This window comes from Cucurbita pepo, chromosome 4, assembly GCF_057944985.1.
Source record: "Cucurbita pepo subsp. pepo isolate OVF chromosome 4, ASM5794498v1, whole genome shotgun sequence".
Taxonomy (NCBI): domain Eukaryota; kingdom Viridiplantae; phylum Streptophyta; class Magnoliopsida; order Cucurbitales; family Cucurbitaceae; genus Cucurbita; species Cucurbita pepo.
In genome coordinates, this window is record NC_141801.1 from 6,848,943 (window position 1) to 7,113,000 (window position 264,058).

Sequence of the window (264,058 nt, forward strand, 5' to 3'; positions counted from 1 at the left end):
GCAATGTAAAGATTTAGCTAGCTATACATGTTTGTTCTCTCATTCCAATTTTAAATTTAGAATAAATTTAAATGTGATAAAACAAATTTTTCTTTCTCCAGGGATGCAATATTCTCTGATGAAATAAATTGTAGCATCTGCAAAAGCTATTTGAGTTTTTGATCTCGCCCTTTTTATTTAGGTGATGAAGATTTAGTTCTTCTCATTATAACTTTTATTATTATGAATCCATGATATTCGGTCACCATCACCAACATATTTCTTTTGCCTTGTAGACTATTTTGGACACCCTGGAAAATCCTTTTTGATAGAAATAAGATTCCATACTTTAGTATGGATTGAACCGTTGGAATTTTGAATGTCAGATTTGGAACGTAACTGCAGTTTTGCTTTCACAATCTGTTTTCTTTTTCTCTTCACTGAAGAGTTCAAAGGTTGAGACCACTGAAGGAGCTATGGTCTGATGGAGAGTATATTGGCTCGCAAGTGTAGGATTATCAGTCAGTGTGTCCAATAGATTTTGATGAAAAAGAGAAATGAAGGGAGTTTTTGATTTTCAAAACACCTATCCAAGTTCCAATAGAATAATGTCATTATGGAGGGTGATTACGCTAAGACACCTATCCAAGTTCCTCCCACGAATTTGGTCTTATCAACATAAAGCACACCTAGTTTGCATGCTGAGGACGTTGATTTAAACGATGGCCTCCCAAAGGTATCTGTTCATGAACCAATGGCATGTAATCAGTCAATTGACTTTATTGCCCAACTAGAGACTTTCAATGCAAAGAATAATGTCATATTGGAGAGGAATTATGCCAAGACGCATATTCTAGCTCATCCCGTGAATTTGGTCTCATCAGTATCCCTAAATATCAAAGAAATTAAAGAGAAGTTCACTGAAATTAATTCCAATTTGTATACAAGAAAATGTTCTTCGGCCCCTTTGTCTTCCCAATTTCCAGTAACTTTTAACATTAATTCAGATGCGTTGGAAGAGTCTTGATCAACAATTTTGATACCAATTGATAATTAGGTGACGATTCATTATAATGGTTCAAAGGTTTACTCCCAAACATTAGTCTCCACGTAATATGCTATTGGACCTAATGATGTTTTTTTTTTTTTTTTTTTGACAAAATTCTTAATTCTTCAAAAGTAAGAGCCTTATCTAGTATTGTTCACATTACCCTAGACTCTGATGATGAATTCATGGTGAGCTTAAATAGTGTAGAGATTGAACAACAACGACATTCCCAAGTTTTAGATGATTTTATCTGAAGAGCTTTCGTCATTAAATCTTGATTCTCTGTTTCAAACTCTAAATAAGAAAGTCTTAACTACCAAGGAAGATTTGGATATGATACTGAATGACTTATTGGTTAATTCGCCACATCTCCTTCCATCTTTGAAACATTTCATCTATAATTGAAGCTAATTGTCAACATTTTTGTGAAACCTACCGTTGCTATCCGAGGGGGTTGGCCAAAAGTGTTAATAGCAGATTGATTGCCTTGTTCGACAATGAAATCAATTCTTGGAATACTGGAGATTTGGGAGATTATCTTAGCTTGAAGAAATTTTTGCAACACTATTACCTTGTGTTTGACCTCCATACTAAGACTTACATGAGGATAGGTAGTAAGGGAAATACTTCTAATGTTAATTAATTAGCAGTTAGTTGTACGACCTTTTGTGATTGTTGCCTTTATAATCATCTTGCTTTGTACTTTTGAGGTTAGGTGTTATTTTGTTAAACTGAAAATATCAAGGAGCGGTCATTTGAAAGGGTTTTTTTTGGACAATATTATTCTTCATTCTATGTCTTGGTGTAATTGTTCAGACATTTTTCATTCTTATAGTTATGCAACACATTTGTCCAATTGGAGAAGTTTATTGTAACTCCTTTACATTGATGCTCTCTTCCCTCGTTTGTAGTTTCATACATCGACAAAGTTTCTTATAAAACAAAAGGCAAGCTAGGAAACTTCAAACTACTGGAGATACACTATTCCTACCAAGTATCTAGGACACTCTTTTCCACTCTTCCCCTTTTCTGCTACATGCTAAAAATCTTGTTTGACATTTTCCAATTATCTGCACCCAAGGGCTATATGACCTTTTACCCATGACAATCGATTCATGACTCCCTTCATTGCTTCTAGTCTTACCAAGTACCTAGGAGACCCCCTCTTTCCCCATTGCCCTCATTCCATGTTTAGATCAGGGGATGCAATGGGGCTTGGAGGCTGCTAGGGTTGGGGCGTTGAGGGTAGGCCGGGTTCCTGACCTAGTAAAATGCATGCTTTTTTGTGGTAGGATCTATGAATTAAGGTGGAATTGATTTTGTAAGTTTTGCACACTAAATGAGTGTGTACCTGGATTTTTTTCCTTTTTACCTGGGTCCTTCGGTGCTTTAATTCTTACATTCGTTTTTAATTAATAAGAGGGGCTTGTTCTCAAAGTTTGTATATTTCAGGTTTATGCTGTGGCATCAGAAGACATGGATTCACTAACATTTGGATCTCCTAGATTTCTTCGTCATTTAATGGATCCCAGCTCAAGGAAGATCCCAGTTATGGAATTTGAAGTTGCAAAGGTGATTTGTCTCCCATCTTAATTTGGCTATTTACTTATCTATAGGAAATCAAGTTATAAATTATAGCTCGTATATATTTATAGCTGTATTTTCTCTTTTCCTTATAGGTTTAGATTGATTGCATTTTTTTTGCTTATCTAATTGGGCGTCTCTTTGTATGAATCTGATTCTTCTCTACTCTATGAAATATAAAAAATATTATTGTTCATACATAGCTTCATGGTATCAGAGTTGTGAAACCATTCAATTTGGAAAGGACATCACCCTAAAAAGGTGAGGTTCTTCCTTTAGAAAATAGCGCATAAACCCATTAGCACAAGTGAAAATCTTCAAAATAGAATGCCCTACATGACCCTATTTCCAAATTGGTGTCCATTATGCAAGAAAGGAAATGAATCACAAAGCCACTTATTTATGCAATGCACATACACTCAGAATTTGTAGACAACGATTCTCAAATCTCACATTTCCTAGGGAGAGAAATAATCTTTTGGACATGACCTTAACGTACCACTCCTTCAAGAATCCAAAGCCCTACTATGGAAAAACTTCATGACTTTTTTTTGGAACCTGTGGAAAAAATTAAATAAAAGAATATTCATGGAAAAGACATCGACTTATATAAAACTCTTCGTCAATGTTGTTTACCAAGCTATATCTTGGTGTAAACGGTCTAATATTTTTACTTCCTATATTTATACCTCCCTCGTAAGAGAATTACATGTCACTTTTATAAGAGAGAGACTAACTAAATCTAAATCAATAGATAATCTAAATAAGTCCCTAGATACTAGGTAATCTAAATTTAAATAAATTCAACTAGATAAATTAGGGAGGTCAAGTACTTTCTTGATTGGTTCTCCTATTGACCGTAAGTCGACATCAGAGATTGTTCCACAGTCACTTGGATAGTAAGGAACAGTTAGTTGTAGCTTGAAGTAGTACTGAAGTTGAGTTTCGATCACTAGTTCATGGGATTTGTGAAGGAATTTAGTTAAAAGGCCTTCTCATTGAACTAAAGGTCAAAGTAGAAGACATCACAGAATTACCGTGAACCAATCAATCATAGTTATTGCAATGAATACAATACACCATGACGGAATAAAGAAGGTCGAGATAGATTGACACTTCGTCAGTGAGAAATTGAGACAAACACTATTACACTGAGATATGTACCTTCCCAATAAGTTGCAGATTTATTAACTAACGCTTTACAACGAATTCATCTTGATGGTTTAATTTCCAAGCTTGGCGTGACAAGCATGTACTATCCAACTTGAGGGGAGTGAAGAAAATCAAGCTGTGAGTCAGGGCTTTATGTTTGGGATTGTTTCCGTGTATATGTTTATAGTTGTATTTTTCTTTTCCTTATAGGTTTAGATTAGTAGCAATGTTTGCTTATTTGATTCTCTTTGTATAAATCTGGTTTTTCTCCACTCAATCAAGTATATAAATATTATCCTTCATACGTAGCTTCAGTGATCATTTACCAATAATTTGTTTCATTTCAGATTTTGGAGGAGCTGAACCTTACCATGGATCAATTTGTCGATTTGTGCATTCTTTCTGGATGTGATTATTGTGACAGTATCCGAGGTATTTGGATTCTATATAGTATATATGTTTTATTGCCTCCTACTGATGTTGATGCTCAAGTTTTATTGTGCTGTTCCAATTTTATATGTTCTGAACGTAGAGCCCTTATGCATTTACTCCACAGGTATAGGGGGACAGACTGCTTTAAAGCTTATCCGTCAACATGGGTCTATAGAAAGTATACTAGAGAACATCAATAAAGAAAGGTGACCTTTTTCTAGGATTGAAATATATATCATAAAGTGCAATTTTATCTTGAATATGCTCAAACTTGTTCACATAATTTGATGAATGCATGGGTATACTTAATTTGTTGGATATGGTCTGGTTATTATGAATCTTGAGATGATGTCCTAGCCAATTTGAATCTTGTTGAATGAGAAGCCTTCAATGTATCTGTATTGCATTGAATCCTAGCCAGGGACTGTTTTAGATAATCTTATAGTGTAGAATTCTTCAATCTTGTCAGATACCGTTAAGCATATGTAGTGCAATCATTGGGAGAATTTATTACCTTTCATGATTCTGTTTTCTAAATTATTCTATTCCTGTTTAAGGCATTGTTATCTTTAAAGTAAGTAGATAGTCTTATCTTTCTCTTATATTTATCTCAGTTAAAGTATCTTTCAAATTGCTTTGATAAAAGTGTAGTGACCGGAAAGCTGTAAACTTGAGTTGTGCAACTTCAAAATATTTCTTATTAAACAAAGTCTATCTAGATGAGAAGGAAAGAATAACGGTACAACCCATGGCAGATCCAAAGCTTTAAGTCGGGAGCTATATCGAAATAAAGTTAATTACAAGTTTTGTCCTTAGATTTTGAGTTGTGTCAAGGATTAAATTTATAATTTATTGTAGAAATAATTCTGACCACATTGATATACTGATATATTGCTATCAGTTGGTAGATTTTGATAATAAATTAACTAAATTATAAAATTTGTCCTAAACTTTCATGATTGTGATTAAAAGTCCCTAGCTTTAAAAGTTTATAACAAGCCACTAAACTTCCGGTTGCTAAATTTTCAAATTTGTATGTAATGCGTCAAATTACAGAAGAGCAACAAAATACTGAATGCTTCTTGTTTCCCTTATGATTATTATTATTATTATTATGTTGTAAACAGGTACCAAATTCCAGAGGGTTGGCCATTTCAAGAGGCCCGACAGCTTTTTAAAGAACCACTAGTGTGTACTGACGAAGAGCAACTTGACATTAAGTGGACTACTCCAGATGAAGAAGTAATTTATTTTCTGGTTTAAAAGTCATCTCCTGACTGTTTTCTTTCTTCATTTTATATATGTACACGCACACACACGAACATATTTTGATACTAAAGTTTTAATCCTCCCGCATGCACATGCTTGTTATGATATTAAAGTTGTATTCTCATATCTATTACAGGGCTTAATCTCATTTTTGGTGAATGAGAATGGGTTCAATAGCGATAGAGTAACAAAGGTTTATCATCCTGATAATCTCAAGTTTTATATCATACAGATTTTTTTTTTTTTTTTTTTTTTTTTTTTTTTTTTTTTTTTTTTAATGAAAGTCATTTAAATTAAATCTTCAAGAAAGTTTACGTCTCATACATCATTTTTTGTTCTTTCTCCAGGCAGTAGAAAAAATTAAAGCAGCCAAGAACAAGTCATCACAGGGCCGGTAAGTGTTAACTATATACTTTCATTTATTTCTTAAAAATAAAATTTCTTCATCTCTTTGGCCGATCGTGCTGTTCATTCCTCCTTTTCAGGATGGAGTCATTTTTCAAGCCAGTAACCAATCCTTCAGTATCCACTAAGAGAAAGGTATATTGTTAGCTATCTACTGATATCTGATGTTAGGATTGATGAAATTTAACTTCCATTTTATCATTCTAATAAACCTATTAAACTTCGAATTTTAAGACCAACAATATTTTAATGGCATTATGACAGTTACATCTAACCCCTCTGCAAATTTTCCTTAATCTTGAATTTGTTGATTTTTCATTTTTTGGAAACTGAAATTCAATTATGTTGATCTTCAACATCAACATTGATTTAAGCTTCATGGTTCATTGGTATTGACTATATTTTCGTCCGACCGTGCATGATCTGTCCAAAAGTACTTCTCTGCCTCTTTCTGTCTAATTTACTTCAGACTCTCCATTTCTTTCTTTTATCTCAAATTACCTACAAAATCCATTAAACGAGAAAAATAATTCAAGTTCTTAAAGAACTGGTGGGATATGGAGACCTAATTGTCTCTACCTTTCTATACCGAATGACAGGTAACCAAATGTGTACTTAAGTCTCCTAAACCAGGAATCCAGCATAAATACTCTCCACAAGCTTTTTATCCGTCAAGGACAAAGGTCATTGGCAGCCTAGGGACGCCAATATTAGACCATTCTTCCAAGTACTCAGGGTCAAGGCCATTAGTCATGGCTGTTTGCTTCGGCACATGAAGCTGAAAACGCTGGTGAAACTAGTTGCTTTGGTTTTTAGTGATGTACTTGAAATCCTCATCATCAATTTCCTTGAACCTTATTGTTCATCTTCAAATATATACATATGGAAACTATAATTAAGGAGCTGATTAATTAAAACCCACCCTGTAGCTCTATTACATTAAAAAAGTTGGTGTGTTGTGTAGAAGCAGTTTATGACGCATGATTCTGGGGTTTTCTTGGGGAAAAAAAGCGATTGCTAGAAATAAGACATTACACATCATAGGCAACACACTAATCAATCATTTTGCCGACTTTGATTTTTAGTTTTAGTTGTGGTGGAGTATTTATGATTAATGGTCGTTGCTTTTATTAATGTACATTTGCTCTTTACATTTTCATTTGCATTGTGGCACCACATTTTCTGCAACTATGACCCATTAATTAAAGTTGGGATTCTTGACTTCAGCAATCTTTACCTTTTATTTTATTTTATGTAATCATTTTTATTTTTACGATCAATATTATCTCTGTTTCACTTTGTATTTGTAATCCAACAGGAGACATCAGAAAAGCCCACCAAACAAGCAATAACTAAGAAATCGAAGTCCAGTGGTGGTAAAAGAAAGTAGGAAGAGTTGGTTCCATCGCCACTGTCAAATTTGTGCAACGAACTTGCTGATTTTAAGTAATTTATAAGCTTTAGGTGGCTGCAAATTTAGGAGATAGTTGCATTATATATGACATTAATGGTTTTGAATGATTGGTCTTGGTGCAATTTTAGGAGGTATATTTTCGAGTACTTGCGGACATGCCTTGTGAAACTGCAATCTATCAGTTTTAAGTTGCAGGCCCTCTCAAGAATGATGTTTTTGTTTCTCTGCTCTGCAGCATGTATATTTCTTAACTAAATGGATAGTGAAGTAAGATCTTATAGGTTTGCTTTTCCAATTCTTAGAACTCCTGGATTGATTGGAGAGGATAGTTGAGTTGCCAAATTTGAAAATTGAATTCATGAATCTCTCTTTGTCCAATTTGCATGGTTTTGCATGGAAGGAAGCTTGTTGATACATATATCTGAATCATATTTGTTGCATTTTATCAACTTGATCATGAATGTTGATCATGTACTCCCAGAATTCTCTGCTAGAAGTGTTACTGCATTGCAAATATCTGTGGTAGGAAATGAGGAGCTCATGAGTGTTAGTTTGGAGCATTAAAGAAAAGAGTAGCTACGAGGTGTGTAGCTATAACTTTTGTTAGGGATGGGAACAAAATTTAGCAGCTACGCACATAATCTTGTAATCCTAAAATACATAATCTTGTAATCTTACACATAATCTTGTAATTCTAAAATACATAATCTTGTAATCTTACACATAATCTTGTAATCCTAAAATACATAATCTTGTAATCTTACCCATAATCTTGTAATCCTAAAATACATAATCTTGTAATCTTAAAATATTGGACGCCAACAAGAGGACTACATTAACATCGATTCTCCGTAATGGTATGATAGATATTGTTCACATGACTTTGCTATGAATTCCTCAAAAGGCCTCATGCCAATGGAAGACAAAATTTGGTGAAAGACATAATTTGGTGAAGAATTTCTTCCACCATTGAATCATCTCGTAGGGGATGTGGTCTAATTGCAAGGGATGTTAGAGGAGGTTCTTGAATTTATATTTCAAAACTTTAAAGATATTATATCAATTGGATTGGGATTGAACCAAAGCACAAGTGGACATATGACCTAATGCTCGTTAATAGAAGAGGTAATAAATGAATGAACGAGTGAATCCTCACTTATCTATGAGTTCAATATTGACACAAGAGGTAACTTGATCAAGGACGGACATCGCAAATTTGTAACTCATTCAGCTATTCATTATTCAAAACACATTGTGATACCCCAAAGAGATAAAGAATGCTCCAAACATACAGACAGACCTTTCATTGGTATAAGGTCTTTTGGGAAAATCAGTACCTGTGCTATGGTTTCTTGCCTCTTCAACTGATGTAAATGAGTTTCAAAGCACGAGGGAATGAGAAAAAAGAGCAGGATGGAAGGAACCAATGAAAAGCTAGGGTAGAGCCTTGGAGCCAGCCCCAAGCGAGTATCAACACTCAAGGCTCGAGGAGCGGCACACAAAAGGGAAAAGTGGAGACTTGAAGAGCACACAAAAGGAAAAAGTGGACAATATCATGCTATTAATTAATAGACTTCAATATACTTTTAATTACTATATTTTGATAAAGGAAACACAGACCCCCACACCATTACATAAAACATTATGCAAATTGAATAATGAATAGCTGAGAAGCTAAGATCAATAAAACGATCAATAAAACAACTTCGTTGTCGCTGTTACTAATAACGCTTCCCTTTTATTTCTTCATGCGCTCTTCTCATCCTTCTTCGCTGCTTTCTCTTCACTCTTCTTCACTTCTTCCACCGCCGCCGCCGCCCCCTTCGGTGGCTGCTCCTCCGCCTTCGTAACGCTCGAAACTTCAGCTTCCTTCTGTAGAAGGCAATGCATATTAGAAAATAAATAGAAATGACTTTGAATATGAATTAGGATTATACCTCAACGAGCAAGGAATCGAGAGACCGAGGCTTGTCGGAGTCGAGAGACCGAGGCTTGTTGGAGTCGAGAGACCGAGGCTTGGCGGAGTCGAGAGACGTAGGCTTGGCGGAGTCGAGAGACGTAGGCTTGGCGGAGTCGAGAGACGTAGGCTTGGCGGAGTCGAGAGAAGTAGGCTTGGCGGAGTCGAGAGAAGTAGGCTTCGCGGAGTCGAGAGATGGAGGCTTGGCTTCCTCAACGACAACTTTCTCGGTGTCGTCCTTCTTCTTTTCATCAATTACATCATCGACCCTCTTCTCGTCTTCCACGACCTTAACTTCCTCGGTGTTCTTCACCATGTCGTCGACAGGCTCGGGTGCAGGGATGACGGCCGTATCGACCTTGGCCTTAGGCTTGGTGGCACAGGCACCCATGGTAGGAAGAACAACCGAGGAAGAAAAAGATGACAAGAAATGAAGATCTTTCCCTCTTGTGAGGAGAGAAAGATCAAAATAGAAAATAAATGAGAGATTAAGGTTGTAATTAGTGTGGTGGGCAAAGGTTTAGAAGCTAATCAAAGCTTTAAATACTCATAACACCCATTATGTTTGATGATTAACAGCATTTTTAGGAGATGCCACCTCCTAATAAATTGGCATAGTTGATCCATTCTTCTATTCATTTTCACCAATAAATTCAATTATTAATTTTTAATTAGATTTTTGAGAGACGTGTGGTTGAGTAAATCTCGGGTTAGTTAAGTTGGTGACCCGAACAACACAACCCATTTAAGTTGGGTTGGGTTGGATTCTAGACTATTTTTTAAAATTATATTTATCTGTAATACATGTTATATTACTAACTAAAATTTCATAAAACTCAAATATGAAATATTCACGATATTCTCCTTGTTGATTAACGATTATTACAATATCGGGTAACCCCGTCATATATTTAATCCCGCCCAGATATGTTTGCAAGTGAGATAATTGTCTCTTCAACATAGCGCACCCCTTTTCAGAAGACGGTTGAGTCCCCCTGTCTTTTGTTCCGTTCTCAAGTCCCTAAACTTATGAAGTCTCGTTTCGGTAGTAGACCAATTTGTTAACATCCTCCGAGCCATTTTTTGTTGCAGCCTGGGCTACTGAATCCGCTGAAGTTATAATGCATTACTATCATCTATTATAAAAGTCAAATATTCTTAATAGTCATAATAATCTTCGAAATAGAATTGAGATTGGGTTTAGTTGAAACCCTAATTTTGAGTTGGTTGAGTTGAGGTGACTCATTAACCAACTTGAATTTTCGGTTTTTCAAAAAATTTAACTTAACCCAAATCGAAAAAAGTCTAGCTCAACCTAATCTTTATTTTTTATGTTGGATAGTCTGAATTCGAACAAAATACATTGACGCGATTGGGTTCCCTAGTACAATGATTTCGAAATAATTATATATATATAAATTAAGAAAATAATTATATAAAAAAAAAATTGGAGATTTTTTGTAACCGTAGTACAATGATTTCGACCGGTTCATGCAAATCTTCCAAAGAGGAAAGAATCTCAAAACCCAGTCCAAATTATCGAACATGATGATGGAAGCGTTGAAATAAAATTCAGCGAAGAACCTTCGTCAGAGTCAAAAGTAAAAGAATTCCTGAGTTCTAGACCAAGTACTTCAGGAATATCAAGATCAATGTATGACCCTTAAAGGTAAAAGAGGTCAGTTATGATCAAAAAAGGGCGTCAATCCACTATGAAGATGGCTCAAGGTCTCCAACCCATACGGATATGGATACTCAATCCGTCTACGAAAGCCAGCTAAATGTCATTACAGCTGATTTCCAGATAGACAAAGAATTTTTGAAAGCAGATTTTATGTCAACTACCAACTCTTCAAAAAGAAATGCCTTCTTCCAAACCTACAAAGAGGCTGAGCGAAATGAATGAAGAGCTCAGTGGTATTCTCATATGGAAGCCATCAAAGAAAATATACCATTCTTCGAATGGTTTGAAAAAAATATTCTGCAGGTATGCACCTTGACCCAGAGGAGTTGGAAGACTACCAAAAGAGGCGAGGTATATTCGAAACATCCTCCGTTAGAAGAAGTCGAATTCGACAACTACTACGGAGAAAAGGTCAAAGCTAGCCCTTTCAAACATATTCCGGAAGGACTAGAAAAGGGTAATCCGACCCTAAAGGATATCAAGAATATCCAGCATCAAAACAATTATTCAAATAAGATTTTATCCACGATCGCTACTCAACTTGAAAGTATTTACAAAAAGGACAGGGAAGCAGCTCTGTACTCAGCAAGAACAGGCAAGCAGCTCTGTACCAAAGGTTGATGAGTCAATACCAATACTCAGACCGGCAAATCTCGAAATATTTACAAAAAGGATTTCAAAAGAAGAGGCTGCAATGGCCAAGATAGAGGAAAAGTTAGACAGGATATTAAATCCCGCCATGACGCCTCAAGATTCATCTGTCAATGTCGTTAACAATGACGACGAGAACCAAGAATTCGAAGACGAGATTGCAAACGAGAGAGAAGAACCTTTCTACAATCGAATTGAAAGGATCTCTAGAAGAAGTCAAAATAATGCCAGTAATCAGAAAAACTGGTATCCTCAACCGTCTTTTCCGGATATCCAGTTCGAAGAAAAGACACTACAAACTCAAGCTCATTACGATGGTTTAGCAATCTATGAATGGAATATCGATGGATTGTCTGACTATCTGATAATGAATGTTCTCAATGAAATGATGATGGCCGCAGGTGCGTATAAATTACAAGGCCATAAATCCGACCATCAGATAGCTCAAGTTTTGGTAACCGGATTTACCGGGCAACTCAAGGATTGGTGGGACAAATATCTCGACGAAACAACCCGCCAACAGATATTAAACCACTATGTCATTAGACCAACTACTCAAATTATCAAAGAAGAAGGTCCATCAACTAGGACCGAGGTACAACATGAAAGGGTAGAGGATGCTGTCAACACCCTCATATATACCCTCATAGAATTCTTCGTCGGCGACCCTCTAAAATACCAGGAGAGATCCGCCGAGATACTCATGAATCTGAAATGCCCTACCCTAGGTGATTTCAGGTGGTACAAAGACATGTACTTCAGCAAAGTTCTTATTAGAACAGATAGTTCTTTGGAATTCTGGAAAGAGAATTTCGTCAATGGACTACCAAAACACTTCTCAAGGAGGATCAAAGATGGTCTTAAGAAAAAGTACAATGGAACAATTCCATGGCAAACTTTGTCATACGGATCCATAGCATCCTTCATCATAGAAGAAGGACTCAGACTTTGTAATGAGTCAAAGATTCAAAACAAGCTCAATTCTTCGATATCAAACAGAAAAGAGCTTGGTAGATTTTGCGATCAATATGGATGCAAGGGAATAGAAGCTCCCTCAACCTCTAGACGAAAGAAGGTTAAGACGCATCCAAAACCTTATCATTCATACAGGCCTAGAGAAACATATCGGAGTAAACCCGTGCAGTCTCAGAAGCCAACATACTCAAAAAGGAAGTATATTCCTACAAAAACCCATAGAGGAAAGAAAAAGCAAACTTGCTTCAAATGTCGTGAAGAAGGACACTATGCTAACAAGTGTCCAATCAGAGGAAAGATCAATGAGTTGGATATAGATCAAGAGCTGAAAAATCAGCTATTACGACTGACCCTAACCGACTCAGAGCAATCAAGCGAGGGAGAAATCCTCGAACTCCAAGAAGAATCTGATTCATATTCTAGCACAGAATACGAATCAGAACAAGAAGGAAAAAGGACGTGCGAAGGATGCATAAATGTCCTTACCAAGGATCAAGAAATTCTACTCGAAGTAGTAGAAAAAGTTCAAGACCCAGAAATTCAACAGAAGATTGCTCAACGACTTAGGGATGCCATGACAATTTCTAAGCCAACTGAAAGGGAAGAAAGAAATCCCTACAGACTCCAAACTGTTCTCCAAAGATTTGAAAAACCGAGGGAACTCACTACTCAAGATTTACAAAGAGAGATTAATAATCTCAAACAAGAGGTACAGGCGCTAAGATCTGAAACCAGGTCAGAATCTTATACGCTTCGTCAAGAAATTCTCAATCTTCAGGAAAGGCTGCCAGCACAAAAGGAAACGGCGCAACCGAACTTGGATGAAGAAGATTTTCAAAGTTCCTTCGTTGGAGCCATCACCACTTCTCAATTTCAAAAATGGTACGCTCTCGTTACCTTAAAAATTTATGATTTCAAAATCACACTAAAGGCTCTCATAGATACTGGAGCCGATCAAAATTGCATTCAAGAAGGCCTAATACCTACAAAGTATTTTGAAAAAATTACTGAGGGCCTTAGAGGTGCTAACAACAACAAACTCAAAATTAATTACAAACTATCAAAAGTTCATGTTTGCAATGATGGAATTTGCTTCGTAAATTCCTTCCTTCTAGTAAAAGACTTAGGACAAGAACTAATCGTAGGTACTCCTTTCATTACTCAATTATATCCTTTTAGAATAACTGAAAAAGAGTTAGAATCAAAAGCCTTAGGGAAGAAGATAAAATTTAACTTTCTTTCCCCCATAAGCATTAGCAAAATAAATAACCTTCAAAAGAATACAATTATTCAATCAATAAATGTATTAAATTATAAAGAAAAACAAATTTCTTTTTTGAAAGAAGAAATTTCATTCAAAAGAATAGAAGAACAAATTCAAAACAAAACTGTCCAGTTTAAAATCAAAACTTTACAAACTCAATTAGAAAAAGAAGTTTGTTCAAATATCCCAAATGCCTTTTGGAATAGGAAACAACATATAGTTGATCTTCCTTATATCAAAGCTTTCGAGGAGAAAAATATTCCTACGAAAGCCCGACCTATTCAAATGAATAAAGAATTACTAACATTCTGCAAAGTAGAAATTAATGATCTTTTGCAGAAAGGCCTTATTAGACCATCAAAGAGCCCCTGGTCATGTGCGGCTTTTTACGTCAACAACCAGGCAGAAAAGGAACGTGGAGTCCCGCGACTGGTAATTAACTACAAACCCTTAAATAAGGTTTTGGAATGGATTAGATATACAATTCCAAATAAATTAGATTTATTGCAAAGAATTTCAAATGCAAAAATATTTTCAAAATTTGACATGAAATCAGGATTTTAGCAAATCCAGATTTCAGAAAAAGACAAGTACAAAACGGCTTTTAATGTCCCTTTTGGACAATACGAATGGAACGTTATGCCATTTGGGCTAAAAAATGCTCCATCCGAATTTCAAAAGATTATGAATGATATTTTCAATCCTTTTCAAGACTTTTCAATTGTTTATATTGACGATGTTCTAATTTTTTCTCAAAACATCGATCAACACTTTAAGCATCTTCAAACATTTTTGACGACAGTCAAAAGAAACGGTTTAGTTGTGTCTAAACCCAAAATTAAACTTTTTCAAACAAAAATCCGTTTTCTCGGATTTGAAATTCATTTGGGTCTAATAAAACCCATTCAAAGGTCCATTGAGTTTGCCTCAAACTTTACAGATCAAATTACAGATAAGACCCAACTACAAAGATTTTTGGGATGTCTCAATTATGTGTCTGATTTCCTTCAAAATATCAGACCCATCTGCAAGCTTGAGAGACTCAAAAAGAATCCATAGCCCTGGACTGAAGAACATACAAAAACAGTCCAAAAAAATTAAATCCCTGGTCAAGTCAATTCCGTGTTTATCGCTGATAAACCCAAGGGCTAGTTTAATAGTGGAGACCGACGCATCTGATATTGGATATGGAGGAATCCTAAAACAGTCCCTTGACAAGAAAGAATCCATTGTCCGTTTCCATTCGGGAATATGGAATTCTACTCAAAAAAATTATTCAACAGTAAAGAAAGAAATACTTTCAATAGTAGTTTGTGTACAAAAATTTCAAAGTGATTTGATTAACAAAAGTTTTGTTATCAAAACCGACTCAAGGGCATCTAAATTTGTTTTAGAAAAAGATGTCAAGAATCTTGTGTCTAAACAAATTTTTGCTAGATGGCAAGCCATTTTATCTTGCTTCGACTTTCAGATTTTGCCTATGAAAGGGATCGAAAACCCCTTGGCAGATTACCTCTCAAGAGAGTTCTTACTCTCAAAGAAAAATTCTCCCTAACCCATCACCATCTCCCAGCAATGACCGGAAAGAAAGTGATAGAAAAAGGGAAGAAGCCCAATGCTTCTTCAAGCACACCTACTCCAATGACATCCGATAGCTATGCAATGGATTATGGCTTCACATTGGTGACCAGATCTAAAGCAAAGCTTTCTAAAAAACAGACGGAGGTTACCACTCCGACGAGGCCTTCAGCCTCTTCAACACGGCCATCTGCCGTTACTCCATCGAGACCCACTGTCTCTTCCACTTCAAAGGGACCTTCTGTCCCCTCGACCTACTCGGACGCGGTTGTTCCCGTTCGTTTTTCTCCCGTTCCTGAAATCAAAACCTATTTTCAAAAATCTGTGTCTATATCAGAAGCTCTGGTAGAACCAGAATACGACGACCCGAAAATCGGCGAAGTCGTTAAAAAAGCCTATCCATCGAGATTCTTTTATATCTCAGAAGATCTTCATAAAACCAGAAGGTTTTATGAATTCATTCTAGTCGGCACAAAGTCCGTCGAAATTACTCATATTCCGAGTTGCGATGATCCTTCGAAAATCGCGTATTCAAAATTAAAAATTTTTAAAGTCATGAATCCGACGTATTGGAATCAAGACCCATACACGGAAAAGACATTCTCAAAACCTTTTGTTCCTCATTCTTACTCATACAGAGACAATTAGATGGCATGGTTCAATGTCATTTGGTATCAAAATTACGAGCATTCATGGTTCATTCAATTCTGCCAGAATGCTCATAAAATTCATTACCCATTTTGGTTCATCAAATGGTGGAAAATCTTTGGATCAGCCAAAGATATATTTCCAGTTCCAATCCAAGAATCGTTCCACTATTTTGTTCAAAACATATTCAAAATCTCATTTCCATTGACCATGCGCTTTTGCGTATATTTTCAAATTCATTGGATTTTAACTTGGAATTTTCAAATTAAAGAGACCGAACACCAAATAAAACAGGTCTTCAAAATTATCAAAATCAAATGGTGGGATAAATATACTTATACTCACGCAGACATCAAAGCGGTAAAGGTCTGGCTATCTGAGAATGGCCACCTTCAGGATTTATCCAAGAAGAAGACCTCTGAATTCCTTAATTCAAAGTCGAGGCTACTCGCCGCATTACAGACAACTTCGGAAGCTGATTTTCAAAAGCTTCTTCAAGAAGCCACATCAGTCGGTTCAACGTCTTCTCCTTCTATTATAGAGGAAGAAGATGAAGACACGATCTATGATCTCAATGATCCATTTTTGGATTCACAACCACCTTTGTAGATATCATCATCTCAATGACTGAATAGTCGTTAAACTAATTAAAAAAAAAAAAAAAATTAAATCCGTGAATGGAATATGTTCCCTGACATATTCCATTCAATTTTCCTTCTTTTGGCACCTTGTCTATTTTGATTTTTCTTATTATTATTGTACTCTTTCTTTTTTCATGTAAATACATCTACGTACATCTATGTAAAAAGATGTATTAAAAGTTATTAATTAAGCTAGGATGATAGAGCTCATGTAAATCGTAAGGGCTCAAGTCATTAAGCATTTGTAAATGGTATCAGAGCAAGAACACTTGTTGATAGAGCTCATGTCATTAAGTATGAGTATAAATATATTACGTTTGAATAATAGGTATATAAATGAATCGAGATAAGATAAGGAATTACTACAAGGGGAATAAGATTCGGATTACCTTGTTGATCGAATATCTCAAGGCAAGAACACTTGTCCGAGATTCGAATCACTCCACAAGCAAGATCGATCATGTCTAGCTTGAATGATTCTTGTTGATCAAATATCTCAACGCAAGAACACTTGTTTGAGATTCGAATCATTGCATAAGCAAGATTGATCATGTCGAGCTTGAAGTATTCTACATACAACCTAAACTATATAGAATTGTAAAGAAACTTAGTCTAAAGAAGAGCACAAATGCTTCTTTTACTATATTTTCCCAGTCTACCTACAATATAACATACATGGTTTTATATAACCTAAAAATGAAACTAAAGGCGTTCCAATATCTGTAACATTCATACTTAAATGGCCATAATTAACCATTATGTAATTGTAACCTAAAGTAAATAAAAAGTCTTAAAATACATTAATGAAATACAATAACTCTAAATTACTCTAAATTGTAATCCATTCAAAGTTTATAACATGAAACTTCTTTCTTTTTTAATGTGGCATGAATTAAAATATCTTTTGATAATTTCAACAATATTTTTTTCACGTCTTCATTGAAGTATATTGTATGATTGAAGTTTCTTGGTTCAATCACGAGATTATATTGAAATAAAAGTAATCTTAAACATATGATAGTAAAAAATTACTTAAAAGAATGGATATTTATTCCATGTTGAATTGTATGGATAATCTTTACTTTTAGAAGCACTTTAAGACTAATAGATAACGTGACTATATTGCACGGAGATGCACGAGACTCTGAGGTCATCAAGTGTCCAATTTAAATTTGAAATATAACGACCCTAAATTTCCACATACTCAGAGTCGCTACTAACGTCTCATGCTTATCTATAATGCGGAAATATAACTCTTACATGAACATAATTGATAACGTAAACTTCAAAAAAAACGTTTAAAACAACTTCTTCTCTGGAAAATAGAGCCGTGGTCTTACGTGTTTAAATATGAAATACTGAAATTTAGAGAAAACAAAAAAAAATACAAAATAATTTAACACAATAAATGCAAAACAACCTATTCTAACTTAAGACTAGAAATTTAAATATGAATCTACCCTATGCACGTGCCTCAGTCTCTGCTCGCGATGCCGCCGTCCTCCATACAAGTGCGTCTTGCCTTTACCTGAAAAATGATGTGGCACACGGCCTGAGTATTTCAAAGAATACTCGGTAAGTGGCCCCACTATAGGGGCCATGCAAATGCAAACACATGCAATCATGATTTAGGAACCTATCTCTAATCATCTTAGGGGTGGCCTCCAGTCTCGGACAAATTGGATGTGTAGTACTTCCCTACACACGACTCACACGTGCGAGTGTGAATCCCCAGGGCACTCACACATCCCCTGGATCCTCTGGTCAAGCTAATCTGTTGCGACGTCCGGAGGTCAGCGGAACCCCATAGTGTCATGCACCTCATGAACACCCTCATCTGTGTGCTTTCGCACCTGTGCGCATACGCGCTCATCATACGGTGCGCGTCCGCACTCATCACCTCTAGGGGAAGTAGCCCTATGTTGAGTTATGGAGTCTGCTCCCTGTATTTATAGCTTGGTCAATGGCTATATCCGGTAAAGCTATATATGGTACATAGCTATATATAGTAGATGGTTAAATCTGGTAAAGCTATATTTAGTAGACTGAACCATATATATATCCCGTCCAGTAAAGCTCTTAAAAGTACTTTTCTATTCTCTGTACTCTCTTGTTGTACATGCCTGAAGTCATCAATAAAAAATCCTTTTAGCCAGAGTTCTCCTTGCAACTTCTCTCTATCCTTCTCTTTGTGTTCATCTAGATCGAGCGTGTGCGTTGTTGTGCGATCCTAACAACTGGTATCGATCCTAACAACTGGTATCAGAGCAAGGCAAAATTCACCACGATCTGTGAAGATGGAAAGTTCAAAGATTGGAATTGAGAAGTTCGATGGATCCGATTTCGGTTTCTGGAAGATGCAGATTGAAGATTATCTGTACCAGAAAGATCTTCACGAACCTCTGTTGGGGGTGAAGCCGGATACCATGACCACGGAACAGTGGAAGCTCAAGGATCGACAAGCCTTAGGGATGATCCGGTTGACGCTATCCAGAAACGTGGCGTTTAACATCATCAAGGAGAAGACAACGTCAGATCTGATGAAGGCGCTGTCAAATATGTATGAAAAACCGTCGGCTATGAACAAGGTGTATTTGATGCGTAGATTGTTCAATCTACAGATGTCTGAAGGTGGACGTGTTGCGGATCATATAAATGAATTCAATATGATCATAAGTCAACTGGGTTCGGTGGAAATTAATTTCGAAGATGAAATTAAAGCGTTGATTTTGATGTCATCCTTACCCGAGTCATGGGATACTGTTGTTGCCGCAATCAGCAGTTCCCGAGGATCTGATAAACTGAAGTTTGATGAAATTCGAGATGTAGTTCTCAGCGAAAGTATTCGCAAACGGGAAACTGGAGATTCATCAGGCAATGCTCTCAGTGTTGATCGAAGGGGAAGAAGCAAATCAAAGAGCTCAAACAAACATGGGCGTTCAAAATCAAAGAACCGGGGAAAATCTCCAAATAAACCCAACGTAACGTGTTGGAGCTGTGGGGGAAAAGGACACTTTCGGACAGATTGTACAAAGCTAAAGAAGAAGCAGAATCATAAATCTGAAGATGATGATGATTCTATATACACAACAGAAGATGCTGAGGACGTTTTAATCCTTAATGTGGATAGCCCAGCTGAATCCTGGATTTTGGATTCAGGTGCATCGTTCCATTCGTCTCCAAGTAAGGAATTGTTTCGAAATTTCAAATCAGGAAATTTCGGGAAGGTGTATCTTGCCGACAATAAAACCTTGGAGATTGAAGGAAAGGGAGATGTCTCCATACAAACTCCAGCAGGAAATCAATGGACATTACAAGATGTCAGATACATTCCTGGTCTTAAGAAGAACCTGATCTCTATTGGTCAGTTGGATAGCACAGGCTATGCAGCAGAGTTTGGAAAGAGTTCCTGGAAGATTGTGAAGGGCGCCATGGTTGTTGCGCGTGGCACAAAATCTGGAACCTTATACACTACTGCAGAGTGTATAAACATGACTGCTGCTGCTGAGAGTGCTTCCAATTCAAGTCTATGGCACAATAGACTTGGACATATGAGCGTCAAAGGAATGAAGATGCTCACTGCGAAAGGAGCTTTAGAAGGCTTAAAATCTGTTGATATGGGTCTTTGTGAGAGCTGCGTTATGGGCAAACAGAAACGAGTTAGTTTCACAAAGGCTGCCAGAGAACCGAAGAAAGTGCGGCTGGAAATGGTCCATACAGACGTCTGGGGACCATCTCCAGTTTCATCACTTGGTGGATCAAGGTACTACGTCACCTTCATCGATGACTTCAGCAGGAAGGTATGGGTTTACTTTCTGAAACACAAGTCAGATGTGTTTACCACCTTCAAGAAGTGGAAAGCTGAAGTTGAAAATCAGACCGGCTTGAAGATCAAATGCCTGAGGTCTGACAATGGAGGAGAGTACAACAAATCAGAGTTTATAACATTTTGTGCAGCTGAGGGAATTAGATTAATAAGAACAATTCCCGGTAAGGCAAGACAAAATGGTATTGCAGAAAGGATGAACAGAACCTTGAATGAGCGAGCAAGAAGCATGAGGATTCATTCTGGATTGCCAAAGGCATTCTGGGCTGATGCTGTGAACACAGCAGCATATTTGATTAATAGAGGGTCGTCAGTACCCTTGAAGTTCAAATTGCCCGAAGAAGTATGGACAGGAAAAGAACTCAAGTACTCTCACTTGAGAACCTTTGGCTGTACTGCATATGTTCATGTTGATCCAGAGAAGAGAGATAAGCTTGATGCTAAGGCTGTGAAATGCTACTTCATAGGCTATGGCTCTGACATGTTCGGGTATAGGTTTTGGGATGAGAAAAATATGAAGATCCTAAGACACTGTGATGTGACCTTTGATGAAAATGTCATGTACAAGGACAGAGAGAAGATAAACTCTGAGACTACGAAGCAAGTGGGAGTTGAATTTGAGTGGCAAGAAAATTCACACAGTGATGGTACAACAGAAGCTCAAGAAACTCCTGATCCTATTGCTGAAGAACCAGACGTGGCTGATCCTATTGCTGAAGAACCAGACGTGGAGCAAGTTGCACCTGAACAGGTGTTGAGAAGATCATCCAGAACTACCAGAGCACCAGACAGATATTCAACCTCATTACACTATCTGTTGCTGACTGACGAAGGAGAACCAGAGTCCTTTGATGAGGCCCTACAAGTGGAAGATTCAACTAAATGGGAGCAAGCCATGGATGATGAGATGAGCTCACTTGAAAGGAATAATACGTGGGTGCTGACTGAGTTGCCTACAGGAAAGAGAGCTCTGTTGAACAAATGGGTGTTCAAAATCAAGGTTGAACCAGATGGCAGAAGGAGGTTTAAGGCTCGATTAGTAGTTAAAGGATATTCACAAAGAAAAGGCATTGATTATGCTGAGATCTTTTCTCCAGTTGTGAAATTAACTACTATCCGAATTCTACTGAGTATTGTTGCATCGGAGAATTTGCACCTTGAGCAAATGGATGTAAAAACGGCATTTTTACATGGAGATCTAGATGAGGAGATCTATATGCAACAACCCGAAGGATTTGCAGCTCCAAGCAAGGAGCACATGGTGTGTAAGCTCAATAAGAGCTTGTATGGACTGAAACAAGCACCGAGACAATGGTACAAGAAGTTTGACTCCTTCATGAGCAAGAGTGGTTTCCATAGAAGTGAAAAGGATCAGTGTTGCTACCTCAAGAAATACACTGATTCTTATGTGTTTCTATTCCTGTATGTGGATGATATACTAATTGCTGGATCAAGTATGAGGGAGATAAACCACCTGAAGGCTAGCTTGTCTTCAGTATTTGAGATGAAAGATTTAGGTGCAGCGAAGCAGATCCTTGGGATGAGGATTTCTCGAGATAGATCTGCTGGCACATTAAATCTATCCCAAGAGCAGTACATTGAGAAGGTGTTGTCCAAATTCAAGATGAATAACGCTAAACCCAGGACTACCCCCTTGGCAAATCATATTAAATTGTCAAAGGGGCAATCTCCCAAGACAGTTGAGGAACGTGAGCACATGGCATCAGTTCCGTACGCTTCTGCAGTTGGGAGTTTGATGTATGCTATGGTCTGCACTAGACCTGACATAACACATGCAGTGGGAGTTGTTAGCAAGTACATGGCAAATCCAGGGAAGGAACATTGGGAAGCTGTGAAGTGGCTTCTGAGATATCTGAGAGGTACATCCAATACTACACTTTGTTATGGCAATGGCAAAGTAGTTCTGCAAGGTTTTGTGGATGCTGATCTGAGTGGAGATGTAGACTCCAGCAAGAGCACATCTGGGTATATCTACACTATAGATGAAACAACAGTGAGTTGGATGTCTAAGCTTCAGAAATGCGTTGCTCTTTCATCTACTGAAGCTGAGTACGTGGCCATAGCTGAAGCTGGAAGGAGATGATATGGATGACAGACTATCTAGAAGAATTAGGCCGGAAGTAGTGCAAGAAGATCCTTTATACAGATAGTCAGAGTGTCATACAGTTGGTGAAAAACCCAGTCTATCATTCAAAAACAAAACACATTAGAAGACGGTACCATTTCACTCGCAGGTTAGTGGAAGAAGGCGATATGTGTTTGGAGAAGATAGAGGGTGCAAAGAATCCAGCAGACATGTTGACAAAATGTGTTGATGTTGGAAAATTAAAGCTATGCAAAGCCCTAATTGGTATGGTGTAGGATCAGTCTCCAAGTGGGAGAATTGTTGAGTTATGGAGTCTGCTCCCTGTATTTATAGCTTGGTCAATGGCTATATCCGGTAAAGCTATATATGGTACATAGCTATATATAGTAGATGGTTAAATCTGGTAAAGCTATATTTAGTAGACTGAACCATATATATATCCCGTCCAGTAAAGCTCTTAAAAGTACTTTTCTATTCTCTGTACTCTCTTGTTGTACATGCCTGAAGTCATCAATAAAAAATCCTTTTAGCCAGAGTTCTCCTTGCAACTTCTCTCTATCCTTCTCTTTGTGTTCATCTAGATCGAGCGTGTGCGTTGTTGTGCGATCCTAACAACTGGTATCGATCCTAACACCCTATGCTTGTGAACATACAATATGCATGAGGTCCCTCTAAATCCATCAAAATGTCTCTTCTGACACAATCCTCTAGTCTCATCTCTTTGTTACTCTAGGTAACACATACTCGTGGATATTTATATTACTATCATTTTCACGCTCTTAGGGTTGTGTCCTATGTCGATCTAAAGACATGATGCAATATGACACTCATCATCATATAGCATGCTCAATATGAAAAACATCATTATATTAAGGTAAACGTCACGCAATCATCATACTCATCATATTGTCACAAAGTGCATCAAACATATCAAGTACGACATTCATCAAAATATATATATACTGAGCACATCATCAAGTATCGTAACCCACACATCATCATAAGTCATACATCATCATAACTCATATACTGCATCATATGACATAGTTCATACATCATCGTAACTCATACAAATTTTAGCCTATCCTATAGTAAGGCCACTTACCTGATTAGCTTATACAGGTGTCACCAATTTATCCTTAACGAAAGTTTGATTTTTCCCTTTGTATCCAAGCCAACCTATAAGAATCCATGACATCAATTTCATGTTCAATTCTCTGACTCTTACAATGGTTCATGTGCTAAACTTCATGCGAGCATTAAAGACTTTACATGGATAAAGTCTTGGAACGTTATAATATACATCTAAATATATATACATATTCTATTTACATTAAGATTTCTCTTACAATGGTTCATGTGTTAAACTTCATGCGAGCATTAAAGACTTTGCATGGATAAAGTCTTGGAACGTTATAATATACATCTAAATATATATACATATTCTATTTACATTAAGATTTCTCTTACAATGGTTCATGTGCTAAATTTCATGCGAGCATTAAAGACTTTGCATGGATAAAGTCTTGGAACGTTATAATATACATCTAATATATACATATTCTATTTACATTAAGATTTCATTTTCTATTTTTATCTCGAGTGGCTACTTTCTTGTCTTCTAATATTCTTTCTGTATTCTACTCTTTCTCTCAATTTTTGTTCAAAGACATATTCTTGACCAATTTTTAATCGATTCTTACATAATCATATTATTTCAATTTCGATCTATTCTTACTCTCAACTTCCCTTTTATTTTTTCTCTCCTTCTCTCTATATTTCCTCCTCTCCTTCTTTTTTCTCTCTTATTTTTTTTTTTTTTTTCTTATTTCCTCTTCTTCTTTTTTTCTCTTTGTATTTTTTTTTGTTGGTATTCTAATTAATTCTTCCTTCCAAATCTTTCCTCTGTATCTTCTTTTTTTTTTTTCTTCCTTTAATTTTGTTAACCTTTAAAATTCACAAATATCACAGATAAATTTTCTTTCTTTCCTTTCTTCTTTCCATCTTTCCTTTCTTATACAGATTCTTCTCTTTTTCTCTTTTCCTCTCTGTTCTGTATTTACTTCCTATCTTTCCCTTTTTTTTTATCTATTCTGTATTTTTTTATTCTGTTGACAAATATTTGCCTCATCTATTCGGGTTATTTTCTATAACCTAACATCATAACCAAAAATCTAAATAACTGGACAAGCTAACAAAAGAAATAATTAGAAGGAAATCTGATTCTTACTGTTTCTTATAAGATAAATGAAAATGAGATCTGAAATATGATCACCGTAATAACAAACTAAGATCTCTCCCTCCAAAAATTAAATCTCCAACTCTCCTTGTAAACCTGGTTGTTAGTATTTTTTTTCTTTTTTTGGTTGTAGAACCACTGAATGCATCCTGTATGTTGTATTTGTGAGTTGGTTGAGGAGAGATAGTCGATGCATCCTGTATTTTGGATTGAGATTTTGACTGATGAGGTAGTTGAGGAGAGATAGTTTGGGAAAGGAAGAGTGGTGAGTGGAGAGTAGTTGAGGGAAAATTATTATTTTAATTATTTTAATTATTTACTTATTATTATTATTATTATTTATTTATTTATTTATTATTTTTTTTTTTTATTTTTTTTTTTTTTCGGGTCGTTACATGAAATCTTGGACATAATACCTCAGAAATCTTCCAAGTATAACATAACCATTTTAACTTAAAGTTAGTATATCCAAGAATTGAATAATTTAAATTCTTGCCATTTAAATTTTTTGTCCGACTGAATTGGTCCTAATCACTCTTCGGGACGGAATAGAGGAGGGGAGGAGATTCTCGAACGAGGAAAAGGACTCAATGACACCGAAAGAATTGAATGAGGAGCTGTATGAGGTGAAAATCTCATGTACGGTTCTGTCGAGTGGTAGTAAGGGTGACTTATCCGTTAACTTTTGCACTATCACCCCAAAAAAACCAAAATCTGCCTTACGTAAAGTCGATACAAGTATGATGAAAAAATCTTTTTGACCAACCTGAAGTGTTGGGTTGGTTGGGTTGATGACACAAGCAACTCGAATAGAGTTTACAACTCAACTCAACCCCTCTATTTTCTAATTGAGTTGGGTTAGGTTGTTGAGTTGTTGAGTTTTTTTTTTCTTAATTATTTAAAAATTCATATTTATCTACCATCTATGTTATATTAATAACTAAAATTTCAATTATTAACGATGTATTACTAATATTTGATACGAACGTTGAAAATTCTTAACACATTTTTAAGAGTAGGATAGGGTTAGGTTATGTTGTAACCCCATTTTAAAGGTGGTGGGGTGGACCCGATAAAAAATATGTCAACTCACAAACGGAACCGAATTTTTTATTTTACAAAAATTTAACCCAATCCAAATCAAAAAGAAATCTAATCCAACTTAACCTTTATTGATAATTCCGGTTGGATGAATTATGGATTCATATAAATACCCCTAATCAAGTTCCGAGATTGAAAGAAGATATTGGACCTATTAATTGAAAAGTTAGCCTTTGATTGGGGTAGAATTAGAACTTCGTGTCACCTTTACCAAGAAACAAATTGGCAGACAACACATTTTCTAGCGAACACAAATGGTGAGCTGTGTTACACCTCACTTAGAAAATGTAGGTTATGACTCTCATACGCAAGATAGACAAGAGGCGATCTTCAAGTGGCGCTCATTCGACTATGTGAGAGTCAAGATGGAGAAGTTTCATGATGCTACAGAAGAGGACGGTGCATCATCCAACATACCAAGAGTGTGCATTCAAGATAAGTTGAGGTGTACACAAGATTCGAGAGAATGAGGTGACACGAGTGTCGAAGACAAGCTTGAAGAGAGCGAGCTGGGTAGGGACCCCTATAACCTCAAAAGTAGGAGTTTCGATATGAATTTCGACATATGACTTTGGAATTAAGTCCATCACATGAAAGTTGAACGCTCACCAAATTTGATGTTAATCGTATACTCGACGTACTATGCACGGGGCCGTATGTACGCTCATCAAAATGACTTATACTCGAGAATGATTGAAAATGTCTCAAAATGCTATAGGGAGGCATGATGTCAACTTTCCACTACCTTTGGGCCCTATGGCCTAAACGAGCTACCATGTGGCACATGCGTGTGTCACACTAAGGGAAAGCGTTCCGAGATGAGTGACATGGGTGTCCTGGTATTGCACCCCAGCCCATGTGTCAGAGATTGGATTATGCACTCGCTATTGGGTACGGAGTCCATAAATGACATGGCTTGGGCACAGGAGGGTCAATGCTTTGATAAAATCCGGATGGATGGATGTTCGAGATATTCTGATGTTATGCGATAAATGGGCCTATTCTCGATAACATGATCGAGTGAGTTGTGATGGCCGACGGCACCCTGTGACGTGGGATGACATCAAGATATATGAGCCATGTTAATATAGAACCAAGATAATGTTGGATACGACGTTGTACATGGGATACCTTGGCCCGACTAAAGGCAAGGTTGAGTTGAATGACTTGCCTAGTGTAGAGGCAAGTTGGTTGTCTCGCAGATGATTGAATATGCATGTGTAGGTGGCATGTACGGGTGAACAAGCTTGGATTCTACACTAGTGATGTTCGGTTGGTGAAGACAAATCTCACATAAGGTCTGACGAAACCACAAAACCATGCAAAAAATGAATATAGGACTTGAGTTCCCCTTAAGGTTAGTCGTGAACATGTCAAGATCACGACGGCACATGGTTGAAAAAATACGACTTTGACATTATGCAGGATAATCCAATTCTAGGAGCACTAGGATCTAGATTTCTAATTGTCTCTCATAATCTTAGATGCTCGGTCTAGTAGAAACGTACCAACCTAGGTCATCATAAAATTGTTCTAGCTTAAGCATCCTAATTTTAACTTGGTACTCTCATGCATGCTTCTCATGGAGATAATCCTCTAAGTATGGAATTTATATTCTCAACATTCATGTAAGTTCAACACCACATGAAGCACATATCACAATTGTATTAGCCCAAAAAGAAAAAAATCCTAAATAAACAATTAATTAATTAATTATAAATAATTATAAAAAAAAAATTACGTTAAAAAATAATAATAAAACAACTCTCTCCCACTCATCTCCACTAACCTCTCATCCTTTCCCCTTATTATCTCTCATCAACCCATCCCTTAAAAAGCCATATAAAAAAGAAACAGAAAAACAACTAAACCATGGTTAGAGTTACTTTGGGGAGGAAATGAGAATGACTTTTACCCAATTTGAGATTCACTTATAGACGAAGAGGAGATTTACATGGAGATAGATCTGATCTATATATTAAATCCTCATCTTCTTTTATCATATTTCTTCTTTTTAGAAATTACAGCCAACTAGAGTTAGATCTTCATTAAATCATTACAAAGGTTTGGTTTTGAAGAATGAAACAGAGTAATTATAAGGAAAGAGAGTAAATATAGATAAAGAAAAGAAATATGATATCGTATCTTTATTAAATCATTACAATGTTTTAGCTTTGAGAAAGGAAACAGAGTAATTATAAGGAAAGAGAAATTACAGCCAATTAGAGTTAGATCTTCATTAAATCATTACAAAGTTTTACAGCCAATTAGAGTTAGATCTTCATTAAATCATTACAAAGTTTTAGTTTTGAGAAATGAAACAGAGTAATTATAAGGAAAGAGAGTAAGTTTTAGTTTTGAGAGATGAAACAGAGTAATTATAAGGAAAGAGAGTAAATATAGATAAAGAAAAGAAATATGATATTGTATCTTCGTTAAATCATTACAATGTTTGAAGGTGGAAAAGGTTTCCACACCCTTATAAATGGTGTTTTGTGTTAAATAAAAGTCATGCCTTATTTAGTTAGGTTTGTAAAGCATCTGAATTCAGGCGAAGAGCGTGATTCTAGGAGCCATTGTTTTGTCAATTTGGGCGAAGTCTTAGTCCACTTCTTCTATAATTGGTTTTTCTATTTTTGTAATTAGATTTGTTATTTAAACCGTTCAACTGAAGTAAAATAAAACATCGAGTCTTCAGCAATATCAGCGAATCTCTCACTCTCTCTCCTTTTACTTCCGCTAATTTTTCCTTCGAAGAAACCTTCGGCCAATTTTTCGTCGACACTGTCTTCCGAATTGCCAGAGTCAATAAGTGGTATCAGAGCCTCGTTGAAGCGATCGGTAGTATACCATCACAGAAGAGCCAACCTATCAACAATCAAGTTGAATAGCTCAAGTGGTTAGAGTGTCGACCTAACAACACACAGGTCTTAAGTTCGAGTAGAAGAAAATGCAAAGGGCGAAAATAAGCACATCCGTGGGGTCCATCCCGAGCAGGCTCGCTCACTCCTCCACGCCGCCGTCAAGTGCTGGCATCTCCATCACCACCACGAATAGGCCGATGCCGTGATGACGGGCGTTGAGTTGTCGTTGAGCGAGTGATCAGGGGGAGGCAACGACCGCCGTCGTTCAGTACCTATGTTGACTGACAAGGTCTAACTACAATGATTGGGCCTTGTTGATGCGCGGCCCGTCACAATCTGCAATATGATTGTGACCCGAGTAAGTCATCGAGGACGATGACTAAGTTAAGTGGGGGAGAATGTCACAACCTTACTATGAAGAGAGTAGGTTGTGACCCTCACGCCATGACAAGCAAAGGGGTGTCCCTCAAGAGACGCCTATCCGGTCATATGTGGGCCAACGTAGAAGAATGCCATGATGCGATCGAGGAGGACGATGCATCATCCAACACACCACCACGCAAAGTGGGTAGTGGGGCATAACAGAGACATCAGCATAGACATGAAGGACAAGATAGGCTTGTCGAAGGGCCGGGTAGGGCCCCGGGCCTTAACCTCAAAAGTCGACAGCATAGACATGAAGGACAAGATAGGCTTGTCGAAGGGCCGGGTAGGACCCCGGGCCTTAACCTCAAAAGTCGAGGTTAAGGAAGGAATTTGGTCATGCGGTTCGGGAGAAGAGAATGCCATGATGCGATCGAGGAGGACGATGCATCATCCAACAACACACCACCACGCAAAGTGGGTATTGAAGACATGTTGAGACACAAGCATAACAGAGACATCAGCATAGACATGAAGGACAAGATAGGCTTGTCGAAGGGCCGGGTAGGGCCCCGGGCCTTAACCTCAAAAGTCGAGGTTTCGGAAGGAATTTGGTCATGCGGTTCGGGATTTAAGTCCGTCCATATGAAATATGATAGCTCGCCAAGTTTGGTGTCAATCGGACAATGCACGACACCGTATGACACCTCACGAAAATCATGTCTACTCCTGGTAGAACTCTTCTTAACCATGGTGTTAGCTCTCCACCACCCCTGGGCCCTGTGGCACATACGTGTGTCACAGTGTGGGCGAGCGTGCCGAGACGAGTGTCTCGGGCGACTTCCTTTGAAATAGGTTTTTGAAGGACAGTACCGGACGGCACGGGAGGGCCTATGCCTCGATAGAACCCGGATGGATGGATGTTCGGGAAGCCCCGATGAGATGAATGACACGCGGGCCCATTCTCGATGGCACGACCGAACGAGTTATGATGGACGACGACATCCCGAGACTCGGGATGGCGTCAAGACATATGGACCCCGTCGATGGGGATCGAGATGGAAAGATGAGATGCGACGTTGTATTGAGAGACCTTGGCCCGAGTAGAGGCAAGGTCGAGCTGAATGAGTTGGCCTAGCGTAGAGGCAAGTCGGATGTGTCGCAGACGATTGAACATACACGCGCAGGCGGCGTGTGTGGTTGAACAAACTTGGATTCCGCACAAGCGATGTTCGATTGGCGAAGACAAACCTCGCCTAAGGTCCGACGAAGCCACAAAGCCGGGGCAAAAAATATATATGGGGCTTAATTCCCCTTAAGGCTGGTCGTGAGCGTGTATCGGTCACGACGCCGCACGGTCAAGAATGTAGGACCGCGACAACACCGGCGAGAGCAACGGGTCCCCCTCCAGCCGCAAAGGCGGTAAGAAGCCATGGTTGTCCCACGGGCGCACGCGCGGGAAAGATGGGAATCAAAAGAAGGAGTCGACCAATGGCAGGCCGATCCAATGCTCGAACTGTGGGAAGAGAGGACACCTGAGCAGAAATTGCTGGAGCAAGCTCAGGAATAAGGAGAAGGCCGAAAAGGCCCATGTGGCTCAATTCGAGGAGGACGAGCCAGCTCTCTTCATGGTAACTGCATGCGTCCCCAATTTCGATTCCAAATCCGACGACGATGTTGAACCCAAGAAAGAGCTCCAGTTGGGCGTAGCAAAGATGGCACCAGCTGGGGAGCCAATTCAACTGGAGGAGGAGCGAGTGTTCGCTCAGATCGGCGAGAGGGACGAGCAACACGAGCACCGGCAATGGATCCTTGACACAGGGGCAACAAATCATATGACCGGGGCTAGATCTACGTTCTCCGAGCTCGACTCGGGGATTCGTGGGACGGTGAAATTCGGCGATGGCTCCGTCGTCGAGATCGAAGGGCGCGGCACCATCCTGTTCGTCAGTAAGGGAGGCGAGCATCGCAAGCTGACCGACGTCTACTTCATCCTGAGGCTCAAGGCTAACCTTGTGAGCCTGGGTCAACTCGATGAGACAGGTTGCTTCATTTCCATCGAGCGCGGACTACTCAAAATCTGCGATAATCAACGACGACTGCTCACGCAGGCAAGGCGCACGACAAACCGTCTTTACATCCTGGAGTTAGAGATAGACCAACCCGTCAGCCTCTCGGCCAAGACCGAAGAGGTATCTTGGAGGTGGCACGCAAGGTACGGACACTTAAACTTTCCTGCCCTAGAAAAGCTACAGAAGAAGAAGTTGGTGCACGGCTTGCCAGAAATCAAAGGCGTGAACAAGCTGTGCGACGGGTGCCTCATCGGCAAACAGAGGCGCACACCCTTTCCGTCTCGAACAGCCTACCGAGCCAATGAGCCGTTGGAGCTTATACACGGCGATATCTACGGGCCCATCAAGCCGGCGACCCCAGGCGGTAAGAGTCTCTTCCTCCTGTTAGTCGATGACAAAAGCCGCTTCATGTGGCTGACTCTGCTGCAAGCGAAAAGTGAGGCGGCAGAGGCGGTTAAGCGCATTAAAGCGCGAGCGGAGGCCGAATGTGAGAAGAAGATGCGAGTGCTGCGTACAGACCGAGGCGGAGAATTCACCTCGGCAAGTTTCAGTAAGTACTGCGACGAGATCGGCATACAACGGCACCTAACGGCGCCCTACTCCCCCCAACAGAACGGAGTGGTAGAGCGCCGAAATCAGACCATTGTCGGGACAGCGAGGTCATTGTTGGTGACGGCCGGGATGCCTGGGAGATTCTGGAGAGAGGCAGTAATGACGGCTGTCTATCTCCTCAATCGGTCACCAACCCGAAGCCTCGACGGGAAGACGCCATATGAGGTCTGGTACAACAAAAAACCAACAGTACATCATTTTCGCGTGTTCGGCTCCGTCGCATACATGAAGGTAACACGTCCCCATCTCGCCAAGCTCGATCCCAGGGGGCTGAAGGTCATCTTCATCGGCTACGAACCCGGGAGCAAGGCGTACAAACTCTATGATCCTGTAGGGGGGCGAGCTCACGTGTCTCGCGACGTCGTCTTCGACGAAAGCACCTTCTGGCAGTGGAATGACGTGATCGAGGCAGACCGTAATCCAAATCAACTCACGGTGGAGTACCTCGTCACCGAGCCTGAAGAAGGAGGAGCCCAGCATCAGGAGACGTCACCGCCGCCAGCAGGTGCACCACCTGAACCAGTGGAATTCGCAACACCACGGACTGCGGATTCGACGCTGGATGCCGATCACGATACTAATCTGGAGGCTAGTTACCGGAGCATGGATGACCTAGTGGGAGGAGGTGAACCACCTGGACTAGCAGAGCGCGAGCTCGAAGAAGTGGCCGAACTACATGCCGTCAGTGCAGATGAACCAAACACCTTCACCGAAGCAGAAAAGAACCCGTGCTGGCGGAAGGCAATGCAGGAGGAGATGACATCCATCACTGAGAACCAGACGTGGAGTCTGGAGGATATGCCGCTGGGACACCGAGCCATAGGGCTCAAATGGGTCTTCAAACTGAAGGACCGCCCCAAATCCACCTTCCTTTGGGGCCAGCGTCCTTAGGCACACCGCCTCGTGTCTACCCCCCTTTGGGGAACAGCGAGAAGGCTGGCACATCTGGTGTCTGGCTCTGATACCATTTGTAACGCCCCAGATCCACCACTAGTAGATATTGTCCTCTTTGGACTTTCCTTTTCGGGCTTCCCCTCAAGGCTTTAAAGCGCGTCTACTAGGGGAAGGTTTCCACACCCTTATAAATGGTGGTTTGTTCTCCTCCCCAACCAATGTGGGACATCACAATCAGCACCGTAGGAAGACAGATTGAAAGATAGGTCTCATCATCTCATTGCATGTGATTGTTGCATAACCCCGATAAGGGGTCACTTACTGAGTATTCTAGAAATACTCAAGCCTCGTGCTACTATATTTTTCAGATAAAGGCAAGGCACCCATGTGAGATCGACAGCAGCATCGCACATCCCGGGACCGTGGCACATGCATAGAATAGTTGTTTTCCATTTCGTAGTATAGGTTGAATTTCGTTTGCATTCAAAGCATAGGTTAGTTTAGGTTGAATTCCCGTTTGCATCATTAGTATAGGTTAGAATAGATTGAATTGTAATCGCATAATAAATCATAGGGTAGTATAAGACAGTTGTTTCAGTGTTGTTCTTTTCCCTTTCTTTCCCTTGTATTCGTTCTTCACGAGGTAATAAAAGGCCAATGTAAGTCGCATTTATGATAAGAGCCCATTTAATTTAAATTCCGCATTTCAAGATATGTATTGACCTTAGACTAAATAGGTAAAATTTAGGATCCTTACAATTGGTACTAGAAATTTAGGTTACAGATCTTGTAGACTAGCCTACGCTGTTGGCTTGGCATGTTCCATGGTCCCACCGTCGATGCTCTGTCTCCGTCAGGTATGACTTGCATAAGATAAGAAAATAAAATGTTGATTGAGTATGTTGCTATTGCTTGGTCATTATAAAATATAACTCATAATTGAATTTTTTGTATCATAATTGACTGCATTATTGTTAGCTTAATTCTATATTTATTATAATGTAGAATATGTTGTTATGTTTTACCTTGCATGGGATGTGAATGTAAATTGTTTTATTGATAATGTTTTGATTTACTGAGGTTGTTATTTGGAATGAGTAGCTATAGTTTTAGTGATCTACTAAATGTTAGTGTATGCATGAAAATGATTTTACTAAGGAATGTCATATGCTTCAGTTAGACGTCTCAAACATAGATAAATTACTTAGTGTGATATGAAAAGGAATGCACCAACATATACTGACGTGTAAGTAATTTAAAATGAAATGAAAATGACCCAGGAAGCTTGATAAATAACAATATCTTATAGTATGTTATAGATATTAAGGGTGGTAGTGTTTGAAAGAAAATTTTATAACTTTGAAGTATGTAAAGATGAAATTAAAGTATCAGTAAGAAAAAAAATTGAGTAAAGACCATAAAAGTTTAAAACGTGTATAGTTAAATTGTACCCATTATTAGTTTTGGGGTGGACGATTTTAGCCTGTGCAGTAAACACAAAAGGAAAGGAGAAACCAATAGATACGGTACCCATAGTAAACGAATTCACAGATGTCTTCCCAGAGAACCTCCCGGGAATCCCTCCATCGCGAGCGGTAGACTTTGGAATAGAACTGGTACCAGGAACGGGACCCATCTTTAAAGCCCCATACCGCATGGCCCCAGCACAACTAATAGAACTTAAATCACAACTACAAGACCTATTATATAAATGCTTCATTCGACCTAGCGTATCCCCTTGGAGTGCGCCAATGCTGTTTGTCAAAAAGAAAGATGGCCCTATGCGTCTATGCATTGACTATAAAGAATTAAACAAGAGGACGGTAAAGAACAAATACCCATTACCCCGCATCGAGGACCTATTTGACCTACTTCGAGAGGCAACAGTATTTTCCAAAATAGACCTTCGATCAGGATACCATCAAATTAAGATTAAAAATGACGATATACCGAAAACAGCCTTTCAAACCAGATATGGCCACTATGAGTTTGTGGTAATGTCCTTTGGCCTCCCCAACGCCCCAGCGGTGTTCATGGAATTAATGAACCGAGTATTTAAGGAGTGCTTAGACTCGTTTGTGATCATGTTCATAGACGACATCCTGATATAATCGAAAACGGACCTAGAACACCAAGAGCACCTCCGCAAAGTCCTCACTATCTTAAAGGAGAATAAGTTGTATGTCAAATTCTCCAAGTGCGAATTTTGGCTACGACAGGTTTCATTCTTGGGACACGTAGTGTCTAAGGACGAAATTTTAGTAGATCCCACCAAGAAAGAAGTCGTCACGAAATGGAAACGCCCAACTACGGTCACCGAGATACGAAGTTTCTTGGGATTGGCGGGTTACTATCGAAGGTTTGTCCAAGACTTTGCTAGAATAGCCTCGCCTCTCACTCAATTGACAAAAAAAGACGTACCTTTTGTATGGAACGATACTTGTGAGGCCAGCTTTGAAGAACTAAAACAAAGACTAGTGTCCACCCTGTTGGGTTTTCTGTCCTAAAACTCATAGTTTGTAAACAAAAACATATTCTATTTTCAATAAAGTTATTATTGTTGTTTATTTAGTAAAGATTGTTATTGAATAAAGTGAACTTTACGATCATTAATCTAAATCCAATAAACTAAGAACACTCTGGCTATAGTATGATTACTTGAACTATATGTAGAGACATAAGAGTGGATCAAGTTCAAATATATAGTCAAAATGATCTATAGTACAAGGATAAGGCTGAGTACCTTATCCTGGGGACACTATGGATGCGGCCCACTTTTGTATATGATATAAACAATGTGATCACTAAATTGTACATGTGGAGACATGTGAGGGGGGGCGTCCTATGCAATGAGTATTGCATAAGATCGGACCATGAAGAAAACCACTCTCACTTTATAATATCGTTTACTGTTGAGATTGATTTTCTTTTCATTCGATAACCTAGGTAACTCGATTTTAATCATGAGCTAACTATTAACTCCTATTTATTCGGAATTATCCTTAGATTTGCATGGGTGATATTGGCTCTAGTTCGCCGACTCAATAGGCCTCCCATTTCAGGGGTAAGACTGGGTGAATGGCTGGGGACGTGGGGTGCAAGATGGAAGTCACTCCTACCCACTTTTAGGGATAGAAGAGAGGTAGTTCCCTTAAGCACTAACTCCAGGTCTTGAACAATGGGCCCCACCCTCTCATTGGCCTGAGAGGGATTCGGTTTACTGGTTGGACCACAAACCAATTGTTCATTAGAGGATCAGTGAGACATAAGGAACAAGAAGTAACTACAGGGGTAAAACGGTAAATTGACCCAGCTCTAGTTACGAACAACCTGTGAAGGATCGACTTACTAATCATGGTTATATCAAATGGACAGAAATATATCTATAATGAGGGGAGTGCAACTACTAGGCTATAGTGGCGTGTCCTAGTAGTTAACGAATATTGGTTAACAAGGTTAATGAGTTTAACCGGTTAATCTTGGATCGTTGGAGCCCATGATCTAGGTCCATTAGGTCCCTCTGCTAGCTCATATCGGACTAAACCATAGAATAGTGTGACGAGTGAGTTCGAAGTGTTCGAATTCAAATTAGGGAATATGCGCTACATATATACGATATATTTAACCACATTTTTGTTTTATTTACTAATTAAACAAAAAGAGAGAATCTAAGATATTTAAATAAGTTATCTGTGGGAATTAATTGGGATTGGCATTTGAATTAATATTAAATATTAATTAAATAGTTTAATTAATCATTTAATGTTGCTTTAATTTGAAATTAATTATTCAAATTAATTGTTGAATTAAAATGAAGAAAGTCAGAATGTTGACTTCATTTAATAGAAAAATCTATGTCAGTGGAATTTTGAGGTGTCAAAATATGGTTTAACCAAACTTGCATGCTTGACAAATAAACCCCACGAGTTTGAGTGGAATTTTGAGTGTCAAATTTGGTTAACTCAAACATGCATGCTTGCCACATAATCTCAAACATTTGAGTGGAATTTTGAGTGTCAAAATTTGGTGATCTCAAATTTGCATGAACATGCAAACATGACTCTTTAAATAGAGTGATCATGGTACATGGAAAGTCTTCTTCTTCTTGGTGAAAAACCTCTCACAAACACTCTCTTCATATATACAAAATCCCTCCCAAGTTTAGTCACTCACCAGATTGGATAATCCCGTTCTAAGGCCAGAGGATAGTGGAGAAGACACTAGTGGTGGTTCGAAACCGATTCGTGAGGAAAAAGGAGTTTGAACTACAAAAAGTTAGTATTCAAACTCATTAAGTTTTAATACTTATGAACATGCTAGTTATTTACTATAATTGATGTTCTAAAAGTGCCTAAGATCCAAATTGCTTCCGCATGTGTTATATTAACACCATCACGCCCTAGTACTCACGGTTCCAGAAAGCTCTGCGGGATACGTGATTTACAGTGATGCATCCAAAAAGCGGTTGGGTTGTGTACTGATGCAACATGGCAAGGTTGTTGCGTATGCGTCACGCCAATTAAAGGATTATGAGAAAAACTATCCTACACATGATTTGGAGTTGGCGGCGGTGGTGTTCGCGTTAAAAATTTGGCGACACTACTTGTATGGCGAAAAGACCCAAATTTACACGGACCATAAAAGCCTAAAATACTTTTTCACACAAAAAGAATTGAACATGAAACAATGTAGATAGCTAGAGCTGGTAAAAGATTACGACATAGATATCCAGTACCACCCTGGAAAAGCAAACATAGTCACTGACGCACTAAGTCGAACAACAGCACACTCGTTGGCCCTCATCACAAAGGAGCCACGAGTGCGAGCTGATTTCGAACGAGCTGACATAGCGGTAGTAACCAAGGAGGTTGTAGCCCAAATAGCCCGACTGACAGTGCGTCTCACGCTCAGACAGAGGATCATAGACTCACAACGTGAGGATCCAAGTCTAAACAAAATCCTAAAGCAGTTGAAACTAGGCCCAGTGGACGGTTTTTCCAAGTCAACAGATGATGGACTATTATGTCAAGGATATTTATGTGTCCCACCGGTTAAGAAAATAAAGAACGAAATCTTAACTGAAGCACACAACTCACCCTTCTCGATACATCCAGGTGGTACAAAGATGTATCAAGACCTGAAACAACACTTCTCGCGGCGAAGTATGAAAAAGGATATCACGAAATACGTGAGTAAATGCCTGGTATGAAAACAGATAAAAGCCCCTAGGCAGAAAATCGCCGGACTACTACAACCCTAAGTATACCGGAATGGAAATGGGAAAATATTGCAATGGATTTCATAGTAGGCCTACCCAAGACGCTAAAGAGTTATACGGTAATTTGGGTAATTGTCGGTCGTTTGACAAAGTCGGCACACTTCCTACCGGGTAAGGCAACATATACAGTAGACAACTAGGCTCAACTGTATGTGAAAGAAATTGTGAGGTTGCATGGAGTCCCGGTATCTATAGTGTCGGATCGAGACCCGCATTTTACGTTGGCCTTTTGGCGCAGACTTCAAAAAGCGTTGGGTGCCCGCCTTGACTTTAGCACTGTCTTCCACCCATAAATTGATGGTCAAACGGAACGATTAAACCAAATCTTGGAAGACATGCTTCGGGCATGTGTTATGGATTTCACACAGAGTTGGGACACTAAACTACAATTAATGGAATTCTCGTACAACAACCGTTTCCAAGCAACCATCGGGATGGCACCATTTGAAGCGTTATATGGAAAATAGTGTAGATCACCATTGTGCTGGGACGAAGTAGGAGAACGAGAACTGGTAAGACCCGAGCTGATTTGCATCACCAACAAGGCGGTACAGAAAATTAGAGCAAGGATGCGCACCGCACAAAGTAGGCAAAAGAGCTACACCGACGTTAGGCATAGGAACTTAGAGTTCGAAGAGGGAGACTTAGTGTTCCTAAAAGTAGCTCCTATGAAAGGCATTGTAAGATTCAGATGTAAGGAGAAGTTAAGCCCCTGCTTTATCGAATCGTTCGAAATTCTAGAAAGAAATAGGTTCAGTAGTATACAAACTAGCCTTACCACCTTCACTCTTGAGCGTACACGATGTATTTCATGTATCCATGTTAAGGAAATATATTACAGACCCTACGCACGTGATAGACTACAAACCCCTCCAGATCGAGGAAAACTTAAGTTATTAGGAGAAACCGATTAAAATCCTAGCCCGAGAAGTGAAAGCCTTACGTAATAGAAATATAGGTTTCATCAAGGTATTGTGGCGAAACCACCAAATCAAAGAAGCGACGTGGGAACGGGAGGAAATAAAAGAAAAATATCCCGAATTGATCCAGGAGTTTGAGACTTTCGAGGACGAAAATTCTTTTTAGGGGTAGATAATGTAACGAATCAAATAAAAAAAATGGTCGTCGGCAGGACCAAAAACTCCGACAAACGACGGAGTTTTCGTTCGCACACGACCCACAAAGAGCGCCTGACGTCGGGGTCACCACAAAAACCAAACTCGACCTTCAGTCACCTCCAAGATACCTGCAGAGAAGAAAAATAGTGAGGAAAGGAGGAAGACAGTGAGAACATGTGATGTCCCACATTGGTTGGGGAGGAGAACAAATCACCCTTTATAAGGGTGTGGAAACCTTCCCCTAGCAGACGCGTTTTAAAGCCTTGAGGGGAAGCCCGAAAGGGAAAGCCCAAAGAGGACAATATCTGCTAGCGGTGGATCTGGGTCGTTACAAATGGTATCAAAGCCAGTCACCGAACGATGTGCCGGCCTTCTCGCTGTTCCTCGAAGGGGGGTAGACACGAGGCGGTGTGCCAGTAAAGACGCTGGGCCCTAAAGGGGGGTGGATTTGGGGGCAGTCCCACATCGATTGGCTAAAGGAACGAGTGCCAGCGAGGACGCTGGGCCCAGAAGGGGGGTGGATTGTGATGTCCCACATTGGTTGGGGAGGAGAACAAATCACCCTTTATAAGGGTGTGGAAACCTTCCCCTAGCAAACGCGTTTTAAAGCCTTGAGGGGAAGCCCGAAAGGGAAAGCCCAAAGAGGACAATATCTGCTAGCGGTGGATCTGGGTCGTTACAGAACATCTGACGAAGCTTCGACAAAGCCAAACCCTACGAAATCGACGTCGAAACCTCCAATTTTACGCAACGAAGATCTGGGTCGTTACAGAACATCTGACGAAGCTTCGACAAAGCCAAACCCTACGAAATCGACGTCGACCCTACGAAATTGACGTCGAAACTTCCGATTTTACGCAACGAAAATAATCCCAGAGACTTTTACACACCAAGGGTAGATTTAGACGATTCCTACACGTTGTACACCGTCAAGTAAGGGAAACAAAACGTCGGATTTCCGAACCCTCTCAAATCTGAGAGTGTGAGGCCTTTACGAACCAAACAAACACCATAAACGGGATTAAGGGGAGGAGGAGACACGGAAACGGAGGAAAAGGAAGAAAAAAGGACGTCAGAACGACGTTATCGAGGAGAGAGAGAGGTCGCCAAAAAATTTCGTGTCACCGGGCGAAGAAGACGAAGTTCGACCCGAGGGACGGACTCCCGCGACCCGAACCGAGTCCAACCCACTCCAGTCCAAACCTCAGCCAACGACACCCCCGCTGCCCAGTCGCCTCAGCCCAAACCAGAAAGCCCAATTACGGCCTAACCCATTAGTCGAGACCCGAGACCAAAAACCCAGCCGACCCTAGACCCGCAAGCCCAATCCAATACCCGACGCTCATAGCCCAGCCCACCTGCAAACGTTTCCTCTCAGTCCAGGCCCGATCCATCACTCGCGGTCAACCCAGACCCGCGACTGCAACCGAAAACCCGCGCGCTCAACCCGACAACTCACGCCTCGACCCGAGACCGTTACGCGTCGCCCTCTAGCTGTGTTTTAAAATAAAGGTTATGTTTTATGAATTTAAATGAAGTCTTCTGCATTCAATGTTTATGGTACGTATACAGTAGTGACCTTAAATTAAGTGGAAAATTTCGGGTCGTTACACTTGAAATAACTCTATCTATAGAACACTAATTATAGAAAATAAGATATTTAATAAAAATATAATTATAGATATATAAAATTTCAAGACTTTTAGCAATGGACCCATGTAAATTAGATAAATAATTTTGTAGAAGTTCGAACTTGAAACTGATGTTATGGGCTCACATAGGCTGACTTGGATTTCAATGGGCGGAGTCGAACTTTCATTAAGGATAACTTTGTGACATCAGCCTAAGCTAATCAGGTAAGTGGTCTAGTATCGAGCGAAAGAACATATGGATTAAGTCAACCCTACTCCACTAGTCAAACAAAATAGGTAGCAGAAGGGAAGAAGCACTACATACACCTAGGAATCACCAACACGAAAACTTTGTGAGCAATTATCCCCATCCCTTTTCCTTATCGGGATCATAACTTATAAAAATGGTTGGGACAAGATCTATCTCGTTTGTATTTTGTTTGGATACCTAACCATCGAAGACTGTTGAAGTTACTAATTTCTGGAAATTGAGAGACGTTGAGGACAAAGAAGTCTTACTATCAGCATAGTTATATTTGATGTTGACACGTGCCATGTGGTTCTACACGTATCATATATATTGATATGTTTGAATTGTTTGTGGATCGATATGCATATGATATGTTATGTATATGTTATAATATGTGAATTATATGATAATAATAACAGTACGATATGCTCAATGATATATTTGATATAGGATATGAGAAAGATGCACAAAACGAAATGTAACGATAGGAGTAAGATACATTCATGAAGCGTTAAGGTTAGGTTACATACTGAAGTGTTATGGATATGAGAGATTGATAAAAGAATACGGTTAGGTTATGGGTAGAAAGGGATAGGTGTGTGATAGATTGATAGAACGATAGCGTTAGAATACGTTCCTGTGATGATATGACTAAGGTACGTTCATGTAACGACATGACTGTGATAAGTAGAAGAACGTTAAGGCTATGATAAGTTAGGGAACGACATGACCACGAAGTGTTTACGATATGATATGATTAAGATAAGACATGCAAATGACGGATATATATATATATGTTGTCATATGATATGAGTTATGTTATGGTACGAGATATGTGATAAATTGACATGTTTATGATATGATATATTGTGATGCAATATGTTATAGTATGATATGTATATGATAAAATGTTATGTTAAAAGCATGGGCCGTTATGTTATGTCTCCTAAATTGTGTGTATACAACATGATATGAATGACACGAAATCACGAAAAATGACATAAAATATAACCTCGTTAGTATTATGTATGATATGAGAACTGAAGAATGAGAAACGATATGATATGAATGATGAACGATATGTGATTTGATATGAAAACCGATATGATAGGTACAAAACGCTAGCGAGGTTGTATTAAATAATAATGAAAATGGAAAGATGTTGGGACCTCATGCATTATGTGTGCTCATGCATTGAGGGATACCCCTATTCCATCACAAGATACGGACGCGTACATTTATTAGGCAGGCGAAGTATCGTTATGTTTTACATAATGTTGTCGTGACAGTTACTAATTCTAATGGCGTCTGGCAAAAGTTGAGCTACCAGAGAAGGCTCGCCCTACAAGAAAAGGGGCCCAGCGGGGTGCGAACTGTCTGGTGAGCCCATACTCGCACGTATGGGCTGTGTGTAGATGGTACACATCCAAGCTTCCCATTAGAATAGTGTCGTAGAAAAATGGACTGATGTGATAGGTTCCGTCATTGTATCTAACCCCCAATAGTGGGTCACTTACGAGTATTTTTTAAAATACTCAAGCTACGTGCTACCTCTATTTTAGGTTAAGGCAAGGCATTCCTGTACAGCTCACGACGGCATCGCAACTCAAGACCATGTCACATGCATAGAGTAGTCGTATTATTTTCTTAGACTTATGCTAGAATAGGATATTTTTTATTTAAACGTTTATTTATTTTATTTAGTCTTTTATTGTGTCATTTTTAAAAGTGTCTTCAAACACGCAAGTCCATGGTAGTGTGTTAGGCTGAAGTGTTATGTTTTATGAAGTCGTATTATTTTCAGGTTATGTTTAAATAAAGTATTTCCGTATTCAATGTTTGATATGGATACAGTAGCGACCTTAAATTAAGTAGAAAATTTTGGGTCATTACACCAATATCTCATCCTTCATTCCACCATTAGAAAGCATTAAAATCGACCTACATCTCAAATTCTCATCTTAGGGGCAATTTCATAATTTTCCATAACATACATTGCATTTCTATCCAAATTGCCATCCAAAGTTCTAATCATACATATTCTAATCACCTATGGTAAGATATGCTCGTATGCTAATACGTTCTACCGATGCATACAAATATTTTTTTGAAGAAAATTGGAATGGCTATTTATATGAATGGTGCATGCCTTCATGAGCTAGATTTTCCACTTGGTAGGTCCTAATTCAAGTCATAATAAGGTTAGTATTGAAATCTAGCAGGAAAACTGTCAAATGGAATCAAAACAAGCCCGATAGTAATCTCACGCTCACTCATATGCTTCCACATGCATACGGAGGGGTACTACCACTCGTATTATGACACGTAGCGATCACCAATTGGCTCCTTCAACTTAAACGGTGTGCGCTCGAGTTTGAAAGTGTGCAATTTTCCTTTGAACTTTCTAGTGTTGACACGATGCTCCTCCTCTGCCCGACACACGTCCCCATTAGATGTTGACACATTTCTCAATCGTTGCAAGACGCGTTCCTCTAGTCATTGAGCGACATGTATCACTTACATTTCATCTTCAACCAAGGATTTTCCAAATTCATTGGATTTTCATAAATCAAGAACAAGAACTTGAATCTCTTACTTTAGATCTTGTTGGACGGAAGAGTCCAAATGGAATATTCTCAGTCACTAACCCCTAATTAGTCCATTACAAGATGCCTAATAATGCCATGGTCAAATGACTAAAATACCCCTCTAAGGTTGACTTTGACTATTTTTTAATCTTGATTAGCAAGGTTTCCTCCGAGAGAATCATTGACTGTCTTTGTAATTGTGTGACATTTGTTCTCTTTGGATTTGATATTTAGAATACTTTTATTTAGCGGTATCAAAAGGACTCGATAACCTGAAAAAATCAATCAACTCAACACCTACCCCGTACAATTTGAGTTGTGTTGAGTTCAAATAATTGAAAACTTGGGTTGGTTCATGGATTTCCCTAAATCTAAATTGGGTTGAATCGAATCCGCCCAAATTTATTATTAATTTTAAAATATATATTTTTACTTATCGATATATACATTTATTTATTTTATTTTTATTTAATGTCATAATTTCTTTTACTACTTATTTTTCTTAAAAATAATTTTCAACTTCAAAGTTACAAATTTCAATTAAAGGTTTGAAAATAAGTAAATAAATATTTTAAAATCTAACATTTTATTTTTATTAAAAATAAAAATTTAAATAAATCATCCGAATAACTGCGATGTCCCACATTGATTGGGAGGAAAACAAAACACTATTTATAAGGGCGTGGAAACGTTTCCGGAGCGTTTAAAGCCTTGAGGGAAAGCCGGCCCGAGTAGAGAATATCTGGTGGGTGTAGGTGCCCATTTATGATTGGGTTAAAACTTATTCGTTTAAAATATTTGTTAAAAAGGAATTAGAATAAAATTTATGAAAGTTTATTTATTTAGTTATAATATTATTGTAATAAAGTTATGTGTGTTTTACACACGTGTGTACATATCATCTCTTTATTCGTAGAAATCAACGGATGAGAAAAGCACTAAATATTTTCAATCCTTTTGAATTTTCCACATAAACCATACGTACTCCCAGAGACTAAGGTTTGAAAACCGAACCGAAATGTCATCGTCCTCTTCCACTTCTAGGCCCCTCCCGAACGCCACTCTCTCAACCTCCACCCACCGCCACCACCCGCCCTACAGCCCCCGATCCTCCTCCTTCTCCTCCGCCTCCTTCAAGGGCTGCTGCTGCTGCCTCTTCCTCCTCCTCTCCTTCCTCGCCCTCCTCGTCCTCGCCGTCGTCCTCGTCGTCGTCCTCGCCCTCAAGCCCAAGAAGCCGCAGTTTGATCTCCAGCAGGTCGGCGTCCAGTACATGGGCATTACCACTCCCAACACTCCCACTACTCCTATGGCTTCCCTTTCCCTCAACATTCGAATGGTTTTCACTGCTGTTAACCCTAACAAGGTCGGGATCAAGTATAGCGAGTCCCGTTTCACTGTTATGTACCGAGGAATCCCCCTCGGTCGAGCCTCTGTTCCTGGATTTGTTCAAGAACCGCATAGCCAGCGCCAGGTCGATACCACTGTCGCCGTCGATCGCGTCAATCTCCTCCAAGCCGACGCTGCTGATTTGATCCGTGACGCCTCCTTGAACGACCGTGTTGAGCTCAGAATACTCGGCGATGTCGCCGCTAAGATCCGCCTCTTATCCTTCAATTCCCCCGGCGTTCAGGTACTATACTATACCATACTATACTTACCTTTTTCTTTCTAGGAGATTCAGATTTAGGGACATGGATGTAATTACCTGATTTCTGGTATACCCTTCTGGTCTTCCGCATTTTAATGCTCTGCCACGCCCTGCCATTCCCTGCCATTCCCTGCCATCTGCCCCCTCTGTTCCTCTTGAATTTATTTCTCTTGTGTTATAAATTGGGTGAGTTTGAACCAGAAATGCTGTCAATGTTTTTCGGACTTTTTAATGTTTCTTTTCCTTAATTCTGAAGAACACCTTGTGCATAAGTAGAAAAAGCTTTGAATTCATAATAATTTTGATACACATGAACACAGAAAAGGGTAGAAAACTGGTCTGCTTTGGTTTTGGAAATCAAACAATAAGAGTAGTAGAAGAAGAGATTGAAGAACAAAGAATTTGGCAAGAACTCTTTTATGTTCTTGACTGGATTAGAAAGGATCTGAACTGATCCCCCCATTTTGTAGCTTTAATTGTTTGTTCATAATTGTTTTCATGTCATATTTTAGTCAAGAAATTGAGCTGTGGAGTCTAAAAAGAAAGAGGGAAAGCGACAAGAGAAAGTAGCATCGTTTTCCTTCATATTTGCTTTACTTTCACGCCCATTTTGTAATCTTCCCAATAGCTTTGGCCATAGCTTTTGCTGCAACTCCTTAACGTTAGTAGATCAGCAAACCATAGCTTTATCCAATGATAGAACCAATTAGATACTCTGATACATTCGTCAATCCGAACAAAGCTAAGTACCGATTAGATCTCGGATGAATTCGAGAGGACTTTCGGTGGTAGCGGTGTTTTTAAGTGAAACAGAGGTTCAAACCATACCTTTGAAGTTATACCCACGAGTGCTATTTCGAGTCAGGGTTTGTCTCCGTTATGTTGTTGCTAGCAAATACCACTATGTTTTGTTTCGATACTCTCCGTACACTTTCTTTTCTGATCCTTCGATAAAAAGATTCATACCCGGGTGGACAATTGGATCTCGTCTCTCTAGACGAGAAGTAATGGTGACAGCTAATATTGATATCAAAAGGTTGCATTATTTAGGAGATGAAAGGAACCTTTGGATCATTCCTTGCCCCATGTGACTTTTGGATGCATCTCTTCCCATTTCCTATTCTTTTGTTTATAATATTATTCTTTCACTTTCAATTATTTTTACAATGCTTTCCTTTTCTTCTCCTTCTGGGATTGTTCAGGTTTCAGTGGATTGTGCAATTGTGATCAGTCCAAGGAAGCAGTCTCTTACGTACAAGCAATGTGGTTTTGATGGCTTAAGTGTCTGACTCTGGTCGGTTCGTGTTTCAATTGTTTCATTTTGGTCCCTATACGATTTACCAATTCAGTTCCCATCCACAACCACGAGTCAAAATAGAAACGGTTGTGGAATAAGGGACTGGATTGAAATTATGAAGATTTTTTGGAAGGACAAAATTAACGGGAGGATAGCTACTCGGGGAACGATTTGTAGAGAGAGCGATTACTCGAGAGAGAGATTTAGCCGAAGAAAATGTAATATTATGAACATTTTTTTACGAGAATATTACGAGAGGCGGTACTCGAGCTTTGAGATGGCAACTTGAAATATAAAATTGATGGGATTTTGGGACTTTATAACTTTTTAAAAGATTTACTTTAAAAAGAATAAAACAAGATTTTGGGATTTTTTTTTTTTTTTTTTTTTTTGGTAATGTTGTTTTCTTCAACATTAAGGAAGTTTTTTTATTGGGTTATTTGAGTAATTATTTATCAACACACCAATGTTTACCGGAAAAAAGATTAATTAATTGATTTGATCTACTTGAAACATTCTAACCTAGGTCAATATAATATCATGCAAGACATGAGAATCATTATCGTCATCATAGTGTACGTGTCTGTACTCATCATCATAAAATGGAAAAGTAACCTGATGAGAGTGAATCTACAATATGCATGATGTCCCTATAATTTTCATTTTAAATTATTCATGTGACACAATTTCACACATCTTTCATGTGTTACTCTAGATAACATGCATGCATAAGCCTTCATACATTTATCATTTATAAGGATGGTATATCAGAAAGCTCTTCATCATAATACAACATGACATCTCATACATGTACATCATTGTAATATGAGACATCATCATATATCTTATGTCATCATGTCATAATACATTATCATCTTAGTGAATTATAGCATTATAGTACATCGTATCATAACATCATCATAATACATCATAATGCCATATCAACTCACATCATCATAACACCTCATAATGTTACATGGAAACATATCATCATAATACCACATGAACATACATGACACTGCAAGGGCCACTGGATACGTGTCATTATACATAAGATAAGTCTTCCAACCAAGTCGACCGTAAGGCCACTTATTTAATTGATCTAAGTCGGAGTTACTAATTCTTCTTAGTACTATTACTATGTTGTATTTACTAATTCTTTTTTGTATGTCCACATCCCAACATAACGAACACGAAAGCCTTATCTGTGTTCTCGAATGGTTAACATATGCTTTTGCATATGCGTTAAGAACGAGAAGCTCTGATATCAAGTTAAGTATGACAAATAGGAGTGGAATTGAAAGTCCAATTTTCATTAATGTTTACAACCTTTAAATAGAATACAAACTAAATACTAAAAGTAACCAAATTCGGAAAATAGGATAAAATATATTCCACCTCAAAGTTGCTTAGAAGATTCTCTCTCCCTCAACTGTCTCTCTTGTTCTTAAACCTCTAGGCGAGGGAGAAGACACTTTCCCCGTGCCCACGTGCGTCTGAAAGCGATGTTCTCCGGCCTTATACAATGATTGTTTGACCTCGATTTCTTCATGAAAGTCTTAGGTTCCTAGAGGTTATTCAATCTCTAAAGTATTCGATAAAATCGACGTATTAGTCCATTTTTATAGTTTACATTAAACACCAAAGCTTAACACATTCTTTACAAAAGTGACACACACTAAGCTTTTATTTACTTAAAAACTCACTCTAAATACCATAAAATATGGTAGTAAACGCTTAGTTCATGTATTAAATAAGTGTTTCCAAAAGCCCATAAAACCCACAAACTTAACCAAAAAGGGCTCAAACTAAAGTCTAATCAAATACAAGGACCACCTTGTATTCCCCCAAATATTAAACTAATTTTGGGCTATTTAATAATAATAATAATAATAATAATAATAATAAAGGACGACGATAAATATGGGTCAATTCATAAACAAAATCTACACGCTCAATTTGGACTTTTAAGGGTCGAAAGCTAAACTACAAGTCCCATCTTAGGAATGGAGGCTTAATGTTACGAGTAATTTTGACCAATGGATCAAATTTAAAGGGATAGAAGTTGGCAGTCTAAAATAAAGGATAATGGCCAAAAGGCTTAACCATTCGCATCGCCCTAGACCAAGCCGAGCTGAGTCGAGCTAGCATATACTTTGCATGCCTATACTCAGAGTTTTGGGAGGAGTCGAAATTCAACTTTGGAAGCCTTGATCGTGTGTGAACGGAGGGAGACAGAAGATCGGAGTTTCGTCTAGATCTACGAAGTTCAAGGACGGTGATTGTCGGAAGAGTCGTGGAGGGAGACGGAAGAAAAAGAAAAAGAAAGAGGGGGAAAAGAAGAGAGAAAGAAGGAACAGTTGCGGTCGGTCGCAGAGGTAAGAAGGAAAAAAAAAAAAGAGAAGAGAGAGAGAGAGAAGGGAGGAATCGGGGAAGAAGAAGCTGCCCTCTTCTTCCCCCGCGCAGCCCGGCCCGGCATGGGCGCGAGGCCCGGCACGGACGCGCGGCCCATCAAGGGCTTGCGCTCAGTACGGGCCAGCCTGCGACAGCCGGCCCAGTGCGGTCTTATTGAGCCGAGCCCTCTTCGAATAATTATCCATTTTGACTCCGATTTTGGCACCGCTTTCACCCGTATTCCTGTTTTTCTAACGTAGATATTATTCGAGGAGTTTGACGAACTTTGGAACTCCTGTCGAACAAAAAAAAGAGAACATCACGCTGCCCAGGTAAGTGGCACCTCGAAACTTTGGATTTAGCTACGCTCTTAGTATGCATGAAATTATGGTACAAGAAGTATGTTTAGAAGTTGAACATAGAATGAGTGAGATGATACATGTTGAAAGTGATTATGCATGTTCGCTGAAACTTTACCGAAATGAGTATGTAACCACCATATGAACTGAGATTCATGACTAGCTTTCCATGATTAGATGATTAAGTTATGCCTCTGTCACGCATGTTACAGTATTAGCGGTTAAGCGGGGACGTTTAAGGGTTCGCCAACTAACCTCTAACAGTAAACCTGACTCGATTGTCAGGGGTCCGCGTAACCATAGAACTGGCTATTTGATTGTTGACGGTACCTTGTGGGGACTTATAGGAAGTTTGCCAGTTAGTTTCCTTTAAGTGAACCTGTCACGAGAGACAGGGGTCCACGTTGGTACATTAGAGTTGGTCGAGGATTACTGTTCATGTATATGACATTAGCGGTTAAGCGGGGATGTTTAGGGGTTCGCCAACTAACCTCTAATCGTGAACTTGACTCGATTGTCAAGGGTCCGCGTAACTATAAAACTGACCATTTTATTGTTGATGGTACCTTGTGGGGACTTATGGGAAGTTTGCCAGTTAATTTCCTATTAGTGAACTTGTCACGAGTGACAGGGGTCCACGGTGGTACATTTGAGAGTTGGTCGTTTCCTAAAATGCATGAACCTTGAATATCGAGGTCGCTCCTCGAGGTCATTGAGACTTGATGATGAAGAAGAGGTACTAGTAGAGACATTTAGCCTAGTGACCTAGAGAACTTATGAGAAATTCCGAGGGCTGGAGGGCCAGATAGAACCATGAATCAAGAGAAAACTAGAACGAGAAGAACCTAAGGGAGGTAGCCCAGGGGCACCCACACGGGGGTTAAACCCCCATAGAAAATAAATGACAAATACATAAGCAAGATCAATAAGACTTAAAAACCCAATATGAACCTTCAGCAGGCTGCTTATTGGGTATATAGTATATACTCATCCTTGCTACTTTGTTTTCTTTCAGACGAGGCCTAATGGAACGATCGGGGCAGAGGTGCACACGAGCTGGGGGGTATGGAGTTTTGGGGCTAGTGTCATGTGTCTCATTGATATGTTTTCTTACCGAACTCTTTTCGTTTCATTGGTATAGTTAGGTTTTATGAATTTCCTGTGTTATGTCCCTTTGTGTGTACGTAGTGTGGAGTGTCGGTATTGTGGAGAGTTGTCAGATGTTGATGTGGATGAACTGAATTTCCTTATGTGTATGCATGTTCGAAAGTTTTAAATTTTACGCACTTTTCGTCATTTCCTAGTAAGAAAGGTAACGACTTATTTCTCGAGTTCCTCGAAAAAAAAGCGGGTTGTTACATGGGAAGAGTCGAAATTCAACTTTACCTTAACCATATTTAAAAGAGGAAGAACTCTGGATGAACTCTTCGTGTACATAGACTATGAAAATGTCATTGAAGGAACTCAAAGTTCGTTATCTAAACCTAAATTTGTTATACTTTTAACTCTTTGATAGCATCAGAAGTGCGGCAAGCACCAAACCGATATGTAGCTTTACATTAAAATACATATTTCACTATTGAATCACGTCCCGTTCTATGTATGTTTCTTTGAAATTTGACATCGGTTAAAGAGAGAGGAACAAAACATTACTTATGAAGGTGTGGAAACGTTTTCTTAGTAGAGACGTTTTAAAAGAGTAAGGCTGACGACGACACGTAACGAATCAAAACAGACAATATTTGCTAGCAGCTAGCTTGGATCGTGGTTACCGTTTCCTCTATTATTATTAAAAAAAAAAAAAAAAAAAAAAAAAAAAAAAACTATTTAAGAATATAGATGGAGTAAGTTAGGTGGTTTTGGTTCGAAAGCTGAAAAAGGATGAAAGATAAAATTAAGGATTGCGTGTCATCTAAACAGCCATCGAAGCAACCTCACCACGACCGTCCGATCAAATCCGATCAGATCTGCCGTGCGATGAGAATCCGATCCAAGTCTCCGCCTTTTCAATGCAAGAAAACGGGCTTCTCGCGACGGCGTAGCCAAGCCACATCATAACTTCACCTCCCACTCGCTTCTCAAGCGCGTGTGTTCACGTTCCTTCCTTCTCTCCTCCTAATGGTCACGCAATCTTCTTCCATACGATGAATGTACGAACAAAACTGAAAGAGAAAGTGGCGTGCAAATGACAAACGATTCGCCGTCTCTCTCTCTCCGCTGTTAGGTAATGGAATGGCTAATCTATCTCTCTTCTGCCTGTAACTCCCTCGATTTCATCGCCTCCCTCTCCCGTTTTCTCCTCTAAAACCCTTACTCTCTTCTCACTTCCGTTTTTAAATCTTTGATTCGTGTTCTACTGTGTTTCCCTGAATTTTGGACGGATTTACATACAGTTCTTCACCCTCTGCGTTTTTCGGTATCGTTTTCACTCTGGGGTTTTTATCGTTTCCGTTTTGGTTCTGTTCGTCTTGTAATAATCGCGGTTTAAATGCTAGATGTTTCATGTTTCTTCTAATTCTTGTCAATTTTTCTTGTGAGGATCTCCGTTGATTTGGATTTTCCCTTTTTTAAGAGGCCATTGTCTGCTCTTGAACTTATATTTCTCTGAATTATTGTTTTTTTCTCACATGGATTAAAGTCAAGCCCATGTGCGTGTTCGGTTTTTTTTTTTTTAATCAATTCCATCCTGTTTGTTCTGCTAAGCACGTTCTTGTTGTTAGCTCTCTGCTATTTACACGCATCCTTTAAATGATTTTGTGTTTTTATTTGTGCTAATGCGATTTCAGGTGCAGTTTGATCTCTCCCTTCTGACTTCTCTTGGATCTAGATTTCCTTGAACTTTGAAGCTGGTGAGTATCGGCTTTCTAATGTAGATGTGTTTTGGAGTTTGTTGGAATTTATCCCAGAATTTTGTTGATCTAGTAGATTTTTGATTCTTACTTTTGATCTATCTGTTTGCCTTTCCTTGTATGTTTTGACGTTTGGAAAACTGAATATGATTCTAGGATCTCTTAAAGATGCTGACCTTCTATCATAGATAATGGTTTTGTTCATTTGTTGTTGATCTTTCCTGCAATTTCTTTGTTGAATAGACGTTAGTTTCTACTGTTAAACGCTAGGCAGAGGATATTCGATCTGAATTCCCTTCCGATTTTCCGTTAATAATAGTTGGTTTTGTGCAAATTACTTGGCTAATTAGCTTCATAGTTTGATTTTGGTTGAGAAACCTGTTTTCCAAAACCGATTGGTGTATATGTTTTCATTTAGAAAAGGTGTAATGTTTAAAATTGTTGTGAACATTGAAATTACCTGTTGGATTCGTGATTTGGAAAGAAAGAATAACTTCATTTGTTCTGAAAATAATAAAGCACATATGAGGTTAAAGTAAGGAAAATGATAGAAAGAAAATTTTATAGGACAACTGTCCAACCATATTTTTTTACTGAATTCTTGTCCTTCAAAACTTTAAATTATTCTGGTAATAGTTCTTAAACAAACCTTAACTTTTCTTGGATTAAATTACAAACTTAGTCTATTTAATACCTAAACTTTAAAAATGTTCAATTATGATCCTATGTGTTAGAAATGTGGTTCTATGCACGATAATGTGACGCTTATTGAACCAATGGAAGAAGGTAAACAACATGACAAAATAAGGTGTGATCTTGTGTAGAATGCATCCAATATTTCTATTCATAAAGAGAGTATTTATTAATGGTTCTCTTTTATGATTTAAGACTGATCTATGCCCCAGTTATTGGAAATTGCTTTACAGAGATATAATCCTAGAATGAATTTTTTTTAAGTGGGCTTAATCATATTTCTTTATGTAGATTTGAAAGCATGATTGTCTCCTTCATGGGACTGCATGAGATTAAATTAAGTCAAATGATATTTGATGACGTGCGTTTGTATAAAAGCTATTTTGCTCAGATCCTGGACATGATATAATGTTTCAATTGATCATTATTATTTTAAAATTTTAGCTATATCTGGGACACATTTAGAACACAGAGAAAATGAAGATACTAAAGTAAAGGAAAAGAAAAAAGAAAAAGAAGAAAAAAACATATAAATCTTCTAAGCTTTGGGGCTAAACAAATAAAGACACAAAATTAGATCAAATGAAGTAGAAAAAGAGATCGAAAATAAACAATTTTTTTACTCAATAGGACCAAGTGGATGATCTGAGAAGTTATGGGAAGTGGGGAATGAGACTAAACTGTCTGTCTGTTTCTAAGGATTTGTTATGTAGTTTGTAGAATATGTTACTTTATTTTCTTCTCGTTTGATGTTTAATGTTTATCATTGAATATTACAATTGGAAGATAAGATCTCTGAATTTTCAATTTTTGATTTGGCGTCATGGAATTCTTTGATCACTGAAGGCACAATTGGCCTTAAAATTCTTTGTCACCAGCCTCCACATTTTCCTGAATTGGGAATTATCCTCGTTTCATCAATGAAATTACTCTCCTTCCCCTCTCCTACTACTGCTTCGATACTCTCCTAATGTCTTACTGCCAATCCCACCGGATATTAGTGCACCCTGGCCCCTAATTTGATTGGACCAACACACCCATGTTTCTATTTTGCTGTCGTTTCAACTTCTCTTTTTCCACAACTTGCGTATCATGTTTCAGTTTATTCCCTAAAAGAACCTGCAACAATTGTTTGAGAATTATTCTTTTAAGCCTTACATTTTGCATCCGTAGGAAGAAGGTTTGCTTTGAATTTTTTTAGTTGATTCGTTTTTTATGGATAAGTTCTTTTTTTTTTTTTTTTTTTTTGAAAACTCTCCTTGAATACTCCCCAGTTGTTATCTCTTGGATGGACAATCTCCACTTCAACGAGTATAAAAACTGACAGAAATCCAATCAATCATGCATGTTCATGGTTCTTATTGCGTCTTGAATGAAACCCGTGTAATTTTCATCCATCCCTTCCATAAAGGTTGTTTTTAACCACATCACGATCAATAATAGTAACTCTTGCTCTTTAATTTTTGTTATCAACATTTTTAAAGTCCTCCATTGATCAATAAAATTACCAATTGGCTGAATTGCTTACTTAGATGCATATTAGCACATAATAATAATTACATTAATAAACTTCTGTGTTTTAAGAATATGACATTTATGTAATTCTTTAGTCCTTTTATGAGGCACAGAGACTTGAAGTTTTAGTGTGTTTTCATGGAGGCATGAGCCTTTTATAATCCAAGGAAGTTAAAATATTTGAGGCTAAAATTTAGCCTAGCTGTGAGGGGAGCCTCAAGGTCTAAGCCACGAAAGTCTTTCATAACATTGTAAAAATCTAGTCAAAATTTCCCCGTCTAACACATTTTGATTGCCCAACTTCTTCACGAAGTTGCCCAACATTATTTAACAATAGTGGATCACAGGTTGTATATCCTCCTCAATTCTATCACCATCATCAGTCGCCCAATAAGAAAGATTCTTGCTTTGAGAGGCCTTAGACAAGGCGATCCCTTTTCAACCTTCCTTTTTATTATTGGCATGGATTGTTTTAGTAGAATGATGATAGAAGAAAGTTCCATAAATTTGAATAACAACTTTGAGATTGAGAGAGCTTCCCTATGGATACATCACCTTCTTTCTGCCGATGACACCATTTTTTTCTCATCCATGAATCTGTGTTGGTATTCAACAACCTTTTTGGCCTTGTCGACTATTTTGAACAGGCATCCTAGTTGATCACCAGAAATCAGAGACTATCAGGGTTAATACAGAATATAAGGAGGTTGAAATGATAGCTGAGAAATTCGTTTGTAGGCAAGGATACTGGCCTAACATCTATCTAGGGCTTCCATTTTACGGTAAACCTTGAACTTCTTTTTGGTCCCCTGTTGAAAAAGTTGAAAGAAGGAGATCCAGTTATGGAACCACACATGCTTATCCAATGAGGGCAGCCTCACTCTTTTGCAAGCAACACTTCCAAATCTTCCCACATACTTTTTGTCCTCTTCAAGATTCCATCAAAGGTTCTGTGGAATATTGCAAGATTATGTAAAATTTCCTTTGGAAGGGTAGCTCCCCCCAGTCTGAATCACACTTCGTAAGATGGGAATAAGTCACTGGGTCTACCTTTCATGGAGGCTTTGGATTGCAACGATTGGAAGAAAATAATATAGCTTTTTGGCCAAATGATAGCTATCCAGCATGGATTAGGGGACCATGAAGATCCATCATGAAATAATTAAATATCATTAAAGAGAGAGTGAAGCAGAAAGTTGGAAACGGAGCAATGGTTGGTTGAACGGTTTAACATCTTTATTCTGTCATTACAAAAACACATAATACAGGACTTGTGGAGCTTTCAACATGGAGGATGGAATTTGAATTTGAGGGGAAAATCTCACAGATGATGAAATAGAGGAATGTGTGACAATAATGGATTTATCGTATGAGGTGAAATAACTTCTAGAGATCAATGGTCATGGAAATTAAATCAAAAGGCTTTTTCTCCACAAAATCTTCACTGCTTGATTTAGATAACAACTTGACAGCGCCATTGTTTCCCTGCAGAAGCAATATGGATGGATTATAGCCAAAGAAAATTAGAATTGTCTTTTGGAGCTTAGCCATATTTCCATGAATACATTTGATAGATTGCAGCGCCGTTTTCCACACATAGTTTTATCCCCGCAATGCTGCATTATCTGTAAAACAACCCCTGAATCACAGAATCATTTGGCCACCACCTGTTATTTTGCTGGAAAAAGAGTCCAACCCTTCTTATTAAAACCCTAAATGATACTGATATAAGAAAGAACACTAAAAGATCATTGAAGAATAAGGAGATAAAGCACTAGTTTAGAAAGATGGAAGCCCCTTGCCATACATCCACTTCTTTTACCTGCCGTTGTAGCTATAGTTGAGAGAGAGAGAGATTAGTTGCATCCTTATGTGAGAGTGAAAGCAATATTGTCCTTGCTCTTGAAGAACTATTGTTATTTGTATGTGGGAGAGGGCTGATTTTATTTGTTAATTGCATGTGAGAGAGGACTGAATTTATTTTGGGTCGATAGCTCCATTGCCACATACTGAAGGAAAGCTGAGGTGGAAGTAAACCACCAAAGCAAGGTTCTTTTTCTTTTATCCATATCTTGGTAGTCTCTTTACCTCAATAATAATTATAAGATAGAATTTCCTTCTCGCCAAACAATATGACCATGTGCAAGTAATAATATTAGAATAAGGAAGTTAGATATTGCATAGTATGTCAAACTATGCACACACATGCATCTATATATTCAATTTTCTGTTACCCTTATTCTCTCTTTGCAGTTTTTGTTAGCACCATTTTAAAGCTATTAATAAGAACTTTGATTGGATGACACTTGCAAAGACTGATTTTATTATGCACGTTGAAATCATTATTCACATATTTGTAAGGAAGGACAGCTTCCAAACAAGGCCCACATGTCCAACCGAGGGAAGGACAATAAGTGGTGAATTTTGGACAACGACAGTGTATTTTGTTTTCTAGGATGTTAGAAAACCCCAAATAGCTCTCTCTCTTCGATCTGGTGTATTCTTTGCAAAAGGCAAGGAGAAGATGTTGCCCATTTCTTTCTGCTACACCCTTACCTCTTTTGTCTCGTCTTGGAGTAGTAACCCATTCAGGAGATAGCAAAAATGTGGATCAAGGCTATAATTTTCTAGCTCTTGTTTGAGAATTTTGGATGGAAAGAAATGGAAGAATTTTCCGAGCATCAAACTACTTACCTTCACTACTGATGCAGGATCATGCTATTATCTTATTAGAGAGGGAGCATTGGGGAAACTCTCCCATTAATGAACGACCAAAGGGCCATAAAGAACAACTCTTTATGTTGAGTGCTTGCTTCTTTAATATAGTCTATGAAAGCTCAGAGTTAGCCACTAAGCAGGTGTTGTTTACTAATCCCTGAGGAGCGGTGCTAAATTATGTATTTACTACTCGGTGTCAGCTTGTTTACATTTCTATCTTTGTGTTCCTTTGTCCTTTTGTTTCTTTTGTTTTAGGTGGTTGTGTGCTGAAAACTCATTGGCTGTGTTCAAGATGTGTGGTTTACACTGTTTGTGAACTTGAATTCCTTAACGAAATTTATTGTTATTTGTTCATCAATTGAAGCTCTTGAGGTCATTATATGAATGAGGACTTGGTACATCGTTGTAGGAGCATACATAATTTGCAGTGTGATGTTCATTATGTATTTCTTACAATCCACTTGGTTTTGCTGATGTTCATATTACCTGCAAATGTTTGGCTATATATCACAGATTGAAACTCGAATGGCAAAAGGGAGAAGGGGACGTCGCAGGATGGCTTCCCGACAATTCAGGTCAAACCCATATCCACTCCCTTATAAGCGGGATTTCACAGAGGATTTGTGCCCAAAGAATTGTGTCAGCGCTCTGGATAAGAAGTATTGGGAAGATGCAACATGCTCTGTATGCATGGAATACCCACACAATGCTGTTCTTTTACTCTGTTCATCTCATGATAAGGGTTGTCGTCCCTATATGTGTGGCACAAGCCTTCGTTATTCCAACTGCCTTGACCAGTACAAAAAGGCTTACACCAAAGTTATTTCGTCCAACAGTGCACAACCAGTACACACCTCAATCGATTATTCAGCTCTTGTAGAGGATGCAAGTTTTCTTGGTGAAAGTCATGAAGTGACTGAGCTTGCATGCCCCCTCTGTCGCGGACAGGTGAAAGGATGGACCGTGGTTGAGCCTGCCAGAGAATATCTGAATGCAAAAAAGAGGACCTGCATGCAGGACAGCTGCACGTTTTTAGGAAACTACAAGGAACTGAGGAAGCATGTGAGACAGGAGCACCCATCCACAAGGCCCCGCGAGGTGGATCCCGTGCTTGAACAAAAATGGAGAAGACTGGAACGGGAATGCGAAAGGAACGACGTGATGAGCACAATCAGGTCGACAATGCCTGGAGCTGTGGTCTTTGGGGATTATGTGATAGAAGGAAATAGCTTTGGGTTTGATTCTGAGGAAGAGGAAGCGGGGTTGAATGCGAATGCGGCTGAGAGGGATGGGGGCTTTGAAGTGGGCTTTGATAGTAATCTGGTGAATGTGTTTCTTCTGCTACATGCCTTTGGTCCGTCAAGTAGCGACCTCAATAGACGGCTAAGACAGCAGCAGCAGCAGCAGCAGCAGCCAGAGAGGAGTTTCCCTCCCAGACCAAATGAAGGCGGTACAGGTATTATTCCCAACACCACTCCGCTCAATAGTTTCGATTCCATTCATCTAGACAGTGACAATGGCGGAAGTGGTGACAATGAGAACGGGGGCAGCATGTCATTGGTTAGCCGCCTCCGCCGCCACGGAAGGGTGCTGTTGGGACGGTCAGGTAGGAGACGTAGGCATAGAGAGAGTAGTAGTAGATGAATGAATGATGAAAATGGACAGAGAGAAAGGAGGGGTAGGAATAGGAAACATCTCTCAGGTACATAGCATAAGAAAAAGAAGTAGAAATCTTGATAATAAAGGAATACGAGTTTGTGGAATTTTGAGCAAAATTTATGATGACATTTATTTGCGCCCCCGTCCGTCCATCTGATAGGGGAGATGAAAAGCTTTGGCAGGTTAAGAAGCCTGTGATGTAATTTATTGTGAATTTGTATAATTTCCTGATTGCCTTATCCTCCTCTTGATGATATGCTTGGATTTGCTTGAAATTTAGTTGTAACCATCTGAAATTAATGGATCTTCTGGACATTGCTTCCTTGCAACCAAGTCATTAGACTAATGACACACCCATTTGTTCACATATTATAACTTCTCTGATGACTCTTTCACTGCCTTTACTCTCTATTTATTCATAATTTATGTATATGATGATATATATTCTGTATTAGATTTATCATTATCAAACTACTTTGTAAAATATGATTTTATTAATCTGTATCCCTTTAATACGTAAGGGTAAATAACACGACAATTCATTAGATTTATCGAACTTTGTTGTCTATGTAATTTAGTGTGATCCTAATGAACTTATCTACTTTTTCTCACAAGTATAAGACCTTTACTACATGATATTTCAAATTGATTTTAATTAATATGCTCTTTTATGACTTTCCTAAAATGGAATTTAAAACTGAATAATATTGACATATTTTTTCTGGTCAAAACTTAAATTTTTTTTTTTTTTTTTTTTTTTTTTTTTTTTTTTTTTTTTTTTTTTTTTGTTTCATGGCATCCACAATAGAAAGGCATATTTAGTAAATGATCTCACTTTTTCATGGTTGGAAAGATGCATTTACACCACCAACATGACTAACATATGTCATTGTTATTTGGGTTCGACTGGGTCCACTAGCGCGGACTTGTCAATATACCTCGAGGTTGATCATGGGATAGTGCATTCTCATGCCAAAGAACTAACAGAAAGGAAAGGAAATGAACACAAATATCGTTCATACCTAACATACTAGAGAAGTAATCAGTGATCATAAGACATACAACAAATTATAGTTTAACGAGATAATGCACGCAATACTTCCATGATTACCGTACATATTCAGAGTGTTTTATTCATACAGAAACGGTATGCATTAGAAACGACCCATAATGAGGCAAATGATTAATGGTGTAGAAATTCAACATTCATAGTTTTAAGAAAAAAGTATAGAGATGCTTGGGGCGTATTCTAATATGATACCGTCGATAAAGCAAATGATATACATATTTATATAATATATGGACGGTTTAACTGGAACTTGTAATTTGGATTTGAGGCAAAATAATTTGCGTCGGACCACCACTTCCTCTGGTTTCAACAACCTGAATTTTGGCAGTGTCTTGCTTACTTGCCCTCTTGCTGACGATGGGTAGCAGCGATGGAGGCGGAGGAGATCAGCTGAAGCAAATGGCGGGGCTGAACAAAGCCCTAAAAGAGGGGGAAAGGATTCTGGCGCCGACAAGGCGACCCGATGGTACTCTTCGAAAACCCATTCGGATTAGGGCTGGCTATGTTCCGCAGGAAGAAGTCGCCGTTTATCAGTCCAAAGGGTCTTTGGTATGAACAGCAGCCTTCCCTTTTCCCTTTCTTCTTTTCTATTCAGCTATAGTCTGCTTGCACCTTTATTATGTCGCTGTTGCTCGCTTAACTCGCTTGTGAAACTCATACTAGGATAACCAAATCATCCTTTTAGCTGCTGCCGTTTATGTGTTTGCGTTAATGTGATATGTCAAGGCTGCTCTCTAAATCACTATATTTTCCTTCTCTGTGATGTATAAGACGAAGCACTGTGAAATACTGTAGCCCGTGACTTCAAGCGATCATTTCATCCGGTGGAGCACACAATAGAAAGAAGAGAAAAAGTATGTAAATGATGGAATAGTATTGTGAAAGTAATGAGATAATGGAAGTTAAAGAAATATGTTTCTTTAAAATGTGTCAGATTGGATTGGATTGAAGATTTGAATGTATGATCTCTTACAAACTTTAGGTTGACTTATTAGAATATTAGTTCTCAAGGAAGTTTCACTGTATTTTTTTAGTTTTAGAGTTTTATGTTACAATGTAGCTAGTGGCCATGATAGCCATTGTGGTATTGATGGGTAGATAGTTACAACCTTTCAATTGACCATAGGTTACTCTAGAGTTTATTTTCGAGGCTATAAATAGTCATTTATGTTTTTGCTTTACAATTAAGATTTTGGAGATTTTGGATACTAGAAGGATAGTTGCATCTTATGCTTCATAAACCATGAGCTTGTTCCCTTGCGTTTTATGTGTTTAGATTTGCATGATAGAGTCATTTAAGTAGTCTTGATCAAGCTTTCTTGTGAATTGATTCGAATCTTGAGTTTAGAAACAAGTTTTTTTTACTCTTGATATTGATCATCAAGGTAAACGGCTTCTATCTTCTTCATTGAGGTGAAATCATCTTGATTTGGGAGTTTTAGCCTCAGTGATTTAGGGGTTTGCATATCCCTAAGAGCTCTTAGACTAAGGGTTTCATATCATTTCTTGGGACTCCATAAAGAAAACTAATGCTAATAACTTGGAATTTTCCTTCACAAAGTATGAGATACCGTGATCTGTTTGTGATCTAGGTACCAACAAATCCCCTAGTTGGGACAGCTACACTATGGAATCTTAAAAAATCGTGGAACGTCCTCAAACCCGACATGTTAAGGCTGTTCCAAGATTTTTCTTTTTTTAAAGAATGGTATCATCAATGGAAACCTTAACGAGACTTACATTTGCATTATACCCAAAAAGGTGGAAGCCATGTTAGTGGGAGATTTTAGGCCTATTAGCACACCATCTCCTTTCATTCATGTTATCAGAGCATCCATACAGAAAATAGAAGAAAAATCTTTGGGAAACCTCGTCAAAGCTTTTGGATAGTATCACTTCACTTACTATATCTTGTCGTAAATTGTTACCTCTTTTTAGTTCTTACTCTTTTGACTCTCTTATGACCAATTGGAGAAGTCTTTGGCAGCCTTTTTGGCTTGGGATTTCTTTCCTCTCTTTTGTAATTTCATACATCAAGGAAATTGTTTCTTATACCCAAAAAAACAAAAACAAAAACAAAAAACCAAACCAACATCTTCGTGCGTGGAAAATCTTCTTTAAAATGATAAAGATTAGCTAATACAATTCTTACCATAGCTCGCATGAGTAAGGAATCAAAGGAGAAGTTATTTTATGTTCTTGAAAATTATAATTTGAGTGAAAAGCAGTCACTGAGTTCTATTGTTTTTCTGGTTGAAGTTTGATTCCTTTAGTTTACAGCACCCTAATAGTCATCTTTCTGTCATTCATGGGGATTATTTTCTCTGTGGGATACAGTGGAAAAAGATGGCATCCCATGACGGGCCTCCTGGTTATGATCCACCATCAGATGTAAAATCAAAGAGCAAGTCTGCCAAGCGGAATGAGAGAAAGAAAGACAAGCGAGTACAGGTTTGTTTTCCCCTCAATTGAGAATGTTACGTTATGTTTCTGATGGCATCTTAAATATTGTGAGACAAAATATTTGAAAAGCATAATGGGAGTTCATTTTTGGTTTATTTTCCGTGTGGTATGTTCAACTGATATAATGCCTGTCATCAAAACAAATTTATTTGTGATCCCTGACTGGCGATGAAAATATCTAAAATTTATACGTCCCGAGGGCAGAAAACGATTTTCATCTCTACTTTCTGTTCTTTTCCCCCATCCAATGAAGTATGAGGACATGGTATTTTCTTCATTGTCATTTTTCTGCAGGCAGCTCATGAAAATGACAAAATTTTGGAACAAGTTGATGCTGGAGAGATCATTGAAGCAAAGGAATCATATGTCGATAATGTGTCGGAACCTGTCCAGTCATTAAGTACCCAGATGAATGAACTTGCTGTTTCTACGAATCAAAAAAGTGAAAACCCTTCTTCTGAGCCAATGGATGATCAGCGGCTTCCTTCCAATGACATCGACAAGAGAATTAGAGCAATAAAAAAAAAGGTGAATACAAATTTGCGTTGGTAGAATATTACAAATCATATTTGATTCTAAGTCTTTCATGAAATTTGTCAATCCCATTGCATAAAAATTCTATTTTATCTATACATTCTAAAATAGTTTACATCATACGATACAAATTCAAGAACTAAAGGGAAACAATTAGATACTTGTTGTATCATACTCTTTGAACAACTTTCTTCCTGTGGGTACTCCTTGCTGGTATGGCATATTGGCCGGTGTAGATCTACCTGATCTAGTTAGTTAAGTTATGAATTAAAAAAAAAATATGAGTAATAGAATGATTATTGTTTTTAAGGCCCAATTAGTTGTTTGTAAACTACACTAGTTAAGAATCTCATGTGCTGTCATCGTTAATTACCTTGATTCTGATTTCTTCACCTTACTTTTGGAGGCTAAAATGTTGGAGAAGATTAATATTTTTGCTTGGTTGGTTACCTTGGGGAGGATAAACGTTGTAAGGAGATCCATTGTGTTCTTTCCTCTTAGTTATGGACAGCTTCAGTAGACTCCTCACAAAGGCTGAATTGTGAGGCAAAACCAAAGGCTTTCATGGGGGCAAGGGCGAGGTTAGTATTAGCCACCGACAATTTAGGCCTCCCCCTCAACAGTTTAGGCTTCTGCGCCCAGGTTCAAGGCCTTGTTACCGAAGTTGGTAGCCCAAAGAATTGAAGAGTGGGAAGCAATATAGTCTGTTATAAGTGATTACGTTTCCAAAATCCAGAATGGTTGAGGAGTTTTAGAATTCTACTCTCTTCTACTCTAGACCCTCGTACCCTTTCTCGTCTCTCCCGAGCTGTATTAGCTCTAATATTACAGAGAAAACAGTATAGTAAGTATATAACAGCCTAGCTAGTTACAGCCTCATACTAGGGGTAGTTGTTGTAGATGCTGCTGGTGGTGTTTGTGGTTTGTTTTCCACACTCTTATAAAAAATGTTTCGTTCTCCTCCTCAACCGATATGGGATCTTACAATTCACCCCTCTTTGGGGCCCAGCGTCTTCGCTAGCACTCGTTCCCTTCTCCAATCAATGTGGGACCCCTCAATCCCACCCCCTTCGAGGCCCAGTGTCCTTCCTAGCACATTGTCTGGTATTTGGCTCTGATACTATTTGTAACGGCCCAAGTCCACTGCTAATAGATATTGTTTTCTTTGGGTTTTTCCTTTCGAGCTTCTCCTCAAAGTTTTTAAAATGCGTCTACTAGGGAGAGATTTCCGCACCCTTATAAATAATGTTTTATTCTCCTCCCCAACCGATGTGGGATCTCAAAGTATTCTTGATGCAAATGCTATTTGTTCAAGAAATTCTTTTGTTCTTACAGTATTACTTGCACACGGTGCCATAACTTATATTTTCTGTTTGCGAACATCTTTTGATGAATTATTGGTTGCTTTGTGGACAGCTGAAGATCTGCGTTTTTCTCTATCTTTGATCGTTTTCCTTGTTTTGTTCTATTGTTTCGGTTTGCAGATTCGAATTGCAGAAGCTCAGTTGCAGAAAACGCCACAGCAAGATATGAAGCCCGAGCAGTTGAACAAGTTATCCAAACTCGAAGAGTGGCATACCGAACTAACGCTTCTAGAAGAACAAAGGCTAAAACTAAACAAGTCGACGTGAATGACTGCAATGCAGCATTATTGTTCACTTTACTTATGCTTGACGAAGAAAGAGACCTGGAATTGCTGCAACTTGAAAATCTGGTCGCCTGTAAAACTCATTTTTCTTAATGTGTTTGTGTAATATCATTTCAACTAGTTCTAGGAACCCGCTTGAACTGTAGATAGTGTTGAAAACATTGATTTTCTTTCGCCCGAACATGATTTAAAGTGATTTTGAATCAAAAACATCATGTTTGATCAATGAATTATTAGAATATCGAAATCACTGTAGGCATTTTTGCACTTCCAAACTCGAGTTTTGTAACAACATCATAGGTAGAAAACTTGAACTTGGAAAGGTTCAATCTGGTTTGGTAACAATTTGGAGTGATGCCCCTGAGGGTAGTCTGTTCTTCTGAAGGTGCAGCATCATAAGATCACCCACCTCAAAGGTCCTCTCCCTTCTATGTTTGTACTTAGCATTGGACCTCTCCAAATGGTGACTTACGTGGCTCGTAGAGCTACGAGTAAGTCTCGTTTCAAATATTTTCAATAGCTTCTAAAAATGAGTTAAAATATTCTCATTTCCCTCCAACCACCCATGTAATCGTACAAAAGCAAAAAGAGGAACTTTTTTATCAAGGTGTAAATCGTCCACAACAATCTATTGCCATAGATCTGCAATATCTTTTATAAGTGCAACCTCAAAACTTCAACCAATGGAAAGAATAATAGATCTAATAAGGCTGTAGTCAAATTGGCGTCGATGTGAAAATGTAGAGATGAAAGACTCGACACTAAATAGGTGCTGAAGACTAAATTTTCACTTCTTAATCTCGTTGACTCGACAAAATTTGGACTGAGTGGAAATTTTAACGAAATTCTAACCTTTAAAACTATAGACATTATCATTAATTTTGTAATTTATCTATTTGAAAAAAAACTGCTTCCAATAAAATTTAAAAAATAGTAATAATAATAATATTAAAAATTTTAAAAAAAAATTAAAAAAAAATAAATAAATAAAAAAAGAGCGCTAAAATCGTCGAACCAGTTTATAACGCAAAAGAGAAGCGCGCCAAGTTCGTGAAGCCATCAGTCGGTTCAATGCACTTCCTTTTCGGCAGCCGCCATGACTGCAACTACAATCATGAACCCTAATCTCTCCCCTCACTCCTCATCTTCATTTCCCGATTTCTCGGTTCAATGCTCTTCCAGATTTCGCTTTCCTCCTTCCAAATGCCCCTCCGACTCGAATCCTCAAAACCCCACGCCGGAGGATTTTACCCAAAAGAGTACCACTCTCATGGCGCAAAACTCTCCGATTTCGACTCTTGAGGTTCTCCAAACCTCTGAATCGAATCATCAGAAGACAGCCGTAGGGCACGAGATTCCGATTTTGTGTATTGAGGATCTTCAGGATAACCCGAAGCGTGGGACTTCCACATTAACCGTAGAGGATGTACAACAAGTTTCACCCAAAACCCCAACTTCTGAAAGGGAAAGGGTTTTAGCGCATGAGCCTCCTATATTGACTCTAGAGGATCTTCAAAATGCAAAATCAGACCATCAACCGGCGATAAAGCCTCCATTGGCTCGAAGGGTTTTACGGTTTTACCGGCAGTTTGGGTTTGATGAACAAATAGTGCAAAAAACCCCACCTTCTGTCCGAAATTCCATGCCAGTTCAACGAGATGAACGTGTAGTTTCGCGTCATTTCCAGGAATCAAAATCAACCCAGCAAGGAGAACGAATTGTATCACGCTACTTTCAACACTCGGAGATAGAACAAGCAGCCCATAATGAGGATGAGGATGAGGATGTCAATGTCACAGATCAACCAATTAAAAGATCAAGGGTCGGAGAATACAGAAAAAGGAGGAGGAAAGACGTAGCTTCTAGCTCCGATAATTCAAAAGCATATCAACGTTCAATCAGAAAATCCTCACGTTCTGTTAAAAAATCGGGAAAGGATAAACGAGTGCGGATTGTTTCGCGCTATTTCCAAAATTCAGAAAAGAACCCTGAAGTGGAGATTGAAGTTTCACCTTCATTACAAAATTCAAAAACAAAACAACAAGGAGAGCGCATAGTCTCACGTTTCTTTCAAAAATCAGAAGAACAAGAAGTAGTGAACAATCAACAAGAGGTTATACAGCTTCCAAGTCAGTGTGCAAAATCTGTTAAAAGAATCCGCAAACCAGCCAAGGAAAGAAAAGTGAGGGATAAAGTTTCTGCTAGGCCTAGAACCACTCTTTCGGCTGACGAGTTGTTTCTGGAAGCTTATAGAAGAAAATCGTCAGATGATACATGGAAGCCTCCTCCCTCTGGAATTCGCCTTCTCCAACAGGATCATGCTTACGACCCTTGGAGGGTTCTTGTCATATGTATGCTCCTTAACCGGACGACTGGGCAGCAGGTATTTACTTGATCTTGAATGCAATTTCCAATTTCATACTGTACTATATCTTCCCCATGGCACATAAACTTGATTTGCTTTCATTACAGTTTTGCCACTCCACGACTTTGCCGCAGGACTGGGTTTTCATAAATGAACTTCAACAATATCCTTGAATCAAGTAAACAAGAAAAGTGGATAAATATCATCTCATTCAACCTTGTCAATTACCATATTCTTCACCATGCCCTTCGAAGATATTCTGTTAGGTATCTAGAGTATTCTTTACGTATTGAATCATACTATAGTATTCTCCAATACTCACTTCCTTTCCCAAATCAGCACTTACCATCAGCTGCCTTACTAACTCACATTCCTTGTGCCCCACGGTAATACGATATCCACAATACCAAGTTGTAGATCCACCCCTTACTTTGTTAAGTGAATACACCCTGAGAATTGGTGTCTATTAGTTTACAAAGCATTGTTTTGGGGTATTTGGAAAGATAGGAACCAAATTAATTGAAGTGGATGATAGGCTGAAACTATTTAGGCATCAAAGAGCTACTTTGTGGTGCCATTTCTAGTGAATTTTGGTATCATTCTTCGAGTATGATTTACTGAACTTTCGTTCTCTAATTTTCTTGTGAACTCTTAAAAGGATTTCTTTATGTATAACTGTTCAAATATCAACGAAAATCTGTCTTCTGTTTGAAGGAAAATCTAAAAATTTGTCGTCCCGTTTCTTTGAGAGATAGAAAGTATTAGATGAATGATACACATGCTCATGTATATATGAAGTTCTTATACCTAACCTCTGGTTCTTAGTTGTGCCAGTCTATTGGAGTGATCATTTAGTTGGTCGTGCACGTATTTATGAATGGTTGGGGAAATAAACTCCATGATACTATATGTGCACGTATTTATGAATGGTTGGGGAAATAAACTCCATGATACTATATATTATCGCAACCAAAACCTTCTATCATTTTGTGTTTCTGTGTCAACTTGTTACTCATAATTGACTCTCTGTTTTCTGATTATGCACCCTTAGTCCTGTAGGTTTCATTTTTGCTGAAAATTTTCAGTTTGATTCAGTCTGCGACTTCATTTTGAAAATTGCAGGCAAAAGATGTGATACCTAAACTCTTCACGTTGTGTCCCGATCCAAAGTCTGCTTTGGAGGTATCACAAGAGCAGATAGAAGATATTATTCGACCTCTTGGTTTACAAAGAAAAAGATCACTTACAATTCAGCGTTTATCTGAGATGTATTTAAAAGAAAGTTGGAGTCATGTCACTCAGCTTCCTGGTGTTGGCAAGTAATTTAAGACTATCCTTTTAAACTCTTTGGTTTATAGTTCTATCTCTTCCATGCTTATTGAGCTTGGGACGTGTATTAAAATGAATTTGATTTGAGACAGGTATGGAGCTGATGCACATGCAATATTTTGCACTGGATATTGGACCGAAGTATTACCTAAAGATCACATGCTTAATTATTACTGGGAGTTCCTCCACAGCATAAAACACCTGCTCTGATCTTATCTGAGACGACTGTAGATGGTTCGGCACGAGAGAAGCTGTAAATTTCCCGGTCTACTTAACATATATTCTTTGGTACGTTACTCTTTTGACATAATTTTGTTTTGTTTTGTTAATGTTCATGTTGTTGTTGGGAGTCTGTGAGACACTTATATCAACACATACTAGAAAGGGCAGAAATGGAAGCTCTTCTCCAGTAGCTAATTAGGCTGTAGTTGTGGGGGCTGAATGAAGTAGCGTGAGGGTCATGGTATGTTTTGAAAGGTCTGGGTAGCTTTACTAGATGACTTGAGACTGTTTGTAGGGTAATTATGTTACTCTATGGGCTGTGCCTTCCCTTTTGAAGAACTAGTGCCAGCGAAGACGCTGAATTCCGATGGATTCCGACCTATCTTGCTTAATGTAAATATAAATATATTTTTAAAGAGAAATTTTCTGAATTTCACTTTCAAGTTCCAAACTTTCTAAAGTACAATATGTATTCTAGTGAGTTTTATGACATAAAGTTTGGATGAGTTTTATGAAATTCCAATGGGTTTAATGTCCAGCATTCATTTGTTTTTGGACTAATTTATAAAAAAAGTGATTCAACTCCAATTTCTAATAAATATGATTGAATTAACCCCAATTAATAATTTATATTGAAAAATGAAAATAATGCATTCAATTTTTTTTTTATAAGAACAATAATCGAGAAAAATGCACCGTGGGGAACCCGATCTCTACCAATTCTCTGAAGGGAATCTTTGCTCCACTCCATGGACATTTCTATATATTGGGTTTGTATATCTATAAGAGTTATTAGATCTAACTAGGTAGCGTTTTCATATCACTAAATTGAGAAAGACCTCGTATGGACTAAAACAATCATCAAGAGCATGGTTCGGAAGATACACAAAGGTAATGAAAGACTACGGGTATAAGCAAATCAAGATCACAATCTTTATCAAATACTTAGAATTGAGGGGAGTTTAAGTGCTTCTAGTGTTTATCAAATACTTAGAATTGAGGGGAGTTTAAGTGCTTCTAGTGTATGTAAATGACATCATAATCATTAGAGATAAGAAAAAGATTGAACTCCGACGAAAATTGATAAAAGAATGAGATCACAAAACCTAGAAGGCTAAAGTACTTTCTCGGTACTGTAGTAGTGTACTTAGATATTATTGATGAAAATAGAAAAAAACATATGTAAATCATGCACGAACGCTAATGGATGCACATCACAATTTGGCAATTTGGGAGAGTCATAATAATAACATGCAATGAACAGAAAAGTGTTCTTGAGGCTAGTGAGTAGACTCATATATCTAGCTCACACTCCTAGACGTAACAAACTCACAAGTGTAAGTAGTTAATACATGCATGATTTGTGGAAGCCTATTATCATATAAAGTGTTACGCGAAAGGAACTTCATATTATTTTTTCAAATGGGACAATTCTCTTGCATTGGAAGCTTACATCGATGTTGACTATACTACATCGATATTGGATAGAAAATCTACTCGGAATATTTGCGGAACCCTCGCAGCTTCAAGTTAAGGAATGTTTGTGTAATCCCTAGCTTTAGTTAAGAGATAGTTTGTGTAATCAGAGAAGTAGTTGTCAATATTTAAAATGAAGAGTGAAAAGTAATACGAAAGAGTTCAATAATCTCTTCCACGCTTAGGAAAATTTGAAATAAAAAAAGAAAAATAATGTAATTAATCGAGTTAATTGATTCTAATACCAAATGTTCCTTTCATAAACATTTTATAATGACGTTAATAAGCATGAAAAGAGGCCATTGAGAAGAGAATTCATATATTTTTTTATGAATTTGTGCAAAAACGTTAAAAATAACTCGATGGAATCGCATAGTTGAACGAGAATTATAGGAACATATTGAATGAGAATCCTAGGAACGATTAATGAAAAAATTATCTCCCTCTACTCTTGGCACTAATGTTGAAAGTCGATCGATAACACTAACGTCGGAAGGTTTCTAAAGGCAAGTGTCACACCTAAAGAAGAGTATCGATGCTTGGAAGAGAAATTTGATCAGCATGCTCATGCTACCGTGTGAAGTCTTCAAGAACCCTAATTTTATTTTATTTTATATTATCATGCTGCACGCAGTTGGATCCTAACTGAACGAGTATGATGTAAAGACTGAATACATCTAAAAAGTAGATATTCACGAGACCAATAGGATTTTACAGAATTAATGTAAAGTAAAAAAATTTCTTATCGACAATTGAGAATCGAGAATCTTTGGATCGACGATTGCTCTCGGTATGTCGCTTGAAGTGCAAATTGATTGAGGGAAACCACTCTGACAGAGAATAGACAAAAAAAAAAAAAAAAAAAAAAAAAAAAACTCCAAATTTAATATATAAATATTTTATTTATTTTATTATTATTGTGTCACTGTACGCTTTACACCAGCTCTCGCAGTTGGACTGCGATGCCCTTTCTCCTCATTTGGCGGGAGATTATCATTTTCCACTCGCTCGATCCACGGTGGGCTGCCATAACATAGGGTACCCATTTTTTCTTCCTCTTCTTCTTCTTTCCATCAATATATCGCTCTCAGTTCTTCTTTCACTTTGTACAAATCCAATTTTCCTCTAGGTAAATTTACAGTCAATCTGTTCAATTCGTGGCCTGTTTTTTGTTCAATTATGCTTGATTTGTTTGGGAATCTGATTTTAATTTGTCTTTCATTTCGCTTTTGGTTGTTTTGATGAGATTAATCGCAGTTTTGAGGATCTTGCGTTGGTAGTGTGTGTTGGGTTGCTGTTGGAATCATCTTTTAACTGCAATGGAGCGTGCTGCTGCTCCTACGACTGCTTCTGGACTGCCAACTCGCCGCTCGGTGATGATTGTTCTCAGTCCTCGTGGAGATTTTTTTTTTTTTTTTCCTTTTTTGGGTTGAACGGTGATGTATTTATTTGGGGTAATTTATGGTTTTCGAGTCAACAGAAAAGGACGAGAGCTCAGACTGTAGCCGCCGAAGCTCAACCTACCACTGGAGATCGTGGTGGTGCCGACAACGACAGGACCAGCGATGCTAGCGACCAGGCTAACCGAGAGAGCTCACCTGATAACTTTGAAGAGGCTCAACCTCCTAAAACTAAGCGGAGCCGTTTGGAAAGCACTTCGAGTGCGGCGGATGAAGTCTCCGATCAGAGTCTGATTGGTAACTAATTTTATATTCATTTACCAGCATGATGAATGTTCATTTTCTGAATTGGGTTCAATAGCGTTTCTTTTAATTTTGATAATTGAAAGATCAACTGGGGTCGTGGTTGAATGTTTCTAGGTTTTAGTCATTATGATGATATTTCTCGATGAATTACTGTCATTTTCATCCTTTTGCAACTGCGCTCACATTTTCAATAAAACTCTTCCTGTTGAATGCCTGAAATATATGGTCATCAATATTCGAAATGCGACTATTCCCCAGTGCTCGCTCATTGAGTGCAATACTTGCTATACTATTCTCAGACAATGAGATGTAAATCTTGTTAAGCTCTATCATATCCTATCATTTTCTGCAGAAGTTATAAAAGGAAATGGTAAACTTATTCCTCAAGTTGTTAAGCTTTGGGTGGAGAGGTATGAAAAAGATCCAAAGGCTTCAATGGTTGAGCTCCTGGCAATGCTATTTGAGGTAATTGAAAGGTTTTCTTCCTCAGGTCTGATTTGAGAGTGCATTTAGAATGTAACCTTTTCTTTCTAAGTTTTCTTTTTAAACCTCGAACAATTTAAGTAGCTGGGAAGCTGGTCTAGATTGCCTGTACTGATCGTTATTTTAGTGGTTCATTTACAATGAGACAATTCTTTTAGAAGCTGTATGTAACGAGAGGAAAATTATTGATTATCGAAATCTACAAACTTACAGGCATGTGGAACTAAATACCATATCAAGGGTGACTTCCTAGAAGAGACAGATGTTGATGACGTTGTTGTTGCTCTTGTCAATCTCGCCAAAAGAGTATCCGAAATCTGCCTTTTAATCTTTTCACATATTTTATATTAAACCCTCTCTTACGTTCTCCATTTGTTGTCACCTTTTAATCTTCTACTTTCAATTCTTATTTGAGTTCTCTGAATTTTTTCTCAAATTTGCCTTTGGTATCATAGGGTGAAGTTGAAGATTATCAAAGCTCTAAAAGGAAGGAGTTCAAAAACTTCAAAGACAATCTTGAGTCATTTTGGGACCATTTGGTCCATGAGTGTCAACATGGCCCTTTATTTGATCAGGTGTTATTTGATAAATGCGTGGACTACATAATTGCATTATCATGGTTAGTAAACAATTGCAAAGTCTGAATATATGATTTATTATTTTTTGTAAAAATAAATCTATATTTCCCTTGAATATATATTTTTAATTGTTTTTAATATGGAGCAGCACTCCTCCAAGGGTTTATCGTCAAGTAGCTTCGTTGATGGGTCTCCAACTTGTTACTTCTTTCATAAGTGTTGCTAAAATGCTTGGTGCTCAACGTGAAACTACTCGTAGACAATTAGATGCTGAAAAGAAGAAACGAGCTGAGGGACCTCGTGTGGAGTCTTTAAATAAAAGGTTTTCTATGACTCATGAAAACATTACAGTGTTGGAGGAAATGATGCGCAAGATTTTTACTGGGTACAATCTTTTTCTTAAAATTTCAAAGTGGGCCGATATAGTGCTTCTAATTATTACCTTCTGTTAGCAACCTTGGATACTTTTTCTTTGCTCCCTAAGTTTGATTAGTTCATTCTTTTGAAGGTTATTTGTGCATCGTTATCGAGATATTGATCCAAACATTAGAATGTCGTGCATACAGTCTTTAGGAGTATGGATTTTGTCCTACCCATCACTATTTTTGCAGGACTTATACTTAAAATATCTTGGATGGACATTGAATGACAAAGTAAGTTACTTGTTTTGGAATTTTTACCTTATCTTTACCATTCCTATTCACTAACTGTCGCTATCTATGTGGAAACATCTTCAATATTTTCTTTTATTTTGTTGGTGCAGAATGCAGGAGTCAGAAAAGTTTCCGTTCTTGCTTTACAGAATCTTTATGAGGTTGACGACAATGTGCCAACACTCAGTCTATTCACAGAAAGGTTTTCTAATCGGATGATTGAATTGGCAGATGACATCGATGTTTCTGTGGCTGTGTGTGCCATAGGGCTTGTAAAACAACTACTAAGGTAACATATTAGAATTTATTCCAAAAGCTTGTTTATTTTACACATCTATTTATTTATTTATTTTCTGTGTTTCAGACATCAACTTTTAGCTGATGACGATTTAGGTCCCCTTTATGATTTGCTGATTGATGATCCACCAGAGATTAGGCATGCCATAGGAGCATTGGTGTATGATCACTTGATTGCTCAGAAGTTCAATAGCTCAAAATCTTCTTGGAGAGGTTCTGCTCTATTTTAAAAATGCATCTCGTTCTTGCTGCTATTGTTTGTGCTGTGAAAGTAACTATGATGCTAATTATTGTCTCAGGTGATGGCAATAATTCTTCTGAGGTTCATCTTGGCAGAATGTTGCAAATCCTGAGAGAGTTCTCAACGGATCCAATATTAAGTATCTATGTTGTCGATGATGTTTGGGAATATATGAAGGCCATGAAGGTGTGTTATAATCGTCTATGCATGAAGATTTTAAAAGTGTAATGCCTGGAGTGGAAAAAGAGTACAGTTGGGTTTAGTTTTTGGGATTCTTCTTAATGGCAGTTTTTGGGATTTTTGATAATTAAACAGACCATGTAGGTTTATAAAAAGTTAAACTGAAGTTCAATTTATTATGCCAGCAGACGAAGCAAGCTATTCAGCTTGCTTTTGATTAGTTATAAAATATCTGTTCATATGCGTTACTCATGCTGTGGATATGTATTCAATACATATGTTTATAAGAAATAAATTTAGTAGAAAGGAAAAGTGGTTGGTGCGTACTATCAATTTCATCCTTTGGATCTGGATGATGCTTAAGCTAATGGTAAAGAATACCAGTAGTTTCTCATGTGTATATATACAATTTTCATGCAGGACTGGAAGTGCATTATTTCCATGCTCCTAGATGAAAATCCTTTAATTGAGCTTACTGATGAGGATGCCACAAACTTGGTTCGTCTCCTTTCTGCATCTATCAAAAAGGCAGTTGGGGAGAGGATTGTTCCTGCCACAGATAATAGAAAGCAGTACTTCAATAAAGCTCAAAAAGTGTGTAATATGCAATGATTTACCTTCCTTTAATGTTTAGACTACAGTTAACGTAACTCTGCCCTTATTTTGGTTCTTAAAATGCACAACATTCCCAGTTTACTGTTGGATGAATACTTGAGCAAAATAACTCTTTAAAAACTTGGAGCAAAATTTAATTTCTAGTTTACTTAATTATGTTCCTTGTTTTATGCTACATTTATCACGTTTGATATGTACCAATGCATTAAACTAAGCATGCTAAGATTTCAGCTCTTTAACAGCAGCCCCATTTTTTATATTGTCCTGGTGTCGATGCCGGTTATAATGTGATGTGATGTTACACAATTTTTTTTTATGACATCTGACATCTTTTGTCATTTACAAATCTTTTTCTGGTCTTTTTCTTGCTAATTTTGTCCAGAGTTTAGTCTAAATCATTATTCTTTTGGTTATCAGGAAATATTTGAAAGCAACAAACGGGACATAACTATTGCCATGATGAAGAATTATCCACTACTTCTACGCAAGTTCATGGCTGATAAAGCAAAAGTGCCATCTTTAGTTGAAATTATTGTGCACATGAATCTTGAACTTTATTCCCTGAAGAGGCAAGAGCAGGTGCTGTATAGTTCTTGCTGCAGCGTGATATTCAAGTTTTTTCAGCTTAGTTCTAATGCATAATTATTTGTGGCGCCTTTTCTTTTTTCCCCTCAGAATTATAAAAATGTTCTTCAACTAATGAAAGAAGCATTTTTCAAACATGGTGAGAAGGAAGCATTAAGATCTTGCATGAAGGCAATTAACTTATGTTGCACTGAGAGTCGAGGGGAGTTACAAGACTTCTCCCGTAATAAATTAAAGGAACTTGAGGATGAACTTCTTGCAAAATTGAAACATGCTATGAGAGAGTTAGAGGTATATAGAGTCAATTTTGTTCCTTTAGTCCCTCCCCTTCCTCCCCCGTGATAATATTTTATCAAAATTCTTAATGTCTGCAGGATGGCGATGATGAGTACTCTCTTCTTGTAAATTTGAAAAGGCTGTATGAGTTTCAGTTGTCCAGACCTATTCCTATGGAAAGCTTATATGGTGATATTATGATGGTTCTCCAGAAATTTAGAAGCATGGATGATGAGGTAGGGGTGGTTAATTTAATTATTTAAAAGACCTTTTTTTTTTGTTTGACATATCTCAAAAGACCTTATGATTTCCTTTTTTCTCCATGCAGGTTGTATGTTTTCTTCTTCTCAACCTCTACTTATATTTAGCATGGTCTCTACATTCTGTCATAAATAGTGAGGCAGTGTCTACAGAATCTTTATCATCCTTATTGAATAAACGGAATTCATTGCTTGAGCATCTGGGTCAATATCTGAATGATCCTACCGACGTTGTTAAGAGTGGTAATCAGCTGGCCTGTCGAGTACGTATACTTTTGCCCCATATCTACCAAGTTCAATAAGCATATTGAAACTCTCAGTGGTCTCTTGAAATTTCGTACTGATTTAACAACATTGAATATGTGTAGGTTTGTACTATTCTTGCGGAGATTTGGTTTTTATTTAGGAAGGAAAATTATTCTTCCACAAAACTGGAAAGATTAGGATATTGTCCTGATGCATCTGTTGTTCAAAAATTCTGGAGGTTATGTGAGCGGCAACTAAGTATTTCAGGTATTAATTTATTTGCTTTGGGAGTATTTTTTTTGGCTGGAAGAGGGAAACCAAATTGCACATTCACCGAATCACTGCAGTAATGGTTGAAGTAAACTGTGGAAATGACTTGTAATAAAAGAACATATAATATATTTATAATTTATCCTTGACAATTTTAAATTTAGTAATCAAGGAACATAGGAACGCCATTAAGTGAAATGAAACGGATACCGAGTGGTATACATTTTTTAATAACTATATGCATGTGTTTCTGGCTTTCTATCTATCTATGTACATATTCATTGTTCTTGTACCAAATCCAAAACATCGATGGGCTAAAAGAAACAAGAAAAATTGGGGAACTGTTAAACCTTATTTGCATTGTGCACCATGATAAAGGGCTGAGGCCATTCTTCCCTTGGGGAACAAAGGAACTTACATGGATGGCCTTGGAGCCAGAAAAAAACTGAGCTTCATTGTCTAAGTTTTGGATGGAGCACCATGGTAAAAAACAAGAAGAGGATCACTCACTCTAGCCTAGTATTCATACAAATCTCCAAAGAATGCAGAGCTCAGGTATGAACTATCATGAATCGAGAGGAAAAGATGAACGACTTCTCTTATTAATTAAGAATTGAATATTCCTCTCATATATATACTCGAGCTATTGAAAAATCAACAGAAAGACTAACTAATATAATAGCTGTAATTAAATACAGATAACCGTTGTAACAGAATTACATGAAAGAGTTGTAACTAATATTGTGGTCAACTAATATAATAGCTGTAATTAAATATCAGTTGTAATATTGTGGTCAACTGATATTACTGATACCCCCCTCAAAATGGATTGTGTAGATTGAAAATACCTTACCTTGGTCGGGAAGGGCTGCAGGGCTGAAGAAGATAACCTTTTTGTGAACATAGCAGCCAGTTGAGAAGAGGGACCGAACATATCAAACTGTTCGGCTGAAAGTCTTTAATAGTTGTAACAAACTCCTTTTTTGGATTAGGCAAATAAAGTTCTCCTTGAGGGCTGGAGTCAAGTGACCATTATTGAGATGAAATTCTTTGAATAACCTCAGAAACTCTGACTTCCTTTAAAAAGGACCAAAATTTAGGTAAAATTTTAAGGTAAAACTGTCTGGCCCTTTTACCAATACTTTAGTAAATGGTGCAATAAAAGCCAAGTCATGCGCACCAGAAACTACCTGCCAATAGATGTTGGTAAGGATGCGTGAAATTCAACTTTACAATGAAGAAAATAAGGTTGGGTTCTCGTTTTCATTTTCTGTAGAAGATAATAAAGACGCTCCTTCTGATGTACATATTTTCGAGATCAGTAGTTGTCTCCTCCTTTCTGCCAAATACCTGTGAAAAAATTTGGTATTTTCATCTCCTTTTATCCACTTCAACTTACATCTCCGAATCATATTTTTTTTTTCCCCTTTCAAATACAGTTCAAAAGGATATCTTTTGGAAGTAGCACGAATTACTATGTCTTGATCTGAAAGAGACCCTTCTTATTCTTTAAACATATTATTTTGATTTAGGGGGAAACTGTGGATCTATATTCTTGGGAAGGGTTGACTAGCTCAAGGTGAAAGTAGACAAATAGCAAAACCTGCCCATCTGTTATTTTTCCCTTCGTAAAGCCCCTAGTCGTGTTACTCGGTAGATGGAAAGTTATGAGGAATTTTTCTGGGTCAATGAGGACTTTCAGCATTGTTGGCACCTTGTATAATAAGGGTAGGTTTTCCTCCCTTTCTGTTATGGAGGACTGGGGATTGAATCTTTTCAACGAAGGAACAATGTCTTACGATTAAAATGTTCGTGGAGATTTACTCAAGAAGGATCTTCATGGAGTAGAGTTATTTCTAGCATCTGTGGGACAGACCCCATGACTGGCTCCCTTCAAATGAAAAAGGTAAATTGAAGGGGAAGACCTTGGATTCATATTGTGAAGCATAGTTCTTTCTTCCTTAGGTTTATGGCTTTCTAGGTTAAGCAAGGTTAGGGGATGAGGTTTTGGAAAGACACTTGGGTTGGGTCGAGACTTGAAACCTTTAGCTCAAGATTTCTCAGAACTCTTCAAAATCTCTATGATGCAAGTATCTTTGGTAGCTGATCGCTGGAATGATGATCAAAGGGACTGGGATTTGGGCCTAAGGAGACGTCTGTTTGACAGAGAAATGAAGCTGGCTGGGTTTGGTGAACAGAATTCATGCTGTTAAGGATTTTTCCCCACGGACCGCTTGGAAGATTTGATGCTGTTAAGGTGGGAGAAGAGCTGGACAATGTTTGCTGAACCTTGGAGCCCTCTGGTAAATTTTCCTCTAAATCTGCTTTTTTAAAGATTATGGAAACACAGACCAAGCTAGAACCTCCTCGGTTGATCTAATTTGGAGCTACAATATCCCTTATACGGTGAAGATCTTCCTGTGGACCCTTGCTTACAGAGGCCGAAACACCCATGAAAAAGTAACAAATGAAATGTGATCATTGATCAATGGTCTATCTTCCCGTCAGTTTGCTGCCTATGCTATAGAGAAGAAGAGTCTTTAGATCACCTCTTTCTACATTGTCACTTTGCCACAATGGGTTCTTTTTTTTTTTTTTAAACACCCCGATTACCCAAATACTAGCAAAAAGGCTTGGAGTTACATCCTCAAATAATTTAATGTTGCTTTAGATCACCTCTTTCTACATTGATGTATGAAATTTACCAACAAATAAAAAAATAAAAAAAACTCATAAAGGCAAACAAAAACCAAACGAGTTAAAGAAGACTTCTCCAATTGGTCACAGGACAGAAAAGATTATAAGAACTATAAAGGATGTGCATTTACACCAAGACATTGCAAGGAAAATAATTTGTTCAAAGAAGCTAACAAACGAAGTTTCCCTATCTTTGAAGAGACGCCACAAACAAGTCCGAATAAGATGCATCTAAAAAACTTTCTTTTCATCGAAAAAAAGATGCCCAGTTAGAGTGTAGGTAAGAAGGCTTTTAATCTCCCTAGGTAGAGCCTGTCTCTTTTTTTGAACTAAAGAAGCTATCTAAAGAAGTTTCCTTTATCTTTGAACTAAAAGATTTATGTGCATTTCCAACAAATTCATTCTCTTTTTTTTTTTCCTCTTCCTTTTCTCGTCATTTGTCAATCATTGAAGTGTTGGATTGGCTATTGAATTTGAGTCATTTAGGTAGGTGAACAGCCCAATCCAAAAAAGATTACTGGTACATAAAATGCCCCTATCCTTATCCTACCCAACAACTGTACAACCCTACTTTGCATGACCCACCTACCGAGGATCTAGTTCAGTTCTCATTGAACTCTGTTATTGGGTTAGATTCTTCCAGAACCATGATGATTCGAGGTTTGATCAGCCAACGTTACCACACACAACTTTTGGACTAAAAGATATGTGTGGAAGTTAAGAAAGATTAGAGTATGCAACATGAGAAATTAGGTTCTCTAATCTTATTCAATACTTTTATACAATCGTGCTTCATATATCTTGGATCATGGGAGTTGTGAAAAAAAAAATTATGGGAGTAGTGACAAAAATCCATCTTCAATCTAGCCTTCGAGTGTCAAAATTAGTTCTTGAGATAATCAACTCCATCTCTCTGATGCCTTTATGATGTTTCTTCTACAAACTAAAATCAGTTCTTGAAGTAATTAACCGCATCTCTCTGTTGCCTTAATGATGTTTCTTCTACAAGGTCAAAGTTAGATTGAACAAATATGGGAATTTGTTGCAAGTTCTCTGAGGGAAGTACTCTTCCTGAAGGATGAGATCTTCAAATCAAAGAAAATATGAGTTTAACCATTTCAAACTCTAGTGAAAGTTCCATATGGAAATTCAATAATGTGTTCATTTAAGCCTATTGACATTTCACATTTACACTGGCTGACTTATCTCTTGCTGGTACTTCTCCTGAGGTGGTCAGTGTACAATCAACCATTCCAAAGTGATGACTTGACAACTCGAGCCTCCCCTGGATAGGGAAAACTTAACAGCCTCAATGTTCTGTGTAAAACTAGTAGAAAGTTATCAAATAATCCAAAAAGGGTGGGCAGGGCTTTTGCAGGGGCCTCCCCCCCCTCTCCTGATCAAGATATATGGGATGGAGCTTTACTCTATGTTATTCCATTTGCCAGAGTCATATATATTTGGACATTTGTGGAAATTACTTTTAAGAGACAAGAATAAATAGATGATGAGATCAATTTATACTTCTAAACTTTGGTGGTTGTATCAATCACAACTCCAAACTAATGATTGTATCAATTTAAACCCTAAAGTGAAATATGCCTTCCATGGTGATTTATAACTATTTTCACTTGATTCCATTTAAAATCAACTAAAATCACTTCAATGAAATTTTTTCTTCTCCCAAAATCCTCTACCGAAGTCTTTTAGTTCAAAGATAAGGAAAATTATCATATATTTATTCCTCAATAGGTAGAGAAAAATAGAGGAAACATGAAGATGAATAACTACTCATATGAATGAAATGTCACTATTATCTATTTCATATTAGCATTTCTCTCTAATATTACATTAATTCTTACATTTAAAGAAGTATTCTACACGTGTGAAAAATTGTGTATTAATGGTGTTTGAAAACAAATTCTAACGTATGGTGTAAATTGATCCGTTTATGAAATTTAATGGTTTATATGGATACCTTTATTAGTTTGAGATTTTAAGTGATACAACTCAAAAGTTTCGAGTATAGATCGATTTTTCCCCAATAAGCTTGGTTGCTCGCTTTTCATCATTCTTATTGTTTCCATGTTTAACACATCTTTTATATTTGTCCGTATAGATGAGAGTGAAGATGAGGATACAAGTAAAGAATATGTGGAGGAGACAAATAAAGATGCAATCATGATTGCTGCTGCAAAGTTGGTTGCTAGTGATACAGTTTCTACGGTAAAACTTATTTTGAATTGGAAATCATTTTGGTGTATTTAAAGTTTCTATCATTCTTAGTCCTTTGGTTCAGTGCGGTAAAAGCTCTTTGTTGGAATATGTTGCTTGAGAGGAATTATTGAACCTTTAAAGGAAAGAGTTAAGACCTAATCAAAGCTCTAGACACTCTTTTCCTTGAGTAGTTCGTATATTGTTTTTCTTCTTTGGCTCATGATGGTGTTCTCCTGAATATGAATAGCATAATGCTGTTATATTTCTCAGGTCAAAACTCATTGCATCCAATTGTTAGTGCAGGAGTTTCTTGGTCCGCAAATTATTTCTCATTTTCTGATACATGGGACAAGTGTGGTGGACATTGTAAAGCATTTCATTACCATTTTGAAAAAGAAGGATGCCAATATCCCAGTTATCTTTCTGGAAGCCATGAAAAGAGTAAGGATCATCGCTTGTATACGGTTTACTTCTCTATACCGGGGACTTCTTTGTTCTCTCTCTCTCTCTCATCGTATGTATATATGCACACATATATATTTACATGCATGCATGCATGTCTTTACGTGTGGTTTGAATATGATTAGAAGGCATTTCCTGGTAAACAATCTGAACCCAGCATATTTTGTTTTGGGCTATGCAAACTTATAATATTTGCAAGAAGTTTGATGTCATCACATACAAGAGCATTATGGTGGACCTGCAATATGATTTACATATATGAAGAGAGTAAAGTCGAATTAGACGTAGACTAACCTGAGCGTGGAATGGTAATTAGGAGAAATATGGAAGAGAGGAAGTTGTAACAAAATGCATAGTGGGATATGTGGAAGTTAGTTTAGAGATCTCGTATGTAGGAGACCAGAGGGGTTGACTATCTGACTTGTGAGTAGAGTTAAGCTTAGGCTTGGAAGGGTTTCCAATCTCCTAAATACTTGTGCGGTAGCCTCCTATTTATTATTTGCCACTGTTATTTTATATATCAGTGAAAGATTCCAATGCATTTCTGTGTAAACCAAGGGTACACCAAATGATGAGACACCATGTGAAGAAACCCTTTTACTTTTGCACATCTATGGTGGGATTTTTTTTTTAGTTTTTAAATTTGCGAGTTTGTGAAGAATCATGCCACATGATTTCACTTTCTTTTCTTTTCGGGGTTGTGTTAGGCGTATCATCGACATATAGTAGAACTCTCGGGGAGTAGTGTTGAGCCTTCAACAAGCAAATCCTTTCAAGAATGTAAGGAGTTGGCTGCTCGGCTTTCTGGAACATATGTAGGCTCAGCTAGGAACAAGCATAGATCAGATATTTTAAAGATTGTTAAGGATGGAATTGAGCATGCCTTCTCTGATGCGCCAAAGAATTTATCTTTCCTGGAATGTGCCGTTCTACATTTTGTATCCAAACTACCTACACCTGATATACTGGAAATGTAAGTTTTTTTTTTCTTTTTTAAATTAGGTTGATTTAAAACTAATTATGGCTTGAAATGGCCCAATTTAATTCGTAACCATTTTTCAAATAGTATCAAGGATGTCCAGAATCGAACAGAAAATATTAATACAGATGAAGACCCAAGTGGCTGGCGCCCATATCATATGTTTGTTGACCACTTGCGTGAAAAGAATGCAAAACGTGATGGTTTGCAAGGTAACTTGTTTCTCTCAATTTAGTCTTTAGTGGCACACCCGATCTCTCTTGCTTGAATATGCATGATCTTTAATTAGATTTAGATGTGTCTCTCGACCATATTGTGGATTTTTTTGGCTCCTGAATTTACTTATTTAAGTCTGGATTTGTTTTCTGCTAAATATAGCTAATAATGCCCTGTTTGATTTCTGTTTTTGGTTCTTGGTTTTTCTGGTTCTTGGTTTCTCTGTTTTTTATTTTATAGCTAATGCCAAGTGTAGGGACTTATCTTAAAAAGTTCTAGAGTTCTTTTCCGTGTTCCATGCCCAAATTCATTCTTCTTGGGCAAAAGACTAATAGAGGTAAAATATTTTTTAGAAAATTTAACGATAAACTTATTGTAGAGCTTAAGTTTATGATTTGAGAGTACAAGGATTATACTTGACTATTTGAAAGTACAAGAGACTAAATGGAATAAAATTCGAAGTATAGTGAACAAAATTCCATCTTCTTTTAGCAACACTTTTCCAAATCTCGATCGGATCTCTCATGACATGAGATGCCTGTTCCACCTCCATATTATGGGACAACTCCGCCAACTTCTGGAATTTGAGATTTTGGAGGAAGTTCAGAGAAGATGAATAAACAGACAACTTCAGTCTGGTTCTGCCAGTTTTTCTGGGGCATTCCTATTTTTATTGAATAAATGGCGCGTAAGGGTCTATGCTGCATTGATTCCAATGGCTTCTTTACAGTCCTTAGCTGTCGCTATATCTTTTTTCAAATGTAAAATTAATTTTTATGTTTAGCTTATATTTGGTTTAGTTTTCAAAATTGTGCTTGTTTGTTGTGCAATTGTAGAGGAGAAAGAAGGAAATTCTACCAGACGCAGGGGTCGACCACGTAAAAAACATACCATACAGGGAAAAAGACTTTTTGATGAACAAAGTACAAGTGAAGAAGAGGAATCAATTAGTGCATCTGACCAAGAAGATGTTCATGATGAAGAGAAGCGAGATGAGGAAGATGATGAAGAAGCGCCCCTCATCCATTCAATTAGGTCATCCTCCAAATTAAGGTCCCTGAGAATTTCAAGAGATGAAAGAAACAGGACTGCAACGGGAAAAGCTACAGGTAACATGTCTGCTTCCCGAATTTTAGTTAACGGGTTCATTTGTTGTATTGGAAATTCATAGTTACATAAATTATAGTTTTCAAGCAACTCTATAGTTTTAAGAATTGAGCCTTAACTCAGCACCTAGAGGCATTTGATGTGGGATCCTCGGGGTTGATTTTATTATATTATTAAAAAATCTACACCTCTCTGCATACAAATTTTTATTTTCACGGCACCTGACACAAATATTGGAAGTATCATTGTAGCATGAATCCATGCAACAACATTCTTGCCGTGAACATTCTTTTATGGTAGAAAGGATCGAACAAGCTGTTTCTGATAAAGGATATTTGCTTTTTCTCGCATAAAATTTGTAGTCAAGCGAAACCATCAAAGGTTCATGTGGTGCTTGGTTTAAGTTGTACGCAACCGTTTTTGCTTCTTGTGATGATTGAACAGTGTCATTTGAAGATGAATAATTCATTTCTGGTCTATCCTTTTCCTGGAGAAAATATGATTAACACTACAACTGATAGCTATCATAAGTACTAGCTGCATGTAGTAGATCTTATCATAATTACTAGCTGCATGAATTATATCTGTACCAGGTTAATGCCCCTTGTTGATCTGTATGATTATACATGTGATTTAATCTTTTTTTTTTTTTTTTCCTGCAGGGCCATCTACATGACTTGAACTGATAGTCTGACTGTGTACAAATATCCCCACATTAAGATATGTAGCCGTTGTGTTTATTATTTATATACATAACGAAATTATGTTGATGTATTCTTAATTAGAAGATTGTTCGGCTAAGAATGCTATGCAAGGAGTTGTAGCCATGGTGAAAATAGTTGATATTCCTGTTAGCCTTAGACATTTCTATGATAGCAGTAGACCCCCCCCCCCCCCCCCCCCCCCCCCCCCCTTCTGTTGCCTCAATTATAACCATAGGCCTTGTATGACTATCTCGTCTTTGCTTTCTTTGACTTGCTCTGGATATTGTGCTATTTTTTAGTTCATAACAATGTAGCTTTCGAGAAGGTTCATTATCGAAAATTTACAGATGTCACAAAATAACATATAGCTAAAAGGCCCTCTGTTCCACAAACGAAGTTGTAAGGTGACATCTGCTGGCTTCTTTCACATTCTGAAATTTTATTTTAACTATGTTTATTAATGTGTATCACTGCTGCTATGAATCTGTGACTGTAGATTTTCCTATGGTTGCATAGTGGACGCTCAGGTTAAAACTGTTGATTGCAGATGACCATCAATCCTCAAGTAAAATGGTATTCCGATGATGGTTCTGAAGGGTGGAGACTGCTACAATGGAAAGTTGGATGTATTCTAAAATTGGTCTTACAGGAGTTAGGGTCATTCGCCCACGCTTCGTCCACAAACTAAATGTCACATATACTACTATTTGTAAACGTAGTATCGTGCACTTCCTTTCCAGTCTTCAGCCCAAGTATAGAGTGCTCTATCCCAAGGAGATGCTATAGATGATAGAGAAACAGGTTGCAAAGAGCTCAAATAAAGCATATTCCTTTGCTCAAATAAACATTCTCAATGATGAATGGGTAGCTACATGGTTGACAATATAAATCATCTTGCAGTATTGATAAAAGATTCATATGTGGTTCAACCACAAGATTCTAGAACAATTATTGAAAATATATGGAGAGGTTCATCCAGATCTTTCTTACGGAGGAGGACGGGTGCGTCATCCAACACATTTAAGGATGTGTGAAAGGCAGGTGAAGAAGGGTTGGCTTGTTTGGATCATTTTAGACCATTGTAGAAGCGTTTTTTACCAAATTGAGTCAAGTAAAGGATAGTATAGCTACTTTTCGGCCAATTAAGATTACTTGGGATTGTTTAAGATTTAATTAGATAATCAAGGTATTTTAGCTCTATAAATAAGCTCTAAGCTCATTATTTTGAATGGATAAAATACCTTAAGTGGAGTTGGATCATGTTTAAGCTAATCTTAGACACAATTAGCTGAAAATAACTTAGGAGTACCAAAGTTGAGTCTATATGGTAAGTGAATTTACTATTGGAATGCATATGGCTAATAAGATGAAAGTTTATGCTGTATGAATGATATGCATCTATGCCTTATTTACGTGTTATTATTGTTGATATGATTGTATATGCATTATGCGACGCATGTGCTTCTACATATGATCGTTCATGACTCATGTGGCCATGTATATGACTTACGAGGCACCATGAATGAAAATGTATTATAAATATTGATTGAAATGATATGGATAGGTGCCGTAAAATATGTATTTCATGATTTTATAGAAGTATTATATGCATCATTATACAGTAACATAAATTTATATGTGGAAACTTATGCATGTGGCATGTACATAGAATATGGATTACTTCCCCAAGCATGATTGTATATACGCATACTTATATATGGTTTCAAGTTCTATTTCTTTTTGTGGTTCAGTTACGTGAGAGTATACAAGCCAATATGCAAGTCTAGGATTTACGAAAAATTGGTATTCCTCTAGTGGGTCTATGTGCACGTGCATAGACTAAGCATAGAAAAGTACCACGCATCTAAATCCACTCAAGAATGAAATTAGTTCTCTGAGGCTATAGACATGATTTAAGTCTTATTTAGCATGAAACTATAGTTTCATTTACTTGCATTTTCCGACTCTAACAATGAGATTACTTATTGAGTTTGTTTTTAAATACTCATCCTATTATTAACCATTTTTCAAGTGAAAGGTAAGGGGTGTACAAATGACGGTGTGTGTTGAAGAGGACATAGAACGTAGATAGTTTTTCTTCATTTTGATTATGTTTTCATTGAAATGATAGTATAATATTACTTCAGTTATAATTCCATTTCGAGGTTTTTAAACTGTGTTTTCAACTACATTTTTTTCTCTATGATCGAAATATTTATGGTTATTTAAGTCCATAGCAACTCTAAAGTTCTCTAGAACCGAAAAGAAACATAGGGTAGATTTGTCAATAAGTTGAGGGTTTCAACGAATAATCAATTCCTACGAAAGCAAATGAACTTAGAATTGTTAGGTCATTGTCTACTCCAAAAATGGTAAGTTCTCAAAAAAGATAAGTTCAAGAACTTTCGATTATCTATATCGATAATATTTTGTATTTTTTTTATTGAATATAGAATCATTTCCCATTTATAAAATTTTATCGAAATAATAGAACGTAATGGTTCAGTTATTTCTACTCTAAAAATTTAAACTATTTTCCCGCATGTCAGTCATCGTCTCACTCCATTTGTCGCTTGATACTGCACACCGCTCAGAATTACACACTTTCTCTTCTACTCTCTGTCACACGCTGAACCAATCAAACAGAGTAACATGTCTAAAAATTCCTTTTAAAAATTTTCTTGTGAGTACTGCTGTATCTGTATATATATTTTGACCATTTTGAATCATATTAGGTTCAATGTCTATAATTTATGCATACATGTCATTTTGAATCATATTAGGTTCAATGTCTATAATTTATGCATACATGTGGGCTAATTTGAACGACGCATTGAAGACAAACATAAGTTTTTTTAAGAACAACCGAACACGAACTTGGGTTGTAAAACAACTTCGAGTAACTGGGTTACAAACGTGTTGAGTTGAGTTAGGTTATAAAGGAATTTCGAGTAACTGAGTTATCAATCCAATCCATCCGAGATTTACAACTCAACCAACCAATTAGGAGAGACGGAGAAGAAAATAAAAAAAAAAATAATAAAAAAAAAAAAAAAAAAAGAGGGAAAACGACAAATTTCCATTTTCTCAAGTGCAGTTTGCAAACACGCCATAGGACGGTGGTTGTGGCTGCTACTTATTGCTGTTCCGTGGACGAAATAATTATGAGGGAAAAGAGAGGAGACCAGACGAACCCAACCAAAATTCTCTGCACATCTTCTTCTACAATCAACCATCCATTTGCTTCCGCACTATGAGCACCGTTGTTCCTCCATATTCGTTATGGCGCTCCGGCGACGCCATTTCAAGGTTCAGCGTCTCTCCTCGTGGAAGTTCACTTGTTAATCCCAAGTTTCTTCGCTCAAAGCACCCTCGTGCGGCTCTTGTTGAGGCCAGACCTAGGGCTGTGCCTGCGGTTAACGGCGATACCTCCCTGCCGACTCAACTGGTTTTGGCTGTCGATCGGACTGATGATTTGCAGGCGGAGGCCAGGGCGATGGCGCGTGCTGCTAACGCTCCTATCTACAATCCGGAGCTTCTTGCCAATACGTACGGTTCTCGCCCAATTGAGGTTTTCTTCGCCCAAATTGCTCTACCTCTACCTCTACCTCTACCTCTGCCTCTACCTCCTTTAGAGTTTAATCGAATGTCTTGAACAAATTTTCCAGATATTGCGGAGGTCTCTGCAAATTTTGGTTGCGCTTAGTTCTTTTGGCATCAGATTGTGGTTGGACAAAAACAGTGGCCAACTTGATCAAAATAAAAGACGGCGAGCTGCTGAGCTGCGACGAATTTTTACTCGATTAGGTCCTACTTTCGTGAAATTAGGCCAGGGATTGTCCACCAGGCCAGACATCTGCCCTCCCGAGTACCTTGAGGAGCTTTCTGAACTCCAAGTGTGTGATCCCCATTTCTTTTCTCCTTCCATTTCACCATCGCAATTTCCTACTTAATTGATCAAACATCTTTTTTCTTCTAGGCTGAGAACTCGGACGAATTATTTTAGGTAGCTTTATCTCATTACTCATGTCTATAGATCTTTTTCTAATCTCCAAACAAGGAACATAATATTGTTCAATTTTGTTGTAACTTACAATTTTTCTTGTCAAGAATCATACATGTCCTTACCTTGACTTTTGATCATTTTATCTCAGAACTCTATTCTGGGAAAAGTGCTCAATCGTAATTCTAGGAACTTGGCCTAAGATATTAGTTTGAACTTGGTATCCGTCACCTCTCCCAATTTTTGCTTTTGACATCCTAAATAAATTTATCTCCCAAATTCAGTGATCCTGATGAAAACTTCCAAAAGCACAATTGAGGTTACTTAAGTGGTTCAAGCCCGTTCTTGACAAGGCATTAAACTCACTGGATGTTTTTATGTATTCTTCAACTATATATGGAGCTTAGATGGTTATGTCATCTTTAACTGCTACTGCCTCTGAACAGGATGGTCTACCAACCTTCCCAGATGCAGAAGCATTTTTGTGCATTGAGAAGGAGCTGGGACTATCCCTTGATTCCATTTTCTCGTCAATATCCCCATCTCCCATTGCAGCTGCCAGCTTGGGTCAAGTTTACAAAGCCAGACTCAAGCAATCTGGTAAAGTGGTTGCCGTAAAGGTTCAGCGCCCGAACATTGAAGAAGCTATAGGACTAGATTTCTACCTGATAAGGAGCTTAGGCTTTCTCATTAATAAATATGTCGACTTCATCTCAAGTGATGTCGTTGCTCTTATAGATGAATTTGCTCGCAGAGTTTATCAAGAGCTTAACTATGTACAGGTTAGGTTTTCTTATGATACATATTTTTAATTCTGATAGTCTATCATAAGTGTGTTGATATCTTTTGAGGTTCTTAACTTTGATTTTATGGGTCCATGCAGGAAGGACAAAATGCTAGGAGGTTTAAGAAATTATATGCTGACAAGGAAGATGTCCTTGTCCCAGATATATTTTGGGATTATACAAGTAGTAAGGTTTTGACGATGGAGTGGGTTGATGGTGTGAAATTAAATGAGCAGGAAGCCATTGAGAGACAGGGGCTGAAAGTTTTGGATTTGGTGAATACAGGCATACAGTGCAGCCTCAGACAGCTACTCGAATATGGATACTTTCATGCAGATCCCCATCCCGGTAATCTGTTGGCGACACCGGAGGGAAAACTTGCCTTTCTTGATTTCGGAATGATGAGTGAGACTCCAGAAGAAGCAAGATGCGCAATTATTGGGCACGTTGTTCACATGGTTAATCGAGATTATGAAGCTATGGCTCGTGATTATTATGCTTTAGACTTCTTGTCACCTGAGACTGATGTTTCTCCAATTGTGCCAGTTCTTAGGAATTTCTTTGACGACACTCTTAATGCAACTGTGAGTGAACTTAACTTCAAAACAATAGTAGATGGTTTGGGTGCAGTATTTTATCAATATCCATTCAATGGTGAGTTAGTCCACCTCCTCCATATTTCAATTTTCTGAAATCTAGTAGCTTAATTAGGCAAAGTCATTAGAGTTTTTATTAATTAAAGTGCTATTGTTCATCATACATTTCTCTTTTACAATTATCAGATGTATAATAGTTAGAAACGCACAAAATCGACTTGATCATGTAGTTTTTATTTCTTATTGTTGTCTTTTTGCTATTAAAAAAAATCTATATCTAACTATGGGTAGTTCATTCTTTATTTTCAATTCGAAGCTGTAGATTGTCTGCATGTTTTCCTGATAGAAACGCTATCCTATTACTAAACTTGATTGTTTGCTTTCTTAATTATCATCCAGTGCCAGCATACTACGCGTTAATTTTGAGATCGCTCACAGTATTGGAAGGGTTAGCACTGTATGCTGATCCAAATTTCAAAGTTCTGGCTGCTTCATATCCATATTTTGCTAAAAGGCTTCTGACAGATCCAAATCCTTATCTGAGAGATGCTCTTATCGAGTTGCTTTTCAAGGATGGGAAGTTTAGGCATGTACCACTTCACAATCCATACAAGACTCGATGCCTTCTTCATTAAACTGTTGATTATGTATTTATCCTATTGATTGCTCACTTGAAACATTTTTTGTCTTGTCGTCTGCTCATTACAGATGGAGTAGACTTGAAAACCTGTTGCTTCAGGGAAGAAAAGACAGAGACTTCTCTGTAAAAGAAGCTCTACAGCCTGTTCTGAAGCTCTTATTGGGTCCGGATGGCGAGGGACTCCGAGCCTTAGCTGTTAAGGAAGCTATTCGTGTGACTGAAGCTTTTGTTTTGGGGACAGTAAACGATACGTACAATTCTATGCCTGATTTTATGAGACTTATAATATTTAGGGATAGCGCTTCTCGAACTCTCGGGATGAGCAATGAAGAACAAGAAAGCATGATAGAGCTTCGAGATCAGGTACTGAGGATATGGAGACTACTTCAATCTTCTGAGAATTTTGATCCTGCCCTTTTGCAACCCATAGTGCAGGTACGGATTAGCATGTTTTTCTTTTAGTGCTTTTACTGAAACTAGGCTCGCATTATGTCGTAGATAGATGAGAATGTCATGTGAGATGAAGTTCAATTAAACCATAAGAAACTTCCCTAAATTTGCTATATATGTTGCACAAACAGGTCCTACAACAGCCCGAGGCTCGCAGCCTTGGAGGCCGCATTTTCAGCGGGATTACGCAGCGTCTTGCTGCACGGTTGCTGCAGCAAGTACTTCGAGCTTCAACAACAGTATCTGCTTCAACTGGGTAACCATTATTGATGGAGTTGTAAGTTTTTCATCAGCTGGTTCATGTGGCTTTATTAATTTCTTCGATATTCTATAATATAAGTGCTAATATACTCGCCATGTTGTTACATCGATAGTGATATACCAAAAAGAAATCAATAATACCATTCATTTTGTCTAATGTATTGAAATCGTTCCATCCAGTGAAATTGGGGGAAGTTTTGGGTGAAAATTTTGAGTGATTATGCAGTAAAAATGTGCATTTGACAGGAGATTATTAGTTTATGGAGCAAGCTCGTGTGGCTCGAAGGAGATGGGATTTATGCACGTGCGTATTATATGAGGACTATCCACGAAACGTCAAAGAATTAATCTTGATAGTCAAGCCTTTAGATGAAAAAACTCGTTCTCAATCCAAAGTTGAAATACTCCACGAGTTTGATGACCAATCGAACTTAAATATTTCTAAATTTGGAGTAAAGAGAGGAACTCCCTCGTTTTTCATTTTATCGTAATGTCCCCGTCGAATAGTAGACGAGTCAAAGAATGAAATCTATCGATAATAGGAAGAGGGAATACAATCTAAGCCCTTTTAGAACCTTAACAATTGTAACATTTTCTTAACAGATACATGAGCATCCTTCCTTATAGGTTCTTTCCATTCTTGGATTGCCTTTATCTTAGAAAAGTTTACCGGTGTTATGGGTAAATTTTGACAATAGAACTAAACTCAAAGGGCAGAGAACTACTAGGGGCAATTCGGGATAAAGTTGAGCGAGCTAAAAGCCTAAAAGCCACCTCGAGCCTAGCTGAGTCGAGTGAGTCAAGACAAGACATGTCGAGCACATATAGCCAAGAACCTCACACACCCACAGACTAATGAATCTCGAAAAACGGTTGGTTCAACCATTTCCTAAACCAATTTGGAAGAAGGGAAATGAAATCTAAGTCAACGCTCATATAAATGAACTCATTCTCTAAACCTAAACCTAAACCCGGCTACATTTTGATCTCTTTGACTTATGCAATGGAGTATGTACGACAAACACTACATCAATGTGAAGTTTTCTTTGTTCAGCGTTTAAACTTGGAAGCAAGCTACAACTACCTTGAATCAATATATGATTGAAAAGAAAGTGGTGGACGTTCAAAATTCATGGTCGATTGCGTCCCAGGTTGGTTGGTCTTGTTATTGTCGATTTAGGGTGATCAGTGACACAATCGCACTTTTGAAGGCAGCGGACTAGCGATTGTGCGGCACTCACTTTCCAACAACAAGTGAGCTAAGCCAATTTGTTCTTGCGTCGCCTACGGCCAAGCGACCTATGATCGAGCCTCTAGCCTCGGTTTTAAAAGAAGGTTTTAGAAAACGAGGGCAGAGAGAGATTTTAGAAAGAGACGTTATATAAGCAAGCAAGAGAGAGATAACAACAGCTTCGCATATATACTCTTGGGTAGGGAGAAGTTGACAACTAGTCATATCCCCCATAGTACATTATGAGGCATTTCATGTCTGGTAGGCCTAGACATATATTTTTTAGGCGTCATACGCCCTAGAACTCAAAAGTAAAAGCACTAGAATGAAAAGACATGACAAGGGTTTGGCTTGTCATGGGCATGCGGCTATGGGCAACATGCCCTGGACGAGCATGACCGTGACAATCAGGATCCTCTAATGAATGAATTCTCATTGATGGAATATTATTAACTAATGCCTTTTCTTTCTATTACTTTTTTTCCCCTTATTCTAAAACACAACAATAGACTTACAACTCTCGTAAAGGAAAAAGCTTCTATGTGATATCGAATGCTAACCAAAACTAAGCTCGATCGAGGCAACCCCTTTACTAGCTCTTAATATAAATTTACTATTGAATCACGTGCAAATCAAGTGCGTTCGCTTTGCCAAAATTTGTGCATCAACGTGGCGTTGTCGGTGGGGATGAAGAGTGTTCTACCAATAAACTTGTACATCAACATTGGGGATGAATAAGAAGATAATGGATTTGAATGGTGACATGGATGGAGACAATTCCAACCAAGAATGCCAGCCATGAAGGACGAGGGTTGATACTTCTCAAACAGTGGCGAAGACTTGTCCGAGTAGTTCCATGGGTTGATTTCATAATTTGAATAATAGAGTCCTACCCTCTCAACCCTCTCATTTGCTCGAGAGAGATTTAATATTATAATGAGATTATAAATAAATTGTTCATTAGAAAATTAGCTGTACTTAAAATCTAAGATATATAATTACGGGATAAAATGAACTTTTGACCCAACTGTTACTCCAAACAATTAAGAAAAAATCAACCTGGATTAATTATATCTATAGATACAAATTATTCTATAAGCACATAAGACTGCCACTCTAAATCTATTATGAAATCACAGAGTTAATTAATTTGTATCATTGAAATCTATACCGGGTAAGTTCATAAAGACCCCTAACATTAAAATAATCAATTTAACTGAACGAAAATTTAAATACATTTAATATATTAAATGAGAAAAATATCTATTCATTATATTTGATCCACTATTAGATATAGTGTATTAAATAAACCAATATATATTAAATTTTTAGAAGATTTTAAGATGCGGGAAGGTCTATAACAATACTCATAAACTTTCAAAATTTCAATAATTCCTTCAAACTTTCAAAAAAGTTTAAATATTTAAATGATATTTTTGAGATTTTTATTTAGAAAATTTAGAAATATTTATTTTAGACGATAAAGTTTAAGGATATTTTTTATTTGTTAATTTACCCATTCAAATATGTTAAATATATATATTATTTGATTTTCGTGTGAATTGAATTTTGGGGTCGGACCAAAAGGAAAATCATTCAAAAGTTTCACTAATACCTTTAAATCTTTTTAAAAAGTTCAAAAATATCAGTCGTCAATATATAAACGAAACGTTTGTATCACGTTTCAAAAATACCCAAAATTTTTTCAAAGTAACCGTGATACTCTTAAATTTTTTTAAAAATTACCATATTTAAAAATGATCTATAAGATGTAGATAGATAGTTTCTGTCCATATATTGATGATAAGAACTTACAAGTTAAGGGTGTTAATGTTATTTTAAAAAGAATATATATATATATATATTTTATTTTTAAAAAAAATTAAAAAAATACTAATGATAAATATAAAAATATTTTTAAAATAAAATATTAACCAGTTTATTAATTTATTAACTTTCACGATAATACTGTGCTTTATTGATCCAATTATACATGACTATAATAATGTGCTTGTTCTTCCCTTCGGCATGTCTGGTGCTTGATTTCGGACGTATCCCCGTACCTCCCGGTTCATCTTTTCTCTCCAATCTCTCTATGCATCTCTAATCTTGATTCTACTCTTATAATTATCGTTTTTTTTCTTCCGTTTCTTCTCACGATTGAGCCTGTGAGGTCGGATTGAGGGACGAGTTGCAGTTCGAAGGGGACAAGGGCAGAAGATTTCAAGAACGCGGATTCTGAAGGTGAGGAGTTATTACGCTGGGGGGATCTGCTTGGATGCTAGGGTTATGGGTCGGGGGCTTTGAAGTGGGGGAGGGGTTCACAGGGAGAGACAGGGATACTCGTATGATCTTCCCTGACTTCCCATTGCCGTTAATTGTGTTCTACAGCTTCAATTTGTGCATGATATAGTTTTTTATTTTTTATTTTTTTAATTTTGTAAAGGACTTTGGTTCTTCAGTGGCGGAGATTTGTATCCAAGAAACTGGAATTCTTCATCGTGTTGGTGAGTTAGGATTTCGGTTTGTAACTTGCAGTGGTAGAGGTTGGTGCATCGGAAAGAATTGGAAAAGATAGAAATGAGCTACAATGAGTAGGTTGTCGTTCAGGCCTCGTCCGCTTGACATTCATAAGAAGCTTCCTATTGTCAAGTCTGTGAAAGAATTGGAAGATGACGAAACCCCTACCTCTACCCGCAATTCCCAACTGCTTCGTCTTGCGACCGAAGTAGATAATGAGGTACTGGCACTGTATTTATCTTAGTGCTTCTCGTCATCCCATGTTTGTCTGGATCAATCTAAATTCTTTCCCCTTAATTTAGGTACATCAAGTGCCTTGCAAGAAATTGGCTCCTGATATACCCACGCCTGAATTTGTTGTGGTTGATACATATGAGATAGACTACTCCCGCACTTTTAGTCAGCCAACTTCTTACTTACGTGGCAGAGGAGGTTGGTGATAAACACAGTTCTGTTGATATTTATAGACTTAAGATTTTCTACCATTATCAATGCCTGCGTGTAAATATAATATGTGAGCATTCTCTCTTGATTTGCAGCTCGGACAGAGCTTGGAGAGTTTGTTGAGTATGACTTGGACAATGAAGACGAGGACTGGCTTCAGGACTTTAACAGAGAAAGAAAGATACTTACTCCTGAAAGGTAGGTTTTCAACTTGTACCAACGCCCGTCCCCTTCCCCTCTTCCCCCATTCCATGTAGGAAAAGATAGTATATTTTCTGAATTCTGATATCACTTAAAAGAGTTGACGTCATCATACGAAGACAGTAGGAGTTTCTTAGTTGTTATTACTGGAGGAAAGCGTTATTTAACATCATGTAGTTTCCACTCTTCATTATCATTTTGCTTGCTAATATTTTAAGTTATATTTGGACCCTCTCTTGCATGTGCACATTTCCTTCCTTTTGTTTGGTAAATTTCCTTTGTTCAACTTTCATTTCTGGTCATGCAGTCTTTTTGTTGTTTGAGATACAGATTCTAGAAACTTGTTTAATCGACTTTCCTTTGCTCAACCTACTGGTTGTTCTTTATGTCTATTGGCCAATGAGGATCATAAGCATTTGTTCTTCTATTGTCCTTATTTGATGGATATTTTGCACTTTCAGTTTGGATCTTCAACTTACTTTGGGTTTTTTACTATGATTCTAAAGACAACATGGACGAGTTGGTCTATGGACCTTCATTGCTATCTCAAGACAATTGATTGATTTGGGTTGTTAAAGCTGATGTAGGTTAGCTGCTAGTTATGGTATAGTTACTTAAGACTAGCTGTTCGAGGCTGAGTGTACAGTTCAAGCCCACTGCTAGCAGATATTGTTCTCTTTGGGCTTCCTCTCAAGGTTTTAAAATGCATCCACTAGGGCGAGGTTTCCAAACTCTTATAAGGAATGTCTTGTCCCTCTCTCCAACCGACGTGGGATCTCACAATCCACCCCCTGGGGGAACAACGTCCTCACTGGCACACCGTTTGGTGTCTGGCTCTGATACCATTTGTGACAGCCTAAACCCACCGCTAGTAGATAGTCCTTTTTAGGTTTCCCCTTCTGAGCTTCCCTTCAAGGTTTTAAAACACATCCGCTAGGGAGAGATTTCCACACCCTTATACGGAATGCTTCGTTCCCTTCTCCAACCAATGTGGAGTCTCACACTAAGTAACCATTTTGTATGAACTAGCCGTTAAAGGTTAAGTTCGTTGATAGGTGGCTTGTTATAAACTAGCCATTGGAAGATGGATAGGCTGGTTAGGTTAGCTAGGAAAAGCTCATAAATTCTAATTCTCACTTGTGTTCAAGCACAACTTGATCAATAAATTCTTCTCATTTGGTTATACGTTAAAAGTGGTATGAGAACACAGATTTTAGAATCTAATGGTTGGAAAGGGAGCGAATCCTTCCTAGAGGGTGTGATATGGATCCTCAATCAATCCACCTAAAGTTTGTTATCCTCATACTACAATCTAACGCTTGTTGTCGGAAGGATCCTTAAGAACAAGTTTTGATGTAATTCATAGAACTTTGGGAACAATTCTAAATAGTTGGAACTTTTATCCTTATACCTAATCTACAAAACCAAGAAGTTCTTGAAGTAAGAAATGGAGTTAACAACTAGGGAGAGCAAACCCTAGAGTAATAAATCAATAAAGACAAGGATCTCACTCCCTTGAACATGCAAGAAACATAGCAAATCAAGCACAACCTTTAAGAAACTAAGATCGGTGAAAGAGGGTTCAATATTTAGATTACATTATCAAAGAAGAATATTTTGTTTGCTTATTTCAAGGGTAGTGAAGAATTGAAAGAGTGTCCAAATCAAGAACAAGAGAATATAGCCATTGACTTTGAGATGGAAATTGATCTTCCCACATTTAATGGAAATATGGTTATAGAGGCATTTCTTGATTGGATCAAGAACGTAAATTTTTTATTCATCGACTTAAATAGACCAAAAGAGAAAAAAATCTAGCTCTTTGCATCAAAGCTGAGAGCAGGAGCTTCGACTTAAACTTTAAGTTAATTGAAGAAGAGCCAGAAAAAGACCTGCACACAATTGGTCAATAATGCTTTAGTTAATGAAGGATCTATTCTTGCCTGCTCATTGTGAACTATTGGTATCATCAATACGGATGATGCTATCAAGGAAATTGTTGGGTTGTAGACACGTGGTGGAGTTCCATCATTTTAGTGTCTCATTCTAATGTTTTTGATAATGAGAATTACCAAATCACAAGATTTGTGGAAGACCTACACGAGAACAGTTACGATCAATTGGATACATGTTAGGATATACGCACAAGAGGTGGTTAATGAAGGGTCACATTATGGCTCTCTCGACCAAAGTCTTTACCCAACCTTTTCCATATGGATTCTTACCAGAAAAGCCCTTCGACCATGCTTGGTCTGGTCCTTAAAGGGTAAGTTTACTTCTTCTAAGGCATTATGCAAGCTATCTTGAAGATTGAAGACAAAACTTTCTAGTGTGACTTTGATGGATAGGCTAGGGGAAGGATTGTTCGTATTTCTAGAGGCTCACTTTTAAAAAAAATTGTTTCTGCATTTCTATAGTCCTAGTAGTGGTGGTCTGGGTTATCGACACATTGGAAGACCTGTTACTTTTTCCTCGAACACAAAAAGTTTTTTCGATAGTCCTTCTATCAAGACGACCTTGTTTGGCTTCAAAAGATAATGAACAAGAATGAATGTTTCGTAGAAGTAACGAAGGTTTCGAACGAAGGTGGCAAAAGCAGTGGTAACACCTTCAAGTAAAGATTTTAAGGATAGGACTTCAAAGAACTTCTCTAGGATTTTATAAAAAGGAAGAGTCCAACCCCTCACTTGATCAATCACTAGAAGGTTATCCTCTCTGTAGATGCAGTAAAGAAGACTTCAGGTTCCTCATGGTGAAGTTGCATCTCCAAGTACAAGAAAAGAAGACACAGGAGGAAGTTAGAAAAATATGTTGGAAAGAGTTAGAGGGGTTAAAGAAGAGACTTCCAAGGGAGAATTCTAGAGGCTTTTGAGAACTAACTTCAATAAACATTTATAATCAATCCTTTCCTAGCCAGTCTTCTTGCTTTAAATGTGGGTTGGATCACCTTGGCGTTGTCCCATCATATGGTGGTTGAGTGATTTTCAGAAACATTTCACTTCATTTATGGGGCTTGGAGTTATTTAGAGATATTGGCAACTGTTTTGGAGGCTTTATTGAATATGATGAATGATTTGCTTGTTTGAGGGAGCTTGTAAAAGAGCAATTGAAGTTAGAGACAACTATGGTGGATTTATTCTAGTAGAGATCAATTTGATTGATGGTAGGACAGATTTTACAACACAACTCTATTCTTTTCAAGATTGTAATTTGTTGGTATGAAAAGTGGTTAAAATCCATGGTAGCTTCTCGTTTGAAGTAGCAACACAGTTTTACAATGGGCTGGGGAAGGGAACGGTATAAGTCCAGTAGCCCAGTGGACAAATGGAGGGTTCAAGATGGGTTGGTTTGTCCATCAATTATAATACATAAAGGTGCAGCTGGGTGTCAAACAACTAATTTGGGCCTGTAGAGTTCCATTCCTTTTTTTTTTTTTTTTTTTTTTTTTTGATAGTGTACTTGTAGGATAAGCTGAGGTGACAGAAAAGTCTGAGAAAGAGAAGGTCCCCAAATTGAGGAATGTTAGTATCTCCGTTATTGAATTGATCATAGGTGGTTTTTCAATTTCTTTTAGCATAAGTTGTAACGGAATTTTTAGTTGTTGGTTCTTTTTTGCTTCCTCTAGAGACATATTGAAGTTGATGGCAAGACCATAGAGGCCAAGAGGAAAGATAGACTGAGAGGTCAAGGAATCTTTCATTGCTCTGTAATTATGAAAAACAAGAAGTTGATTACTCGTAATTGAAAGCTAGTTCCTAATTTTTATCCTCTCATGGAATGTGAGAGGCCTTGGTTCCGTGGCCAAAAGCAGCTTAACAAAAAGATGTGATGCTCAAGTTCAATCTTGATTTCATCATTCTCATGAAACTAAGTTGAAGTCTATTAATAGGAGGTTGATTTTGAAGCTTTAGAAATGCGACCGCTTTTCAATATTAGTATTTGTTATCCTTTGGAACGATCATCCATGCTGTGTCTCTAAAGTGGTACTGGGCTTGTTTTCTATCTCACGTGATTTGTAGGTGTACTGAGTTAAAGGATTTCAGAAATTGACTGAGTGAATTAAAGGATTCCTTTTATTTCTTTCCAGAACCCAGAAGAGAAAAGTGAAAAGGCATTTGATATTTTGGTCAATGCAATGACGTGCAAAGGACCTTGCCATGGGGATGTGTTGAAAAATGAAATTGTTACTTTTTACTTTGTCTGTGTTACTGATATTGGAGATCTTGAACGAGGGTTCTAAGATCATAATAGAAAAATAATGTGCTTCCCGAGGAGAAATTTTTTGCAGAGTGATTATTTATCCTAACTTCGGTGTTCATCAGAATTAAAAGCTGCTGTTGGCGAAAGAGAATGACAAAAAAATCCAACTTAAAGTCAGTAATGGTCAGAACTTATAGTTTTCAAGTGTTGAGTAAAAATAGTTTTGTAAGATCAATTGATCAAGAATCTGCCTTTTGTTGTTATTGTTTATGGTAGAGACAGTTTATATAATTCCTCCTTAACCTCAGTTCTTCTATAGCTACATGAGAAACTATTATAAATTCTAGAACATGCTTCCTCTTGATTGACCATTTCCATCTTTCATTATGTGAGTCATCTCCTTGGTTTGCCTCATGGCATCCTTATTTCTTTTCCAAGGTGTATGGTTGCCATGCTGTGTGCCAATGATAGTTGACTGAACAATTTGAAAGATTGAGAAAGGTGCTAATGTGATTTTAGTTTCTCTTTGAGAAGGTGCTAATTAGGTGTACTTGTCAATACAGATTTGAGAGTTTCCTCTTTAAATTGGAGGTATTGGATCACAAGGCTCGAGAAAGAGCTGGTATAATAACAACTACTCTTGGTTCACCCATTCCTGTACTTCTACAACGTGACAATGCTATTGAGGTGATATATTTTTATCATATTTGGGCATTTTGTACTAACTTTTGATTTAATTTTGCATATTTTAACACTGAATTATTGCTGTTACTTTTCTGTGGATCGATCCAATATTCATCACAATGCAAGTCTCTTCCATTTGATTTATTTTAATGCTATGCTATACATCTTATATGTGTGACTTTAATTTGGCACAGACAATGAAGTTATGTTTGGGAGTAATTTTCTTGTATATTATTGATTGAGAAAATAAGATTAGTTATATGTTTGAGTATTAGCCTCTTTTCATTACATCAATTAAAAGTCCCGTTTCTTGGTTTAAAAAAAAGAGGATCTCAATCATAGATAAAAAAAATCAGTAATTAGCATAAGTCTAAAAAGGAAAGTATGACTATGAATATACAAAGAAATAAATAATATTCCTCGTTGATAGATTGATTTCCCCCTACTGATCTTGACACTCTATTCACTTCTTCCAACCAATTTTTCAGGATCAGTCGTACATATAGGAATGTAGTAATACTAGAGTATTCAACAATCTAAAGCTTTTGAGATATCTGGAATTTCTCCCAATTTCTGTGCGATCTTCCAATTGACTGCCCTTTCCTGTTGATCATTCATCTTCCAATAGTTAGCTTTGGTTCTTACAATAGGTTATAGGCTAGCTAACTAATAACTTCCCTTCTCAACTATTATACCTCATTTCCCTTTGTTAGAATGTGTGAACCCAGACTTTTTCCAAAAAATATCTCAGATATCACATTTCTTGTCGTTCTAAGACCATTTCTGTATTGTGTATATATTTCAAAAATACTATCTCCTGAGATTCCTTTTTTATCTGCTTCAACTAGAAGATCCTCGGCTCCTGTGACTTTATACCTTCCAAGTACCCTGGATGCATATACTAAAAACATCAGCCAGAACACAGAATATTTCTAACGCAGCAATGAATGACTTTGTTGATCAATTTTTGATAGATATTTCACGTCTTCTGGAAATTTATTGTTTCATTTATTTTATTAATAACAGTTTGTTTCGTTTATTTCAATGGCAGGCTCTACAAGCTCAAGCAATCAGATATTCAATTATTGAATCTGTTTACGATTATTGGAAGGAAAAGGTGTGAATAAACCCCCTAGTTTTTTACAAGTTTGAATGTTACTTAGGATGTCTCACTTTTGTTAATTTATTTTAAAAATTGGAGGAATACAAAAAGGAGGATGGGACATCCTCAAGAACGCCAAGGATGCATATATAAAAGCACTCCAATTGGCATCAATGTTTAACAAAGAGGAATTACAAAAAGATGTACAAAGAGCTCCATTTTGAAGTTTGACCAACCACCCTTTCCCAAAATAATATTTATTCATCCAACTATCTTGAAAAGTTATTTATTTCATTCAAGTCAAAGTTTCCAAAGAAGGCGTTAATCTATTATTCTAAAGATAAAATGATGCCTCTTTGGGTGGGATTGGTATGCATAGAGCTTGTGGGAGAATGTTGTGTGATGAAAGGAAGGGTGGAGATTGGTTAGTTTTTATCACCGATTAATCAAAAAACTTAAGTTGTTTGGCGTTGGTAAATTTAATCTTATGTCAATACTTTTATATTCCTTCTCACTTGTGGGCTTGGAAATTTGTAGAGGGCCCAACAAGTGGAAATCAATGTTAGTTGGGGAGATAATAACATTACAGAGATTTAAACACAAACCTCATGCTCTGGAACAATTTTAAATCACCAATTAACCCAAAACCTTAAGCTTGGGGAATCATGCTGGGGGATGTAGATGGTTTTGGCTAAATGAGCAATTGAGGGCCAAATAGTGAAAGGGAGATAATTTTCTTGAGGAGCTGAGAAGCATATATGACACTGCTATGGGGTGACGAAAGTGGTGCATTATTGGGGGACCTAATGTGGCAAGAAAAACATGTGAAAAACTTTAAGTTGAAGCATTAAAATATGCAGAATTTCAACAAGTTAGTAGATGTTTTACTATTTATTTATTTATATTTATTTTTGCTTTGAAAACATAGAAAAACGTGAAAGGGTACAAATCCTTAAGGGAGTGAAAAGAAAAACAAACAACCAAACTAGTAAAGTAAAGATCTGCCAAAATAAAAGTAAAGCATCTAAGAGTGGCAATAAAAGATACAGCAACTTTTAAAGTTAGTAAATGAAATTAAAGTATTTGATATCCCTTTAATTACTGGCTGATGCAAATTGCTGAATCCAGGGAAGAACTTGGTACGATCTTTATTTGATATGTTCTTGCATCTCCGGAAGTGTTGATTTTTTAATGAAAGGCTTATTGTAGCAACTTTTAAAAGAACGTCAACTAGTGATTTTTCTATTTCCTATACATCTCTCTTTTGTGTTGGTTATGTTACAAAAATATCATTCGTGAGTTGAAATGAGAAATTATTTTTAAATAGTAGGTTGTAGTGAACACACTCTTGGGATCTATCATATTTTAAACTTTCTTCCCCCTTTTTAAAAATTATTTATTGCATTTTCAATTCTTCGTTTTAGATTGTTAGCCAATTACTTGTTTTGATTTTTTGTTATCTTAGTTTATTTATTTATTTTTGTTTTGTTCTTGTAGAATGTTAAATGAGGGAATTATCTTGATTTTATCGATTTTGTAAGAAACTAAACTTTCCACCCCTAAGAGAGCTACAAGAGGGCTCTCATATTGTAGTGCTATTGTAGTGCAACAGTCTAGTTTGTTGGATACTGAAGATTAGATGTAATTTAAAAAGAAAATGATTAGATGTGTCTTCTGAGAATGGTTTGCTTATGTTTGTTACAGTATTCTTATCTAAAAAAAGTTCGTGTTTTGCCTTTTGGGTTCTTGCAAGTATACCAAATTCTTCTAAGATCTGTACTATTAATTTTTTTTTCTATTTTTCAAATTAATGGAATGCATATTGATACTTGTTTTTTTTTTCTCTCTCTTAACAGCGTGAACGATGGCAAAAGCCTGTTTTGCGGCGTTTGCAGGTTCATCATTGTTCCATTTTTTTCATGTTATATGTTATTAATTGCTTTATTGTCCATACACATTCTCTAGGATCCGTCTTTTTCAGGGTTTAGGAATGTAGGAACTACTCAAGGGCTTATAGCACGTTGCACATGTACCCTTTATCTAGTAATTCATACTCTTGATCGTGCATAATTTTATATTCATTAGGTTTATCCTATTAAATGGTAAGTTAGGTTGAGTGGCATCTGGGGCGAGATTTGTATGATATATGTTTCCCGAGGGTGGCAATTGGTCTATTCCTTATTCTAATAGATATTTGTCTCTCTTTCTTTTAAAAAGAAAGGGGTAGAGTGAGATCCCAATAGTGCACACGTATGCTAGAGGGGCAAAGATGGAAATTCACAGTCCGTTTAATTATTTGTCTTTTGTGTGTTTGTATTAATAGCTTTTGTGTAGGGAGTACAGGGGGTTATGTATTAATGTAAATTTTGAGCCTAAGTGGTGGAGCCAAAAATCCTTACGGCGGTATTTTATTAATCTTAATGAAAGTTGTAGAATAGGGTAAGCCTTAGCCTTTATATATAGGCTTAGCTTCTGGGATAATGGGCTGTAAGTACAGGGATGGTTGAACAAATTAACAAAGAAAAAACAACAAATAAATAGAATAGACATACCAAGCTACGTTACAAAGAGAGCCCTAATAAACAAAGCAATCTACATAAATTCCCCCTTTCAAGAAGGATAACTCGTCCTTGAGTTTAAAGATGAATCTTATCAGGAGGAAAAATAGGTGGAGAGATAATCCGGAAACTCAATCATATGAGAATTGCCGCAAATTTTCTTCCTTTGCAACTTGCTGTAAGTTCCTCTTGGAAATCTTTCATTTTCAAGATGCACAAGGACTAAATTACCAATAACAAATTCCTTAGGCCTCCTTTTCTTGTTTGCAAGTTGGACTTATTTAGTAACAGCTTCTATGAGGTGTTATATGACTTCTTTATGTATTCTTTGTACCTGTCACAACGTCATCGTGATGTGGAGCGACCGACGTCCTTCCCTAGGGGGCTTTTTCGAGAGGAGAGGTTTGGATTCACCACCAATCATCGGGTTTTGGGGTGTAGTTGATCTCCCATTTGAAGGAAAAGGTTGGTCTAGGAAACCAAAAATTAGGTTTGGGGGTTAATTGAGTGTAAGGAAGCTGTCAGCATCCCTTCAACATCTGTTTTAGAAGAATAGTTGCCATATTTTATTTTAAAACCATCCTTTTACTTTTTATCCAAAGAAAATGTTTTTTATTTTTCATTTTGAGTGTCCCAAATTTACTAATCCACACGTTAATTGTAAAATCTTGATTAGTAATTATGAGTGGCTCAAAGCCATTAGGAAAAAAAAGTTGGAATTTGTTTTGGGAAAATTTTCTTGTTTTTCTAGGATACATCAATATGGGTCCAACATTTACTAAATGCACATTCAACCCTTATTAAGTATACTTAATAAAATATATATGACAGAAACAATAAATTTTGAGAGTGAAATACATCAAACTTATTTTAGCATGCATAAACTTGTTGTCTTTAGATTTCCTTATATAAAAAAAAATATACTGTTACAAATATATATTTAATGAATGTCATTGCCATGTCTGTGTCCGTGTCCTAGATATTTAAAAGATGATGTGTCACGGCATTCATGTCGTATTGTATTGTCTTGTATTTGTTAACAACTCTTAGCATAAACCAGTTGTTTCATTAACAAACTTCCCCAACCACTTAATTAGAAAAGTTTCATTATTTATTTATTTACTTTCCTTTCTTTTAAACTATCCAAGTCGAAACCCCAACATTCCATAGACATGACCTTCTCCCATCCTACTAGGTGTGCTATTTTCTTTTCTTCCTTTCTAAAAGAAGTTTCTGTTCAACCTGCAATTTTCAACCTTACCTTTGTAGGCATTAGAAACAGAGACAAATATCAAATTGGCAGATTAAGTAAAACCACTTTACCCAAGTCAATCTCCCACCTTTTGAAAGATAATACTCCAACAACTTAGTATACTTCCTATCTTATCCACAATTGGCTCCCAAAACTTCAATCTTTTCTATGATTCCCACCCAATGGCAGAACTAAATAACTCATGGAAACTTCTCCACCTTGCGGCCAAAATTTTCCAGCCGTCTCAACCATTCTGTCATCTAAATATTATCTGTACAAAGAAGATTTTCCCAATTTAATTCTAAACCCAATAAAATCTCGAAAATTTTAGAACTAACCCTTGAACTTTCGAACATTTCCTCTATATCCTAACAAAAAAATAATGCATCATCGTGGCTGTAAAACCTAAACATCTTTTTCAACCTCAAAACCTTTGAAATCAACATTTTCAAGCCCTTTGTTCAGCAAACAACTTTTCACTTCTCCTATTAATAGAAAGAGAAAGGTGACAGTAGATCTGTATATCTTAACTGGTGATTGTAAATCAATCGAGTTTATAGATAAAAACTTGGATGATACCAAGTAGATCAGGAGCTAGTAGGAGTAGAATATTGTTTATTAGTCTGGTAGTTGGACATTTTTAAGGTTGTAGAGCCTGGTAGTTCTTACAATAGGCTTTATTAAAGCCAAATTGAAGTCCGATTGAAAGTCCAAAAGAAAGGTTCAATAAAGGCTAATGGATTCCATGATACCAAACTTGAAGGCAAGTTGGTTAGATTCGAGAGCTTAGGCACTAGGGAACAATAATAGCAGTACCACAACACCAGATGAACTAAAAATGAATCATATAAAACATTTTACACACATCTCAATGCAAAGAGCTATGTCCAGCCACACAAGTGCAACAGAATGCAACATTGTCTTTTTAAGTGTCAATTTATATATCTTGTCTTTTTTTTTTTTTTTTTCTCGTTCAAAAAAAAGAAAAAAGAAATTCACCATTGGTTATCAAGCTCTTTATTGAACTTCAACTTTATTCCGTAGTCCTAGATCTAAGAACATTCTTGCAGAAAAAGTTTCAGTGGCCTTTCATGATTTTCATCTCTGGGTTCTTTAGAGTAGAGAATATGATATTGTCATGCCATGCTTTTGTGTTCAAGTATTCGTCAATTGTGATTTTTGTGTGATGCACTCTACTCATAATATATTCACAAGGTAATTTACTTGCTCCCGTTTATTATGCAGCCACCTCCACCTGTCAATGACACAAACCCGTACAATGTTTTTAGGCCTAGGGAGAAAGCTCACAGACTTCATACAAGAAGGGTACGAAGATTTTTGCTTCCATTCTCCCATTCTCAATTACTGAAGGATGTTTGTAGTTGAAGTTTTCCACTATGCACTTTATATTCTTATATTATCCTTCTCATTCGTGATATTTTAAATAGATGCAACGGAGGGAAAACAATGTGCAATCTTTTGAAAAGCTTCGCCAGGTCATTACTACTGTCATCAATTTGAATTTTATTTTACTTCCATGTGTTAACTGTTGGTTTTCATGCTGTCTCTTTCCTTTATTTGCTGCCGTTGGTATGTTGTTATTCTTATTTTTATAACCAAGTACATTCTCTCGTGTACTTTAGCCTATTATTCTATGCCTATGTCCTTTCATTGTTTGATTGTTTATAAGACATTTTTTTTTTTATTAATTACTCTATAGGTAAGTCCATGGTTGCATACATTATAGGACTATTTTAGTTTCACTTCTACATTCAGCCCAAGCTGCCGTTGGAAATGACTTTGTGTGTGTGCTCGCACTGCATGCATCTGTTAAATGAGTATTTTTGTATATTTATAAAGTGCTTACAATCCTAACCTAGAAGCTAAAAAGCAATTGTAGAAGGAATAAGGAAAGCAAAAATCTGATCTGCACGATAAGTATTTTTGAATTATTATATGTCCAATAGCCAAATTTTGGATCAAAATAATTGGGTGAGCTTCGTTAGTAAGTTGGTAATGTTTACTTCCAGTAATTCCTCCTTAAAGTTGGGACATCGATATAGGTAGTTGCATATCTATAGGGCTATTGTGAAAAGAGCTAATGCTCAAAGATACAATTTCCATAAGTGGTAAATGAAAGCAGTAAAAACAGAAACTATCAATTAGACTAAATTACGAAAGATGCATAAAGGCACTCCAATTGAGACAAATATCTTGTAATGAAAATCCAGCAAAATATTTTGGAAGAAAATACAAGAGGAAGTCTATTCAAAATTTTCAAGCAAGAGAGTTGCTCGCTAGAAGATTCTTTGATCTGTTTCCATATACAATTATGATAGAATAGCTTTAGGGTAACAGTTAAATCACTTTTGTCATGTTCAAAATTACTTTGAAACATGTCTTTAACCATTCAAAACGAACTTTACTTTTGAGTTTACACTTTTAAATGCAATTTTCATGCCATAAAAATTGTTTTGAATAATTAAAAGCATGCTTTGGAGTACAAAAAAAAGCAAGGTAACCATTTCAAAACCACTTCTAAACATAGCCTTAACCGCATTATCTCATATGAGATTGGCCTTAGGATCAAAAGAGAGAACCAATAAGTAATTGCAGAACATTGTCCTCAAGAATGTTTGAGAAAACCCACTAGATATTGGATAAAGAGAGCAACTTGAGCCAACTAGATCAAGAGTAGGGGGAGTAAAAAATGATATGGTTGGCCATCATTGATCATAATCAATATTACTTCTCTGGGGCATATAGACTTCCATAGAGCTGCAAAAGTTCCTTTTCCATGGGGATCGAAGAAGCCAAATGATGAGGTAACGATTTTAAGAGAAAATACTAAAGGAGTCAAGTGACCATCTGCGAGAGTCTTCATTAGAATCAATCTTTACAAAAGAAAGGCTGCCCAAAAGCGATCGTAAATCAATAATTTCTGCTTTCTTTATTAATCTTCGAATCGTAAGGTTCCAAGGAAGAATTGATTTATCCCAATAGCTGAAACCAAGCCATTTGGAGAACAAGAAATCGCGAACTACCAAGGACATGGTTGCAAAACATGGATTAAATTTAATTTAATGCACGCGTGCGCATACTAGAGAACGTCTTTTTATTGATGATGCAAAAGTTACCGGTGTTGTTCTTCAAGAAAGATAACATGCTAATGACATCCTCATAAAACTACTCTCTTGATAGATTTGTGCTACTTGTAAGGGGTTTTGCAATCACCTTTAATGAAATCCTTTTTCTTCAAAAAAAAAAAATTGTAAAAGAAGACTGAAGACTGAAGTAAATTATAACAAGGCCTCCCATCTACGGAGGATTATATTCTTGGAATAGTTGCAAGAGAGTTTAAACAGAGCACACGAAGTAGAAACATGAAATTTGGCAGTATCCACGGTTTTGTGCAAAAGTTGAAAATTTTCATTGAAAATTCTTTGATTTCTTTCAAACCAAAGTTCCTAAAGAAGAGGTTTAATGGTATTGACCACAATTGATTTACTTAAGATTTTGTTACATTGTGCTTAGTCAATTAATTTATAGCTTGTTAATCAGTTGAGGCATGCTTTGATAGCTTGGTGGATAATATATCCTTTTTGGCTGTTTTAGTGTAAAAATTCTTCCCATTTTCCCCATAGCTACAGTTTATCCTCTCTTTTGGCCAATTGGAGGTCTTTTTTATAACCTCCTTCGGCTCAGGGTTTCTTCCACCTCTTTTGTGTATATTTCCTCTCATCATCGAAATACTAGAATGTTTCACATAAAAAAATTAAAATAAAGAAGTCTTTAGTTTTGGCGGGCTGTTGGTTAGTTTGCTTTGTTAGTTGAATGGTTAGTTACCAGAATATGCCAGAATATTGTTTTTTGTCTTTATAATCGCTAGCTTTTGGAATACTCAAGACAGACTTTGAAGAATCTTGGACGAATGAAAACTAGGCTGCCTCATTGTTGAATATGTTCTCGCTTGTCTACTTGTAATAATAATAAAAAGAAGATAATTAAATTGAAGGCAGAGGCAATAGTTTAGTACAAGGAGTGTATGTAATATACTGTAACATAGGAATGTAGTACTGTGGAAAGAAATCATGTTGATTTACTAATTTATGTGAATGAAAACAATTTATTTCAGATTTGAATGTTCATCACAAAATTATTGGATGATTATTGTTCTTACTCGAGTCACTGACGTTCTTATGGTTTGATAGATTGAATAGGCTGTGAGCTCAAAATTGTATTTGTTTTGCTGTTTCTTTTGAATATTATTCGATCTCGTTAATGATCTCAGATGTCCTCTTCTTTTAATATAGATTGCATTGTCTAAATTTTATCATTTTATGTTTGGGATTGTAAAATTTCAGGTTAGGCGCAACCTGGAACAAGCTAAAACCTTACTGGAGGCTTTAATTAAGGTTATTATACGTGCGTTTGCATTTGTCTTGAAGTAGTTATATGACATTGAAACACTGGATTAGCTCAAGACGTGATCTTTTTACAGAGAGAAGAGAAAAAAAGAGATCTGATGGAAAGTGAAGTCAGCCTTCAGAGGGTTCACTTGAAGTATAAGGTGCGTGTGTATTATGTGTTTTATTTTTATATAGTTCTCATATACCCGGGATAATTGGTTTGATCTTACTCTAGTGATCTCTATCTACTTAATTTTTTCTTACAATATTGGTGCATGGTTTCTCATCGGATCTCAGCATGAAACTGAACTTCTGGAAGAGAGCTTAGCACTTCCTAGGTTCTTACCCTTCTCTTGTAAGTTTGGTTCAAGCGAGGATGAATTTGTGGAGTTGGACGATATCGCAACCAGTCGCCCCCCACGAATACGAATTTCTGGATCTTTTAGGGAGACAAACATGATTGTGCTCCCAACTGAAAGCATGAAGCAAGAGAATAGGCAACAACTGCCACATGGATGGCTTCACAAAATGGTACCTTAGTCGTTTATAACCTTACTTAGCATCCTTTTGTTACAATAGCAGCAGATACTACAAGTGTCCTAGCGATCCTGCCGAGCAGTTTAACATATTGAGAACTGACTTGCATTTAAACTCATAGTTTTTCTTGTTAGAACACTAATCGTGTATTCTCGACTGTTCAACGGGATTGTCGATTTGTGCAGGATCCTCTGGAGCCAGTGTTGTTGTTTGCAAAACCTCTGGTTGCAGAGAAGTTGGCTGCCGCTGCTATAGTACCACCATCAGCAGAATCTCCGACAAGGAACAGTGTGTCAATGGGATCGCATAAACTTCGAGGCAGGATCGGGCGAGGTGGCAGGATAATATTTGACAGATGGAATCCATTGATGCAGACTGGTATTGACTGTAGTAGTAACTCATATTATTCACCACCAAAGCAATCACATTTAGCATATAATTGATTGATTGAGTGAGGATCAGCATGATCTCTGTATAACAGCTCCTAGATTCTTTTGCTGCATAAACAAAGGAGTTAGGTTAGCATCAAAACAAACCTTCCTTTTTCCGACTTAAGAATTCATGCAAAAGCAAGCAAGCTTTGTCTGCAATTTGCATGCATCATCTAAAATTGCTGCCCAATTTCTTATTCATATGTTTGTAAGTACTGTGTTCAAATATCTCAACTTTTTCTTTCATTTAGTTTGTCAACTATGTTGTGGTTAGACATTAGATTGCTCGGCTTGTATAAGTTTTATCGACGTTCCCCAAGTGTACGTGAAATTTAAGATGTTCTTAAAAGAATGTATGAAGATTTAAATTCTGTATTTACCATTAGAAGGACAATGAGTGTTGAGGCCATGGGTTGAAACTAGGGGGAAGATGAAGCAACTTTAAATAGTTTAATTGTGCGATTATAAAAACGAGTTACTAAGGAATTTCTTTTGCTGTTTTGTAATGGGACACAGCTTTCTTAATAATGTAGTGTTTGTGAGGCTAATGGATGAAATTGATGTAGATAGGATGTGATTGTTCGGGTCAATGTGGTTGATCAGGTCTCGAAAGAAAATAAATAAATGGAAATACATACATTTTTTACTATGCCTTCGAGGAGCCTCAACTCCTCTTTCTTTTGGATGAAAGTCCCACATCGGCTAATTTAAAGAATGATCACGAGTTTATAATCAAAGAATTCTATCGACATTGATACGAAGTTTTTTTTTTAGAGAAATCCAAATGAAAGTTAAGTTAGTTGAAAGTGGACAATATCGTTACGGTAAGAGGGGATGAGGGGATGAGGGGATGGGGGAGAGTTACATGATTTGCCATGCCTCTTTTTAGTTCAAAACTTGTTAAGAACTCGCAGGACAAGAGCATTTGCAGCGCACTCCGCCGAACAGCATCCATCTGCCGCATCCCCACTTACAGAGAGGGAGGTTAACGCGCAATTCGCTAAGGCTATGGCGAACAGAATAACTCGAGCCCTTCTTGTTGCCTGCACCACCATCGCCTCATCTCCTTCATCCTTCTCCCCCAACCCATCGTTTCTAAATCATCATTTTCGTTGCAGACCACCGACCATTTTCTATATCAACGCCTACAACAACAGATTGTTCGCCTACTCCTCATCTTCAGAAGCTAACAAGATCAACACCAAAGTCAATTTCTCAATCTCACACTCCGATGAAGACGAAGAAAACGATTTTCGGGTTGGGTCCGTAGAAGAAGTGGGCAAAACCAAAAATCTCCCACCGCCGTATGATCCCTTCAGCAAGAAGCCGGTTGTGGAAGAGGCGGTAGACCCAAAGAATTTGCAGGAAATCTTCCATAAGATGAGGACAGATGGCTTTTTAAACAATGCCGTCAAGATGTTCGACGAAATGTCTAAGGATGGTCTAACCCACGAGGCTCTGCAGCTCTTCTCTGAAATTAAGGACAAAGGTCACATGCCTGATGTTGTCGCCCACACAGCCGTCATAGAAGCCTATGTGAATGCGGGTCAGAGCAAGGAAGCTCACAAGGTGTACCTGCGAATGCTTGCCTCTGGAGTGACCCCAAATGCCTATACTTACACTGTTCTAATCAAAGGGCTTGCTGCGGATCCCAAGTTCGTGGGGGATGCGAAGAAGTTCTTGCTGGAAATGATGGGCAGAGGATTGCGACCCAATGCTGGGACCTACACTGCCGTCTTTGAGGCTCTTGTGAGGGATGCCAAAGTGGATGAAGCAAGAGGGTTGTTGGTGCAAATGGAGGCTAAGGGGTTTGTGCCTAATGAGAAGGATGTGAAGGAGATTCTCCATACCAAAAGGGGAAGGGGACCCTTGTTTAGGACCCTCATCAACATTCTCTTCAACAAGTAGTCGCACAAATTCCTTTACTTTGATCTTCACGATAACTAGAGATATCTATGCAATCTATAATGGTATTTATTACTCATCTTTATACCTTTCTTGTTTATTTTTGTGATTGCCTTTTCATAACTTGCAACTTATAGTTCTGTTGGACTGTTTCTTTGATGATTGTTGTCGTTGTTATTGGATTGACAATTAACAAGACAATCTTCACCCTTAGTTTACTCAGTACGGGAAGAACCATTCAAATTTGCTTAGATCTTCGGTATTGTAGATAATTTGTGCTGCTTAAGGGGTACATGATCGGAGTTGGGTTGAGGGATTTTTTTGGACCAACCCTGAAATTTTTAGGTTGGGTTTGGGTTGTGAAACAACTGAGCGTCGAGTAGAGAGAGAGTCGACGACGTCAGACGAGAGACACAAAGACAAGGTTGAACTGAGAAATGGGAATTGAGAAGAGAGTCCAATGGAGAAATAAAGAGGTGAGCGACCAACGACACACAGAGACGAGACGAGAGTGAGATGAAAATTGAGAAGTTGAACGACGACATACAGAGAGCTGAGAGGAGTCAAATGACAAACGAAGAAGACGAACACTGTGATGTGAGTGTGTGAGACCAGAAGTGCGAAGGCCAAGACTTCATTTCATTCACTTAGAGACGAAGTCTCGAACTCACGGTCAAAGAGTAAAGAGACCCTTTGGAGGAAGACGCAGATGAAGACTCATGGGCTTAGGCAAGGTTTTTGGGTTGGATCAAGTTGACCCAATAATTTAAATTTCAAACCCTACCGGGTTCCAAAAAATGAACCCGACCCAAATACCAAATCCTTTTAAATCCAACCCAACCCGACCCTTATTATTAATAAGGTTAGATGTTAAATATGCTCAACAAATTAGAAAATAAAGTTATAACGAGGGAATGCTATGCTGTTTTCATTTCTTCATTCTGTCTCTGGAACATATACATTCTACATGGGGGCGAAAAGGGGGGGATTCATATAATTCAATTCATACACAAAACAATCAACTTCTAAATGCATCACTGCGCAAAACTTAATAGGACAACAGACTGAGAATTGTTGGTGATGTTGTAACGCAGCATGAGAGTGAGCATCATTCCTGCAACTCTTTCAAGGAGAGCATATTGTAGTCGCCACTGAATATTAAGATAAATGCAACCTATAGCCTACCTGACACCAAAAACCTACTTACTTATAAGTCGCCACAAGAAACTAAAAGCTGAATCAAAAGTATATTTGATTGATGGCCGTGCTCCTCTCAATTGTTGGGGCATTCTGATGCCCTGTGCCCCATCCTTCCGCAGTTAAAACAGGACCCTCCAAATCTGCAATATGTATATGTATATTCAAATTACATCACTCTCATCCAGAATTCAGCATATGATATGGTTGTCAACATGTTCTTGATGAAAAATTACAAATAATATAATATTTTTAGGCAAAAGAAAAAAGAAGCAAAGTAATTTCCCAAATGAATTAGTAAAGAAAAAGTTTACCTATCCATGGACGATGATCTGCTTGATCGTCTGCTGCCTCCACCAATTAGCCAGTCATCTCCTGAGCTTTTAAAATTCCGGCCCCTGCTGCTGTTAGATCTAAAACCGCGATTTCGACTAAATAGATCACCATCATCATCGGAGTCTCGGCTGCTGCCGCCCCAGCCCCTTGATGTTCTGGAACCTCTGCGATCCCTAGAGCTATTTCGGCTACTTCTTTCTCGGCCAGAAAATCGTCCATAGCTGTCACTTGGGGGGCCATCATCTTGCAGAGGAGGTAACTACAAACAAAAAGTACGTTGACAGCCCAATGTTTATGATGGTCATACATCAAAGAGATAAGAAAACTAGTTTCGAAGCAATACAGGACTATTATTAATTAAGCAACAATTAAGATTGTGAGAGAAGGGGGAGGAAAGAAAACACATACCTTGGTGATCTTCAAAAGAGTATTTCCTTCCGGCAGATCCTTATTCAGCAATTCTTTTGCTATTTCCTCGGGAAGATCAAATACTGCTCCATTTATCTGGCATTACCAACATAAATATTTAATTGTTTTGTTGAAACAAAATTATATGCGTAGGAAATTTAAAAACAAAAGGCATGAAATAGGTGAAGCATGCTAAGATATGATATATTCACCCTTTCATCTGCAATTAGATGTATTTTTCCAACTTCATCTGCAGCTGGGGAATAAACGTCAGACAGAAATCCAGTGACCGACCTAGCAGACAAAAAGCCTCGAGAATAAGATGGATCCCTGGTGAGCTGCAATGTGACCCATCCCTGCAATAAATATGTTTTAGCTTCAATGACATAGCCATCTGGAATATAGTTTTTCTAATTAGATCAATCTCACAAACAGAACACTTAGTTACCTGTTCGTGATTGATAAGTGATCGTGATGAAGGAGGACGGGAGAACCCACTTAATTGTGCAAGTGCAGCTGCTAGAGCACCAGCTCCTTGTTCATCAATTAACTTCTGGGCAGTTGGAATGAAAAACTCAATAGACTCGGGATGAACTCCACGAAGAGTAACAACCACTTGCTCGGCTGATGATTCTAAGACCTTTTCAATGCCAGGCGGGTTTGCAAATTCAAATTTGCACCCCACATCACGCTCAAGAGATCTAACTGTTCTCCTTTGACTATTTGTAAACATTAAAATGGCAGTACCCTCTTTTCCTGCACGGCCAGTACGGCCAGAGCGATGTACGAAAGTCTCAGGATCATTAGGAAGTTCATAGTGGATAACCTGAAGTGAAGGTAAAGAGAGAGTCAAATCACAAAAAAATTCTATAAAAAATTGAACATTTTAGCATTGCGGTCTAACTTTACAAGCTAAAGAAAAATGAAAATTAAACTTTAACATGTTTACTACCCCAAAATGAACATGATAGCTTTATGACCTAGAGAACGACCAAAAATCAAAACATGTTTGAGTACCTTTCCTTTTTTTTTCTTTTTTTGTGGGGATTAAGGAAATAAGTTTCACATTGAAAATAGCAAACGGAATTGACAAAGATAAGAATAGAATCCAATGAAATTACCAAATCAACATTTGGAATGTCTAATCCTCGTGAAGCTACGTCGGTTGCAACCAGGACAGTAAACTTCCCTTGCCGGAAGCCATTTAAGGTTCTTTCCCGTTGATGCTGTGATATATCTCCATGCAATGCTTCTGATGTTATGGTATTAGCTAATGCCAAAGAGACTTCATCAGCATCACGTTTTGTCCGCGTAAAAACAATGGTCTTGCCCCCCTTAGCATAAACCTGAAATCATGACATTATTGGGGTCACACAAGAAAAATGATTTTTACAACAGGAAAAAACAGTAATATAAAAAGTGTGATTCTACCATCACATGAAAATTGAGATAACTTTTTAAATGGAATGAATATGTATAGATATACACACATACACGCACATGCTTATACCTATACATGATCAAGCTAAGTGTTTCGTATAAAAACAACCTTGGAGGTGAATACTAAGAATTTGGAGATAAAAGAATTAATCTTCCATTTGTCCTCGATGAAGGATAGATTTTCGATAATCGAAATTGATTTTTTACAAAAAGTTCAAACTTAAGGAATTAACCATTAACCACTTAAGACATCAAAGAACAGAGTTGCAGTTACGACGTACAAAAGAGTAAGTCCCAATAACTGGTATAAAGTGTATGAAGAAGACGGGGAGGGGGGAGGGGGGTATGCTTGAAAACTTACTGTTACAAGATCTCTGAGAATGGTTTGCTTTGAAGTTGCAGTAGTTAATATGGCATAAAGTTTGATCCCTTCAGCAAGTTTTTCATCTTGGTCGCCAACCTACAAATTTGAAACAGCGTGATTATTTTTACATAGCAGCAATCGATCTTTATATGGACAGTTAAATGCAACTTCTATCTCCAAAGTGAGTTGTTGCATCCCCTTAAAACTTGCAGTTGGCATTCATATTACAATTGGCTTTTTCTTTTGAACTCAAGGACACAGTAGAACAACCTATAAAACAGATCCTGTTCAATTAAGATCGTAAATGGCTTTTTTCCTTTTAACATACACTAGCTTGTCATGACAACATTGTCACATAAGAGATGCATAACAAATTAACTTCTTTCAATAAAATTGCATGCTCATATATCACTGAAAAGTTTTAAAAAAATGAACGAATGAAAAGGCAATGTATGAAAAGAAACAAGCTCGTCTCTTCAGGTACACCATAATCCAAAAAGCATGCATCTTTCGGCAAGACAATTTCATGGTTTATTTACAACAAAGCAGCCTATAAATTTGCAGATGTCAAAAATCAGAAACCTAAGTAATTACTTAAGATGATAAAAAAGAAGGTAAAAGATTACCAAATCAATGGTCAATGGATTGTCCAAATATTTGCGTGCAAGTTTCTTAACCCACGTTGGCATAGTAGCAGAAAAAAGCATGTTTTGTCGCTGAGATGGAAGCTTTTCTAAAATTACTTCCACATCCTCCTCAAACCCAACAGCAAGCATCTGATCTGCTTCATCTAACACTAAATATTCAACTTCACCCAAATTGAGGCTGTTACCATTTATTAGGTCTATTATTCGACCAGGTGTTCCAACTACCACATCAACTCCACGAGAAAGAGCGCTTTGCTGGGTAACATATGAAACGCCTCCATAAACGCAAACAGTGTTCAGATAAGGTGCAGATTCTTTTATCTCTTTTTCCACTTGCTTGGCTAGCTCCCTGGTGGGTGTTAACACCAAAACTCTAGGAAGACGTGAACGCCTGTCAACAAATACAGAAAAGTTAGAAAATCTGAGGCAAATCTCTATGTACCAGATTCCAGGAAGTCACAAAATCATACCTCCGTGGACTCTTTAATTCATCATCTTCAGTGATTTTTTTAATAATCGGTATCCCAAAGGCTAATGTCTTCCCAGTACCAGTCTTCGCACGAGCAATGAGGTCCCGACCTTCTAGTGCAGGGACAAGAACAGCTCTCTGTATTTTTCAAATTAAAAAAAAAAAAAAAAAAAGTAAAAATGCGATGACATCACTTGACTAATGAAATTAATCAACGAATATATCTTGTGACAAAACATATTTGAGATTCGAACATGATTCCCTCAAAAGAATTTACTTCAGCTTGTGTAATTAACATAACCTAGAAGACTAACTAACTTAAGAATAAAATGAATCTATATCATAAAAGAAGACTACACTTATTCATGGTCAATTCATAAACAAGCAAGGGTTCTGCAGCCTGCTCAAAATTTCTGCACATTGAATTATAATGTGAGCACTGCACACATCCTGGAACATTTTGAAACTTGAACTTAAGAGAAGAGATAATAAATTTTTAAGCTAATAGCTTCAACAAACTGAAGAGAATTCCTGGAAGAAAACGGAGAAAATCCACAACAAAAGGGAAGACAATAAAGAAAACCAACAGAGAGTGCGAGAGAGTACCTGAATGGCGAAGAGTTGTGTAATCCCACGCTTCTCAAGAGCATCAGAGAGTCGTTGGGGCAAGCCAAGTTTGGAAATGGCGAGCTCATCATCATCAGAAAATGCAAGAGAAGAATTAGCTTCAGAATCGATAAGACCATCATCATCCAACGAGTCTTTAGAGAAGCCATCAAGACTTCTAAAAGCCTCTTCGCTAAGGATGGAATTGGGAGTAGCAATTGCAGAAGAGCTGAAACCGGAGAAGTTGCGACGGCTACTACTACTACTTAAACTAGTTAAAGCTTTCAAGGAATTGAAGTGAGACTTATCAGCAAAAGAAAGAGAAGGCGTGGATGAAACCGTCGCCGGCGTGCCCATCCTTCTGTACATATCAAGATTTGGCGCATGATGAATTGCAGTAACTCCAAGAATGGAAGCCATCTCTTGCTTTCTCGAAGTCCCTTGAAGAAAAATCAGGGACTGAGAAACCAGAAGAAGAGGAGGGAAGAGGAGATGGGTTTATAGGGTGTGATACACAGAGCGATAAGGATAGAACGAATGGACCGAATGGGCTTACCCCCCAACTCTTTTATTGCAGAAATTTTAGATATTTACGATTATATGGGATGGGTTCTTACACGTCTCCCGGCTTTTTCAAATCCTTTCGCGGATGTGCCTAAGGATAAACCCTAATTTTTTTTTTTTTTTTTTTTTTTTTTATTTTGGGTTAGATTTCTTACCTTCTCTTGGGTCGGGTCGGGTTTGAGAAATCTTTTATTTGGGTTGGTTAGGTTAGTTGGGCTGATGACCCGAGTAGCCCGAATAAATTTCAAATATCAAATATTTAAGAGAACTCGACATGGGTTTCAAATACCAATAATAAGTATGGTAGAGTTGAGTTGGGTTGGATTGTAACCCTATTTTTTTTGGATTCCAACATAAAAAAGAATGTGAACTTTCACATCTTCTTAACTCGAAATGGCCGAGGGAGGAAAGGTTCCTTTTTTTTAGGGTACCCCAGGGAAGAGATCTAGTGGAGACAGGGTGTGGCTTATAGCTTAGAGGATTAGAGCACGTGGCTACGAACCATGGTGTCAGGGGTTTGAATCCCTCCTCGCCCACAACGGGCCAAAAAGGGAAGGATTTTGCCCCATTTGCCCTCTGGGGGTAGGAAAATCATAATCGAGATAGCGGACCCAAAGCTATGAAACTTGGGTGTGGGTATTTTGTGGAAATGGAATGGCCTATAACTTTATATTACTATAACTTTAGGAAGTAGCTTTCGAGTATAAATATTAACCTAAAATAAGCGTGAGATTGTCAAAGCACTAAAACTTGATGGTTCTATGAATGATTTGATGTAGACGGGTTATGTTGATTGACCTCCCCAAGGAATTGGATGAGCCTTTTTTTGGTCGGTGTATTTGACAAGAGAGGCTTCTTGGATTGATTATCTCCCAACGGAAATGAGATAGTAGGCGGATTACACATTCAAAGGTCTTGTGCCTGTACGATTCGTTTCATTTGATTTTGAAGTGAAAGAAGAAACGAAGGTCGGAGAAGTGAAAGATGATCAATTCTAGTGGAACGTTCTTGGCATGAAACTCAACACATCAAATCATGTAAAGCAGCATTAATGTCATGAGAAGACAATGCTCCTGCTAGAAGATATTATTTGTAATAATCCAAGCTCATCGCTAGCTGATATTGTTCTCTTTGAGCTTTACTTTTTTTTCAGACTGCTCGGTGCCTGGCTCTAATACCATTTGTAACAATCCAAGCAATAATCCAAGCTCATCGCTAACAAATATTGTTTTTAGGATTTTACAGTTTAAGATTCGAATCACTCACAAGGTATAGATTAGTTGGGTTATCGAGTCATATTAGATTTAGAGTGACTAAAATGTTGAAATGATACTCAAATTAAGGTTTAAAATGTTGAAGACCAGTAAGGTGTCCCTGTTTTTTCAGGGTGAGAAAATACCTCGAACATTATGTTCGAGTACCAGGGCTACGACACTGAAGTAACTCATGGGAAAATCTAAAACAACCTTCAATAAAAAGGTACCTATACCCAAAACCGACATAGGTGGGTAGGAGAGAATACGTGGAGCACGAGACAACTCTCTAAGGAACTCATAAAATAGTCTCAGTAACTTCGGGAGAAGAGGTGCCTCCTATTGTTTAAATGTTGTAATATTCCGTTCTCCTAAGTCAATTACTATTAAAAGTGACCGTTTTGATTTTATCAAAGCATGAGAGTAAAAGCGAAGATGTCGTCCAAATTTATAGGATTCAAACCAGACATATTATTGATTCATGGCATTACAAAAAGGAGTTACGCACGCCCAAGAAGAAGATTGGCTATAACCAAGATGATACTACAAATATCTTCCACAGTCTTTCCATTGCCCGACAGCGCCGATGGGTCCTTTGGCGGCTGTGCAAAGCTGTCCAAACAGTCGCCGGCCTCCGTCATGGCTGCAGACGCCTTAATGTTGACGCCATTGTAGTCACCTTTCCCCAAGTTGACCTTCCCATCCTCGATGTCGCCGGTGGCATTGTCGTAGAGTTCAGCACAGGTGGCATATCGCTCCTTAAGCTTGGGATTGGCTGCCTTGGACGCCAGGGACTGGGCGAGGGCACGGCTTTTAACAGTCTTGTCGTGGGCAAGGTTAAGGGTGAAGGTGGCCAGTCCTTTCAAGTTTGTGGTGCCAGCAGATTTCAACACGTTAAAACAAAAAGAAGGGTTTCTAGTTTTCTTGCAGATGGTGGAAGCGATGTTGTTTTGGGAAGCTGCATGATTGAAGAACAGAACTGAAAGGACAATCAAAGAGACTGCAAGAAAACTAGAAGATGCCATTTATTTTTTATTTATTTTTTGTCTGTTTTGCTCAATTAATTCATATGGAGGGTTTACATATTTATACGCTCACAAATATACCTTTTAATAGCTTTTTCACGTTAGAATTTTAAGTAAAACGCTATTAAAAGAAAAACAAACAAAAATAGAAAGAATATGTTATTGTGCCCACTTTTCTCGTGTGTTAGAAGGTCCTCCGCAATTGCATCGATGGGTGCACCTTTTGACTGACTACACATGAGAGTCGTAACTTTACTCTCTTCTTGTTAAGATTATGACCGTTCTCCACTTAAACTAATAATATTTATTTAAAAAAAAAAAAAAACTAAGGTTATTAATGTAATATTGAATAATATGTCTGACATAAATAACCTAAAGAATATATAGTATATGGATAATGCTAATACGATGACATACTGGAAATCTCTCCTTAGTGCTCGGGGAGGACGCTGGACACCCAAGGGCAATTTGGTAATTTTATAATATACATGCCATAATTATCCAAATGGTTCATTCTAAGTCCTAATCACACATATTCTAACTACCTAAGGTACATTATTGATATGGAAATCAACCCAAGGGAAAGTATGGAACGAATTACCTTGATGATCAAGATCAAGAGTAAAGAAAACTCGTTTCTAAACTCGTGATTCGAATCACTCCACAAGAGGTTTGATCAATACCACTTGAATGACTCTACATGTAAGTTCTAAACACAAGAATTTGCAAAGAAAGTTTAGCTCTCAACAAAGCTAAAATAGAAATTCTATTCTTAATTCCAAAATCTGATGTCTAATCAAAGAAAAGAAGTCTTTATATAGTCTTTACAAACCTTAACCTATATGATACATAACTCCAAAATTAAATGGGCTAGTAAATGAGAAATACATAACCTCCATATTAAAATGGCTAGTTAACGGTGGAATATAGTAACCTATATGGGTTACCATATAACCTTAACTTCTATATTTAAAACTAGCTTAAATATGAAAACAAATAGTTAAACTATAATTAAATAATGCAAATAATAAAATGTGCTTATTAGTCATCCTTGGACTATTTAATAAATTCAGCCGAGTTCATTAAATGCAACTTAAAGTGCATTTAATTCATCTCTGTCTTGAAGCTCAACTTTGCATAACATATAAGGGAGGTCTCCAACGTCTTCTAGAATTTCCTTTGATGAGCTCACCATAGCTTGAATATAACTGTATAAGGTTTGTTGTAGCTTCTTGGCTCTCGTCCTTGTAATTGGACCTTGAGGTATGGAAATTCGTTGGTCGTTGTTCATATCATTACTATTAAAGGCATTCCAAAAGTTGTAACATTCATACTTAATGGCCATAATTAGCCATTATGTAAATATAACCTAAAGTAAATAAAATGTCTTAAAATACAATAACTCTAAATTACTCTAAATTGTAACCCACCCAAAATTTATAACCATCAAACTTCATTCCTCTTCAATGTGACATGAATTGCAACCTCTTTTGATAATTTGGACAACATTTTCTTCGCATCTTCATTGAAGTATATTGTATGAATGATGTCTCTTGGTTCATATCAATTATGCTCGCATGCTAGCAGGTTCTAGCGATCCCTACAAGTATCACCTGCCTATAGTCCAGGTGGTTATTTATCGGGATGAAGTGTGCCATTCGAAGCTTTCTTTTTCCACTAGTTTGGATCCCTAAATTTTTTGAAAACTCGTTGGTAGGTTCTGAATCAAATGAAATTTAGGTTAGTATCAAAACCGATATGGAAAACAGTCGAATGGGAGTCAAATTAGGCTTAAAAGGGGTCTCACGTCGAGTCACGTTCCACCACATACAGAAGCCTCCTTGCGCATCACCATGCCCCGATATAGACATGTCTGAGAGGGGGTAGGATGCGTGTTTTTGTGCAGTCACGTGTCACAAGTAGATTGGTATCACAAGCACACTCTTGCAACAGCGGGACAATGATTATGCGACACTTGTTCTAACCCATCGAATAAGTCAGCCATGAAAAATTTGGACTTCGCGTAATCGTCAGCATATGCTCGAGCCTCGAGTTATGTTTAAGAGAAATGTTTTGAAAAACGTGGGTGGGGAAATGCGTTGAAAACAATTTGAAAAAAAAAAAAAAAACAATGTTATAAGCTTTAATAACGAACTAGAAACATACAAGCAAACTACTTACTGACTATTTATATACTCATTCATGCTACTTACACCTTATCAGATGAAGACTAGGTGACACGATCAAGGCGAGGGCGTGCATGAGCTAAGGGCTACTGGGGTTGAGGTATATCCATGTCTAAGCTTTTTCTTTGTTGAACCCTATCGGTGACACACTGTCTTACTTTTCTTTGTTGAACCCTTTCGGTCTACCCTCTTTCGAGATATCTCAATTCAACGTTTAAAAGCAAATCAAATCTACTCGATTCCAGATTGGTATTTTTATTTTGATAAAACATGAAACCGACTACTACCTATTAGCATAGTTTGTACAATTTTTTCGGTTAAATAATGTAGGTCGTCTTCGACCCATAGATATTTATAACATATGTTATCGTCGTTCAAAATCTCCGACGATTATCATGTAGTTTCAGATCTTTCAATTTTCTGTTGTCTCAGAGGCATCTATGAGATCTTTATGTTCGATGTGTACAGAAAGAAAAATCCAACCTACCCAATAGTCCCGCTACGAGCGCAACCCTCATGTTTAGTTGCCAACCGTTGAGGTTGGAACCTTGAGCAGACTGCCAGTGATAAGCCGGAGGAAGGTGAGGATGACGTCAAGTCATCATGCCCCTTATGCCTTGGGCGACACACGTGCTACAATGGCCGGGACAAAGGGTCGTGATCCCGCGAGGGTGAGCTATAGTTCGGATTGTAGGCTGCAACTCGCCTGCATGAAGCCGGAATCGCTAGTAATCGCGGGTGATTCCAAATTTTTGTTTTTATTTTAACCAAAAACTCAACCAACTTATCCATAAACGTAGTTGTGCAATTTTAGTTGTCAAATAAGATAGGAGGTATTGGCCCATAGATATTTATAATCTATGTTCCCTTGGGTTCAAAATTCCTCAAATGCTTCCAGCGTGCGATTTTCGTAGATAAATATTGTAGGTCGTATTCTGCGGGTAGATATTGAAGATCTTCGGCGGCTGTTTACCATTCCACCACCTCTCTGCTTGTTTTTCTTTTTCCATACCCCACGATTTGCCTTCTTTCCGTGTTGTTTTTCCTATCTAAAACCCTAAGATTTGCTTCAATTTCAGTCTGTATTTGATCGTTTCTGCTGGTGTTGAGGATTATGGATGTTAAGCTTTTGTCATTTCCGGCCGATTGCCCTCCACTCTCTGTCATTGTGGCGGCTAAGATTGCTGGTATTACTTCTCCTGCAGATTCTTCACTTCCTTCTGGCTCCGCTCCCACATTTCTGTTCAGCAGCGGGTATGATGATCAAATCTCTCTCTCTCTCTCTCTCTCTTGGCTAATTTTATCTTGTGTAACTTTAGAAGGTTTGAGATTTGACCTTCAGAAGCTATTGATTTTGATTAATAGCACTTTTTATTACAATTATTTTCCGTTCTTCAATTTTGTCCCTCTTTCTGGTTTTGGTTATTTCTTGAGTTGATGTTGATGCTGTGAAGTCGAATAGCTTGGTTATGCAGAAATATGTTTATAATAGCCTCATGTCTCTGAAACTTAAACCGATCGTGTATCAATGTTTTTTAATAGCCATTTTATCGTTGGATCTATAAACTTGATTGCGCGAAGAAACAAGAAACAGACAAGGAAAAGAAGGCGTGACAATCATTGATGAATGTACAGAGTTTGTTGTATACATGTGTCTACTGAGGAAGCTTATGATATTGATTATTGAGTAGGGGATAAACTAAACTTCTGCGGTTTAGTTATTTCTGGTCGGAATTAGAAAACTAGTTGAAGCTCAAGTTTTTCATATTGGTTATTTTGAAGTTAAAATTTAGACGTTTTTACCTATTTGTGGATTCTAACACTGCTTCCATTGCTTTCTCTGCATTAGTTTTTAACTTTCAAATCCATAATTTATGTTCAGAGTAAATGTTCTTGGATGTACTCTCTGTATAATCCATTGGCACCAGAGGCAACTCCATCTTTCCTGATTATTATTTTCTCATATTTTCCAAATTTTCCTACTTTTTGTACATGAAATTTATCTTCCAAACTTTCATGTAGTACATCTTCACTTGAATTTAGGAATGGATCTCTAATGAACTACAATTTATAGATAATCACGTTATTGCATGAATACACTGTGTATGCCATGACATCCATTGGTACTTTATTGGTTGTTTTATCAAAAACACGGAGGGATGCTTCATTTGTTATCATGGTCTACTTACATTTTTTTATGGTTTATGAGTTGGAATTTTACTTGTGCTGTTGTAACATTGTGATTATTTTAAATCTTGCTTGCACAACCTTTGATCCAGTTGTAAATCATATCAACTAGACATTTGTCTTTGAAAGCTTGCACTATACTCCTGCCATTAAATTTTAGAAGGATTTTTCCTCTCCATTTGATATGAGTGAAAGGAAAGATATTTAGTAGACTTTTCCTCAATGCTTAAGTCAAGTTAACCTGTTGTAGGCTGAAGTTGCATGGAACGTCTGTGCTTCTACGTTATATTGGTCGAGTTGCCAACATTCCTAATTTCTATGGACAGAATGCATACGAGTCCAGTCAGGTAAGTTGAAAAATAAATGCAATAACATCTTAATGTTTATTCTTTTGTATGGCTTGCTATTTATTTATTTTCATGATTGTGTATGGGCTAACTTCTGATAATTGAACTTCCTTCATATCAATGCATGGATTTTAACCCCAGATTGACGAATGGCTAGAGTATGCTCCTATCCTTTCGTCTGGTTCTGCATTTGAGAGTGCATGCAGTTATGTTGATAAGTACTTGGAAAAATGCACATTTCTTGTTGGTCATTCTTTGTCAGTTGCAGATGTAGCTGTCTGGTCTGGTTTAGCAGGTAATTTTTTTTTTCAATAAAGAAAATAAATCTTCTGCTTAATCTTTTTCTTCATCACAATGCCTATCTTGAGACAGAGAGAGAAAAAAAGATAAGATGCCATGCCGTGTTTGTTTATTTAAGTTTATCATAATGTTCCTTGTTTTCAATCCACAGGCCTACTTATACAAGGACACGCATATACACAGGCACACTCATACACAAATATTTATCGAATGAGAGAGAGTTGACTTATTGATACTATGATATTGTATTCTTTACAGGAACTGGGCAACGGTGGGAAAGCTTGAGAAAGTCAAAGAAGTACCCAAATCTTCAACGGTGGTTTAATTCACTCTTAGCAGAATATTGTGTTGACTTGGATGATGTCTTAACTACATATGTTGGCAAAAGAGGCGGAAAGTCTTCAGGAGCAAAATTGAAGGATCAACAGGGTCTCAGTCAAAAGACAAATAGTGTCAGTCAGGACACCTCTGATAAGGGGAAACAGGGAAGCAGATCTACATTTGAAGTTGATCTTCCAAATGCGGAGTTTGGGAAGGTGCGTTTGCGTTTTGCACCTGAGCCTAGTGGATATCTTCACATTGGGCACTCAAAAGCAGCATTGTTGAATCAGTATTTTGCCCAGCGGTACAATGGTGAAGTCATTATCAGGTTTGATGATACAAATCCAGCTAAAGAAAGTAATGAGTTTGTAGAAAATCTTCTGAAAGACATTGAAACACTGGGTATAAAGTATGAAACTGTCACATATACTTCAGATTACTTCCCTCAATTAATGGAAATGGCTGAAAACTTAATTCGTCAGGGTAAAGCATATGTTGATGATACTCCACGTGAGCAGATGCAAAAAGAACGAATGGAAGGCATTGAATCAAAACATAGAAGCAATAGTCCTGAAGAGAATCTTAGGTTATGGAAGGAGATGATATTAGGAACTGAGAAGGGTTTACTTTGCTGTCTTCGTGGAAAACTTGATATGCAGGATCCTAACAAATCCCTTAGAGATCCAGTGTATTACCGTTGTAATCCTATTCCCCACCATCGGATTGGTTCCAAGTATAAGATATACCCAACTTATGATTTTTGCTGTCCGTTTGTTGATTCTATTGAAGGCATTACACATGCACTTCGGTCCAGCGAATACCATGACCGCAATGCCCAGTACTACCGAATCCAGGAAGATATGGGTCTAAGAAAGGTTCATATATATGAATTTAGCCGGTTGAACCTGGTGTATACACTTCTCAGCAAGCGTAAGCTTTTATGGTTTGTTCAAAATGGGAAGGTTGATGGGTGGGATGATCCCCGTTTTCCAACAGTACAAGGAATTGTTCGAAGAGGTTTAAAAATTGAAGCTTTAATACAGTTTATCCTTGAACAGGTGCGACAATTTTTGGGTTTTAAATAAAATCCTTTAGTTGGTGTTTATTCCAAAGTCAGTTATAAGTCTTGGTCTAATACTGCCAAAAGCTGGAATTCACTTGCAATAGCTTAAAAGCATTTTTTCCGTCATAGCCCCAGTGAGCGCTATAAATTTGTCATTGAACACTTGGTTTTTAGTTCTATAGAAGATGAGAGTACTTCATAATGATCCTTATATAGCACCAGTAAATGATAGATATCATGCTCGTTTCATTTTTTTTAAGGTTGGAAACTAGGATTCCATGATATGCATCTTTATGAAAGCTGCTCTCATATATTTCTTTTCTTTATTTCAGGGGGCATCAAAAAATCTCAACCTTATGGAGTGGGATAAACTATGGACCATTAATAAAAAGATTATAGATCCTGTGTGTCCCAGACATACTGCTGTTGTAGAAGAGCGACGTGTGTTATTTACCCTTGATAATGGTCCAGAAAAACCATTCGTCCGAGTAATACCAAAGCATAAAAAATATGAAGCTGCTGGTGAAAAATCTACAACTTTCACAAAGGGGATATTGATTGACCAAGTGGATGCGCAATGTATCAAGGTGGATGAAGAAATCACCTTAATGGACTGGGGTAATGCAATAGTAAAACGCATCGAGAAGGACCAAGATGGATTTGTCACACAGATGTCCGGAATTTTACATCTCGAAGGTTCTGTAAAGACCACAAAGTTGAAGGCCACTTGGCTGCCAGATATAAACGAACTAGTCACCCTCTCGCTTATGGAGTTTGATTATCTAATCACAAAAAAGAAGGTATGGACAGTCATTATTTGGTATCATAAGCAATTTTCTTATGTTAAATGATGCGAGTTAGTTTCATTGGTTTGATTGTGATATTATATTCTCTCTTTCCTGTTGGTTTTGAAACTCTGAAGGATAGATGTGACTTAAGTCTAAAACTATGCATACACGCATTGAGATTTTTGTGTCGTTTTCAGAAGTCAGATTGCAACTTTCATCACTTGCTTCTCTAGTGATGAGTAGGTTGGATCATATATATGTGCAAGTAGGCAAGCCAGTTTGCGAAGTATGAACGAAGTATGAACAATGTTCTGTACTAAACAATATTATTCAGTATGAAAGATAAACGGGTTTGTACATCAAGGATTTATGAAATTAGATGTTAACCCGAGCTGTGTTACATGGGTAGAAATTCTCGGCAAACCTCGTCATACAAGGAATATGCATATGACTGTTTGTCTCTTGTAACAATTTGTGGGGTGCGACTTTTTGTTGCTCATTATTGTTCTGATCTTGTTAGGAAAGTGGCTCTAGAAGCTAATGATTTTAGCCTCTTTTAACTTGCATTTGCAGCTCGACGAAGGAGAGGATTTTCTTGATGCATTAAATCCATGCACGAAAAAGGAGACAGTTGCTCTGGGGGATTCAAACATGCGAAATCTAAAGCGTGGAGACATTTTGCAGTTAGAGAGGAAGGGATATTTCAGATGTGATGTTCCATATGTCAGGCCATCGAAACCGATAGTCCTATTCGCAATCCCAGATGGCAGGCAACAGGCATGTTTGAAGTAAAATCTCTACCAATTTCGTCAGAGTCATTGTTTGATGATATCTATGCATAACTCTTTTTTTCCATATTCTGGTGTCTTAGATGGCAATAGATTTCCATTTGGCCTATCAAATACAGATTATAGGGCTTGAGAAATTTCAGAATGACTTATAACAGCTTTATTTTACTCTCTAGAACATGTGTTTACTGCGCTCAAGTATGGGATTCAGAGTAGAATAGAACACATATCAAACGAACAATGATATCTTTAGGATTAGCACAAGTATGTTGAAAGAAACATGCATTGAAATTACAGTGTTTATCTGAATGAAGCCTTAGTTTTTGTTTACTTTTTGGGAGCAAAGCGAGACTTGATTTTCTCTATCTCCTTAGTACCAACTTGGAAAGCCTTGGTGAGTACGTTGTCCGGCACTGAAGGAGTTGCCGCAAATAGAGTGGCAGCAAGAGACTGAGTTCCCGGTAATTGGCTATTGAATGCTGCAATCACTGCAGCAGCTTCCTTCCCATTGTTCTTCTGGAAGTGAACCAATCCCTTTGGGAAAACAAATATTTCTCCCTTCTTGATGGACTTAGATATCAACACATTGCCTGTAGTGATGAACCCAACGTCCAGCTGACCTTCGAGAACAAACACAACCTCGGTGGCACGTGGGTGTGTGTGAGGTGGATTGAGGCCACCAGGGGCATAGTCGATACGAGCAAGAGACACTCCTAGAGTGTTAAGACCTGGGATTTTTTGTACATTGGCTCCAGTAACCACTGCGCCTGATGTAGTGTTGGTGAGACCGGGTTTGGCAAGTCCATCGAAGAAGAAGTCGGTGGCAGATACATTCGTCTTGCATACAAACCCATTCACTTTAGTCCCTGCCAAAATTAGCCATTGTAGAGTCAAGACTAGAGTTGAAGTAAAGTAAATGATATATAGAAAGAGTTGAAGTTGGAAATACCAGAAGCGAGATCGGCAACGCAAATATCTTGAAGTAGGTCGGTATCTGCAGCACAAGATGTGGCGATGACAGCAAAGACGAGGACGGAAATGGCAGCGATGTAGGCCATGGATTATCGTGTTGGGTGATAAAAGAAGGGGGAAATGAGAGGGGGTTATATATGATGTGAATTGGGTAAATATAAAATGAGTATCAAACATTGGAGGTCTTTAGGGTAAAGCAAATTGGTTTGAGAGTGAAGGAAGACTAAATGAAGACAATTACGGCATAGCTTCCATTGATGGCAACTTTTGGGTTATTTCTTTACGCACAATACATGGCCTCTCAATTCATTTATGGTTATTAACACTGCAAAAACTTCTTTTACAAACTAAACTGCCTACCCCTTTTAACAATATTTCACCAGCTTTAATTATTTATTTATTTTCCTTAGTTTCTCTAAATTCATTCTCATTATCACATTTACATGTTATATAACAAAAACTAAAATAATACTATAATAAAAAATAAAAAATAAAAAAGTAAAACTCCTCTCTCTCTCTTCACGGTGGTATAAAATTTAGCTGTCAACTTTTTACCGTTGCATTAGACATAAAATTGAAAGTTTAGACTTTCACTAGATATAAAATTAATTCCGTAGATATAAAATTAAATTTATATCAAATAGATCGATTAATTTTTAATATGTTAAAGGACATTTTAGACCTTTCTAAAGTTCAACGCTCACTTGTTAAGATTTATGCTATAATCCTTGCTATTAATGATTTATCATTTAATAATTAATAATAATTTTGATTTTTTTTTTAATTTGTAATATAATTTTGTTGAAAGATTCAAGGTTATTAGTATAATTTTGATTAAGTTCAACGATTATGTTCTATAAATGTATATAGATAAGGTTGGATATCTTATCATGGTAACACAATTGATACGACCCACTTTATAATTGTTATAATACATTAGATTTAAATTGTTCAGGTGGAGATATGTGGCTTGTGGTATCTTGCACTATGAATTTGTATAAGAATGAACTATGAATTTTTTTATTTAAATTTGTTAATTGAAAAGATTAATATTTTATATGATCATCTCATGTGACTCGATCTTCATCATAAGTTATAAGTTTATGTTGGTGATAGCTCGTTTTTTGCTTGCATGAGGGAGAATGACATATGTAGCTAATTCAATAAATTTATCTTTTAGGGACTCAATAAAATATGAAGCTGAGATCATATGTTTCACAAGATGAAAATCACTCTTTTTTTTTTCATAAGAACTCGAGTAAGCTTAAGGTGCCCATGTAAATTTAAAGAAAAAAAAATTAAGAGACCCAAGGATGGTTCCACGGGTCCAAGGAATATAACTTGTAAATTCTCATTGTATCCTTAACCCAATAGGTATCTATGAGCTATACTCTAGGCTCTAGGAAGTTCAGGCTTAGCGTCTATAACTACCAAGCATATGGGGTGCCTCAAAGTTTCGAGTTGTATTTTAGCTGCTCACGAACCCACGTTGGGTTCAAAGGAGGTGGTTCACCTTCTTTGGCATCATGGAGTGGCCGAGCAACAAACCCCATATCTGAGTGAACTACTTTCTTTTTTTATTTTTCTTAGACTTAGGTAGCTTACTTTGCCCTAAGCAATGTGTAACCGGTGTCTTTGGTTGAGGTGCTATGTGATGTCCCACATTGGGTGGGGAGGAGAACAAATCACCCTTTATAAGCGTGTGGAAACCTTCCCCTAGCAGACGCGTTTTAAAGCCTTGAGGGGAAACCCGAAAGGGAAAGGGGAAGTCCGAAAGGAAAAGCCCAAATAGAACAATATTTGCTAGCGGGGGATCTGGGTCGTTACATGCTACCTCATAAAACTCTCTCTAGTGGGGACAATATGGTGTGTGCTACCCTGCTCTTGTCATCCATGTGAGGTTAGTTGGTGAACCTTGCCCACATGACCATCTAGTCACTCAAGGTCAGGGGAGCGACCACCCTGTGTTTTCCACCTACTAAGATACCCGTATAATCATATGTCCCCTCTCAGGACGAATCTGCTCTGCAAGGTAATCCATTTGAACGGTTGACATTGGTACCATAGTGGAAAGAAAAGTGGAAGATTTGTGGGCATCGTACCCGCTATAACACCTTGAAAGCTACCTTTATCATTCTTGGATGCCATGGAGGTCTACTAGGTTCTTAGGGTCGTCTAGACAACTTAAAACTCATCTCTTGTTTCTAGGACTTCTAGGACCAACTCCTCGAGCCAATCCACTCTTTAAGATACTGTGACACAAAAATAATCAATTATATCACAAATTTTCAAACATTTATCTAAACACTGTCTTACTTTTTCGAGAGGCCGAGTCTAATTCATCTATAATTAAAAAATTATGGGATATTTCAAACCATTTTCATCAATTTCTATGATTTTCATAATTTTTTTCTTCTAAATTTTCAATGGAAATAGTTCAAAAAAAAAAAAAAAAAAAATATATATATATATATATAAAAGTAGATAATTTTAAAGTATTTTATTATAATTTTGTCATTCATATTACTTAATTTGAATATTATATATCAAAACACTTAAAATTATATTTATAGTTTATATGTTGAATTTTTTATTTCATAAATTATTAAAATTTTAATTTTGATTCTAATAAATTTAAAATATAAATTAAATATAAATTTTAATTTTGCATTTCCACTCAACTTTAAACCTTCCATTTTTTTTTACTAACTATATTAGTTTTAAAAATTGTTAAATAGATAGACCAATTATTAGATACAATTAAAATTTATAGCTAATAAAAATCTATTTCTTTATTTTTAAAATCTTTGGATACAGAATTAAAAATATAATTAAAAAAATTAAAAAAAATTAATAAACAAAATAGCAAAATTTTAAAATCATACACACAAATTTAAATTTATTAAAAAAGAGAGAAAAGAACTGTTTGACTGTCGTAAGGAGGAGCAATCTTGATTTCGAGTATCAGAGAATTCACCTGACGTCCAATCTTTTCTTCTCCTAGGTATGATTTGCTTCTGCTTTTCTGAATTTTATCATTTCAATCTGTCATTCTTCTCCTCAAATTTGTCTAATTTGGGTGCTTTTCTCCGATTCTGGCGGCAGAATGCTGCATTTGCAGGAAGAAGACAGTCTTAATGATTCAGACGCTCCCTGCGCATGTAGCTGTAGTTTCTAACTCCTGAAGGTATTGGAGACGCACCTCCTTTTTCAATTATTGGTTAAATATGAGTGTCTATGAACAGATCTTCCCTTTTCCGTTGCTGGGTTGTGTTTGTGTATGGTGGTTAAGAGAAGCAATAGTTTGCATTTGATTTAGGGGAGCTGCAGGACTGCTGCGTTATCTGGCTTTGGTTTGCGGTTCTGAAATGAACAACATGACTCAACACAACACTAACAAAATAGTGAGTAGTTGGAGGAGACGAGAGCTGGGATTTCTGATTCTCTATGCGTTATCTTTTTACTTCTTTATCATCCGCCGTTCCCTTCATCTTTCACGAGGTACTCCTTTCGTTTGTTTTAGAATTTCATATTCTTACTTGTTCTGCTAAATTTCATTGAATTATGCCATGCATTTTTTGAGCAACAGATCACTATGTCAAACTCTATGGCTTGCGCTCTGGTTGGATCTTTCCTCCTCGTCTAAACGTGTGCATTTTCTTTCCTTTTCTATCGCTTTGTTGTTGTTTTTATGTTTGTTTAACTAGGTGTTTATAACCCTGGAAGGAGTGAAGCCTTGTGTTGTTTTAAAATTTTATCTGTAGGATTTATCAGATGCCCAGTGGAGAAACTTTCGAGGAAATCTGCCCGTTCTAACCACTGTTTTCCTAATTTACGCTTTGGTGGCAAATACTTTGAGATCCGTGTTTCTTCTAAGGGCTAAGGGAATGTCAATTGTCTGGCTTATACTTTCTTTCACTTACCTTTTCTACCTCCATCAAGCTTGGTATGTCCTCGAGTTAGAGACAATCTTGATGATACTGTTTATGCATCAAACTTTTTTTCTTTGAAAATACTGACCACATATACCTACATGTTTGTCCCTCCTTTATGCAGTATCATATTCATCATCTCAATTGCCTCGCTCAATTTTCTTCTTGTTAAGGTTCATGCTGCTCCCTATTTATGTTATCGCTCGTTACACATGCAATTCTTTTAGATTCATTTTGAATCATGTTGCAACTTGCAACAAGATGTTAATGTGATTATTTAGTATGTAGGTGCATAACGATTCACTGAATACATTATGATGTAATTATGCTTGGTGAGCTGGTGTGGTTAGGTTTAAGTTATGATACTGATCGATAGCTATGAACTATGATATGGTCTCTTTTTCAACTCTAAAAGGCATGGGGAGAAAAAGCTGTTGCTTAATCTCTTTTGCCTAGTTTGAGTCAGAAGTCGGAGCTTTAGTGGTTAAAAGAAGAGGATGAAAACTCATCCTTCTTCCATAGTTGGGGTTCTCAAAGAAAAAGTAGGACTTGTATATCCTCTTTAGAGACTGAAGATGGTTAGTTCTCACCACAGAATGTGAAATAGAAAATGAAATGGTTGACTCTTTTTCTAAATTATAAAATCAGACAGCTGAGCATCATTATGCGATGGAGGAGTTGAATTGGTCTCCATTATCTTATCACTATTTTGTCATGCTATGTAATATCCCTTCATAATTGCTTGCTTACTAATTTAGATGTAAAGAATGCTTCACTTTGAAGAGGCTTTGTTATGAGCTATTACATGGATCTACATTAGAGAACAGAGGTTGTTGATTGGCCATGTGCTTATTTTATTATTATTATTATTTTAAAGAATGACTATGCTTATTAAGTAGTATATTTGAGGAATAACGTGCAAGCGAAACAACTGATGAGTTTTTTTTTTGTTGTTGTTGTTTGCATGCATGTCAGTACCTTTTTAGCATATTGATTTATTTTTTTTATAAAAGCCACTTTTGCTATTTTGTGGACTTCCTCTTCATGATTGGTAATAGTTATGTTTGTCATAGGTGATTTCATGGATGTGATAGTGATCTTTGCCTATTATCCTTGGTTGAACTTCATGCAGGTTTTTGCTCGAACAAAGTTCTTTTTATATCTACTCTGGACTTTCAACTTATTTTTCCTTCTTAGTAATCGTGTATTTGAAGGTTATTCGTTCTCTGCAATTGGGTGAGTTCTGTTATTTATAATATGAAGCACATTTCAATGAGTTGTTGAATAAGTTGTTTTCTAAAATGTGCGTACTGCTACTTTCTTACATTTTGTTTTTCTTATCATGCATAGACTACGGTGGTCATACTTGGACAACTTTCGAGGAACATTTAGGTGGCACATTTGCTTTAACTTTGGTAATTTCTTATCCTTTAGTCTCTGGTTATGGACCTATATCTGTGGTTCCATCCTGGTTGATACATGGAAATCATTTATTTTGTAAAATTGACCTCATAAATGTCACATGATTGTGGATTTTCAGTTAAGAGTTATCTCTACTCTATTTGGGAACTGGTAATATTTGTGCACATGATCAGGTTTTGGTATGATATGAAATATAGCATGTCTCTTGGATTCTAAGATGATCACTTGATGTCTGTATTGAAGTGTCCATGATCAATCATGAAGTAATTAAATAAGTTAGAGATATGGAAAATCATTGGTTGATTTTGAGTGGCCAATCTTGTTATAAAATTGGAAAAATAAATGTTTAGTCACAGCAAAGATCTATAGAATTGTTCATTCTCTTTTGATTTGTTCAAGAAATTTTTTCTTTGTGTAGCAAACTATGGAAATGAATATTCATCTGTTTTTTTTATGTTTTTTTTAATTTGGTTCCAACAGTTGTCTTGCGCATGATAAGCTTTGGATATGACTACCACTGGGCACATGACCATTCTCATTTTGATCAGAAGGTATATTTGCATTCATTCTTGTTAATGGGAATTAACCTTTTTGTATACTTCATTTATCATTGTAGTTTGTTTTCTATGAACGATGTTGCTTTGTTATTATTACCGAAATCAACTATCATCTATATATTTTTTTAACTACTAATTTTACGGGCTCAGAACACGTAGACACATCTTAAGGTAAGAAATGAGAGCTCCATGTTTTTGTACAATGTTTCTCATTTCTCACTCATGGTGAGGAAAATGTAGAAGATGACAACACAAATCATCTTCAATGCATCTGCAACTTTTCTTCACGAAATATCAGTTCAGTTTAGGCATCATCAATTTTCCATTCTAGGTCATAGTTACAGTGTGGGTATGTTATTCTTTCCCGTAGTTTATTTATTATATCATTCCATTCATAGTTAGGAATGTCATGTCATTCATTAAAGCGAAGTCATGATTGTGTCTACTTGGTCACCACCTACTTGGGAGTTTCCTTTGGGATTCCTTTTATAGTTAGGTTAGTTTGGAGGGTATATAAAATATATTACAATTTATAAATAATGGATTCAGCCAAATAAATACTTTTATTGTTTAAAAATATATTACCAAACATATTTTAAACAAATTTTTAATTTGAGACCCTGTTTCTAACTCTTTTGTCAAACACATTTGAAAATATTGGAAACGTGAAATACAACTTTGTTTTTCATTGAATTCCTTATTCAAATCACTAACCAACACCCCTTTATTTTCATGGATCATGATCTTTGGTTTAGGCAATCTTCCACCTAACCCATTGTTATGGTTTATTTCAAATTGAACGGGTGTTCTACGGAATGAAGAGCAGTGGTAGATAATCTTCGATTCTAGAGGGAGTTTAATTGTGATATACTTCTCATTTTTTTGTTTATCCTAGTTATGGATATGCCTAGTAATCGTATTGATGGGAGTAAATAAAGGAGTATAGCAAGCAACATTTTATAATCAATACTATTAGGAGCAACGTTGTATAATGTATTGAGGTTTTGGAGTTATGGATTGCGTTGGATTTAGCATTTGGAATTTTTATAAGGCTCAAGTCTCCTCCTCTAAGTTGACTTGGGGGAACACCTTCCTTCATATATGATTGTGCCCTTTGGATGTTTCTACTTGATTTTCTACATGCCATTGGGAGAGTGGTGGAAATTTGACAGGAATGCCATTAGAAGTGAATTAGGAGTATTATAAGGGTGTATTAGTAAATATTAGGGAGTTAGTTTTGGTATTTGGTTATAAATGGAGGGAGTGGGAAATGAGTAATCTAAACATTAATTCTTTGGTCTTAACCTTGAGTGTCCTCAAGATAGGGAGGGTCCCAATACCTCATATTACTGGGTTATCTTGTAGTTCTTATCTTTTATATTGTATCATATTGTGGTTGTGTTCTGGGTCATATCAATTGATATCAAAGTAGTTCAGTTCTGACTTGGAGTTAGAAGAATTGAGTGCAAAATTAAATGAAGCAATGTTGAAGCTTTTACACAAAGGAAGGGACCAAATGAAGAATCAATTGGATGAACAAATGAACTTGAGGTTCCGATCTATATGGAATACAATGGCACTTAGTTTTGGAGAACATAGAGAGGAGATTGCAGCAATCAAAAGAAGGACTAGACTGGCTAAGAAAATTTTTCTGAGAAGGTTACTAAAGAATAAAGAATCATTAGAACCCTTAAAGGAGGAACAAAGATAGAGAGAAGAAGAAATCAATGAAAAAAAATGATCAAATTGTTTTAGGAAGAATGAGGTCGTACATATGCGAAGGAGAGGGTCTATAGGACAAACAAAAAAAATATGGCTGATGGAAAATGCTGATGAAGTATTGGGGAGGCTGATCGATTATGTACTGGCATTCAAAAACATGCACAGAGGAACTTGAAAGCAGTTCGAGATGAATGAGCTGGGATGGCTCAGGAGACTCGTCGGCAACAAAAAATTTCTAGAAAGGTATGTCCAACAAGAGATCACCAATGATGGCTTCTATGGATGAGATGATAAGTCAGAGGACACGTTGGGGCAAGAATCAAGTAGAGGCGATAGATGATACGGAGGGTTCCATATGACGATGGATAAAATGGATGTGAAAGTAAGACCAACCCTAACCACGTTGGCCAATCATCTTTAAATGGGTTGGATATAAATGAAGTTGTTGAGGCCCATTTGATTGCAAAGGTTTAGACATTGAGTTGTTTCACGATAGGGAGGGTCCCAGTAGCTCAAATTACTTGGGTTATCTTATAGTTCTCTTATCTTTTATATTACAATATATTGTGGTTCAATTTTGGTTCATATCAAAATCGAGTAGATACATCCCTAATATAAAACCTATTAGCACTATTAACAGGAAGCTGCCATGAAACGTTTGTTGATGTTGGCATGGGAATCATTTAAAGGAAGAAGGGCCTTCGTCTTTTTGTTGGGTTGTAAAGACAAAGGTGGGTGGTGCTCATTTAAAGAGGCGTTAAGAAGCTTTCTTACTAACGAGGTGTGCTTTCAATATAGAGAGTAGGGTTTAACAACAAGTCTTCCTAAGTTGTTCTCCACATTGGCACAAACATTGATAGCGTGATGATGGAAGTTGAAAGGGGATTGAGGTTGCAGTTTGGGGAGAACGTTAATGTGTGGTGCTTCTGTGGTAATTTGGTAGTAGACCTTTTTAGGTTTTGGGAGAGGGTCCATCAACAAGTGTGTAGTGAATGTGGGGCCTTGGGCCTTGGATATCATGGGGGAAGGAAGACCGTTGGTGTTCAAGTTAGCCAACTTGAAGAGGTGTGGTGGGTCTAGCACTTTGGTTGGCTCAATTGGGACATGTGGGGAGGTTTTATCTGGAGATGTGGTATTGTTAAAGGTGGATCATGAGGAAGAAAGGATTTGGAGCTCTCAGGGTTGTGCTCTAGATTTGGAGACTTCAGGACCTAATTTCATTTATTCCACTCTTGATCTGTTAGTTGAGTGAGTTACTAAGATGAGTCTTTTCTCTCTTCATCATAATGAGTAGTGATGAAAAAGGGTGACTTAGCTTCCTTCTTTGAGGAAGAAGAGGGTTGTTGGGGAAATAAGGCTGTTGGGTTGGTTCAAGTTGATGAGGTGTTAGTGACAAATTGAGGATGGATGAGGATGTAGAGTGGTTTGAGTCTTCAGAAGTAGTGGCTAATACCAATGTCGGTGAGAGGCGTTCAGGTTAAATGGCCAAGCGGGCCCTCCTTCTGCAAATTTTGTTCCTTCTCGATTGAGGCAAAGCAAGGGGGAAATTTATTCTTCTTACCCAATTCCTTTCTTTTCAAATTCGTCCGTGCCTTCGTTAATCCAACTATTCTAGGGATGGGTTTGTCTTTTCCATTCTGTCTTGTCCTTTTTGTAATTTTCTAGGGTGGAACCTTGTCTATCACCTTTGTGAGCCCTACAAGGGGTTGATGGTTGGACAATGTTCCTTCTTTTATATCATCGGGTCCTGAGTTTTGTGTAGGGGTCCTTTGGGAGTCAATGGATTGTTATTGGGTAATTCAAGCCCCAACTTTATTGCTTTGGAGTGCTTGTTTCGGGAGATGTTAAGGAGAGTGTGGTTCGATTGATTTCTCTTTTGCATAATGTGGTTATGCACATTATGTTCATAGAGGAGGCCCAACCTATTACGATAATTCGGAAAGAGCAACTGAAGGGTTGAGGTAAGAAAAAGAAAAATAGAAAGAGAGAGAGAATCTTGAGTGTGGGGTTAATTATGAAAGAATGAAGGCGTTGGGCATTGGGGATGCTAAAGGTTCTTGATGGAATTTTTGTCTTGGAATGTTAAAGGGCTTGGGGGTAGGTGGATAAAAGAGGTCGGTCTAGGAGTGTTGTTTTAGGAGTGTTGTTGTGGGAGACTGGTTGTGGAGTGGGTGGGATTGGAGTGTGTAAGGGCATCAATGAGAATTTGGTTTTATGGGATGGTCAAGCGTTGAAAGTCTTGAAGCGGTTTGGGGTTTGTTCACTATTTTAGTGGCTTTTGAGTTTCCCAATATGAGGGTGGGTACCCTCCACGAAGGAAAGGAAGGAGTTATGGGAGGAGTTTGGTGGCCTTTTTGGGTTATGTGAGGGTTGTTGGTTTTGGCAGGGGACTTCAATGTGGTTAGATACCTTTTGAAGATGTCTAGTGGGATCGAGGAACTAGTCCCATGGAACATTTTCACACTTATTGAGGATTGTGACCTCATAGATCCCTCATTGGCGAATGACAAGCTTACTTGGTCTAGTTTGAGGGATGGAATGGTTAAGTGTAGGTTAGGTAGGTTTCTCTTTTCTAGGGCTTGGATGGAGTTCTTCCCGGCATTGGGCTAAGGCTTACTTCTGATCATTGGCCTGTTGGCCTCAGTTTTGGTAGCCTTATGTGGGGTTCATGCTCATTTAGATTTGAGAATATGTTGTTGTCCCACCCTTCCCTTAAGACGTCCTTGGCTTCATGGAATGTGAGGGTTGATGGAAGATGCAAGGGTTTTTGCTTCCTTGGGATGTTAAGAAGTCTTAAAGGTGTTCTAAAGGATTGGAATCTTTCTGTTTTTGATCTTAGGAGAGAAGTCAGAGATTGTGGAAAAGTTAAGGATTCTTGATGGTTTGGAAGAGGATGGGGTTTTGACCAAGGAAAAAATTGAGGAGCGGGTTTCTTTGAAAGGGGAGTTTGAGACCATTATTAAAAGGGAGGATACAAGCCTGAGACATAAATCAAAAGTGAAGTGGGCTAAGGATGGAGATGAGAAGTCTTATTTTTTCCATAATTGGGTTAGAGAAAGACGGAATAAAAATGGGACTGACTTCTTGAAAAAGGACAATAGAGAGGTGTTAGGGGAAAGTGGAGAGATTGAGGAGATTTTTTTTCCTCTCTAATCTTTATGCCCCTCCCCCCTGTGGATGGGTTAGTGTGGAATCATATTGTGGTCCGTGAGAGGGAGGTTTCGAGCCCTTTTTTGTATGGTTTGGCTCCTCAGGTGTGGGCTGTGTTTTCGTATGCCCATGATTCTTTTGTATTCTTTTCTTTCTTTTCAATTAAAGCGTAGTTTCTTATGAAAGAAAATGTTAAATTGTTATTTACTTTCAGCAGGCTATTTCAAGGTAGGTTCTTTGGATGATGAATATTATTGTTTGGATTGTGCATTTTCTTCATTGTTTTAAAATTTATGATTGAGGGAAAACAGGAGAAATTTTGAAGGATAAGTTTGATTATCTTCTGTTTGCACGAAAGTGAATACGCTATGTGTATGCTAGATTTAGTTTCTTCTTTTGCAAGATTGTAGTGGATGAAGTTATTTTCTGGACTTTTTGTTCAATTTCTCATCATATCTCCTCTTTTGATTATGTGTTCTTTTTAGTAGTTGATCTTATCATTCTTAGAAATAACCAAATAAGTGATGGTATCTGATTTGAATTTTCTACAAAGGGTCGATTATGTTTATTATGCCTTTTGCTCCACTTAAAGAAAATGAATTTATTGGCCAAAAAAAGAAAACTTTTTCTAATTGTGTAGATTCATGTGATTGCAGAAGCATAGTCAACGTTGTCAAGTTTGTAAATCAGGAAGAACTTGCTACCAACTTTTACAGGTTATTTGATGCTTACTAAGGATTGAAATATAACTTTATATGTTACCGAATCCTTAAAATGAATGTGGGCTTTGTCTGATACTTGCAAATACTTTATCTTACTCAGGAGAGAGGTGTCCAAGATGACAAATTTACATTTACCTTATACCTCTGCTACTTGGTCTATGCGCCTCTTTATCTTGCTGGGCCAATTGTGAGCTTTAATGCATTTGCCTCGCAGGTCTGCCTTCTTGTTTGAATACTTCTGATTTTATTTTAACCTTCTCCTCCCATTTGCAATTCTGGTGCTGGTTCGTTTGTTTTATTTTTTTATTTCTTAATTTCCACTCTGAGATGCTCTACGATGGAAGTAAATTTATTGCCTTCTCTGCTGATTGTTGTCTTGGCCACTGTTACTCCAGGGTTAAACAAATAGGTTTCTTCTTCAAACTCTAGTATGGCTTTTAGAATATCAATAATTGTTCGGATGGGGTTCTACCTTTGTAGCATTTCATTTAATCAATGAAATTGTTTCCTATTAAAAAAAAAGGAATATCAATAGTTGTTTTTACTTTTCTTTGGGATGATGTTGTTTTCTTTTTGTCTGTTTGGACTGTCACGTCTAAAGAATTTTGGATACTTTTAATCGGGTGGGGATCCCATTAACTTCCCAGTTTTTTCTATTGAAAGCTTGCTCCCGTTTCTTATTATTAAAAAAAAAACAAAAAATAGAATTGTTTTTACTGTAAGAGTGTCCAACTTCATGGACTTATTGTTGTTTATTAATTATTATTCAATCGACTGAAACTCATTATTTTCTTGTAGCTAGACGTGCCTCAGAATAACTATAAACTTAGAGACTTGGCTTGGTATGGTTTACGTTGGACATTCTGCTTTTTCCTAATGGAAGTAATGACGCATCTATTTCGTTACAATGCCTTAGCTATCAGGTGAATTATGTACAAACAGAGGTGTTTGGAGCTCCTTTTTCTATTTGCACATTGTAGTAACTTGATTTAACTTCCTTTTTAGTGGTTTGTGGAAACAGTTATCACCACTGGACGTGTTCATCATCGGATATGGGGTAAGATCACAATTCAAATGATTATCTTAATGGAAACTCTACAGCTTGCATTTCTTATTTGTAAATTCAGTAGCAATTCACACTATACACGCTAGGAAGTATGTATGATGGATCTTTTATGAGTTACATCTGAGATGTTATAAAGATTAGATTATCACTAATTTGTTAAACTCTAATTGGATGATAGTGAGTACGTATGTCAAATAATAAACCACAAGTAACAACCTATATTATTTTTGTTTTTTTGTTTTTTGTTAGTGGAAATATGACTTTACTGCTCATTTCATTGTTTCCTTTTACTTTGCGTTGCAACAAGTGATATATGGCTATGTGAATGTTGTAGTCCTAGAAGCTGATCAACATTATGATAACGGTTTGTAGCCTATGGATATTCCGCTGTTGTAGAATTGGCTGTCGTCACTGTTTTGAACAAAGCAAAAGTACCTCAGTCCTAGGTGAGGCATGGATCATGAACTTGGCTAACTTGTCAAATTGCCTCCCAAGGCACATGCCTAATATACCTATACACACTCTAAAGACTGGCTGCTGTTCGATTATATCATTCAAATTAGATTTAGTTTAGATTTGCAATTTGAATTAGGTTTGTTTCAGATTACGTTATTTGGTTTAGATTGTGTTATTAGATTTATTCTTGATTACTAAATAGGTCTTTTAGGTTTGTATTTTGATTATATAATTCAATTAATGCAATTTAAGCCGTAGGTGTCTCTATTCTCTCTCCCTATGTTTAACATGGTATCCAAGCCCTAAAAGAAATTCCTAGCATTAGTGTTTGGGTGTTCCGACGTTCATACACTGTGGGTAGTTGTCTAGTCGGTGGTCTTTGATTTTGAATTTGTAGCCACGCATTTGATTTGCATGGGCTATGGTGTTTTACCTGGAGTTTGATCTTTGCGTTGGCTGAAGAAACCTGTTTATGCTTGGAGTTTGATTATTTAGTGGGCTAAAGAAACCTTTTTTGGGTTGTATGATTTCCACGGTGGGTTAGGAAAAAGTGAGTGGATCTTTCTTTTTGTGTTGTAGGCAGTGTGCTGTGGTGTGTGTTTGCCGACGGTGTTCTGTTGTTTATTTCACCAAGTATTTGGTATGTGTTTTCGGGCAAGTTTTGGTGGATATGGAGGATGATAAAGATTATGGAGGTAGATGATGAAGATCTAGGAATTTGTATGGAAAAATTTGCATTGCCAAGAATCTGCAGCTGGAATTTGGCAATTGCATCGGCAATTGAGGTTTGCATTGGTATTGGTAATAATTTGCACCTGGTTTTGGCCATTTGGAAGAAGTCTTCTATAGAGAAATCCTATTATGGGTAAATGGAGAGGAAAGAGCTCGTGAGATTTCATCTCATTCCATTTTAGTAGATCAACCAGTAACTAAGGATGAAAACTTCAAAATCACCAGTAACCAGTAACTTTAAGTGGGAGAGCCATGTAGGTGCGAGCAATCACCTCTCTGATTATAGTTTGCAAAACATTCCCCCGATTGTTGTTTCCTTTCCTAGTTGTGCTTTGTCAGAAATCAAAACAAAATTTTCAACAGTTTCCTGACTTCTATGATTTTGGTAGATGACTATTGGAAATGAAATATCAGATTTCATTAGTAGCCAACTATAAAGTTAATAACTTCTATTTTTTGTTGTACTAGGATTCTTTGCGATTGTTTACTCTCTTGTGGTTGTCGTTTTCCATACACTTGTATTTCATTCATCTTGGACCGCGTTGTAAACTTTATTGGTGGCTATTTCGTTGTCACAAGAAAGCCTTACACAGCTACCCATGGCATCTTAAGTATTTTAAAATAATTTTATGATTTTATCCCTAATAGTTTGTAGATCCCCAAATCCATTACCCTAAATGTAGCTTAAAACTTGATATAATCACCATTTTTTTTGTAGTAAGCAGGTTTGGATATAGTACAATCATCTTTCGTACAAATGTATACAATTATCCTTTCTTACAGATGCATACAATCATCCTTTCTTACAAATGCATCTTTTCAAGAAAGAAGATATTGATTTCCACTCCCCTTTTCTTGAAGTCTTCTAATACTGAGTTTGCAATATAAAAAACCTTCTGAAATATGTGCAAAATATGCTTATGGCTTGATAAAAAGAAGTAATACAAAATCAATATATGAAGAGTTATTCTAAATTTGTGTGATTAAAAAAAGATGTTTTGATGCATATTAAACTTGTATGATTAAATTGAATAAACCATGTGCATTGCATGCAAGTCACATGATATGCACACAGCTATAGTTTGGATGTGTTACTTTTGGGATGTTTTTTGGAATTAGTTCTCATGCATTACTTTCAACCACTAATAAGATTTCTTCTAATTTTCTTCCAAAGTAGATATCTTATATCACTTCTCGTGTGTCCTTTTCTATAATGAAACTTTTTCGTTTCTTATGTAAGAAAATAATGCAATAAAACAATGTTGGAAATGAATACAAAATTGAACTGCATTACCGATGTAAATGGCCCCAGAGTTACACTCTATGATACGTTTTCTCTAAGTTATATTCCTTGAATAATTGAGTGAAGTATTTAACACTCTTATGTTTTGGAATTGTTTCTGTGTGAAGGTCTTAAATTTCATGTGGCTAAAGTTTTTGCTCATATGGCGTTACTTCCGCTACTGGTCCCTGGTATGTGACTTGTGTGCCTTTTGTGAAACTCTGTGATGTGATGTTTATGTTAGGGCAGCAGATATCTTCGTATTTCCATAATAGAACTATATTATATACTTTGAGGCTAAGCTTGTATTGTCCTTGGGATCTTCCCCATCTCGGGACTAAATTTGCGTACTTATCTGTTTTTTTTTTTTTTTGGTTTTAGTGATTTCTTTATTGCATTATTGTAGATTTATGGCATTGATTCCCCAGAAAATATGCCGAAGTGTATCAATAATTGCTACGACTTGGAAGGCTTCTGGAAAAGTTGGCATGCTTCTTACAATAAATGGATTGTCAGGTGTAAACTTAGATCTTGAAACTAGATTTCTTTGGCTCTTCTAGTTCTTTATCTGGCTTGAAAGTTCCTTGTCATGCCGTTTTAGGTACATGTACATTCCTCTTGGGGGATCGAAAAGGAAGGTGTTCAATGTGTGGATTGTATTCACATTTGTTGCAATTTGGCATGATTTAGAATGGTATATGGAGCTTTCATTTAATTATTCATAGTCCATTTAGTTATTTAAGATGAAGCACAACTTATTCAATGCATGGTTAATATTCCATCGATGCAGGAAGCTCCTATGTTGGGCATGGTTGACATGTTTATTCTTTGTTCCTGAAATGGTTGTCAAGTCAGCAGTGAGTACGTTTAAGGTGATATTTCTTCTCTTTTAGTTCATTTATAGTGAACCACTGTATTAACCTCAATATTCTTTTGTTCTTTTCCTCATTTAGCCAAAAATCCATATTTACTATATGTAGGAGTTTTGGGTTTGTATTCTCTTCTTTAATATAAAAATCATTGAAGAGTACGTATGTGGGTGGGCCATCAGATACGGAGATATATACTAACCCATAAGCACGGAGAAAGGAAAACGGATAAAGAAAAAGTCTATATGTTATATAGTGTACTCGACATGGTATTAAACCATGAATTCCTGGAATGTAACTCTTTTGAGACGTAGTTATTTCCTCCAAAATGAAAAGCTTTCTGGTGCAGATTTCCTTTTTACATGAATTGGTTGGGGCCATTCTCACTTTTTTTTAGCTCTACTAACCTATGGTGAATCAAGAATTTTATATTGGGTACAAACTCATAAAGATAATCTTGAATTTGTGGATATATATTGATATTTGTTGATATATTTTGATACAAGTATGTTTAATTGGTAGTATCCCTGATTTTTCTTTATTGACACTTTAAATGACTAAAAGTTCGAAAAATATTTTTGATCATTTCTATTTATATTTAGTATCAAGAACAAATAAAATTAGTTTGTAATAATATATTTTGGAAGTTTTGAGCCCCTGAGCGTATAGTAAATCTGCCGCTACTACAAACTCTTTTTAAATATTGTTTCCTTCAAAATGAAAATATCTGAGCACCTCAAACTCTTATTGCTGATGTTATCAGGCTGAGAGTGCTGTGACAGAGTTTGTTTTCCGCGAACTTAGTGCGATTGCTGGAGCCATCACAATCACATGTCTCATGGTATGCCCACTGCAGTCCTATTTTTAGTTCAACAGTGGGGTGGGGAATATAAACCTCTAACCTCTGGTCGAAGACGTGCCTTTCATGCTTAGATTGGCTTCTATGTGCATTTTTTATGTTATGTTACCAAGTGATTGATCACAAAGAGTATTTTTACAGAGTAGTCAGATGTGTGTTGTCTCAAGAAAAAGGGCTTTAAGGGCATTGAATACTGCATTTGCCCATGTCATAAAAAACATGGCCTACTAATAGTATCTTACTTTATGCAGGTTGCAAACCTAGTTGGGTATGTTATTGGACCATCAAGCATTAATTCTTTGGCATCTAGATTCCTGAACAAACAAGGTTCATTATTAGTACCATATAAGTTGAATCATATGTTCTTTCTCTCTTTTATCTACTGAACTAGTTACCTAATAGAAAAAAAAAAAAGATCTTATGAAGCCATAATGACCGTACTAAGAACGAACTTTTACAGGACTTCCTGTTCTGGGCGGCATGTTTGTAACATTTTATGTGGGGACAAAGGTAATGATAGATATGCCTGCTCGTTCTTTTGACTTAAGTTTATCTACTATATCATTTGTAGTCTGGAATTCTGCTTAATCTTTTCTGGGTTTATCTGGCTTGATCTTTCTTTTTTGCAGCTCATGCTTCACATCCGTGATGCGGAACGGAAGAGGCAATAAGTGTTTTGACAAACTCTCTTGGCTGAAGAACAAGAGTTCAAGTCGAAACATCAACCATAGTGTCTACGCGTATGGTCTATTGTCATGCATATCAATTTGCAAATCATGTTCTTCTTGAGATGATATCGTTGTTTTCAAACTTTTATTGGCCACCATATTCAGCTCTGCAGAAAGGAACTACATCGTTTAGTGATCGGCCTTATATGCATCCTTATTTCTGTGAAAGATTAATTAGTACAAGTCCCTATTTTAGATGTCTTTCCACCAAGGGAGTTTACCATTTTGTTTTTTTTTTTTTTTTTTTTGCAGATTATAATGTACAAATGTTGCCATAACTTGGGAGTTTAGGAACTTGAGGAATTTCATGGTTTCATAATATCTTAACTTCGACGAATTCCATTGCTTCACAATATCGATAACTTAGTTACTCAGATATTGGTATCGGTATGAAAATATTTGTATCGGTATCAGTAACTCAGATTTATAGATATATTGGCAGATGTTCCAAGAAAAATTATGGATGTAAAAAAAAAAATTGTTTTTTTTGGAATTTTTTAGCATGTTTTGTTTAGTCATAAATTAATGTTACAAACAAATATATCAATAATTAAAATCCAAATGTGCATCAATACAACAATATGATGTATTGAAGGTTGTAAAATAAAGTAAACTTGAATAATGTGTATAAATTTTTTTGGTCAAGAAGTACATGATTAATAATTTAATAATAATGTGATGCCCTCATCCTCGTGTATTGGACCCGCATTAATAAATACGTGGGTTAGGTTGAGTTGGGTTAGATTGAGACATTTATTCAAATTAATTATTGGATTAAAAAAAATTCAATCTAAACCATTGTTATCAACTCAATTATAAATTTTATAGGTTATATGGGTTGTGTAGATTTGTTTGAGGTTATTTATAGGTTATATGGGTTGTGTAGATTTGTTTGAGGTTATTTAGAGAATTTATTCAATTTTTTATTTTTAATAAAAGCTAAAATATTAGCTTCTAAAATATATTTTTTTTTAATTTGTAACTCAACTTTATAGTTAAAAATTATTTATTCACATACATATATGTATGTGTGTATATGTATGTATATACATTTATACCATGTACACATATATGTATACACATATGTACACATATATCTACATACAGCTCCTAAATAAATTTTTGTGACGCCGCAATTAAATATAAAATGAAAATTCATTAAGGATGTAGTGTTGTTCGCATTTATTACAAATGGGGAATGGGTTCAGAATAACCAAAGTACAAATAACTCAAAATATAAAAGCAAATTGATGTTCTGGAACGATTCTTTCTATGATCGCGTAGCTCTTGAACGATCCTTCACCTTGACCGACAGCCTGCAAACACTTGAAAAAGAAAGCGAAAAGGGGTGAGCATGAAACTACTCAATAAACAACATACTTATAGGTTCTTGTCGCATCATTAACCTAAAGTTTCCACGGATTTTTCTTTAGGCTCTAAGAAGTTTGTGCCTATTTCCACAGCTATCTGAGCTTCTGAGTAGGTCTCGAAGTTCGAGCACTTCTCTTATGTGCTATTGACCGTATCGAGGTTTGGAAGCTGTTTACTGGGTTTTAGCGTCACAAATCTCTTGTATGGTAAATCTCATCTCGAGGTGAACCAACTTTCTTTTCTCATGCTTAGTACGCTTACATAGTCCCAGCAATCAACATTCATTATCCTAGTTTGAGGTGCGACCATATAACATCTCATAAGATAGTATAACATCGCGTTTGAACACATTTGTGTAAGGTTAACTGACAACCCTTATACAGAAAAAACGATACAGTTAACATTGGGGGAGCGACCCCGTGTGCCTGCTAGCTACTCAGTTTACCCATGTGGTCCTCCACCCCTTTCAAGACGGGTTTATAGTACAACGAGTGTATTTGGGGGACTCCTGACTACTTTCACACACAATAGTGGCACCTAGTCGCATCAACGATCTAAACTATTTAGCCTAGGCCTAGCTCGACAATACTTGTACTACTATCGCTTGATAGGGTGCTGCTAATGTTAAGGGCGTATCGAAGGGGTTAGGAAGTGGAGTCTTTGGTGATGCCATCATACTGCTATGGAGTCTGTTAAGCTTTCTCATTCGTCTTTGGCGGACCCACTAGGTTCTTTGGGACTTCTAGGCGGATTAATTCTTGTCTCATGTTTCCAATACGCTTAGAACTAACTCCTCGAGCTAATCCCTTCTCTGAGTGCACCATTGAAAACGTACTAACATAGGTTAATATGTAAACTGCTCTAGCTATAGCACCCTAAGCTTAACTTGATTTTCTAGTGGATCTTGTAAGGGAGATATTTCTATCGATCACTTAATGCATGGAACACATAATCTAAATGTCTTAGTCATATTTGGGAGATATTCCACATGTCGCACAAGGAAATCATTTTGGGCACTTGGATCATCCTAAACTATCAGGAATCGAGAAAGAAAAATAGGTATGCATTACGAGCTTTAGCCTTAGTTTTTTCCTAGATTTGCGAGACTCCATTAAGGTTAGGATCTAAATTTGATTCTATTATTCAAGAGAGAATTTCGTACGACTTCCATGAAACAAAGTTGGAGTTGAATTGTACAAAAAGGTAGAGTTCCAACAATCGGTAAGAACGATGAGTTTTACAGTTTTGAACCTACTTTGAACGTAATTATTTCTCTACATAGTTAATTGAATGGAATGAAAATAATTTTGTTGGAAAGTTGGTAGGGCCCTGAGCCTTAACCTTGAAAGTCGGGGTTCTTAAGGGAATTTGGGCATGTGGTTCTCGAGTCAAGTCTGTCCATATCAAATATGAATGCTCGTCAAATTTGAAGTCAATCGGACATTAGGCGGACGCTCCACGACACCATACGACTGTTCATCAAAATGATGTCTATCCGTGGAGTATTGAAAATGCCTCAAAGTGTATTATGGGGGAAGCATAGCGTCAACTCTCCACCACCCCTAGGCTCTGTGGCCTAAGCAAACTACCCTATGGCACATGCGTGTATCACAGCGAGGGTGAGTATTGCGAGACGAGTGTTTTGGGCGGCTTTCCTTGAAATTGGTCTTTCAAGGACAGTACCAGACGACACGAGTGTGCCAGTATTGCACCCTAGCTCGAGTGTTGGAGGTTGGACTTTGCACCTGCTATCCGGTACAATATCTGTAAATGACATGGCATGGGCACTGGAGGGTCAATACCTCGATAGAACCCAGATGGATGGACATTTGAAATGTCTTGATGATATGAACGACACGTGTGCCATTCTCGATGGCATAATCGAGTGAGCTCCGATGGTCGACGATACCCCATGACTTGGAATGACATCAAGACATATGGGCCATGTGAATTGGCAAGTCGGTTGTGTCGCAGATAATTAAACATGCCCGCGCAGGCGGCACGTGGGAACGAACAAGTTTCAATTCCACACGAGCGATGTTCAGTTGGCGAAGACAAATCTCACCTGAGGTCCAATAAAGCCACAAAGTCGGGCAAAATATGAATATGGGGCTTGAGTCCTCCTTAAGGTTGGTTGTGAGTGTGTCAAGATCACGACATTGTACGGTTGAAAAAATACGACTGTGATACACCACGTGTTATCACCAAGAAAATCAAAGAAAACTCACACGCCACCAATCTCGAAGCTGTGAGACTCCGAGTGACAAATCAGCACGCACCAACATATCATGCAAGGAGCGTAAGTTCCCGTCCCAGACACACATGTGTATTGTGTGTAGGCTACACACGTGGGTGAGCTCCAGCCGCATGTGAAGACCTATGAGGTGAGATGTTTGTCCAATTTTGACTCTCGTTTGTCCGTTTTTTTGCCTCAATTTTGATATTGACCTTAATTTCACTTGAATTAGATCCAACTAGAAAAATTTTAAGAGATTTGGAGCTCCTGACAAGTAGAAAAACTAGCTCAAACTTTCTCAAATAAAACATGTGGGGATCCCTAAGATATAGTAGAATGCGAGCATGTCTACCTTAAGTTATGATTCTAGAAGGGAATTGAATGAGAATGCTAAATATGATAGTGAAAAATTACCAAAATACCTCTAAGATGAAATTTTGAGATGCATGTTAATTTTAATGACTACCACGGCTAGAAAAGAGGATAGAATACTATGATGTGCACTATGGACGTTATCTTATTAAGCTTGCTTATATGTTTAGATTATGAGTTCTATGCTTCAAGTGATTGATATGATAAGGTTATCTTCGTATCAAAGCATGTGTAAAGCTACGGCAATTTTCACATTGACCTAGATAAATACGTTTTCAATAGATCGAGCCCTAGGATGGTGAGTGAAATTAATAGGCATGTTTACTTGTAAAATTTGAATTTCTACAACCCCTGAATTGAAGGAATTTTCAATGCCAATTCCCATTCTCAGATTCTCATTGACTGCAATAATGATATAAAAGATTGCCCAATATTGGGATGGGGCATCTCTACTTTATTCAAGACATCGTGAACACCACCACCTCCCGGATACGATACTTTTCAAAAAATAGTAAACAAAAGTGTTATTGTTCAGTCCCAACAATGGCGACCTTACCATTGCGTTCAGTTTAAGCACCTCCTTCATTAATCTAACCTTAGAGGGGTAAAATTTCATCAAAGAAACAATTAAATAAAAGGTTATAATAAACATCCAGCAAGAGCAAATGGAGAAAATATACAAACCTATCACCTTCCTGTTTTCCTCCTCTTTTTTCCACGCCTCCTATCTTCGCCTTCACTTTCCTTGGAGCTTGACGAATCTGATTCCGACTGTGAAGTACTTGAATCTGAACCCGACGAATCAGAACTTCCAGATTCCTCATCGGAGTCCGACACTGGTTTTTGTTGTTGCATGATTAGCCGTGGCATATTCTTCAAATACTCTCGCAAATTCTCAGTCAGACCACCAAGCCCAATAGACGTGAAGAAGTTGATGGAAAATCTTGTGTTCTTTGGGTTATCCCTGGGGAAAATAGATTCAAACGAATCCTGCATTGTCGGGTCATTGAGACGTTCGTTCAATAGTCGAATGCCCAAATGCTCTGAAAGTTCCTGTATCACATAACACCAAGATACAAAAATTAACATCTTCCAAAGCATTCTTCTCACTTCCAGCACCTACTGCTATAACTTCTACACGGTCGCTACCATCATATTTTGGAAAAAGAAGTAGCATTTGTATGGTTATTAATGAGAAATGAATGATAATTAGCACAAGATCATGCATGCATCACTTGTATTCTCATTTGGACTAGTTACAGAAACATTCATTAACAAGAATGCAAGTCGATCCGAACATATCTTAGTAAATAAGATATTTATTAGCATTCCTTCCATCCCGCAATTGTTGACTCAAGATGCCTTTTTTTCAGGGGGATAAGAAGAATGCATTCTTTTACACCATCTCGTCGAGAATTACATCAGTAATGACTTGATACAAAGTTGTGTTACATGCAGAATATCAATTCCACAAATATGGGATGAGTTATATAAAAAGGACTCGTGCAGAGGGTTCGGCATGATAGTAACCAAGTAGACACAATGGAAAGGATGCTGTTTCATTCATTACCAAACAATTCTATGGACGTACCATCAACCATGACAAGAGAAAAATAAAAAGCTTTGCTATTTGACAAACAATACGTTCAACGGCAGATTTCCCTATCCTAAATAATAGCAACATTAACGATTAATGAAAACATAATCATATAGATAACATTTAAGATAGAGTGGAAATACCTGGAAAAGGATCTTAATAAAAATCCTTGATGAAGATGTGGTGTCTTCTTCAGTCAATCGAATGTAAGACAAGACATGCCATGGAAGAGCATCAGTGCCGAGTAAGTGGGCAAAAAATTTAGCCACATTTCTGAGCTTATTAGTTTCAAGCCTATGAATCATCGAGTACTGCTGGACAAAGCATTTCTCAAAATTTTCCTGATGCACTTTGTTGATCTTACAAAATCTTTGCCCCAACAGACCATAATATCGAAGGTAAGTTCTTTCCTGACTGCAACATTCCAACAACATGACGCACAATTCTATCTGCAAATATCATAGCAAACAGATGAACTCACCCACATTTGTACCATTTGTATAATATATCAACAACACAACATAGAATGATCACAAACAAACATCAAGATTACAAGTCATTATTATAGAACTTCTAGCTATTTTGGGGAAGGTTTGGATTCAGAGGAACAATAGAATATTTAGAAATATGAAGCCATCACGTTTCAGAGGTGGTTACTACCACCTTGTGGGAGTCCGTTTCTAAGCCTTTTCGTAATTATGATATTGCCTCGATTTTGTTGGATTGGAGTCTCTTTCTGTAGCTATTTTGGGATGTCTTTTTTGTTGGACTTGTTTTTTGTTTACTTGGATATATATTTTATCTTTTTCAATAAAAGCTTGATTTCTTACCAAAAAAAGTAATTAAAAAAAAAACAGGAAACCAATTTGACTTTCAGAAAGAGTGCGGAAAGCCTGTTAAATTGTATGCAAAAAATGTTAGTAACAGGAAAAGCTTATAGAGCTTACTTCTTGACCAGGCTCGAGTTTAATTTTTAAAAGCTTATGCCCAGCCTCCTCAAAGTCCACACTGGACATAATTGTCAGATAAATTGTCCTTCTGAGGTTCACAAGATTAGTCTCTGTTTCATCATTTATTTGCATCTGCTCCTCATCTTCTTCAGAATCATTTTCCTCATCCTCATCCTCTTCATCATCCGATCCAGCATCAGATCGGTCTTCTTCATCCTCAGATTCCTCACCAAGTATATTTTTCTTTAAATCCTCATAACGCTTCTCGTTTTCGAGGAAATTTGGATCAGATTTGAAGATATCTGAAACCAGGTCAGGAAAATATATAAATGAATGAATAAAACAAACATCATGAGAACACCCAGTTTGATTAATTAATAGACCATGTAAAAAGAGATACCAAGAGCAATCTCAGGATCTATCTCTTCTTGCAGGGAAATTTCATGAGTTAACTGATCTTCTTGCTCCACAAGGTCCAATTCTGGACGAACAGCTGGATAGCCCTGAATCAAATCCAAACGGAGAAAACAAAAAAAAAGAAGTAAAACATCGTTGCGGCTATACAAGGAAGGTAGAGATATGTATGCTTGGAAACAGACAACTAGGAATACTTCCGGGAAGGATATTTCGGGTACATTGCAAGAGGTGCAATTCGGAAATCAAAAGTCACACGACGTTGGTATAACATGAAAGAAACAACTAGATTCTAAAATTGGGGGGGGGGGGGGGGGGGGGGGGGGGGGGGGGGGGGGGGGAGGGGAAGAAGAACTATAAGTACAATTTACTTCACACACATTTTACACCAAAGAAAAGACAAAGAAACTAACCAGCTGCTGTACATTTTCTTTTAAATATAGAAACCAACTTTCATGGGGAATGGTGCATTAAAGTTATTCATTACTAAAACAATAAATTATTTAAAACTTCATTTCATAGTGAGAATTACATCTAATTCATCCCTAAAAACTAACGATAACAACAAAAATAACTGGATATCCTAGATCTTCAAAAGTTTTGTGAACTCCCAATACAATCATTACATCTCAAGACAACTTACAAAAAAAAATATATATATATATATGGGGAAGAGATAAAACAAAAAATGACTATACCTCAAACTTCGCTTTCCTTATTGCAAATAGGCCTTCAATCAGAAACTGAACCCTTTTGTCTATTTCCCCTTCATGAAGAATTCCGCGAAACCGCTCAAATATTCCTGCAATCAATGAGTACGAAATAAAGAAAAGTGAATAAACAATCTTGGTGCAATATAAATGTGGATGACATGAGAAATTATATTTTCAAAAAAATTAATAAAATAAATGAAGTGACCTTACTAGAACCTAATCTATCCTATAGGGTGAACAACAATGTCCTTGAGTTATAAAGGAAAAAAAAATATAACAATTTTATTTTTCTGATAATAAGAAATGTAGAAAATATTAAATAAACTAATCTCCAGCAAAAGCGGGCTTAAAGCAAAAATTGGAAGTAACATGAAAGTTCGTTATCTTTTGTAGAAGGTATAAGCTTTTCAAGAAACCCAAACAGAATGAGCATGGATAGACGATGACAATTTCATGACAGATCCATGCAAATAAAAATCAGTGACCATGGTGATTGCACACAACGAATAAGAGATTCAAAATAAAGCCATTTCAAGGTGCATATACTCCTTTCTGGGTCTAGATAAAAACACCTTATAGACTACTTTAGTTCCCTCAGTTTTTGGCATGTGTATTATTTCCCAGACTCAGTGAAAATATTTTACAAATATAAGCCTTCAACTAGAAATATTATTACTAAAACTTCTATCCAGATAATATCTTCTTTCTCCAATCAATGTCAAGAAGTTAAAAGGTCAACTAATGAATTAACATGATTGAACACTGACCATGAAGCCCTTTAGGAGAAAAATCCTGTAGTATTGATCCACACTCAGTTACAAAACCAACAGCCACCTCCACGCTGTCATCCGTAGGATTCTCCAGCAACACAGTGAGTAGTTCTAATGCAATTATTTCATGAGCCACCTGCTGATTAACTAAATGTGCTATAAATTTTACAGCAGCTAGTAGTTGAGGCTGTCAAAGATAAACAAACGCTAAGAGGATTAGCAGAAATTTTAAAAAGGAAGATCTTGCAGAAGCCAGAGGGAAAAACTCATATAAACTACAAATGTCATGCAATCCTACCTTATCATTCCGTTTATATGCTCTTTTGAGTTGCAAGACAATTCTTCTCAAAAGAAGATCGCCCACTTCTGGAAACTTAGTATTTACAACAGAAACCAGTGCAGCAAATACATCGGTGAACCCTGGAGATGCCATTTGTGACTTCATACAGGAACGGCAGAATAAACCCCTGCCCCTGATCAGGTTCTCTGCAAATAACTCTGGAATGATATTCTTTATGTTAGTAGCATTGACCTTGTTGACAAGTCCATTGATACTTTTCCGGAGTGCATCCCATGTCAAACGTTGATACTCAATGCTGCTCTTATCTTGGACCTCCTTCATCATTCTGGCCAACTTAAATGGTGGAATATAAACCCCACCACTCTTACCCAGATTTGAAGCATCGGAATTCAAATTGTTCTCAGACTGTTTTTCTTGTCTGTGAGGTTGTGGATGGTCAAGAGTCCGCGTGCCAGCCTTTTCTTTCTCCCCAATGTTTCTACGATCCTCTCTCTGTTCATTCACCTCCTTATCACGTAGATCTTGAGAATTTCTATACTTGTAATCATGTTTTGAATGCTTCTTCTCCCTATCATTGTCAATCCAATTCCTGCCATGTTCTGATTTTCTATGCAATGCCTTGACACGCTCATCTTTTGAATCATGGTGCAAATGGCAATCCATATTTTTATTTCCATTCTCAGATTCACGTCGTCTATGGTCATGCCTCCTTTCTTGCCGCTCGTCTTCATCAGAACTTGTATAAGACTTTTTCCGGTCTCCTCTCTCTTGTTCTCTATTATGCCGATTTTCACCACGAGGCCTTCTGTCTCTATCATGTCTGTTTTTGTCTCTGTCCATTCTCTCTTCATTTTCACCAAAACTTTGATATGATTCGTTCCTATCTCCTCTATCTTCTCGCAGATTTTTACCTTGATGCCTTCTATCTCTATCGTGCTTTTTTTTGTCTTTGTCTTTATCATCTCGCTGCTCATTTTCATCAGAACTTCGGTATGATTCTTTCCGGTCTACTTTCTCTTGTTCTCTCTGCTGATTTTCATTATGATGCATTCTATTTCTATTGTGCCTGTTTTTATCTCTGTCCATTCTCTGCTCATCCTTATCTATATTTTGAAGGGGTTCTTTCTGGTCTCCTCTCTCTGGTTCTCTACGCTTATTGTCACCTTGACGCCTTTCGTATCTATCATGCCTGTTTCTGTCTCTGTCTATTCTCTCGTAACCTTCACCAGGACTTTGTCTAGATGCATTCTTTCTGCCATCTTCACTTTGCCACCGTTCATGTATGTGGCCATCATTTGTCTCACTAATTCTTACTTTAGTCTGATCTTCATCACTGTACGCATCTTTCGACTCATGCCATCTACTCCCATATTCTTCCTTGGCATCATTAGAATCACTATCATCTTCATGACAACCACGCTGTCCGATATCTCTTTTCCTACAACTATGGCGGTGTCTATCTGTTTTCTTTTTCACTTCATCCTCATCTGACGACTGTCTGCTGTACTTACTGTCCATACCAGCGCTGCAGAAGAATGAATATTACTCAAAAGCACAAATTTTTATTGAGCACCAACCTAACATCCAAAATTGCCATAAGAAAATTGGTAATGACAAGCAGGAAGGCTCTTTAGAAAGATCTCCAGGAAAGATGCATATCATAAGAGAAGTAGACAATAGTTTATAAATGACCTATTCGCCTACCACCCACGCCCTCATTCGAAGCACCCAAAAAAGCCACTGCGGCCCTTCTTCATAAATTGGACAGCAGAATCGAATAGTGAAGCTACATCCCACCACCAGATTAACGCCGAAACAAACTGAACTAGAACTAGAACTACAGCGGCAAATACCTTGCACCACCGACATTAAGATATGTAAAGAGACAAATCGGAAATGCGTTCAAACGGCCCCAAATTTTATTTTAATTTAAGGAACATTACTAGACTTCCTTGCTTGATTAAACTCAGGTCAGACAACAAGATCAATTAATCCAAAATAACTCCAGTCTTTACTCAAGAAATGAGAAAATGATAACATTTTTCAATCAAAAACGACGAACCAAATACTACTTGAAACGCCTAGAATAAACGAAATCTCATATAGAAGTAAAACATTCGACTTCATTAAACCTCTAAGAATAACTCGATCTCCAAAAATGCTGCTGGAACAGAGGATTACGACGACGCCGCCGCTACACTGCCGCCGAAGAGAGAGGGCCGTCGCGAACTACGTCGCTAGTTCGTGGGTAATATTGGACAGCTGCCTTTAAAGAGACGATTCCGATACACCGCTGAAGTTGGAGACGAGTCGCCGTTGATTCCTGAGTCCCTGGGTTCACCAGATCTTGAGATGTCGCCGCTGCAAGAAGGGATTAGCCGCCAAACACTAGACTAGCACGGATCCGGTTGCATCGCCCTCGTGCTTCCTCGAACGAAAGGTTGATGACGGTGAGAGAATGAGGTGGCAACTGACAAGGTTTCTAAAATTTAATTTAATTTTCTATTCTTTTAATTTATAAAAATAAAAATAAAAATTGAGAATTATTCAAAAATCAAAGTTGAGGTTTGTTTGAAATAATAAATTTCCCTTTCCAAAAAGAAAAAAAAAAAACACTATTTCAAAATTTAATATTGCCGGCTAGAATTAAAAAAAAAAATTTGAAATTTTAGATTGGTTAGATTGGTGGATCGAACAATCTAAGTAAAATTTACAATTCAATACTCTATTTTTGGATTAGGTTGAGTTGTCGGGTAACAAGGGTCAGCACTAGACCCTGAAGGGGTAGATTGTGAGATCGCACATCGGTTGGAGAGGAGAATAAAGCATTCTTTATAAGTGGAAACTTCTCCCTAGCATACGTGTTTTTAAAACCGAGAGGGAAAGTCAAAGAAGACAATTTTGGTGGTGGTGGACTTGAGCTGTTACAACAACCTTGAACGAAAAAAATTATATAAATAAAAGGTTTAAGATCTTGACGTCTGGCTTGCTGCCATAAAGAGACTCCTCCCCCTCACCCAAACTCTAGGGGCAAACCATAAAGCCAACAAGTAAGAAGATTGAAGGGCTCAATAGATAAAATGGAAGGAATGATAGACCGGGGAACAAATAGATCTTATCAAAATACCAATGTCGGTTCATCTCGAGGGTCTTACCCTCAAAGGAACTATCCGACAATGCTTTTACAATGTCTGTTGTATAAAGACCTTCACAGGCTTTCATATTGCTTTCACAGAGCATCCTTCGGTGCCTCTAAGTATCAATACAAGAAAGTAATGACCTAGGAGCTGAACTGGCGGTAGAGAAAGAGGAAGACCACGACACTCTTAGAATGGGAGCGTTGAAATTTCTATCGGCAATCCAAAGGATGGTCTATTAGAAGGAAGTGACCAAGAAGGGAATAATGTTTGTTGATGCAACAATAAACTTGCAACCGAGAAGAAGCACCTAGATAGACTTGAGTGCGACCCACAATTTCATCTCTAACCAAAAGACTTGTGACTCTAAATAGAAAAGAATCGAGTAAAAATGAAAGTTGTTAATTCAAAGGTCTACCTATTAGTACCCAAGAGAGTCTTTTGAAATTGGGGTCTCGGTCACGAAAAGTGGCCAGAGAAATGAAAGTTGTTAATTCATTTAGAGGCCCTACCTATTTGTTGAGGTACCCAAGAGAGTCTTTTGAAATTGGGGTTTTGGTCAGAAAAAATTGATCTAGTCGTGGTTCGCAAGGACGACTTCGACGTGTACTTGGGATGAACTTCCTTCTTGAACATAAAGTCATCTCTATTGTCGAAGTGCATAGTAATTACTGATTACAATCCTACCGTAATCCCCAAAAACATCAAACAATCAGACAACTTAAGAATGATTTCCGCCCTGTAACTAAGGAGAGGACTCGCTCGAGAAGAGACCACATTTATGGTCATAACTTTGGTGGAAGAAGTAACCACCATCGATCCTGTCCCGAAGGAAGTTCAAGACGTTTTACATGATAATGCTAACATAATTCGGATAATTTGCCAAAGACATTACCACCCCCTCGGGGACAATGATCATGAAATCGAACTCCTACCTGGGTCAAACCCTCACGAATAATGCATATTGGATGCCTCCACCAGAGCTAGCCGAATTGAGGAAGTCGTTACGAGTTGTTGATGTAGGGTTCATCCATCCCGCAAAAAACACCATATGGGACCCTGTGTTCTTTTAGAAAAAGAAAAACAGAACATTATCTGTATTGACTTTGCAAAAAAATGTATCTAACTTTCTGGGACGTGTCATCAAATGCGGGTAAATCAACATGGATAGTGACAAGATAAAAGCTATCCAAGAGTAGAAGATCTCTACTTCAATGACTGAAATATGATCCTTCCTAAGATTAACACACTAATAAATGTGGTTCGTCGAAGAGTTTTCAAGGCGAGCCGCCCTGTTAACAAAACTACCGAAGAAAGACCAACCTTGGTCATGGTTAGATGAATGTCAAAACGCCTTCGAATATCTAAAAACAACCATGACAAGGGGCCCTGTCCTTGTTGAGTTTTATGTCCTAAAACTCATAGTTTGTAAACAAAGATTTATTCTATTTTCAATAAAGTTATTATTGATGTTTATTCAGTAAAAATTGTTATTGAATAAAGTGAACTTTACGATCATTAATCTAAATCCAATAAACTAAGAACACTCTGGCTATAGTATGATTACTTGAACTATATGTAGAGACATAAGAGTGGATCAAGTTCAAGTATATAGTCAAAATGATCTATAGTATAAGGATAAGGCTGAGTACCTTATTCTGGGGACACTATGGATGCGGCCCACTTTTGTATATGATATAAACAATGTGATCACTAAATTGTGCATGTGGAGACATGTGAGTGGGGACGTCCTATGCAATGAGTATTGCATAAGATCGGACCATGAAGAAAACCACTCTCACTTTATAAAGTCGTTTACTATTGAGACTGATTTTCTTTTCATTCGATAACCTAGGTAACTCGGTTTTAATCCTGAGCTAACCATGAACTCCTGTTTATTGGGAATTATCCTTAGATTTGCATGGGTGAGAGTGGCTCTAGTTCGCCGACTCAACAGGCCTCCCATTTCAAGGGTAAGACTGGGTGAATGGCTGGGGACGTGGGGTGCAAGACGGAATTCACTCCTACCCACTTTTAGGGATAGAAGAAAGGTAGTTCCCTTAAGCACGGACTCCAGGTCTTGAACAAGGGGCCCCACCCTCTCACTGGCCTGAGAGGGATTCGGTTTACTGGTTGGACCACAAATCAATTGTTCATTAGAGGATCAGTGAGACATAAGGAACAAAAAGTAACTTCAGGGGTAAAACGGTAAATTGACCCAGATCTAGTTACGAACAACCTGTGAAGGATCGATTTACTAATCATGGTTATATCAGATGGACAGAAATATATCTATAGTGAGGGGAGTGCAACTACTAGGCTATAGTGGAGTGTCCTAGTAGTTAACGAATGTTGGTTAACTAGGTTAATGAGTTTAATCGGTTAATCTTGGATCGTTGGAGCCCATGATCTATAGGTCCATTAGGTCCCTCTGCTAGCTCATATCGGACTAAACCATAGAACAGTGTGACGAGTGAGTTCGAAGTGTTCGAATTCAAATTAGGGAATATGCGTTACATATATACGATATATTTAACCGCAATTTCGTTTTATTTACGAATTAAACGAAAAGAGAGAATCTGAGATATTTAAATAAGATTTAAATATCTTAATCAATTATGTGTCGGAATTGATTGGGATTGGCATTTGAATTAATATTAAATATTAATTAAATAGTTTAATTAATCATTTAATGATACTTTAATTTGAAATTCATTATTCAAATTAATTGTTGAATTAAAATGAAGAAAGTCAAAATGTTGACTTTCATCTGATGGAAAAATCCATGTTAGTGGAATTTTGAGGTGTCAAAATTGGTTTTAACCAAACTTGCATGTTTGCCAAATAAACCCCACAAGTTTGAACTGGAGTGGAATTTTGAATGTCAAAATTTGGTTAACTCAAACATGCATGCTTGCCACATAATCCCAAACATTTGAGTGGAATTTTAAGTGTCAAAATTTGGTGATCTCAAGTTTGCATGAACATGCAAACTTGACTCTTTAAATAGAGTGATCATGATTTTTGGAAGGGATTCTTCATCTTGATGAAAAACCTTGAGATAAACCTCTCACAAACACTCTCTTTCACATATACAAAATTCCTCCCAAGTTTAGTCACTCACCGGATTCCACAATTCCGTTCTAAGGCCGGAGGATAGTGGAGAAGACACTAGTGGTGGTTCGAAACCGGTTCGTGAGGCAAAAGGAGTTTGAACTACAAAAGGTTAGTATTAAAACTCATTAAGTTTTAATACTTATGAACATAATTGATGTTCTAAAAGTGCCTAAGATCCAAATTGCTTCCGCATGTGTTATATTAACACCATCAGTCCTCAGCTTGGTAGACGTCTCTAGGCCTTTTAAAATATAGAAGAATGCATCCGACTTATTCCTTGGGTTGTCCTTATCTAGGAAGGTCACCCCATTGCCTATAAATTGTCTCCGAAAAAGAAATGCTAGTTGTCGTCCATTGTCTCAGAATCTGGTGGCAATATCTCCTAGGATTCTGGTTCCTGTGAGGACGAACAATATGCCATTTGCCACTTTTTTTTTTTTTTTTTTTTACTAACTCAAATTGAATTGGACTTCAGGTTCAAACATGAGGTAAAAGAGTAATCAAGTTGTCGACATACTAAGTTGGAAGGAAGAATATGTCTTGTGCATGCTAACCCACATTCATTCCAATAAGATCAATGGGTCGATCTGCAACATCACAAGAGAACGCCTACAAAAAGACCCTTTAGCCAAAGTTGTTGATCTAGCCAAAGTCGGAAAGACTAGACAGTTTTGGATCGAAGGAGACCTTCGACTGACAAGAGGAAACAAATTCTACGTCCTAAGAGAGGAAAAACTAAGGAAGAAGCTTATGCATGAATGTAAAATACTCTATGGCCCAAACACCCGAGTGGCAACAAACTTTACACCTTGCAAGGGTACTTTTGACCAAACATGCGAGACGACATAATACAATGTGCTAAGACGTGTCTCATTTGCCAATAAGATAAAGTCGAAAAGACCAAAGTCTCGGGACTTCTTGAACCCCTGCAAGTGGCAACAAGACCTTGCGAAAGTGTCTTGGTTATCATAGATAGATTCTCGAACCATGTCACGTTCGTAAGTTTTCTTGATTATCATAGACCGACTTTTGCAAATTTCCCAAATTTTCGTAAGTTTTCTAATTTCTTTGGATTTTTGTACATTTTTTTACATAACTCGAATCAACTCCGTTCCTTCATCAAAATTATAGTGTAGCCCAAAAATAATAATAAAAATAAATAAACTAATAAAAATAATTATAAAAAATATATATATACATCAAAATAATAATAATTCATAAATAAATAACTAAAAAGGAATACTTAAAAATAAAAATAAAAATAAAATTTACTCACCTCTCTCTATAACCTCTCATCCTTTCCCACAATTATCTCTCCTCAATCCATCCTAAAACAGAAAGCAATCCAAATGAGAATAACCTTTACCCAGTTGAGATTCAGAAAGCAATCCAAATGAGAATAACCTTTACCCAGTTGAGATTCACCTGATATTTACGTAAAGATAAATCTGATCAATAAGGTATATATTAAATCTTCATTTTCTAGATCTGATTAAATTAAATCTTCATTTTCTTTATCTTTTTTTTTTTTTTTTTTTTTTTTTTTTTTTTTGGAAATTACAACCAATTATAGTTAGATCTTGAATTATTACCATGGTCTAGCTTTGAGTTAGAAACTAAATGTCAATCATTTATACGATTCAGTAAATCATGTCAGATTAGTAATATTAGATTAAATTTTTGTCAGATTAGTAATATTGGATTAAATTTTTGTCAGATTAGTAATATTAGATTAAATTTTTATCAGTAGTCAAAGAATAAATTAAAGATAGAATGACCAGGAAAACTTTAGAAAATACTGAGATAAGGAAAAATTTGGAAATAGAGATCCACTAAAAATTTGTAATACATGACAACAGAATTAAAATGCAACAAATAAAAAAAAAAATTAGAGAATTAAAAACCACAACTAAATATAGAGAGAAAGGTAGATACAAAGGGTAAATAGAGAGGGTAGTAAAGCCAAGAATAACTTGAAATAGCTGGATCTACTTTCTTATACAACAGTAAATTTTTAATAAAAATATAATTATAGATATATAACATTTCAAGACTTTTAACAATGGACCAATGTAAAGTAGAGAAATAATGTTATAGAGTTCAAACCTGAAACTGATGTCATGGGCTCATATAGGTTGACTCGGATTTCAAAGGACGGAATCGAACTTTCATTAAAGATATATTCGTGACAACGACTTAAGCTAGCCAGGTTAGTGACCTCACTATCGACATGGTTATATTTGATGTTGACACGTGCCCCGTGGTTCTGCACGTGTCATATATATTGATACGTGTGAATTGTCTGTGGATTGATATGCTTCTTATATGTTATGTATATGTTACAATAGGTGAATTGTATGATAATAGTTACGGTACAATGTGTTCAAGGATATGTTTGAGATAGGATACGAGAAGGATGCACAAAACGAAATGTAGCGATAGGAGTAAAATATGTTCATGAAACATTAAGGTTAGGTTACATACCAGAGTGATATGGATAAGAGAGATTGATGGAAGAATACGGTTAGGTTACGGGTAGAAAGGGATAGGTTTGTGATAGATTGATAGAACGATAGCGTTAGGATTGATAAAACGATAACGTTAGGATACGTTCTTGTGACGATATGACTAAGGTACGTTCACGTAATGATATGTCTGTGATAGGTATAAGAACGTTAAGGCTATGAGAAGTTAGAGAACGATATGACTACGAAGTGTTTACGTTATGACTTGTTTATGATATGATACATTGTGATGCAATATGTCATGGTATGATGTGTATATGATGAAATGTTATGTTAAAAGCATAGAACGTTATGTTAGGTCTCTTAAATTGTGTGTATACAGCATGATATGAATGACATGAAATCACGATAAATGACATGAAATATAACATCGTTAGAATTATGTATGATATGAGAAGATTTGAGAACTGAAGAATGAGAAACGATATGATATGAATGAATGATATTTGAAACGATATGAAAAATGATATGATATGTACTTAATGCTAGCGGGGTTGTATTAAAGGATATTGAAAATAGACAAGTTTTGGGACCTCATGCATTATGTGTGCTCATGCATTTGGGGGATACCCTTATCCCATCACGAGGGTACAGACACGTACATCCAATGGTAGGACAACGATCGTTATGCTTTGCATAGCGCTGCCGTGACGGTTACTAGTTCTAGCGGGTGTCCGGCCTAAGGGGCTCCCAGAGTACGCCCACTGGATAAGGAAAGTGGCCCAGCAGTGTGCGAATTAGCTGGTGAGCCCATACTCGCACGTATGGGCTGTGTGTAGAGTATATGGTACACGTTCAAAATTACCCGGACAGCACCGTAGGGAAAATGGAATGAAAATAGGTCTCATCATCTCATTGCATGTAATTGTTACATTTAACCCCAACAGTGGGTCACTTACTGAGTATATCTTTAAATACTCAAGCCATGTGCTACTACATACATTTTTCAGGTTAAGGCAAGACATTTCTATACCGCTGACGACGACATCGCAACTCGAGACCATGGCACATGCAAAGGATAGTGGTATTTATTTTCTTAGACTTAGGCTAGAATATGATGTTTTTAACTTAAACTCTTATTCATTTTGTTTAGTCTTTTGTTGTGTCGTTTTAGATATGTTTTCGAAACAGGTAAGTCCATGGCTGTGTTTTAAGATAAAGGTTATGTTTTATGGAATTTAAATGAAGTCTTCCGCATTCAACATTTATGGTACGTATACAGTAGCGATCTTAAATTCAGTAGAAAATTTAGGGTCGTTACATATAGTTTTAATCTATCTTTCTATCAAAATTATTCTCATTCCATTTTGTTAGATGTGGAGAGAAATAAAGACATCTAAATTAGCCTCGAAATAAATAAACTTATAAATCACAACTAGTTATATCTAAGATCTTTTCAAATTTTGGTGTAATTATTTAGTTTTGATTTAGAAATAAAATGCGAATTTATATGAGTTATATGAAATCATGTTAGTATTAGTAGCCAAAAATGGAATAAAATTGACCAAGAACAACAGTGAACGTAAATTAAAAAAAAAAAAAAAAAAAATATATATATATATATATATATATATATATATATATATATATATATATAGTAAGATTTGGAGATGCTTAAACTATTTTTTTTTTTTATCAAATCACCCTAAAATAATATTCACATTTTTTTAAATTTTTATTGCCCAACCCAATTAGAAACTGTAACGACCCCGGAAAGAAAAAGAAAAAAAAAAAAGAAAAAAGAAAAAGGGAAAGAAAAAGAAAAAAAAAAAACTCAGCCACCGAGTTTCGTGGACCTCATGCGAAACGATGGCCACACCACGCCCAGCCTTCAGCCCACGACTCCCAACACCTATCAGAATACCTGCAAAGGGAGAAAAGAAAGAAAATACGAGAGAGAGATTTCGGATAAACGTCGGCTAGTTTCCAGTTTCTCCGACGAGCCCCCAAACCACCTGAAAACCGACACCAAACGATTAGTTACCACCATGAGAAGGATCCCTAACGAAAGCACAATAACTCAAGGTGCGTTTTGTGCTTTTTCGTAAGCGCCGTCGCCGGTAACTGAGGTCAGAAAATGAGGTTTTCCTAATCATTCTTAGATATGTGGTTTTAGGAACTTTTAGGCCGCAAAACTCCTAGAAAAGAAAGAAGGACGACAAATAAAGAGGAAAAGGAAGAAAGAGAACCGAAATCGACGGAAATGCCGCGTGAAGGAGAGAGAAAACTTGCCAGAAAATCGGCCAAAGTCGGGTAAGGAAGACGAGATCCACGGATCTAGGTCAACCCGAACCCAAAACCCGAGAGAGCCAGCCCATTCCTTCCCTCGGCCTCTGCCTTCGGCCCAGCCCAACTACAGCGGCCCAAACCTCAAACCAGCCCAGAAGCTACGATTCAGTTGAACCAACCCGAGACCAGACCCACGGTCCAATCGAGCCGGCCTGCAACCCAAACACTTGCAGCCCAGCCCAGTAAGTTGAGGCCCAACGATTAGTCTTGGCCCAATAGCCTTCCGCAGCCCGCGACCCGAATCGGACTGCGACCCGCGCTTCGACTCGACGCTACCGCACGATGTGGCCCGCTCTACTGCTGCCACGTGTCACACAGCGGCGCAGGCGGTCCCTCGGCGCAAACGGCTCGGGCTCCCTCTGGTGACGCTCTGGCGGCTCCCAGTGGCTGTTCGGCTCGGCTCACCTGTTTCCAGCCCGGTTTCCATTGTTTCGACTCTCCCGGATCTGTTTTTGACCCCGATTAAGGTATCCGAGGCCATTTTAGAGCCGTATTTCACATTTATTGAATTATAGATAAATTAATTGTGAAATACTAACGGAAAGTGGTGAACGGTGTGATAGGAAACAAACTCCGGCAATGTAGGAAGCAGCTCTCACGGAACGAGAGCTTACGTTTAACTATTTAGGAAGTACTTCGGCCAAGGCCAACCAAGTAAGTGACCTTACTATAGGATAGGCTAAAGATTGTTTGAATTATGATGATGTGTGTGTATGACGTTGTGTTGTGATGATGTCTGTTAGATGTACGCTATTTATGTTTCAATGCATGACGTACATGTTATATTTGATGCACTTAATGGCTTCTCTGATGAGTATGATGTATGCATGACGATGTTATTAACATGATGATGTTTTCCATGTTGAACATACCTTATGATATTGTTTGCCATATTGCATCATGTTGTTAGATCGACATATGACACAACCCTAAGAGTGAAAATGATATTAATGTAAATATCCACGAGCACGTGTTACATAGTGTAACCAAGAGATGAGACTAGAGGGTTGTGTCAGAAGAGATGTATAATTGGACTTAGAGGGACCTCATGCATATTGTATGTTCATAAGCATATGACTACTTCCCCTAGAGATGATGAGTGCGGACGCGCACTGTATGATGAGCGCGTATGCGCACAGGTGCGAATACACATAGATGAGGGTGTTCATGAGGTGCATGACACTATGGGGTTCCGTTGACCTCCGGACGTCGCTACAAATTAGCTTGACCAGAGGGTCCAGAGGGTGTGCGAGCGCCCTGGGGATTCACACTCGCACGTGTGAGTCGTGTGTAGGGAAGTACTACACATCCAATTTGTCCGAGACTGGAGGCCACCCTTAAGATGATTAGAGATAATCCCTAATTCATGATTGCATGTGTTTGCATTAGCATGACCCCTGTAGTGGGGTCACTTCGAAATACTCAGGCCGTGTGCCATATTATTTTTTCTCAGGTAAAGGCAAGGCGCCCATGTACGGTTGACGGCGGCATCATGATCAGAGACTGTGGCGCGTGCATAGGATAGTTGCATATTTAAAATTCCTAGTCTTGGTTAGGATAGAGGGTTTGCATTTCATTCATTTAAATTATTTAATTTGTAATTGTTTTTTATCTTATTTCGAACTCCAACATGATGTTTGAAACACGTAAGTCCACGTATTTTGAAGTTTTAAATTTTTCCGCTAATAAAGATGAGCATTCTTAGATTTATATTCTGCATTAGAGATGAGCATGAGACGTTAGTGGCGACTCTAGATATGTGGAAATTTAGGGTTGTTACAGAAACAATAAAACATTGAATTCCATTTTTACTGAGTCAATTAAGTGAATATACAAAATAGGGGAAGTCTCAACATAAGTGAGAACGAATTCGAATGATGAAAGTAAGCAAATTTAGAGCTAGATAGAATTTTGGCTAAAGCCAACCAAGTAAGTGGCAGCTATCGGTATGGTTGAAAATTGATGTTTTGTATGATGACATGTGCGTCATGATTCTACACGTGTCATATGCTTGATATGTATGATGCGTGATATGTTTATGAAACGATATGACTATGATATGTTTATGAAATGATACGACTATAAAATGTCAGTGATATGTTATATTAATGTTATGACATGTGTTACGATGTGACTATTGATGATACAATATATGTTATGTTGTAACACGTTTGACAATACAAAACATGTTGTGACGTGTTTTATGATATGATATGTCGAAGGATATGTTATGTGCATGATATAACATAAGACCATGTATAATATGATTGATATGAGATGCAACCCTGATATATGCCTTAACGGCTATGCTGAAAAATGATATGACAGGAAGGAAAACAGAAGGACATCTTTTACATGATAATGATTGTCTTGTGATTGAAGAATATCCTTATTTAATATATTAGATATATTAAATTAAAAGGAGAAAAATATATTTAGTTTGAAATATATATAAAAAAAATATTTAATAATTAATGTATATTAGATAATGAAATTCAAATGTAACGAGAATCTACCTATGTCTTAATAATGTGTTCGAGTCATAAATGGGAAGATTTTGTAGAATAAAGTTTATCAGTCTGGATTTAAAGAAAGAACCTGTTCAAAAATTTTCTCCCGTAATATTCAATATGCGTAATCCAATACTTCCGTTGGTGATGAAACTGCAGCCACTTATATCGGTGACATAATTGCAACACAGTTTAGCATCGATGAACATCGAATACATCGGAAAAATTTAAAAGAAATAAAATAATTGAAATAAGAGAAAATAAAAAAAAAAAAGAAAAGAAAAAAAAGAAAATTTAAATAATAAAAAGGAAAAGAATTTATAGAATTAATTTAGGGAATTTTTTTGGGGGAAAAAAGAAAAGAAAAAGGGAGCAATGATGGGGAGAGAAAAAGCAGTATAAATAGGAGTGAAGTGATGGCAGTGAGACGAGAAATCTTGTCCCTCAGACCTCTCAGTTGCCTTCTTCGCCCTGCACTGGGCTTTTTCTTTTCTTTTTTCTTTTCTTGCCTTTTCCTTTTATTTTTAATTTTTAATTTTATATATTTTTTTTTATTTTAATTTTTTACTTTCTTCTTCTTCGTCTTCGTCGTCGGAGGCAGACGACACTCTCTGTTCCTCACGGTCTCGATCTCCGTACACCCATTTCCATGGCTCACCATTCTTCCTCTTCCCCTTCCCCTTCCCCCTCCCCTCCTCTCCCTTCCCAATCCGATCCATCTCTTTCCCGGAACTCTTCTCTCAGCCGTCTCAACGCCCAGGCTCCTGAGTTCGTCCCCACTCGCTCCTCCCCTCGTCCCGATCTACAACCTCCGCACTCCTCCTCTGGCTCTCAGCCTCCTCCTCCTCCTCCTCCTTCCAAGCAATCGCCTCGGATTCTCATTCCTTCTCCTCCTCCGCCGCCGGCCGTGATGCATGTTTATCCTCCCCCTCCACCTGGATCTCCCTTCCATGTTCCCATTCAGAGCCCTGTTCCTGGTCCTGGTCCTGTTCCTGTTCCTGTTCCTGTTCCCACTCATGTTGTTTCTATTCCGAATCATCACTATCATCCTCATCATCGCCACCACCACCACCATCATTCCCATCATGTTCCTGTGCTTTATCATCCTCATAATCCTCAGTATTATGCCGATAATGGTGGATTTCATGACCCTGACAACGTTGTGCAGCAACCTCAGAAGCCTCCGGTTGAGTCCGACTATGGTGCTCCGTCTAGGACTAAACTCACTGAGGAAGTCTCCCAGAAGCTTTTGAATCAGGTTGCCTTTTCTTTTTACTAGATCCTCTATGTTTATGCGCTTCACTTCGTGTCAAGATTTTGATATCTGCTTGTTCAATATTTACGTTGGTATGGAGCTGAATGTCATATCCTTCTGTCAAATCTCTATGGGATAGTTGCTTGGGTTAATTTTATGAAGCACCGTAACTGTTTTGAGCCTGCGAATTATTTTGCTTCTCTAGGCACATATTATGTTCGCTAGAAGTCAGGGCTACTTGAAAAGGGGTTAGAGCTCCCTGCCAATTCCGTTCTGTACTCTCTTTTCCTTCTGCACTAATATTGTTTATATCAGCAAGATTTCTTTTTTCAAAGGGAGCTGTAGGTAAAAAGATCCAAAGGTAGCTTGCAACCTAGAAAAGGGCTTTTCTCAACGGGAGGAAAGCTGAATCTTTTGGTGTGTACTTTGTGAGACTCCTTCTTACTTCATGTCAGTGTTTTGGATTCTTGTTTTTGTGTAAGAACTTTGAGACGATTATGAAGGACTTTTTGTGGGAAAGGGTTGGTGGGGAGGAGGTCCTCATTTGATTAGGTGGAATAATTTTTCAAAGTAGATCAATTAGGGGGGTTGGGAATCCGGTTTGAGACTTCATAATTTGGCATTGTTGGCTAAATGGTTATGACATTTCCCATTGGAATTGAATTCTTTGTGGCATATGGTCATCGTGAGCAAACGACCTCCATCCATCCAAATGGGTCTAATGGCACGGTAAAGAATCCTTGTTTTGTGATTGCTTCAAGTCCTTTTCCTTAGTTATGTGACTCGCGTGTTGGAGATGACTTGAGCACCTATTTTTGGGAGTATTTTTGGGTGGGTCATAGACCCTTGTGTTTGGAGTTCTTTGCTTCTATCATTTATCTACTTCGAGGATGTGCCAGGCTCTTCCATTATTTCTTCTTTTAGTCCTTGTCTTTTGTTCAAAAATTGGATTTGTTAATCCCTTGTTCGATAGGGAGTCTTTGTTGTTGCTGCTCTTATTGAATTTTTGTAGTATCATTCTCCATATGGGAACTAAAATTCTTTGTCCATCTAAAGGTTCCCTTGTGGTTTCTTTTTTAGCCTTTTGTGTAGCTTTAGTGCTCTTCCCTCCCTTCTTTTTGTTATGGAAGGCAAATATTCCCAAGAAGGTCAAATTATTTGCTTGGTAGGTTCTTGATGAGGATGTTAACACTATGGACCAGATTCTGAGACACTATTTCTTTGCTTTGAGGCTGCAGATGGTATATTCTTGGTAAGGAGGCATTTGAGGATTTGAGCTATTTCTTGTACTTATTAGCCTTTTGTGTAGCTTTAGTGCTCTTCCCTCCCTGCTTTTTGTTATGGAAGGCAAATATTCCCAAGAAGGTCAAATTATTTGCTTGGTAGGTTCTTCATGAGGATGTTAACACTATGGACCAGATTCTGAGACACTATTTCTTTGCTTTGAGGCTGCAGCTGGTATATTCTTGGTAGGGAGGCATTTGAGAATTTGATCTATTTCTTGTACTGGTGCAAGTTTCTTGCTCATTTTTGGGGTGTGTTTTCCCCTTAACTGGGACTGTTGTCTTATGAAGGAGGAGATCCCACTTCACTCCCCGTTTAGGGAGACGAGTTGGATGGCCACTTTTTTTGCGGTCATTTGGGGTATTTGGTTGGAGAGGAATAATAAGATTTTTAGAGGGTGGAGAGGTCTTTGGAGGAATTTTGGTCCTTGGCTAGGTTTAACGTCTCGCGTTGGGTGTTTGTATCCAAGGGATTTATCTTGTTGGATTGGAGTTTGGTTTGGCTCCTTTTGAAGCTGTCTTTTTGTATACCTTTGGCTGGTTTGCTGGTCTCCTTTGTATTCTTTCAATCAAGGTTTCAGTTTTTTGATAAAACAAGAAACAGCATGTATTTGGGCCACCTTTCATAATCTATTTCTACAAAGAAAACTAAAAAAACGCTATTTTCCTTTGTGAGTCTATAGATTTGGACATCATGTATTTGTGCAACCTTTCAAAGAGTGTTTAGGCCAACTTTCATTGCCGGTTCTGCAAACTTCCCCTTTTTTTGCAAAGGGGCAGACACTAGGTAGAGCAAAGATATTATCCAAATATCCTAGTATGAACAATCATTGAAGTTAGCCTCCAGAAACTATTCTTCTGCTGATCACTTCTCTCCGTTTCCCACCCTTCTGACTTATCCATAACAGCTTCAACATCTAAGATAAGATTTTCTTTTGGTTCCTTCATATTTTGTCGATTTTGTTTCTTAAGGAGATTTTGTCATGGAGTTAAGTAATTGTTGCGTGGGCAAGACATTTTCTCTACCTTTCTTCTGAATAAATTGTTTTCATAATTGACGATAAGTTTGGTAGTGACTCTTTTTGGGGAGTGTGGTTAGAAAAAGATATGTGACTTCAAAGGATAATGGGACTGAAAGCTAATTCTTTTGGGAGATTTGGTCAGAGAGGAAGCAAAGTTTATTGAGAGGAAACTTTTTGACACTTGCTTATCAAATCTTGCTCTAGAACTTGGTTTAATGTTACAGCTCAAATAATCTCATATCATGACACATCTTGCAGTAAGTTCTATAGATGGTCTGGGATAACCTTGTGCTATTGTATTTTTTTTAAAGTATATTTTTCTGATAAATTTTCTATCACCTATGAAGTACAATCACTCTATTAAACCCACACAAACCCAAACCTTCACCCCATACACTGCCTTATAGGTTAGTAAATTTTACCTTTTAATCCCCTAAACAGCCAGAGTATCTAGAATCCAAGGATTGTTGGTGTAGAACTTCAATATGCTGATGTTTGGAAGGGTGAAAACTGTGATTATCTTTTGCTTATAAAAGGGACAGCAGAACATGAAGATCTTGAAGCTTGGATATCGACCTCTGGTTTTTGAGAGGAAGGTTAACATAATAACCACCACAACACCTTGGATCTTGCATCTGCTGAAGGAAACCATGTAGAAAACTGGAGAATAACTTTCCGTAGAAGAATATCCAAAAAACTAACTTTTTGGGCAAATTGCATGAAAAGCAATGTCATATTCTTTGTTCCTTGTCAAAAAAAGGAAAGGAAAAAAATGACTCTTTAAAGCTGTCAAATGGATATTCTACATATATCATATAAAACTCAGAAGAGACAATTGAGGTAGGTATCTGATAAAGTCTCTTGTGTTCCTATGACCCTACATTAAGTTAAAAAAAGAAAAAGAAAAAAGAAAAAAAGTGGGAGAGGGCCGAACAATGGATAAAAGTATTTGGTTATCCTTGTTTTAAAGTTGATATAGTGGTGAGCTGTCCTTTCTGACTCAACGTTAGTAAGTTGGATCATTCCTTATGGCTTTTGGTGCTCACTATTACCACCCAACAAGGATCAATTTGATGACTTTGAAATTATAAATTTGAATCTTTATGACTATTAGTCTAGGATATCACTTTTCTGCAAGTATCCTTTGAAAATAAAAAGGTACATAAGTTCGCCAGGACTCTTATCGTGGGTATCAATTAAAAAGTTGAACAGTTAATTTAGTAGGTTGGGTACTTTTACTGTGTTTTAAATTCCAATATTAATTAGATATTGTTTTCTGTGCCTACCTTCTTTTTATCATTCACTTTATTAAATTATTTGCGAAATTATGGTTTTTAGGTGGAATATTATTTCAGTGATCTAAATTTGGCAACTACTGATCATTTGATGAGGTTTATCAATAAAGATCCCGATGGATATGGTAAGATTCTCTCTTGGCATTTTTATTTGAATTTCACATTCTGTTAACGTGTGGAGATCCCACTCTTACCATCCTGCCATTGGTGATTGCTTTGGTAAAATTCATTACTTGATGATGATTTAGAATTAGTCATCTGGCCTCCCTTCTCTCTTTCTCTCTCTAAAATACTTTACCTGAGTAAGGTCCATTTTAATTCAGTGCCTATATCGGTTGTTGCGTCATTCAAGAAGATTAAGGCTCTCATTAATAGCCACTCTCAGCTAGCCAATATTTTGCGCAACTCTTCTAAGCTTGTGAGTATTTAATTTATTTTAACATCCTTCTTTACCTCTGTTGCCCTGAAGTTATCCTCAATTCTCTTTCTTGTTTTGTTCCCCAAATTTCTCTTTCTTGTTTTGTTCCCCTCATGCTTTTTGGTTTAATATTCTGCAGATGGTTAGTGAAGATGGAAAGAAAGTTAGACGCAAACAACCACTTTCAGAGTCAGATATGGAGGAGCTGCAAGTAGGGTTTATTTATTTAATTTAATGATTACATAAATTATATAAAGAGAATGTTTTAGTTTCTCTCTCTCTCTCTCTCTCTCTCTCTCTCTCTCTCTCTCTCTCTCTTTTTTTTTCCTTTTTTAAGTTAAATTTTTTTCATCTGGTTCTATTTTCATCAAAACATGTGTGATGATTCCATCCCAGTGCCCATAATATATCATTGATTTACAAACCAATGCTTTAAATCTTTGTTTGTTATACCTTTTGTCTTACTTGCCCCCTCAGTCTCGCATAGTCATTGCGGAGAATTTACCTGATGATCATTGCCACCAAAACCTCATGAAGATTTTTTCTGCTGTTGGGAGGTATAAGTATTTAGTGATTTTATTGTTCCATGTTCAACAGCTTACTAAAGTAATATTGAGTTATCATACCGCTTTACTCTTTGGCAGTGTTAAAAACATTCGAACGTGTCAACCTCAAATCTCAGATAGTGGAACTTCTTCAACATCTAAATCAGCCAAAGCTGATGGAATGCATTACAGTAACAAGGTATACCTATTTGCTGTAGCATAGGGTATCTGGGATTGTTGGTGCAATCTTTCTTCTCCATTAACCTCTAGCATTGTATGCATGATTTCCTTAAAGTCTGCTGTAGGGATTATCCAAAATCTCCAGAAGAACTGGTTCCAAATTAGGTGGGGAACACTGGTTTGAAGTATAGGACGGAATTTTTTTCCCCTTATTTGATTTTTGGGATGCTGCATTGCCCTCTAAATCCAACCCTGTTCTCTCTCCTTTCTTCTTTTTTTTTGTTTTTTTTTGTTTTTTACTTTTACCCTTTGAGAAATCCGATATAGGTATGTTTATTAATATCAGCTCTAATGGATGCATACAGAGGACCAACTGTTTGATAACCACTACTTTTTTCGATTTTCAAAATTTGACTTTGATTTTGAAGGCATATGTTAAAAATAGATACCAAAACAAAGAAACCCATAATGTTTATAAACTTAATTTTCAAAAACTCAAAAAAAATGGTGATCAAATGGGGCCTTAGTTTTTGGTTTTTGAAAATTCGTTTTCTCACAACCTCTTTACCATGATTTTTCATTTTCTCAAGGAAACATTTGAATTCTTGGAAAACAAAAACAAGTTCCAAAAAACCATGGGTCGTTTGATAGCCAGTTGGTTTTCGCTTTTTCTGTTTTTGTTTTTACTTTTTTAAAGACATGTTTAGTAACCAATTCATTTTTAGTTTTAGAATTAAAAAAATGCTTTTCAAATTCAGAGGAATGTTGAAAACAGACAAAAATAGTTTTTTAAAAATTAATTTTTTGTTTTCTTAATCTCATTCACCACTAATGGCCTGATGTTGGGTGGAGGCATGGCATATGGAACGCAACATTGTTTTCTTAATTTTTTTACAGTGACACCTTTCTTTTTTGAATGGTTACAAAATTTATTTATTTTCTTTATTATATTATTTAAATACTAGCAACTTTGAAGCGAGACGTAGAGGTGCATGTATTTGTTTGTGGGCTTTTTGAAACAATTAGCATAGTTTGGGATTGGTGTAGCTTTTGCTAGAATTGTGCTTTTTGAAAATTAGTGTTTAGGTAAATTTCAGCTTAACATAAATTAAAAAGACAGGTTATAATTTTTGATACAGGAATACTAAATTGTTGTGATTTAGCTATAATGACTAAGTAGACATACGTCAAAAAAATTTTAATTTTTTAATTTTTTTTTTTCAAAATTTGTTAATGTTCAAAATTTACAGAAAGAATGTGTTATTCATGATACTTACAAAAGACCTTCCCAATTAACAAGGATAGAGGTATGACTATATGAAGCAAAAGAATTAGACAATTTACACCAAGAATTGTCTTGGTAAACAACACTCTTGAAAAACCTAGTACGAGTTTGCGTCTTTTCTATCAAAACTCTTTGATTTCACTCTTTCCAAAGATTCCAAAAGAAAAACCATGGCTCATTGGAGCTTTTGCATTCTTGAAAGGGTGGTACGTTAAAGACCATGTCTAGTAAATCCTTAACCTCCCTAGGAATAAAGAGGTGTGCCCTACGAAGATATTGAAAATCTTTATCTAGAAGTTATAGTCATATGTACACTGTATAAACAGTTAGTTTCATGATTCGTTGTCTCTCTTGCATAAAAGGCACCAATTGGGAAATAGAGTCATGTAGGACCTTCTTTTTGTAGGTTTTCATTTGTGCTAATGGCTTTGTACGCAATTTCCCATTGAAAAAGACTTCACAGTTTTTGGGTGATTTCCTTTCCATACTGTCTTTCCTAGTACGGGGTTTATGAGTTCTGTCTTTTCTCCCATACCCATCATCAAGGATTTTGGGGAGAAGACCCCACACTAGAAAGTCATTTCATCATAAAGGATTTTGCATATTTTTTATTGATTATAAAAGATATGTTTTTATATGTGTTCCGTTTATATTTCTACCATGTTTGCTCTAAATTATTTGTTAAATATTAAAGGAAAAGGTTATAATTTTTTTTATAAAAACGATACCAGCATTGTTTACTCAAAGAATGGTTGCATTAAAATATTCAATTTGAAAAATTAGGAGATCAGGAGTTGGTTATGCTACATACTAGATTTATAAAAGTAATCTAAATATCTTAAATTATAAATTGAAAGTTTATTAAGGGAGGCACCTGATTCTACAGGAGTCTAATTTTCAAAACTAGCAGGGAACAAATCATGTGAATCAAAAATGATTTTAATGGATTCGTTCCTAAACAGTTTTACCAAATACAATAAGTGGTTAAGATTTTTCTGTAATCGCATTTAACTCTCTTAAAATCCATATCAAATGCAACTTAGCCTTAAAACAGGCCATTCGATGTACTATGTCATCAATGCCTATAAGATTTTAAATGCACTACAATATTTCTTATTACTAAAGGGAATAAATTAACTCGCTACATTTTCTGTTTCAGTTGCACGCATTCGTGGAATATGAATCTGTTGTGCTGGCTGAGAAGGCTGTAAGTGCTTTCTATTCTAGTCTTTTTCATTCTTGTGAAGGGAACTCAGATGTAAAGGAAGTTTCTTAATTTTTCAGGTTGCAGAATTAAATGATGAAGGGAATTGGAGAAATGCACTTAGGCTTCGTTTGATGCTTACATGCACGGTACTTAATCTAAGACTAGTATATTTTTTTGCTTGTATTTGATTTGCTTTTTGGTGCATTTAAATTTTTTTTTTTTTTTTTTTTTTTTTTTTTTTTTTTTTTTTTTGTTTATAAACACACATATAAGTAACAGGGCAATAAAAGTAATTGAAAAAAAAGAAAAAAGGATATGCACCAGAAAGCAAATCAAATACATGGAAAAAGCCTCTGGACATAGCTTAGTATACTATGTACTGCATTTCGGGTGGCTGATTGGATTGCATGAAGGTTATTTCTATTCTCTCTTATTCAAAGTTAATAAAGAGTTGCACAAAGGGCTAAAGCATCATATTATTTTTGTTTTGTGGAATAAGTAGGTCCAAGTCTAACTAAATCCCAAGATATTAGGTAATAATAAATCCCTAGATACTAGGTAGCAATAAATCTAAATAAATTCGTCTCTAGATTCTATGTAACAAGATAAATTAGAGAGATCAATTTATTACTAGGATTACACAAATATCTCTTTAACTTAAAGCTAATCCTTCGACACTCCCTCTCACATATCATTCATTCCTAACTTGGATACTCATGAAGTACTAAGCTATGAAGTCTTTTTTTTTTTAGCTCATTTGCAGCGGTAAGTCGTGAGAACATGTAACTCATGCGTGCTATCTCCTTAGAGCACTTTGATAGGCGTGCTTGCCTCTCTTGTGTTCACTTCTTTTGGAGCACGGTCACATGCACTGCTTGTCTCTTTCGTGCTCATTCCTCTTGAAGCTTGCCTCTTTCATTCTCACTCCTCTTAGAGCACTTTCATGAGCGTTGCTTGCCTCTCTCGTGTTCACTCCTTTTGGAGTACTTCCATGGAAGTGAACACGAAAAAGGTAAACAACGCTCGTAGAAGTGCTCCAAGAGGATCGAGCACGAGATAGACAAGCAACGCCCGTGGAAGTGTTCAAAGTGGAGTCATCATGAGAGAGACAAGCGACATCTGCGGAAGTGCTTAACTCTCCCATGGAAGTGCTCTAAGCAGAGTGAGCACGAAAGAGGCAAGCAACACTCGTGGAAGTGCTTCAAGAGGAGTGAGCACTAGAGAGACAAGTGATGCCCATGAAAGTGCTGCAAGGAGCATGCATGAGTTTGAGCTCTCACGACTTCAATGGACAGATGTGCCAACAAAAAAAAACTTCATAGCTTAGTATTTCATGAGTTAGTAGTAATGAATGAGAATGAATGATACCGATTACTTCGGTTGGGGGAAATATTGAAGTATTAACTTATATTAAAGAGATATTTGTGTAATCCGAGGGAGTAGTTGATCTCTCTAATTCATCTCTATAGTTACCTACTCTCTAGGGATGAATCTATTTAGATTTATTGTTTCATAATATTTAGGGACTGAGTTAGATTTATTGTTACGTAGTATCTAGGAGCCGGGGTAGATTTGTTGTTGTCTAGTATTTAGGGATTTAATTAGCCTTTCTATATTATAAAAGTAGAAAGGCACATGTACCTCTTTGAAATTTAATAAGATAATCAGCAAGAGAGGATTTTGGGAACGTTGTTTGATCAGAAGAGTTTTCCTTTTGCATCAGATTGAACAGATCTATAAAGAGGAGGAATAGGGGTCCATCTCTGCCCATCAAAAGGCTGAAAGAATTTCTCTAAAGTCTTAAGTTATTGGAAATGACCATCAATGAGCAACACATTCTAAATGAGAAAAGTCGGGTTAAGTTGTTTAGATAAGGGGATAAGAATACATACTTCTTCGTAGGTGGGCTACAACGAGGAACAGTCAAGTTTTATTTCTATGATAGAAAGTGAAGATGGGCATTTTCTCTCCATAGAAAAGGAGATAGAAGATGAGATCATTGGGTGCTTCCAGAAGTTGTACTCCAAAGATAATGGCCAAATCACCAGGGAAGCTCAGAAGACAAAAGACCAGGAAGCAACAGAAAAACCAGCTCCCAACAGAATAAACCAAGAACGAACTTTAAAGAATTCTGAAGGATAGAGTGAACAACCAATAAGAGCCAAAACCCCAACAAAACCAGAAGAAAAACAACAATGAGAGCCTTGGAGAAGCTGTTGAAAAAAAAAACTTGGAGAAGGAGCTACCAAACTATACCCAAACACTGTTTCCATCAGAATTCGTGGAAGAAATTTCACAAAACTCAAGGCCACAAGCCTGAATAAGAGATGTAAATTTTCTAGGTATAAAGGATGGATGGTCACATTCCTGAAATAAATAATCTATATCTTCAAATAAGAGTCTTCAACCACAATATCAAAAGATGGTTTGATTTTCTCCATTCAATCTTCTCATCACACACCAATTTGGGAACGTGGAGTAATTCAACCATTTCCAACGCACCCTATGTCTAGCTTTCCTTGAATGAAGACCCATATAAAGACTGAGTTGAGGAATTACTGAAAACTGACCAGGACTTGGGAGTCCTCTATATTCGAAGGTTGTTTTTCTCAAGAAGGCTGTAAAGCTCAATCTGCTCAAGAGTTTTGTCATCGATCAAATTCCTCCTTAAAGGAACAACCAAACTATTAGTAGACGCAGACTAACATTGATTAATAAAGTTCATTGAAGAAGCAATATAGTAAATTCTTGGGAACAAAGATTTAATGGCAAGATCACCGATCCACATATCCTCCCAAAACCAGATTTTTCTTTTTTCATCCTTTACAAGGTTAATTTTAAACCATTTCATAGTTTTACACAAGCCACAAAGATGGATTTCCAAGGACCTTTGCATGGCCCAGGTATTATGCTTTGTAATCCATTCCTCAAAGGAATATTGGCCGACTATAACCTCCTTCCATAGGGGACTATTTATTTTTATGAATCTCCACCCCCATTTCTAAAATAGGCTGATATTTTTGCTCTTTAAATTATCTATACCAAGGGCTCCTTTACTAGTGGGAAGAGATGTTAGTTTACAATTTACAAGAGTGCTACCATTTTCATTAGCCACTCCTTCCAAAAGAAATCACAAATAGATCTCCAAGCTCCTTAGTACTTTCTTAAGGCATTTAAAAATAGAGAGATAGTAGATTGGGATGCTAGTAAAGACTGCATTTGTGAGTTTAAGTTCCCCCCACTAGAGCAAAGGAAATTGCACAACTTTGCGAGTTGATGCTATTTTCTCCTCCACTGGAGCCAAGAATTTGGATCACTCCCAATGGCACTCTCTAGTCGGTCATAGGCCAACTTACCAATGTCACATCCCCAACTCTTAGCCACCTCCCTTTATTCACTTTCCTCCAAATATATGCCTGAAATGATAGTCTTTTGTTGGTTGATTTTGAGCGTAGAAACCAATTTATCAACAATCTGAAATCTTCATCAAAATTTTAAGTTTCTCACCATTAAATTTTGAGATAAGGAGGATGTTGTTAGCGAATTGTAAATCACTCACATAAGTTTGATTTCTTCCCACCTCAAAGCCATTAATACAACGCCTTTCTTATGATCCTTCTCTAACATATCTTTCATTACATCAATAACAATCACAAAGAGGACGGGGCTAAGGGCTAGGGTTCCCTTACCTCAACCCCTTGAGGCCTAAATAAACTCTCTTAGCCTTCCATTCACAAAGATTGAAAAGAATGTGTTAGTAATACAACCTTTTATCCTGCCTATATCTATCTTTCACCAAAACCTCTATTTTGAAGGACATCCAACAAGAAATCACAATATACCATGTCATAGGCTTTTTCAAAATCAAGCTTGATAACCCAAACTTTCTTGTTTTTGCCCCTTCAGTTGTCCACCAACTCATTTGCAACAAGGATTGAAAGAGGTTTGAGGCAACATTGCAAACTTCTTAGTCTTGATTAATGGCAAGGCTAGGGGAAAATTTATAGTTGAAAGAGGTTTGAGGCAACATTGCACTATTGTTCGGGATAAGAAACTTAATACACAGATGATGCCTATTTTCTGTTAGGATTAGGAGACTGTGGGGGTTGCTGATTCTTAGGATCTTCTTGATTGGAACGGGTTTAACTTTGACTTTATCAAAGTTGTTAGTGGTAAGGCATAAATGTGGAAGAGGTTCGGGCTATGCCATATCCCATTGGGTATCAAGCTGAGGTTCACAACTTGAAAGCTAAATTGGATGTCCACGGGGTAGGGCAGGGAAGGGAAGCCTTTCCCATCCCTGTCCCTGTCACCTTTTTCAATCCCCATCCTCACAAAAATTTCTATTTATTTTCACAGAGATCAGAGCACGCATTCCCCATCGGGAATTCGTGGAGATCAAATTTTCCACGGGAAATTTTCCCTGTTTTGTATATTTAAAAATATATATTCATTTCAAAGAATCTTTTTAATGGACAATTTCCTTTTTTCAATGTAATTTCTATTAATAAATGTCAAACATCCTAATAAGTCTAATCATATTTGTTGTACCAATATTATTTCTAAAAATTTAATACATATATTGTAACGACTCAATTTTTGATACCTTGAATCACAGGTCGCCATGTGTACTCAATGGTAAAAAGGGCGGTGAAATTTTCTTTTGTAAAAAGGGCGGTGAAATTTTCTTTTGTAAAAAGGGACAAACAATATTCGCGGAGTGAAGTCAAAACGGTTTACAAAATACATAAGTTTCAAGAAGCAGCATTTATAATAATAATGTGCTATTTATAGCAAGAGGACGTGAACCATTTTTTACGGGAGTGCCCTTTTGTTTGTTCCCTTTGTAGTCCGTTTTTCAAACCTTCAGGATTGTTCTAGCTTGTAACCGGGGTTGTTTATGTTTATTTAAGGAGGTTTTCCTGAATCCTCCTTTTTGAGATAAAGTCTTGTGGCAGACTTGCTTTTTTGCCATTTTGTGGGCATTTGACTTTAGAGGAATGGTAGAATCTTTAAAGGGGCTAAGAGGCTTGGTGAGGAACTGTTAGAGGCGATTAGGTTTAACTCATCTTTGTGGGCATCCAATCGGTTTTTTTGTAATTATTCATTTGACATCATTCTTTTGATTGGGATCCAATCTTATAAATAGTTTTGGGTATTTTTATTGACATTCTTTCATTAATCTTAATGAATACTCACTTTCTTATTAAAAGAACTATCAGCAATTGGAAAAGCGTTTGTCAACTAGTTTCCTTGGGGAGGGGTTTCCTCTACCCCTGATCCTTAGGTTGTCTCTTTTTGGTTTTTGTTGTTTCCTATAAAAAAAAGTTGAAAGAGTACCAAACAACATATTGGCTATGGTAAGGTGTTTTATTTACATTATAAAGATTTTTTGTGCTTTATGTATGCAAAAACGTGTGCTAGTTCCAAATCCAAAATATGAAGTTTTGTTCCTTTTTGCTTTTCTTTTTCCTTTTTCCTTTTTCTTTTTGTTTGTGCGTGTGTTCTAATTAGAAACTTCATTGTTGCTCACAGTCAAAATCTGCTCCACCGCGTGGGAAGAAGGGACATAATGGGGAGATGAACTGCAAAGATGATGATACCTCTGAACAATCACATATTGAGAAGCATGTTGATGACCTTTCTGATCAAGCTGATGTTCATCCGCATGAACAAGTACAATTGAACTTCCTCTAAGCTTCTTTAGATTCCTGGAATCTCTAAAATTAATGCTCTTTCGCTTTATTTTCTTAAATTATTTTTTAATGGATGGAGTGAAGAGGAGCAGATATTACCATGAAATGGACAATGGAGGATATTAGGAATGAGAAAAGAGAATGTATATGTCATCACGACAGAAAGGAGAGAAAAGGAAGGAATAACCAGTAAATATAAGTTGTTTAAGAGGGCTTTAGGAGTCTGCTGAAAGTATGTTGATGACCTTTCTGATCAAGCTGATGTTCATCCGCATGAACAAGTACAATTGAACTTCCTCTAAGCTTCTTTAGATTCCTGGAATCTCTAAAATTAATGCTCTTTCGCTTTATTTTCTGAAATTATTTTTTAATGGATGGAGTGAAGAGGAGCAGATATTACCATGAAATGGACAGATGGAGTGAAGAGGAGCAGATATTACCATGAAATGGACAATGGAGGATATTAGGAATGAGAAAAGAGTATGTATATGTCATCACGACAGAAAGGAGAGAAAAGGAAGGAATAACCAGTAAAGATAAGTTGTTTAAGAGGGCTTTAGGAGTCTGCTGAAAGTATGTTGAGGGAAACAAAAGGCAATTCTTAAACGATTAATTGTTCAAAATGAATAGGAGTCGACCTTAAGGGGGTGATCAGTTGACGGTGGGAGGCTTGAGGATTACAAGGACTTGCAACTATGGATGTAAAAAACTTCATTATATAGGTTAGACAGCTTGCAAACATAGAGAAATAAATGTGAACGATTATGTCAGATGGAGAAGCCGAAAGGATAAATGACGATATCTATATTGTTGGGAATACATGGGTCATATCCTGGTGAAAAGTCCAACAGACTCGAGAGTTAAAACTACTGCAGTACATATGGCCTAGATGTAAGGTAACAGCAACACAGAAATTGAAGCCAATGTTTCAAAATAATTTTGAGGCTTGTTTTGAGAGGCTCAAATTTTTAGGCTTGAAACTTGCACCGTCTCTGTACTAAGAGAACACTGAAGATAAAAATTTGAGTTACTGTTTGGAATGTTTATCCAAGTTTGACAGTTAATAGGATTATACATCGATCTAATATATCTTAATTTTACTTTTATATGGTCTATTCAAGAATTAAAAGCTTCAAGGTGATAAAATCCTATCCTTTGTGTGAGTAGGTGGACGTGCTCTTGCAGAATGGGTGCTCTCTTGCTTGCCTACTTACATTGTGTTGATCTTCCTAATGTTACAATAAGGGATATGAAGATTGGAAAGAAAGCTGAGAAATTTTGTGGGGAGGGAACACGAAGAAAATTAAGCTAGTTGGTTAATTGTGAAATCACTTCCATACGAAATGATAGTGGAGGTGGGATTGAAAAGGAGAATGGAGACTTGGGCAACCAAATGTCCAGGAGGTTCTTTAATGAAACAATGGAACAAAGTAATTGCACCCAAAGTGGAGTGTTTTCTGTTAACTTCCTTGTTGGAGGTTATATTGTTATAGTATGTCTAAATTACTAGCATTTATGCTTGAAGACCAACACGGTAGGAGAGTCCAGGTCTCTTGAAGAGTTCAACAGTTTTGTGCTCTCTTTATTTTACAAATTAATGTGAAAGGGTTCTTTAGAACCGATTTGTTGGTAACAAGGGTCTATGTGGGCAACAAGTTTGAAAAGTACAATCTCATCAGGGGACAGTCGGAGAAAGTACGAAAAATTCTTGAGGTTAAGAAAACGTTGGCAGCCTTAGTTGAGGGAGTGGGGAAGTTGCGTAAGAAAGAAATGGAGAAAGTGAATGTCAAGCTAATGGTCGAAGTTAAATTGGGCAAAGAAGAAGCTCCAGTGAAGCAAGAGAACTTAGGTGAGTTACTGGAATTGTGAGGGAAAAAGGGTACTTAATTTGGTAAAGATGATGCATGGTTGACATTGTAGGAAGATGAAATGAAGCTCATGTTTTCCCCTTTGAAAAGCATGAAGCTCATCCTCTTGGACTCATGAGAGATATCCAATTGGTAGGCAGATCAAAGCTGTTGAGAACGAACCTGGATGGTTATTTTTATCATCACTATTAGCTTGTATGCCTAAGGAGGAACTTGAAGACCCGATTTTTTATATTCGTTCCTTGTCAGCTGCGTTCTTTACTGCAAATATTGAACATGAAATCAAGCAATCTGAGATTCGACTTCTAAGTTACGTGTTTTGTCTACTGCCATTGATACATTGCAGCATTTATTAGATGCTTCATTTCTCTAGATGTTATAAGCGCTGGGACTTTTCTTTAACCAGTAATTCTATTCTCCTTTCAGGGATGCCTATGTGGGGTTTGTATCTTTTGAGCTTTGTTGATATCTTTTCATTTATTTTCATTCCTTCAATGAAATGCTTTGTTTCTTCTTACAAAAATATTGGTACTTATTAGGTTGGAGTCCTTTCCTGTAGGTAGTTAAAGACTCCTGTCCTACATTCTTTCATCTTCTTTATTTCGCTTGTTCTCTTACAGAAAAGAGAACTTGAAGCATATTATACTTGTTCCATCATGGAAACCCATTTCTGTCTCTTTACTGTTATGTTTGTTGCAGCGAGAGGAACAGGGAAACGAAAAAGATGGAGGTGGGCAGAGAAGAGTCCGAAATAGAGTACGTGGTAAAGGACGTGGTCGATCACAGTACCACCATAATCACAATAATAACCATGGGAATCACGTGGGAACTCCGCCTTCGAGTAGCTCTAGCAGCATCGAACAGGCAGGTACAGTGAAGCAGCAGCCTCCAGGGCCACGAATGCCAGACGGAACAAGAGGATTTTCCATGGGGCGGGGAAAGCCAGTGAGTGTGAATATGGCTTGAAAACCAAATTTGGAATAGGTGGAGGGGGAGGGGAAGGGGAAGGGCAAAGGGTAAAGGGCGAAGGCAGTGCAATGGTGTTGATGGCAGGGTTTTTAAAGTAGGGCTGTCAAAGAAATCCATTGTAATTACAATTACAATGAAGGGTGGTGGTATGGTTCAACAAGTATAAGAGAGAGTTATTAGTTCAAAATGTATTCGGAAAGGTTCCCTCCCTCCCTATCCCCAATCTCCTCCTATTTCCTTTAGGGATTAATTAATTAATGTGAAGAATATTATTATGATTATTATTTTGAAGTTATCTGTGAAAACCAATGGGGAAGGAAGTTGGCAACACTCTTCTACACCAATTAATACGCATAATGGAAACCTGCTCATTGTGTTTGCTATTGCTCGCTTTGACGTTTGTTATTTATTGACCTTTAATCAGCTGTTTTGCTATGCTTCAAAATTAAGCATACCCTACATATTTTCTTTATTTCTTTTGCAAAGTAACTTTGTTTGGTTTGTTAGATGCATGAGGACGCGCCACGTGAGAACGGGAAGATGAGATAAGAGAAAAATATCTTGGAACTAGTGCAAGAGTTTGAGGCTTTCGAGGATGAATGTTCCATTTAGGGTATATAATGTAATGGTCGTTAAAAAAAAAAACGTTACTTGCTCGGAGCCTTCACTGTGACACACATGTGCCACAGGGTAGCTCCAGTTGCCTAGAGCTTTCACTGTGACACACATGTACCAAGCTTTCACTGTGACACACATGTACCAAGCTTTCACTGTGACACACATGTACCATAGGGTAGCTTGCTTAGGCCATAGGGCTCAAGGGTGGTGGAGAAATGATACCTCCCACTACAATATACTTTGAGGTATTTCTAATCATTCTTGAGTAGATGTCATATGGCCCCATGCAACGTCCATCGAGTATCCGATTGATACCAAATTTGGTGAGCTTTCATCTTTCATACGGACAAACTTGACTCTAGAGTTGCATGTCAAAACTCAAATAAAAACTCCGACTTCTTGATGTGTTGGAGGATGCACTATTTTCCTTAGTCGCATCATGACACTTCTTAATCTTAGCTCTTATGTGGTTGGATGGGCGCCACTTGAGGGTCGCCTCTTATCTGCTTGCATGTGGAGTCACAAGCCTACTTCTTCCATGTGGAGTCACAAATCTACTTTCTCTCACGAAGTTGTAACACATAGCACTAGAAGTAGAGCATAGACCTTCACTCTAATTCTCTCACTCCTACACCCAATCTTTTTTTATTATAATAAATCTTATTTAATTAGTTCATTATCTATTTTTAAATAAAAAAAAATTAAAAATCATATAATTATAAATTAGACGTAGAGAAAGAATAGTCACAATTGATGATTAGTTTAATAAGTAATTTCTTCGTTTTGTTACCAAAAAAAAAAAAAAAAAAAAAAAAAAACAAAACAAAAGGGCTTATATATATTTTGGGTAAGAATTCATGCGTTACATCAGAAAATTTATGCTACTTTATTATTTTTCTTTGATAAATTAATAAAAATATCCGACTATAGAAAATGGTCTTATCTTTTCTTTCTCGGAAGACTCCTTATATTTGTGGAAACATATAAATTGGTAGAATCATTGATAATTGATAACTATTTATAGGAATTTTTTTTTTTTTGATAGGATGATAGATAGTTATATTATTAGTAAACACTTACATAGTTAAGTTATACTAAACTGAATCATATATATATCCTTAGTCAACTGAACCATATATATATATATATATATATATCTTTAGACAGTGATTCGAAAATATAGCATTGTTTGTATTCTCTCTTATTGTATATATCTCAATTCATCTATATAAATCTTTAACCAATATTCCTCCTTACATTTTCTCTCTCTTGTTCTTTGTGTTCATCTAGATGAGTGTGTCCGGTGTTGTGCAATCTTAACAAGTGGTATCAGAGCTAGGTGAGATTCACCACGATCTGTGAAGATGGAAAGTTCAAATATTGGAATTGAGAAGTTTGATGGATCCGATTTCGATTTTTGGAAGAGATGCAAATTGAAGATTATTTGTATCACAAAGATCTTACTAGGGTGAAGCTAAATTGTAATAACCCAAAAGAAATGGGAAACTTTGTCCCACGTTGCTAAAGGTGAGAAGTGGGGAGTTGGCCTCCAAAGGGAGGTCCCCACTTCATTTTATCATCCCAATTGAAAGGTTCGAGCTAGTCGAAGAGTACACTTTCTAACCGCTCAAGGCCAGCATTTTGTGCGGGTACACTTTCTAACAACTCAAGGTCAGCATTTTGTGCGGCTTGGGTCTAACGCTCGAACCATTTTCTTCTAATTTCAATTATTCGGAAGCATTTAGGGTAACGAATATCTTTTAGCTAGTTTAAATTTTTGGAGTTAAGTCTCAAGTATTTATGCATAATTAGGCTTAAATTTGTGAAGTCAAGTTTAAGGTATTTATGCATAATTAGGCTTAGATAGTTTAACTTTTTGGAGTAAGTTTAAAGTATTTATGCATAATTAGGCTTAGCTAGTTTAAATTACAACGAGCAAGTTTAAATTATTTTATGCAAAACTAGGTGAGCCAATTTTCATAGTAGAACTCTAATTTATGATGTTGGACTTCTATGTAGAATTAAATTTCAGAGAGCAGCCTTAAGCTAGCATTAAGGGGCCGTAGTAGCTTCGGCCTATGCTAACCAAGTAAGTGGTACTATCGGCATGGTTAGAAATTGATGATGTATGAGGACACGTGCCCGGTGGTTCTACACGTGTCATATGCTTGATATGTGTGAAATGTTTATTTGATGTGTTGCGTTAGACGATATGTTTGAAATATGATACGTGAATGATATATATATATATATACTGTGTGTGTGTTATGATATGATATATGTTATGGTATGATGCGTTTGACGAAATGATATGACTATGCTATGTTATGTGAATGATATGATATATGTTATGGTACGATGCGTTTGACGAAATGATATGACTATGATATGTTATGTGAATGATATGACATATGTTATGGTATGATACGTTTGACGATATGACACATATTGTGATATGTTTTATGATGGAATACGTGTACGGTATGACATGATATGTTGGGAGACACGATATGCTTATGATATGATATATGTGACATGATAAGAAGTATGATATGCATGACATGCAATAAGATGTTTTGACATGATACACAATCCCGAAGTTACATGAAAAGTTAAGATAATGATATGATAGGAAGGAAAACGCTAGAGGGGTTGTCATACATGATAATGAAAAAGGAATATATATATATATATATATATTGGGACCTCATGCATCATTGTGTGTACATGTATTGGTGAATACCTCATTCTTACGATGGTACGGACGTGTACGTTACGAGGTAGAGAAACGATTATTATGGTAATCATAATGCTGCGACGGCCAGGCAAGAATCGATCATTATGTTTATCATAATGCTGCGACGGTCATGTAGGAAAATGACCATTATATTTATCCTAATGCTGCCATGGTCACTATTCCTAAATAGGTGACTGACATCAATAGCTACCAGAGAATGCTCGCTCGACAAGAAAGGGGCCCAGAAGGTGTGAACCGACTGGTGGGTCCATACTCGCACGTGTGGACCATGTGTAGAACAGTAAATATACATCCAATTAGTCTGTTTAGGATAGGATAGACGTCAAAGGAATATAGACTGATATAATAGGTCTCACTCATTGTTGTGTATGTTTGCTCTAATCCCAATAGTGGAGTCACTTACTGAGTGTTTCTTAAAATACTAAAGCCACGTGCTACTTCTATTTCAAGTAAAGACAGACATCTCTACACGACTAACAACGACATCGCAGTTCGAGACCTGACACATGCATAGGGTAGATGCATTTATTTTCCTAGACTTAGGTTAAAATAGGATTTTTTTAATTTAAATGTTTATTTATTTTTAGTCCTTCATTGTATCGTTTTAAAGATATTTTCAAACACGTAAGAACGTAACAGTGTTTTAAGATGAAATTTATGTTCTATGAAGTTTACATGAAACAGTGTTTTAAGATGAAATCTATGAAGTTTACATGAAGTATCTGCATTCAATGTTCATGATATGTATACAATAGCGACATTAAATTAAGTAGAAAATTTAGGGTCGTTACACGGATACCATGACCACAGAACAGTGGAAGCTCAATGATCGTCAGGCTCTCGGATTGATCTGGTTGACGCTGTCCAGAAACGTGGCATTCAACATCATCAAGAAGAAGACAACGTCAGATTTGTTGGGTACTATGATCTTTTAAAGGCGCCATCGAATATACGAAAAATCGTCGGCTATAAACTAGGTGTATTTGATGTAGAGAGATGGTTCAATCTACAAATGTTTGAAGGTGGATATGTTGTAGATCATATAAATGAATTCAATATGATTGTAAGTCAACTAAGTTCGATGGAAATTAATTTCGAAGATAAAATTAAAGCATTGATTTTGATGTCATCTTTACCCGAGTCGTGAGATACTGTTGCTTCTGCAATCAGCAGTTCTCGAGGATCTGAAAAATTGAAATTCGATAAAATCCTAGGCGTGTTTTCAGCGAAAGTATTTGCGAACAAAAAATTGGGGATTCATCTGGTAGTACTCTAAGTGTTGACTAAAGGGAAAGAAGTAAATCGAAGGGCCCAAACAAAGGTCGATCAAAATCAAAGAACAGTATATTTCAAGCAAACCAAATGTAACGTATTGGAGTTGTAGAGAAAAGGATCACTTTCGAGCAGATTGTACAAAACCAAAGAGGAAGCAAAATCACAAATTGGAGAATGATAATGATTCTATAAATTCAGCATAAGATATTGGGGATGCTCTAATCTTTAACGTGGACAGTTCGATTGAATCCTGGATTTTGGATTCAGATGCATCTTTTCATTCGTTCCTAAATAAGGAACTATTTCGGAATTTATAAAGATTTTGAGATTAAAGAAAAGGGGTATTTTTGCATAAAAATTAGGTAGGAAATCAGTGGACGTTAAAAGATGTCATATATATTCTTAGTCTCAAGAAGAACCTAATCTCTATTGATCAGTTGGATAACACAAGTTATGCAACAAAGGTTTGGAAGAGTTCGTGGAAGATTGTGAATGGTGCTATGGTGATAGCACGTGACATTAAATCTAGAACCTTATACACCATTGCAGGGTGTGTAAACATGACAGTTGTTGCTAATAATGCTTCAAATTCAAGTCTATGACACAATAGACTTAGACATATAAGCGTCAAAGGAATAAAGATGTTGCATGCAACTCATGTACATAAAAAAAGAATATAGTGTTACGCAGTCTTTTACAATAAAATTAAAAAAAAAAAAAAAAAACAACATTATTTTTAACTGGTCTAAGGATGTTGAATGGGACATCTAACCAGTTTGGTTAACCGTTGCAGGTGTTCACAACTTTCTCCTTGTGTGACCTATGGACGCATTGTAGTTGTTGGATGAAAGTGTCCCACATTGGTTAATTTAGGGAATGGTCAAGGGTTTATAATCAAATAATACACTCTCCATTGGTATGAGGCCTTTTGGAGAAGCCCAAAGCAAAGCCATGAGAGCTTATGCTCAACGTGGACAATATCATACCATTGTGGATAGTCGTGTTCGTCTAATAGTAGTGTCGGCTAGATCGACAGCGCTACCTAGCAATCAAAGGGGTGAGTCTTGGTAGCCAATCCCTTGGTAGAAGCAATGTACGGTGGCCGGCGATCCGAAGGGAATGATGATGACTATTATTTTTTCTTTAGCTAAATTAATAAAACGTCAATATATGATATTTAAATTTTTAAAATTTTGAAGATATTTTTTAGATATAATACTTTTTAAAAAAAGAAAACTAATTTAGGCAATTAGTTATTTAAGTTCTAAATATTAAATTAATAATTTTTTATAAATATTTTTTTTATAAATCTAAATTTACGGTTTTTTTTTTTTTTTTTGGAAAGTATAAGTGAAATAATTAAAATATTCGTCTATGGATAACACCTTCTTAATTCATTTTTGTTTTATTTCTCAAATTTATGGAAATTCATTTTTGAGACTGACTGATTAAACAGAGACGAAAGTCAGCCATAGTGATTTGAGAGCTCGGTGTGAAAGGGCTCTCGACTCATCACATCTTGGGGTTGAAGAAGGTCCAAGAGGTCGATCATTCGTTGATTCCAGTGGTGTGTGAGTTAGGTTTAGTTTAGAACATTGTAAAATTTTGTAAAAAATAAATTTGATGTTTTAAAATAAAAAATAAAAAATAAAAAGATTAACTGAGTCAAAGTGGTGGTTGGTAATTTGTATAATTAAAAAAAAAAAAAAAAAAAAAAAAAAAAAAAAAAAAAAAAAAAAAAGAATTTAAAAATGGGGAAGAAAAGAAAAGGGGGTGATTCTGATGCATTCACATTTCCCCATCAACATTTCCGCCTAAATCCCATTCTTCATCTCCTCTGCTGCTAATCCTTCACCTTCACCTTCTCCTTCACCTTCTCCTTCTCCTTCAATGGCGGATTTTGAATCCTCTGCTGCTCCTCCTCAGGCGTATCCTCTCCCCCTCCCCCCTTCCCCATCCTTCGATCCTCCTCCTCCTCCTCCTCCTCCACCTCGCCCCCTTTTCGTTTTCCCCAAGAGGCCCGCCCTTCGCCTCACTTCCGAATTCGACAGCGAATCCTCCATTTTCTTCCACAAGCTCTCATGCAAGCTCCTCGACAACCTCGCCAAGATCAAGCTCTCTTTCCAGAACAACAGCGACGGTCAAATCTCCAATTCTCAGTTGCAGCTCAGTTCTAAGTATCTCTCCATCCAATACGATCCTGAGGAACGCAACGCTCTCCTTCGCTCTTCTCTCGATGTTGGCCCTAGGTTGCAGTTCCGCGCTTCTCATGATGTTAAGGTTAATTTTCTTTGCTTTGCTTTGCTTTCTTTTTCTGTTATCTGCCGATGCCGTTTCTCAATCTATGCTGATACTAGGACCAAATCTGAACTGCAAGCTTAACTATATTGTTTTTAGGCTCGTCAAGGAGAGCTCGGTGTGGTTGCTAAAATTGCTGATCCTGGCTACTCCTTCGAATTGTCTTCACCCATTCCTGCTATTGGACGGGTGAGATTTAGTGAATTGGGAATCTCGATCCTTAGTGCCACTACCAATTGCATTGTTTATATGCTCAATGTTTTTGGTATTTTCCCACTGGGAATGCGAACTACTTAGTACTTATTGAGCTGTTAAAATTGACTATAATTGATGATATACTTTAGCCAAGAGCAACGCTTAAGTTCCCCATGGGTGAAGTTTCATTGGAAGAACGAGAAGAGGAAGAATTGAAGCAGCCAATGTCCATAAATGGTGTTCTTAAAGGCAAAATTCTGAATGGTACCTGCGCTGCTCACTACAAGGATGAGGAATTGGAACTGAGATACTCCTACAAGGTTGGAATATAATTTCTGCTGCCTTGTATCTTGAACTCACTATGCAATTATTAACGAAAAATGTTGCAACTCTGAACCTTGGTTTGTTCTGAATTGCTTGAAACTCGTAATCTTTTACTGTCCACAATGTTTGGTGAGCCTTTGAACTTGTTGCAGGATGAGGCACTTTCATTTATTCCAAAAATTTCTCTGCCTTCAAATGCATTATCATTTGCATTCAAGCGTCGGTTTGGTCCTTCTGATAAGCTGAGGTTAGGTTACAAACTCTCTAAGAGCGTTAGATGCCTAATTCCTATATAGTTGATTGTAGTTCATTTGATTTAGCTCATAGCCCTTGTTCCTAAATCTATAATCTTGCCTTCAAATTCATCAGCTATTGGTACGAATTCGATTCGAACGACTGGAGCGCAGTGTACAAGCACACATATGGAAAAGATTTGAAACTTAAAGCTGGTTATGATACAAAGGAACGACTCGGATGGGCGTCTCTGTGGGTAAGTTGTTTCAGCTGTCAAGGCATTTTTGAAAGAATACTAATGGAAATGTTGTTGAACAAATCTAGTAGAGAGGATAGAACAGTCGAATAACAGCACAATAATTGTGAAAAAAATGTTATGAAGATTAGGTTGTTTGAGTTAATAGCTCGAGGCGATCATAAAACCATGGTTTTCAGGTCGGAGATGAAGGCGGGAAAGCGAAAACGGCTCCAATGAAGATGAAAGTACAATTCATGTTACAAGTTCCTCAAGATGACATTAAGTCTTCTGCTCTAATGTTCAGGGTGAAAAGGAGATGGGATATATGATTTGATTGATTTAGAGGCTCACTCACTGCTTCAATTGAATGTTAGCTTTCTTTTAGATTACATTTTCAAGTTTAAAATGTTTTGGTGTAAACTCTTGTGGGATGATAATGTGTTATTAATGAAGTTTCTTTTGTAAGCAGCAGCAGGAAGAAGAACACAACTTAGGGAAGCCAAATTGATTTATTTCTTTAAAAAGATTTTATTTTCATAAAATAATATTAGATGCATCCCTTACGTAATGTAATTGTAAATTTAGGCATTAAAAAGTGAGGTTTTTTTTTCCATTTTAGGTGGAGAGATTCTAACTTCTACTTTCTTGATTCTTGACCAAATTTTTAATTTCACTTATTCTTGTTAATGCTACAACTTGAATGTATTATGGCATATTGGTTGAATGTAATATGTTAACAGTTTTTAACGTTGATAGAGATGTCTATTTTACCTTGCGGGATCGATGACTCATAGTGATTGACTCGAACTGGACAAGGAATTGGGAGGAGGGTCGATGCCTCATAGTGACCTGCCTCGAATGAGAATGATAACTTCTTTTTTAAAAAGAACAATAAACCATAAAAAGCTTCCTCAAGGGAACTTGATCCCTACAAATTTCATATGGGAACCTTTACCTTGATCCTTACAATAATAAATAGGAAATTTCATGGAAATATAAAAATGAAATAGGTGGCGGGGATAGGGACGGAGAATGCTTACCCACCTTATGGACATCTCTAGTTGCAAATTTGAATATTTGACTTCTTATTCATTGGTACATGTTACTTATCATTCAATTATGCTAATGCATGATAAATCATGATTTGACATGAATAAAGTAGTGTTTTACATGAATGAATCAAAATCACATTCGAAGTATAAATCCTTGAGGATAGAATGACTAAGAATGCTTAAAAGAATTAAAAGTTATTACCTATTCCAATAGGATGCACCTTTTTTTTTCTAGTGACTCAATCATAGAAACTCTATAGTTGAGCATGTTTTTGTGAGTGATGACAAAGCATGACTCAATCATAGAAACTCTATAGTTGAGCGGGTTTTATAAAAAAAAAATTTAAAACACATGTGAGTGATGACAAAGCATGCTAGAAAGACTCATGTTGGTCGGTGGGAATAGAGAAGGTAAGTAACATTAATTATATCGCAAAGGAATGGCGAGACCATCAAGTATCAAATCTTAATCCCAATCCTGAACATAAATCGTTACATCTATAGTTTTAAAAGTTTTCATTAGACTCTTATGGCTTAGTTAACTAAAGTTTGGCTAGTCTCGAAAATCATCTTTAATTGTGTTTAACCCATAATATAAGTCAATAAACATGGTTACCAAAATAGAAATATGTGGCCTTTTTTTTATCAATATGACAACGAAAAATAAATCTTAAGAAATTCGATTAAACCATACCAAATAAATCTTATGAAATTCGATTAAACCATACCAACTAAATCGAAAATTTAGAATCTGCTAAAGATTATTAAGAGTGAGTTCTTGTTTAATTTAAGGAAACCCAAACCAAAGACATGAAAACTTATGCTAGAAGTAGACAATATCCTACCATTGTAAAGACCTGGAACGGAACTAAATCTGAACCACTAAGATCAAAGCCCAACGGTGAAGAGATTTTTTGTGATGAAGATCGGTACACAATAGATTATTAATTCAGAATGGAAGATCCAGTTGTAATGGATCCTGGCGCTATCTATTCTTCGGTCTCATTACATTAAGCTAATAAACAACACATACAGAATTTCATAAAATAATACTATACTATATTTGAAGAATTTAAAGACCAATGATCTGACAATAATACAAATCAAAATCTACCAACCAGTCACAGTAACATCCGTTCATCCTCACTAGAGACAACAAAACTGAAGATTTGGGCACATGCCCTTCAAAATTTCTTGAATAATTTACACAAGAAGAAAAGAGTTCCCGATCCAATAGCATCTAATCCTAGGGGAGAGTCATTCATTCATGCATTCATTCATTCATCCATCCCATATATATATATATATATATAATTCTAATTGGAAAATATTGTGTTGGGGGTTCTTCTACGCAGTTTCAATGTCAGAATTATCTGGTCCATCAATGTAAAGTTCAAACTCACCAGGACTCCACCTGCATACCAAATTCAGGCGAAAAGTTGCCATCCTTATCCCCAACGCACGCTGCAACCAAACAAATATCGATATCAATATCAATAAGTGCTACTTCAAACCTCGTTTACAAGGCACATTCATATTCGATATATATATATATATATATATATATATATATATATATATATATAAAGAAAGAGAGTCGTGAAATGATACAAACCAGTATGCCAGCTGACTCTGGTGAAAGAGACTTGCCCTCCTCACATACAGTAAAGTCCGATACAAGCTCCACTACACCTGCAATTCCCTCAACAATGATGATTTACAACCAAATTTTTGTTTATCATAAGTAGGGCTTGCAAGCAAAAAGTGTGTGTTTACTGACCCTTGTTCAAGCGAACTGGCAATCCAAGCTTCCGTAGAGAAGGCTCCATTTCATGGCTGAACTGCTCCAGAGGACCTTCCTTAAGCTCAACCTAATATCATTGAACTTCGATAAGGAAACCAACCACAAAGTTCATACATGTTATAATACTAACGATATGAAATGATACACATTTTTGTTGAATCAGTGCACTCGAAAAGTGACATCAGTATTAGAATGATGAAAAATAAAAATAAGTTTATTTCAAAAGGCGCAGAAACCTTTTCTGTGGCTTCACTTCCAGTCCTTGCATAATCATAATCCACATACTCGTTAAATAATCTGCAGAACAAAACATTGAAAATTAAATCAAGCATTAATGTAAACCAAATCAAATACAGAAATCCCTTATTTTAAAATTGAAATGTAAATAACCCATTAAGAGAATCTTACTACTGACAAAAACAATCTTCTTTTGTTTCTGTTTTGGGTTTCTTTATTCATTTTCCACTAGTAGGGTAGTAGGACTTTGAACCGAATTTAGCACAGAAAAATCATCACAAGCATGTGACAATATGAAGTTTCAATTTCTTAAAACTTCAACTTCAAGGATTTAACATTTTCTTTTTTGTTCTTTCCAACACCAAAATAATTATGTTCACTTTTAACAGTCTTTCCCAAATCAAAACTTCAGAATGTTGTATTCATAGATATGGAAATCAACTGAAACTACAATTTATCAGATACTTCAATTTCTAAACAAAAAAAAGAACGCATAATGAATAAATTTTAAATATGCGCATTTAAATTGTAAAACAAAATAGCAACTTAACAATTCATCGCTTTTGGCGGTGCTTGCCAATGTTAAAACTAGAGCATGTCTGGTTTACCTCTCAACCTCTTCTTTCGGTAAGTTTGTGAAACAAAGTCCAGTATTGCCATGCAGAAGCTGAAAAATAGAAGAGTGGATGTTAATTCGTTAAAGTTACAAAGAAAAAGAGCACTTGAATTATATGCAATATGGAAAAAGTGGTTCACCTTAGAAACCTTGTATAGGCCTGGTTGAATCTCATCGGAAGCAGTTCGACCAAGAGAAACCTGCATGACTTTGTTTGCTCCAAAAAACAATCTATCCATGAGAGAAAAGAAAATCAATTTGGGAATCCATGTAAGGTACAGTCAGGTCAGATAAGGTCAAAATCATTTCATTAGAGAAATAGAGCAAGCGCCACTCAAATGCAGCATCACTTCAAAAATTGCACTAAACAAAGTTCACAAACAAAATATCCCAATTAGTGACCAGAGGCTTAAACATTTCTACACTTCAAAAATGTAGACAAGCATCAGAGGCCAAAGACAATAATGTACGGCTAAAATATAATTCCAAGGTGAGTTAATATAATTTTCATATCATTCATGCTTAAAAAGGGAAAAAGAATAAAGAGAACAAATGTATACAAGCTGCAGCCCCAGGTGAGACCACATAAAGCACAAGGGGAAGAAGGACGATGAAGGTTGTAAACCTTTTTTGATTGACGCTTCTTAAAACAAGGACAGAAGGTTGCTCTGTAATCATATCAACAGATACTACATTTAAGATCATAAAGCAATGCTGTTACCAAAACCTGTTACCAAATGGTCTCATCTTTTCTCCTAGAACATGCTATTCATTTTTATTCAAGTTCTAAAACATGCCATTCAATATTTTCATTCTCCTTTCTTCCAACAAAACACAAATCAAACAACATATAGGAAGTAACATTCTCATCACTAATTAATATTTGAAGTGATGCAGAAAATATACAATAAAAAAAGTCAGAAAATACAACTTGCCTGCTAGACGACTTTAGTTGCTCCCTGAGTTCCTTGAACTTGAGGTTTCTCATGTTCTCAACAGTGAAAACATAAATTGAGTTGTAATTTTCCACAGCCTGCCTGATTAGATCCACCATTGATTTCTTATGTTCCCTTCCTTTCTTCTTGGTTTTTGATAAAGTAACTGCATTTATCCCATCAAACAGCAAACAATTAGTCAAAACAGTCGACAGTAGACTGAATTGTTGAATTTTTCCTGTATTAACTAAAAACCCACACATATTTGACACTGAATACAACCACCACATGTCATTTAAATTCTTAAATTGCATAGTACTTTTGACAAGAACATATCTCAGACAGACTAGCCCATAGTTTAACAAAAACCTCGAATTAAAATAACAAATTTAAGCATATTTCTAATGTTAAAGCAGTCATTAAGTTCAACCAGATTCACAGTTTGGTTTCTCTTTAACAACATTCATTACCCTACTAAAAATATTCCTTATTCTTATTTAAAAAATTGATCTCAGTGTTTAACTTTAGCTCCCTGTGTTGTAAGCAACTCTACATTTTGCATATAGACAGAAACCTTTCACCTCAGCCACCCCTTGGAAACACCTTATACTACAATGGTTCTTCCATCACACTATAAAGCTCAAACTAACTTCTGAGGCAAACTACAGAGACTCCTACAATCAGCGAAAACGTGCTTGAGGCTTGTCTACAGCCCTGTCTACCTCAGCCTAACACAATAGATACTCAAGTTATTCCTCAAATTCCACACTCTGGAAATGTTTGCTCAAGTAACACAGTGCATACTTCTTTAGAACGTGGAAGAACCTTAGAAGAAAAATATGGAGCTAAAATACTGAGTAATCAAAATTCTTTCGTAAATCTGACCTACCAGGAAACGTACTATGAACATGTAGGACTACCGTAAGAACGAAGGTAAAGTGTGAAATCTCTCAATTACTGGTGAAGAGATATCAATATGATCTCAAACCTAAACAATACCTACCCTAACAAATACCAAATTCTTTTATATCCAAAAGAAGAGCGATTTAGGCATGAATATGAGCAAAGCTATGAAAACGGACCTGGTCTATCACGCTTCGACTTGGGCATCTTTGATCGTTGCAAATAACTTCGGTACCTGCTAAGACGGCAGATTCATAAGTTCCGTGAGGGAGAAAGAGAGAAGAAGAACGAGAAGAACGAGAAGAACGAGAAGAACGAGAAGAACGAGAAGAACGAGGGTTACCGGAGAGGGCGAGGGAGGGCTTACCGATAGGGCGTAGAAGGAAACGGGCGATAAAAGTGAGTGATGCGGCTGGCTATGATGAGTGAGGGCGGAAAGAAGGTTTTAAGGGTATAAATAGGTGCCTCACCCAGACCCAAGGGTTTTAGCAATATAATAAAAATAAATAAATAAAAACTACTTTTATTAAAATAAAAATTTACCTTTTAAATAGTTAAAAAATTATTTATAATAATGATTTAAAATTAAACGATCAAATAAATAAATATTTAATAAAATAAATCTATATATATATATATATATATATATATATATATATATATATTATTATACATGTAAAAATGTATATTTTAAAATTAACAATAAATTCGGATCGGTTTGATTCAACTTTATTAGAATTAAGGACGGGTATATGATTGTCTTAAAAATAAGAGTTAATTACTTTACTTTTGATTGCGTTTATCTCTTTTTTTTTTATTTTTTTATTTTTATTTTGGTAACAGGTTCTTATTCTGTTCGAAAAATATATAACAAAAATATATATATATATATATATATATATATATATATATATATCTATCTGTTCTTTAGTTCATGTTAATTTATCGTTAGATTTGGATATTATCTTGTATTCTTTTAAGATCTTCAAAAAAAAAAAATTGTTAACGGTAAACTTATCAGATATTGACAATCAAAATAAGATAGATAGTAAATAGAAAATAAGATAGATAGTGAAAAAAAATATATATATACAACATTCCAAAACTCTCGTAAAGTCTCTAATTTTTATAAATTGACTCTTGGTAGGATTCGAGGAAAATCATGGACAATTGTAAATTTGGAAAATTGAAATTGAAATTGATGTTATGGTTCATATAGGTTGACTGGGATACAAAGGACAAAATTGAATTTCTTAAGGATAAATTGGTGACACGAGCCTAAGCTAATCAAGTAAGTGGTCTTACTATGGGCATGGTTATATTTGATGTTGACACGTGCCTTGTCGTTCTGCACGTGTCATATATATTGATATGTGTGAATTGTCTGTGGATTGATATGCTTCTTATATGTTATGTATATGTTATAATGTGTGAATTGTATGATAATAATTACGGTACGATGTGTTCAATGATATGTTTGAGATAAGATAGGAGAAGGATGCACAAAACGAAATGTAACAATAGGAGTAAGATATGTTCATGAAACGTTAAGGTTAGGTTACATACCGGAGTGCTATGGATAGGAGAGATCGATGAAAGAATATGGTTAGGTTATGGGTAGAAAGGGATAGGTTTGTGATAGATTGATAGAGCGATAGTGTTAGGATACGTTCCTGTGGTGATATGACTAAGGTATGTTCACATAACAATATGACTGTGATAGGTATAAGAACGTTAAGACTATGATGAGTTAGGGAACGATATGACCACGAAGTGTTTACGATATGACATGTTTATGATATGATGTATTGTGATGTGATATGTTATGTTTAGATTGTTTTGTGTGACCATTGAGGTAATTGTTATATAAATTGCACGTTATGAAATGACATCTTAAAAGCATGGAGCGTTATGTTATGTTTTCTAAATTGTATGTATACAACATGTTATGAATGACTTGATATCACGATAAATGAAATGAAATATAACCCGTTAGAATTAGGCATGATATAAGAACTGAAAAATGAGAAAAGATATGATATGAAAGTAAAAAGATAGCACGGTTATATTTAATAATGTCGAAAATGGAAAAATATTGGGACCTAATGCATTATGTGTGCTTATGCATTGGGGGATACCCCTATTTCATCACGACGGGCAGGGGTACGATCATTATGTTTTACAAAATGCTACCGGTAGGGGTACAATCATTATGTTTTACATAATGTTGCTGGCAGGGGTACGATCATTTTGTTTTACATAATGTTGCCGTAGCGGTTACTAGTTCTAACGGGTGTCTAGCCTAAGGAGCTCCCGGAGTATGCTCGCCCGACAAGGAAAGTGGCCCAGTGGTGTGCGAACTAACTGGTTAGTCCATACTCGCACGTATGGGCTCTGTGTAGAGTATATGGTACACATCCAAGTTACCCGTTAGGACAGTACCGTAGGAAAATAGATTGAAAGAATAGGTCCCGTCATTGCCTTCGCACGTTCTTGCATTTAACCCCAATAGTGGGGTCACTTACTGAGTATTTATTTAAATACTCAAGCCATGTGCTACTACATTTTTCAGGTTAAGGCAAAGCGTTCCTGTATGGCTGACGACGGCATCGCAACTCGGGACCATGACACATGCATAGAGTACTGGTATTTGTTTTCTTAGACTTAGGGTAGAATAGGATGTTTTTAACCTAACTTATTTATTTTATTTAGTTTTTTGTTATGTCGTTTTAAAGATGTTTTCGAAACACGTAAGTCCATGACTGTGTTTTAAGATAAAGTTTATGTTTTATGGAATTTAAATGAAGTCTTCTGCATTCAATATTTAGGATATGTATACAGTAGCGACCTTAAATTAAGTAGAAAATTTCGAGTAGTTACATTAACCTTATGTTCGAGTCATAGCAAGGAAGATCTTGTGGAATGTTGAAGAACTTTTGTATGGTTGGAATACTTCAAGAAGTCTTGCAAGCTAGGGTTTCTACAGAGTAGAGTTGTTACTCTCAAATTTATTGCTTTTCTTTTAACTTAATAAAATCAAAACGGTTCCCAATGCTTCCGCTAAATGGATGAAGTGTTCATTCCCTTCACATATATCTTTAGTTACTCGACGAGCTCTAAACACCCACATTGAGGAGGAAGGCCTAGACCAAAGAGAGAACTTATTTCAAACTCGGTGTCTTGTTCAATCTGTTCCTTGTAGTGCAGTCATTGATAGTGGTAGTTGCACTAATGTAGCGAGTTCTATTCTGATCAAAAGACTTAATTTAAAGGCAAAACCACATCCAAGACCCTACCACCTTCACGGGTTGAGTGATCGTGGGGAAGTATAGGTAACTCTACAAGCTCTTGTATCTTTTACTATTGGAAAATATGTTGATGATGTTTTATATGATGTTGTATCCATGCATGTTGGAGATTGACTACTGGGGAGGCCTTGACAATTTGATCGTCGGGTAATGTATGATGGGTATGCAAATCGATACTCTGTTACTCACAATGGTAGAAAAATAACTCTTATTCCATTGTCTCCAAAAGATGTATTTATTGATCACTGCAAACTTGAAAAGAAAAGGCAAGAGGGTGATGCAAAAGAAGAGATTGAAAAAGAATCAAGTGAAAAAAAGAGCTTGAGTGAAAAACAAGAGAGTAGCACTCAACTGAGAGGAAAAAGAGAGAGAGAAGCCAAATCAGTGAGCTTGTACGTTCGATCAAGTGAGACTATGAACGTTTTGCTCTCTAACCGGACCATTCTTATACTTATGTGCAAGGGGTCTTGCCACCAATTGGAGGGATTGAGCACAAAATTGACTTCATTCTAGGTGCGCCCATTCCAAACCGACCAACATATAGGACTAATCCAAAGGAGACTGAAGAGATATAAAGGCAAGTAAGTGAGCTCCTTGCTAAAGGGTATGTACGTGAAAGTTTGAGTCCTTATTCTGTTCTAGTTATTCTTGTGCTTAAGAAAGATGGTTCTTGGCTTATGTGTCTTGATTGTAGGGCTATAAACAAGATCGCTATAAAGTATAGGCATCCAATTCCTAGACTAGATGATATGCTTGATGAGTTGCATGGATGAAGTCTTTTTACTAAGATTAATTTAAAATCGGGTTATCATCAAACTTACATGCATATTGGGGATGAGTGGAAAACATAGTTTAAAACTAAGTAGGGTCTTTATGAACGGTCGGTTATGCCTTTTGGATTAACTAAGGCACTTAGTACATTCATAAGATAAATGAATTCTGCTCCGGTGCATGCAACTTTTGAAAATGCAACTTTTGAAATTGAATCTGATGCTAGTGGAGTAGGGATAGATGTTGTATTAATGCAAAATCAAAGACCTTTAATGTTATTTGGTGAGAAGTTGACTAGTGCCTCAGAGCTTTATGCTTTAGTTCGTGCATCGCAAACCTGGCAACATTATATTTGGTATGAGGAGTTCGTTATTCATACAGACCATGAAAGCTTAGAACAAAACAAAATAATCTCAATAAACGACATGCCAAGTGGTTGGAATTTATTGTAACATTCCCTTACGTTATAAAATATAAACAACGTAAGAAGAACATTGTTGCAAATGTTTTATAGAAAGGTGTGTTCTCCTCCATACTTAGAATAAGTTGTTCGGTTTTGAACACATAAAGTATTTGTGATATGAACCAAGACATTAAAAAGAACATGTCTTGTTGGGTTTTGGTGCATTTTCGAAAGGAAAGATTTCCTGCTCAAAGAAAATCTAAGCTTCTACCACAAGGAGATGGACCTTTCCAAATTCTTGAGCGTATCAACGACAAATATTTATAAAATTGATTTACTAGATAAGTATGGTGTTAGTGCAACTTTTAATGTTGTTGATTTGAGCCCTTTTGATATAGATGATGGATGGGATTCGAGGTCGGATCCTTCTCAAGAGGGGAGAATGATATGAACCATGACCAAGGAATTTTCATTGTAACGACCATAAATTTGCTGTATACATCCTAAACATTGAATACATAATACTTCATTTAAATTCCATCAAAACATATCCTTTATCTTAAAATAAAGTCATGGACTTGCATGCTTCGAAAACATCTTTAAAACCACACAACAAAACACTAAATAAAATAAATAAGTGTTTAAGTTAAAAACATCCTATTCTAGCCTAAGTCTAAGAAAATAAATATCACTATCCTATGCATGTGTCATGGTCTCGAGTTCCGATGCCGTCGTCAGCCGTACAGGAATGTCTTGCCTTAACCTGAAAAAATGTAGTAGCACATGGCTTGAGTATTTAAAGAAATACTCAGTAAGTGACCCTCTATCGTGGTTATGCAACAATCACATGCAATGAGATGATGAGACCTATCTTTCAGGTTATGCAACAATCACATGCAATGAGATGATGGGACCTATCTTTCAATCTATCTTCTTACAGTGCTGTCCTAACGGGTAATTTGGACGTGTACCATATACTCTACACACAGCCCATACATGCGGGTATGGGCTCACCAGTCAGTTCGCACACCACTGGGTCAACTTACTAGTTGGGCGAGCATACACTGGGACGCTCCCTAGGTCGGACACCCGTTAGAACTAGTAACTGTCATGGCAGCGCTATGCAAAACATAACGATCATTGTCCTACCATTGGGTGTACGCGTCCGTACCCTCGTATTGGAATAGGGGTATCCCCTCAATGCATGAACACACATAAAGCATGAGGTCCCCAATATTTCTACTTTTATCATTTATGAAATAACCCCACTATCATCTTTCATACTTCACATGTCAATTCTCATTTTTCAGTCTACGTATCACACATAATCCTAACGGGGTTACATTTCATATCGTTTATCATGATTTCATGTCATACATCACATGCTGTTTACATTCAGAGTTATAGTACCATTCTCGCTAGAATAACCCAGACACATCATAAACGTCATAAACATAACACATCATATCACATTAAACAGCATACATTCACATTTCCCAAGCGTACTTAATCGAGTATAACAGGATAGCATACAATTTAATGACATGTGTAAATCCACGGGCACGTGCCAACATATAACATACAACGTGTAAACTACGACGGATGAGCCACTTACCTGGTTAGCTTAAGTCGTTGTCACGAATATATCCTTAATGAAAGTTCGATTTCGTCCCTTAATGAAAGTTCGATTTCGTCCCTTAATGAAAGTTCGATTTCGTCCTTTGAAATCCAAGTCAACCTAGGTGAGCACATGTAACGACCCGAAATTTTCTACTTAATTTAAGGTCACTACTGTATACATACCATAAACATTGAATGCAGAAGACTTCATTTAAATTCCATAAAACATAACCTTTAACTTAAAAACACAGCCATGGACTTACGTGTTTCGAAAACATCTTTAAAACGACACAACAAAAGACCTGAAATAAAATAAATAAGCATTTAAGTTTAAAACATCCTATTCTATCCTAAGTCTAAGAAAATAAATACCACTATCCTATGCATGTGCCATGATCTCGAGTTGCGATGTCGTCGTCAGCCGTACAGGAATGCCTTGCCTTAACCTGAAAAATGTAGTAGCACATGGCCTGAGTATTTAAAGAAATACTTAGTAAGTGACCCCACTATTGGGGTTCAATGCAACAATTACATGCAATGAAATGATGGGACCTATCTTTCATTTCGTTTCGTTTCATTTCATTTCATTTCGTTTCGTTTCGTTTCGTTTTCCCTACGGTGTAATCCTAACAGGTAATCGTGGACGTGTACCATATACTCTACACGCAGCCCATACGTGCGAGTATGGGCTCACCAGCTAGTTCGCACACCGCTGGGCCACTGTCCCTAGCCGGTGGGCATGCTCTGGGGGCCCACCGGGACCCGTTAAAACTAAAACCGTCACGGCAGCGCTATGCAGGGCATAACGATCGTTGTCCTGCCATTTGGATGTACGCGTCCGTACCCTCGTGATGGGATAGGGGTATCCCCCCAAATGCATGATCACACAATATGCATGAGGTCCCACTAGTCCTACAGTCATCATTTAATGAACATAACCCCATGTCACGTTTTCATGCTTACATGTCATTCTCATTCTCATTTCGTTACATATCATACATATTCCTAGCGGGGTTGTGTATCATGCAATTTACCGTATTTCATGTCATACAATTCATTTAGTTACATTTCAATACTCATACAACAAGCCATAATCGTACAAGGGCACACATCGTCACATGCATTCATATCACATCAACTAAGCAACATAAATAACATACATTCACGTTCACATGATTTCGTACTTAAGCACAATAATCTAGCATACAATGTATCATATCATAACCAAGTCATAACGTAAACACTTCATAGTCATATCGTTCTCTAACTTACCATAGCCTTAACGTTCTTATACCTATCACAGACATATCATTACGTGACGTACCTTAGTCATATCGTCACAAGAATGTACCCTAACGCTATCGTTCTATCAATCTATCACAAACCTATCCCTTTCTACCCATAACCTAACCGTATTCTTTCATCAATCTCTCCTATCGTTACATTTCGTTTTGTGCATCCTTCTCGTACCCTATCTTAAACATATCCTTGAGCACATCGTACCATAATTATTATCATACAAACCACATATTATAACATAACATAACATAACATATAGGAAGCATATCGATCCACAGACAATTCACACATATCAATATATATGACACGTACAGAACCACAGGGCACGTGTCAACATCAAATATAACCATGCCGATAGTAAGGTCACTTACCTGGCTAGCTTAAGTCGTTGTCACGTATATATCCTTACTGAAAGTTCGATTCCGTCCTTTGAAATCCAAGCCAACCTATGTGAGCCCATAACATCAGTTTCAAGTTTGAACTCTATACAAGTATTTCTCTAATTTACCTTGTTAAAATTCTGATTTTTACTATTAGACAGAATTTAATGGAGTTTCATGCCCTCTGATATCTCCTGTTATAGTTTTAAATTTTGTTTAACAAATCTTCCCTCAATCTTCCCTCCTCCCTCATGGTAATTATTTTCATTAGCATTCTGTAAATAGATTCTCAGTTTTGTAAACATATGTAAATAAGATATTACTCTAATTCTATATTTATTTTCATTGTGTAGACCGATATTATTGGCCAATTTTAATTTAGCTACTATCTTACATATTTATGTATCTGTCAGCTAAAATTATATTGATTCTAACCTTATTTCCTATAACTTCCGATGCTAAAAAAAAATCTAATTAATTGAACATGGGATCTGATTATTACATACGGTAAGATAGGAAAGAAGATTTGATCCTAAATTAATTTCTTATAAGCATAACTATAAAGGAAAAGGAGTTGTGAGATAGAATTTTACCGTAATAACCGACAAAAATCTCTAAATCTACAATCTGTTCAAATACTTCTTCTCAAATGTGACGATGGTTGTTTTATGTTTCTTTCTTTTTTTTTTGTCAGGTTTTCTGTTTTTTTTTTTTTTTGTTTTTTTTAGCGTAGATGAGCAGATGAGAGATAATTGTGAGAAGGGATGAGAGGTTAGGGGAGAGAGATGGGGAAAGGTTTATTTATTTTTTTATTTATTTTAATTAATTAATTAATTAAATTTATTTTTTTATTATTATAATTTTAATTATTTTTATTATTTATTTATTTATTTATTTTTGGGCTATTACATCGTATCCCTCTAAAAGAAACTTTCGTCCTCGAAAGTATTTTAATCTTGGAATAACTCGGGTCCTTATTCTAAGAGTTCTCTGTTAAGTCTTCAAGTTCCACTAAGTAAAAATTCTTAACAAGTATACCTTAATTCGTATGAGTCATAACATGTATTTGCATGCATAAAACTTTCATAAGTCTATCACTTTGCATTCATAAAATCTTTGAATCCTTATAAGGTGTCTTGTCAGATAGTTAGATATTTTAAATCTTCCCTTTCGTCATTGTTAATCTATTCTTACTTCGAAATCTTTCCTTTTTATTTTTTTTTCTTTTCTTTTTCGGCTAACACTATTCTGTATTTCCATTTCTATTTCATTTTTTCTTATTTTCTAGCTTTTAATTTAATCGATTCATTTGGTTATTCTTTTTCTATAAATCATATAAAATTATTGAAACCTAAGTTAGCAACAATTCAAGTGATTTCCTAAAACTCATACAAAATTCTTTTCATTTAATCTCCAATTCAAAACATATAATTTACTGACCTCTTCAAATGACATATCTCCTCCTGTGTAACAAAATCTGCTTAAACCTTTTGTTTTTTCTATCTGTTTTGTAGGAAGGAAGAAATTCTGAGTAAATCTGTAGTTGTTTTTAAATTTCTGATTTGTTGCCTGATTTATTTTTAGGGAATGAGTGGTGAGAGATTGAAGAAAGGAGGAGGGATCCCTTACCAAATGTTTTTTTTTTTAATTTAATTTTTATTATTTATTTATTTATTTATTTATTTATTATTATTATTATTATTATTATTATTATTACTACTACTATTTTATTTATTTTTTCGGTTGTTACATTATATACCTCTACAAAAAAAATTCGTCCAAAGTACTTTAATCTCGAAATAATTCGAGCTTTCGTTCTGAGAGTTCTTTGTTAAGTCATGAGGCACAACTGAGGAAGAATTCTTAGCAAGTACGCCCTCATTTGTATGGTTCATAAACATTTCTTTACATGCATAAATCCTTCCTAAAGTCTTTCATAAATTCTTAACAAGTATAAGTCTTTCGTAACCATCTAGTTGTTAAGAATAAAAATCATGAAAATGGTGGAAAAGTTTTATAGATACTATACAAAGGAAGGTGTGAAGTGAGCAGCACATCGTACCGCTTACCAAGATCCTTCTACATCCTTGAAGATTGTCCTATTTCATTGTAACTAGATGTTCCAAATGATATAAGAAAATGTTGCACAGATAAGTTTACTTCTATTTTGAAAGGGTTTTACACGACAACGTCTCATAAGTTCTGACAACTTTGCTCGGAGCCAAACTCACACCAAATTTTTTGAATAATCTCTCATAAACCTTTATAGCAAAGAGATATCTGCATGAAACGTGATCCTTGTCTTCTAGCCAACGTCCTTGACAAGAAACGTACCGTGAGTTTCAGAAACTAAGGATGAAGATCGCTCGACAAAAACCATTGTATTAATCCTCTTCAAGGAACCAACTTGTAATAATCTTATGCCAAAGTCTTTAGTAAATGAAATATCTTAATTAGCGCCAACATTCATCTCTTCATTTTGTTAACATTTTATTTATTTGAAGTGCATGACAACTCATGCCGGTCATATATGCTGTATTTCCAATTCCATAATATATAAGTTTATTATTGTTCGATTTCACATTAGAATATCAGTGAGAATACTACTATCCTCAAGGTCTAATTACAAGGACGAGAGCCAAGAAGTTACAAGAAGTTTTAGTCACCTATATTTAAGTTATGACGAGCTCGTCAGAGAAAATTCTGGAAGATGTTGAAGTCTTTCCCTACAGCTAAGTTGTGCTTCAAGAGATATAGATGCATTAAATGCAATTTAATTTGCATTTAATGAATCATAGTTGAATTTATGTAACTAGTCTAAAGATGGTTACTAGATAACACATTTATTTTATTGCATTATTTTAATTATAATTTCAATATTTGTTTGTTATTTAGCTAGTTTTTAATATAGGAGTTAAAAGTTATATTGTAACCCACCTATATTACCATATTCCATTATTAACCAACCATTTTAATATGGAAGTTATGCGTATTTCTGGTTGACTAGCCATTTTAATTTTAATAGGAAGGTTACAGGTGTATTTAACTCACATAGGTTAAAGTTGTCAAAAGACGATATAAATGATTTTCTTTGACGGTAGACATCCCATTTTGGAATTGAAAAAAAAATAGAGTTTCTATTTTAGTTTTGTTGAGAGTTTAGTTTTTACTTTACAAGTTTTGTACGTAGATCTTGTATGCTAGAGTCATTCAAGTGGTATTGATCAAACCTCTTGTAGAGTGATTCGAATCACGAGTTTTCTTTACTCTTGATCTTGATCATCAATGTAATCCGTTCCAAACTTTTTCTTTGGTTGATTCCATAACAAGGTGAACCTCGACATAAGTGAGAACGAATTCGAGGGATGAAAGCACGTGAACTTGGAGCTAGATAGAACTTCGACTAAAGTCATCCAAGTAAGTGGCCCTACTATCAACTTGTTCAGGAGAATTGTCTTATTTATGATAACACGTGCCTAGTGGCCCCCGCACGTGTCATGTGTTTAATATGATGTGTTTATGATGATATGTTATGCTATGATGAGATGATATGTTATGATGCTATGATATTTTATGATGATGTGATACGTTATGATGTCATAAGATGTATAACGATATGATATGTTATGCTTTAATGATATATATGTATGAGATGTTGTGTTGCACTATGACATGAATATGCTTGATAATGAAATGTATGATATGCTACGACATGTATGGCAGCGAGGAGTTTTTCTAACGCACAACCCCTAAGTAACGATATGATGATGTAATGTATGAAAACTTATGCATGCATGTTACCTAGGTAATATGTGAGGAATGTATGGGGTTGTGCCATATGAATGTCTTAAAATGAAAATAATAGGGACTTCATGCATATTATGTGTTCACTAACATCGGGATACTTCCCTTTTTATGATGAATAAGGACGCATAGATGATAAGATGACCACCATGCTTAGTATGATGCACGACAGTCGTCGTGCGAGCCCGCCTGGTGGACCCACGTTTGCACATGTGGATCGTGTGTAGGAAAGTGTCACACATTTAATTTGTTCGGACTGAAGACCACCTAAGAGACTATGGTTTTAAAAGATAGGTCCTATTCATGATTGTATGCGTTTGCATTCCCTTGCATAAGGTAGTTGCTTTTAATTTCGTAGGTCTTAGGTTAGTATAGGGCATTGTTTTTTTGAGGTTACTCTGACCATTATAAATGCTTAATTGAAGCCAAATTGCCTTATTAGATGACAAACCTGAGGGCTTATTTACCTAAAAGAGGAAATGGGAATATTGATGGGGACGGATATTTCAAAGTTATGTGTAACGACCCAGATCCACCGCTAGCAGATATTGTCCTCTTTGGGCTTTCTCTTTCGGGCTTCCCCTCAAGGCTTTAAAACGCGTCTGGGGGAAGATTTTCACACCCTTATAAATGGTGATTTGTTCTCCTCCCCAACCAATGTGGGACATCACAATCCACCCCCTTCGGGGTCCAGCGTCCTCACTGGCACTCTTTCCTTCCTCCAATCGATGTGGGACCACCCCCAAATCCACCCCCCTTTGGCGCTGACACTCTTTCCTTCCTCCAATCCAATGTGGGACATCACAATCCACCCCCTTTGGCGCGAGCACAATCGATGTGGGACCACCCCTAAATCCACCCCCTTTGGGGCTGGCACTCTTTCCCTCCTCCAATCGATGTGGGACCACCCCCAAATCCACCCCCCTTTGGGGCCAGCGTTCTTACTGGCACATCGCCTCGTGTCTACCCCCCTTCGAGGAACTGCCGCCTCGTGTCTACCCCCCTTCGAGGAACTGCGAGAAGGTTGGCACATTGTCCAGTGTCTGGCTCTGATACCATTTGTAACGACCCAGATCCACCGCTAGTAGATATTGTCCTCTTTGGGCTTTCCCTTTCGGGCTTCCCCTCAAGGCTTTAAAACGCGTCTGCTAGGGAAAGGTTTCCACACCCTTATAAATGGTGATTTGTTCTCCTCCCCAACCAATGTGGGACATCACATTATGAATCTCGAAATAGGGTGTAAGGCTCTGCGTTTTAAGATAAGATGATTATAATTGTTAAGAGTAGGGGTGTACATGGTCCGGGTTGGGTTGAGGGATTTTCTTGGTCCAACCCAAATCGATAAAATATTCGGATACAATCTTAGGATCATCAAATTAAATAAATGATTAGTTTAAAGATGTTGTATATAACAAAAATAAAAATAGGTGTCCTTAGAGAAGCCGAGGTACCACTCTGACAAACTTATTAATACGGAAAAATTCATAATAGAATAATTTATATATTTGTATTTGTCTCGGGTCAATCCGAAAGTTTTATCCACGAACCCGAAACCAAACCGATTCAGTTCGGGTTCAGAAAAATGAACCCAACCCTACCCGAAATGCTAATCCAACCCAACCCAACCCAACCCAACACTTATAGTTCGGGTTGTCGGGTTGAATGTACACCCCTAATTAAGAGATTAAGGGAATATGACCGAGTGAATGGGTGTCATTTCTTGTGATTCAATTTGAGAAAACTATATTTAAGTGAGTTAAATTAAGATCATAAATTTTTTAAATTTAGTCCTCATTCCATTAGATTTTAGCAAACTCGAATGAGTCCGACATGCACAATCCACGTGTTTAATGACTCGTTCTTCTCACCAAGTTCGCTTGAACAACAACAACGATGGTAATTCCCCCTCATCTCAATGATTGTAAGCAACGACGACAATCTTTTCCAACACATAAGCGACAGTGGTTCCCGCATCCCATCTTCGATTGACCTTATCAAGCTTTTTTTACGAGGCATACGCACGTGATGAATTGCTTCTTCTTTGATTTTTAGACTTGTGCGGTAGCAAGTACGGGCGCATATCAGAAGGACTCTTCTAAGGTACCCAACAACATTAAAGCATTGAATGTGAGATCAGTGTGTATGAAATTGATGCGTACTCGATAAAATCCAAAGATTATGATAAATTAATATGAGCTTGGAGGGTTTTGGATGTCTGAAAGTGTTGGACATCCCGAACATAAGAAAATAACTAGAATTCAAAGCCATGGTTTTAGATCCCGTTATGAATGAAAGACATATTTGCATGTATATGCATTTTTCAACCCGAGCAATGGGGTCAGATACTAACTATCACATTTTCTAATATTTTTTCCCTCTCAAATAAGAGTAATGGCATCCCTTAGGGATATCCAACTCAAATCACAAAGGTTGACTTCTGTTATATATATATATTTTTAAATTGGATTGAATTTTTGGAAAATCTAAAATTCTGGTTAGTTGACATTTTTTTGGTCTGGTCAACCAACTAACTAAAAAAACAAGGTTACAACCCAATTCAATTCTACATTACTATTAATAATATTATTAAAAATTAAGAATATTTGATATTTATTACCGATATTAGCGATGCACTATAACTTGTAAATGTTTGATATTTGAGTTTCACGAGATTTTAGTTATTAATGTGATATTTACTGTGGATAAGTATTTTTTTTTAAATAATTAAAAAAAAACTCGATAACCTAATTCAATCACATTATGGACATTATATTAATTAATTATGAATATCAAATTAAAAACTAATTGTGAATAATAATTTGTAGATTTCCTTTAATTATAATATGAAATCAAATTAGTAAGTTAATTATTTATAAAAAATTAGCTTGAAAATATTTAAAATTCTTAATAAACAAATAAAGGTAATTAAATAATTTTGAGGTTATTTCTAAACAAGCAAAATTATAATAATATTTTAAAAAATAGGGACAAAATTTAGATATTTTTTATTTATAATTTAACTTTTTTTTTATTTAAAGAAAAAATTATAATTTATCTGCTAACCTAATGAAAATAATACCAAAAAAATATATATATATATAAAAAAAAAAAATTATAATTTAAAAAGAAAATTTGTAAAATTAGTTTTTTTTTTTTTTCGTTTTTTATAAAAGAAAAAAGAAAAAAGAAAAAAGAAAAAGAAATAAGGAAAGGGCATTTATGTAATTTAGCGCACAAAACCCTAATTGGGTGGAATTGGTGGATCGTATTTGTAGCTCATTCCGCAACCCTAAAACCTTCCGTCCAGTCCTCACTCACTCACTCTCTATCCTCTCGTAGTTGCCGTTTCCTTCTCTCCTTTGCAGCCATACTACGGTAAGCCTTTCTCACTGCCTCTATCTCTCTCTAATTCCACGCTTATGTTTGCGAAAATCATACTTTTGATTCTATAAAAAGCTGTTGTTTGTTGCTGTTGCTGTAGTTATTTTCTTTTTGGGTCTTCTAGATCGTTGAAATTCCTCAGAATTGTTGGTAGCTTTCACGTGTCAAGCAGTCGACTTGTTTTTTTTCTTCTTTTGCAAGTAACTGGTGGGTTTTTCGAGTTTTGCTGTTTCTAAGATTTGCAGGAATTGGTTCAAGTATATGTACTTGAAATCCTAATTGTGTTGTAGTTCTATTACTCTTGTTCATGTGTGTTTTACCTAATTAGTTGTTATTCAGAATGTAAGTGGTTTTGTGTTGATTCAATTTGAACTTTGGTGCACTGCTACGAATTTAGGGGGATTTCCCCCCTTTTTTTTTACATAAAAATACCTTTCATGAATTGGTATGCACATATGATGTCTTTTACTCGCGAATAGCAACCACAAGGATCTGATTTTTTGAAACTAATCTTTTATGTAAAAGTATGAACCATCAAGGGACAGTTCCTTTCCTCAATCCGGTGTAGATATGTTGTCGGGATTAGTTCACTTTCTTGATATAAGCTAATGAAATATGTGGATAAATTATAAGATAGTAATCCTGTGTAATGTCGTTTGGACGAATATGTTAGCAATGTGTGTTTGTCCGCATCTACTTTCATCCTCTTGAATGTCTCATATTTTGTTACCACAATCCATGTCACCTTACGCTATGTTATCATCCCCAGGCCATCATGATCTTACATGTGATGTGCCCATGTTTGCTAAAAGTTATTTAGTTATAAGCAATCATGGTGAAGATGAGACATGCCAGATAGTTCCAAGTATTTTACGTCATGGTTTCACTATTTTACTTGCATGCATTTGTATCTAATTTATTCCCTGTTTGCAAATACATTTACTGACAACAAGTGTCCTCACTCTTGGATGATAATTTTGCCCATTTTATTTAAGTTAGACCAGATTGCGTTTCCAATTTGAACAAGGGAGAGAATGAATTTTCAGGAGTTCAGACATGCCTTATGTTTGTACTCAACTAGTGCTCACTTTTTTCTGTCATTTTATGTTCATTAGGAACCATGGCTGTTGAAGTTGATGTGGTAAACCAGGAACTGACCCAGCCTCATCATGATGTGAAGCTGTTCAACCGGTGGACCTTCGATGACGTCCAAGTGAATGATATGTCTCTGGGTGATTACATTGGTGTTGCTCCTTCCAAGCATGCCACCTATGTACCCCACACAGCTGGGAGGTACTCTGTCAAGCGGTTCCGAAAAGCTCAGTGCCCAATTGTGGAAAGGCTCACAAATTCTCTTATGATGCACGGTAGAAACAATGGGAAGAAGCTTATGGCTGTCAGGATTATTAAACATGCAATGGAGATCATTCATCTTCTAACTGATCTCAACCCAATTCAAGTCATTGTTGATGCTGTTGTTAACAGTGGACCACGTGAAGACGCCACTCGAATCGGTTCAGCTGGTGTTGTTAGGCGTCAAGCTGTGGATATATCCCCTCTGCGACGCGTTAACCAGGCAATCTATCTTCTCACGACAGGTGCTCGTGAGGCTGCCTTCAGAAATATCAAAACCATTGCAGAATGCTTGGCTGATGAACTTATTAACGCAGCGAAGGGTTCATCTAACAGTTATGCCATCAAGAAAAAGGATGAGGTCGAGAGAGTTGCAAAGGCTAATCGTTGAGGTTATTTCTCAGTGTAGGTTCTACATTGGCACAGCAAGAGTTTTCTCCTTTTCTTGTGTTTACATTCTTCTAATGAAAACACTATAGCCTAACGTGTTCTGTTTTGTTTTTTTTTGTTGTTGTGACAATTCATCTCTATTTGGCTTTAGACTTGAAAGTTTTGATATCAATGCCCCTTTCATTAGAACAAGCAAATGAGCATTGTGACTTTATTTCCATTTATCTACCATTAAGAACTACTCAATTGGATTAGATCACGATCAAAAGTGGTGTAAAGTTCCATTTGATAATTAGTTTGTAGTCTTTGATTTTTTATTCTTGTTTTTCTTATCTTTCATTGTATTGTTCTTAGGAAAATGTTTGAATTATTAATCAAATTTTAAAAACAAAAATAAACTGAGAAACTCAAGTGGGTACAAACGTTTTAGGCTTTAAACGTTTTATGAACACCAACTTTCTCATTTACCAAACACAAACTCAAAACATTCCTCATAAATCTTCATCTGAAATTTTTTTGAGAATTCTAACCTGTAAATGTACTTCCCACTGCAGAATTCCTGATTTGAACAAGAAGGTTTGGAAAGGGAAATTGGCCCTCTTTAAGCAGGCAGGTGCAGCAACTTTACAAGCAAAATTAGGGAAAATATGTAATAATCTCTGTCAAACAATGTATTTACAGAATTTGGAGAAGTTTCTTCTTATTCTTAGTCGAGATAAAAAAGGGTAACGATTTTTCGGAGATTTTTTGCCTCTTGACAAGTTTCCATGAGCAACCTACTATCATGAAATGCAAAGCAAATGACTTGCTGTACATGCGAAATGATGTCCATATTGCATAACCTGCACAACTTTCAACAAAGGCATTAGATGGAACATTCAAACTTGAAACATTTTGAAAACAATGTAATGATATACATTTACAAGCAAAGATACGCCAAAATTCTGTTATCTCATTTGATTTTAACTTCAGTTGCAACCTGAGGTATGTCGTTGGAAAATAACTTTACAACGACTTTCATGGACGATCATGAATAGCAGAAATAAGGGTTTTTTTTTTTTCAAACAATGTAATAATCATTTACACGCAAAGCTACCTGCTAGCTTCTATTAAAGGTAGATGATCGTTGTAGGGCTTCTCTATCACATTCTTAACCTACAAATGCCAAGATAATCATGATAGATAAATAATTCAATGAACATAACAGACCAACCCAATTGAACTCATCAACAAACTTACTTTGGACAATAATTCCTGGCTCTCAGGAGGTTGTTTCTTCAAACTTTGTGGCAAAATGACAGTAAGCAGTTCTGGTTTCTCAGCCCTCAATGCACCTCTGATAACTGCTGCATTGGTTCCAGATGCTCCTGAAGTATAGATGTGGTTTTTCTGCATACAGAAGTTATCAAGCAATATGAAGTTTATGTACTCATCAAAAACCAAATAGCCCTTCAGTATAATCATTGACATTAAACCACATATCCTACCGTTATAACCATTGCATAGCTAAGAATCTCGATGAGTTCTTGATGCAAGAAACCCATATTCCGAGTTCCAAAGAAACCAATGGATCTAGGACCTTGTTGTTGAATGGCCAATAACTCCTGTGAAAATAAAAACACATTGTGACTTCAAAGGAGCTTCACGCAAGCATTAAAATGGAGAAATTGTGGGCCCTAAGAGATAAGACTTATTACTTCCTCAGGAAATTCTAACATTTGCAAATGCTCAAGTCATGCAAGAAAAAAAACTTCAGATTCGAAATGCATTGGAAGAAAAATATAGTCCATTTTCCTTTTAATCATCTTTTTTTAGGAGATGGCCAACATCCAACATAAGTATTCGAAATGATCGTATCTTATCACTCACCTGTAGATAATCAACATCAGGAACTGGTTTGAACTCAGTCACCATAACTGATCCTGATCCTTCCACTATGGACTGAGCCTGGGTTGGAATTTGAGTGCCCGTCTTCTCATCATTAAACCCAAATCCAAACATCTGCGTTGTATTCTTTGTCTGATGCACGTAACTATCTCCATCTTTATCTCCTTTTATATGCCCTTGGATGCACTATAACCAGTACATAAAAAAGATCCCCTGATAGTAAATCATTAGTGAAAACCAACTGCCCACAAATGTGGTGAAGTAGAAACTCGCTATTTTATCCATGCCAACTCTAAAATAGTATCAATACTGAACAAAAGTTCCAATTAGAAGGTTGAAGTGAATCAAGTCAACTGGGAATAAAAATCTGTTCAGATAACCTAACAAGATAAGAGCATCAATGTTCCAAAAGAGAATCAATGATTGGCATTGCATATGACAGATGCAAAGATCTATGAAGCTGACTAATCATCATAAGTCATCAAGGACAAATCAGTTACAGAAAATACCAAGTTAATCACAAGTTGTTATCAACTTTGATACCTAAAATACGCCATGCAAACAAATTAATCTACACTAGAAATATTTACATGACATCAGCATTTAGACGGGATAATGGATAAGTTTTATTCCATAAAAGTTGTCCTAGAATTATGTTCTTGCTAGAACTACAAGTATAACCATGGTTGATTGACAAATAAGATTAGGTCTGTGTCAACCATATTCGATCAAAATTCAATATTTTTAGCCATAGTTTTTGGATCTTGACAATGCATGGGTAAAATCCTCAGCCATCCGCAACAATCAACAAATAATAATAACGAAGAAAAAATCATGGTTAATACTTTTTAAGAAAAGAAAGGTGTTTTGGGACCAATTGCTAAAAAGGAACAAATTGCATGTTCTGACACTAAATTTTGGATAGTTTCATAGAGAATCTGATTTTTTTTTTTCCTTATGGTGTAAATAGCTCCCCCCTTTTTGTGATTATGCCCTTCATTTCCTCTTTATGATCCAATTGGAAGAATTTGTCGTACTTCAGAAGTCCAGGAGATGAGACTGTCATTCCTTTTCTTTTGTATATTCATTAATGAAAGTGACTTTGCTACTGTTCAAAATGAATATAAATTTATCTTATGAATGGGTCAACTACTGAACTTTATAGAAAAAAAAAATAACAACATCAGTAATTTATCTTTGATAAAGGGAAAACGTCATTTTCTTGAAAACAAAACTGATAATTCTCAGGGATCTCTATGCAATCCTCTACCTCTCTGCCCTCTTCTTGGCTGGAAATAGAAACCTCGGAGAACATATCTTTTTCATCACCTAGCTTTTCCAAATGTTTATTAGAAAACTCAGCCTGGGTATTGGTTGTAGAGCAAAATTTCCCCTTTCTTCTTTTCAGAAATGACGTTTTCAGGATCTGTCTCTAAATCTTCCACGAATTCGACTGATTTTGCCCTTTCCTCCGTCTGTCTGCTTTTTGAATTTAGAGGGCAAATCTGGAAAGGCCCACTAATGCAAAGGACTGCTACTACTTTGCTTGGCAGTGTTGTCTACATTCGTGTGGAGCTTGAGGGAAGACTATCATGGGGGGTGTGCAGGCAGTCTTATTAGACATGTGATTCAAATTTGGGCTGAAGCCTGAAACCTCTCCCCTTAACCTTAATAGTCTGGGTAAAAAAATAGTGTCTGATGGGTAAAAGAAATCTTCCCTTAACCTCCACAAATCTATCGAGTTAGGACCTGACCTTGTGGCTGCTTCAGACGAAAACCCACCATGAACTTCAACTTTCTTTTTGGCCAACAAACAGCCAAATTGGAGCGTACTCACATGGGTGGAAAACACCTGGTCTCTATTAAGAAGTTTTCACTTCAGCGAGGATGAATCCACAGTAATTCCCTTGCACTTTAATAGCAACTACTAAGCACTCAATGAGGGAAGAGTTTTGATCTGCACAGTCCACAAGACCCCAAAGCAATCACCGATTGCCTTGAATGTGGCTCGGCTCCATAAATGCAGGGGAATGTTTCTGAAATTTATCCAATCCCCGTAAGAGGGGGGCACTGTAGTTCTCCTGCGCCTCAAAGGGGTCCCATCTTTCTAACTTCATTGTAAAGGCTCCAAAAGTAATCCACCCTACATTTGTGGCTCATAGCCTTGCATACTTGTCGTGGGACACAACAAAAGGGCTTTATTAGGGAGGAAGCTATAAATAGTGAAAGACTCCTCCAGCAGTAAAGGGTTTAAAAAATTCTTGCCCAATCGTTGTGGAAGTCTATTCTAGTAATAGAAAACAGTTTACCCACTTAAAGAATCTCCTTTGTGCATCATCCTTTTAAGAAGACCAAGAAGTTTCTCTGGTGGTCCATAACTAGGGCTTTTTTGTGGAGTTTGTGGCACCAAATAATCAGGTTTTCATGGTTTGGAGACTAATTTTCATAGTGTTTCAGATACCATCCTTTTTCTACTTTTTATTTGTGCAAATGAACATCAAAATTTGAAGATTATTTGATTATGTCTCAAGTCTCTATTTGGCAATATATAGTTTGTTTTTTGAGTTCAACAATAACAGGGTGTAGGATCGAATCATTGATCTTTGGGCTGATTGGTGATCATTTTTGTAATCCACCATTGTGGTTGGAAGTTTCCTTCCTCTCTTCATAACTCTGCTTATCCAACAAAAAAAAAAAAAAAAAAAAAAAAAAAAAAAAAAAAAAAAAAAAACTAATAGAAAAAGGGACAAACTGTCAAAATGAATGCATGTGCGGCATGCATTAGGAAAAGGATGAAGGAAATTGACAGTTTTAGGATCTTTTCCCCTCAGAGTTGGATGTTTTCTCCAGAATCTTGTTGAATCATGAAATTTCCTTGCTTTTGATTTTATGAACTAACGGTTGTCTTACAAGTATGTAGAAGACAAAACAATTGTTTGGACGGCTTAAGTAACTATTAGTTTTGAGAGATTTGTTAATGAAAGGGACAAAATTTGCAGGTGAAAAGACAGATATCATCTATCTAATAGAGCACTTGCTCAAGGGATGACAATGTGTTGAGTTTGGATGCAAATTTCCAGATTTCTAGTTATAACGTTAGTGATAGTTTATGAGTTAATCCATCCCAAAATGTAAATTATTATTAGAAACTATATCCAAATAAGTGCATTTTTCCATGTTTTCCCCTCTTTCTTTCGTATAAAATTTGACATGTGCGACCCCAAATTTATTGTCGCTGTTAAAACAGATCCCTAAAGGAGATGCCTATTTCATCAATTTAGCAAGTCTACTAACGAAATTAACAGTTTAAGGTTTTGCTATGCTCTAGATAAAAACAAAGTTCCCCGCAACAAACATATATTTTGTTGAGTTTGACACTACGGAAAAAATTCAAACATCTGATGTTTAGAACATATATATAAATTGTAATATCTTAAGTGGTTGAACTATGGCTTGGTTGGCTCTTCCAAATATATGTTCAAGAGAAAAAGATATTTACAACAATGGAAACCATGTGTCTTTGTCTCCTTCATTGTGTTATTTGTGCCTAAATGGTGAAGAAACTAATGATTACCTTCTTCTTAGTTGCCACTTTGCAGCGAGAGGGTGAGATAAGTGCCTTAAAGCTTTTGGTCTTGGTGTGTCGTCCTTAGAAGTTGGAATGAGGGGTTGGTAGAAGCTCTTAATGGCTAGAAGCTTAAAGGCAAGGCAATTGTTTTTTTGTGGAGATGTGTTGTTCGGGAGATTCAGTAGGAAAGAAATAGGAGAATCTTTAAGGATAGGTCCAATTCTTATGTTTTGTTTTGTAATAGTGTACAAATTACATTTTATTTGCAGTGTTCTAGAAACAATAAATTCTTTTGCAACTATAGTACTTGTTACAAAAGAATTGGGAGGCAGTGCTTCATTAGTTTTTGTGGGAGGGAGCTCCTTGCCCCTTCGTCCTTATGTTGTTTCTCTTTTGATAAATATATCTTTGTTTATTTAAAAAAATAACGAGAAACCTTCAACATACGTTTGGAGGAAGATCATTGAGTTAAAAATTGGCTTCCAATTTTGGAAAAAAGGTCAGACACTCTCTCTTCATTCTCCAAAAGGCTCTTGACAAGATACTCTCAAGCTCAAAAACCTCATTTACTCCAGAATGAAAGTGGCAGTAGGCTTTGGCTCTTCAACATACTTTTGGGAAGATCTTTAGTAGGACATTGTGCCTTTTGCTAAAGCAATTATGAGACTTCATTCTTTACCAAGCCAAAAAGTATCATCCATCAAAGGCCCGTAGATTTCTTCAAACAGAAGCTGGAATCTTGGCATAAGAAAAAGTCACAAGGATGATGAGATTCTTGAAGGGCATCCTATCTCATATTTTGGCAGATTTCCAACCTAACAAACTCGTCAATCATTGGACTTGGATGAGATCTGGATGAGATCTGGATGGCAGCTAAGTGAGCTCTTTTCTTATAGACTTGAGGATCAAGGGGAAGAGTGAGAGTTATCTCCTTTACAATATGATTTGGAAATACCCGAAGAAAGTCAAACCGTTTCTTTTGGGATCTCAAGGGTCTAATGCTTCCCTCCCCTTTTGGTGTAATTTTTCTGGGGTGATGTGCCCTTTGAAGAAAGAGTGAAAAGCACAGGATCATCTTTTCTCAACTGTCATTGCTGTAGTTCCATACATTCCATTTGTAATCGGCACTCAACCAACCCCAGGAGCACCAATGAATATCCTAAACCCACTTTACAAATTGAAGAAAAATCGTTTGTTATTTAATGAAATCAATGAATGTCGTACATGAAGCGAACTCCAGATTATCTACCCGCGGACTTCAACAGTTCATAAACAACTGCTCTCAACAATCAATTTCAATATCTAGCAAATAATCCTCTCTATTTCTCAATAATCACGCATCTTCTTTTCTTTGCTACAATTTTAGGGCATAAAAAACCAACGAACTTCTTGAGCATATAATAAACACAAAAAAAAAGACGAGTACCTCCAAGTCAATAACGCAAAATTGGTAAAGAAACCTACATAATTCTGGCAATTACGGAGAGTCATTCATTTGAACAAGAAATTTGGCAAGACAAAGCAATCAAAATCCCGTCAACCACAAAACAAGAGCAGGAAAATGGAAAAACAGAAAGAAATAGATAGAAGAAAACAAGAAAAGCGTATGCGGAAATAGAGAGGGAGAAGTTACCAGAGGCGTATGGAGAGAAGTAGGAGGAGGGCGGCGGCGGCGGCGTCCATTAGGGCTTGGGAAGAGGAAGGGATTGGAAAGGTTAATGAATCTAAGAGAAGGGGAAGAAGAGGGGAAAGGGAAGAAGACGCAGCAGAGGGATAAAGATGATGAAGAACAACTCATCCTCTGGACCTCTCTCTCTCTCTCTCTCTCTCTCTCTCTCTCTCTCTCTCTCTCTCAACAAAAGTTATTTCGCTTTGCTTTGCTCTCTTCCAGATTTTCTCTCTCTTCTCTCTTTGCTTTGCTCTCTTCCATAAAAATGTGAATATTTATATTATTATTTATTATTATTATTATTTTCATTTTTGTTATGAATAAATACCCTTCTACTTTATCATATTATATATATAATAAAAATATTAAAATTTGTTGTTTGAAGTGTTCGTATGACTCGACCAACTACCCGACCCAACATGATTATCCAACACAAACAAAAAGATCGATTTGGGTTTTTTTTTTTTTTTTTTCGGTTTAGGGTTTAGGGTGAATTTTTAGAAAATAAAATTTCGGGTTAGTTTGTGGATTGACATTTTTTTTGGTCGGGTCAATTTGACTAACTCGAAAATAGGGTTACAATTTAAGGCCCGACTTTTAAGATTATTATGAAGATTGAGAATATTTGACGTTTGTAATCGATGTTAGTCATGCGTTATGACTTGTGATTGCTTAATATTTGAATTTAATGAGATTTTAGTTAGTACTATAACGTGTATTGTACGTTAATAATTTTTTTTACAAAATAATTAAAAGAAGAATAATTCAACAACGAGAACGAAAAAAAAATAGAGGGTTGAGTTGGGTTGGGTTGGGTTGGAAACTCTGCTCGAGTAGATCTGATCTGCAAGGGATTTCTTTAATCTAACCTAATAAACTCTTAAATTGGGTCAGGGTTTTATTTTCTTCGGTGTGTTGGTGCAAGTTGAAATTGAACCATCTATTAAATTGAGTTGAATCAAATCAATTTGGTGATTCGGGTATTTGCAGATTAATTCAATTTTTTCTCTCATGGAGAATTGATAAATAGTTGGTTCGGTCTCGACATAATACATATTTATCATCACCTAAACTTCTCCAAAAACATACCTAAAATGTTTCTCAATCTTAATTTTAAAAATTATTGCAGCCAATGTCTTCGATTTCTCTCCTATTTTAAGTTAGGTGTCGTCGAAAATCTTTTAGAACTCTGGGAAGATGAATGTGAATTGCGGATGCTGAAGCTCGACTCATTGTGACACCACAAGCAAAACCCACGAGTAAATGAACTTGAAGCCACTAATAATTTTACGATTTTGTTCTTGGATTCGTCTTTTTTTTTTCTTTTTTTTTTTTTTTTGTGGGTTTTTAGTTTCTATTTTGTTCAAATTCGTGATTCGAGTGACGTTAATGTATAATTGATAGGGAAAAATGATGCATGTTACTAGCCAGTCACATTCATGATAGAACACCATTGTAAAACACTGTATATCATCGAGAACAGGTTGTCAGAGAAACCTCGGTAGCTAATGATTTGTGTAAAGAAGAAGAATTTTTAACAAGATCCACAACTTAGTGACTTCAACCCAACCCAACCCAACCCAACCCAACACATGTACAGACACAGTTAACTCGTTTTAGCCTTCATCTAGCATTGCGTAGCTCGACTTCACCCATTCGTGTGAATCAGCTTGGTCATGAGAATGGCTCGCCTAGTCAGACTCCATATGTAGCTTGACGTTGACCAATGTCTATGTTAACAATTAACCCTCTATCGCGTCAATGATTGTGGGCAGCTTGATTTGTTTGATTTTGTCGTAATAATTGGAATAGATTGGTTGGTTGAGAACCATGTCAGTACCAATTGCCATAGAAGTGTTTTTGCCACCATTAAATATCAACTTTAAATTCAAGGGTCCTGCATTAATGTTATCCCCAAAGTAATTTTCACGATGAAAGCAAAAAGATTAATCCAGTAAGGAGCCTGAAGTATACTAGCCAATGTCGCAATGACAATGGTAAACGAATTCTCTAACGTATTTTTTGGAGGATTTACCAGTGGTACCTCCTTCCCGAGCTGTAGATTTCTGCATAGAGCTTAAAACTGGGTACCAACCCTATCTCCAAGGTACAATTTTTGTAGAGTCAACACTTCATCGAACCCTTGGACACCTTAGATTAGATCGGATTAGTGGCGTACTAGCTAGCACTACATCTTACTTCTCAGCGGTGCACAATGTATTCCACGTGTCTCTGTAAATACTTGATTGACCTAACATACGTGATAGACTATGAATCTCTACAGGTAAATGCAGACTTAAGTTACAAGGAAATGTTAGTAAGAATCCTAGCCTGTGAAGTAAATGTTTTACGTACTACAGACATTGCTTTTGTCAAGGTACCATAGTAAAACTACCGGGTGGAAGAAGCTACATGGGAATGGGAAGATGAGATGAGGAAAATAAATATCGTGTTATTTCAAGATTATGGCACACGAAAGTTCTTTTTGCTGGTGTATGATGTTGTGGCTGAAAAAATGTACAAAGTTTTTGTGAGTCGTTGAAACCAGTGAGGATCTCAACCAACCACGTGCCTTCCTTGACACCCATACCGTCCTCACGTTTAGACAACTGCCCCTCCCATCTCAAGTGATAAGGAATCGCTACAAGGAAAGTAAGATTCGAATTACCTTGTTGATCAAATATCTAAAGGTAAGAACATTTGTTTGAGATTCGAATGACTCCACAACCAAGATCGATCATGTCGAGCTTGAATGATTCTAAACATACAACCTAAACTATATAGAATTTCAAAGAAACTTAGTCCGAATCACTCCAAGGGAAAGTAAATTTCGGATTAATGTGTTTATTACATAATTAGCGACTGTGTAAATGTAACTTTGAATTAAATAAATAAAAAAAAAATTTAAATACATTAATAAAATACCATAACTCTAAATTATCATCTCCCCAACATTTCTAATCACCTCTGACATGAATTGTAACATCTTGTGATAATTTGAACAACGTTTTTTTTTTCCACATCTTTCTAGAAGTTTATATTGCATGATTGATGTCTTGGTTCATATCATTTGGGTCTACATAGGTTGAATTAGATGCTGAAGAACAAATTTGGGCCAGCAGGAATATCCAGTGGCTCCGGCCTAGGCCTACCCTTGTAAGTAAGTTGTTATACTATTTTCTTGGTTGGATGAATTGTATGGTGTATGATGACGTTTGTTCATGGTCTCTACACACGTCATAATTATGATTGTTATGCTATGTTATGTTATGTGATACTATGTTACGCTGTGCTATTCCAAGTTTATAAGCTATGTTATAATGTGATTATGTCATGTTGTAGAATCATGTTTATGATATTAATAATCTCTAATGCATAAGCCTTCATACACTACGTCATTTAAGCTATGTTGATACAAAAATTTGACCGGATTTATGTAGCTATATTATTAATGAATGAAGGTTTGATTTGCATCATAACTTATGTGCTATGAGAACCTTATGCATTTTTGTATGTCATATGCATCGAGATACTTCCTTGCTATGATTAGTATGAATACGTACCTTACGATATTTATGTTTGTCATGATGTTATGTTGCAAGTCCTTTTCCTTCGTGATGTCCAATAGCGTGAGCATGCACTAGCCCGACGAGCTAGGCCAAAAGGTACATATATGAGTCTGCCTGATAAGTCCATGTGCATGTGCGTGGATCGTGTGTAGTGAAGTACTACACATCTAACTCGACCCAAACTAGAAAGCAGCCTAAGGCCATACCATAATGGTTGTTTAATGAGAGGATAGGTCCCTCCATGTAACTCTCGCTCACCAAGACGCCTGATTTATGGTTGTTACTATTAATGTAAGAGTATATTTAATATATGAGCAAAAACGTAATTTACATAAATTTGCATATAGTTAAGAACAACTAATAAATATAAATGTCCTTCGTGAGTTCTAAACGGACAAAAGTCAATCCAACCAAAAAGGGACATGGGTCTAGATAGGATCTCGAAGTCTCCAGCTAAGCTACACCGTCGTCTCAATTACACTACGGCACGTCCATCTGGAAAGAAAAATGTAAATAATTTTGATGAGTAAAACGTAGTCTCGTCTATTAGGGCCTCTATATTGATACTAAGGTGCTTTAGCTAACCTTATGCTTACTACAAATTTTAGATACGTGTGTATGACTCGCTCCAGTCAAATACAACCCATCTCCTAAACTCTCTAGCGGCCTCCTACCCAATAGTTATATGATGTAAGCCGTTGTTGTTGCCTTTTTGCTTACATCACATATAACACCAATTTCAATCTCTCAAGTCTTGCTTTCAAAACTCTCTTTCGAAATCTCTCTGCCCCCGTTTTCTAAAATTTTCTTCTTAAATCGGGGCCAGAGGCTCGAGCATACGTCGCTTGGCCGTAGGCGACGCAAGAATGAATTGGCTTAACTCACTTCTTGGTGGGAAGTGAGTGCCGCACAATCGCAAGTCCGCTGCCATCAAAAGTGCGATTGTGACAAGTAACACATAGTTCTACGGTCAAGAATCCTCATTGTCCTAACTTAGCACACAGTGCATCGATCAAAGGTTCCGCGGGAATTAGTAGACTAAATATACTCATACACATCTCATATCATAACCAGCTCATAAGCATAAACTAGAGTCATACACCATACATACTGATCATGAACTCATAATATGTTCACATCTTATGCATGCATTCACGTTTAGTATATTTTAAATTATGACATTCACATATGTTTATCAGTCTAGCTCCTAATCACATTGTAACGACCCGGAAAAAAAAAAAGAAAAAGAAAAAATACTCAGTCGCCAGAAAACTCGTGAGTTTTCCAGCAACCGCCGAGTTTCACAGACCCCATGTGAAACGACAGCCACACCTCTTTCAGCCTTCAGCCCACGACTCCCAGAATCGATCAGAATACCTGCAAACAGAGAAAAGAATGAAAATACGAGAGAGAAGAGAGAGAGAGAGAGAGATTTCGGATAACCTCCGCAGTTTTCAATTCCTCCAACGAGCCCCAAACCACCCTAAAATCGACGCCAAACGCTCAGTTACCACCACGAGAAGAATTCCTAACGAAAGCACAATAACTCAGGGTACGTTTTGTGCCTTTTCGTAAGCACCATTGACGGTAACCGAGGTCGGAAAATTGAGTTTTCCTAAACGTTCTTAGATCTGTGGTTTTAGGAACTTTTGGGCCACTAAACTTCGAAGAAGGAAAGAAGGACGACAAACAGAGAGGAAAAGGAAGAAAGAGGACCGAAATCGACAACAAACACGTCGCGGGAAGGAGAGAGAAAATGCACCGAAAAATCGACCGAAGTCGGGTAAGGAAGACGAGATCCACGGATCCAGGTCAACCTAAACCCAAACCCCGATAGAGCAGGCCGACTTCTTTCCCCTCGGCCTCTGCCTTCGGCCTAGCCCAACTATAGCAGCCCAAACCTCAATCCAGCCCAGAAGCCACGGTTCAGCTAAATCGACCCGAGACCAGACCCACGGTCCAATCGAACCGGCTTGCAACCCAAACACTTGTGGCCTAATCTAGTAAACCGAGGCCCAACAACCAGCCTGGCCCAGTAGCCTTCTGCAGCAGTCGACCCGCACCTTGACCCAATGCTCACCACACGACGTGGCGCGCTTTGCTTCTGCCACGTGGCACACAGCGGCGCGGGTAGTTCCTCGGCTCGACGGCTGTTCGGCTCGGCTACCCTATTTTCGGCCTGGTTTCCATTTCTTCGACCCTCTCTGACATGTTTTCGGCCCCAATTAAGGTATCTGAGGCCGTTTTAGAGTCGTATTTCACATTTATTGAATTATTGGTAAATTAATTGTGAAATACTAACAGAAGGTGGCGAACGGTGTGATAGGAAACAAACTCCGGCAACGTAGGAGACAACTCTCACGGAACGAGAGCTTATGTTTAGCTAATTCGGGAGTACTTCGGCCAAGGCCAACCAAGTAAGTGGTCTTACTATAAGATAGGCTAAAGATTGTTTGAAGTATGATGATGTGTGAGTGGGACGTTGTTGTGATGTCTGTTAAATGTACGTTATTTATGTTTCGATGCATGATGTACATGTTATATTTGATGCACTTAATGGCTTCTATGATGAGTATGATGTATGCATGACGATGTTATTAACATGATAATGTTTTCCATGTTGAGCATGTCTTGTGATGTTGTTTGTCATATTGCATCATGTTGTTAGATCGACAGAGGACACAACCCTAAGAGTATGAAATGATATTAATGTAAATATCCACGAGCACGTGTTATATAGTGTAACCAAGAGATGAGACTAGAGGGTTGTGTCAGAAGAGATGTATAATTGGACTTAGAGGGACTTCATGCATATTGTATGTTCATAAGCACAGGGCTACTTCCCCTAGAAATGATGAGTGCGGACGCGCACCGTATGATGAGTGCAAATGCACACAGATGAGGGTGTTCATGAGACGCATGACACTATGGGGTTCGGCTGACCTCCGGACGTCGCTACAAATTAGCTTGACTAGAGGGTCCAGGGGGAGTGCGAGCGCCCTGAGGATTCACACTCGCACGTGTGAGTCATGTGTAGGAAAATACTACACATTCAATTTGTCCAAGACTGAAGGCCACCAACCATTAAGATGATTAGAGATAGGTCCCATTCAATTTGTCCAAGACTGAAGGCCACCAACCATTAAGATGATTAGAGATAGGTCCCTAGGTCCCTAGTTCATAATTGCATGTGTTTGGTAGCATGACCCCATTGCATGTGTTTGGTAGCATGACCCCACTGGGGTCACTTGATAGGTCCCTAGTTCATAATTGCATGTGTTTGCACCTTACTGAGTATTTCTCGAAATACTCTGCCATATTGTTTTTCAGGTAAAGGCGAGGCGCCCATGTACAGTTGACGGCGTCATCGTGATCAAAGTGTGGTGCATGCATAGAATAGTAGCATATTTGAAATTTTATTTATGTCCGTGTTTTCTAATGTTTTAACGTATTCTGAAATTTTAAATTTTTCCGCTAATAAATATAGCATTCTTAGAGTTATATTCTACATTAGAGATGATCATGAGTGACTATGTGGATATTTAGGGTCGTGTTCTTAGAGTTATATTCTACATTAGAGATGATCATGAGTGACACACATGGTCAATATGTGGAAATTTAGAATTGTTACACACATGGTCGTTACACACATGGTCAATATGCATTAGTATACTTTGTGTTTGATTGTAAATTTTTAATATATTTTATTTAAAATTGTATTGAATAATTTTTTTAATAATACCGAGTTGGGTTCTTTTCCTACCCATGCTGAGCCAAATCTTCTTCATGGAGTTGGGTTCTTTTCCTACCCATGCTGAGCTAAATCTTCTTCATGTAAAACCTGAAAATCGTACGGTTTTATGAAACCGTGTGCTATGGCAGTCAATCCTATTTACAATAGGAGCAATTGACAATTGAATCCAATTTTACCAATTCCAAGTTGGTTGGTCAAAAAAAATTTCCTTATACTAAAAAATTATAAAATTTTTATTTTGAAAAATGGATTAAAGTTCTCATTTATACCACTTATCAATTAAAAAAAAAAACGATTCTATGGAGGAGGATTAGTTTATTCGTATTATAAATGTATTTAAAAATAATATATCGTATATGAATAGTTATTGGTATTATAAAGATGATTATTTATTAGTTTATTCATATTTCAAAATATATTTAAAAATAGTATAAAGTATATAAATAGTTATATATATTCATATTATAAACTTTGGAGGATTATTTATTAGTTTATTCCTATTAAAAAAATTATATTTAAAAATAGTTTAATGTACATGAATAGGATCGTTTGGAGTAAATCCACTGGAGTTCAAAAAAATTAATCTAACCCAACCCCTATAATTTGGGTTGGGTTGAAAAATTAACTAACTCAAGCCCATCACTAACAGAATTGACACACTATCTGGTGGACTCTGATACCACTGGCAGTTTTGACTTCTCCAAATCAATCTCACAAAATAAATAGGGCAAAAAAAAAAAAAAAAACAAACAAAAAAATGGCCTAATGGTTGATTGTATTGAACGCATCGCACCTTCTCCTCACATCTCCTTTCTCGCCAGTTTTCACCTCACGAACGCTCATCTTCTCCATCGCCTCTCCAAAATCCTTGAAGAATAATGCCTGGTTCCCTGCGTACATCTCCACGAATTTCCTCGTCCTTGAATCCTTCGCCAGCACGTGATCCGCCGCCGACAGTCCCATTCCTCTCAGCAGATTCTGGTAGTATACGTTGTCGAACTTCCCTGGCGTTACGGGGTCGCTGTACGCCGAACTTCCTGGATTCTTCTCGTAGTCCGCACAGGACTTCTTCAACGCCTCCGCGTATTTCGAATTAATCTCAGGATCTGTTGGTGTGTTTTTGCTGAAATTGAAGAGCCGATCGCTAAATTCCCTGCAATTCGAGAATCCGATTGTGCGTCCGCCGTATAGCGCTACCATTTCTTGAATTGTGAATCCTTTCGCTTCGAATAGCTTAATCAATTCGTCAATTGATTGATTCGGTTTCGGAATGTTACCTTCCACATCTGAAATCTTCGAGACGAGGCTATCTTTTCGCCCTAATTCAACTTTATACGACGGTCCACCTGAGGCCGCGATGAGATCTCTAGTCGCCTGCGCTAACACGTCAGAGCAAGAGACGATGCCAGGGCAAGAGAGCTCTAAGGTAATCTTAGCACGAGTGACAACGTCGAAGGCATCACCAGGAAGAGCGTGGTTGATTTCAGCATCGCGCTCGGCATGGTTGAAGACATTGGATGAAATAAGAACAGAGGCATCGCAGCCTCCAACCAAACAATCGCTGAAGAAGAGGCGCATAGATGCAGCGGCGGTGACGGGGCTAGTAGCGTGCTTGCGAGCAACAGTGTCGTGAACGATTTGTGCGAAGTCAGGGCAAGTTTTGTGGTAATAATCGAGAGAAAGGTGAGAGTGAACTGAGAATGGAAGAGATAGGCAAAGTAGAAGAAGAAGAGCGGTAGGGTGAAAGACGGCCATGGCGGGGTAGAGGAAGGAGGTGGGGGAAAACCTGCTTCCTCTGGATGTGTAGTGTTGTGAGGAGGAAGAAGAAGCAATTGCGGTGTGTGGGAAATGGAGGGATGAATGGGGGATTAAGAAGGAGATGGAGCATTGGATGGGAGAGATTTTGGGAGGTTTGTTAGAGATGGAGCATTGTTAAACATTTAATGCTATTTTTGGTACTTTTTATTACTAAAAACATGGTTATATGTAGGGGTGTACATTCAACCTGGCAACCCGGACCAACCCAACCCGAACTATAAGGGTTGGGTTGGATTAGCATTTCGGGTAGGGTTGGGTTCATTTTTCTGAACCCGAACTGAATCGGTTCGGTTTTGGGTTCATAGGTAAAACCTTCGGGTTGACCCGAGACAAATTAAATTATATAAACTTTATTAAGAATTTTTTTTGTATTAGTGGGTTTGTCAGAGTGGTACTGAGTCCAATTGAAGAATATTCACGCCCGAGTTCGACGCCAGACAAATACATATATTTGTTTTTATTTTTAATTTCTTTGTTTCGTTTATATTATTTTATTATTTTTAATTAAACATATTAAACACTTCAAATTATTTAGATCAAAGATAAATTATATGTATATATAATTTAAAAATAAATATATTTTAAATTATAATATATTTATTATCTATTTATTATAATATTATTATATCACAATTTATATACATTTTTATTTTTCTAATAGTTTAAAGTATATTTTAATTAAAATATATTTATATATTTTTTATTTTTGTTATATACAATACTCTTAAACTAATCATTTTTATTTTTTTATTTAATTTCCTGATTTATTCTTGTCTTTTTGTTATTTTAACCAATTCTAAAAAAATGTCGATATTTAATTCTTTAATTTTATGACAATGTTGAATTATGTTAATATGTTACAATTTTCGCTCGTTATTTTTTATTGAATTTATTATTATTATTTGTTAATAATTTGTCAATAATTATAGGTTAATTTGTGTTTGTGAACTTTTAATATATTTTATCTTCCGAATAATTATAAATTGTGTGTAAATAAAATTAAAAAAAAAATGACAACCCAACCTGAAAATAGAGGGTTGGGTTGGGTTGTCAAAAGTTTCGGGTTGGGTTGGGTTACCAATCCAACCAACCCGAACTTTTGGGTTGGGTCAAAAAAATCTCCCAACCCGACCCAACCCGGACCATGTACACCCCTAGTTATATGCTATCGAATTCATCCACCATTGTCTCACGGAAAGTATGTTATTACTATGGGAGCTAGGGGTGTACATTCAAACGGACAATCTGATAATTCGGACCAACTCAAGAACTATAGGGTTGGGTTAAGTTGGATTAGCATTTCGGGTAGGGTTGAGTTCATTTTTTATGAATTAGAACTGAATCGGTTCGATTTCAAGTTCGAGGGCAAAACCTTCGCTAAATAAAAATATATAAAATATATTAAGAATTTTCTTTTCATCATTTTAATGGGTTTAAGTTGAGGACACTAATCTGGTTTGATGCTAGCTAAATACATGTTTCTTTTATTATTCTCTTATTTATTAATTATGATTTATACATGCATTTAACTTATTTTGAAATAAATGCTTAGAGTGATTTGTGTTGCAATTTATTAATTATGATTTATATATATGAACTATGATACCCTTTTCCCCCTTTTTTATTTTATTTTTTTTTTTTTTTTTTTTTTTTGAATAATTATAGACTGATGCGTGTTTGTTTGTGAACTTTTTATATATTTTTCTAAGATTGTATATAAATGGTGGATAAATAAAACTTAAAAAAAAATTTGACAACTCAACCAGACCCAACTCAAGTCCAACCCGAAATAGAGGGTTGTGGATAAATAAAACTTTAAAAAAAAAAAAATTGACAACTCAACCCAGACCCAACCCGAAAATAGAGGGTTGGGTTGTGAAAAGTTTCGGGTTGGGTTGGGTTGGGTTACCAATCAACCAACCCGAACTTTTGGGTTGGGTCAAGAAAATCTCTCAACCCAACCCAACCCGGACCATGGGTACACCCCTAATGGGAGCATATATAATTACCGGATGTTCAATACCGATTCCTGATAAGTTAATTCCTGTCGATGTATATTTGTCGGGTTGTCCACCTAAACCCGAGGCTATTATAGATGCAGTAACAAAACTTCGTAAGAAAATATCTCGAGAAATCTATGAAAATCGAATTAAGTCTCAAGAGGAGAATCGGTGTTTTACTACCAACCACAAATTTCATGTTGGCCCAAGTACTCATACTGAAAATTACAATCAAAGATTACTCTATCAACCATCATCTATACCATTTCTTGGCTCAAGTCCACCACTAGTAGCTTTGGCACATCGCCTAGTGTGACTCTATACCATTTATAACAACTCAAGCTCATTGCTAGTAGCTTTGGCACACCGCCCAGTGTTAACTCTATATCATTTGTAACAATTCAAGCTCACTGCTAATAGTTCTAGCATTAAAGGTGTACATTCAACCCGACAACTCGGACCAACCCATCTCAAATTATAGGGATTGAATTGGGTTAATTTTTCTATACTCGAATTGGCTTAGTTCGATTTTGAGATTATGGGACAGAACCCTTGAGACACGAGCCGAAAAGAACTTATAAAATAAATTAAGCAATTTAGCATATTTATGGTTATGTGAGTGGGATGAAGTCTTATTGAAACTACTCACAAGCTGGTTTGACTCTTTACATCTATTTAGTTATTTCTAGTTCTATGACAATAACTATATTAAGTTTGGTTGAATAGTGATAGATTGATTTATGTTTGTTTGTGAACTTTTAATATATTTTCTGTGAGATTGTATGAAATAATTATGAGTCGTTGATAAATAAAAGTTTTTTTTTAACGACCTAAAGCCAAAATAGAAGGATGGGTTGGGTTGGGTTGGGTTGGGTTGAGTTGGATTACCGACCTAACAAACTCGAACTTTTTAATTGGTCCAAAAAAATTTCCTCAATCCAACCCAATCTGACTCAAGTTAAAAAAAAAAAAAAAATGGTATGCTCAACGGCCCGAGAGAATGATACTAACTTACGTGTAATATTTAATATTCATATATAAAGAACAGGACGAGCCCCTATGCTCATCCAAAGTGAACGAGACATGGCAACAATCTATGAGGTTTATATCCTAACTTGAATAAGTATACGTGTCAACGACAATCAAAGTTTAGCTAGCCGACTTACTCAAGAGCAAGAGTATATGTTGCATAATTTCATTACAAGTTCCACTCGAGTAATTTGGTATGACCATCAAAATAGATCAAATTACATCGTTTTATGAACAAATTTGAGCGCGAACTAATTCGAAAGTATCTCAAACAAACACAAATAAATCACTCTCTTCCTTCATTCACTCTCTTCCTTCATTCACTCAATCTTAAATCACTAAGAAAAGAGCAACAAAAAGCAGAAGCGCATTCATAATCCAACAGGTGGGGTTTGACAAAGACGCGCCACTTATGGGAGTGGCAGACGGCGGAGCAGCCGGGGCTACGGCCGTCGGGCACACTAAGACAGCAAGTTTCATTCCTTCAAAGCAGTAGCCGCCGCCGGCAATGAAGAAATAGGGCCGCAGCTCCGTCAGCTGAAACACGTCCCGTCCACCTCTTGTAATGTTCTTTATGTACTCCTTCTCGGTGCAACTCTCGTAGCTCGTTTCGTTCACTTCCAACACGTTGTAGTATCGCTTGTCGAACACGAAATCTTTTCAAATAAAATATTAATATACAATTTTAAAAATTAATTATTTCCTCATACAAGTTTTAAAAATTTCACTCCTACTTTCTTACCAAATTAATGAAACTCAAAAATATTTTTAAAATATTTATAAAATTTAAAAATATTTTTAAAAGTCAAAGAATATTTTTTATTAATTCAGTCCTCCATATCTCACAACAAAACTTTATTTTCTAAATAATAATAATAATAATAAATAAATAAATATATTCATCCATTTCAAATCTTTAATTTCGGGTGATATTTTTTTATTATTTTAAAAAAATAAAAGAAAAAACATTGGATATTCATGAAAAAAAATGATTTTTTTTTTTTTTTTGGAAGTACATGCATGAAAATAATGATATACAAGAATCACGACCCTTAAATTATTATAAATATGAAAAATTTAGGGACTAAATTGGCAGTACTATAAAATGAAGCTGAAGGACGAAAACTAACCGAAACGGTTTAAAAAAGCTCACAAATTTGTAGGACCCGACTCTACTTGACCCGATTTTCAAAAAAAGAAAGAAAGAGATAAGAAACTTACAAAGCCAATCACCGAGATAGAAACGATGCGAGGAGGACCAAAGGGTATAATTGAGATTAGGGTTCCATCCTTTAGAATTGCCCACCTTATGGAGCTTCTCTCCCATTGCAAGTGTTGCCCAAGCCATTGCCACTATTACCATTATCACCCTCACTCTCATTTCCTCCATTTCTTCCTCTTTCTTTTCCTTTTGCTTTGCTGCTCTTTAACAACTTCCATGTCCACAATTAAAAATAAAGCTCTCAAAATCTTTTATTTTTGCTTTTTTCTTTTTTTTTTTTTTTTAAAAAAATTATAAATTTTTATAATTTCACTTGAATTTTGATATTATTTTTAAATAATAAAAAAATTAAATTAATTTTTATTAGCTTAATTTTTTAAAATATTAAATAAGACATGGAGTTTTAAATTTTTTTTTTTTTTTTATTTAGTTTAGAAAATTTATTTCAATATTTTGAAATTAAATAAAAATTTTAAAATTTAAAAGATTTATAATTTTGGTTTTCTGACAAAAGAGCAGTCAACGTGAAGCATGACTTGGCTTTATTTAAAGCTGTTTGTTGGCAGACAAATCCTGTGGGGCCCACATCTTGTGTTCGTTACTACTTCTGACAAATAACTTACTAAATCTTTTTTATTTATTTTTTATTTTAAATTTGAATGTGTTAAAAGTTTCAAATTTTAATTTCAGATTTGACCATGGGTTCGTGTGTTGCACGCGCATTCTATTAGGACTCGTAGTAATATGATTAAGCGAGGAGCGACGTATGCTTAAGCCTCTGGCCTCGTTCTTGAGAAAATGCTTTAGAAAACGGGGTGTGAAAACCTCTCCACAAAAAACATGTTTTAAAATGTAATATCTTCCCGTGGTACTGTAGTGGTGGACTTGGCCTGTTACAAATGTAATATCTTCCAGTGGTACTGTAATATCTAGGTAGGGAGCCTGCTGCTTATTTATAGCTTGACCCGTTATAATATTTGGTAAACATGGTTAAATCTGGTAAAGCTATATATAGTAAATAGCTATATATATTAGATGGTTAAATCTGGTAAAACTATATATACAGTAAACTAAACTATATATCAAGTTCGGTATAGCTTTGAAGATGTACTTTCTGTATTCTCTGTATTCTCCCTTACTGTATATACTTGAAGTCATCAATATAAATCTTTTAGCCAATTCTCCTTGCACTTTCTCTATCATGTTCTTTGTGTTCATCTAGATCGAGTGTGTGCGTTGTTGTGCGATCCTAACATCTACTAGTGGTATGTTTGGGCTATTACAAATGTTATCCGAGCTAAACACTAAGTAGTGTGCTAGCGAGGATGTTAGGCCCTCAAGGGAGATGGATGGATGGTGAGATCTCACATTGGTTGGAAAGGGAAACGAAACATTCAGAAAATCTCTTGCTAGTAGATTTTTAAGACTGTGAGGTTGACGGCGATACGTAACGGACAAAAGTGGACAATATCTGCTAGCGGTGGGCTTGAGCTGTTACAATAATTATCGAACATCAAACTAAGTTAAAAAAAAAATGAAACAGACATATAGTCTTATGATCGTGACATCCGACGTGTTATAGTTTATTTTTGATAATTTAATTAATTTTGAAATAAAAGAAATATATTCAATTTTTATAGAAAAAAAATGGTTGGCATGCAAATTTGGTATTAAAAAAAAAGACAATAATTTATTGTCTTTATATTTTCGTATAAATGCCACGTGGAAAAGCTTTCGAATGGTCGTCTCAGACACACAACTTTATTTATTTATTATTATTATTATTTAAAAAATAATAATTATATTATTTAAATATATTTTTTCACGTGCGGCTTGCTTATAATACACTTTTCATTTAATTTCTTGTCTTTATATTTTCAAAACGTAAATTGTTTTTATTTTACTCTTATTTTCCAACTAATTTCCAGTTCATTCCATTCAATAAAAAAAATTATATTTATCCGTAATAAATATATAAATATATATAAATAAATCTTCTCCTAGTAGACGCGTTTTAAAGCTGTGAGGGAAAGTCCAAAGAGGACAATATCTGCTAGCACTGGATCTAGGTCGTTACAATGGTATCAGAGCCAGACACCGGACGATGTGTCATCTTTCTCGCTGTTCCCCGAAAGGGGATAGACACGAGTGCCAGGGTGTGCTAGTACGGATGCTGGCCCCAAAGGGGGGTGGATTTGGGGGCGGTCCCACATCGATTGAAGGAAGGAAAGAGTGCCAGCGAGGACGCTAGGTCCCGAAGGAGGGTGGATTGTGATGTACCACATTGGTTGGGGAAGAGAACAAACCATCATTTATAAGGGTGTGAAAACCTTCCCCTAACAGACCCGTTTTAAAGCCCAAAGAGGACAATATTTGCTAGAGGTGGATCTAGGTCGTTACACACACACACACATATATATATATATATATATATATATATATTACATTAATAACTAAAATCTCATAAAATAATTATCGGTCATAATACATCAATTATACAAATCGTTGAGTTAACCCAACCAAAAAACTATCACCCACAAACCGAACCAAATTTTCAATTTTCTAAAATTCGAACCCAATTCAAAAAAAAAAAAAAAAATCGAACCCAAACCATATTGATTGGATTATCGGGTCGTATGAAAAAAAAAAAAATCAAATTCTAAGCACAAACCAAACCCGCTGCGAAAATCAAATCAAATTAAACCAAACCGAACCGAACCAGACCGCACCCGAGTACGTATGGCAAAGGGAAGGGTTAATGGGCTGGATTGTGGACCCAGTCAACAAACATTGCTTTCTTTTCCAAATTAGCAATCTATTCATTCAATGAATGTTAAAAGAGACAGACGAATCTATACTCACATGGTTGGTGGTGGTGGCTTGCCCCTTGCTGCAACCAAACCCATTTTCAATGGCCAAAATAAATTATGAGTATTATCAAATCTCAACCCCTATGAGTTTAATACCCACCACCCATCAACAACACCAAGAACATCATCATCAACAACAACAACAACAACAAATTTTTAAATCAACAACATAACACAAAGAAACTTGATTCAATAACTAACTAGATCTTCCTTGCACAAATTGGTGAAGCAAGATCTCCTCTGTTTCAATGTCAATCAACAACACCGGTGGTTTACCATATCAGGGCCCGAGCAGCTGCGAAAACAGCGGTTAAAACGAACGGGGTGTACCCGATGTGGGTTGATCTTGAAGCACTGCTCTTATCATTCAAGGGCGAGCTTGAGGGCGGGGGCGGTAGGTGCTCGACATGGATAGCGAGCTTCATGCCTCCATAGCAAAACCCTTTGCCACTTATGAAGTAATAAGGCCTGGTTACATTCAAATGAACAACATCTCTTCCAGCTCCTGTGGTGAAGTTTTTTAGTGGATTCTCAGAATTGCAAGCCTCGTAGTTTGTCTTGTTCACCTCCAACACATCCATTTGGTTCCTGTCGTACACAAAAACTAACAACAAAGACCAAATGAGCTATAATCCCGACATCCTCGTCGAACTAGTTCGAGTAACTAACCATATTTCGACCCAATACATTCAATCTTCGAGAGTTTTTCTCATATAATACTCGATAGATCGTTACGATGTAATGTACATACGTGCACGTGCAAAGGGATACATGGATGAACCGACATTACATCAAAACAAGAGCGACCGAGAGATTATGCAAGTTTGAACTTTCTTTTCAGCTCATTGCTAGTAACAAACCAAATCTTAGCAGATTTCTCTAAACGATTCGATAACCGAGAACAAAACATGTTGAAAGAACACGTGTTGGTCTGCATCAAATCCAGATTCTAAAACCTAGTCCAAATCTCAAGCTAAGGGACAAGAACAATCAAACACAGAAATTCGCAGAACCAAGAACATCAAGAACCAATTTCATTTTCCTACTTCGTACACCAATTTTCTCAGCAGCCAAACAGAATCAAGAACATCAAAATCCGACAAAAACCCACAAAATCTCTCCTCAAAACTAACCAAAATCCAAATTATCAGCTACAAATCCAAACACCATTAACAGATCTAAAGATAAAAGTGCTTACAGAGCCAGTCGTCATAGTAGAAGTGCTTCCCTTCAGCCCAGACAGTGTAGTTCACATTGGACGTCCACCCCATGTTGTCACCAACAGTCCACCGTTTAGCTGAAACTTCCGACACCGCCGCCGCCAGCAGCAGCAGCACCACCGCCGCCAACAGCCCACCGCCGCTGCCCCTTCTTAGAACCTCCATAGCTCTGTATTTTTAGCGTAGTCTAGAAGGGTCTGGTTTGAGGTTTTATTTAAATGGGTGAGGAGGGGATTAGTGATTATGAAGATTAATTAAGAGTTTGCTTAATGGATCTACTGACCGCCATTATTTTTTTCAATTCAATACAAATTATTACACCTCAGCTTTTACTTTATTTTTTTTGGGGGAAATCAAAGTTTAACAATTTGGTCCAAAAGTTGAGATTTTTTCACACGACAGCCAGCTCAGGTTTGGTATTGTTCTTAGAATTCTTTAAAACTCTGTTGAACTTATATGTTTTGTTAATATATGAACAGATAATGATACTAAATGATTTTGAGTCCATAATTTAAGGCTGAAATGGCTCTTATTTGTTGTATTTTGGGGAGTTGTGGGGCATCAAATGAAGTGGAAGACTACTCATTTCACACATAATCTAGCTGTCAATTTATGTGCTAAGAGAGACAATGGTCCTAGCTTGCAAAAAGAAAATTCAATCAAATTTAGGGTATTTTATTTGTGACTCCAAACACTAATCCAAATTTACACTCTTAACGGCTATTTTGTTCATCTGGAGCTATTGTAATTTAGTCTCATTATGCTATATTAAAAGACGAGTAATTTATGAACTCATCACGCTATACCCATGAAAAGGGGAAAATGTTTAGTTTTCAGGCTTATCGTGTTATACTCGGTGGGAAAGAAAAAATGAATAGTTTACGCTTTAGTAACATTGTTTTATTGAATCTAATATTCACAAACTTTTAAGGAAGAATGAAATATTATCAAGCACCCTTCACGGTTGGAAAGGATAACGAAGCATTCTAAACATTTAAGGAAGAATGGAATATTATCAAGCAGCTTTCACGGTTGGAGAGGATAACGGAGCATTCTAAATTATTCCTACTGTTGAAGAGGATAACGAAGCATTTTAAATTTTTAAGGAATAACGGAATATTATCAAACACCCTTGACTGTTGGAGAGGATAACGAAGCATTATAAACTTTTAAGGAAGAATGGAATATTATTGAGCACCCTTCAGTGCTGGAGAGGATAACGAAGCATTCTAAATTTTTAAGGAATAATGGAATATTATCAAGCACACTTCACTGTTGGAGAGGATAACCAAGCATTTTTTATAGAGGTGTGGAAAACATTAACTCTGATAGACACGTTTTAAAAATCTTAAAGAAAACCCAAAAAGAAAAACCACATTGACTCTGATAGACACGTTTTAAAAATCTTAAAGAAACCCAAAAAGAAAAACCCAAGAGGAAAAACATTGACTCTGATAGATACGTTTTAAAAATCTTAAAGAAAACCCAAAAAGAAAAACTCAAGAGGAAAATATATGCGAGCGAGTTGTTACAATTTCACATTGTATTAATAGTCCTACATTTTTCTTAACCCGACTCTTATGATTTTTTCGATCAATGTATAAGACATTTATTATCTTTTTTAAAGTTGAATGTTCGATCTCACTTTATATTTTTTGAATAAAAAAAGTTATAATATAACTCAATGAGGTAGTTCATTGTTTATCGGTAGCTTCTTTTAATAGGTTGAAAGTTCACTAATCCTCTATTCTAGTTCGAGTTAAAAAATGAATAAAGTTTTATCGCGGTAAAATCTACAAAAGGGCGTTTTAATTCACCCATTTTTGTATGAACATTGAAAAGATAAAATAACTTGGAAAATCTGGTGCTAAACCATATGACACAAATTAAGTTAGCTGCAAAAACAAGTCAGCAGTTCCATAGACCAAACACAGCTTCAACTTGGCTTCTGACATTTAAGTAAGATCATCAATCCAATCTTCTTAATAAATATTGAACTTGAACTTCCTTAGTCAATGGCATGATCCAATCCCCATATAGATCAGCAACCAAGCTGGGTTTGATCTTATAAGTTGCTCGGCATTCAGCTTTCGGTGCATCGGTCGTTACCTCTTGTCCATAAACCGTTGCTTTCATCTCCACTCGCCTTTTCACAACCTCCTCCACCGTCGGGTATGTCAAGATATCCATCAGTTTTTGCTTATCCTTTGAAAAATTTACACAAAGGAAAAAGTTATTGAATGAAAATCCAGAAAAGAGTCAGCTGGAGGGTTCCATCTGGTTTGAGTTTGTTTACCTGTGCTCTAATAGCTGCTTCGTACGCCTCCGGTGAGGCTCGAAACTTAGCTTCTGCTACGAATTTTCCATAATGGATTCTCTTTGATAAAGCCTGCCAAAGTAAGGAATTCATTCATACAATTCTTGGAGATTGCCATGTTAATCAACGTGAAGTTTATGCATAAAACGGTGAATCTTGTGATCTTAATAACATTTAAAGCAGAAAAAAAAAAATTAAATGGTTATCTAAAGGGGCCTAAGTATCGATATATTTGGCTCTTATTAATGTGCTTGTCCCAATAATCGACTTAAGACTTCCCATTTTTAAGTCAGTAAAGTAAACTAATACAACGAGAGAGGATTAGGTGATTTCGATTTTCTAGTAACCAATAAAAGAATCCAGATCACGTTAAACTAGTAGCAGCAAGACCAGCAAGCTAAAGAAAGTGGAATAAAAAGGAAATGCTTCTTGAAAACAACTAACCTGATGGTTTTTAATAACATAACCCAGATGAAATCTAAAATCGCCTAAAATTGGCTCGACTCAAACACTGCAAATGAAGTCTAGAGGATGAAGTAGAGACCGTAAGTCCCTTCGATGGCATCCCATAAAATTGAAATGCTGATTTATGTACCATAGGCCACATTTATACAGGTAAAAATCAAATGTTGAAATTTTGAGTAAAGTTAGTGAAATGAGATATAACTTCAACAGCTGAGCAGCACATAACATATATGAAGACAAGAAACATGGCTCAATATTGTAAAGTCTGGAATATACAAGATTATTGCCGCATAGAGGACAACAAATTTGTTATTATGCTAGCTATCTAATTCTTTTGTTGTCTGTCCTCTTTTTTCTTTTTATCTTAATATTTATTTTAGGCTAAATTAATTGAAAAATACTCCTAAACCTTCCACTTTGTCTCAAAAAATGCTCCTAAACTCTCAAAAGTTTTAATAATACCCTAGACTTTCAAAAAAATCTAAAAAATACTCTTGCCATAATTTTGGATAGAAACCGTTAGTACTTTATTTCAAAAATACCCTTGAACTTTAAAAAGTTTCATTAATATCCTTCGACTTTTTAAAAAAGTTAAAAAATACTCTTGTCGTTAGTAATTTGTTTAAAAGACACTCATAAAATTTTAAAAATAACATTAACACCACCTTTATATATAAAAAAAAACAGAAAATGTTTTTATTGTCAATATATGGATGGAAACCGTTTATCAACACCTCATAAATTGTCTCCAAACTTTTAATGTTACTTTTGAAAGTTTATGAGTATTCTGAAGTATGGTATTTATGATGAGTATTTTTTAACTTTTAAAAAAAGTTTAAAGGTATTTTTAAAGTTTTTAAAAAAGGAGTATTTTGAAGCATGATATTTATGATGAGTATTTTTTAACTTTTAAAAAAAGTTTAAAGGTATTTTTAAAGTTTTTAAAAAAGTTTAAGGGTATTAATGAAACTTTTGAAAACTCAAGGGTATTTTTTAAACACTTTTTAAAGTTAAAAAGGTATTTTTGAAACACTTTTAAAAGTTCAAGAGTATTTTTGAAACAAAGTATTAACGGTTTCCATCCAAAACCAACGGTAAGGGTATTTTTTAACTTTGTTTTAAAGTTTAAAGTTATTTTTTAGACTTTTTGAAAGTTTAAGGGTATTATTGAAACTTTTGAAAGTTAAAAGACAAAATGAAATGTTAAGAGGTATTTTTATTAATTTAGCCTTCACTTTAACAAGACATGATTCATGAAATGGATTGGTTGAAAGGCACACCTGCAAACACAATGTGTCGCAAACAGCACTTGATCCACAATTCCCATCATCTCCTTCCTTCACTAATCTAGGAATGAGATCCCTAAAGTACATGTCCCATACTTTTGGATTGATGTTAATCGAATCTGCGGCTGGATGTAGTACCTGTTTGCCACATAAGTAGTTGACATATAAGAAAACAGAGCAACAGAACCATTTACAATATCGAGCCCGATTTCAAGAGCATTGCTCAGATGTCATGTTATCAGTTACATACTAAGATCTCCTGCTTATTTTTAAGCTCAATCATAGTGAAATATAACTGTAGAACGTATTATGGAGACCAACTCAAGATGAGCATAACTCCAAGCATCCTTAAAAGATATTTACCAGAGAGGATTCTAGGCTTTGATTGATCAAAAGAAGGAAAAAAGAAAATCCACCTCGACCAATATGCCCTGAGGCATGGCCATATATAACATACATGGTTAGGCAATTAGCCTGGTTTTGTAGGGAAATGATTGCAGAAGAGTTCAAATATTTCAATTTGAGAAGTTAGAATTGTTGAAATAGGATGGACCATTGAAACTATTAACGAAACACAGCTATTTATGATAGTAAAATTGAGAACATAGTCAGCATCATTAAACAAGCAATAGTATATGTTACCAATTTTCAAATTTCTCTTAAGGGTCTGGCTTGCCCTTCTTTGATTATTAAGGTTAGGGAGCTTTTCCTCTAGGATGTATTAAGATTCTTGAACTATAGTATATCAAGTCAATAGAATGTTGCATTCTTTTGTTTCACAACTTTGAGTTCTAGATTTCGATAGGGACAACCACATAATTTCGAAAGAGAAGGGTACCGTGGAGGAAGTTGTTCAAAATAGGAAAGAAGAATGAGATCATGATCGTAAGCGAATGTGGTCCCCATTTTTTGAATAGTGTCTGCTACTAAATTGAATAGACTAACGAAACATGTAGATTAGTTCGGAAATGTTCTAAGGACAAACAATTTTAATGGCATGCGAGCTTAAGTTTACCTGAGGATACTGCATTGGAGGCAATAGCGGTTCCGGCAAGTCATTTGGGAAGAAAGGATGTTCATCAGGGCTTTTGTATCTACCCACCTAACATGAAACAGATTGTTGTTAAGCAGAAAATCCGATGAAAATGAAACCTTCCTCTCATTATTTTACATCTTAATTTTTACTAAGGTTTCTGTCTTCTCGCATACCTGAGCATGAAGCTTTTCAGTTTCTTTGACCATATACTCTACCAAAGAACCATGAAACCCATCCATAACAAAAGCATCCCGGTCATAAGTATTGGCATTGTAACAATACTGTGTTCTCTCCATAAGATTGAATATTATGCTGTCCTCCTGAATGATTAATGAAAATCTTATACCCTCGAGGGTCAAGGTCTCACTCATGTCCACCCGTTTCTTCCTTGCTAGTGGTCTACAGCAATCCAATTTCAATTAATTGAGGAGGAAAAGAACGAAAAGCAAAGGGATTTTAGATCCTTCAACCTACAAGAATTACTCTTTAGCTTGTAAAAAAATGCAGCAAGGGTCTCTAAGTCGAGGAAATCATAGAGACGCCTCAAATGGACCAGATAGCCTTACTTTGAAAAACATTTTCTTTTACAAGTATTGTCAAGCACCTTTCGGAACCTTTCTAGACAAGTGGCATACAAAATAGATATGATGACGTAATTTTAATGGACTTTGGCCATGCCTAAAATCATAAGATTGTGTAAACAAATGTCATGCAAAGGGCAACAAAGTTCTTAACACAGGACATTGTTTAGATCATGAACTTTCATTACTATGCTTCTGAGTCTTAAAAACTCTTAAAAGGTTTCATATATGCTCTCAAACTTTGAACTGTAATTCAACGTAGTCCTATTATCTTATATCCAAATTCTGCATTGTCCTATTACCGATTGTCATTAACTTAAAAATAACATAAAATGTTTATAACAAAAACAACTAATTTTCACGGCATTAGAAGAAGAAAGTGGATAGTTGAACAAAATAAAATGGCACATACAACATACCTCCTTTTGAAACAACTTTTTGAAACTCTTTTATTGGTTGTGCCACTCTATTTTGTCCAGTTTTCCACTTACTTTTGTTTGATGTTAAAACACACTACATAGAATCAAAATTTAAAGTGGAGCAACTTGATTAACTTGATTGAAACCTTTTAAAAATTTAAGAACTATACAGACACGACAATCAAAATTGAGAGGATACATTTGGTAATTTAATCTAGAATATACATGCTCAGAACCTAAAAGAACCACAAAGAGTTGACTGAATGTGTTATAATTGTGTACATAAACAGCAGGCACCTAAAACTACCGCCTCCCTTTCCTAATTACCATGTCGCCAAATCCAAAAATCTAACATTCAACGACAATGGAAAGTTCGACTTGAGCATTTGCATCTAACGAAAAGAAGCAAATTAAAGACAACACCACAAGAATTTGGCGAGCATAACAAATCAGACAGCAAATTAAGTAGCAGGCATAGAAAGAAGAAGCAAACAACAAGATTCGTCAAAGGATTGTGCTGTATATACCCGGTGGAAGCGGAAGAAGCTTGAACAGGGCGAAGGCCGCCACTCAGCACACTCGAGCAATACTTCGAACTGGTTGCGGGCATCCGATGTACGAACAAAGAACATCTTGGTCGAGAACGGAATCGAAGCGGGTGAATATATGGGGCCGTTCTCAAAATTTTTGCCTCCATCTCCATTGAAACAGTATCGAAGAAGTTAAGCTATGGAGCGATGAAAAAGAGGAGAAAAAGAGCAGAAATGGAAAGGAATCTGTGACGGTGTTGGCGAGTCGAGGAAACGCCATTTCTGAACTTCTTAGCTAATAATAATAATAATAATAATAATTAATAACTTACGTGTAAAATACTTCCAAGCTTAAATAAGAAATAAATAAATAAATAATCAAAATGATTTATAACTCCGAGCTCTCGGTTCTTCCTAGAGAATGTCGAGATAATCACAAGAAGGAAGTTAAGAGAGTCGAGACTACATTAAGCAGTTTTATGGGCCTATGTTAGATATTTGTGATATGTCCGAGACAACAAGATCTTCAGTTTTATTGAGGGGCTGAAGTCGTGGGTGAAAATCAAGCTCTACGAACAAAGAGTTCAAAACATTTCCATGGCCTATGCTACCACAAAACGATTGTTTGATCTTAGATCGATGAACTCCAAGAGATAGGGCAAAACAAAGCGTCTGCAAGTGGTGAAAATGAAAATTACTGATCAAAATCTCCCAGAAATTGGGAAGTGACGGAGACCTCACAGCCAGAATAGTCAAAGTCAAAGTGAAGACCCCGTCTGGTTTCATATGCAATGGAGCCCATCAAGTATCTAAATGTCCATAGAAAGCAACACTATACACCTTCCAAGCAAAACTTGAAGTAAATTTAGAAGTTGAGTATGAGATGGTAGAAACAAAAATATCGTTAGCTGAGAATGTTGGACACCCCCGTGTGGGGGCAGTAAAGTACTTGTCTGCTCTCTAGAAGAGAGTGGAAGAGACCAAAGAGTCAGTGAAACGTGGTCTTATGTATGCCAAAAACACTGGAAGAGACCAAAGAGTCCTAGGTTAATCATAGAGTGGCCAAAAACACTACTGTCGACTCTGGAGCCACCCACAACTTCATGACAAGGACCAAAGCAAAACGCTTGAATATCCTTTGGCATCGAGATGCAGGAAAGATGAAGGTCGTCAATTTGGCAACTTTACCGATCTTAGAGTTGCGAAGAGAACTCTAATCAAGCTAGGGACTTGGACTGGACGATCCAACTTTGTGGTATTCAAGATGGACGACTTCGACATCGTGTTAGGGATGAATTTCCTAGAACACAAAGTCATTCCTATGCCTCTAACAAAAAAAACTTAGTTGTAATAGCCCAAAAAAATAATAATGGAAATAAATAAATAAATAAAAATAATTATAAAAAAATATATATAGATAAAAATAATAATAATAATTCATAAATAAATAATTAAAAGAGATTACTTAAAAATAAAAAATAAAAAATAAAATAACTCTCCTCAACTCATCCTTATGACAGAAAAAAAGAACAGAGAGAAAAGTAAAATGGCTTTCTGTAGATGGCAGATTTAGAGATTTTGGTCTGTTATTGCCGTAAAATCCTATCTCAGATCCCTTCTCATTTATAGTTATGATTATAGCAAATTAATTTAGGATCCTATTTGCTTTCCTCTATCCAATATTTTATCGTATCATGTAATAATCAAATCTCATTTTCAATATCCAATCCATTAGATTTTTTTTGTTGGCAATTCTATAAATCTGTAAGATTAGGCCTACAATCTATTAAAATTGACCAATAATATCTGTTTAAAAAATAAATTGAGTAGGATGAATGTCTGTTTAGAGAATGAAAATCTATTTATACAGAAGTGAGGAGAGAAGATGGAAGAAAGATTTGGTGAACAAAATTTAAAAATAAAATTAAAAATATAGGATAAGAAACTCCATTAAATTTTGTCATTGTCCAGTAATAATAAATTCTCTACCATAGTAATAATAAAAAATAAGATATTTAGTGAAAATAGCATTAGATATATATATAACATTTCACTTTTAACCATGGACCAAGGTAGATTAGAGATAATTTTATAGGGTTCAAATTTGAAACTGATGTCATGGGCTCACATAGGTTGACTTGGGTTTCAAAGGACGGAATCGAACTTTCATTAAAGATATATTCGTGACAACGACTTAAACTAACCAGGTAAGTGGCCTTACTATCGGCATGGTTATATTTGATGTTGACACGTGCCCCGTGGTTCTGCACGTGTCATATATACTGATATGTATGAATTATCTGTGAATCGGTATGCTTATATTATGTTTATGTTATGTTATAATAGGTGAATTGTATGATAATAATTATGGTATGATGTGTTCAAGGATATTTTTGAGATAGGATACGAGAAGATGCACAAAACGAAATCTAACTATAGGAGAAAGATACATTCATAAAACGTTAAGGTTAGGTTACATACCGGAGTGCTATGGATAGAAGAGATTGATGAAAGAATATGGTTAGGATATGGGTAGAAAGGGATAGGTTTGTGATAGATTGATAGAACGATAGTGTTAGGATACGTTCCTATGATGATATGATTAAGGCGTTCATGTAACGATATGACTATGATAGGTATAAGAACGTTAAGGCTATGATAAGTTAGGGAACGATATGACCACAAAGTGTTTACGATATGACATGTTTATGATACGATATATTGTGATGTGATATGTTAGTTTTAGATTGTTTTGTGTGATCATTGAGGTAATTGTTGTATGAATTGCACGTTATGAAACGTCATGTTAAGCAAGGAGCATTATGCTATGTTTTCTAAATTGTATGTATACAGCATGTTATGAATGACATGATATCACGATAAATGAAATGAAATGTAACCCCGTTAGATTATGTATGATACGTAGACTAAAAAATGAGAAATGACATGTTAAGCGTGAAAGATGATAGCGGGGTTATATTCATTAATGATTGGGGATCTCATGCATTATGTGTGTTCATGCATTGGGGGGATACCCCTACTCCATCACGAGGATACGGACGCGTACATCCAATGGTAGGACAACGTTTGTTATGTTTTGCATAGCGCTGCCGTGATGGTTACTAGTTCTAACCGGTGTTTGGCCTAGGGAGCGTCCCAGTGTATGCTCGCCTGACAAGTAAGGTGGTGAGCCCATACTCGCACGTATGGACTATGTGTAGAGTATATGGTACACGTCCAAATTACCCGTTAGAACAGCAACGTAGGAAGACAGATTGAAAGATAGGTCCCATCATCTCGTTTGCATGTGATTGTTGCATTTAACCCCAATAGTGGAGTCACTTACTGAATATTTCTTTTAAGTACTCGTCATGTGCTACTACATTTTTTAGGTTAAGGCAAGGCATTCCTATACAGATGACGACGGCATCGCAACTCGAGACCATGATACATGCATAAGATAGTGGTATTTATTTTCTTAGACTTAGGCTAGAATGAGATGTTTTTAACTTAAACTCTTGTTTATTTTATTTAGTTTTTTGTTGTGTCGTTTTAAAGATGTTTTCGAAACATGTAAGTCCATGGCTGTGTTTTAAGGTAAAGGTTATGTTTTATGAAATTTAAATGGAGTTTTTCGCATTCAATGTTTATGGTACGTATACAGTAACGACCTTAAATTAAGTAGAAAATTTCGGGTTGTTACATTAGTATTAATGGGGGCCAATCTGACAATTATCCAGACAAACACTCGTCAGCCAGGAGGGGTGAAAATGACGTCAGCACTACAGTTGAGAAAGGATCTTAGCCTCGTAATCGATTTAGAAACACCGCGACGTGAAACAAGGAAGTTAGACAAAGTATTTATCTCCACCTGGGCAGATAAATAATGAGATTGATGTTATATCGGAGGCAAGATTGCTTGCCTCAAATGCATGTCATACGACTCAACTTGAGCTACCTGAATTTTACAAGTAGCTAAATGTCTTGCAAATAGTTGGGTTCATTAGACACACAAGTACCATTGTTAGTGATCACCCAAAGGCGGGAGAGAAACACCAAGCCAACGCTGCTCGTCGAAAGAGAGGGACAGAGACAAACCTCTGAAACAATACATGTTCACGTAGAAATACCATCTAGACGAATGAAGAGAAGGGTCAGTTAGAAGCGTCGATCACGAAAAATTCAAGGCGGAGAAAGTTTTGATCAAATTGAGGTCATATCAACTTCGAGGTTAAAACAACTAGAATCAAATATTGGGGCGAAAAATTCTGCGGACCAGTCGAAGTTATCCACAAAGTTGAGAATGCATAATATATGATCCAATTGCTCCCATGGATGCGAATTAGCCCTTTTGTCCATGTCAGTAACATGAAACATTACTCTCCCGATCAAAAAGACGTCAAGCACATAGAGGCAACATAACCTCACGCAAAGAAGAAGAATTTCCAAGTGAAGAAAGTAAGAGAAACTCCCACAGAGAAGAGGCCAAGATGTGGTTTTCAACAGTTCTTTGCATATTGGAAGAGACTCCTCATTGCTGAAGTCAACTGGAAGCGCGTCGAAAGACCTAAAGTTAGCCTCGACCTACATCACTAAGTTTGCGAAGAGTCGATTGATAGAGACGTCAACCAATTGAGTGGGGGAGGATGTCACAGTCATGCGTGTCCAAGGTGGTTGTAACGACCCGGGAAAAAGAAAAAGAAAAAGTAAAAAAAAAACTCGGTCATCGGAAAACTCGCGAGTTTTCCAGCGACTGCTGAGTTTCGCGGACCCCACGCGAAACGACAGCCACACCTTGCTCAAACAGAGAAAAGAATGAGAGAGAGAGAGGGAGGGAGGGAGGGAGGGAGGGAGAGGGAGAGGGAGAGGGAGAGAGGGAGAGAGGGAGAGAGAGAGAGAGATAGATTTCGGATAACGTCGGCGAGTTTCCAATTCCTCTGACGAGCCCCAAACCACTCTAAAACCGACACCAAATGCTCAGTTACCACCTCGAGAAGGATCCTTAACGAAAGCACAATAACTCAGAGTATGTTTTGTGCCTTTTCGTAAACGCTGTCGTCGGTAACCGAGGTCGGAAAATTGAATTTTCCTAAACGTTCTTAGATATGTGGTTTTAGGAATTTTTGGGCCACTAAACTTCGAGGAAGGAAAGAAGGACGACAAACATAGAGGAAAAGGAAGAAAGAGGACCGAAATTGGCAACGAAAATGCCGCGGGAAGGAGAGAGAACGCGCTGGAAAATCGACCGAAGTCGAGTAAGGAAGACGAGATCTATGAATCCGGGTCAACCCCAACCCAAAACCCGATAGAGCAGCCCGACTTCTTTCCCCTTGGCCTCTGCCTTCGGTCCAGTCCAACTATAGTGGCCCAAACCTCAATCAAGCCTAGAAGCCACGGATTAGCTGAACCGACCCAAGACCAGACCCACGGTCCAATCGAACCGGCTTACAACCCAAACGCTTGCGGTCCAATCGAACCGGCTTACAACCCAAACGCTTGCGGCCCAATCTAGTAAACCGAGGCCCAACAACCAGCCCCGCCTAGTAGCTTCTGTAGCAGCCAACCCGAACCGGAGTGCGACCCGCGCCTCGACCTGACGCTCACCACACGATGTGACATGCTTTGCTTTTGCCACGTGGCACACAGCGGCACAGGCGGTCCCTCGACTCGGCTCGGTGCAAATGGCTCGGCAGCTCCCAGTGGCTGTTCGACTCGGCTCCCCTGTTTTCAGCCCGATTTCAGCCCCGATTAAGGTATCTGAGGCCGTTTTAGAGCCATATTTCATATTTCTTGAAATATTGGTAAATTAATTGTGAAATATTAACTGAAGGTGGCAAACGGTGTGATAGGAAACAAACCACGGCAACGTACGAAGCAGCTCTCACGAAACGGGAGTTTACATTTAGCTAATTAGGGAGTACTTCGGCCAAGGCGAACCAAGTAAGGGGTCTTACTATAGAATAGGCTAAAGATTGCTTGAATTATGATGATGTATGAGTATGACGTTGTGTTGTGATGTATGTTAAATGAACGTTATTTATGTTTCGATGCATGATGTACATGTTATATCTGATGCACTTAATGGCTTCTGTGATAAGTATGATGTATGCATGATGATGTTATTAACATGATGATGTTTTCCATGTTGAACATGCCTTATGATGGTGTTTGCCATATTGCATCATGTTGTTAGATCGACATAGGACACAACCCTAAGAGTATGAAAATGATATTAATGTAAATATCCACGAGCACATGTTACATAGTTAACCAAGAGATGAGACTTGAGGGTTGTGTTAGAAGAGATGTATAATTGGATTTAGAGGGACCTCATGCATATTGTATGTTCATAAACATAAGGCTACTTCTCCCAGAGATGATGAGTGCGGATGCGCACCGTATGATGAGCGCGAATGCACACAGATGAGGATGTTCATGAGGCACATGACACTATGGGGTTTCGCTGACCTCCGAACGTTGCTACAAATTAGCTTGATCAGAGGGTCCAGGGGGTGTGCGAGCGCGTTGGGGATTCACACTCGCACGTGTGAGTCGTGTGTAGGGAAGTACTACACATCCAATTTATCCGAGACTGGAGGCCACCCCTAAGATGATTAGAGATAGGTCCCTAGATCATGATTGCATGTGTTTGCATTTGCATGGCCCCCAATAATGGGGCCACTTATTGAGTATTCTTTGAAATACTCCGGCCGTGTACCACATCATTTTTCAGGTAAAGGTAAGGCACACTTGTACGGAGGATGGCGACATCGCAAGCAGAGAAGAGACTATGGCACGTGCATATGGTAGACTCATATTTACATTCATAGTCTTAATTAGAATAGGTTGTTTTGCATTTCATTATTTTAAACTATTTTGTATTTGGTTTTATTTTTCTCTAAATTTCAGTATTTCGTATGTAAACACGTAAGACCATGACCGTGTTTTTCAAGGGAAGAAGTTGTTTTAAGCATTTTTCGGAGTTTACGTTATAAATGATGTTCATGTAAGAGTTATATTTCTGCATTATAGATGCACATGAAAAGTTAGTAATGACTCTTGAGTATATAGAAATTTAGGGTCGTTACAACATGAGTTAAGGTTGGGACGAATTAGAAAAAATATTTGGACTAACCTAAAATTTTGCGTTAGTTAGGTTGGTAGCCCGAATGACAAAATTCACAACCTAACCGAATCGAACCGAACCAAACCAAACCCAACTCTTTATTTTCAAAAAGTGTGACTATAGTTTGCAAGTTTAAGACATTAATGAAATTGATTAATTCATATACTTGTCGTTGCAATTAATATGTTGATGAGTGAACTTTAAGATACTTTCAATATCATTTCTTGAATCAATATTAGAGGCTATAAATTTTGACAATAATTATGAAATCATGCCTCATTAGAGCAACCTAAAAATGACTTCAATTAAAAATTCTTTTAAAGGGGATTGTTCATTTACCCAAATATATTTAAAAAATAAAGTTCATAAAATTTAGAGATTTAATCCGACTTAATCAATTGATTAGTTGATTAAGAACAGCAAGAACTAAAATGATGGATTTGGAGGAATTTATTAAAACCAATAATAATTGGGTGAGGGTTAGAGCTGGACTATTTTTCAATCGGAATTCGTCGAATTGGAAGCTTCAACAATGGAGGCTCCCCTTTATGATTTCATAATCCTAGGCGCCTCTGGTTTCACCGGCAAGTACGTGGTTCGAGAAGCCCTCAAATTCCTCAACCCTTCTTCTTCTTCTTCTTCTTCCCCTCTCAAATCCTTCGCTCTTGCCGGTCGGAATCCCACAAAACTGAAGGAAACCCTCAAATGGGCAGCGCATCCCAACTCACCGCCGCCGATTCCGCTTCTAACCGCGGATGTTTCCGATCCACAATCCATCCACCACATCTGCACCCAAACCAAGCTCATTCTCAACTGCGTCGGACCCTTCCGCCGCTACGGCGAGCCTGTGGTGGCGGCGTGTGTAGAGACAGGTTGCGATTATTTGGACATCTGTGGGGAGCCGGAGTTCATGGAGAAAATGGAAGCTAATTATCATGAGAGGGCGGTGGAGAATGGTTGTTTGGTGATTTCGGCTTGTGGGTTCGATTCGGTTCCTGCTGAATTGGGTTTGATGTTCAATTCCAAGCAGTGGTTTGGGGAATCGGCGCCGAATCGGATCGAGGCGTATTTGAGCTTGGAATCGAAGAGGAAAATTGTTGGGAACTTTGGGACTTTTGAATCGGCTGTTCTTGGTGTTGCTAATGCCGGCCGGTTAGTGCAATTGAGGCGTTCAAGGCCCAGAAGACCTCGCCCTACGGTCAGCAAATTTCTTCAAATTTACATTAATCAAAAGCTTTAGTTTCTGGGAATGTTTGAACCATTTGTTATGATTATGATCTGCTGATAACAATCTGTTTAGCTTACTTTTATGCATAAACTTGCAATATGTTGTGAATTTTGTTGTCTCAGATTCCTGGTCCTCCTCCTCCTAAAGGACCTACTGTAGAACACAACAAAGAGACAGGCCTTTGGGCTGTAAGATTACCTTCAGCTGATGCCACTGTTGTTCGTAGAACACTCTCTTTTCTAGCTCAAAACCCTCATGGTCTTCCTGGTGTTAACGAGCGTGTCGAAGAGATCGAACAGAGGACGACGTTTTGGTCATCAGTGAAGCCAGCTCATTTTGGAGTAAAAATTGGTTCCAAGTCCTTGATTGGCACTCTGCGGATCATTGCAGTTGGAATGTTCATAGGGCTGTTTGGTAAAACGTCATTCGGGAGGTGGCTTCTCTTGACGTTCCCTTCGGTTTTCAGTCTCGGTTGGTTCAAGAAGAAGGGTCCTTCGGAAGATGAGGTCGATAGTGCGTCGTTCAAGATGTGGTTTGTTGGTCATGGTTTTAGCAACAAGAGTGGTGCAGGCAATGGAGAACCAGATATGAAAATTGTAACGAGAGTGATGGGGCCTGAGATCGGATATATAACCACGCCCATAATCCTTGTTCAATGTGCATTGATTGTTCTAAGCAAACGCGAGGTTCTGCCAAAAGGAGGAGCTCTCACTCCAGGTATCGTGTTCGGACCTACTGATCTTCAAAAAAAACTCGAAGAGAATGGGATATGTTTTGATGTGATTTCAAAGAATGCTTAGTAAGTGAATAATGTGTCGTTACTTTTGCTGGATTTGTGTCTTTTGCATCTGAAACTGATCTCTGTGATATACTTTAGGTATGTAAGATTACTCTGTTGGTTTTCTTTCGAGAACTGAAGTTGGGCCCATAAGAACATTAAACTTAGAACTGAAGTTGTTCCATAGCCGCTATGCTTTGATACGCCCTCGTTGCATGCCCAGTACGTTTAGATACCATCTAGAAAAAAAGTAGTACGAACGAGTGTAAAACTATTCATTAAGTAGCTCATATATAGGAAAATAATCATTCATAAACATTTATTGAAATCGTTTATGAGAGATCCTATATTGGTTAGGAAGGAGAACGAAATATTATTTATAAGGGTGTGAAAACCTTTCCCTGGTAGACACGTTTTAAAAACCTTGAAGGGAATCCTGAAAGGAAAAACTCAAAGAGGATAAGATCTGCCAGCGGTGGACTTAAACTGTTATAAATAGTATCAAAGCCAGACATCGGACGCTGGCCTCGAAGGAGATGGATTGTGAGATCCAACATCAATTAGAGAGAGGAACGAGTACTAGCGAGGACGCTAGGCCTTGAAGAAGGGAGGGAGGTGGATTATGAGATTCACATCGATTGGAGAGAGAAATGAGTGCTAGCGAGGACGCTGGATCTCGAAGGGGGTGAATTGTGAGATCCCACGTTGGGGAGGAAAATGAAACATTTTTTTTATAAGGGTGTGGAAGATCCAATATCGATTGGAGAGGAACGAGTGCTAGGGATGACGCCGGATCTCGGGGGGGGGGGGGGGGGGGGCAGTGGATTGTGAGATCCCACATTGGTTGGGTAGGAGAATGAAACATTATTTATTACAAGGGTGTGGAAGATCCCACATCGATTGGTTATAAGGGTGTGGAAGATCCCACATTGATTGGAGGGAGAAACAAGTGCCAGCAAGGGCGCTGGATCCCGAAGGGGTGGATTGTGAGACGCGTTCTAAAAACCTTGAAGGGAAGCCCGAAAGACAAAGCCGAAGAAGACAATATCTATTAGTGATGGGCTTGGACGGTTACAGTTTATCATGAATTTTAGCCCATAGGACATTTGTAGGTTATAGACCAAAGTTTCTTTCATAGGTCATAGCCATAACCATCATTATGGTCAAGACTCGGTTAGCTCATCTATATTATGAGAGTCTTACTTTTGGGTTTGTCGGCTCGTATTAGTCATATTTCTAGCTTAGATAGTCTAGTTCATTTTTGCTTATCTTTATTATAAGGTAAGAGATAGTCTAGGTATAATCTTTACTATTTCTTGTTATCGTATAAAATCATACCCGTATATAAATGCGGCGTGACCTCATAATCGTTCCTAACTCTAGTCCGTATACATATCCTATCAATCTAGATAGTAAACCACTAGAGATTAGTTTGTAACTTTTTATATCTCTATATAGTACAATAATCATAATTATGAGGGAGCGATTCTCGTCTCTACCTACTACTACAATATTCATGTTTATCGTTGTTAATCAAGACAAGTTCGCCATTAGAGGATACTTGGGGTTGCAGTGCCTAAACATGCTCCTATAGCTTAAATTTTTTTCATATTCATTTATAACCTTAGAAATAGTTCTCATATAAAATTTTAAGTTATTTGGAGCTGATTTAAACTATGAAACATCATCCAGATATATATTAGGTATTTTGGTCATTTTACCCTTATCACTAATTTAGGCCCTAAACATGGGTCTATATAGATAGAACTAAGCATACATACATCTTTATTATACGATATTAGACCATCCATTAAAATTTTATGCAAAGCGGATACCATTTAGTTGGTTAATTTTATTACCTGTGATTCTAGAGTAAAACTGTAACGACCGCTCTCCGACGCATCGAATCATAAATCGTTATGTGCACTCTAGGATTAGAGCCTTGCAATATTTCCATTTTATAAAATGGGCAACACAAGTTCAAAATATAACGGGATCCGTGGAGTCACATCAAAAGAAATCAATTACAAAATAGCATAAGTTTTCTCAAAATAAACATCAAAATGACATTACAAACGACATGGACAGCGAGGACTCGATCTAAGGGTCTCCACTACAGCCGCACGGCTCCACACATTTCCGCCACCGACATCGGTTTACTTAACACCTGAAAAAAAAAAAACAATAACATGGGATGAGAATAAAAATACTTAGTAAGCAACCTACTTGTAGGCTCTTATCGGCTTTTTGGCTATGTGCTCGAATCTATTTCTAGCAAAGTCTACTGTGGTCTCAAAAGAAGACCCTATGGATTCTCATTGATATGGATTTTATTCCATACCTAACTATCTATTGAGCTCAAATTAGTGGATTCTGCCTAGTGGTGCCTGACATCAACTACCTGTTCTTGAGAATCAGTAACTACCTGCCACTGCGCCCCGCCGAGCTGGGTCAGTAAACTACCTGTCTTACACCCCTGTCGGGTTTAGATTAGTAAAAGGCCATGTCTCTCCCCACTAGGCACCTCTGATGTAGTACTACAGTAGTATACTCACTATGGCCACCATATCCACTCTAGGTGACAACTAAAAGAAGTTAACTCATAATATATGAAATTCATAATTCACTCTATCTACCACATAGCAAATGGTCCAATTCACAAATGGGCAATAATGGGCTATCCAAATCCCAAATCAAAGCAGAACAAAATATCAAGCCTTGCATCATACTCATCATGCAAATCAAGAACTAACAATCTACCCCGATATCCTAGGAAACACATAAACTCAAACGCCAATCAGAGAATTTCACATTATGCATGCGGAAGCTATATAACCTGTAACGACCCTGAAAAAAAGAAAAAGAAAAAAAAAAAACCTCAGTCGCCGAGTTTCGCGAACCCCATGCAAAACGACAGCCACACCTCGCACAACCTTAAGCCCACAACTCCCAGAATTGATCAGAATACTTGCAAATAGAGAAAAGAACGAAAATACGAGAGAGAGAGAGAGAGAGAGAGATTTTGGATAAGGTTGGCCAGTTTCCAATTCCTCCGACGAGTCCCAAACCACCCTAATGAAATAACAATAACTCAGGGTACGTTTTGTGCCTTTTCATAAGCGCCGACGTCGGTAACCAAGGTCGGAAAATTGGATTTTCCTAAACGTTCTTAGATCTGTGGTTTTAGGAACCCAAACCACCCTAAAACCGACGCCAAACGCTCAGTTACCACCACGAGAAGGATCCCTAATGAAAGAACAATAACTCAGGGTACGTTTCGTGCCTTTTCATAAGCGCCGACGTCGGTAACCGAGGTCGGAAAATTGGATTTTCCTAAACGTTCTTAGATCTGTGGTTTTAGGAACTTTTGGGCCACTAAACTTCGAGGAAGGAAAGAAGGATGACGAATAGAGAGGAAAAGGAAGAAAATGACCAAAATCGGCAACGGAAACGCCGTGGGAAGGAGAGAGAAAATGCGCCAAAAAATTGGCCAAAGTCGGGTAAAGAAGACGAGATCCACAGATTCGGGTCAACCCAAACCTAAAAAGGTAGAGCAGCCCGACTTCTTTCCCCTCGGCCACTGCCATCGGTCCAGCCAACTATAGTGGCCCAAACCTCAATCTAGCCTATAAGTCACGGTTCAGCTGAACCGACCCGAGACCAGACCCACGGTCCAATCGAACCAGCCTGCAACGCAAATGCTTGCGGCCCAATCCAATAAATCGAGGCCCAACAACCAGCACGACCCAGTAGTCTTTTGCAGCAGCCGACCCAAACTGGAGTGCGACTCGCGCCTCGACCTGACGCTCACTACACGACGTGGCACGCTCTGCGTTTGCCACGTGGCACACAACGGTGCAGGCAGTCCCTTGGCTCGATTCGGTGACTTCTCCGGCAGCTCCCAGCAGCTGTTCGGCTTGGCTCCCCTGTTTTCAGCTCGGTTTTCATTGTTTCGACTCTCTCGGACCTGTTTTCGGCTCCGATTAAGGTATCCAAGGCTGTTTTAGAGCCGTATTTCACATTTTTTGAATTATTGGTAAATTAATTTTGAAATCCTAACGGAAGGTGGCCAATGGTGTGATAGGAAACAAACCCCAGCAATGTAGGAAGCAACTCTCATGGAACGGGAGCTTACGTTTAGCTAATTAGGGAGTACTTCGGCCAAGGCCAACCAAGTAAGTGACCGTACTATAGGATAGGTTAAAGATTGTTTGAATTGTGATGAGACGCATGACACTATGGGGTTCCGCTGACCTCCGGACGTCACTACAGATTAGCTTGACTAGAGGGTCCAGGGGGTGTGTGAGTTCCCTAGGGATTCACACTCGCACCTGTGAGTTGTGTGTAGGGAAGTACTACACTTTCAATTTGTCTGAAACTGGAGGCCACCCTTAAGATGATTAGAGATATGTCCCTAATTCATGATTGCATGTGTTTGCATTAGCATGACCCTTATAGTGGGGTCACTTACTAAGTATTTCTGCCATGTGCCATATTGTTTTTCAGGTATAGGCAAGTGTCCATGTACGGTTGACGGCAGCATCGTGATCAGAGACTGTGACGCGTGCATAGGATAATTGCATATTTAAAATTCGTCTTTGTTAGGATTGGGTGTTTGCATTTCATATATTTAAATTATTTCATTTGTAATTGTTTTATCCTATTTTGAACTCCAGCACGATGTTTGAAACACGTAAGTCCGGTAGTGTTTTCTAGTGTTTTAACGTATTCTGAAGTTTGGAATTTTTCCGCTAATAAAGATGAGCATTTTTAGAGTTATATTCTGCCTTAGAGATGAGCATGAGACCTTACTATTGACTCTGAGTATGTGGAAACTTAGGGTCGTTATATAACCCTAACTATAATCAATGTAACGACCCGAAATTTTCTACTTAATTTAAGGTCGCTACTGTATACGTACCATAAACATTGAATGCGGAAGACTTCATTAAAATTTCATAAAACATAACCTTTATCTTAAAACACAGCCATGGACTTACGTGTTTCGAAAACATCTTTAAAACGACAAAACAAAAGACTAAATAAAATGAATAAGAGTTTAAGTTAAAAACATCCTATTCTAGCCAAAGTCTAAGAAAATAAATACCACTACCCTATGCATGTGCCATGGTCTCGAGTTGCGATGTCGTCGTCAGCCGTACAGGAATGCCTTGCCTTAACCTGAAAAATGTAGTAGCACATGGCTTGAGTATTAAAAAAATACTCAGTAAGTGACCCCACTATTAGGGTTAAATGCAACAATCACATGCAATGAAATGATAGGACCTATCTTTCGTTTCGTTTTCCCTACGGTACTGTCCTAACAGGTAATTGTGGACGTGTACCATATACTCTACACACAGCCCATACGTGCAAGTATGGGCTCACCTAATAGTTTGCACACCGCTGGGCCACTGTCCTTTCGGTGGGCATACTCTGGGAGCCCCTTATGCCGAGACCCGTTAAAACTAGAACCGTCACGGCAGCGCTATGCAATGCATAACGATCGTTGTCCTGCCACTGGATGTATGCGTCCGTACCCTCGTGATGGGATGGGGGTATCCCCCCAGATGCATGAACACACATAATGCATGAGGTCCCCCTATTTCTACATTTATTTTTAATGACCATAACCCCCTGTCACGTTCTAGGCTTCATGTCATTCTCATTTTCATTTCACATTTCATACACATTTCTATCGGGGTTATGGTTCCAAACAGTTTACCGTGTTTCATGTCATACAATTCATGCTGTTCACATTCACATATTCCATACATACATGCCATAATCATTCAAGGACCTCATATCGCTACATGCATTACACATCACATCAGACTAAAAGCATACATAGCATACATTCATGTTCACATAACTACGTACTTAAGCACAATAATCTAGCATACAATGTATCATATCATAAACAAGTCATAACGTAAACACTTCATAGTCATATCGTTCTCTAACTTACCATAGCCTTAAAGTTCTTATACCTATCACAGACATATCATTACGTAACGTACCTTAGTCATATCGTCACAAGAACGTACCCTAACGCTATCGTTCTATCAATCTATCACAAACCTATCCCTTTCTACCCATAACCTAACCGTATTCTTTCCTCAATCTCTCCTATCCATAGCACTCCGGTATGTAACCTAACTTTAACGTTTCATGAACGTATCTTACTCCTATTGTTACATTTCGTTTTGTGCATCCTTCTCGTATCCTTTCTCAAACATATCATTGAGCACATCGTACCATAATTATTATCATACAAACCACATATTATAACATAACATAACATATAGGAAGCATATCGATCTACAGACAATTCACACATATCAATATATATGACACGTGCAGAACCACAGGGCACGTGTCAACATCAAATATAACCATGCCGATAGTAAGGTCACTTACCTGGCTAGCTTAAGTCGTTGTCACAAATATATTTTTAATGAAAGTTCGATTCCGTCCTTTGAAATCTGAGTCAACCTATATGAGCTCATGACATCAGTTTCAAGTTTGAACTCTATAAAATTATTTCTCTAATTTACATTCGCC

At 37.0% G+C, this 264,058-nt stretch overlaps 24 protein-coding genes, 1 long non-coding RNA gene and 2 pseudogenes across 41 annotated transcripts in view; 16 read left to right on the forward strand and 11 right to left on the reverse strand.

Annotated features, from left to right (window-relative positions):
• Positions 1 to 7,646, forward strand: part of LOC111794004 (5'-3' exonuclease family protein) — a 9,294-nt gene extending 1,648 nt beyond the window's left edge. Inside the window, exons 10-18 of one of the 2 annotated variants that reach the window (XM_023676103.2) lie at positions 2,480 to 2,599; positions 4,111 to 4,195; positions 4,320 to 4,401; positions 5,323 to 5,437; positions 5,601 to 5,657; positions 5,812 to 5,858; positions 5,950 to 6,004; positions 6,469 to 6,659; positions 7,188 to 7,646. In XM_023676103.2, coding sequence (XP_023531871.1) covers positions 2,480 to 2,599; positions 4,111 to 4,195; positions 4,320 to 4,401; positions 5,323 to 5,437; positions 5,601 to 5,657; positions 5,812 to 5,858; positions 5,950 to 6,004; positions 6,469 to 6,645 — 738 coding nt within the window. In that variant the 3' untranslated portion in view covers positions 6,646 to 6,659; positions 7,188 to 7,646. The remainder of the gene's footprint in view (positions 1 to 2,479; positions 2,600 to 4,110; positions 4,196 to 4,319; positions 4,402 to 5,322; positions 5,438 to 5,600; positions 5,658 to 5,811; positions 5,859 to 5,949; positions 6,005 to 6,468; positions 6,660 to 7,187) is intronic. The other variant, XM_023676104.2, reaches the window with a different exon arrangement.
• Positions 7,647 to 8,839: 1,193 nt separating this feature from the next.
• On the reverse strand, positions 8,840 to 9,771 carry LOC111793974 (uncharacterized). Its single transcript, XM_023676068.2, has 2 exons — positions 9,221 to 9,771; positions 8,840 to 9,155 (listed from the first exon to the last, which is right to left on the reverse strand). The coding sequence occupies exons 1-2, from the start codon at positions 9,629 to 9,631 to the stop codon at positions 9,030 to 9,032; spliced, it is 537 nt and encodes a 178-aa protein (XP_023531836.2). The 5' UTR covers positions 9,632 to 9,771; the 3' UTR covers positions 8,840 to 9,029.
• A 34,751-nt stretch (positions 9,772 to 44,522) lies between these two features.
• Positions 44,523 to 46,838, forward strand: LOC111792323 (uncharacterized). Its single transcript, XM_023673710.2, has 2 exons — positions 44,523 to 45,254; positions 46,475 to 46,838. Exons 1-2 carry the CDS (start codon positions 44,643 to 44,645, stop codon positions 46,559 to 46,561), a joined length of 699 nt encoding a protein of 232 aa, XP_023529478.1. The 5' UTR covers positions 44,523 to 44,642; the 3' UTR covers positions 46,562 to 46,838.
• Positions 46,839 to 51,400: 4,562 nt separating this feature from the next.
• On the forward strand, positions 51,401 to 59,125 carry LOC111792322 (uncharacterized). Of its 2 annotated transcripts, none has more exons than XM_023673708.2 (3): positions 51,401 to 51,546; positions 52,109 to 52,171; positions 57,611 to 59,125. In XM_023673708.2, the coding sequence occupies exon 3, from the start codon at positions 57,623 to 57,625 to the stop codon at positions 58,739 to 58,741; it is 1,119 nt and encodes a 372-aa protein (XP_023529476.2). In that variant the 5' UTR covers positions 51,401 to 51,546; positions 52,109 to 52,171; positions 57,611 to 57,622; the 3' UTR covers positions 58,742 to 59,125. The 2 variants fall into 2 exon arrangements, with proteins under 2 accessions (XP_023529476.2, XP_023529477.2); XM_023673709.2 differs by lacking the exon at positions 51,401 to 51,546 and adding an exon at positions 51,556 to 51,738.
• Positions 59,126 to 60,058: 933 nt separating this feature from the next.
• Positions 60,059 to 64,720, forward strand: LOC111792321 (partner of Y14 and mago). The gene is made up of 4 exons (XM_023673707.2): positions 60,059 to 60,374; positions 62,163 to 62,276; positions 62,583 to 62,816; positions 64,307 to 64,720. The coding sequence occupies exons 1-4, from the start codon at positions 60,183 to 60,185 to the stop codon at positions 64,451 to 64,453; spliced, it is 687 nt and encodes a 228-aa protein (XP_023529475.2). The 5' UTR covers positions 60,059 to 60,182; the 3' UTR covers positions 64,454 to 64,720.
• Positions 64,721 to 65,496: 776 nt separating this feature from the next.
• Positions 65,497 to 68,817, forward strand: LOC111792320 (DNA glycosylase superfamily protein). Of its 3 annotated transcripts, none has more exons than XM_087122984.1 (3): positions 65,497 to 66,853; positions 67,958 to 68,150; positions 68,257 to 68,817. In XM_087122984.1, exons 1-3 carry the CDS (start codon positions 65,567 to 65,569, stop codon positions 68,358 to 68,360), a joined length of 1,584 nt encoding a protein of 527 aa, XP_086979110.1. In that variant the 5' UTR covers positions 65,497 to 65,566; the 3' UTR covers positions 68,361 to 68,817. The 3 variants fall into 3 exon arrangements, 2 of the variants coding, with proteins under 2 accessions (XP_086979110.1, XP_023529473.2); XR_002814777.2 differs by lacking the exon at positions 68,257 to 68,817 and adding an exon at positions 66,943 to 67,101 and having other exon boundaries at positions 65,498 to 66,853; positions 67,958 to 68,096; XM_023673705.2 differs by having other exon boundaries at positions 65,500 to 66,853; positions 67,958 to 68,154.
• A 1,960-nt stretch (positions 68,818 to 70,777) lies between these two features.
• SCC3 (sister-chromatid cohesion protein 3) lies at positions 70,778 to 84,974 on the forward strand. 4 transcript variants are annotated; one of them, XM_023674909.2, is made up of 23 exons: positions 70,778 to 70,900; positions 71,120 to 71,235; positions 71,343 to 71,559; positions 71,921 to 72,033; positions 72,265 to 72,357; positions 72,507 to 72,670; positions 72,778 to 73,014; positions 73,138 to 73,282; positions 73,393 to 73,571; positions 73,647 to 73,792; positions 73,879 to 74,006; positions 74,421 to 74,594; positions 75,033 to 75,194; positions 75,291 to 75,491; positions 75,575 to 75,712; positions 75,805 to 75,999; positions 76,105 to 76,249; positions 81,069 to 81,175; positions 81,470 to 81,607; positions 82,336 to 82,601; positions 82,695 to 82,819; positions 83,660 to 83,932; positions 84,593 to 84,974. In XM_023674909.2, the coding sequence occupies exons 2-23, from the start codon at positions 71,182 to 71,184 to the stop codon at positions 84,604 to 84,606; spliced, it is 3,414 nt and encodes a 1,137-aa protein (XP_023530677.2). In that variant the 5' UTR covers positions 70,778 to 70,900; positions 71,120 to 71,181; the 3' UTR covers positions 84,607 to 84,974. The 4 variants fall into 4 exon arrangements, with proteins under 4 accessions (XP_023530677.2, XP_023530680.2, XP_023530678.2 ...); XM_023674912.2 differs by having other exon boundaries at positions 70,792 to 70,900; positions 71,109 to 71,235; XM_023674910.2 differs by having other exon boundaries at positions 70,832 to 70,991.
• A 2,789-nt stretch (positions 84,975 to 87,763) lies between these two features.
• On the forward strand, positions 87,764 to 91,526 carry LOC111793314 (Protein kinase superfamily protein). The gene is made up of 7 exons (XM_023675150.2): positions 87,764 to 88,205; positions 88,303 to 88,530; positions 89,084 to 89,419; positions 89,521 to 90,076; positions 90,418 to 90,604; positions 90,727 to 91,093; positions 91,240 to 91,526. The coding sequence occupies exons 1-7, from the start codon at positions 87,888 to 87,890 to the stop codon at positions 91,366 to 91,368; spliced, it is 2,121 nt and encodes a 706-aa protein (XP_023530918.2). The 5' UTR covers positions 87,764 to 87,887; the 3' UTR covers positions 91,369 to 91,526.
• A 3,076-nt stretch (positions 91,527 to 94,602) lies between these two features.
• Positions 94,603 to 111,184, forward strand: LOC111793557 (Enhancer of polycomb-like transcription factor protein). Of its 4 annotated transcripts, none has more exons than XM_023675489.2 (13): positions 94,603 to 94,844; positions 95,047 to 95,340; positions 95,423 to 95,552; positions 95,660 to 95,762; positions 100,529 to 100,652; positions 101,701 to 101,766; positions 103,608 to 103,646; positions 106,807 to 106,887; positions 107,010 to 107,057; positions 109,926 to 109,976; positions 110,063 to 110,131; positions 110,268 to 110,501; positions 110,693 to 111,184. In XM_023675489.2, exons 2-13 carry the CDS (start codon positions 95,191 to 95,193, stop codon positions 110,948 to 110,950), a joined length of 1,353 nt encoding a protein of 450 aa, XP_023531257.1. In that variant the 5' UTR covers positions 94,603 to 94,844; positions 95,047 to 95,190; the 3' UTR covers positions 110,951 to 111,184. The 4 variants fall into 4 exon arrangements, with proteins under 4 accessions (XP_023531257.1, XP_023531259.1, XP_023531260.1 ...); XM_023675491.2 differs by having other exon boundaries at positions 95,063 to 95,340; XM_023675492.2 differs by having other exon boundaries at positions 95,139 to 95,340.
• A 587-nt stretch (positions 111,185 to 111,771) lies between these two features.
• On the forward strand, positions 111,772 to 114,149 carry LOC111793008 (uncharacterized). Its single transcript, XM_087123571.1, has 2 exons — positions 111,772 to 112,908; positions 113,058 to 114,149. The coding sequence occupies exon 1, from the start codon at positions 111,947 to 111,949 to the stop codon at positions 112,844 to 112,846; it is 900 nt and encodes a 299-aa protein (XP_086979697.1). The 5' UTR covers positions 111,772 to 111,946; the 3' UTR covers positions 112,847 to 112,908; positions 113,058 to 114,149.
• On the reverse strand, positions 113,745 to 118,866 carry EMB1138 (DEAD box RNA helicase (RH3)). Its single transcript, XM_023674669.2, has 10 exons — positions 118,311 to 118,866; positions 117,706 to 117,842; positions 117,215 to 117,626; positions 116,586 to 116,684; positions 115,906 to 116,130; positions 115,233 to 115,610; positions 114,997 to 115,140; positions 114,785 to 114,880; positions 114,355 to 114,635; positions 113,745 to 114,183 (listed from the first exon to the last, which is right to left on the reverse strand). Exons 1-10 carry the CDS (start codon positions 118,728 to 118,730, stop codon positions 114,117 to 114,119), a joined length of 2,259 nt encoding a protein of 752 aa, XP_023530437.2. The 5' UTR covers positions 118,731 to 118,866; the 3' UTR covers positions 113,745 to 114,116.
• Positions 118,867 to 120,574: 1,708 nt separating this feature from the next.
• On the reverse strand, positions 120,575 to 121,179 carry LOC111792708 (pectinesterase inhibitor pseudogene; annotated as a pseudogene).
• A 3,028-nt stretch (positions 121,180 to 124,207) lies between these two features.
• LOC111793066 (glutamate--tRNA ligase, cytoplasmic) lies at positions 124,208 to 129,462 on the forward strand. Its single transcript, XM_023674777.2, has 6 exons — positions 124,208 to 124,592; positions 125,776 to 125,872; positions 126,014 to 126,167; positions 126,431 to 127,551; positions 127,889 to 128,356; positions 128,918 to 129,462. The coding sequence occupies exons 1-6, from the start codon at positions 124,453 to 124,455 to the stop codon at positions 129,134 to 129,136; spliced, it is 2,199 nt and encodes a 732-aa protein (XP_023530545.1). The 5' UTR covers positions 124,208 to 124,452; the 3' UTR covers positions 129,137 to 129,462.
• On the reverse strand, positions 129,339 to 130,419 carry LOC111793067 (germin-like protein 5-1). The gene is made up of 2 exons (XM_023674778.2): positions 130,082 to 130,419; positions 129,339 to 129,998 (listed from the first exon to the last, which is right to left on the reverse strand). The coding sequence occupies exons 1-2, from the start codon at positions 130,188 to 130,190 to the stop codon at positions 129,460 to 129,462; spliced, it is 648 nt and encodes a 215-aa protein (XP_023530546.1). The 5' UTR covers positions 130,191 to 130,419; the 3' UTR covers positions 129,339 to 129,459.
• Positions 130,420 to 133,195: 2,776 nt separating this feature from the next.
• On the forward strand, positions 133,196 to 148,094 carry LOC111793779 (MBOAT (membrane bound O-acyl transferase) family protein). Of its 4 annotated transcripts, XR_002814975.2 has the most exons (21): positions 133,197 to 133,291; positions 133,424 to 133,605; positions 133,694 to 133,752; positions 133,869 to 134,050; positions 134,161 to 134,209; positions 135,169 to 135,272; positions 135,387 to 135,451; positions 135,939 to 136,009; positions 141,544 to 141,603; positions 141,710 to 141,823; positions 142,408 to 142,532; positions 142,615 to 142,666; positions 145,274 to 145,336; positions 145,552 to 145,661; positions 145,747 to 145,839; positions 145,936 to 146,017; positions 146,778 to 146,855; positions 147,125 to 147,200; positions 147,334 to 147,383; positions 147,503 to 147,613; positions 147,854 to 148,094. XR_002814975.2 is itself a non-coding variant. In XM_023675815.2 (20 exons), the coding sequence occupies exons 2-20, from the start codon at positions 133,473 to 133,475 to the stop codon at positions 147,542 to 147,544; spliced, it is 1,608 nt and encodes a 535-aa protein (XP_023531583.2). In that variant the 5' UTR covers positions 133,196 to 133,291; positions 133,408 to 133,472; the 3' UTR covers positions 147,545 to 147,808. The 4 variants fall into 4 exon arrangements, 3 of the variants coding, with proteins under 3 accessions (XP_023531583.2, XP_023531582.2, XP_086979552.1); XM_023675815.2 differs by lacking the exon at positions 147,854 to 148,094 and having other exon boundaries at positions 133,196 to 133,291; positions 133,408 to 133,605; positions 147,503 to 147,808; XM_023675814.2 differs by lacking the exon at positions 147,854 to 148,094 and having other exon boundaries at positions 147,503 to 147,808.
• Positions 148,095 to 151,991: 3,897 nt separating this feature from the next.
• LOC111793277 (uncharacterized) lies at positions 151,992 to 158,806 on the reverse strand. 4 transcript variants are annotated; one of them, XM_087123481.1, is made up of 9 exons: positions 158,458 to 158,806; positions 158,030 to 158,178; positions 156,323 to 157,850; positions 156,022 to 156,211; positions 155,240 to 155,343; positions 154,528 to 154,630; positions 154,125 to 154,429; positions 153,321 to 153,626; positions 151,992 to 152,633 (listed from the first exon to the last, which is right to left on the reverse strand). In XM_087123481.1, the coding sequence occupies exons 3-9, from the start codon at positions 157,841 to 157,843 to the stop codon at positions 152,268 to 152,270; spliced, it is 2,895 nt and encodes a 964-aa protein (XP_086979607.1). In that variant the 5' UTR covers positions 157,844 to 157,850; positions 158,030 to 158,178; positions 158,458 to 158,806; the 3' UTR covers positions 151,992 to 152,267. The 4 variants fall into 4 exon arrangements, with proteins under 4 accessions (XP_086979607.1, XP_086979606.1, XP_023530862.2 ...); XM_087123480.1 differs by having other exon boundaries at positions 158,018 to 158,178; XM_023675094.2 differs by having other exon boundaries at positions 151,992 to 152,170; positions 152,265 to 152,633; positions 156,323 to 158,178.
• Positions 158,807 to 170,333: 11,527 nt separating this feature from the next.
• Positions 170,334 to 187,310, forward strand: LOC111793172 (la-related protein 6B). The gene is made up of 10 exons (XM_023674945.2): positions 170,334 to 171,161; positions 174,802 to 174,883; positions 175,082 to 175,176; positions 175,316 to 175,387; positions 175,654 to 175,733; positions 175,821 to 175,920; positions 178,346 to 178,393; positions 178,471 to 178,539; positions 183,929 to 184,069; positions 186,657 to 187,310. The coding sequence occupies exons 1-10, from the start codon at positions 170,553 to 170,555 to the stop codon at positions 186,921 to 186,923; spliced, it is 1,563 nt and encodes a 520-aa protein (XP_023530713.2). The 5' UTR covers positions 170,334 to 170,552; the 3' UTR covers positions 186,924 to 187,310.
• Positions 178,601 to 181,171, forward strand: LOC147792976 (uncharacterized). Its single transcript, XR_015420687.1, has 2 exons — positions 178,601 to 178,806; positions 180,117 to 181,171. It is a non-coding gene; the product is annotated as an uncharacterized LOC147792976 (long non-coding RNA).
• Positions 187,311 to 193,399: 6,089 nt separating the features above from the next.
• On the forward strand, positions 193,400 to 195,334 carry OEP37 (chloroplast outer envelope protein 37). The gene is made up of 6 exons (XM_023673535.2): positions 193,400 to 193,857; positions 193,975 to 194,064; positions 194,220 to 194,390; positions 194,547 to 194,641; positions 194,764 to 194,884; positions 195,064 to 195,334. The coding sequence occupies exons 1-6, from the start codon at positions 193,468 to 193,470 to the stop codon at positions 195,193 to 195,195; spliced, it is 999 nt and encodes a 332-aa protein (XP_023529303.2). The 5' UTR covers positions 193,400 to 193,467; the 3' UTR covers positions 195,196 to 195,334.
• Positions 195,335 to 196,955: 1,621 nt separating this feature from the next.
• LOC111792232 (Ribosomal protein L10 family protein) lies at positions 196,956 to 200,875 on the reverse strand. The gene is made up of 9 exons (XM_023673582.2): positions 200,781 to 200,875; positions 200,593 to 200,648; positions 199,511 to 199,676; positions 198,716 to 198,806; positions 198,568 to 198,626; positions 197,959 to 198,019; positions 197,699 to 197,789; positions 197,534 to 197,610; positions 196,956 to 197,382 (listed from the first exon to the last, which is right to left on the reverse strand). The coding sequence occupies exons 2-9, from the start codon at positions 200,618 to 200,620 to the stop codon at positions 197,266 to 197,268; spliced, it is 690 nt and encodes a 229-aa protein (XP_023529350.2). The 5' UTR covers positions 200,621 to 200,648; positions 200,781 to 200,875; the 3' UTR covers positions 196,956 to 197,265.
• Positions 200,876 to 215,247: 14,372 nt separating this feature from the next.
• Positions 215,248 to 217,439, forward strand: LOC111793243 (small ribosomal subunit protein uS7). Its single transcript, XM_023675032.2, has 2 exons — positions 215,248 to 215,373; positions 216,495 to 217,439. The coding sequence occupies exon 2, from the start codon at positions 216,500 to 216,502 to the stop codon at positions 217,121 to 217,123; it is 624 nt and encodes a 207-aa protein (XP_023530800.1). The 5' UTR covers positions 215,248 to 215,373; positions 216,495 to 216,499; the 3' UTR covers positions 217,124 to 217,439.
• A 306-nt stretch (positions 217,440 to 217,745) lies between these two features.
• LOC111793242 (uncharacterized) lies at positions 217,746 to 224,486 on the reverse strand. The gene is made up of 6 exons (XM_023675030.2): positions 224,211 to 224,486; positions 218,992 to 219,195; positions 218,610 to 218,726; positions 218,362 to 218,511; positions 218,219 to 218,277; positions 217,746 to 217,964 (listed from the first exon to the last, which is right to left on the reverse strand). The coding sequence occupies exons 1-6, from the start codon at positions 224,373 to 224,375 to the stop codon at positions 217,829 to 217,831; spliced, it is 831 nt and encodes a 276-aa protein (XP_023530798.1). The 5' UTR covers positions 224,376 to 224,486; the 3' UTR covers positions 217,746 to 217,828.
• A 7,767-nt stretch (positions 224,487 to 232,253) lies between these two features.
• Positions 232,254 to 233,422, reverse strand: LOC111792707 (peroxidase 41 pseudogene; annotated as a pseudogene).
• A 3,275-nt stretch (positions 233,423 to 236,697) lies between these two features.
• Positions 236,698 to 237,847, reverse strand: LOC111792899 (early nodulin-like protein 20). The gene is made up of 2 exons (XM_023674521.2): positions 237,638 to 237,847; positions 236,698 to 237,072 (listed from the first exon to the last, which is right to left on the reverse strand). Exons 1-2 carry the CDS (start codon positions 237,804 to 237,806, stop codon positions 236,747 to 236,749), a joined length of 495 nt encoding a protein of 164 aa, XP_023530289.2. The 5' UTR covers positions 237,807 to 237,847; the 3' UTR covers positions 236,698 to 236,746.
• Positions 237,848 to 240,432: 2,585 nt separating this feature from the next.
• Positions 240,433 to 241,956, reverse strand: LOC111792898 (early nodulin-like protein 16). Its single transcript, XM_023674520.2, has 2 exons — positions 241,707 to 241,956; positions 240,433 to 241,112 (listed from the first exon to the last, which is right to left on the reverse strand). The coding sequence occupies exons 1-2, from the start codon at positions 241,891 to 241,893 to the stop codon at positions 240,781 to 240,783; spliced, it is 519 nt and encodes a 172-aa protein (XP_023530288.2). The 5' UTR covers positions 241,894 to 241,956; the 3' UTR covers positions 240,433 to 240,780.
• A 1,531-nt stretch (positions 241,957 to 243,487) lies between these two features.
• Positions 243,488 to 248,644, reverse strand: LOC111792884 (chorismate mutase 1, chloroplastic). The gene is made up of 6 exons (XM_023674501.2): positions 248,360 to 248,644; positions 247,006 to 247,231; positions 246,812 to 246,898; positions 245,791 to 245,934; positions 244,025 to 244,117; positions 243,488 to 243,933 (listed from the first exon to the last, which is right to left on the reverse strand). The coding sequence occupies exons 1-6, from the start codon at positions 248,533 to 248,535 to the stop codon at positions 243,697 to 243,699; spliced, it is 963 nt and encodes a 320-aa protein (XP_023530269.2). The 5' UTR covers positions 248,536 to 248,644; the 3' UTR covers positions 243,488 to 243,696.
• A 7,295-nt stretch (positions 248,645 to 255,939) lies between these two features.
• On the forward strand, positions 255,940 to 257,629 carry LOC111792872 (putative mitochondrial saccharopine dehydrogenase-like oxidoreductase At5g39410). Its single transcript, XM_023674483.2, has 2 exons — positions 255,940 to 256,686; positions 256,839 to 257,629. The coding sequence occupies exons 1-2, from the start codon at positions 256,021 to 256,023 to the stop codon at positions 257,514 to 257,516; spliced, it is 1,344 nt and encodes a 447-aa protein (XP_023530251.2). The 5' UTR covers positions 255,940 to 256,020; the 3' UTR covers positions 257,517 to 257,629.
• Positions 257,630 to 264,058: the final 6,429 nt, after the last annotated feature.

Excerpts from the sequence above, each read along its gene's own strand:
- LOC111793974 (XM_023676068.2), bottom strand. The coding sequence starts at position 9,631 with ATGGGTGCCTGTGCCACCAAGCCTAAGGCCAAGGTCGATACGGCCGTC. Across the intron at positions 9,156-9,220 it reads TCGATTCCTTGCTCGTTGAG|AAGGAAGCTGAAGTTTCGAG; the intron begins GTATAATCCTAA and ends TGCCTTCTACAG.
- LOC111792323 (XM_023673710.2), top strand. The coding sequence starts at position 44,643 with ATGTCATCGTCCTCTTCCACTTCTAGGCCCCTCCCGAACGCCACTCTC. Across the intron at positions 45,255-46,474 it reads TCAATTCCCCCGGCGTTCAG|GTTTCAGTGGATTGTGCAAT; the intron begins GTACTATACTAT and ends GGGATTGTTCAG.
- LOC111792322 (XM_023673708.2), top strand. The coding sequence starts at position 57,623 with ATGGCAAAAGGGAGAAGGGGACGTCGCAGGATGGCTTCCCGACAATTC.
- LOC111792321 (XM_023673707.2), top strand. The coding sequence starts at position 60,183 with ATGGGTAGCAGCGATGGAGGCGGAGGAGATCAGCTGAAGCAAATGGCG. Across the intron at positions 60,375-62,162 it reads ATCAGTCCAAAGGGTCTTTG|TGGAAAAAGATGGCATCCCA; the intron begins GTATGAACAGCA and ends TGTGGGATACAG. Across the intron at positions 62,817-64,306 it reads TTAGAGCAATAAAAAAAAAG|ATTCGAATTGCAGAAGCTCA; the intron begins GTGAATACAAAT and ends TTCGGTTTGCAG.
- LOC111792320 (XM_023673705.2), top strand. The coding sequence starts at position 65,567 with ATGACTGCAACTACAATCATGAACCCTAATCTCTCCCCTCACTCCTCA. Across the intron at positions 66,854-67,957 it reads ACCGGACGACTGGGCAGCAG|GCAAAAGATGTGATACCTAA; the intron begins GTATTTACTTGA and ends TGAAAATTGCAG. Across the intron at positions 68,155-68,256 it reads CAGCTTCCTGGTGTTGGCAA|GTATGGAGCTGATGCACATG; the intron begins GTAATTTAAGAC and ends GATTTGAGACAG.
- SCC3 (XM_023674909.2), top strand. The coding sequence starts at position 71,182 with ATGGAGCGTGCTGCTGCTCCTACGACTGCTTCTGGACTGCCAACTCGC. Across the intron at positions 71,560-71,920 it reads CTCCGATCAGAGTCTGATTG|AAGTTATAAAAGGAAATGGT; the intron begins GTAACTAATTTT and ends CATTTTCTGCAG. Across the intron at positions 73,283-73,392 it reads GATGGACATTGAATGACAAA|AATGCAGGAGTCAGAAAAGT; the intron begins GTAAGTTACTTG and ends TTGTTGGTGCAG.
- LOC111793314 (XM_023675150.2), top strand. The coding sequence starts at position 87,888 with ATGAGCACCGTTGTTCCTCCATATTCGTTATGGCGCTCCGGCGACGCC. Across the intron at positions 88,206-88,302 it reads ACGGTTCTCGCCCAATTGAG|ATATTGCGGAGGTCTCTGCA; the intron begins GTTTTCTTCGCC and ends CAAATTTTCCAG. Across the intron at positions 88,531-89,083 it reads AGGAGCTTTCTGAACTCCAA|GATGGTCTACCAACCTTCCC; the intron begins GTGTGTGATCCC and ends GCCTCTGAACAG.
- LOC111793557 (XM_023675489.2), top strand. The coding sequence starts at position 95,191 with ATGAGTAGGTTGTCGTTCAGGCCTCGTCCGCTTGACATTCATAAGAAG. Across the intron at positions 100,653-101,700 it reads AACGTGACAATGCTATTGAG|GCTCTACAAGCTCAAGCAAT; the intron begins GTGATATATTTT and ends TTTCAATGGCAG. Across the intron at positions 107,058-109,925 it reads CTTTTGAAAAGCTTCGCCAG|GTTAGGCGCAACCTGGAACA; the intron begins GTCATTACTACT and ends GTAAAATTTCAG.
- LOC111793008 (XM_087123571.1), top strand. The coding sequence starts at position 111,947 with ATGGCGAACAGAATAACTCGAGCCCTTCTTGTTGCCTGCACCACCATC.
- EMB1138 (XM_023674669.2), bottom strand. The coding sequence starts at position 118,730 with ATGGCTTCCATTCTTGGAGTTACTGCAATTCATCATGCGCCAAATCTT. Across the intron at positions 115,611-115,905 it reads ACATTCCAAATGTTGATTTG|GTTATCCACTATGAACTTCC; the intron begins GTAATTTCATTG and ends CCTTCACTTCAG. Across the intron at positions 115,141-115,232 it reads CACTTATCAATCACGAACAG|GGATGGGTCACATTGCAGCT; the intron begins GTAACTAAGTGT and ends TATTTATTGCAG.
- LOC111793066 (XM_023674777.2), top strand. The coding sequence starts at position 124,453 with ATGGATGTTAAGCTTTTGTCATTTCCGGCCGATTGCCCTCCACTCTCT. Across the intron at positions 127,552-127,888 it reads TACAGTTTATCCTTGAACAG|GGGGCATCAAAAAATCTCAA; the intron begins GTGCGACAATTT and ends TCTTTATTTCAG. Across the intron at positions 128,357-128,917 it reads ATCTAATCACAAAAAAGAAG|CTCGACGAAGGAGAGGATTT; the intron begins GTATGGACAGTC and ends TTGCATTTGCAG.
- LOC111793067 (XM_023674778.2), bottom strand. The coding sequence starts at position 130,190 with ATGGCCTACATCGCTGCCATTTCCGTCCTCGTCTTTGCTGTCATCGCC. Across the intron at positions 129,999-130,081 it reads CGTTGCCGATCTCGCTTCTG|GGACTAAAGTGAATGGGTTT; the intron begins GTATTTCCAACT and ends TAATTTTGGCAG.
- LOC111793779 (XM_023675815.2), top strand. The coding sequence starts at position 133,473 with ATGAACAACATGACTCAACACAACACTAACAAAATAGTGAGTAGTTGG. Across the intron at positions 133,606-133,693 it reads TTCCCTTCATCTTTCACGAG|ATCACTATGTCAAACTCTAT; the intron begins GTACTCCTTTCG and ends TTTGAGCAACAG. Across the intron at positions 136,010-141,543 it reads ATTCTCATTTTGATCAGAAG|AAGCATAGTCAACGTTGTCA; the intron begins GTATATTTGCAT and ends ATGTGATTGCAG.
- LOC111793277 (XM_023675097.2), bottom strand. The coding sequence starts at position 157,843 with ATGGACAGTAAGTACAGCAGACAGTCGTCAGATGAGGATGAAGTGAAA. Across the intron at positions 156,212-156,322 it reads CATATAAACGGAATGATAAG|CCTCAACTACTAGCTGCTGT; the intron begins GTAGGATTGCAT and ends TATCTTTGACAG. Across the intron at positions 152,634-153,320 it reads TTATTAAGATCCTTTTCCAG|GAACTTTCAGAGCATTTGGG; the intron begins GTATTTCCACTC and ends TATGTGATACAG.
- LOC111793172 (XM_023674945.2), top strand. The coding sequence starts at position 170,553 with ATGGCTCACCATTCTTCCTCTTCCCCTTCCCCTTCCCCCTCCCCTCCT. Across the intron at positions 175,177-175,315 it reads TGCGCAACTCTTCTAAGCTT|ATGGTTAGTGAAGATGGAAA; the intron begins GTGAGTATTTAA and ends AATATTCTGCAG. Across the intron at positions 178,394-178,470 it reads TTGTGCTGGCTGAGAAGGCT|GTTGCAGAATTAAATGATGA; the intron begins GTAAGTGCTTTC and ends TTAATTTTTCAG.
- OEP37 (XM_023673535.2), top strand. The coding sequence starts at position 193,468 with ATGGCGGATTTTGAATCCTCTGCTGCTCCTCCTCAGGCGTATCCTCTC. Across the intron at positions 193,858-193,974 it reads GCGCTTCTCATGATGTTAAG|GCTCGTCAAGGAGAGCTCGG; the intron begins GTTAATTTTCTT and ends TATTGTTTTTAG. Across the intron at positions 194,642-194,763 it reads GGTCCTTCTGATAAGCTGAG|CTATTGGTACGAATTCGATT; the intron begins GTTAGGTTACAA and ends CAAATTCATCAG.
- LOC111792232 (XM_023673582.2), bottom strand. The coding sequence starts at position 200,620 with ATGCCCAAGTCGAAGCGTGATAGACCAG. Across the intron at positions 199,677-200,592 it reads GTCGAAGCGTGATAGACCAG|TTACTTTATCAAAAACCAAG; the intron begins GTCCGTTTTCAT and ends GGATAAATGCAG. Across the intron at positions 197,611-197,698 it reads GCCAGTTCGCTTGAACAAGG|GTGTAGTGGAGCTTGTATCG; the intron begins GTCAGTAAACAC and ends AGGGAATTGCAG.
- LOC111793243 (XM_023675032.2), top strand. The coding sequence starts at position 216,500 with ATGGCTGTTGAAGTTGATGTGGTAAACCAGGAACTGACCCAGCCTCAT.
- LOC111793242 (XM_023675030.2), bottom strand. The coding sequence starts at position 224,375 with ATGAGTTGTTCTTCATCATCTTTATCCCTCTGCTGCGTCTTCTTCCCT. Across the intron at positions 219,196-224,210 it reads CTTCTCTCCATACGCCTCTG|TGCATCCAAGGGCATATAAA; the intron begins GTAACTTCTCCC and ends TACTGGTTATAG. Across the intron at positions 218,512-218,609 it reads GCTATGCAATGGTTATAACG|AAAAACCACATCTATACTTC; the intron begins GTAGGATATGTG and ends TTCTGTATGCAG.
- LOC111792899 (XM_023674521.2), bottom strand. The coding sequence starts at position 237,806 with ATGGAGGAAATGAGAGTGAGGGTGATAATGGTAATAGTGGCAATGGCT. Across the intron at positions 237,073-237,637 it reads CTATCTCGGTGATTGGCTTT|ATTTCGTGTTCGACAAGCGA; the intron begins GTAAGTTTCTTA and ends TTATTTGAAAAG.
- LOC111792898 (XM_023674520.2), bottom strand. The coding sequence starts at position 241,893 with ATGGAGGTTCTAAGAAGGGGCAGCGGCGGTGGGCTGTTGGCGGCGGTG. Across the intron at positions 241,113-241,706 it reads CTACTATGACGACTGGCTCT|TTTTTGTGTACGACAGGAAC; the intron begins GTAAGCACTTTT and ends CTTTGTTGTTAG.
- LOC111792884 (XM_023674501.2), bottom strand. The coding sequence starts at position 248,535 with ATGGAGATGGAGGCAAAAATTTTGAGAACGGCCCCATATATTCACCCG. Across the intron at positions 246,899-247,005 it reads CTGAAAAGCTTCATGCTCAG|GTGGGTAGATACAAAAGCCC; the intron begins GTATGCGAGAAG and ends GTTTCATGTTAG. Across the intron at positions 244,118-245,790 it reads GCGACACATTGTGTTTGCAG|GCTTTATCAAAGAGAATCCA; the intron begins GTGTGCCTTTCA and ends TTACTTTGGCAG.
- LOC111792872 (XM_023674483.2), top strand. The coding sequence starts at position 256,021 with ATGGAGGCTCCCCTTTATGATTTCATAATCCTAGGCGCCTCTGGTTTC. Across the intron at positions 256,687-256,838 it reads CCAGAAGACCTCGCCCTACG|ATTCCTGGTCCTCCTCCTCC; the intron begins GTCAGCAAATTT and ends TTGTTGTCTCAG.